This window comes from Pocillopora damicornis, chromosome 4 (genome assembly GCF_964200805.1).
Source record: "Pocillopora damicornis chromosome 4, jaPocDami1.2, whole genome shotgun sequence".
Taxonomy (NCBI): domain Eukaryota; kingdom Metazoa; phylum Cnidaria; class Anthozoa; order Scleractinia; family Pocilloporidae; genus Pocillopora; species Pocillopora damicornis.
The window spans coordinates 20,654,229-20,901,909 of NC_142673.1; the positions used below are offsets into that span (position 1 = coordinate 20,654,229).

Consider the following 247,681-nt stretch of genomic DNA (forward strand, 5'->3'; position numbering starts at 1 on the left):
TATCGTTCAGGTGAGTGAAGTCCTGAGAAGGACTGTTATCGGTAGTGGTGACTGACGTTTCGACAATCTGAGAAGAATTTATCATCAGAGTCAAGTGACTTGACGGTCATCACTGCCGATAACAGTCGTTCTCAGGACTACACTCACCCGGACGATCAAACTCCATTAGTGGCATGTTACCCCCGGGTTCAAACCATTAACTGGATGATGATAATGAGGCAATTATGCTAATCGTGAATATGATTGTAAGCCATTTTACGAGCGCTCGTAAGAACTACCAGGCAAGGCAAAAGTTGCATCATTGGGAAGCGTACAAATCAGTGAGAAGGCGGCTGTCTAAATCATTCGACAGCCAGTTAAGAGAACACAGACTAATTACTCCGATTTGACTTACGTAGCAGCATGTCTTGGCGCGTGGAAGGATATACCTAGGAATTTTAACATTTCAAATGAGTTTTATGATGATTTTGTCTTTTAATCAGTAATTCATTAATGTTTGAAAGCTTTGCTCGCATTAGGTCTTCAAAAACGATAGATTATTTGAACTTGCCACTAGATAGAGGGGGTTTGTCCTTGTTAATAAATCAAAGTTTCTCAATTCATGCTATTCTGATCTTTTCATTTCATCTTTGAATCTCTTTTGACAAAACAAGCTTATATATTGATATTTTATTTGATCAGATTAAAATTTACTCTATCCCAAAATTAACTAAAGAGATAGTAACGTTGCTTCTGAAGACATCTCAAAAGAAATAGTTTGCAGGAATATTGCGACAAATGATAAACAATTGAATTCATTTTCTACAAAATTTCGTCTTGGTGACTACCTGTTTACCAAGCGCACTCAGTACAAATTTCATATCATCATCAATTGACGTCTGAATAACAGAGGCCACTTCGTCACAGTCTATTTACATTGCATTTTACAATTTTATTGCTTAAAATCAGTATTAATAATCTCCATCCTTGCTCAGTCTCGTTGCGTGTTTCTCATTATTTCAAACTTTAATATTTTTCCTAAATTTTGCATATTTATAGTTTTCTCCAATCTATATATTGACCTCTTGCGTGATGTGCTGTCACCCGTGTCATCCTCTGACGCATCATGAGCGAGCGAAACTTGCTCATGACAACCATGACGTGTTCGAGCGACTGAACAGGTTAATTTAAACTTACCGCACCATGCTGTGGACGTCATTCAAGCATTCTTATGGGAGTGTTCATTTATACTGGAGCAAACAAGAAGCACAACGATAAGCGATGCGGGAATCGTTCTTCAAAAGTATTTTCATTTTGTCCATTTGGAGCGAGATTTCAATCATATGCGTGCATTGTCGAAGCTCTTCTAGAATTCCTGATGAATTTAAGATAGCTGGGCAGATAAAGCTCTGTTTGAGAACATGTAACCTCAGCTGGCAAGAAAATGAAACGGAAATATCAAGTAAAGAGGTAATCTAACAATTCCTTCACTTATAGCGGTGTTTATTTTAGTCCAATGAACAACTATTTTCAAAGAATGTTGGCAAAAGCTCCATGTACGAGATTTTAACTATAATTCGTAGACAATATAGTTCAATAACGAGTGTTAAAATTTTCAAAATTTCCAATTTCGTATTTTTCTAGAGGAAACTGTCCTTCTCTGCGAACATCTTTATATGCTCAAAGCATGTCGATGTGAGACCCTCGTCTAAGCTAGCTCGATTATCGGTACAAATTTGCCTCCCATGCATTTGAAAAAGATTCAGCCAGATTATGAGCTGTTGATATGAGAAAACACATGTACACTTCCTTTATTCAGAAATAAACAAAGAGCGACCTTTCAAGTTTAGTCCCTAACGGGATGAAATTCATTTGAAAAGAACCAGCAGCGGTGGTTTATTTACTTAGGAAAAACTGGCAAACAATGACCTGGATTGGCCCTACTTCTCATAGAAAGAAAATATCATACATTTTAAAAGAAAAAATGTTGAAAATGACGGTAATAGAGTCAAACTGATGAACGGGCAAATATCAAAAGACCCTGAGGGCTAATTACGCGTGAAAAGTTTACCTCTTTAAAAATAACGTATGAATAATTGGGTCTAGAACAATCGTAAACGCAAACTATTCGACTTAATCATTCAGTCCAATTTCTGCGTTCTATATTTCGAAAAAATGTGAATTTGTAAAACCTATTCCACCATTGGAAAGAAAAAAAATTAATAAACCGACCAAAACAAAACAAAATAGATTGGGAGATAAAAAAAGTAACACAATTGAAGAATATTTTGCTTGTACGCAGTAGGGGTACATCAAGAACTAAAATGACAATATCCGCTGTTATACTCCCTATTTTCTATATTCCGAATATTCCTCTCTCTTTATTTCCCAACCTCTACATTTTCCACTTTCTGCAAGCCTGCTTTTTGCATTTTCGACGCTTTTCATTTTTAATACTCGGCTATTTACAATATTCGCTCTTTGAACACCGTAGTTACCATCTAGCCTCCGATTCAAGATTGTTTAAGTTTGAGGTTTTTTTAACTAAAATCAGAAACCCAGAGGATTAAAAAGGCTTTTTTGATCCTCATTTTTGACTACTACTGCATAAAAATGCATCATAACAAAACATACCAACCTATGCCATCCCATACACATAAAACACCAACACCACTTACTACTTGGAGAAAACTCTATTCGAAATTCAAACATGCTCAGTCTCAAATCCATGATTTTTTTGTTTCGGTTTAGGACAATTCGCTGTATGCCTGTAAGAAATCTATAGTACAGACTATTGTCACCTTTCTATGAATTAACAATATTCTCCTGTTTTTCTTTTGTGCAGTCACACGGACGTCATCAGTGTTGTTACGACAAATGTCGAGTTTTTGTATTGAAGAGTAAGTAAATAATAAAAAGAGTAAGTAAATAATAAAAAGAGTAAGTAAATAATAAAAAGAGTAAGTAAATAATAAAAAGAGTAAGTAAATAATAAAAAGAGTAAGTAAATAATAAAAAGAGTAAGTAAATAATAAAAAGAGTAAGTAAATAATAAAAAGAGTAAGTAAATAATAAAAAGAGTAAGTAAATAATAAAAAGAGTAAGTAAATAATAAAAAGAGTAAGTAAATAATAAAAAGAGTAAGTAAATAATAAAAAGAGTAAGTAAATAATAAAAAGAGTAAGTAAATAATAAAAAGAGTAAGTAAATAATAAAAAGAGTAAGTAAATAATAAAAAGAGTAAGTAAATAATAAAAAGAGTAAGTAAATAATAAAAAGAGTAAGTAAATAATAAAAAGAGTAAGTAAATAATAAAAAGAAGTGAAATGATAGTATTCTATCCTGTATGAGATGTAGCGGATATAACAAATTTGGCGTGCTAGATTGAGAGATAATGTCGGAAGAGACACGTAAATAGCTTGATGTTTTTATGATTTAACGTAACGTCAATCAATGGTTAAAATCAGACTCAATTTATAGAGGGTAACACCTAATAGTTAAACAACTAATACAGCTGTGACTCTCTTAATGAATGATACATTGTTAGAATGGATTTCCTAACACTAGTTTACTAGCTCTGATCTAACAAGGAAAGTGTGGGTCACCGCTTATAAAGGTGACGCTTACCGAGCTGTCAATCTCTAACCTTCGTCATGATTTTATACTTAACTAGCGAATCACGCTAAGCTACGCAGAGCGGAGTTCGCATACTAAGTAGGTACTTCGCGATGTTTACGCTTTACAAAATGACTTCTTAGTCTTACGGTCAAGGTCGCGCGAAACAAAAACTAGATTGGTCAGAATTATAACAACCTTACAAACAGAATTAAAATCATAGCTGAGGAGATATCCTAAGAGAAAATAGTCCTCGAAGACTGTTACATAACAACAGAATAAACAGAAAATTCGAAGAAGAAAAGGCGTACGCAAGGTACCGCCCCCTAAAAGAGCTACGTGCTATTCGTATAAATTACCTGATTATAAATTCAGTGTGGAGGATGAAAAGTACTATATGTTTACACCTAAAAAGTCACTTCTAAGTAAAAGAGGTGTAGAGCGTGCTAATTTATACCTGTAAGATAAGACCTTCAAAAGGAATAAGAAATGATCAAATGGCTTATTATAATTTTTACTGAATGGCTTGTGTTAATATATTATTTCCATTCATTTTCCACGGTCAAATAAGTGAAAAAAACACCTATAATGAAAATTCTTGCTAGATGCCAATTTTGTCTTTTAACAATATTACAAATTAAATGATATATATAAAAAATTACAATGTCAAAACTTCTTTAAAAGTTAATGTGCATATTACCCACAATATACGATCTAATATATTCTGAAGAAAAGGTTAAAACTGTTTCCCTAATCTGACTTAATTAATATGTTATACAAAACATTCGTTGAAATATTTATAGATGAGGAGGTACGTATCTTAAGCGGAAGGTGATTCCAATATTTGGAAGTTGTCGCGGTAAAAGTAATATCTCCCTCTTTCACTCGATATATCGTAGCTTTTGGGAAAATGTTGTGATTGGCGCTCCGTTTGCTTCTACATGTACTTCACGTGTGGAATAACTAGTTAAACGAGAGCCGTTGAGAGCTCGAGGAATTCAGTCAAGTTTACATACCGAAAAAGGGAGATCTATTCACAGCCTCCCACTCTTCCTCAGCTGAAGCCCCCTCCCTTGTACTGTAATTCCAGATTTTCTTCGTCCCCGTGTGAATAACCTGAAACCATCGCGCGACCAGCAGACGAAGCCACCTTTCAAGAGGCAAAAACGAGGTAACAAAAAACGTTTTCCTCAAACGATGATAAGCTGATTTACTAAAAGCCAAGCATTACACTTACATAATAGCTGGTTACGTTGACTATAGTTGATAGAAATGACTAGATTGGGACACCAAAAGTTTTTTTAAGTTTAATTAGATAGTTCTATTTTAAATTTAGTAACAATGAGTAAAAAAAAAGCAAAAGATTGCCGATCGGATCACAGTTAAGCCGTTTTTAACACCTTTGTTTTTTTGTATTTGAATTTTTCCGGGTTTTCAATCAGTCCCCGAGTGATCGTCACAATCTCAGAGTAAAAGTGGTTTCAAAAAAGGGGGTAAAAGGGGGGAGGTAAACAAATTGAAAATGTGTATTATTCAACGCATAAATGTTAACACACTCATGGGAAGGTCATTTGTAGTGAAGATGAGTGGTTCAACTAAGTTTAACGAAAAGAGCAGAGAAGGTTTGCTTGACTGCATCAGTGTTTAACTAAATTCATCATACAGATGAGGCACGTATCGAGCTGGTTGATTGACCGTTAATACGTGCGGTCGCCTTGAGCATCTTTTTAAGTCCTATTTTTGGCAACAATGAGACAAGAGCGATAAAGGTTGATGAGTTAACCTTTGCATGTTAAGTACGGTCGGAAAGCTCGCACAAAGTGCTGAGAGGGAAAAAGAGGCTGCTAGTATCGCTGCTAGGCACAAACTATTGACTATTTGCGGTTTTCGTCACAAGCTTAGTGTTTTAGCAGGAGTGCAAAGTCGTGGCTTAGTCTAATGGTCAATCAACAATATCGATTCGCCCTGCATTTTAAACAGAAATATGGTTCATTGTGACTCCCCCTGCTTCTTTTGGTTCAAGAGCGTTATTGACATTTCATTATGGACAAGTCATTGCAACCTGGAAATTATTTTCCCGTGCTCTTCGAATAATGGCCAGATCTTTATCCTTACAATTTGTTTGCTATTTTCGTACAGAAAGCTCCCTGAGCCACCGAGAAGATAGCTCTGATAACGGTAAAATAAAAATATGCCTTTTTTGTCACGAATAGTCCAGTACTGCAGAGTGTTTTCTTTTTTCAACTTTGTTACCACCATCTTAGTGCTGAGTATTTGCCTTACTTGATCACCTTTGGATTTTAGTTAGTTTGTCTGATTTCTTTTAAAACCCTTTTTTTCTTTCTGTCTCTTTGTACTTGACTTTTCGTTTTGTATTTTGTTTGCTTGTTTGTTTTTTTCTTTTGGTTTCCTGTCTTTTTTGCGTTCTTGTTTCAGCTGCTTTAGTCCTGTTTTATTTCTTTGTTTATATTTTTCGAAGTGATTTGACTTGTAATTGAAAGAAAGCAGAAAATTAGTTGTTTCCCTTAAATCTGCTGACTCGGCCTTTGTGGTGCTGTACAAAGCTCGGTATGATAAACCGTTACCACCTTCTGTATCTGGTTTCTCAAATTTAGGTGATACTAGTTTGACAGTCATAGGTATAGCAAACCTACCCTAACCACTTTAAGAAAACTAAAAAGCGAGTTGTTAACTTACATTTTGTGCTAAAAAAAAAAAAAATGTCATTAAAAGGTATTTCAGAACTCGGCGTTTCATTCGTTTTTGGTGCAGACACATTTAGCAAGTGCTATTTGTCATTTTGAATGTACCAGTGCTAAATTTATCATCGAGAGTAGATTTATTTCATTTTCTCTAATGATTAATGCATGGTATTGTAATTTTTCAAACAAAGATTGCCTTTTGGGGAATACAACGAATTCCATTTTCATAAAGCCTAACATGAAGTTAGTGAGATTCCAGGAACTTAACAACACAGGAACATACATGTTGAACGTGACGTGGATACCTTTGCAAGGTATGTAGAGTAACAATATAATGGTGTCACATGTCAATCAAGAAAAATGATTCCTGCTCGGACAAGACAAATTATTTCCAATTCTGCTTAGCCTTTTCGGCAAACCTTTTGAAAACCAGTAATTATCCATTTGCGTTGGTAAAAGGTTGCTTTGTTTGTGCGAGAAAGATAGTTCGCATGTGATCTTTATTACAGATGACGATCTCATCTGGGATGGATACATGGTGATTTACAAAGTTGCAAAGGAAAACTTCAAATGCGTGAACTTGGATAAGGTAAGAATTGCTAACATCTGGGGATTTAAATGATATTCATAATGGCTAGGTTTAAAATTAGATCAAACTTTTGCTGAAAAAAAGTATGGAGCAACTGAAAGCTTGCATTTCTTAGAATACTTAGAACTTCTTCAAGTTAATTTATTAATTTTACCCTTTCGTAATTATGCTTTTAATCGACTTTTGTACTTGGTTTTACCTCAAACATCGGCCCTAGATGTTAGGTGCGAGGGAAAAGTGTTTTTTGTTTTTAGCAGAGACACATTGAGGTTATTCATTATTATGCAACCATGACATCTTTTTCAGAATGTCACGAATTTTGTGGTAAAGAGTAATTTGACAAGAAGTGTTAATTTCTTCTTCTCTGTAAGTGTTTCCAATTTTATGTATTTAACAAATAAAAATTGATGAGGGGAAGATAAGCTTAGGAACTTTAAAACAATATTACGGTCGATTTCGATAGCAGAAAACTTGAATTTAGAGCGACGCAGGAATCTGAGGAGCCCTTTGAAGCGGGAAAGGAAATGCGTTTTAAGCCCTATGCATCCGTTTTACTCTGGTTTTTGCACTTTTAGGCATATCAAATATAAAAGTTTGATTGGGGTTTGACAGTGGGACCTATGAAGCAGCATTTACGGTTGTTCGAAGGTTTCATGCTTTTTTTTAAGAAAACAGACTTAAGGCTTGAAGCATCGACTGTATAGGCCGAATACCTTGTGCAAATTTAAAACTATTATGAATGACATATCATAGCGGAGCTCGCAGAGCGTAGCCCCATAACTATACAAAATAGCAGTAACCCATCAAGGCGAAAAAATTTGGATGTACGACCGTACAAGGTGCCACTTTTAACATGCGTCAACTATACCGCGGGCACGCCAACGCCACGGCTTTGTCCAGTAGTCCAGTGGTCAGTGCATTGGGCTCCAAGTCGGACGAGGGGGGTTCTATTCCCGGCGGGGGAAAGGCGTTGTGCCCTTGAGACGTACGGGAAAAAAAAATGCGAGCTCCGCTTTTAGGCTTGGCTAAATCTACATATTAGTAGTATGAATCCAACTCTGTGGAGTGGTACAGCGTTCACTGCATCCACTTCAACAAAAGACCCCACTCGGTTCCTGAAACAATAATGTAATGTAATATCTGTGTTTTTTACCTTTGATTATTTTGTGCAGTACCGCACGGGGTTGATAATGCCTTTGAAGTTTAATTCTTGTATGTCTTGGCGCCAATATTAGAAAGCCCTTACGAGTAAATGAGGCAATTTTAGGAAACGTCCCGAGTAATCAAGCAATTTTTAGCAAACGTCCTGTCTAAACGACGGGCGGGTGAAAACAGCACAAAAAAATCTAGTGGTGGAAAAATCTTGGCCGAGCGAAGGTCCAGCGCCTGAGATAGGCAATTCGACTTGTTAATTTGTAAATAGATTCTGACTTGGGTAGATTCTCCATTATCAAGTTGTATTCCAAAATGTCTTAAAACATTATTTAAATTTACTCACTAATGTCATAGCTAAGCTCAACCAAAGGGTCACTGTGGCGTGTTCCTGAATCGCCGAAAATTTAGTGTGGCATTGTTGTCTTTTTTTTTTTCCTTTAAGGTTTTTGCCCGGCCATTCACTAGTGACAACCCTGCGGATTTTGACATAGGTTAGTTGCCTCTAACCGAGACCGTTTTTGTTTCTTAGCGTACAGAGACTGCCAAGGGCGTTAATAATGTTTGAATTACATATTTCTAAACGAGGAAAGGCTCAACGCGGCTGCCACATCACACATCAGTATGTCCTGTCTCTTCTGTCTAACTCTTTTCTTTCTTTTTTCCTCGTCTAATTTTGTCCTTTTTTTTTGTGCAGTTTGTCGCATCCCATGTAAAGGTGGGTATTTCGATGAAATTTATAAATAAAGATCTATATATAAGTATTTCTAAATGCGTATTGTGGTGGTCACTTGAAATATGAAACACAACTGTTAATTTAAAAGTTAATCGGTTGATACTAACAGCAGAATGAAAATGCGTCGATCAGTTCGAAGCTTCAAACCCTCCCATCTGCACCCAAACCCGGGCAACATTCTCGGGCGTTTGAACTTTTGAAGATTGGTTCCTTCAAATTCCCGCTCAACACTGAGTGTTCAGATGTCCCACCCAAGTGCCGGAACTGATCAGAGATGTTTTGTAAAGGATACGATCAGCGACCGTGACTTTCTTGTACACCTTTTCTTCTGTGCAATCTGCTAACGAGAGCGACTTCGAAATTCTTTTCCTTTAAACACCTCCATATCAAAATATATGTATTCCGCTAGAAAAATGACAGTTCCGGTTTAAATTCCCCACCCCACACAGGAAAAGTTCAAATTTTCTGCACTTCAGGCACGGACGATGGTCAAATGTCCCGTGGGTTGCCTGGGAGGGGGATGTTGTAGCTTCGAATGGATCAGTGCATAAGCTTTATCTTTAAAGATATGTGCAATAGTCTAGAAAAATAAATATATCATAATTACATCATATCCTATATATCAATATGCACGATAGAGCATGACTAAGCATAACAAGGTAAATATTGGAACACGCTAAAATAATCAGGAGATGTTTCTAGCCCGCCCACAAAGTTACACTTCTTATTCATGGCAAGCTTCTTGGAAAAACAATAAGCCAGCCTGCAACATCTGACCACCTTGATCACACGTATAATACTTTAAACGCTTGAAAAAGCTTACCAAAGTTAATTCAGCATGTAGAATCGAGACAACATTTTATATATTCGGGGTAGATGTATAGCCTATGATGTTCACCAAGAGATTATAAACTATAATTATATCTTGAGCTTATTCTGTAAATGTATTTTACCCACGTGATGGTTTTTTAAGTTGTTTAGCAGCCAATAATAATTTTATGGGCTCTTCAATTTAATGTTTTAACTCACAAGTAGGGCTTGGGTCAGATGCACTTCATAAGAGTGAAAAATTTGTGTATTCATAGAGGCGAAGCCAATCAATCACGAGGCAACTGGCCCTTCTTCGACTCCTGATCCAGGTTTGTTGCTGGTTTTGTTAGCAGAAACAGTCACTACGAAAGCTTCTCTTTGTATAAGTATACATCTGTATATTGGACTTAGCATTACCCCTTTTAAAGCAAACGCGAATCGCAACCAAGGAAGAAAGCAGAAAACTTTTTGTCAGCAACCTTCTAACGCACTTTAAAAGGACAGGCGGCGGTTGTTGTTGTTGTTATTTTTGTAATCATTGTTATTGGCTATTTTTTTTTAAATCTGTAAAATTTTGAGTGCCATTTAATTGTAACCTCTTCCAGAGGATAATCTCTTGCGAGAAAATCTCGGCTATCTAGTTTTGAACCAGGTGATGGCTCACAGTTTTTAAAGATGTTGAAATATTGTATGACTTTTTCACTTTACTTATCTCTTCCTGATACACAGCTCACGACCCGAATGCAACAACTCCTAGGATCCCAGGTCTCTCGAAAAAAGACTTTTAAGAGTATTTTATATACCCTTTTATATCTTGTTTTGTTTATCTGTCGAAGTTGATTAAGTTTCGATCTTTGCTCTCTTTATATGGACCAATGGAAAGACGGGAACTTCAGAAACAATTGCATAATATTATTGCCATTTTTTCTTTTTATAGTTCCAGTCTCATGTTTTATCTTCAAAGCACGTGTTCAGATTATTATCTTTCTTGTACTAAATGTTATCTCAAGTAAGAAGAGTATTGTTAGACTGACAAGTGTCGTCGCTCTCACTTAATTGTGATTAAACAAAGTTTATGGTCGTTTGGTTGCAACTCCTTTCGTTACGTTTCTAGAAGCAGCCATAACGTAGCAGTTTTACGTTAAGTCGGTTTTATTTTTATCTATTTACTTTTTGATTATATAGTTCCTTCTTCAAAGATCAATCGAACTTCTTCGTCACCTCCGACTTCAGGTTTGTCCGAAAATACTTAACACCATTCTTAAAAAAGTAATGACACTTTGTAAATGATGATACTTCTGTTTAAATCAAGGTAGAAGTAGAAAGCTCCAAGGCTAATCGAGGAATTTCGATCTTGTTGCGCAGTTCGGGAAATTTCAGAAATTTCATAAAGCTAATTGCATGAATAATGATATTGTTAAAGAATAGTGATAGTAATCCTTAACTTTACGCAACCCCGTGCGATCAACTTACTTATTTTCCTATGGTGCTTTTTACTTTATAAAATAATTCAAATAGTACGCGCGCTCTGATTGGCCATAAAACCATTTTACATGAGCGTATGTAAACACGGTTTTCGTTCCTCTTTCACTAGTTATTTTATGAAAGAAATGTAAAATGGTTTCCGTGTTTACATAGCCTGATGTAAACACTTAGGAGGTTGGGAGAACACTCTATAAGCTGGAAACCGCTTCGCGTCGTGGTTTCCTACGCTTATCTCGTGTTCTCCCAACCTCCCATGTGTTTACATCAGGCTATGTAAACACGGAAACCATTTTAAATTTCTTCAATATACCACACAAGTTAATAGTTCTTTTCGCGCGCGCTGATTGGCTGGTTTGGATGCTAATATAGCTAGTGCTATATTAACATTGAATCGAGCTAGAAGTAGTATAAATCTACGGCTGATCAAAGGATTTCAATCTTGCTGCGCGACTTGGCAACCACAGCAGATTCTGAAAAAACGCGTGATGTTTTTTATTACTTCCCCCGGTTCCATACAATTACTTCAATTAATAAGACCTCTTTGTCTCCTCCGACTTCAAGTTTGTCAGAAAATACTGAACACCATTCTTAATAACGCTTTGTTGCCGATGATTTTTCTTTATAAAACGAAGTGGGGCAGCTCCGGTCCACTGCTGATCGAAGGATTTCGATCTTGCTACGCGACACAGACATATTGGCAACTGCTGAAAACACGCTTGATATATAAACAATGGCCTAATTTGGCGCGAAACTAAAGTGCACAGATATTTGTCCGCGGACATTATGTGTTCCGAGATATTTACAGTTTTCCGAACATCATTCTTAATAACAGTTTTCCAGACACTATTCTTAATAACAGTTTTCCGAACACCATTCTTAATAACAGTTTTCCGAACACCATTCTTAATAACAGTTTTCCGAACACCATTCTTAATAACAGTTTTCCGAACGCGAAGCTCGAGGAAAACTGTAAGCTTCGAGGAGCATATGATTATACGAGCATATTTTCGCGCCAAATGGAGGCTATTTAATTGTCTTTGAATTGTCGTTGAAATATTTTGCAACGAGCTGGGGAAAAAAAATTACAAACACCTTACTGTTTGCTGAGTGAAATGTTTACTTCTCAGTTCTAAAGTAAGACTTAACGAATAGGCAAATATGTCCTTGTTCTGTAAAAACCAGAAAACGCTTTTCTTCCCTTGGATTTAATTCTTTACCAACGGCGTGGAAACAAAAATATTGTATGGATTATGATAATCCTTAATTATACTCGGTCTTATGCCACTATTTACACTCTTTTTTTTACTTTGTTTTGCTTTGTGCAGAGATGAAAAAGACTTCTTCGTATTCTGCGACTTCAGGTTTGTCAGGAAATACCAAGCAACATCCTTAAGACTTTAATAAAGCTTTGTTTGCACACATAAATCTCTTGTTTGTAATTGAGTTTTCTAACGAGCTTTTCTCGTATATTGAAAAAGTATTACTCTGTTTATTTCAAAAGGATTTTTTCTATGTTAAAGCTTGATTTACCCTGATTTTAAGATACCTTGACCTGTTTAAATCATACCGATCAAACTTGATATGCGTTAAAAATTTGCATCGGACATTACATGCAAAGGAACTTTTCGTGCCAGTCGATGTAGAGCTATATTTCATAGGTGCGATAATTGAGCCTTTGAAATAAAATCGACGACTGCTGTTTAATAATAAATAAATTTTGCAGAGAAAACGATTTACAAGCAATTATTAGATTCGTTTGCACTATTTGGTTCTTCCTTTCATTCTCCACTAGAATACTATGCGATTCCAAGATGGAAAAGAAACACTGCCAAGGATGCTTTCACTGATATGCTATTTCGTCATCTCTTTCAGGTCATAAAAATAATATGATTGCCTATGTACTTGCAACTGTTACCATCTCGGTATTCGTTATCATTGTGGCTGCTTTGATCATTCACTTGCGCTGCCGTCGACAAAAACCGAAACCAAGGGAACCATCTGTCTCCTTAACAGGTACATGTTCAAATCGCCAACTGTGATGATAGAGATCAAGGAGATCACTTGCGGTTGACTTCTGTTTTGCGCAGTCATGCAATATGCTCTGACTGTCCGTGTCTGTCCTCTGTCTGTTTGTCTGTCTGGGTCTCTTTTTCTGATACTTTTTTAAACGATAAACTAGTGAGCAGCAACGCACGAGCTAAAATAGTAAATACTAGATTTATTTTCCTACGCGTTACGCGCGAAAAAGCGTGGAATAAGGTATTTTTCAATGCTCGCGACCAGCTGTTGTAGTCCTATGAGAATCGTGCAGGGTCTGGTATGGTTTTTCCAACATGTGGGCCGTCATGTTTAAGTATTACGCGAAAATTTTGGGGTCCAATGTGTTAATCTTCATGTCAAGCCCCTGATGTCACGGTCGTAGTCTTGTAACCATACAGGGTCTGGCGTGGTATATCTTAATGCCCCCAACCTAGTGATGCAGCCTCTCACGAAAAGCGTGGGGTCGGATATTGTATTTTCAATGCTTGCCACCTAGTGTCATAGTCTTGAGAAAAGCAAGAAGTCTGACATGGTGTATTTAACATTCAGGAGCTGATATTGTAGTCTCACGTGAAGAATATGGGGTCTACACGGAATTCCAGTGTTGTGGACATGATTTTGCAGTTCTGGGCAAAAAGCATTACTGCTACGTTAAATTTAAAGTTTTGAATTTGATGTTGTGGTCATGTACACGCGCGTGGGGTCTGATATGGTATATCAATGTTCATGACCTGATGTTGCAGTCTCGTTGTCTCGAGCTAAAATCGTGGGGTCTTATCTTGTATGTTTCATGACTGATTTCGTAGTTTGAGCAGAAAGCTAATTGCATGTCATTCCTTATTAGCAATGTCGCTCGTCCGTTCGAACTTTGCCTCTTGAATCTCTGATATTGGTGCCTGAGACTGCTAGTCAAGGATAAAATTCTAAGATTTGGGAAACTAAGATGGGGGCCTGAGATGGGGGGTTGGCATCGGGGGTCTGAAAGGGGCGGGGGGGTCTGAGATGGGGGGTCTGAGATGGGGGGTCTGAGATGGGGGGTCTGAGATAGGGGGGTCTAAGATGGGAGTCTGAGATGGTAGGAATGTTCCAAACCCTGCTCTACCATTAATTGAGGATCAGATAGCCACTGCCCAAAATTCGTAAATCTAGATGGTGTAATTTTTCTCGGTTATTTTGGTTTAGCATCGTTAAATTTTAATTCATTTCAGCAAGCATAACTCGTTGTATATGATGCTTTTCAGTGATTTTGTTGTCATTCGGCATTGAGACAATCTTTTGGCGGAAAATCAATAAGATTTTCCAGCTAGGCTCCTAATCTCGATAATCGTGTTAGAGTGTAATAACTTCAGTCCGGTTACTTCAATTAATCGATAATATTATGAAGGTTTTCTTGCAGGCTACTGTTCAAAGTTGAACCACCAATGAGATGGCGGCGCTTTCCACACTTAGTATTTATTAATTGTTTCAGTATATCTGCGTTTTTGTTAGTTGTACCGTGCATGTTTCATATCCAATTATTTCATGTTTCAGACATGCAGTTTGAATACGATGCGTTTGTTATATACAGCTCCGAAGACGCAGATTGGGTGGTAAGAACTCTTATTCCAACTCTTGAGGAAAAGTACGGTTTAAAGTGCTGTGTTCATTACAGAGATTTTCTTCTTGGAGTTCCCTTTCGTCAAAATATGGTTGACAGCGTTTACAAGTGTAAGAAGAATATTGCTGTTGTGTCCACTCACTTTTTCAATAGTAACTATTGTGGCACAGAACTAGATTACGCTCTTCATCGACTTATGGAAAAGAAAGATGACAGCCTCGTAGTAATCAAACTTGACGATGTCCATAATAAGAAACTACCCAGGGAACTCCGAAAAAGGAGTTACATAGACTATACAAAGTCCACTGATAAAGAAACGTGGGAGAAAAAATTAGTAAAAAGCTTGACGTCCACCAGATTTTTACTAGAACAATGACCAAATGATACAAGGGATACTTAGAATGGTGAGGTATTGTGGCGAGAAAGATGATACCGTCTTGGGTAAAATCATGCTATTAACCACCTAGGAGCACCGTACGAAAGCAACTTGATGGACTTATCATTAAGCAATAGGCTTTATGCATCTTTACGTTGAAATAACCATATTTATAAAAAGCCTCATGCCTTTAGAGGCACGGACTGGTGACTTTAATTGGATGGTATTCTCTAGACACTGAAATCAACTTGATTTGAAGAAACGCGCACTTTAAAACGTTTAGAAAGCAGCAAAAATTCATGATAAGTTTTAACGCAAAGAGGCTTAGAAGGAATTTTCAGTTTAATACGTCATCGTAAGTGGGTTTTTTTCTAAATGGGGCGGGGTTTTGGGTTGCTGATGACCCCCGCCCCACCCCCTATATCATTTCATACACTTTACTTGCATAGAAATCATTTCTGTTTATTTTATAACGCTTTTCTTAACGTTTTTACATTGATAGAAATACAAATTCCCGGATTGATAAGTTAAGAGATAGAGTTGGATTGCCATTATACAAGTCAGCAAAATAACGCTGCTAAATTTAATGTCATCCTATGGGAATTTTTTCTTCTAAACATTGTTCACAGGCGCCAGGCTTACTCTTCCGGAAACTTAGAGGAGCACAGATGCAATTTCTCAGTTTGCAAATTTTTTCTCTTTCTCTATTGGCGGTAACATTTTTAATAACATTGCTCAGAAATTGACAATTTATTTGGCAGTCGTCTAGGTCAAAAGAATCGGTATGATCGTCTACATCTCGCTTTGTGAACGTGTTGGGGATGTCATCTTCCTCAGTGTCGTGCCATGCAACAGGTTCCGCATGGGCAGCTACATCTCGTTTGACTTGTGGCCTACTGTGCGTTGAAGCCGCGAGCAGAAAAACAATCATGGCTTTGAAGACAGCACCCTCAGAAAAACCGGTGAAAGATAAAAGATAAGAAAATACTCGAGAAACGTAAATAATTTAAAGAAGATAGAGATATAATTTGAAATGTTACACGTACATATGGTAATGCAAAGAAAGAATTCATTTGTATAAAGAGTGATATCGAAGGCGATGTGTTCGTCTTTATACTGCGATTATCGTCATGGTTTAGAATTAAGATTATTAGGATAGCTACGCTGATTCCGGAGATATGCGCACTCTGATTAGCCAACAATCGACTTGTTTTTCACTGGACGCTAAGGCACAATAGTCTTGGAGATGCAGTTCCTGTCGTGGAATTTTTTTTTTTTTCGATTTCAGTTTCAATTTAAAATACCTTTCTGAACCGCCTCTTGCAATACAGCTCCGGTTTCGGATACTTTTGATGACCATTTTGAGGTTTTAACTCAAATATACCTTCTGTTCTGCCGTAGTGGGTAAACAAAATCTGAAAATACCTTTTCAACGTTATCATGAAATATTTCAGTTCCTTGTCGGCACAAGCTTGTGAAAATACTACTCTGCTCTACGGCCACTTCCATGGCTGTATACATCAAATCAAAGTTACATGCCTCAGACAATACCACCTCAACAATTGTTTGACCATACTTGGAATTAAGAGAGAAAAAATACTGCACAGCTGATCTGAAGCTGTTTTGTTGCGATTTATTCAAGGGCAAATAAATTTCAACAAGAACTTTCAATCACCGGCGATATCTCCGCCACCTGGTGACATCTCGTCTGCGTCGAATGAGATATCGTTGCATAGAAGCTTAGCGAAATATCGCTCCGGTAAATATTGAAGAAATAGAAAACATCAAACTCGATCTTACTTACATCGTCTCTTTACGTCGAGGAGAGAGTCGAAATTAAGAAATGCATCGCCATATCAAATGATGAGAAGGAAACTAAACAGAAATTCTTGGAAATTTCTTCCCTTTACATCACTTTACTGTAACGTAATTACATCGAAGTAAATTAACCAATTAGATATGCGTATTGCCCAAGTACACATTGCTGTTAGCTCCTGTGTTGGGGGACAATTTTAGCAGTGTATGTAATGGCAATATAAATAGCCATGTTAATATTGTATATAGCGTCAATACTATGAGGGCGGAGACACGGAAAAGTGGTTGTGTTTTTAAAAAAATTGTCGGCATTGTAAGCAGGGTAAACACCGTCGGTGTAAGTAAAATGAGATAAGTTATGATTTGAGTAACGTTTAGTGTGTTAAACAAAGTTTGAAAAAATAATAATATAAAAAAGATACATCTTTCCCCGACGACGAGATATCGTTTCCGCCAGGCAATAAATCGACCAGGCAACATTACATCGTTAAGTCAATTTTGCTTCAGACCTCTGACTTACATGTCTGTTTCTTACGGGTAAGACTAGTCAAAACAGGAATGGAGCCTGAAACCGCTTCACTCCATGCTAGAAAGTGGACTTTCGCTGTATCATTAAAGAAAAATTTTTTTTAGGACAATCGAGTCACTCTTGTTAAATATTGTGGCTTGCCTCGCTTCTTTTAGCTTTGGTTCGAAACCCCCGGAAGTAGCTGTGCAGCCTTTAGTGTAATTATCTTTTGATTGTGGTGTCGTTTCATTTTGGGAGGGATCGGAGACGAGAGAAGCGATTTGTTTATAATCCTTTAACAAAGAGGGGGATTACTTTGAAATATGGTATTCAACATTATATCTAATAATGCATTTCTCACTAAAAATCCTTGTGGCGATGTATACCACTGAAACGAGATATCGCGATGACGCACCTCTCCGTCTACGATAATTCGCTATAGGGATATATTGTGTGCTCAACGATGTATCGTTGTAGCGATATTTCACTGAAACTAGATATCGCAGGAAAGCCCCGATACCTCGTTGATTTATCTCCTTTAAGAAGCAACAGAATTCGCGATATATCAAGGATATATAGGTAATATCTCTGTAGAATAAAGCGCTATGGTCGACGATAAATCGTAGATTTGCATTACTTTTGCACAATACTATATATACTTTCTGGAATAGTTGATGTAAGAAAAATCTTTAACGATTTAATATTCTTTAAAGCCGACGCCATACTAATGCAGTTCTAACTAACTCTGGAGAAAGCCATGTCCACATAAATAGTGCAATGGCAATGCAGAAGCGGGATATTTACCTCAGGAAATAAATAGTAATCGAATATAACCACGTCTCAAGGTTAAGGACATGGACCGGACGATTAAAACCGACAAAATAAAAACGTCTCTTAGATATTTGTTTATTTTTAATCCCTAAAATGAAGTATAAGTCATAGCCAAGACTAAAGGCAGGACTAAACACTCGTGTTCTTTCTTCAAAACCAATGTTAAGGCATTTTGGCTGTTATCTTGGATTCCTTACCGAGCATAAGTATTTGCGAAATTGACTTTCATGGTAACCTGTATGTATGACATGTATGTTAAACTCGAGAGCATTGAAGCCTCACGGTTCTTTGTTGAGCTCAGTGCCTCACGAAATTCAGTGAAAATTAAATTCAGTTGTTTCGTTTCAGTTTGACATGTAAACGACTTGCTTCTCCTGTTAGTCGGGGCCATTTTTTCTCATTGAGAAGCAAATTTTTCCATTTGTTTCCGTTGTTGCTAAATTGCAGCGTCAGAATTCATTTGTACTATATTTCACGCAAAATTTTACCCATTTGGTCCACATATGCTAACATCAATTTCTAACGAGAAATTTTGGGGAATTTTCATTCCATTGACAATAATTGAAACGCAAAATTATTATCCAAACATAACGTTGATTTACAAGCGACTCGTTAAAAAAAAAAATTAGAATAAACCCGACTACACTTCAGACGTTTCCTTTAAATTTAAGTGCAAATACTAAGTAAAGCGAAGAAATATAGATAAGCTATGTGAACAGTTTGATCTACGTTTAAAATGTGTTTTCATCATTTAACAGTTAGAAAATTTACCTGCCACTTAAACTGAACTAAAAATTTCAATATTTAAAGGATGATAACTAGTATCTTGTACTACACTTCGGACACAAGACGAAAATCTGTTCTCTCAACCACTAGTACAAAAAAAGGCGAAGCTGAATGATAAGATGGAAAGCTTTAAGCGTGAAGGTGATCTAGCTACCTACCTTCATTGTGATTATATCTTCCCTATTAGATAGACTTTCCCTTATTAGTTGTCAATGCTTGTCAGGATGTTGTACACAGACTGATTAAAAAAAAATACCTCGACCGTAAGTACAAATACTTTAGTGAGCAAAAGGGCGTGGTCTTTTTTTCCGCAATACTTATATCTTATTTACCTCCAAAATTAGGGCTAAAGTAAAATTCATTTCATGATTGCTGCTCTTTGGGAAACTCCCGTCTAAAAGTCAAACTCAGCATCATCTGAAAGTAGCTCCCTTTCTCGATTTTCAAGATTAGTACAATTGACTCGCCGCACGTTTTGGTTACTAAATATTCTTTTCACTGGGCTAAAAATAATTTTCAAATTTCATAATAGATTCTTCAAATTCTATCTTATGTGTTGCATTATGACGATGATAAAATCTAATTCTGCTATAGTCTCTTAAAGAGGATTGTTGCAGATGCCGTGTTTAATGGAATAGCAGTTTCACGCATGTGCCTTTTACCTTTTATGGTAAAACCCTGTTTCGGCTGTGTTCGTTCGTATGTGTTTATTCTTGGCTTGAGGGAAAAATAAAGTTCGAAGCAAACTCAAGAAACAGCACTGCTTAGTCATTGAGGCTCAAACAAGTAAAAGGTGAAATAGAAAATTAAAGTTTAATTAAAAGAACTTAACTGAATTATGACACGAACTCACTTCAGGTAAAAGGAGAGGCTTTTTAGCAGCAGGACAACTGTTTCATTTTCAGCTCATTTAAGTTCCATAAAGTCTTTTTTAAAGATTTTTCAATCGGTAAGTGAAAATTGGAGTCGAGGAAAACAATTCATTAAGCTGGATGTTTACCCGGTTTAAGTGTTATAAGAACGCGGAATCCTACTTTGACTGTAATTTACAAAGGGAAGCTAAATGAAGAAATGAGTAGATTCTACTCTCATTTATGTAGAATATGTACTATGTTGCAATGAAAGCATATTTTTCTCAGTATCATTACAGCTCATCAAGAAATCAGATATTGCTATTGAAACTTAACCTCGATCGTTTCTGAAGCGGAACGATATTTTCGCAAGTTATATTCTCTAATTCATACGAGCCACAGCTACCAGTTCAAACATGATATAACGTTCACAAAAAAATCAAATCTTTTTTCCTTCAAAGAAGTTTCTTCTTTTAAATTTTATGGTATGTGCGTCTATTCTTCATAGGTAGTCGTGCTAACTTGATGTTTAGTTGTCATCTGTGGGGAATCGCCTGCCGTGTCAAAATTCCGCATTTTTGCTTGTTTCTCAGTTTTGTCCGTTGTAATCACCTCTTCCGCAGACTTTGCTCTTTCCAATGGCGTACATGGAAATAAATATGGCTTTTGGTTAAAATCGACATTTCTGAAGACAGGTGTCTTACAAAGAATACGATGCTCTTGCTTTTTGTTGCTTTTCGTGTTGGCACCCTTCTACTATAGAAACTTCAAGATCGAATGACGTAATATCCTGTTGTTTTTATTCCTTTTCTTTCTCAAGTTTTCTTTTTAAACGGTTTTGATTACGTAAGTCAATTAAACATTAACACGTAGGCGTTTAGGTAAGGTCAAAAAGTGACCTTTTCTTACAATATCAACACTTTGCCCAACGTATGGGTGATAAAATTAGACTGCCGGAAGCTTTAATATTGAGATAATATCAAAGCATCTTCGCATTAAACATCAGGGAAGTGAATCAACAGATCTCAGTTGCGAATGAAAGATAATGAAAATCATTCTCCACGCCCAATATTGGAGACATGTGAGCTGTAAAACCAGTGAACGGAATCTCATTGTTTGACAAATTTGTTGTATTTGTTGGACGAGAGTCTGACCAACCCGGTCCTTAAAACCGTCAAACAGTCAAAAATCAAATAACAGTCATCCGTCAGGGTGGATAATTCTCGCTTTAAAATGCAAAGATGTTCACTTACGTTCACTGATTGCACTAAGGTATTTAAAATGCTATAATATCTCAAAGAAATTGAAAAATCAGATGAAGATCTGAAAATCATAACAAAATTATATTGGGAACAATAAGAATTATGGCATAGCGTGGGCAAGTCTTACCTATTTCCTAAGGAGCTGCCATGGTAAAAATCCTCACGTACTACATGACTTATGCAAGTTCACTTCGGCTGAAAGTTCCAGTTGAGTTTAGCCCCGAGGTTTCAAAACTTTCAATATTTTTTCCCGCTTCATCCCGATTGAGGTAGGCCTTTTGGAGCTCAAAAAAAAATATAACATGTCAAGTAATACTCGTTTCGACAAACAATGAGCATGTAGGTCTTTCAAGCGATAAACTTAGTTTTGGAGTTGACGATACTTTTTTTTCTGGTGTCTCTGGGATATATATACAAAACAATTTAACACCTCAGTATCGGTGAATAATTGTTAAATACAGAGATCAAAAAGATATCTTCGTCTCCTCCGACTTCATGCAGGTTTGTCCGAAAACACTTGATACCTTCCTTAAAAACTTAATAACGCCTTGCTAAGGAACTGTTATCTCTAAATCGACTTGAAATAGGGAGCCTCCACGGCTAATCGAGGGATTTTGATCTTGGTGGTGGCTCGAGCACCCTCGACAACTTCTGAAAACACGCCTAATATCTCTATACAATGTCCGAGATCAATGAAACTTCTTTGTCTCCTTTGATTTCAGGTTTGTCGGGAAGACTTAACACAGTTCTTGAAATCTTAATAACACTTTGTTAACGATGATTATCCTCTTTGAATTGAGCTAGAAGTAATAAAAATCTACGCCTGATCAAACAATTTCGATCTTGCTGCGCGACTTGGCAACCTCAGCAGATTCTGAAAAAACGCGTTACATTTATTCTTATTCCTCCCGGCCCCATGCGATTACCTATACTTATTTTCCATTATTGCTTACACAGACATCAATAAGACTTCTTTGTATCCTCCGAATTTAGGTTTGTCATAAAATACTTAACACCATTCTTAATAAAGCTTTGTTGCCGGTGATTTTTCTTTTTGAAACGAAATGGGGCAGCTCCACTGCTGATCGAAGGATTTCGAACTTGCTACGCGACAGAGACAAATTGGCAACTGCTGAAGACACGCTTGATATATAAAAGATGGCCTCATCTGGCGCGAAACTAAAGTGCACAGATCTTTGTCCACCGACTCTATGTGTTCCGAGAAATTTACAGTTTTCCGAACGTGAAGCTCGAGGAAAACTGTGAGCCTCGAGGAGCATATGATGATGGGAGCATATTTTCGCGCCAAATGAAGCCTATTGAATTGTCGTTGAACTATTTTGCAACGAGCAGGGGAAAAAATTACAAACACGTTACTATTTCCTGAGTTTTTCAGTGTTCTAAAGTACGACTTAATGAATACGCATATGTCCATCTTCTGTAACAACCAAAAAACGCTCGGTGTTGTGGATATGATTTTGAAGTTTTGGGCAAAATGCATGAAGTCTGCTTCGTTAAATTGAAAGTTTTGAATTTGATGTTGTGGTCATGCACCTGCGCAGGGGTCTGATATGCTATATTTATGTTCATAACCTGATGTTGCAGTCTCGTTGTCTCGTGATATAATCGTGGGGTCTTATATTGTATGTTTCATGATCGATTTCTTATAACTTCAGTCCGGTTACTTCAATTAATCGATAATCTTAAGAAGGTTTTTTGGAAGTTATTTTTTAAAGTTGAACCATCTTTGAGATGGCGGTGCTTTCCACACTTTGCATTTATTAATTGTTTCAATATATCTGTCTTTCTGTTAGTTCTGGCGTGCATGTTTCATATCCAATTATTTCATGTTTCAGGCATGCAGTTTGACTACGATGCGTTTGTTATGCACAGCTCCGAAGACAGAGGTTGGGTGGTAAGAACTCTTACTCCAACTCTTAAGGAAAAGTGCGTTTACATGTGTAGGAAGACAATTGCTGTTGTGTCCATTCACTTTTTTAATAGAACTATTGTGGCACAGAACTAGATTACGCTCTTCATCAACTTATGGAAAAGAAAGGTGACAGCCCCGTTGTAATCAAACTTGACGATGTCGATATTATGAAACTCCCCAGGGAACTACAAAAAGGGAGTTACATAGACTATCTAAAGTCCACTGATAAAGAAACGTGGGAGAAAAAAATTAGTAAATTGTTTCACGTCTACCTGATTTTAATTAGAAAAAAGCCCGAATTATATGGAATACTAAGAATCGTAAGGAATTACGGCGAGAAAGATGTTACCGTCCTGAGTAAAATCATGTGATTAACCACCTAGAAGCACCGTACGAAAGCAACTTGATGGACTTATCATTAAGCGATGAGCTTCGCGCATGTTTCCGTTGAACACTCAGATTTATATAAAACCTCACTGTAAAGGTATGGACTAGTGGCTTTTAACTGGATGGTATTCTCAAGACACTGAAATCGAACACTCATTTAAAACGTCTAGAAAACAGCAAAAATTCATGAAAAATTTTGACGCAAAGAGGTTTGGGAGGAATTTTCAGTTTACTACGTCATTGTAAGTGGGATTTATACTAAATGGGGCGGGATTTTGAGTTGCTCATGACCCCCACCCCACCCTTATTTTATAACGCTTTTCTTAACGTGTTTACATTGGTAGAAATACAAATTGCCGGATTGATAAATTAAGAGATGGATTTGGATTGCCATTTATACTAGTTAGCAAAATAACGCTGTTAAATTTCTCATCCTCTGGGAAATTTTTTCTTCTAAACATTGTTCACAAGCGCTGGGCTTACTCTTCCAGACACTAACAGGAGCACAGATGCAATTTCCCAGTTTGCAAATTTTTTCTCTTTCTCTATTGGCGGTAACGTTTTTAATAACATTGCTTAGAAATTGACAATTTATTCGGCTGTCGTCTTGGTCTAAAGAATCAGTGTGATCTTCTACATCTCGCTTTGTGAACGTGTTGGGGATGTCATCTTCCTCAGTGTCGTGCTATGCGACAGTTTCCGCATAGGCAGCGGTATCTCGTTTGACTTGTGGCCTACTGTGCGTTGGAGCCGCGAGCAGAAAAACAATCATGGCTTTGAAGACAGCACCCTCAGAAAAACCGGTGAAAGAAAAAAGATAAGAAAATACTCGAGAAACATAAATAATTTAAAGTAGATAGAGATATAATTTGAAATATGCGCACATATGGTAATGCAAAGGAAGAATTCATTTGTATTAAGAGTGATATCGATGGCGATGTGTTCATCATTATACTGCGATCATCGTCATGGTTTAGAATTAAGATAATTAAGGGTGCGTTCCTTTGGGAGGATCCGGATTAGGATTTGTGATTCAAGATTACACAGATCACGGTGCATCAAAGGAACGGAGCTTAAGTTCATCAGATCAGTTACCATGACAGCAGGCGCGAAACTGTGGAGCGCGTCAGTGGAATCGCACGCTAGATTTAAAAACGAAAACAAGATGGCCGTCGCGGATAGATCAGCTGTTGTTTCGTTAATAGAGGTACTTTCCAGTGATTCATTACTACAAGATACGAGAAGTTGTGAAGATGAAGAATTTCTATAATTGTTTCTTTTGATAAGGGAGAGACAGAACCATGTCCGCATTGAGAATTATTTCGAACGTATTAAACCACTCTACAATGTTTCAGATTTTTAAGTCATTTTCGGATGTCAAGAACTACATTCAGCTGCTTGGAACGCTTGTTAGCTACTTGCCTAGGTCTGCCTCATGGACAAAGGAATGGGGGCAGACCTACCATTGACTTACAGAAGCAAGTATTGATTACGATATGGATACATGACAACCCTGAATGCCTGCGATCAGTGGCCGATCGATTTAACATTACAAAATCGAGTGTAATTCGTGTTTGTCGCAGAATTTGTGGAGCAATTGCCAACAATCTTTCCCGTCAATATAAGTTCTGGTGTAGTGGGTAAACAAAATTTGAAAATACCTTCTCAACGTTATCATGAAGCATTTCAGTTCCTTGTCGGCACAAATTTGTGAAAATACTACTCTGCTCTACGGCCCTTTCCATGGCTGTATACATCAAATCAAAATTAGATGCCTCAGACCAGCTCAACAATTGTTTTGATCATACTTGGAATTAGGAGAGAAAATTACTGCACAGCTCATCTGAAGCTGTTTTATTGCGATTAATTCAAGAGCACATGAATATCAACAGGAACTTTCAACCAGTGGCGATATCTCCGCCACCTGGTGACATCTCGTCTGCATCGAACGAGATATCGTTTTAAAAGCTCAGCGAAATATCGTTTCCGGCAACTATTTAAGAATTTAAAATATCAAACTCAATCTTACTTACACCGTCTCTTTACGTCGAGGAGAGAGTCGAAATTAAGAAATGCATTGCTATATCAAATGATGAGAAGGTCACTAAACAGAACTTCTTGGAAATTTCTTACCTTCACAGTACTTTACTGTAACGTAATTACATCAAAGTAAACTAACCAATTAGATATGCATATTGCCTAAGTACACATTGCTGTTAGCTCCTGTGTAGTGGGACAATATGACTCTCTTGTTAGTGTTATTAGGATAGCAAACAATCTTAGCAGTGTATGTGATAGAAATATAAATAGCCATGATAATATTGTAAATAGCGTCAATACTATGAGAGCGGAAACACGGAGTAGTCGTTGTGTTTTTAAAATTGTCGGCATTGTAAGCAGAGTAAATACCGTAGGTGTAAGTAAAATGAGATAAGTTGTGTTTTTAGTAGCATTTAGTGTATTAAACAAAGTTTGAAAAAATAATAATATGAAAAAAGATACATTTTTCCTCGACGACGAGATATCGTTTCCGCCAGGCAATAAATCGACCAGGCAACATTACACCGTTTAGTCAATTTTGCTTCAGACTTCTGACTTACATGTCTGTTTCTTGCGGGCAAGACTAGGCAAACAGGAATAGAGCCTGAAACCGCTTCACTCCGTGCCAGAAAGTGGACTTTCGCTGTATCATTAAAGAAAACATTTTTTAAGAACAATCGAGTCACTCTTGTTAAATATTGTGGCTTGCCTCGTTTCTTTTTAGCTTTGATCCGAAACCCTTGAAGCCTTTAGTGTGATTATCTTTTGACTGTGGTATCGTTTCATTTTGGGAGGGATCGGAGACGAGAGAAGTGATTTGTTTATAATCCTTTAACAAAGAGGGGGATTACTTTGAAATATGGTATTCAACATTATATCTAATAATGCATTTCTCACCAAAAATCGTTGTGGCGATGAATATCACTCAAACGAGATATCGCGATGACGCACCCCTCGGTCTGTGATAATTTGCTATGAGGATATATTGTGCTGCTCTATTTCACTGAAACAAGATATCGCAGGAAAGCCCCGATACCTCGTTGATCAACAGAATTCGCTAAGCATACGTATTAGCGAAATTGACTTTCATGGCAACCTGTATGCATGGCATGTATATTAAACTCGCGAGCATTGAAGCCTCATAGTTCTCTGTTGAGCTCAGTGCCTCACGAAATTCAGTGAAAATTAAATTCAGTAGTTTCGTTTCAGTTTGACTCGTAAACGACTGGCTTCTCCTGTTAGTCGGGGCCATTTTTCTCATTGCGCCTCTGTGATGGAAGCAAATTTCCCATTTGTTTCCGTTGTTGCTAAATTGCAGCATCAGAATTCATTTGTATTATATTTTCAAGTAAAATTTTACCCATTTGGTCCATGTATGCTACCATCAATTTCCAAAGAGAAATTTTGGGGTATTTTTCATTCCATTGACAATATTTAAAACGCAAAATTATCACCCAAACATAATGTTGATTTACAAGCAACTCATTCAAAAAAATCAGAATAAACCCGACTTTAGCTCTTTTCATTGAGCTAAAATTATTTTCAAATTTCATAATAAATTCTTCAAATTCAATCTTATGTTTTGCATTATGACGATGATAAAATCTAATTCTGCTATAGTCTCTTCAAGCAAGATTGTAGCAGATGCCGTGTTTAATGGAATAGCAGTTTCACGCATGTGCCTTTTACCCTTTATGGTAAAACCCTGTTTCGGCTGTATTCGTTCGTATGTGTTTATTCTTAGCTAGAGGGAAAAATAAAGTTCGAAGCAAACTCAAGAAACAGCACTGCTTAGTCATTGAGGCTCAAACAAGTAAAAGGTGGAATAGAAAATTAAAGTTTAATTAAAGAACTTAACTGAATTATGACACGAACCCACTTCAGGTAAAAGGAGAGGCTTTTTAGCAGCAGGACATAACTGTTCAATTTCTGAGAGTGTCTCTGTAAAAGCGGTCCGGTCGATTTTGCTTGAGACACGGATTTCGCTCGTTTCTCGTGTGTTGTAAGACATTCATGTACCTATACTAAAACCACAATCAGTTTGATTTTGGTTTAAGTGTTACAAGAACACGGAATCCTACTTTGATTGTAATTTACAAAGGGAAGCTAAATGAAGAAATGAGTAGATTCTATTCTCTTACATGTAGCATACGTACTATGTTGCAATGAAAGCATATTTTCTCAGTATCATCACAGCTCATCAAGAAATCAGATATTGCTATTGAAACTTAACCTCGATCGTTTTTGAGGCGGTACAATATTATCACAAGTTATATTCTCTAATTCATGCAAGCCACAGCTACCGGTTCATACATGATATTACGTTCAGAAAAAAATTAAATATTTTTTCCTTTAGAAAAGGTTGTTCTTTTAAAATTTAAGGTATGTGCGTCTATTAAATTCTTGTGCTAACTTGATGTTTATTTGTCTTCTGCGGGGAATCACCCGCCATGTCAAAATCTGCGTTTTTGGCATTTTTCTCCGTTTCCTTTCACCTCTTTGGTAGACTTTGCTCTTTCCGATGACGTATATGGCGCAAGCTTCGCAAAAAAAAATTCAAGATACGTGAATTCTTTTTTCCATGGCTTTTAGTTGAAATTGACATTTTTTGAAGACTGACGTCTAACATAGAATACGATGCTCTTGTTTTGTGTTATTTTTCGTGTTGACACCCTTCCGCCGGAATGCCGTAATATCCTGGTGTTTTTATTCCCTTTCTTTCTCAGGTTTTCTTTTTAAACGGTTTTGATTACGTAATTCGATTAAACATCACCACTTTGGCGTCTAGGTAAGGTCAAAAAATGACCTTTTCTTACGATATCAACACTTTGCTAAGCGCATGGGTGATAAAATTAGACTGCCGGAGGCTTTAATATTGAGATAATATCAAAGTATCTTCGTATTAGACATCAGGGAAGAGAATCAACCGATCTCAGTTGCGAATGAAAAAAAATACAAAATAATTCTCCACGCGCAATGGAGACGTGAGCTGTAAAACCAGTGAACAGAATCTCATTGATTGACAAATTTGTTGTACGAGAGTCTGACAGGGTTAAACCGGTCCTCAAAACCGTCGAACGGTCAAAAATCAAAGAACTTTCATCCGTCTGGATGGAAAATTCTCGCTTCAAAATGCAAAGATGTGCACTTACGTTCACTGATTGCACTAAGGCAGTTAAAATGCTAGAGTATCTCAAAGAAATTGGAAAATCAAATGAAGATCTGAAATTCATAATGATATTAAATTGGGAACAATAAGAATTATGGCATAGCGCGCGCAAGTCCTACTTATTTCCTAAGGAGCTGCCATAGTAAAAATCATCATGTACTACATGGCCGTGCATCCATTACATGACATGTGAAATTTCACCTCGGCTGAAAGTTCCAGTTGAGTTTAGCCCCAAGGTTTCAAAATTTCAATATTTTTCCCGCTTTATACTGATTGATGTAGACCTTTTGGAGCTCAAATGAAAAAATTAAAAGGTTAAGTAGAACTCGTTTCGAAAAACAATGTGCATTCCCAAACGCGATGCGAATTATGAATGAAAACAAAACTAAGTTTTGTGACTTCAACTAAGGCTTTGCGACGTTGAGTAATATTCATTAAACGGTAGATATTATTTTGTGTTGATATGTCCTAAAAGTGTCTTGAAATCGTGCAATTTTCCGAATTTTTCAACACAAAGCTACGCAATTTTCTGGTCGTAAATTCTAGTAAACAACAATTTAAGCAGGGTAAATCTACTACACGAGTTTTATAAATGCAAGAAATTTGTAAGTTTTTCGGTTCGTTTTTCGAACGGTTGACATAATTTTAAGTGTTGATATTTCCTTAAAGTATATTGTATAATAGAAGATTTTAATTTGAAACCATACAATCTCAGATTTTAGAAAGCAACGCAATTTTCTGGCAGTTAATTCTAGTAAACAACGATTCAAGCTTGTTGAATTTAATACATGGTTTCGTACATGCAAGAAATTCGTTCGTTTTTCGGCTTCTGAGGAGAAAATTTAAAATTCTTTAATTGTAGCAAAGATTTAATCACGAAATATTTCATGGTCGTTTTTGCCTTGTCATTTATTAGTAGTTTTCGGGCATAACACGATTACATGGTAGACCCGACACAGCACAACTTGAGTTTGCATGGTATGTCATAAAAGAATTGGTTCATGCTTTAGCTGCGTGTATAACGAGAAGATGCAGAATTGCTCGGGGCTGCGCCTCGAGCAACTCTTACACTTCTCCTGTGCTCACAAACTCCACGCGTGCATCGATTACTCGATATACGCATGGATTAATTCTTTTGTACTCAGGAGTGAGTTTGGCCCAAGACAAGAACTCCAATCCAAAAGGAACGTTACTATCGGCAATTAAGACAAGAAAATGCTAATATTTTGGGCATCTAATCGAGAAGAGCTAAATCCAAAGAGCTTTACTAGAGTCCTTAATGGGGTGCTTTTAAGGCTACCATTTAAAATTTTGGCAATTTTACGGCTAATAGATAATATCTTTCCATTGAGGTAACCAGAAAAATTTTGCGGTTCAATTTTTTTTCTTTTATCCTAACAGCTAATTGTTTTTGGCCGTTTAACTGAAGACGGTTAATAGTGAGTCCATGGGACATTTGGAAGACAAGTAAGATCGGAGGCAATCATCTACTTTTATCGGTTTGCTCACAAAAAGCGTTACTCACCCCCGCACTCTTCGTGCGATCCACGCGACTCACCAAAAGCATATCGGATTAGGGCTATTAAAATGCCTTGTTAAGATACAGCTGAAACCTGAAAAAGGACTAAAATTGATCAAGAACAGCTGAAAAGAAAAAAAAAACTTGCTCACTTCATCCTTTGTTATGACCGCCTCATTTCCACTCTAATCGATTCGAAGTTCATCCTTGCCATAATTTGCTGTCTAATTCTAACAAATCTTTTTAAAAACGTACGCGAGAAACAATAAACTTTGCCGTTGTGATCGGCAAGTTGAGTAAGAGACGGTGCCCGTTTAGAGCGAATTAAAAAATGGATGATGTTACTCACTTCCCTTTTTCGCCTCTCTAAGATGTGTGTGCATGAATCGATTTGCACGAAACGGTGTTACTATTTGTGTGGGTTTTATCTGAACATCAGTGTTTATTTGGTATCCTAAATTAGCAGTAGCGTTTCCTGTCGTTACCTGTCATCGCCTTTCCTTTAAAAGTAACCCATGCCCGGTTCGACAGCTTGTCTTTCGCTATATCGTTATCACTTTTCCATATACCTTACAACCTAAACAATATTGTCTCGGTGACAATGGTTATTTCCGTCGTCTTTGTCTGAGCCATAAAGAGGGTTCATGAGGGCAAAATTCTTTAATTCATGAGATGGTCGAAAAGCAAGTCTAAAATTAAGCACCATTGCACAACTTCCTACTTATTAGCACTCTGATATAAGCTCATCGTTTCAACCAATCATGTCATATCAAGACAAATTTCTCTTCTAATTATTCATAAAAAAAAATTAACTCAGTTCCATTTCAGAGAGATATGTTATCTCGCTTGATAATTGTCGTCTCGTTGACGAACAAGTAACAAAACTTCTTTGTTCAGGTTGTGCTCGTCAATTTGTTCTTCATAAAAAAGGTGATTGGTGAAACTGGCGTACCTACTTGCAGTTGGGTGATTAATTTATATGGAAATATAATATGACCGATATGGCAGATATTTTATCATCAAAAATATTAAAGTGCCAATCTTCGTTCCATTTAAACTATTCAGTAAAGCTCGAAAACGATCTCAAGTTCACCACGGATCTTCATATCGTTTTCACATTGCATCTTTTCCCGATAGCGGTGAAGGTATCTTTCGAGAAGAACTACACAGCCTAAAGGAACAAACTGTAATAAAATCCAGTTACGCATAATCTCGTTGTAAAATGTGTTCTGCGAGAATTTCTAACGAGAGAAGTGTAAACTTCTTCAAAATAAATCTTTTATTAAATTATGATCTGCCACATGTTCAAAAGATTTAATCGCAATAACCCTAACATATCATCAAACTAAACGAATATATATACATCAGGTTACCTTAGATTCGATACCATTTAAAGATACGGTCGCGATTTGCGAGTTATACTCACTAATCCCTGCTAGTCTGACTTAACCCGAATATTTCTGATATTTGTATATTTAAACAGTCGGTTATTTCAAGATCTCTTTCATCTGAAGGAAAAGAATTTGGATAAATGCTTGGTAATTTAGGCGGTCCTAAAGACAAGTCAAGATATGATAGCTCTGCCACCAAATAAACTATCATCATTTAGGCCTTTATTTTCTGCAATCATCTCTTTAAAATGCGTCAAGCAAAGAACTTCCCGTCTGCCAAAGGAACTCTTCACATTTTGTTTTGATTTTTCGTCGAAAGATGTTTTATTAATGACGCCCACACGGTCGTCGTTTGTAAACCATGTCAAGGTTTTATTCGTCTTCTTCATACTTCTTCGCTTTCTATTTTTAGTTATGTATTTATTTTTAACTTATCAGCAAAATTCTATCTTGCCACGTTTGCAATAGGCCTAAGGCATATTTACGTCGGAATACAAGTTTCACCTCATTGCTCAACTTTGTGGAATGGTGAGTTTCAACTGGAAAGTGTTCCCTGGACAGAGGAAACAACAGAATACTCACACGAAAACAACAAGAAAACATCCTTTTTATATTAGATACTTAAGAAAGGCCTTGTTTGCGATAAAATACCAGTTTCACCCCGGTGCTTTACTTTGTGGACTGGTGAGTTTCAATTAGAAAGTGTTCCCAGGACAACGGAAGCAAAAAAATACTCACAAGAACGTCAAATATTATGAAAATTTTAATGAAAGCGAAGCTTGTGGGTAGATTTTCACACCATGACGTCATGATATATGAAGTATTATTCACTCGATGTCTCCATGGGTGAGTGGGTGCATGACGTGACCTTAAATACCCTGTCCTGCTTCATTTGGTACATAACAAGCAGGCCATCACGTGGGCAAGACGGCATTAGAATTTGGAAACCTTTTCAGCGAATTTACGGAGTCGTAGGTACCGTAATCTTGAATTCAAAGGAAGCGCCGAGGTAAAAAATGAGCAAGTCCTTCCTTAACAGTATTCCTTTCATCGTCTTCTTCTGGGGCTATATTTTTTTCGTGCACATACAATGTCGAGTCACTCTTGGAATTCCTACTGAGTCGAAGTTACCGGAACACAAGGAGCTCTGCTTCAGGAGATGTGACATTGGCCTTCATGCGGATGACAAGGGAATATTGAGTAAAGAGGTACAAAGCATTGTTTGGTACACCTGCAGCGATGTGCATGTAGAACATTCGCAGTTTAACAATTCAGCTCGACTGCATGTGTAAATAATTTTTTGCTTAAATTTTAAAAAGCGGCACCTCTCTGAAGTTGTTGTGTTATTGTCCTAAGAAATTCTAGTAGCAGTCCTAATTTGTTTGCGCAGCCTCTTTTCACCATCCACGTTGGAGTAATTAACGCGTAGAATTTTGTCGAGATTCTGGTCATAAATTTATGCGTATCGAAAATTACATCTCAACTGTCAAGATGAATATTGTATGATATTTGGCATTTCCAACCGCTCGTAAGAGCGACAACAAGGTCGTTATGTTTCAAGGTCGTTATGTTCTGCACAGGCTTGCTCGCATTTTCATTTGAAAACATTGATAGAATTACTTACTGAAAATTTCTTTAGTTGTGAGGCGATCGATATATCGTATTCTAGCTTTTCTTAGCTTTTCTCAAATAATCTTAGCCCTTAGAGCTTTTTACCGAGTACTTTTCTCCAGTCACCGATATCAATTGATAACAAATGTTCACATGTTCGAAATTGTCTGTAAACAGAAGAGTCCATGACCGTATACAATGGACTCTTTCATACAGCCGTGGGATCTTGAAGGAACAAAACAAGCCCTGGCGACTCAATAGCGCAGCCAAACATGTTTACTCTATTGTGCTTGAATGTCAAGAACTGACGAACAAGAATTAATCTTAAGCTGCTTAGGGCTATTTAAAGCCATGAACTTTGGTAAATTTCTATCGTCAATGCGCTATCTTATCCGATATGGCGAGCTTGATGACTGGATTAGTAGCAGCTCCCCAATCAGTTCGATCAATTCGCGAAGCAACAAGCCCGCAACACGTGTATGTCGCCATGGCTGTCATCCTTGATTAAAGAAAGCTTATCTCGGCTGTTTAAGTAATGGTTGCTAATAACACCGAAGAACAAAGAAAACGTCAGAAAATACATGAATTAATAATTGTTCGATAGCGCTGTAGTCATCAAAGTAATTATCTTCTTCCCTTTTTTTTTCTGTTATTATTATCATTGTTTTTGTGGTTTTGTTTTGTTTATTTCTTTTTCTGTCCCTACCTTCCTCATCACTTTTTCTTGGATATTACGCCTTGAGGATATTTCGGTTTTGGTGGAATCACGTTGCTTTTCATGTTCAGGCTCCCTTCTTTATTAGAAGAAGTAACAGTCATAAATAAACGATCCACAAATGTCGCCAGAAGTCTGTACAGAGTAAACCGATATGTCTGATCTTCTTTGGTCCGTTAAATGAGAAAAATTAACATGCATTAGCACACAAATACAACACAAGAAAACGAAATGCAACCAGAAAAAAAATGTTAAAAACTAACAAGTAAAAAACACAAGTTCCCCCCCCCCCCCTCCAAAAAAAGGAACGTTCCGTCTGCGAACGTGCGCTTGATTTTCAAACCTTGACGCAAATTGCACATTTTCTAGATCCTTAACTAAAATTTTAATTTTATAATTTCCACTTAGACTGTCCGGATACGTCAGTCGCAATTACAGACATAAGCCGATCTCAGTACTCACTCACCCGCACGATCAGACTATACAATCTACGGGTTCAAATCATTGATCGTGTATGTAGACAGATATGTTTCAAAACGGTCGATTTATTTTTTTCTTGCAGATGTCTAGTTTTGAAGCTTGTTTCGAAAGGTGTCTTTCTGAGAAAGGTAAGCTTTTAAAATCAGAACCCTGTTTTTGACCAGACAGGTCAAAGCGGAAAGGATTATCCCTCAGTAAATTTCTCGACAGAAATTTCTATAGTAACAACATTAATTTTTGGGTTTATCTTAAAAAGACAGAGATACTGAAATTTTACAGCCACTTGAAAACTTAGTGAAAAATATAAACATGACTAGAAGGCGTTGTGGCGTGTTCCTTCCATACCATTGGCTAATTTCCTACGTGAAACTAAATTGGCAGGATGTGATGTGACCATTAAATATTATACGCTGAATATTTTTGAGCCACAATTTTCACTTTATAGAATTGCTGTTTAAAACCAACTGCTTGAGAGAAAAATATATTTCCAACGAAATCAGTGCTGCAAAAAGTTCATTTTGCTAGACTTCATATTTCATTTGCTAGACCCTGAAGGCCTCCAACTTTTGGAATCGCGTAATTCTATGGCAAACCTGAATTAGGGGTTCCTTTAGCTACCCATTTAGTACGCAGGATATTGTGAAAATTCACCCCTTTTATGAGTTTTTTTCTTCTCCTTTGTTCATAGGGGAACTAAGCGCTATTTCGAAAGATCAGAAAGCTTTGACTAATAAAGAGAAGACGGCACCCTTCAAGAGAACCAGACGCGGTTAGTCATTACTCATGATCACATCACTAGATCGCGTGCGGGAGAAACAACATCATTGGTAGTTTGAAATAAATATAAGCAACTTAATGGTGCGTTGGTGCTAACTAATTACCATACCCTTCTCATTTCCTGATTAGTATTTGGAAAGAAAACTACGGTTGTTAACTGATAAATTTTCATAATAAAAATCTTCTTCTATGCCTTTGAAGTAAGGTAGTTATCGCTTAAAAATATGTTAAGAATAAAAGCTCTAGGGAAGTGGAATAAAGATTGCCTGATGACCTAACTCATGCGTTCCTCATCGTTCCAGTCCTATCTTCCCCCACTTTGGCAGGGGACTGAATAATGCTTAACTCTTCTTTCGGTGATTAATTCCATATACAGATGCCTCAAGCCACACAGCCAGTCAGAATTCTGTAATAAAACATGGTAGGGTGAAATTCTACTTTTGTAATTAATTAAGATTATAGTCCAATTCCATTTTAGAGGGGAAATATCTGTATTGCCTCTACACTGCATGGAGGCTCCGTTACATATCATGCTTTCAGTCTTCTTCAAAACTCAGTGATCTCATTTGACTCATGTAACAAAATGATGATAACAGACAAGGCTTCCCCACAATTATGACTATCAGTGAGCAAAGAATTGAAGAGAATTCAGCCTGTAATTAAATTCCGCGAATAACCACTCCTAAAAACGACCTGGTTTCTGCAAATCGACGGAGACTGAGTGACTTGCTCCCTTTTGCTTATTATGATGGTGCTAATTCTAGAACTATGAGCTGCCTTTTTCTGCCGTTCCTTCGTAGATCTTTTGTCAAAGTTTTCCAAATCAGTCTTTTACTGCTTCTCTGGCGCAATTTATTCCGCAAACGAGAGTTCTCAACACGTGAGCGTCAATTTCTTTGACGTTAATCTCAGCATAGTCAAGCATCGCGAGACAATGAGTTCCTATTTCATTCCTTGGTTCTTCAATCACCCAGTCTGACTCAAGATTCTTTTTCTTGTGCACAGTCTCTTTAATCGGGTAATCCTCTTTTGTTATCTTCATCCTATTAGTCCTTTGGGTAATTTAGGAATTTAACAAATAATTCAGTTATCTATTTCATTTGTTTTAGTTTCTTTTTTTTGGTTTTTGTTTTTTTGTACCATTCGTTACGTTTTCTGAAGGCTATGACTGTTACAATGGCAGTGCGAATAGTAGTTCTCCTGCTATGTTTGCTTCCGGTATAAAGATAATGTTCCAACAACTAAATGGCACGAAAAGATTCCAAGGAAAAATATCATGGAAACCTCTGCAAAGTATGTAAACCTTGAAAATTTCATAGCTCATTAGCTCTTATGTATTTTTAGTGGGTGAAAAACAATTGAAGTAATTATAAATTTTACCTATTGGATCTAACCCATTGCTCTACCCCCTTCCTTTAAACTGAAGGGAACTGGGGTGCTCTATTTGAAGCCCACTTTCTTGTTTCGTTTACATGATGAATCCCTGGGGGAGGGGGGGGGGGATTTTTTTAAAGCATTTTGTTTCGCTGTGATTTGTGTCATCGGCGAGACCAGAAGATTGAAAATCGGAACATCATGCTCCATTAAGTGGTATGAGACAATTTCGAATGTCCTATTTACCAAGAGATTTCAGAATTTCCGAAAAGTTTTTGGTAAATCATAAACGCCTCGTATCCCCTGAAAGAACGAGGAGTAGCCGATCGGAATCAGCCGTTAGTACATTGAATATATAATTTTAAGGAACTTTATCATCACCATTCTTCGTCATGGTGAATGACCACTAGTTATTCTTATGATTTAATGGTTTTTTTTTTTTTTTTGATAGATGACAGGGTTAGTTGGACCAAGTACAAAATAATATACGCATACGATGATTATCCACACTGGGTTGTCGAATGTACGGAACTTGACAAGGTGAGGTGTAGCCTATAACAGTCATATAGATTATTCCCACAAACATGTCTGAAAAAAAAATGCTTTTTAGCAATTGTGCCTAAGTCGTCAGTGTAATCTTCACCTCCCCAACCCTATCCCTCTCCTTATTTTTGACCGACGACCGCCCCTTTGGTACATATTTCTTTCTCTTCCCAGCCTTCCGCTGCCACTTAAATCAAAGATGGCCGTAATAATTTTTGTTAGGAAAATGCTGAGCACTCGCTCGGCAAAATTACGCCTGCTCTGCAGGCTAATTGTTTATACTCATACTGATCATACAATTTGTATCAAAAATTATCTAAACTAACGTAAGCTTTACCACTGAGCCACAGAGACTCCACGGTGAGCGAGGTCTATTAACGAAGTTCATAGGACACGTGTCCTGCATACTGCTAGGATCAGCAATGTTGATAGCGTGATGTTTGTAGATGGAAATATAAGAGAGATGGTAAGTTTTGAGCTCGGTAAAGATATAAAGAAAGATGTTTTTCGTCTTGTCACGAGTGTGGGACAAAGGAAAAAATTCTGGCTCAGAGTTAGAGGTCTGAGGTTCGATTCCTCATGGGGAATTTTTTCTTTGTCCCACGCTCGTGACAAGACGAAAAACATCTATCTTTATTTCTGTGGAGTCTCTGTGGCTCAGTGGTAAAGCTTCGGAGCGCGGAGTTCGAAGGTCTGAGGTTCGATTCCTCATGGAGATTTTTTTCTATGTCAAAAGACGAAAAACATCTTTCTTTAAAACGTGAACTTGTTTTCCTAGCAGAGTTTTGAACATTTTTTACGTTGGTAATTTCCATTATTGACAATAATTATTGTGGAAAATGCGAAAAAAATCAAAGTTGAGAACGAGGAAAGTTTTTAAGGTCAGCCACACGCTACTCAATTGCGTTTTCCATTCTTTCAACCAAATTTGTTGTCGGTGACTCAGACTGATGTTTTGCGGAAAAGTTTGACTCGAGCGGAAATGATTCTCAGGGTCAAACAAAAAGTTGTTTGTCATAAGCAGTTACTAAGTATCTTAATTTGTCGCTTTTAAATACAAAAGAAAGATTTTGTTTTCGATAGAATTGTAGAGAAAAACTTTCATGAGATAATAGTGTCCACAAATATCTTAATTAATTCTTCATCACTCATTTTTCCAGTTTTGCTAAACTCGATTACTACTCTAAAGGCTGGTATTCGGGTCTGAAAAGATTACAAGATCCATGGAATCTGTCGACCAATTTTAGTCACTGTCACCGAGCAAGCTCCTCTCCAGAGCTACCCTCGTCCGAACGCCTCCCATCTTTCTCCTCAACTCATAACGAATTTATTTTACTTGTTCATAACTCAAACGCGTGTACACGTTTTTTCAGAAAGTCACAACATATACAATTACCAACTCTTCACATGGCATAAAGAATAATGTGATGGTTTACGTATTGGTAAGTGTCACCTGGTAAGCGTTACCTTTATCGCAGGGAAGAGTCGGCTCTTGAACCTTCACCTCCTAAAGGCGATTTTAAAACGGAAAAACTCAGCTTGAAAATAAACTAATGCGTTACGTGTTGTCTTCAAAGAAGTCAGATTCTCCTCAATACTTCTCAGGGAAATGAGTGTCAAGATAACTTTAAACTGAACTAGCTGAATGAAAACCACCAATTCGTTGTCTAAAAAGGGTGTTAGCTATTTCCTGTTCGAAAATTGTAGGGGAGGGGATATTCAGTTTACAAAAACACTTATAGCACGATCCGGCAGCAAAAAATGTCAATCATTGCGTACTACAAGTTAATAAGTTGAGCGAGTATTAAAGATACAAAAAAAATTATGCTGTGGGAAACGACAGTGGGTACGAAACGACCAGTAATCAAGTCAGGAAGATGACGAAAAAGCCCTCAAAACTGAAATAAGTTGTCCTGTCTATCGGTCAACACAAATTCAGATCCTAATTAACTTGAGGAGTGTCAATGTGTGGTATATATTACCTGATCCGCTGAGTAGGACGGAACCATGAACATATCTTGCGTTGATCGCTTATCATATCTTCATTCATCTTTAGGTCGCCTCCTACCCACATTCGAACGACCTGGCTTCACATATTAGTAGCCGTTTTTGTAAGTTATTTTTTCAAATTGATATCTTCATTCACGCTAAGTAGTCCCAAATTTTTGTACATTTCTAGTTTGCTTGCAATTTATTTCATGAATTAAGAAGTTTTGTCCTAACAGCAGAAGATCGCTTGTCACCCTCATATGAGTTTCCTTTTTTGTAGGGTGCATAGTTCCAAATGACTGCCCAGGTTGGTAATGAGGAAGTAAATCTCAAAATAGCTTAATATAATGACCGCACTGTACATTTGGCAGTGTTTTTAAATCTACATCTTTTGGTAAAAAGCGGATACGAAACATTTGCTAAAATGTTCGCGTGGAAAAGCTATGGTGAATTCGGTAATTGAATATAAATTCTTCAAAATGCATTTTTCATACAGAATATTGACTTATTAATAATGCACCCACACCCAAACGTTAGACTTTGGATAGTGTTGTTGATTTAATCAATTATCGCCTTACTGTAACTGTTTGTCATGTTTTCTTTCGGCCATTTTGAAACCTTCTCCAGAAATGTTTTTGTTTCTCTTTCACGAGTAGAGAATTCGAGACCTTTCAATATATATCTCCGCAATTTGAAAGTATGTCTGAAGATATAATAACATGAAGTAGCCTAACCTTCCGAAGGTTTTCCTCATTATCGCCATAAATTAGATTTCGACAACCACCATTCTGAGAACATCATGCGCTCTTTTTGTTCTCCCTCTTTCTAAAAAACTCCTGCCGCTTAAAAATAAAGGACAGGGTCACAGCAGTTCTTCATTTTCTGAAAAAAGAGCCACATTCTGATGTTAGGAAACCAAACACTATTAATTTTCTCCTATTTATGTTTTTTACCAGATCCGACTACAACACCTCCACCAAAAGGTGAACTGATCACAACTCACACTATTTTACAGAAGCCTATACCGTAGTTATATAGTTTTGAGATGAACACAAGAGAAACTGTTACATTTTTTTGACTTTTCAAACAAGAAACAATTCACTTAATCATTTAAAAAATTTAATGCTTTCCCCCAAGATATATATACATATATATATATATATATATATATATATATATATATAAATATTATGAGAGGAAAAAAGGACGTAACTACATTTCCCGACAAGCCTGTTTCGTGAATCGCTTCACTCTTCAGGGGTTTAATGAAAGAATATTCATGTGACTATCGTTTATATACTAGGAAAATTTGCATAATACGCGGTAAACTTAAAAACTCTCAAGTTCAGCTGTTGCGTAGCAACGCTTTGTTTCTGTGTCGGCATGAAGATACGAGTTCGTTACGCTTATTAAGTGATGAGAGGTCGGGTCGGTAAATTATCAGGAATTTTTCTTTTAGGCAGAGGTTGCATCTTTTACTGGAGCTGTTGTAGGGAGAGTTAGATGATAAGACGCGCCATGAGATAGAATAGTCAATGTTGTCGTTCTTGAGTGTCCAGATGTGTTTGCTAAGTTCGGTAGAGTTTTTGTGCTTGGCGTGGCGGAATGATGCGGTGTGATTTCTGTGTCTTGTTTTGAAGTCGGTTTCTGTGAGTCCGATGTATGTTTCAGAGGTGTTGTTGTCGTTCCGTGTGACGGTGGCTTGGTAAACGACTGAGGATTGAAGGCAGTTACCATTGAGCGGGCAATTGTTCTTTTGTCGGCAGTTGCATGTTTTGTTGGTTTCCGTGCCGTCTTTGTTGTCTTTCGTGTAAGGTGAGTGGGACGAGTGTAAGATGCGCTTGTTGTGGTTGTCGATGACCTGTTTGGTGTTGTTCATACAGCTGTAACTGATTTTGATAGTGTTGCGGTTGAATATTTTGCGGAGGCTGTGATCCTTAGGGAAATGTTTGTCGATTAGGCTGAGGAATTTGTGTCCGATATTGGTGAAGTCGGTTTCACCATCGTCACACGGAACACCGTCACACCGTCACACGGAACGACAACAACACCTCTGAAACATACATCGGACTCACAGAAACCGACTTCAAAACAAGACACAGAAATCACACCGCATCATTCCGCCACGCCAAGCACAAAAACTCTACTGAACTTAGCAAACACATCTGGACACTCAAATTCCTCAGCCTAATCGACAAAGACACCATCATTAGCTTCTGCTTAATCGGTAACCAAATTTCGTAAACGAAGCCCTTGTCGTCTCGCTTTGTTTATTTTCAATTTACATGTAGGTTACTTTTCATACGCAGCTTGTATTATACAGAGTATGTTATCAAACATTCTTGCAGCACGTAACATGCTATTGTCTCTCTCCTCTAACGTAAGACTTTCATCGAATTGTTGTCATGAAGTAAAGATGATGATCATAATTATCTTTGCCACTGACTTACCACTATCAGCGATGTTATCATCATCGTCGTCATTATTATCATCATCAGTGTTGATGTCATTGTCATCGTCATGTCATAGTCATTGTTTTTGTGACCCCAAAGTAAACAACGGGGATGTGCAAAAAAACTCCTGCCGCTTAAAAATATAGGGTGAGGTCACAGCAGTTCTCCATTTTATGAAATAAAGTCGTATTCTGATGTTCAGAAGCCAGACGGTATTAATTTTCTCCTATTTTTGTTTTTTACCAGATCCGACTACAACACCTCCACCCAAAGGCGAGCTGATCACAACTCACAATATTAACAGAAGCCTTTATTGTAGTGAAATAGTTTTGAGATGAACACACGAGACATTATCACATTTTTCGACATTTCAAACAAGGAACAATGCACTCAGTCACTTGGAAAATTTAATGTTTTCCCTCGATATATATATATATATGTATATATGTATGTATGTCCAGAAATGTTTTCGTTTGTCTTTCACCAGTACAAAAGTTTCTGCCAAATAGGTTATACCTGTCCTTGGATGGTGATGGGAAAAAATTGCTGCTGTACAGAGTACTCCAGAATTCGAGACCTTTTAATTTTATACCTCCGGAATTTAAAGTATGCGTGAAGATATGACAAACTCTTTTTATTCTAAGGAATGCATTTTCAGATTATAAGATAAAACGAACAAAGCAGGCGATAGCAAGCCGACGAGTCTTCTTGAAACACCAATATCTCTGGGTGTATACATATCGAATCATTTGGTGCCCTGCTCCCATATACGGGAGATACCTTTTTGAGAACCACTACTATATTTCTGCTTTCTTTTTCCAATTTGTGACTTATTCTAGTTTTGGGTCCATTGCTTTACGAAATGACGAGCTATTTTAATTTGTTTTTATTTTTCCGCTTGGTCAGACTACAGCAAAGCGTTATCTCCGACTTCTGGTGGGTTGATATTTATTGTTCATAGCATTTTGATTAGGATAGGACATTTATCTAGTATGCTTAACAACTTGGAAACGAATAAATATCTAGGTCAGGACGGAACAAGCATCAAAAATTTCAAATTTACCAAAAGAGCAATCGTTAGACAGCGAAAATTATACAAACTTGTCAGTACATTCAAAAAAAATATCTTAGTCAATTTGAAAAGGCCAAGCGAGACTATTATCTTGCCACTGACCTTGTCACTATCATCATTATTATCATCATCATCATCATTATTATCATCATCGTCGTCATTATTATCATCATCACTGATCATTTCATCGTCACGTCATAGTCATTGTTATTGTGATCCAAAAGAAACAACGGGGATGTGCAAGAAAATTCCTGCCACTTAAAAATAAAGGAATAGGTCACAGCAGTTCTTCATTTTATGAAAAGAAAGCCGCGTTCTGATGTTAGGAAATCAAACGGTATTAATTTTCCTCTATTTTTGTTGTTGTTTTTTAGATCTTATTACATCAACCCCGCCCAAAGGTGAGCCGATCACAATTCACAATATTTACAGAAGCCTATATTTTATGAAATAAAGTCGTACTCTGATGTTCAGAAGCCAGACAGTATTAATTATCTCCTATTTTTGTTTTTTACCAGATCCGACTACAACACCTCCGCCCAAAGGCGAGCTGATCACAACTCACAATATTTACAGAAGCCTATTTTTTAGTGAAATAATTTTGAAATGAACATACGAGACATTTTTACATTTTTTGACTTTTCAAACAAGCAATAATACACTTATTTACTTAGAAAATTTAATGTTTTCCCTCTTTATAATCCCTCTTCTTTAATATTCAATACTTGCATTACTACCTTTATAGATGTAAAAAAAAAATAAAACATTCTTCGACGCTGCTTTTTAGTGCAGTTCCGATTATTGAAATTCCATTACCGCTAGTCACTAGGATCCTACACCAGAACTGAAAGGTTCCCGAGAATATCAAGGCGTCCTTTTACAAACTATGATAAAAGCAAAGTCTTGAATATATCTTTTTTTTTTTTTTTTTGCTTTTTATTTTCATCATGCATATGGCCTCATTTCAACGTTTACTCTTCATTTACATGTAGCGTAAACGTTTGGAAAAAAATCAGATGACTGAGGACTGTGTGCATAATGTTTTGGCCTGTTGAGTGTTGAGCTCAATATTGCTAGCATATCATAACATAACGATTTTGTTTTGTCTCTCTAGACTACCAGACAAGCGTAATCTTTGTACTTGTCATTGTTACCTCGAGTGTATTGGCTGTAGTTGCGTTACTAGCCTTTCTGTACTACCGCCGACGTAAAAACTACGAATCCCCAAATCCTCTGACAGGTTTGTGTGTTAGATATGTGTTGAAGTGCATGTATTCAGATTTTAATGAAAGGTTGACTCGGATTTAACCAACAGTGGAACACACCACCATTGTTAGACCTCATTACTACATGGTGTGATGTAAAAGTCCATAAACCACCAGCGTGCATGCTTTAATTTAATCTAAACAAAAATGGACCTATCAATTTCTGGTTTATACGTTTGATAAGCGTAGAATAGAAGTAATTTTAGAAGTAAAACTCGATTTCAAATTTGCTAGGTAAGGATCATAAGGTACGGGTGTGGGCATTATTAAGATTTTCGACTACTGAGCGTACACCTCTTGAGTAAACTGACCGTGTGCTGATAGTAATATTAACAAAAGTAAAAATAGCATTAATGAGAATAATGATAATAACAATAGCGTCAATAATTATCACACACCCTTACGGTATCTATCTGAAGTTTAATCAACAAAAAACACGCCGATAATTTTTGCTGGCTCAGTTTCTGTTTCGTCATACCCACTGACAGTAGCTTTTAGATATTTAGAATTGACGCCATACCTTCACACATAACTTTAGACGACGTCCAGTTAGTTTAGCTGATTAGTCCGATCCATCAGTTGCGATTAAGATAGGCCTTTTGGAGCTCAAAATGAAGTTTAAAGTTACTATGCTAAGAAATGCTCGATTCAGGAAACAATGGACATTTTAAAACTCTTAAAGCTTTGGAGTTGACGGTATTCTCAAATGCGATACAAATTGTGGCTAGAAAATGAAGACTGAGCTTGCTAAATCTAAGTGAGGGTTTGCAATGTTTCGACTACTCTTGGACCAGTAGGTTTTATTTTTAAGTGTTGATATATCCTTACAGTATTGTTCAATAGAAAATTCTGTTTTAAAATCCCAGAACGTTCGCAATTTTTAATCACAATGTTACGCAATTTTCTGACCGTGAAGTCAAGTGAACAACAATCCAGGCATGGTGGAAATATACACTTTTTCATCTTATGTTTTCACGTAGTTTGAAATGGATAAGCAATAGTTCCAAATAGTGGACATCCGAACAAGTGTTGCATACTGAAGCATCTTGTGTACCAGATCCCTCTCTTCCTTACCGAAATTTCATATTCTCCGATCAAAAGACCGCAGTCATGAAGAAATTGACGGCAACTTACCTGTATATTTTAAATAACATCTGCAATTTGTTTGTTTCCCGCACATCGAACTTGGTAAGTATGGTGAAAACAGTCAGAGGAACGTCGTCCCTTTATTAAAACTTCGTTAGCATCAATGGCGAGGCGAATGTCTCAGATGCAAGTTGTTCCTGTAAAGCGGTGTTAGTATCAATAAAAGATCGACAGTTATGTTACTATTTTCTTTTAAAGTAAGGGAAAAATGTCAAGCATACATAAGAAGAAGAAGGTCTTGTCATTAATTTCCTACCAATCTTCGCAGGGTGCGTCTACTGATGGAAAAGTATTCGACCAGACAGAGAGTAATTCGTTTGGTTTATAGGAGACTTAAGCTCCTTAAATATGGAGGAACAGTACTTTTCAAGGGGCTTGGCAAGATGATGATTCCTTTTATCAAATAGTGGATTTCAAACCTTACTTAGAGACAAAAGGAAATAACTGGACTTGTTAAAGATCAGTCTCAAATAATGTTTACGTGTGATTATATATATAGTGCTTCTAAAAGGGTCCAGAAACGTTCCAGTCAGTTAAATTTTATTCAGTTAAATGCCACATACTGAATTTTCAATTACCTAAAAAGTAAAATATATTTACAAGACATTATTTCGACATTTCTTTTTCGTAACAAAAAGTGTAGATCCTGCTAACTACTTACTGTTGCCATGTATGTACCGCTTAATCACATTGGACTCTTTAAATTGTGCATCTGAGCTCTGAATGTAGCGAATGTTCAACCTCAATTTTAGCTTTTAAGATCTGATTCTCTTCCATACTCCTTGTCTGCCATGATAGCATCTTGGGAACTGAATCTCCTCAAAAATATATTTTGCTGCAATAAATTTCTAAAGCCAATCCAATTCAATGAACGATTTGTCTGTCTAATGTGGAACAAGTGTTGAACTGGGAGACTACAAGAAAACCCCGTTTAGCATCTACACCATCCAAGCCCTTATGGGTGTGTAATCTCTCATGGTTAATCAGTGCAATCGATCCTTGAAGTATTATTAAGCCACTTTTCCTGAGGATCTTTGAGCATATTAGAACACTTCAATTTGGCCAAATCTTAAGATTTTTAAGTTGTATCAATGAAACATTTACGTTTGTGTGATTATTGTCACAGTTATAATTATATATGCAGCAATAATAGACCATTCTTGACACTTTCTAGTCAATTTAGTTCGTCAACGACGAATTTTTATCCATTTCCGACCACGTGATGTATGAAGCGAAAAAGTCTAATGCGCGAAAATCGTTTCGTTTCCTTGAATAAACTTTGGTTCAATGTATGGTTAACACGCGGTTCTGATATATCCGACCCAACTGCATATGGACTTTGAAATCCAAATTTTAAATGGAATTGATTTGCCATACAGTGGGCACTTTCTCGAACGCGCTTTTGGCATAACAAGTGCTCAGCAATAAGTATGCTAAAACAATTATTGTATTCGTTTTTCACACGATAGATCTAAGTCCCGGTTTGTGTTAACTGCCTCAGCATTTGGCTTCGGCCTTGATTATATTAGCTTTCATACTCATTGTTAATTATTATCATTATTAGCAGTTGTCATCATTTTCACTACCATTATTAAATATTGATAATTTTAGATTTTAACCAACATAACTTCTAATTTTATATATTTTTGGTGGATATCCCTGACCCAACGGGAAACGTGTTATATTTATCATTTAACTCGTATGTTTTTCTTTTCTTTGTTTTGTTTCTTTTTATTTGGATTTTTACAAGTTTGCTTTTGTGTATTTTTTTGTTGTTTGTTTTGTTTTGCTATTAATTTACAAATTTAAATCCGCGACTTGTCAATATTCTCAACCATTCATATTTTCCTGTCGCAACCTATATTCTCAATTAAATATAACTTTTGTCTTAATTTTCAGATCTGAAATTTGAATACGATGCATTCATTATATACAGTTCCTATGACTCGGAATGGGTGGTGAAAACCCTTCTTCCCACCTTAGAAGAAAAGCACGGATTAAAGTGCTGTGTACACTACAGGGATTTCACGCTTGGAATTCCCATTCGGCAGAACATGGTGGACAGCGTATACAGATGCAAAAAGACAGTGGCTGTTGTCTCCACCAACTTCTTCAACAGCAGTTATTGTGGATCCGAACTGGACTACGCCCTCCACCGACTTATGGAAAAAAAGGATAATAGTTTGGTTGTCATCAAACTTGATAATGTCGACAGAAACAAACTTCCTAAGGAATTACAAAGTAGGAGTTACATAGATTATCCTAAGTCCACTGAAAAGGAAACTTGGGAGAAAAAGCTCGTGAAATGCTTAAAGGTCATAAACTAAATTAAGATCGAATCATCTTTTTCATGCTCTTAACCCCTCACGACAAGCTTGTGCGTCGATCATGGGAAGTGGTTGTTTGAAACTAGGTCAAGCGTAGAGGTTTCGCTGTAAATGCAAGCCATGATGCAATGTTAGCTAGTTGGCTGTCAGTTACCATAGAGCTATTATTTCGATTGGAGAAAGCGAAAGAAACATTTCTCTTGTTTACAGAAAGGTGGTTGGAAAGGGTTCGTTTTTTTAAGGTTTAAATTCCAAAGCTTAAAAATATTTATCAACGTAACCTATCATGTAATGCGATCGTGACAATAAAAGAGATTATTTGGTTAGGCGGGTTACCCAACTAGGCGGGTTACCTCTCCTATCTGGGGTGTCATGCGTCCATGTTAACAAGCCCTTAGTCTCCACATTATTCACGACACCTCCTGACATTGGCAGATTTTTTAAGCAATTCGCATGGGATTGGCTCGAGTCAAATTTTGCAGAGCTGTCTGTCTTACCCTTTATAACCTTGGTCGTAACAAGAACTGTGTTTCTCTCTTTAATTGTATTCGTGTAGCTGATGAGTAAAATGAAGTGACCAATATTTTTTTGTCATTTTTTTATAAAAACACGAGCTTACTTCCCCCACATCAACTACACTGCGATAGAAATCTCGAGCTCAAATCAGATTGTTAGAGACCTTAATTTACAGTTTTACATCGACATCGCACAACATTGCCGAACATAATTTTGGGTAGGAGGAAAAAATTTCATCGATAAAGAGTGGAAAAATAGCCCACGAATATTCTTACTTGCGCAACTTTTTCATCGCGGCTCCGAAATTGTAATTCAAAATACAAAATAAACCATCAAGACTTTCAGTATCCTATTTTATTTCTCTAATGGAAGGTACTTTCAAGGCCCTTAATTGACAGCTGTTAAAGTTTTTGTCTCTTTTCAAGAATGAAAACAATGACAGTCATTCGGTTTTCGGCCGTTGATGATTTTACAGAAACATCCTCCTGCACGACATGCAAGTCTCATGTTCTCGATCGGTATTTGCAACAAGGTTTTATTTAACAGCTGACAAGAGTATGCTTTCGAACATGATCCCCCTCTTTTTTGGACTACATTTAAAAAGTCATCGTCACTCTTATCGTAGTTTTCTCCTCGGAAGATTTCAGGGTTGTAGTCTTCCACATCTTTCCATGTATGCGTCTTGAGGTCAGATTCTGCTTCTACGGCATTGGCTCTTCCATCTAATTTACTTCCTTGCGAGGTTACGATCACAAGAAGCAGGACAGCAGTAACTTTCAAACAACCAAACTGAGAATAGAAAATGCAAGACATAAAAAAATTAGCTGTTTAAGGTTTTAGGAGTTAACAAAAATTATAAATTTGAAACCTTGCCAACGTTTCGCAGCATCTCTAAATTCGGCTTCGAGTTGATTCTGTCCGTTCAAAGATGATTCAGTCGGTTCATGCGAGTCCCAGCTTAAGAGAGTCGTCAGGTTGTTTGTTTGGAGGGTCAGATTGGTTCAATTTATATCATGTAAGCACGATTAATATACAATGATTACGGGACGTGCGCTTACCTTAAGTTAAATTTAGATTTTCTCGAAACTGTCAACTGTCGAATGAATAACATAAATACACCCAGCCAAACACAAAGCGAGTTAAGAAAGCAGCTGGAGAAGATGTTAAAAAAATTCCTCATTACTATTGATCTGTCTTATCTTGTGGGTGTAAATGTTGTATTTGGAGTATTTTCCCTAGAAGAGAAAAAAGCGAACGTTTGAAATTGATGTCATTCAGCGTTGTTAACCTGTCTGTGGCCTCATAATAAATTTCAATTTTCCTTGGTGTCTGAAAGATCCCTTGCTCACACGACAACAAAAAAAAAATTGTGTTTCTCTGTTTCGTTTATGATCTAGTGGTCAAACCGGATGCCTTAACAATAATCGAACGTTAAGAGAAGTCGAGAATCTAGCAACTCTATTTTATTTCGAAAAACACGAGTACTGCTAAACCAGGAGTAAGTTTGTCTACAGGCTTAGGTAAACACTAATATGCAGACATCACGTTGTCAGCTTTGCCTAAACTCCGGTAACAGCTCAGTCATGGGGGGAAAAAAGGGAAATACGACGGGCGATCTGGAAAAAGGCGTAAGCTGTAGATAAATGGGAGATCTTTAATGTCTAAGCAAGGCCGAGTGTTATTAAAATATCAATGACACGATGATGTGACAGTCAGAATAATTTGATCGAAAGGACTGGAAAATTTTACATTGCAAAACGTGCAATTCTTTATCCAAAACCCAACAGCCTGGTGGGAAGTAAAGTACCTAGTTACATAATAGAGAAAATTAAGCCACAGGGTATTAAACATGAGTTGGAATACATTATCATTAAAATTTTGGTCTAAGGCTAACGAGAAATTAAACAACATTTAAAATAATTATCTCGTATATAAAGCATCATGCATGATATGGATCTACTCTCGGAACGAGACATTCAGCAAGCGGACAAGTGCAGCATGTGATGGGTACGTTTCTTCCTGTCTTAGGAAACTGTCGCGCTTTTCACTTTCGTACATGTATATGTCTACAATATAACGTGCAACTGTGTTTGTGCATAGCAGTATCAGTTCATTCCTGGACTCCTGGTCTCTCCCTCTCTCTCTCTCTTGGCCGTCACAGGAAGGGAAGAAGTCTTAAAAAATGTGTAGATCGATAAAAGGGGTCTTCCTTATAATAAAACTGCTTGTTCAACAGTTGACGACCCAAGAATCGAATTAGCTTTTGCGATTTCCTCCAAAGAATTTTCAGTTAAAACAGTTAGCATTTACAACTTTTTGAGCACTATGAAAACGAAAATATTTGAACCACCGCTTACCTCTCAAATCTGTGGTCTTTTCGGTTTGTCTACTGTGCGAAATGAGAAGTCTATAGCAGTCATCATTTCTTAGCAGCCTCTAAATTTTATTGTTTATTTTCATATTTTTTGTTTGTTTGTTTGTTTTTTTTTTTCATTTTTCTGCCTGTCGTCTTCTGCTTCTTGGAAAACTGATTCTGAAAAATAATGACTTACATTTCTGCCCACAGTGTTGTTCATCATGAGCTGTGGAAACCGAACTCCCTCGAATTTACGAATAATCGATTATTAATCGTTAGTTAGCTTCTGTGGCTCGCTTGATAATTGTCAATTCTTATAATTAATCATTGCTGTAATTTGTCGATTTGGGCAAAGTCAGTGAGGTAACATGCCTTCGTGATTCTTGATGTTACGTCAAGTTAATGAGACCGGAAATATATAAAAACAGTCATACAGCGCTGAATTTCACAGTTAGGAAGGATGGAGGACGACATTTGAAGCAATGAGATATGAAGAAACAGTACCTTTAAAAAAAACCACACATCTAGAGCGCTTAAGCGCCTCGCAAGTAGGGATCAGCTGTTTGCATGCCTTTTAATAGTAATTTTTTTAAAAAGATATCTCAGTAAACAATGGGACATACATATGTCAAGCTAGTGCGATCATGCTATAGAATGAGTCTATTTTTAACTCTAGAAATTTTACCTTTTTACCAAGGAGGAACATTAAAAAGGGAATTTAAACGCAAATAGGCATCAAAATCTACGCGTCAACTAAGGCAGCTGCTTAACATCTTACCATGCAATTCAAATTTAAAAAATTTCTATTTCGAGTTGTTGTTCCACTATCAACTTACTAATAGCATCCTGTCACCTGCCTTCTCATCTACTTCCCTTTTTTCGTAGGATGGGTATCACATAATAATAATCAATAACAAAACATTTATGCCTGAAACAAATGATATAAGCTACAATAAGTTTCGCATTAGTGCAGCGCTTTCATTCTTGGCGGCAGAACAACTGAACCTCCAATAGCAATACCCGACGAAAGAAAAACTGACTTAAGTGTAGGTTTAAAGACTAATGGTGAAACTAACGGCGCTCCTAATATTGCCTAATTGACACGCCCACCTAGGAAACGCGTAACTTAATTCACAGATGAATGATAAAAGAAAACACGAGATAGAAGTTACTACCGACAAAGTAAAATTACGCGTGCCAATTCATAAAAAAATAGAAATTTAATCAGTTTAAGCTTATAAATTACACTTCACGACATCAAAAGTCGAAAAAGAACTTTGAAACACCGGCAGCAAACAGCTCATTAAATTTATGCTAATACCTTTGTTTAGTATTGACACAGAAATTGCGCAAACGAGCGAAAGATAGCAGCGAAACCCGTCTTCGGCGAGAGGTTCGCGTCCCGATTCTATCTGGATACAATAATGATAGATGAGTTTGAGAATAATCTCAAAAAATTTTTTTTTTTAAATTTTAAAGCTCATGCCTAAGTGCAAGTTCATAAGAAAAGTGTGTTTATACAATGGTTACGATTACGATGACACGGGCAATTATTATACAAATGGTCGACTGAGTAATATACGTTTATGAAAAGTGATAATAATAAAGACTGGTCGTTTTCTACCTTTTGCGATTCAATGGCGTGAAATAGGGAATTACAAACTAAGAACTCCATGTAACCTGAGCACCTTTGGGTGAACCGGTTTTTCAATTACGTGGAACATTTACCTTTCATCTAAGTTTCTAGTTATCACCTTTTCTTGTCTCTTTTTCGAGCTGTTGAAACCGAATATTAATTTCACATCAAAAGTTCATTTATTTCCATTGAAGATAGCATGCTAATTGTGCGTGTGTTTTTTCTTCCCAGTAGATTAAAAGGAAACGGGATTCGAATTCATCCCATCTCTTTTGTTTTTCGTTCCTTCATTTCCTTTTCGAATCAAAGCGTTATCAAGAAATTTTCAATGGTGACTCATCGATGGGCTCCCCATCGGCAAGGAAATATATAGATTAGATATTGAAAACCACATAGGATGAAGGAGTCATTTCGACGGTTGATTCCCGACTAAACAAAGCTTGTCAATTTCCAATGTTATTCGTCGATTAAGGATGTTTTCCTTTAATTTTGAAAAGTTATGTCCGAGTAGTATGTGTACCTACATTTTCAAACTGCTTCGTCCGATTTTAGACGATTTCACTTGATTTAGGACCTTTCTGTCTGTTTTCTAACGATTCCGAGCGATTTCCGACGGTTGTTAGATTTTGAACGATTCCGTCTGATTTTGGACAGCTCGGTTTCCCTACGATTCCGTGTGCTTGCTTTGAGCTACAGGCTCTTATCATGTACATAGTAGATTCTTCATAGAGCCTGCTATCAATTTTTTCAACAATGGTTTGACTCTTTCCTATTCCTTACCCTCCCCCAGGGTTGGTGACAATTTGCTTCCCAAAATTCCATGCAGTACTTTTCAGGAAAATGGCGGAGTGACCGATTTCGAGTTCTGCAAGCTTGCTTTCCTTCTTTAGTAACTGGTAATTTTTTCTCTTATCTTTGATCGTAAATTCGAACAGACTTGATTTTTCTAAGGGTAATTTTTTGAAGATTGTAATCCTGGAGACCTTTCATACTGTAGATTACTGTGATTCTGGCTAGCGGATCCGTTGGTCAGTCACCATCAGCAATACAGACCTCTGGAGGGAGACCAACCAAGTACCACCAGAAGATGGAATCAGAAGGTGAGGATGGAGATTGATAGGGCACACCCTTTGCAAACCAACATCAAGGGTCACAAGACAGGCCCTCTGCTGGAATCCCCATGGTAAGAGAAAGAGAGGGCGGCCAAGTAACACCTGGCGTCGTGAAGGTTGACATCAGAAAGACCGGCCACTCATGGAGCCAATTAGAAAGGATGGCCCAGAACAGAGATCTGTGGCAGACTGTTGTGGACGGTCAATGCCCCAGGAGGAGCGATGGGCTTAGATAGATAGATATACTAATTATCTAGCCAACTGACAAGAATAATTAAAGAAGTTTAAGTATCTAACCATAAAAATCGTTTACAGCCCCTTGGATTGTAATAAACTACATGAGACACATTAAAATAACAGGCCTTCCTTGATCTATCGCCTCTAGCAAATAGTACTTGCTTCCTGTACTTGCAACCATGACTGCCTCCATCAGCCTACCCCCTCCCCCTCCTCTCTCATCTCTCTCTATCTCCCCACCACTTCTCTTTCAACCGCAATCTCCATTTAGTTCAATAATAGTGTAACAACTTCATTATCAAGAGTCAATTTTTATACGGTATAAACAATAATTTAAGACCTTTCTCCAGATTTCAAAAAGGTTTGTAGGTTTTCAATTACCATTTATACTGTTGTTACTCTTAAGATAAAGGTGAGGAAAACAATTGAGAACCAGAAAATGTTACCATGCATATTGTTGGTGCGAGAGTAAGACATCAGGTTTTATCAAATTAAGCTTTGACTCTCCCTAAGGAAGTCAAAATTTTAAAACTTTGATCGGTGGGAGGTAAGCTAATCTAAGTTTTTAGAGAAGAACCTCTTTTTCTGCAATGGTAGCTAATTGAAACAGTTGATTATGAAACTGTCTTCTACCTTCTGAGTTTCAAGGAGAAAAATCAGAAAAAAACTTGATGTTTGAATTTCCTTTATAATCAAGCATGAAGTCATGTCGTGAAAACCAGATGTCAAGCGACCTGATTAAGTGACTTAAAGGGTATTTGTTTAGACAAGCATTCCTGTATTTTTTGTTGTTTACGAGAGTCAACTGAATCAAAAAGTGACAATGTTGATACCTCTGATATGCTTAAAGAGGGTACTGTGGAAACTGCAGTTGCCGCGTTGGAGGAGTGAACTCATTACGACTTCAACACGGACAAAGTGTGTAATTTATTAAGAATTCCAGTTTTAATCGACGCATGCGCTATGAGGTGCTAGAATTACCCAGGGACACTGAACACCATGAAGTATCCTGCGACCGCTTGCAGATTCGTCAAAACAAGTTGACTGGCTTTATCGATCGCAAACCTGTTTTGATCGCATGAGCTAAACGCACCGTTCAAAAGAGATTCTAAAGCTCACGTTTCAAGAGTTTCCCGTTCCTCAGAAGGAATCGACAACACTCATGTAATTAATTTTGCCTCGGAAGGAGTATCATCAAAGTAAAATTTACCTGATCTTCTTATCATTATACCTGCAAACTACTATCCGCGAGAGTCTTTAGCCGTCCATTAGTTTCCGATGGCTCAGCAGTGGGACTTCAGTTTGGAATGCTTCTCCTTCGACCATATTGTTTTTGTTTCTTCACTTGTTTCTTCATTTCTCTCATCGTTATATTTTCATCTACTGCTTTCCCAGAAATATCATCTCTTAAACTAATTCTGATCTCTTCAGAGCATTACAGCATATTCAAGGGGTTAAAATCTTAATTCTAGGGAGAAGATGAGATATTTAGTACTATTTGTGCAGCTTGTGTCTATTTGATTTGCCCGTCAATTTAATTATGAGTGGTTCTCAGTACCTCTCGTGGAACTCATTTGAGTTTGTAGCAGAGTGGACTCAAATGACCATATCAATGACCAAATGGTCATTGACCATACCTTTGAGGTAAACGGATCTTGTGGTACTTTCGCTGGTAGGGCGCTTTCCACATATGTTTGGTTTCGTTTTCTCATCAATTTATTGTCTTTTACAGAGCATAACCTCGCATATTTCCAGGAAAGCCTCGCATATTTCCAGGAAAGGAAAAAAAAGGCTCAAACTCTTGAAACTCGCGAAGATTAATTGCAACTGCTAAGGACGCCGCCCTTAGACGCTTTTTAGTTTCAAAAGCGCAATTAGACAATACTTGTTATTTTCATTTAAGAGAAGAGCTAAGGAAAATGGAAGTTTGCTTTCCCTCTAATTCATACAGACATTCATAGTAGGCAGAATTCGCGACAACATATGTCACGTAATTAATTATTCAGTGTATTATTGCATTGTTTAACTTGACATATGCTGTAAATTTCAGCGCGCATGGTTGCTTTAGAGAGTATTTTCAGGGCGAATTTCTCATATTTGAAGTACGGGGGCAGCAATCTTAAGAAACCATAGAGGTTTTTGCGGAATACGACTAACTTCACGTGAGGTGAACTGGTGGAATTTATTCTATATTTTTCAATAAGGTAACTTAACAGTGGGTCCTCCACCGTCCATTCACAAAAATTTCCAACTTTTTTTGCTTTAATTGTGGCTTTTTATTGAGATAGCTCCCCTGTCTTAGCATCTACAGTGTAAGCGGTTTTTCAAAATCTGGTTGCCAAGGTTGTTGGGATGCACTTTTTTTATTTGATTCATTTCTTCCTAAACTCGAGTTTCGCCTTTTCTTTGCAGGCCAGCAATACTTTTTCCTTGTCCTCTGGGCGTGTCAACATTACTGGCGGCTGGGAGACGTTCTAATTGAGCTGCAGTGCCTGCTTTTATTTGACCAATTTTACAAGAGATCTTAACTTTATTTTGTAGTTTTAATATCACATGTAGCCTTTTACAACGATTCATTTCATGCAACCATGTGTGATAAAATTTTCCGTATCTTCATTGTATTCAATTCGTATTTCATATTTCAGGGGCTCATGTTTGGAATGTTGGAAAGTACAGGATAAAACAAGACAACCCAGTTAAACGAAATGACTTGTCAGCAATGGTCACCTAACATCATATTGTCTTATTAGCTAACAATTCATAATCTGACAAGCAGTAGCACAAAACATATATTCATAAAACAGCTGTGCTCCAGACACGTTTGTTGGTACATTAGCTAACCGCCTCCCATACTCTCGTTGTTTAATTGTCGGCTGCAAGTTGGCTCAGACACATTGGCAACAAAGAGTATTGGAAGGAGGAGAGGGGCGAAAGAACATCAAAGGGGTTTTTTTTTGGATATTTTCTTTTTAATTTCCTCCATTTTAACAACTAAAACATTTTGAATAATTACAAACAAAAAACAATGGGGAGGGGCATAATATAGCGAGCTAATTGGATGCCCATTACGTTAAATCACATTATATCATATAGTGAAACAAAAGCAATACAAATATAATAGAGGGTATAAGAAACAATAAATACATAAATTGACATTGTCAAAGGAAGACATTGATTAATACTGAGAAAAGTATCACATAAAAACATCGCTCTTTTAAAAAGTTTTCTAGTGGGCTTCCTCCGCATTGATATAGGAATATCAATCCAATAGTAGCATCCAATAACTATTGGACAGAATCTCCTTTTATTTATCTTGAAGGGTCTGGGGTTCTAGCGCTACTAAGACGTACTTTTAGTAGCATAATCATGGTTCTCTGATACAAAAGACAGTGCTAAATTAGATGATTTTTTATCTATAATATGATCGTAAAATAGTTGACACGTACTTAACTTATTAATATCAAGAAGCTTAATTTGGCCGGTTTTTTTACATAACGGGGAGGCATTGTTGATGATTCTTACAGCTCTGGTTTGTAGCTTTACCGACTGAGACAATGGAGTTTCGCAACTACTACCCCACAATATGTAGCTGTGTGTTAGGTAAGGATATACAAATGCGTAGTAAACACTTATCAAAGGCGTTGATGTTGATCTGAAATAATGTCCCAACTTTTTAAAACGGGAGTGCAACTTTTTTTTTCTATATAAACAGACAAAAAATTCCATTGGATAATTGAACAATCACCAACATGAGTTACGTTTGGCCTCTTCTTTCTGATCTTGAATAACGCTTTTGTCTGTTGCTCTATACAACTCGTTTAAAAAATTGGTAAGAGAATTTAATAAGTTGTTAAGACTTTATTAACAGATCACACATACATCAAAATAACTTTATAAATAAATAGTTTCCAACATAGCTGGCTTACATCGTTTTGTTCAAGGTTGAACTACTAATAAAATTTATTAAATAAACGAATTTCCACTCTGGCAATGATTTCATCATTTCTAATTACAGCTACTGGCTAAAAACCTTATTTACAGTATCTTTTTCCTTCTTTTTGCAATCTACTGTAAGTATCTGGGGCTCGTCTCTGTGCTGAGGATAGTAAATCCCTCTGATCTCATCGCAGCCGTCCACGCAAACCACCGTTTTTACAGCTTCATTGTCGATTATCTTGTATATGATTTCTTGTACACAGCTGTTTTTCGCTGTATCTCGTCTGGTTCTTTTTCCCACGCCTACAAGTGCGCCATCCTCCGCTTTATCTTCTGGAAGAGAAGATATCAAGGTCATGATGTCGTCATCAGCAGGAATAGTCGGTTTGCTCCTCTCAGTGTCTAGTCCGACTCGCTTCTTCTCGTAAAGCGGTACATTTTCGTCCCCACTGTATTCTGCAGAATCACTTGCCATTGCCGTTGCCATGTCCCCGGCTAAGAGATCTAAATCCTCAATTTCCTTGGCTGGAAATGTTGGCTTGCTTTCAGCAAATTCATAAACAGCGAAAAGCACTAACAGAACAGCCGTGGTTGTATAGACGACGTCCTGGAAGGCGAATAAAAAGCCTAGACTTGATTACTTGTTCTGATGTTTAGGTATGTTTACATTACAGGAATCAGCCGGGAAAGTTGGCCCTGAGGCATACAATTTGAATTTAATTGCCTCCTCGTATGTACAAGAAACTCAAGTAAGTGTTGGTTTCCTTTTTCGGTCGAGAGATCTAAATTGAGGGAACTAATCGCCCTCAATTTTCCTCTTCCTAGGACTTGGTGGTGCAAGTTGTTTAGACCAATTGAGTATCTTTCAACGCTCAATTGAAAACTACGGTGTTCACTTCGGGAACTAAGGGTCAAGTACTAAATGCAGAGCAGTTTAAGAGACTAGAACCGACTGTTAGAGTAGTGACACTGAACAATTTTCAATAGATCAACGAATGATGAGCGAAAGAGTAAAAATGAGAGGGGGAGAAATGAAGGGGAGATTTCTTTTTGCCTTTTTTTGTCTTTTTTGAGTTGGAGATGAAGAAAAAAATTCAGAAATGAATCGTCGATGAGTCACGATGCCCCCAACCAGAAAATGGCTACTTACCTTTGACTTCAAGCAAATCATCATAGCGATTAATGAATATGAAATCGTTCTAAGCGTTCTCCAAGGCACTCACTGTTATGTGCTCACTTTAAAGTTCTGAAGTTTTGGAATCGTCCGCACCAACTTTTATAGCTGACACAAAAGTGGACATGGCTCCCGTGACTAAAAATATATTTTAGGGAATTACACCGCTCGTCCATTTTAGGAGTTTCGTTTAACGAAAAAGAATTGTTTAAAGCCGGTAGGAGAATCCTTCTTCCTCCATTCTGGGAGAATGCGGATTGAATAATTGGCGCTAGAGTCTCGAGGCAATTTAGTGTATCGAATTGAATGGAAACCATGTTGCTTCCTTGTCTATTTTAAAATCTCTTTATTGCAGCCTCATAAAGAATTTATGCGCATCACGTTTCTAAAGGAAAATTTTTTTATATTTTCCCGTTTGCACCTGTTGGCGCAAGTTTTGCCTAGTTAATGAAAGTTATGGAATCTGCGTAAGACCTTCAAGTGTTTCAACTCCTTCACTGACGTCATCTCGTGAAACAAAGCAGTTATATACGGAAATCAAACCAAACAGCAAAAATAAGTTTTGATCAGGTGATATCAGTCTGAAAGAGATACTTTCGATCTTAACAAAATAGCTAAAAGCTGGATCAGTGCATTCTACATTTAGCGATTTTCAAGGCTCATCTGACTGCTTCTATCTGTTATTTACTTTTGATGAACTTTTGATACTTTCCCTTTCCTTTCTACCTGTCTCCCAATTGACATATTCATTAGAGGAGAGTTGGGTGTTGTTGGCTTCCGCTCCATATAACACTTCCTCTAAACGAGTTTCTCACGTGGTCATTATCAATGTTGCACTGAGCATCCTCAGCGGACCGTGTAGAGGGTAGGCGTGGGCGAAAGTCTTATAAACAAAAACCACAAACCGTTACGCGGAATATTCAACCGTTTTCAGTTACGTTACGTAAGTTTGTTCACTCATGATTCTATCCTATTTTCCTTTTAAAGATGATAACAAAAAGTATTTTAATTTTATATATTCATATCGTCTTGCGAATAAGTTTACTGTTGAGCGGCTTTTTAATCGAGTTAATTTTCGATAATTCGTTAGGTTTCTGCGGTAACTCGTTATGAATAATATACAATATAAAATACCATGGCAATATACGATAAAAATGGCATTAAGCAGTAGATTTCTATGTGGCAGGGCTGGCAAACCGAAACTAGAAGCTTCCTCTTTTTCGTTGGTCAACCATTTGTTCAAAACCAAACTTTCATTTCTTTCTACAGCATGTTTTGGACTATGTAATATGATAAGTATGTTGCGGAACAAATATGAAAATCGGGTGGAGGTCTTGAACCGTATTAATCTCTCATTTATATTGATTCCGTTATCAAATATTCAAAGCGAAAAATATATACTTTACAAAATGATCCTTAAGCTTCGTAGAAAAAATTCCCTTCCTGCAATTTAAAGCTTTAAAAATGGAAATTACGAAGACTTCCGCTTCTGCCTTTATTTAGTACCGAGGTGTTGAGCAACAGCAAGACTACTCGTGCGTAACTGCCAAGAGCCTTAGTAGAATCAATAACTTCCTTAATTTGAAGTTTAGACTAGCCTAAGGAAATATGAAATGTCACCATAATAATCATGGAAAATTTCCAACTCAATTCTTTCTCTTTTTCCTTTTTATTTTTAACGGAAGAACAATGACGTTAGATCGTGAAAAATGTTGCGGAACTGAAATAACGAATTGATTTGTCATGATGGAAGCATATCGAAAATGATTTTTAATGAGAATATCATGAAAATCAAGTTCCTTTTTTCAGTGGGATTTCAGCCCTTTCTGCTGAAAATGATAATACATGCAATATGGTATTGAACTGGTGGCATCCCTACTGAACTTGGAATAGTTTCGACACGTAAGGGTTTAACACGTATGGAGTATACTTCGGTGGTCATTCCTTCGGAAAACTACGACTAATTCTGATAGCTATTGGAAATAGTGTAGCAGTATTTAGGATGGGAAACCTAAGACCTAAGATTGTACATCCATAGCAAAGAGCAGTTCTGCTCTAACGATCGAGGGTTCGCATTCATCCGTGTTAATCCTTGAAAAGAAGGCTCCACAGCGTTTTTGCTCAATGTTGGCGCACGCGCCAAAGTTGTGTTTTTCTTGAAAATTTTTATGTTTTGGCTTTCCAAGGTCTCTAAAAGCCATCAAAAGGCGATGAGCAAGGTTCGGACAGTCGTTTCCTGTAGTAAATATTAACCAAATGATTTCCGTTGTTAAGTTGTTAAGCTAAGGTGCCACGAAAGGAGGCGCTCGCCAGTGGTAATTTGGCTTTGCTTTTAATTTTCTTCAATTTGCTTTCGTGAAATCTCTCAAAGTTTTCACAATTTGTGAAATTTGTCCCGCCGATCATTTACAAGCCAAATAAATAGGGTTACAAAGGTAGTTTCCTCGCTATATGCAATTTTGTGTTTTCTTCCTGTCTTAAATTTGGTTAGATCTCACGAAGTTTTCATTTGACAAATGTGACAATCCAGCAAATCTTAGGAAATTCCACCGAAGGAAATGCAATAAATCTTACTCCAAAGATCCCAATTTTCTTTGTCGCAAAACTTTACGTCATAGAATGGAACTTTGCCAAGATTGGTATCTGAACACGCGTACACTTTCGAATCTGTCGCCTTTTGGAAACCTTTCCCACGGTGTTTTCTCTTCGGTTGACCTCTTTCTCAGGCGTAGAAGTCCTATGAATACTACGGGCTCAGTTGCTGGAAACCCTAAATTCCATCATATATAATCTGCGACGTTAACATTTGCGGAAAGCTTCACTTTGAAAATGTTCTCTCTCCACTCTTGAAATTCATTAACTTGAAAGAGCGTTCTCCATGTGGAAGAGAGGACGAGCCGTAAAAAGAAGTTTACGCGTTTAATGCGTCTACCCATACGCGTCATCGTCTACGTCTGAGACTTTGACGGGGTATCAGATGACACCTTCTGTGAAGTCTACGAGTACGCTCCCAGAGGTAATGGGGCAGGAAGGCAGTGGGGTCGGCCGGTATGATTGGTCGATTGACTTCAAATTTACGCGCGTAAGAGTCAAGCCATGTTCTCTCTTGTTCTGAGGAAGATTACCCTTAACAGTTAATTTAAAATTTTAGCTGGGAAAACAAAGACTTATCATCCGATTGACGGATCAGCGTGGAAAATTCATAGAAGCAAAAGTGAAATTGATATTTATTAAAAAGAATTTAAACCTGCAAGAAGTGATCCTAAATATTTAATTCGTATAATAATCCTCCTAAACATCACACATCGGTAATTTCCACATTAGAAAAATTACGACAAGAATTTCGACAAACAACCGTCAAAATGAATAATATTAAAAAGGCAAGATCGATTTGGACGACTATTGCCTTGTTACTCTTACTATTTCCATGTTACTGGTTGGTTCAATTCTCTTATTGCAACTGCTCATTTTTTGTGTCCCACTCAGTTCACTATAAACTCAAACTATTAAGTATTTTACCATTTTACTACATTATTGTATCACTCCCTTATGTATTTTTAGATGGCAATCAACACACATCTGTGTCATCTTCAGCTCATAATTTGTTTTTGCATTAAAACGGACAAGAAGGAGGAGTGGGGGGGGGGGGGGGGCAACAAAAGAAAAAAGAATGGGGAATGGGGGGATGGGGGAGGGGAAAACTCAGCGTTCTAGGCAATAGATACCAACAACAACACATAAGATGATAAAATATGTTTTTAAGCTGATCTCTTGGTTAATGTTTTTGCAATCATAAGTCTCGGAAATGCCAGAATACCGCCCAGAAAATTTGTTAATGTTAATTTTCTATAGTAAAGAAAATGTCAATAGTTTCAAAGTGCAACGCATGGTAAAAAAGGAGGTAGATACAACCCAGAAATCTCATGCTCACACATTTTGGAAAATTACAATTTTGAGTAAAACCCGAAATAATAAAAACGCTAGCATCTCTGCCCATTTAAAGTAAGTCATTCTTTTAGTATAACTCCCAAAAAAAGAGAGCATAACTCCCAAAAAAGAGAGCACATAACCCTAGCCTCCCCTCCCACCCTCCCTCGTACCATAATAAGAGTTCAAGTAATAATACTACATAACATGAGACTTTGAGCCGCTTGCGTTTTGAACCTTGGACATGATATCCTTTTCTGACAAGTCTTCTAATGTTGTTGCGTAAATGGTCACGTGTGCAGGCTGAAACGAATATAGTCAAGGAAATTTAAATGATATGCAAGCACTGTGGCTGATATCACGCCAAAAAAAAAATTATTCGTTACGCACAATTACCTTTCGTATAAAGGGATCAGGAACGAAATAGAGGTTTTTTTTTTCAACAATGGTTTCAGATCATTTGTTTACATTCTCTCTGCCACCAAAATTCAGATGACATGATGATTATTTCAGAAGGTTACAGTTGTTCTTTATGTACATATTTTTGGCAATGATATCATTACATTTACAACAAATCATCCTGTGATCGGATTTGAGAGATGTCAAGGATGTAAACACGTTTAGGTTTCTTTTTTGTTTTGTTTTGTTTTGTTTTTCTTCTTGTTTACTTTCATTTAATTTGTTTAAGAAGGAAGATTACGATTTGAATGTGCGGTAGCGAAGGCAAACGCTCCATTAGTGACAAAGGATACATGGAATGCCTTCTCCACAGTAGATTTGTGTGTACTGATTTTTCCTTTAGTCATTGGCTTGACGCCTTCACCAACCCACGTAATAAACACAAATTTGACGGTGCTTATTTCGTCAACAACATCCATCTGCAGGACAAATGAAATCTCAGTAAAACATCAGCAAAAGGGTCAAGATCATCAAGCGATGAGCCAAATCGTCCAGAGACGGTGAAAAAAGGTTGGTGATGATCAAATTCTTCTAAAAATTGTCATATCCTACTGGTGACAGAAAAGTAGGCCTCGAGACATATGAGATGAGTACATCAAGTGACAATTTAATACATAAACTACGTCTTGTGGCGGTCAAGGACTTCCAGCAATGGTAAACGGTTTAAACTTTTACTCACCACTCTAAGCAGAGCATAGGCCACAACATCGCTTTCCAACAACGGAAGGATGCCTCCCAACCCGTCCGTGCCTTTACCACTCAAAACTATGGGTTTCTTGGGATTTTTTTCTTCATAGGAACCAACACACCTGTTCAGAAAAAGGGACATATAAAATAGCGAAGAGAGATCAAACGAAAAAGCCATTTACTGTCCAGTTAATCAAAGCACGATTAAGCTGACCGAAGGTGAGCCAACAATTTTTTGTTTAGTTTTTGTAGCTTTGCAGACAGTTTTAATTGGATACGTTTTTCCTTCAGTTTTGTGTCACGCTAAGGTAAAACCCCTTAAAACGTACGCCCTAATAAAAACAATTGATCCACATGTAAAGTTGTACAACATAGAAAAATATACCGCAGCCATTATCGCAAATGTTGCTCGCTTACACACGACTTCAAAAGCAGACAAAATTTTAGACCCAAGTTTAACCTCTAATCACCAATTGAAGCACCAGTCCAAATGTTTGACTTGGGGTAGGCAATGAAGCAATGAGTTACCTTGTAAAAAGCTAGCGGAAATTCGCCTTAAGTTAAAAAAAAAGAGACCTCCGACGTGCTGTGAAGGCATGATAACAATGCACTCCCTTCAATGTACTTGCCAAAACAAGTAGAAGGGATATAGATTTTGAAACCTTGGTAGGTAAAATTAAGTTATAGAATGCTTATACTGCTAAGCGGAAGTGCCTTTGGTCTTAACTAAAACTTGATTTGTCAGTGTCAACCACGGCTACTCTTCCACATGCTCTACTTCGGGAAAAACTGAGCTCCCGGAAAAACCGGTCAAAGGTACAGTTAGTTTAGAAATTAGTAATGTAATTCCTAGACTGTATCAACTATTTTGTAGCTACCATTATACTTGTAATTGAGAGTTTTACAAACAGAGTGGAACTCTCGACAAAAGTTTCATCAGTTATGAAATAGAACGTTTTATTCGGCCATTTCTGACTAATGACGTAAAAAGAAAGAATTTATGATATTCAACACTTTACCAGTTAACTGCTATATCATCGCTTCGTACATCAACTATCGCTTCAGTCAAAAATCCATCAATGTTCACAGCCACTTAAAGAAAACACAAGTGTTGAGCACAGAAAAAAGACAATGGAAAGGAAAAGTGGAGAAACAAGGAGAAAATAAGAGGAGGAAAGATAAATGAAAAAACGAGATGGTACAGAGTTTTCACAGGCAAATGAGAAATATAAAAATATAAAAGGACATTTTCACTTCTTCCACTGTTGTATGTTAGAAAAGTGAAAGTACATGTTATTTAAGTGACACAATAGCATAGCCTCAACTTAAAAACAATTACCTGCACCAGGTGTCTGAAAGCTATTTTGAGCCTTTCCTGTTTTGATTACATTACTACTACTGGTAAAACCTCGATCCTGTTTAAAAAGAAAAGCAAGGTCTGCGTTAAACTACATAAGTGACTCTAACCTACAACTTCGTTTAAAAGTGATAAGTGGAAGTGTTAGTGTCTCGTTGAATCTGAGGTGGACGATGTTGGTGTTACATGTACTTGCCATTAAATTACCAATATTATGAATTTAACAGCTACACTGTAACCTCTTTAACAAACTGGCATTCCTATGCCATCTTTAAATTAGATCTGTATATATCAGTAACAGAAAAGCAAGTACCAGTATCTAAGTTCCACTTCCCCCAATTATCTGCCAACTATTTGCAGCAATATTCATGAACAGATATTTTTTCAATATGCAAATTTCTCAAAAATGTCTGCTGACTTACAGATGAAGTGGGTTACAGAATATCAAAAAAATGTAGAACATTTGTTTAAGATTACAAGAATATAATTATATCTGCATTTACTTTTCCAATAGAAACAGAAAAACTGAAATATTGGTAGCTCACATCCACACTTTTTTACAGCAAGCAGTTTTGTTCAGCAGTATTCCATTTCCATTTGTTAGATGGAACTCTATAATAAACCCATCTTACTTACTTGTCTTTGTGCAGCAGCTGAGGCTTCAAGTACTTTGTTTGTTCGTCCACTATTAACGAAATATGGATTATTAACAAGTTTTAATTGTCACGGTCTGATGAGTTGTTTTCCCTTGTGACTGCTGTATTTAAAATTTGGAAATAAGTTAATAGAATCTGGTGTCATCTAACTGTGTAGCTTTAATATCATAGCAACCATCAGTTAAAGAATATTATTTGAAAATTTTATAAATAAATAGTATTGCAAGAGGAAGTTATATGTGTTCATGCTGGTAATAATAGTTAGCTAAAGTTCAAGATAATATACATGTATGTGGGTGAGGTGTTGCATGTTTCATATACCAAGGTTGTGTTTTTATGCATGTCTTGGTTCAAAAGGTCTAACCCTGCATAACTACTGTTTCTGAAGCATGTCTACTCCCCTTTGGTGGTCTTAGGGTGGGATACTGGTCTATCTCAATTAATAATAATCTCCAGCATTTTGCCATGTTTTTCAAGCCCTTTTCCAGTATGCATTTAATTACTCCTGCTGGGTGAGGATAGCCACTGTTTGAAATGTTTGCCCCACAACACAAAAAATGGGCCAGTTAATTACACTCATTTTGGATAGGATGTTCATTTATCACTGAAAATATCTTTTCCTATCTCATCATACTAAATAACTTCCAAACATTATGCCTTATCCATTTGGTGTCCAAAAAATAAAATTAATCTCATAGGGCCAAATGATAGAAATTGGGCACTGCATTGTTATCACAATATGATATTTTGCATCTCATTAGCACATGTAGTGAATAAAAAGACCGAGTGTAAAGGCACAATATGGTTATTCTTAAGTATTGACAATTTATAATAATCATACACACTGTGAAATAGATGCAGCACCTGGTCTCTGAAATAACGTTCATCATCTCTTCCTCACTCAAGTCTGCTCTCTGTCCAGTTTCTATGACACAATGACTGGGCTGTTGAAAAAGAGAGGAAAGAAAAAATGGACACAGATCAACATTTGGCATTTCTATATACAGTCATATGTAAACTTGCAAAAAGATGAGGTCACATGGAAGAGGGTGCAGTGATATACAGTGTACTAGCTTTGAGTATTGACTTGTCAACATAGCACAGCCACATGTAATGTATGTGTGCCACTTGCAAACTTGAGAAAGGGATCCTAAGTACTAGTAAGATTAGTGTTAGAGATTTGTTGTGAATTTTAGATTTTTTTTTTGCAAATGTAATCATTTCTGTCATATGATTACTACATACAGTATCGATAAACCCAAAATGTTTCACCAGTTTTACAAACATGACTCAGCCTACACAATGAAAAGACATGTACTGTTACTGATAATTGCATTGCATTTGTAAGAACTTTTTAAAGTCAGAAAGCTAAAATCCTGGCTAGATGTTTAAGGCACACATACTAATTTGTATTATTCATAGCTAGAAAGATAAAATCCTGGCAAGATGTTGAAGGCACTGTCCACATACAAAATGATACATCAACAAGGCTGCAGAATTCACAAGCCCAATGCTTTTAGGCAAAGTGTTCATACTACAGAGTTTCATGTAAACAACTAATTACTTTACTCTAAATAAAGCTGCCATACAAAAATAGTCTGTCAAAAGCTAGAACCAATCTGAATGATCATTCAATCTTCTTCAGACTATAATAAATAGAACAATACTTGTACTCCATGTAAATGTTCCTGTGTGGATACCAATTTACCTTCTCATACTAATAAATAACTCTTAAAGAAAAATAAGATACGGCAACAGAGCTAATCATACACAGAGCTGCAATTATATCATCTTTATATCCCCTAAAACTGTTCATTTACCTGAAAGTGAACCTCAACACTACCATGCACTACACCAAACTTGCCCTTTTTGGTGAATGGAACACTTTCTCCAATCCAGTGAATGTATACAAATTTAACAGTTTTCTCCACATAGCTGTCAACCAACTCTTCTAACCGCACTGTAGGGAAGTAAAAATGTAAATGTAGTAGCATTAAATAGCTTCTGAAATAGATTATCCCAGAATTTTTTAAACTAAATTTTGAAAGTAATCAGCATTTAACTGCTTCAGGATAGATCTAAAAAACTCCTAGAATTCTCAGAACCAATCAGACAGAAATTCAGCTTAATCTAAATACCAATTGATTATTTGCATTTTCCACATTCGAGTTATCATTGGCTATTCCTGATATTTTTCTTCACTCTAAATAACCAATATGATTACTTTGTTTTAAGTTTTTGATAGTCAATTGAAAATTTCTCTGACTCATTATAAAGAAGCTTTGGATACAATTTGAAGTATAAAAGTTCAATTAAGACAACCATTGTACCATTAGTAAGTAACAGGCTGCACATGTATGTACACAAATATGTCATGAGGCAAAAACACAGTCTGAAGGGCTTAAAATGAGTAAAGTGTTGTTCATTCATTGGAAGTTTTTAAGTTTCTAATGAACTGATACAAGTAACTGAAGCGTTCAACAAAAACAATTCACTACTTACCGAGGCCATACATGACTTCACCATCTTCTAGTTTCCCAATCATTTCACTTGCACCTCCACTGCCACTTGCTTTGAAGTGGATAATATTAGGATTGCCTTCCCAATGGCCAGCCAACATCCTTCAAGAAAAGAGGTTACAGCTAGTGGTCAATTATTTGGGGAGCAAAGGCAATAATAATTGGAAACCAAGAGATTGAAGAACAACAGAAAAAAGCGCAAGACCATGGTTTGTAAATTACAATTAATTGGATAAGTAGAAAGTCTTAGGTAATGTCCTCTAAAAAAGGGCTAAGCTGATGTTTTAAATTATCACCAATTCAGCCGACAGTTATATCTAAATAATCATTATTCGTACGGTATCAAGGATGTAATTAATATTGAAGTGATCAGTATAGAAATCTCAACATCATTCATTGTTTAAAATCAGTCTAAACAGGACTTCTTCCAGATAAATAAAGTCATGAACTACACTGTACCTGTAGCAATTTGTTTAGAATAGAATCAAAACATGCAAATTCCAATTGTGCAGTTTGATTATCCACGAGGACTTCTCATCCATTCGAAATTGCATTTGTAGCCTCTTTAATCTTAAAATGTATGTTACTAGTGCCCATAATTCATGAATTATATTTCATTTTCAGTGTGATGGTTAAATGTTTTTTCCCTCTACCACAAACCGTATGCAAGTCGTTTTCAAAGTAATAACAGTGAAGAAAAGCAACGCTTAAAGTACATGTGCATTGGGATCAAGATTTGAGGCAGAGACTACTATGTCACGCACATATTGTAACTAACGCAACTCTTCTTACAACGAAATCTATTTCACGTCATTTAAATTTGAAGGAAAGAGCAGGCGGAAATTTCACAAATGTTTCGCTTTAGTCGCACCCAGAAATGATACACAATCAAGCTAAAAAAATTCAAGAATCGAGCCACGATCTCTACACGCTAAAAATTAAAATTATTGTTTATATTTGGGCAAGAAAGTGCACGATTGGCGTACTGTAAATTATAGGTCTAACAAATATCTTCCTACCAGTTTGTTGAAGAAAGGTCGCTCCTGACATCCAGCAGCGCCCCTTTTAGGGAGCTTTCGTCTTTTATCTCTACGTTTGTTGACATTTCTTAATACTGAAAAGGTGCAAAATCAAAAAGTCACCGTCAACAAACTAATTTAGGCAAGAGAACTGGTGAATTCTCTGCATCGATAGCATTCTATTTACCAGGTATTTTGAATATAGTTGATCACTGATATATCATCACAACTGCTTTTTTAATTAAAATCATTGCCTCTTGAGAGTAACTTATACGACCAATAAATGATTGGGTCGCTGAAACGGCTAGAAAATCAAAACTCACCAGGTTTCCGTGACGAAGAATTAAAAAAGTCACCAACAGCTACCGACACTCATGTATAACTTTACGCGACCACTACACAATAACTAAGATCTCGGCAGGAGACTGGGACCAGAGTCAACTCCCTTCCAATCTCGCGTGTCACCTCGCACATTCGCGCGAGTGGTGAATTAATTATTTTGAAGGTTCTCTTTTAGGAAAGACTTTCCAATTCCACTTGAAGAATCCTGCACTTGGGGATAATGCAATTTGGAGTCTTAGGACTGCCAGGTCGTTCATCTAACAGTTATTTCATGACTGCGCGTTGGACAGGAGATGGTAACGAGGCGCGTAGTACCCAATTAGCTATATCAACCAACCTCATATCCAACAAGCGCGAATTGAATAATTGTTTTATCAGGTTTAAATGTTTTCTCCAATGCCGTGGGAGCTTACGTAACTTGTTTTCACTCCATCTTTTTTCAAATCAAACCGACCGGAAGTCAATTTTACTTCAGACCGCCGAAACGGCTAAACTTCGGTCACATGCCTCGCTTTACGAATGGCGCTGAATGAAATTTTACACGGCGTTACCCAGCTAATGCTGTACCTGAATTTTTACACGAAATACAGAAATTTCTGACCCAAGAAACGTTCCAGGTTACGAGATACAAGCATTTCATCAGAAAGCGAAAAAGTTGTGCACAGTTTTCTCAAATGGTTTGTTTAACTAAAACCTCGCAATGTAAGTAATAGAGTGCTCCGTGCGGGCGAGTTACGACCGCAAGTTACAACCTTACTGACACAAGTGTTTCGTTAAACTTATTAAACATGAAGCATATCTTGAAGTGTTGTGCACATTTGAAAATGTTTTGAAGTATGGTAGCGAACAGACTTCAAAGGTGAGCTTTTGTAACTTAAGGTCTGGTAGAAATTTCAACAAATGACATCCTGAAATATGAAGGTAACCGGCTGGTCCTACATTTGTTGCAGCATTATACTTTTTCTAGACCATAAAGCGTTAATAAAAAGTTCAAACTGAACTTTCTAGATGAAACTTCAATGTATACCACTGAATAGGGTTATGTCGTTCTTTGTGGTTTTTACCCTTGAGATGACTATGACTGGTATTTGTTTAGTTCTGTTTCCAATGCACAGAAGAGGTGTTTGCTTCCAGCCAAATGTAAATTCAGCTTAGTAACACCTGGTTGAGTCATTTCCCATATAAGGCGATGCGGAGTATTCAGTAACAACTCCTCCCGCTTCGAGGGGGCGACTAGTGGTGTATATTTACAGAGCTGCGCGCGAAGCGGTGAAGAAATTTCCGCCACTAGCCAATAACACTGAGTTGGATGGTTGTTTGAGTATACAGCATACTAAAACAATTAGATAATATAGCATAAAGAGGTAATTCCAACTCATTTATTCCTACGACGATTACTGTATTCTCGGGCGCAAATCCCGTGCGAGTCTTCGGAGATGAGTAGCAAAGGATATTCTGCGTTTAAGTGGCCAATCCGAGCGCGCCTTTAAACGCTAGCCACTGTTTTAGTGAAACAATCAGCCTCACCAAAGAGGCAATATCAGGAGTTTAAAAGTTAGTGATTATATATTTTTCTTTTCCGTTAACGAAAGGTAATAAGCTTGATGAGATATAGGCGTTTAAAAATGTCCCTTTCCAATATTGCCACTGTCAGTTTCACATAAGCCCAGGGTCTGTTTTCTTGTATCATAAGAATTACTACACCCTAACCATCAGCTCAAGATCGTGTTTTGCTCTAACAAAGGGCTAACGCTCGAAATGCCAGCTTTGAAACTCTTAACGATGGCCAAATTGCGATATCAACCCAAAATACCAAATTCATTTGTTTTTTTTTGGCTGATGTTGCAACAGCTACGTCTGTCTCTCGGCTTATGTGCTCTTATACCCTCTTTGGGGCAAGGGGAAGGAGAGAGACCCGAAAGAGCCTGTGTGAATAGCTACTCATTCAAGCTACCCTTACAACTTAGTAACAATCACACTCTCTTCTAAGTTAAGATCTTAAATGACGCTGACACACATGGTCACCTGTTAAATAGTCGGCGTTTAAGAAAGTAGCTAAAGTCTTGACGTTTTTAAACAATTTACTTAACGCATTCACAAAGAGAATCTGGTCGACTAACAACATATTATGATGCTGAGCGAAACCGGAGAACTCGGGGGAAAACCCTCGAATTAATTTAGTTGGCTAAAGAAGTAATTTGTTAAACCTAAATAAATAATGTTTGAAGACAATAATTCGAATTAAATATAAAATTTCCTAGGCTCCGTTAAATACATGCAAAGTTAATTTCAGGTGGTGAATATTGCCAGGCAGGTCCAAAAAAAAAAACCCCAAACAAAACTTATCGTAGTTAACCACCACTACCATTTACATGTAAATATAAATGTCACAGTAAGTTGCAAAAGATTACAAATAGTTTATAGTATCTTGTAAGTTATTATTCCTAAACGTCCCATCGATATCCGCCTTCTAGATATCGACCTTCCACTGTCACAAAAATATAAAGGCTAAAGTAAATTGTTACTGCAAAACTTCCCATCGATGTCCGCCTTCTAAATATAGATCATTCGTTTAAAATTCATATTCATTCTAAGGGCTAAAGTCGTCATTAAAAGGGGTCGATTAGTTTGCTCATGAATATTGAGCTAGCTTTTTAGCTTCCAGAAGTCAACGACACCAGACTTACCACTTTGAAAAGTTTTTTGGTCGGTTTACAAATCTGTGGTGTCCGCTATAATTTTTATGAACATGGTGTCATCCCGGACGTAAGCGTGGTTGTTTAACTCCGACAGAGGGCAGAAGGTAGGACATCCACTTGCTATGTTCGTTTCCCTTCTTGGCCTCTGAAAAGAGGAGCTGTTAGGATCTGGACGGAATGCGTCAACCACGTGTTCCACATTATCTTGATCCAATAACATGAAGGTAACCTTCTGTCTGAATGGCCAGCGGAGCATCGCGTCATACTGACCGCGCATCACCACAAAGAAGATTGAGATGTGGGTTCCTTTGCCGATGCCGTCACCATTTAAATAGATACGCCCACACATCTTATATCCATAACGACTTGTGAAGAAACACGGGCTGTAAAATGACACTTGACCTCCTGACTGTGCATCACGTCGTCTCCTGGCGAAGTCGGAGATTTTCCACAGTAAGACTCCGTCGTGGCTGGATACTTCTTGTTGTGTCACGTATTCCTCTAAATCGCTCAGAGTGACATTGCGCAAAGCTAGGGAGTGACTCATAGACTCAAACTGCCTCTGTAACCTGTTAATCGTCTCTTTGGCAGCCTCTAGAGCTCTCGCTAGAGTGGCAACCTGCCGTTGAAGATCTTCATTCTGTCTGTTCCCTTCGATGATGAGAACTTCAAGGTCAGCTGTTTTAGCTTCTTCATTATGAATTCTCCGCGAGAGCTCCATCGTTGATTCTTGATCTGTTGCAGATGAATTCGGAATAGGTTCGTTTCGCCCAGCACCACCACTTTCTAACTGGTGTATGCGTTGTTCTTGCCGCAACAACTTGGATTTTAATTCTTCATTCTCTTTTAACGCATGCTCTATCTGTTCAGCAAATCTCTCCAATTCTTTCTGGGATGGCATGTTTACATCTTTAGTATTGACGCAATTTGGTTCAAGAAAGTTACTCCCTACCAAAGAGAGAAGTTGCATGACTGTTCGAAAGAGGAGTGTCATATGCCCAGCAACATTTTTCTCGTCATGAGCCTTTCTATCTTGCAGCTTCATGGTCTGAAAGGCAAGAGGGTGCAAATCTTTCGTTAAATCAGCAGAGAAAGATGTTTCAACGACACAATTATCAATCAATCAATTCAACCTCTTAGGGTTGCTCTGTACAATAATCAAATAATTTCAAGCTAAGAAAAATCTGATATAGTGCAGAGAATACACATTTCATACAGAAGACCACTGTTCAATATTAATCATTATTGAAGTTCGAAATCTCAACACATTTTTCAAAATGGATGATAATTTAAACCGTTCACACTTTTTGTTTATTCCCAACACGAACCTTAGATTCAGGACATCCGATTTGCGACCAAGGACAAGGAGCTCTTATCTCTTCACAGTCTCCGTTCATTAGGTCAATATGAGAAGCCATCTAGAAATGGATTCAAAATGTCGAGACAAGCCAAAGTTAATTCATTACTAGCGTAAAAGCTATTGTCATGTGTTAAACATCATGATCCTGTTCAACAGACGCCAATATAACCCAGCAGTGATTTGACCCGTCCGTATGAATACTTCTAGAGTAAATAATCTGCACACTTTGCACGATTGCAGTAGTCTCATTTGAAATCGCCACAACTCGTTCAGTCAGTTCGGTAGGAAAAATTGAGATTAGTACATATCACAAAGGAGAATAGGTTTTTTTCGCGCGCGCTGATTGGCTAGATCAGAAGTGAAACGCAGGTTTAGCAAGAACCATTCAACTCCACGCGCGTCAAAAGTTTAATTACCGACCATTATTCGGTATATTGATAGAAATAAACAAGCTAATTGCTTCTTTGTGGTTTATACTAAATAATTATTCATCACAATTTACTTTTGGGTTACGCGTATTGAAATGGCAGACAAGCGTATTGATCTAGAAGAATATACAAATATTTCGATATTAAGCAGTAATTGCACCATATCTGATCAAAGCACTGTGCTTGTCGATTTTCCTCATCTAAAATCACAGATCGTAGTTCATGAGACTTACCTTTCTTATAAACCAATGAAGAAAGTATATCTGAGCTCACCTGCCCACGAGGAATGTCCTTCCTGTTACACTTTGCGCATTCGATTAGCACCGCAGGGCACTGGGTTTCATGATGTTCCTGTCGTGAGAATATCAGAAAACATCCATTAGACAAAATTACGAAAGCAGCACACGTATTACGTACCACCTTATGCTTCTGTCATGATGCTCAGCCACATCGAAGCTTGTGAGAGCTTGGAAAGAAGATCATCGTTCAATTTGAGCACCTCGAGCCTTTAAACTTTTGACACAAATCTTGTCCGAGATGGTAAGGAGAGCTTCCAGCTTACGAAATAGTTCGCTTAGAGAGTTTCGACTGCCGCAGGTCTCAGCCACTATTCAAGTATTTTGAGTTTCTAGATGTCTAATTATTCAAAAGCAAACTAAAAGAATTCATGCGAGACACAGACCAAGACACAGACCAAGGTGTAACACTAATGTTTAAAAAGATGACTATCGTCGTTGTTGTTGTCAGGTGATCTTTAGCTAGGTCCTTTTCGTTCAAAGGAAATACTTTCAAATGACAGTGCATTTTCAGAGACGTTACAGTGACTGCTTAAATATCAGAGCGATTCGTCGCATCGACGTAGTAGCTGAGGATATCTTTATCGAGAAATGTCCGTTGGAGTTGTGCACGTTGGTAGGTTGTTAAATTATTTAGTTATCACTGTACATACCTCTATAACTGCAAAAATGACTTGAGTGTGGCAGTACTCACATGTGTCCAACCTATACTGGCACCTCTGTTCCAGATGGTCTGCTAACTGGGCTCTAGTCACCAGTTCGCCGCAGTCGGAGTGAACACAAGGTACTTTCAGATACTCACAAACAGCTTCACGGGCCTGTAGAAAGGGAGCCAAATTAACAATTACGTTAAAATGATAAGCAGTAGATTTCATTGTCATCGACGTCGAAGCTCACGAGGTTTTGTCAGCATTGATACCTGACAATAAGGGTTGCAGAGGAAAAATGTTTATTAGAATTCGAAGTAATTGCATCTTAGTCAGTAATAGAGCTCATTTCGACTGAGTTTCGCCATATCAAAGTAATCACATTGGCTAATCAGGACAAAGGAGAATACCACAAAGAGCCAATAAGAACACCAACTGAAAACAAGCGAACCACCTGCAGTGCGGGAAAACGCAGACGACAAAGTCAAGAGGGTGATCAAGTATTCCTTGAGAGACTCAAATGAAAATAACCAATAAAGTAATAAGGTTTACCTCTCGTTTTCTCAGTTCATCCTTCCATTTACAACCGTGCTCATAGTTGACGCAGTGAAGCGTCAATGACTGGATTTCTCGCTCAACAAATCGGTCTTGGAAAACCTAGGATGCAGAAACAGACAAGAAAAAGATATTGAAGACACAGTATCAATCACAAAATTTAAAAAATATGAAATAAGCGAGCAGCATCGATCCGATCTGCCTCAAGGCCTCGTTCACGCAGGTAATTTGAGCGCTCTTTCTCTGGTGCCTTAGTTCATAATGTTTCAGTACTTATTATTTTCTTAAAAATGGACATGTGATTTTCCAAATCGTTCTTGTAAAGCTACTGGCAGTTTGTGATTCGGTCTCGTTAAATGGAGAAGCAGGCGATCGTCTCGTTTCATGAAATCGTTTTCCGCCGTTTGCTCTTAGAGCCTGGCACAGGTCAGCTAATTAATGGCTAATAATTTGATACCCTATTACTGATTTGGTAGGACAAGTTAAAATTCTAAAGATTTTCGGGATTTATAAGGGCAACTGACCTGTTCTCGCTCAATGAGTGTCCCATCTATGACACATTTTCCTGGTACCTGACTGAAGATTCAAGAGAATACAAAACAGGGCTTACACAAATTCATAGAAATGTAGCTTGAACCACTTTCCTTAAAAAAAATATTGGATAATATAACTCTGTCCTAGTGGGAAACAGATGCAGGCAAGAGTTTCAGCATGCATCTAGACTTGAAAGTATTAAGATACATACTGAGCTGAGATAATACTGCTAAAACAAACAAACCGGCAAACAAACAAACAAACAAAACTGAAAGCTTCTAACTGCATGATTGACTCTCGTACATGCTTGTCATAAACCACAGACTTAAAACAAATTATTTATTAGTTAATGACTTCTGGTGACCTTGTACTCAATACACTGACTGCCATAAAACTCTTTCAGTCTGTTTTACTTACATGTGGATGGCATGACTATCAACGTAATCTAGAAGTAGTATCCAGTTATCGCAATTATTTCTTGTAAAATAAAAACTTAGTTCGGCCAAATTCACTTAACCTACCTTAGTATGTCTTCCACACATGCTTTACAATATCTGTGGCCGCAGGCTATGGTCTGTACTGCCTCTTTGAGGAGCTCGTCACATTTAGGACATATGTTCTTTTTGTCGATCCCAGATCGGTCAATTGTCGTTAAGTAGTATCCAGGCATAGCAAATGATTCTTGAATCGTAAACAATCAATATCTATAGGAAAATTATCAGTCAGAATCATAGACAAGTTTCAATTCAGTTACCTTAGAATACCATGCAACATAACTTGTGTTATAAGCAGAAGATTTTACCGCAAGTATTATTACTCAGTAAAGCAGGTTTTGGTGACTCTTTCCGTGTTGGTTGAACTGAGGTATGTGCAGAGCAATGAAAATTCTAAGCATGACATACTTACCGAAAAACACGCAAGTCTTACAAAAAAAAAAGTTTTCCGTGAGGCGAGGCCGCAACCACACATAACTTGCATATTTTTAGTAAGAAGATAACCGTTATCTCGTATGAAATGTCGAGAGAAAAATATTTTTACCTTCCGACACAATGTACATCATTGGGCAGAAAGTGCACGTTGGAAAAAAATTTAAAGAATTTCATTCAAATGGCTAATTCAAAAGATTTTTTGTGAATGGTTCCACTTTTAACCTCATACAGCGGGGTGAATTAATTTGAGTAACAACAAATGTGAAAAATTATAATTACAAGCTTCGCTTAAGTTATATGCGATTTACACAATCAAAGCAAAAACTTGAGAAAAAAACCCTGATGTTCTTTGCCTATTCGTTTGACCAAAATTCTCTCTACTTGTTATTTACGGGGTCAAGAAAAGTTTTTCGATGGCCTCGTTTTTTCATAGTATTCTTGCGATAGACGTTCGTTTAACTTAGTAAGAGTGCAAATCTGTCCCGAACACTTCATCGGTTCCGATTTATCTTCGAGACCATTTTGAATGCGGACGCAGCGGTAGTTCGAAGTTCAAGGAATCCCCCAAACCTTGTTGAAAGCTATCATTATGTAACTCGCAGTTAAGTTCTCAGAGTCAACTAGATAGATCTCAAACTTTTCAAACTTCTTCTCTTGACCGTTCTGCAACTTATCAACTTATCGTGACGGCAGATTACAAACAAAAACATACACGTGTATGCAACAACTGATTTTCACTTTCGAACACACAAATTGAGACATATAAGCATTAGCCATCGATATACCGTAACTTCAGCTGTATGGTTGTTACGAATAAAGTTTCACTCGAAATACGTTGAGTTATAAATTTCGACGGTGAAGTAATCGCAGATTACTGCGAGAGTCTAGAAAATATGGCTTCCACTGTATTTCACTTACATGTAGTTGCACTTGATTTCTGTCCTTATACTTGTGCGTAAAGGGGCCGACACTGCGCAAATGATGAATCTCAGGGATGACTCACAGAAAAATATGAATCCCCCACAATCATTTCATCATTTAACCAATAGAACAAACTAGTGTCAAAACTAACAACCGTGGGCGATTAATTGTTCTGCTTCCAGATCTGCTGCACCTTTCCAAGTTATCATATTGCTTGTTGTCTAAGTTTTTCCTTACCCTGCACCAAGTAGTCGGGGAACATAGTGGTGACTCTCTCCGATTTTTACAGATGCCTATGATCTTTACTACAACGGCCATCTTAGAAGTTGGCGAGTGAACTGCTAGTGCGTGACGCATAACGACATGACGTGACAAATTTTTATAGAATGATGAAAGGCGGTATTTTTAGTCAGCACCTAGGGGACTGAGGGGGTGGGGGTTTTTTGACTCAATTGGTGACATGACATTACTAATTAGCCCACCAAATTTTTTTAATATGGCAGAAAACAATAAAACTAACATTTTTAGAAAGAGGAGATTTTGCACTTTCATTTGGTGCAATGAACTAATACACGTGTCTTACAGAAAAAATATGAAAAATCCAGAAAGGTAATAAAACAGATTTTTTCCCCAACCGTCTTCAAATTAGAGAACAGAACTGAAGTGAAAACTTTGTCAACACAATAACTGTACACAATATCAAGTTCTATATACACAGAACACTTTTCCTAGCACAAAATAAAACACTACTGTTCTTCTTTTAACCATATTTAGTTGCAAACTTGATGTCAGTCAGTAGTCTCAAAATCATTTTAGTGTTCACTTGAATCAACCTTAAACCTCGATAAGTAAATTAATGTTTTGATCAAAGGAAACATAAAATCATCTTGATCTCCTTTGAAGTGGTCTGCCTGGACCATTTCTTGGTCTGCCATGACTGTCTTTGAGTCTCTTGGGACCATTTCTACTGGGGTCATCAAAAAGATAACTCTGCAGTGTGTGGTAGCGCTCAAAGCAAGGTGCTGGACACATACGCACTTGGCAAACCGAGCACTCATAGACTGTTTCCACTCGTTGAATATGTATTTTACAGTTTCTGTGAGTATCAGTTGCCACAGGATGGTAAAACTGCTGGCGGTCAAAGCGGACATCCTGTACTGCTACATTGCCTGCAGAAAAGTTGTTCCGTCGAAAAGAATTTCCTCCTATCAGTTCCCGCACAAGATTCTCTTTGAATTTGACAAGGGTGACTCTAGGATGGCCAGCTCTTCTATACATGATGTGGGCATTCAACACAGCAACTTCAAGCATATGAAAGAAAATTTTGTAATACCAAATATTTCCTTTCATAAGCCTGCAGCAAGTTGCTATGCGTTGATCACCCAAATCAACTCCTCCCATATGGGAGTTGTACAGGTTAATCAACTGTGGCTGTGCAATGTTCTGCCTTTGCCATTGTCCTCGTGTTTTCACCCTTCTCTCTATCTGTCCAATTCCCAAACCCTCAGGGAGAGTTGAGAGTAAATGTACCAGCTTTCGGTCCTTCCATGTCACACAGATGAGGTTGCCACTTTGACGGAAAAGGGATTCTCCCCTGACAAGGCTTTTGACCTGCTCGCATTGCTGGTCAACAATGTCCTGAGGTAGGTACTTTCTATTTCCCCTCACTGTTCCACAGGCTCTAATTCCCTTTTTTCCAGTTCTAAAAAGAGAGGTACACTGGTATACCAGTTGTCAACAAACAATTTGTAACCTTTGTTGAAATAAGGCTCTCTTAGCTTTAGAACAACTCGCTTAGCCACATCCTTGCTTGCTGCTGGACCCTCTTTTCCAGTGTAAATAGAAGTACCAAGTACATAGCCAGATGCTGAATCTGCTATCACAAAACCTTTGATCCCAAATCTGCTTCTCTTCAAAGGCAAAAATTGTCTGAAGTGAACACGGCCCTTGAATTTGATCAGTGTCTCATCAAGAGATAAATTCTGAGAAGGTGCATATACAGCTGTAAATCTGGGCACAAGAGCATCTAAAAATGGTCTTATTTTCCACAATTTATCCCTGTTGGGATCTGTCTGGTCTGGGGCATTGCAATTATTTACAAAGTGGAGATATCTCAGAATGTGAAGGTAGCGGTCTCTTGACATGGTGCTAGAAAACAGTGGAGTTTTGGTGACCGAATCAGTTGACCAGTAAGCTTTCAAATTGCTTTTTTTGACAAGACCCATTGCCAATGTGAGCCCAAGCCAAGCCTTTAGCTCTGGAAGGGTAAAATCGTGGAGATCACCCAGGGAATTGTCCTCAAGCTGCCGTTTTTGATGCTCAAACCGTTTGGTCTCGCGAATAATCAGCTGATAAACATCGTCAGTAAACAGAAGTTGGAAGTAATCTAAACAATTACTGTTATTGTCCATTTCTACCCTCAAACCAACCTCTTCGCGAAAATTTATGCCTTCTGGGGGTTGTATAGTAGATGTCCATCTCATATTGGAGTAGTTTTGCTCCTCGTCATCGCTGTTTTCAATTTCTCCATCACTTTCCCCTTCCTCTTCATCGCTATTTTCCTCTTCATCGCTGCTATCGACATCGGAAGGCGCTTCATGGTCAGAATCCACGTGGGCGATTCGCAGAAATGCTACAGGCAAGTCATCTTCGTCCACAAAAGTTAATCCCATCGATTCTGCAGCCGCCATTTCGATCTTTTTCGCAAACAGATGTCTTACTAATGTTTTGGCGACGCCATATTTAAATGGCAGACGCGATATCGGCAACAACTGGAGTAAAAAATTCCGGAAAATTCGTATTTCGATGTTTCGAAGAGCTCTTTTCGCTGAAAATGAGCCTCATTTTGTTATCCAGCGGTTTAATGCATAAATAGCCTCAGTTCCCCACGGGCTTGCTTTAAATAGCAACAAAAATAGGGTGATGTAATTTTCTACGGCTGTGGCCGTAGTTCGTCCCCCAGGGAATCATAGTGCATGTGGCTGAGTCGAAGAACTCCTCGATTTCCTAGTTTTGTCTCACCTTTGCTTGATTTAAACCAACCAAAATGACAATAAAATTTTCCAGTGAGATTTTTTTTAGCCCAATTATCCTTCAATGGCGTCCCTTTGAATATCTAAGTTATCGAGTTCCAACATCGATGGGAAAAACCCCACCGGGTTTAAAATACGAATCAGTGATTCGTGAATGATTCGGTCTGATGATTCTCCTGCTTCCCCTAACTTTAACTGTAACGCGACCGCTTATGCCCACGCCGTTTGCAGTTGTAAGTGCTAATCGCACATTGAAAAGTTGATTCCATTCTTCAGCTTCGCTCTACTGATGTTGTCTACTGTCGACTTCTTTTACAATCGTAAAAATACCGTTTAAGGGAAGGTGAGGGTTCGCAAAAGAATCGATTTAATCCTATCGTATTTATGGTTTACGGAGTAACTGGAGTTCACTCGTGAAGGAGTGAAAAAATGGGTCGATATTATTCGAAGAGATCCTCTCTCGGTTTGATCAAAGAGGTCGAGGCCGGACAAGGTTTTCGTATACGTAATGGATCTTATTTGAGCTACATTCACATAAAAGAGAGGCTACATAATACTGTGATGTTCCTAATGTCACGACACCAACATGGATCATTAACTCGATACGCGACAGGTTTGATAATTACAACTATGGCAAAATATATGTATAATTGTATACTCACCGTGCAACGGATAAGTCGAATGCTATTCTGTACTAGTGATGGTTTCAAATACCCTCCCACGCATGCAGAATCGAGCTAGAATCGAGCTTAAATGACTCATTAGTCTATACCATTAAAGGCAAAGGCGAGGCCTATGGGCGGCCGTCACCACCAAAAATACAAGGATGTCGTATAGATCAGCAAATACAAATATGGTGTAAGGATCAGCTGCAGGATAGCATAGCTAATAAAGGAATGGCATGGCCAAATTATAGACAGTCTAGTTTTCCTTCGTGAAACAGAACACCCTAAACATGAATAGTTTAGCCAAATGAGAAACGGTCTAGTAGCCCATGTTGAGTTGGAACATGAGATTGTGAAATGGACTAGCTCAATTACAAATAGCTTAGCACTCATTTGCAATACAGTACTCAAACGGTGTAGCGTTGCGTTAAACGGCTCAGAGTAACGTCGAGTAGCACAGCGCACGCACAAACGGTCTTCACATTCGATGACGTCATGCCCCTAGCAGATCGCTGTTCCATTTCCGGTTTGTATTTTTGGTGGTTTCGGCGAGATGCCTTGGCGGCCGTCACCACCAAAAATAACAAGGATGTCGTATAGATCAGCAAATACAAAGATGGCTTAAGGATCAGCTGCAGGATAGCATAGCTAATAAAGGAATGGCATAGCCTTCACGTCACGCCACGACGACTCGCCACAACATCGAAATATTTCAAGTAATACTAAGCAATTTAATGTTCAGATAGAGCGTCTGATGTTTTGCAAAGCTATTCGACCCAACGCTACACTATTTGTGTCTACGCTGTACCATTCTACATTACACTGAGCCATTTCACGCAACGCTACACCATTTAATTTATGTGTACGCTGTGCCATTCGACATTATGCTAGCCCACTTCACGCAACGCTACACTGTTTGTATGTACGCTGTACCATTCGACATTACGCTGAGCCATTTCATACAACGCTACACTGTTTTTATGTACGCTGTACCATTCGACAATACGCTGAGCCATTTCCCGCAGCGCTACACCATATGTGTGTACGCTGTACCATTCTAAATTACGCTGAGCCATTTGACGCAACGCTACACCGTTTGTGCGTACGCTGTGCTACTCGACGTTACCCTGAGCCGTTTAACGCAACGCTACACCGTTTGAGTACTGTATTGCAAATGAGTGCTAAGCTATTCGTAATTAAGCTAGTCCATTTCACAATCTCATGTTCCAACTCAACATGGGCTACTAGACCGTTTCTCATTTGGCTAAACTATTCATGTTTAGGGTGTTCTGTTTCACGAAGGAAAACTAGACTGTCTATAATTTGGCCATGCCGTTCCTTTATTAGCTATGCTATCCTGCAGCTAATCCTTACACCATCTTTGTATTTGCTGATCTATTTGATATCCTTGTATTTTTGGTGGTGACGGCCGCCCATAGAGGCCCCCTTGTGAGTATCACAGATTAGTCATAGCCTTTAAAGTGACTATGACAAGAAAATTTTTTTTTCGCAAATATTTAGCTTCTCATATTGACAAACCGATTCCGATGAAATAAAAGATTTCAAAAACTTCAAAAAAACTGTGTCCGTGAGTAAGTTTTATTGATTTTACTGCAAGTTGCTCCTTTCCTCAAAGATTGCAAAGACCGAGACTGTCGCCGTCGAGCCGGTCAAACGGAAAACGAGTGAGTTTATCTGCATGATTCAAGTTAACCTCACATAGAGATTTTAACACATTGACATTGCTTCTGTTGCTACTTTTAGGGGAGAACTGATGGCTTGTGGGATGTATTTTCGAAAACTTAAGTTAGAAGAATACATAGCGGCCTCTTCGAGCTTGTGTTTATGTCAGCATCAGCTAGAGGTTTCGCATTGTTCACGCAACAGGATATCGGTCAGTTCAGGAAAGGGCCTGAACTTTATCACAAATTATGTACTTCTAGTAAAAAAATACAATGGAAACTACAACAAGTAGGATTTTCATACAATAAGAAAAGCGCAAATGTAGTCACGAGGAAAGACAAGGATTATGAGTATATCTCAAGCGCGAGAAATAAACCTGAACAATAAGGAGCTCACCATTCTTCGCTTGCGACATGTCAGCCGAAAATAAAGTTGAACAATCTTCTACGGTGAAGGAACAGGCTCCTTAATCAGCATTCTTTTAAGCTCAATTCTTTGGTTATCTTCCCCTGATTTCTTTAGTGGTATGTGTTCGTAAGAGCCGCATTGAGAGCCGGCTGACGACATTTAAGAGTAAACTGTCCTTTACGTCGAGGATCGAAACGCGTCCATTTGGCCATACAGCTACATCCTTTCAAGTTTTTTGTATAGAAATACGCTGTATATGTTTGTTATTCTTGTAGCTGACATCGTTTGGCTCTTCGGCCATGCAAAACGTTCGTCCTCCCTTCTAGATTTCTCCTTTCTCCACTATTGTAGCCACGTGTCTTCACAGTTTTCTATGCCACAACGATGTGACATGATCGTTTTGGCCGCGCGCTTAATGGGGACACTTTTTGGCCGCCAAATTGTACTTTTAATGCACAAAAAAAATGGTCAGGGAGAACTCGCTAGGCGCTGAAATCGGTTATTTCCAATTTTTAATACAGCTATCAGCCAAAAAATGAAAAATTTCGTGTCATAGGCACTTTAAAACCGGGTATTTAATATAATAATGAACTAGTGAAAAACCCTGTTGAACCAGTTTTGTACCTGCCAGTTTTGTACGCTTTCTTTTAATAGAAATGTTTCTCTAGTGCAGCTGAAACATCATGTACGAAAACATTGCCTCAGTTCATGTTGCAGCTCTCTGAATAAGGGAAATCCCCTCAATTCAATAACGAGTCGTCACGCCATTAAAGTTTATTGTTTGAAGCAATCGGTGACTTGCACGATATAATTTATTTGGTATATCAAAGTATTAACCAGAAACGATTAAACTGGAAGAGCCAGAGCAGTTCCCACACCAAGACCTTTTGCATCTTAAAACTTGTCTTAAGTTTACAGCACAATCAGTCTTCCAGCAGTGAGAATCATGTGTTTAAGTGACCTTCCGTCTTTACAAGGCTGCGCGACATGGGAAAACGTGACATAGTTGTCTTTTAGGAAGGACTTTCCAATTCCACTTGAAGAATCCTACATTTGGGGATAATGCAACCAAGAGTCTTAGGACTGCCAGGTCGTTTATCCAACAGTTATTTCATGACTGCGCGTTAGACAGGAGATGGTAACGAGGCGTGTAGCACCCGAATTAGCTATATCAACCAACCTCATATCCAACAAGTGCGAATTGAATAATTGTTTTATTAAGTTTAAATGTTTTTCAATGCCGTGAGAGCTTACTTAACTTGTTTTCACTCCCCATTTTTTCAAATTAAACCGACTGGAAGTCAATTTTACTTCCGACCGCCGAAACGGCTAAACTTCAGTCAAATGACAATGTGCCTCGCTTTACGAATGACGCTGAATGAAATTTTATACGGCGTTACCCAGCTAACGCTGGACCTGAATGTTTACACGAAATACAGAAATTTCTGAACCAGGAAACGTTCCAGGTTACGAGATACAAGCATTTCATCGGAAAACGAAAAAGTTGTGCACACTTTGTTCAAGTGGTTTGTTTAACTAAAACCTCGCAATGTAAGTAATAGAGTGCTCCGTGTGGGCGAGTTACGACCGCAAGTTATACAAACTTGCTGACACAAGTATTTCGATAAACTTATAAAACATTAAGCATATCTTGAAGCGTTGTGCACATTTAAAAATGTTTTTAGTACGGTAGCGAACAGACTTCAAAGGTGAGCTTTTGTAACTTAAGGTCTGGTAAAAATTTCAACAAATGATATCCTGAAATATGGAGGTAACCGGCTGGTCCTACATTTGTTGCAGCATTATACTTTTTCTAGACCATAGAGCGTGAATAAAAAGTTCAAACTGAACTTTCTAGATGAAAATTCAAAGATGTATACCACTCAATAGGGTTATGTCGTTCTTTGTGGCTTTTACCCTTGAGATGACTATGACTGGTATTAGTTTAATTCTGTTTCCAATGCACGGAAGAGGTGTTTGCTTTCAGCCAAATGTAAATTCAGCTTAGTAACACTTGGTTGAGTCATTTCCCATATAAGGCGATGCGGAGTATTCAGGAACAACTCCTCCCGCTACGAGGGGGCGACTAGTGGTGTATATTTACAGAGCTGCGCGCGAAGCGGTGAAGAAATTTCCGCCACTAGCCAACAACACTGAGTTCGATGGTTGTTTGAGTATACAGCATACTAAAACAATTAGATAATATAGCATAAAGAGGTAATTCCAACTCATTTATTCCTACGACGATTACTGTATTCTCGGGCGCAAATCCCGTGCGAGTCTTCGGAGGTGAGTAGCAAAGGATATTCTGCGTTTAAGCGGCCAATCCGAGCGCGCCTTTAAACGCTAGCCACTGTTTTAGTGTACACAACAAGCTAATAACCGAAGTACAGTAAAACAATCAGCCTCACTAGAGAGGCAATATCAGGAGTTTAAAAGTTAGTGATTGTGTATTTTTCTTTTTCCTTAACGAAAGGTAATAAGCTTGATGAGATATAGGCGTTTAAAAATGTCCCTTTCCAATATTGCCACTGTCAGTTTCTTACAAGCCCAGGGTCCGTTTTCTTGTATCATAAGAATTACTACACCCTAACCATCAGCTCAAGATCGTGTTTTGCTCTGGCAAAGGGCTAACGCTCGAAAGGTCAGCTTTGAAACTCTTAACGATGGCCAAATTACGATATCAACCCAATTGAAAATACCAAATTCATTTGTTTTTTTTTTGGCTGATGTTGCAACAGCTACGTCTGTCTCTCGGCTTATGTGCTCTTATACCCTCTTTGGGGCAGAGGGAAGGAGAGAGACCCGAAAGAACCTGTGTGAATAGCTACTCATTCAAGCTACCCTTACAATTAAGTAACAGTCACACTCTCTTCTAAGTTAAGATCTTAAATGAAGCTGACACACACGGTCATCTGTTAAATAGTCGGTGTTTATGGAAGTAGCTAAAGTCTTGACGCTTTTAAGTAATTTATTTAACGCATTCACTAAGAGAATCTAGTCGACCAACAACATATTGTGATGCTGAGGGAAACCGGAGAACCCGGGGGAAAACCCTCGAATTAATTTAGTTGGCTAAAGAAGTAATTTGTTAAACCTGAATAAATAATGTTTGAGGCCAATAATTCGAATTAAATATCAAATTTCCTAAGTTCCGTTAAATACATGCAAAGTTTACTTAAGGAGGTGAATACTGCCAGGCAGGTCCAAAAAAAAAAAGCACCAATCAAAATTTATCCTAGTTAACCACCACTACCACTTACATGTAAATATAAATGTTACAGTAAGTTGCAAAAGGTTATAAATAGTTTATAATATCTTGTAAGTCATTATTGCTAAACTTCCCATCGATGTCCGCCTTCTAAATATAGATCATTCATTTAAAATTCATATTCATTCTAAGGGCTAAAGTCGTCATTAAAAGGGGTCGTTTAGTTTGCTCAAGAATATTGAGCTAGCTTTTTAGCTTCCAGAAGTCAACGACACCAGACTTTGGGGCAGAAAACGTTCAGACACTACGAGAAGTTTTCACCAAATTACCACTTTGGAAAGTTTTCTGGCCGGTTTACAAATCTGTGGTGTCCACTATAATTTTTATGAACATGGTGTCATCCCGGACGTAAGAGTGGTTGTTTAACTCCGACAGGGGCCAGAAGGTAGGACATCCACTTGCTATGTTCGTTTCCCTTCTTGGCCTCTGAAAAGAGGAGCTGTTAGGATCTGGTCGGAATGCGTCAACCACGTGTTCCACATTATCTTGATCCAATAACATGAAGGTAAACTTCTGTCTGAATGGCCAGCGGAGCATCGCGTCATACTGACCGTGCATCACCACAAAGAAGATTGAGATGTGGGTTCCTTTGCCGATGCCGTCACCATTTAAATAGATACGCCCACACATCTTATATCCATAACGACTTGTGAAGAAACACGGGCTGTAAAATGACACTTGACCTCCTGACTGTGCATCTCGTCGTCTCCTGGCGAAGTCGGAAATTTTCCACAGTAAGACTCCGTCGTGGCTGGATACTTCTTGTTGTGTTACGTATTCCTCTAAATCGCTCAGAGTGACATTGCGCAAAGCTAGGGAGTGACTCATAGACTCAAACTGCCTCTGTAACCTGTTAATCGTCTCTTTGGCAGCTTCCAGTGCTCTGGCTAAAGTGGCAACCTGCCGTTGAAGATCTTCATTCTGTCTGTTCCCTTCGATGATGAGAACTTCTAGGTCAGCTGTTTTAGCTTCTTCATTATGAATTCTCCGTGAGAGCTCCATCGTTGATTCTTGATCTGTTGCAGATGAATTCGGAATAGGTTCGTTCCGCCCAGCACCACCACCTTCTAACTGGTGTATGCGTTGTTCTTGTTGAAACAACTTGGATTTTAATTCTTCATTCTCTTTTAATGCGTGCTCTATCTGTTCAGCAAATCTCTCTAGTTCTTTCCGAGATGGCATGTTTACATCTTTAGTATTGACGCAATTTGGTTCACGAAAGTTACTCCCTACCGAAGAGAGAAGTTGCATGACTGTTTGAAAGAGGAGTGTCATATGCTCAGCAACATCTTTCTCGTCATGAGCCTTTCTATCTTGCAGCTTCATGGCCTGAAAGGCAAGAGGGTGCAAATCTTTCGTGAAAATCAGCAGAGAAAGATGTTTCAACGACACAATTGTCAATCAATCAATTCAACCTCTTAGGGTTGCTCTGTACAACAATCAAATAATTTCAAGCTAAGAAAAATCTGATATAATGCGGAGAATACACATTTCATACAGAAGACCACCGTTCAATATTAATCATTAACGGAGTTCGAAATCTCAAAAGCTTCTTTAAATGGATGAAAATTTAAACGTTAATTCCCAACACGAACCTTAGATTCAGGAAATCCGATTTGCGACCAAGGACAAGGAGCTCTTATCTCTTCATTCTCTCCGTTCATTAGGTCAATATGAGAAGCCATCTGGAAATGGATTCAAAGTGTCGAGACAAGCCAAAGTTAATTCATTACTAGCGTAAAAGCTACTGTTATGTGCTAAACATCATGATCCTGTTCAACAGACGCCAATATAACCCAGCAGTGTTTTGGCCCGTCCGTATAAACACTTTCAGAATAAATAATCTGCACACTTTAACTTGCCAAAATGAGCGCGCAAGTATGCGTATCACGGGTAACCATGACGTCGTATCATCTGGAACTTCCGGCTTAAATACAGATGATTATTAATGACTACACAACAGGGCTAACAATGGCACGCAGTTAACAGTATCTGGTGAGTTACCAACTCATGCATACTTTGTTGCCCAGTAGGACAGTACGATTGGTTACGATTGCAGTAGTCTCATTTGAAATCGCCACAACTTGTTCTGTCAATTCGATAGGAAAAATCAAGATTAGTACGTACCACAAAGAAGAATAGTTTTTTCGCGCGCGCTGATTGGCTAGATCGGAAGTGACAAGCAGGTTTAGCAAGAACCATTCAACTCCACGCGCGTCAAAAGTTTAATTACCGACAATTATTCGGTATATTGATAGAAATAAACAAGCTACTTGTTTCTGTGTGGTGTATACTAAATAATCATTCAACACAATTTACTTTTGGGTTGGTTACGCGTATTGAAATGGCAGACAAGCGCATTGATCTAGAACGAATATACAAATTTTTCAATATTAAGTAGTAATCGCACCATATCTGATCAAAGCACTGTGCTTGTTGATTTTCCTCATCTAAAATCACAGATCGTAGTTCATGAGACTTACCTTTCTTATAAACCAATGAAGAAAGTATATCTGAGCTTACCTGCCCACGAGGAATGTTCTTCCTGTTGCACTTTGCGCACTTGATTAGCACCGCAGGGCACTGGGTTTCATGATGTTCCTATCGTGAAAATAGTAGAAAGAATCCATTACCCAAAATTACGAAAGCGGCACACGTACCACCTCATGCTTCTGTCATGATGTTCAGCCGCATCGAAACTTGTGAGAGCTTGGAAAGAAGATCATTGTTTAATTTGAGCACCTCGAACCTTTAAACGTTTGACGCAAATCTTGTCGGAGATGGTAAGGAGGGCTTCGAGCTTACAAAATTGTTTGCTTAGAGAGTTTCGACTGGCACAGGCCTCAGCCACTATTCAAGTATTTTGAACATCAAGATGTCTAGTTATTCAGAGGGAAACGAAAATAATTCGTGCGAGACACAGACCAAGGTGTAACACTAATGTTTAAAAAAATAATTATCGTCGTTTTTGTTGTCAGGTGAACTTTAGCTTGGTTCTTTTCAGTCAGGGGAAATACTTTCAAATGACAGTGCATTTTCAGAGACGTTACAATGACAGCTTAAATATCAGGGCGATTTGTCGTATCGACGCACTAGCTGAGGATATCTTTATCGAGAAGTATCCGTTGAAGTTGTGCACGTTGGTAGGTTGTTTAATTATTTAGTTAAATATTTAGTTATCACTGTACATACCTTTATAACTGCAAAAATGACTTGAGTGTGGCAGTACTCACATGTGTCCAACCTATACTGGCACCTCTGTTCCAGATGGTCTGCTAATTGGGCTCTAGTCACCAGTTCGCCGCAATCCGAGTGAACACAAGGTACTTTCACATACTCACAAACAGCTTCATGGGCCTGTAGAAAGGGAGCCAAATTAACAATTACGTTAAAACGATAAGCAGTAGATTTCTTAGTCATCGACGTCGAAGCTCACGAGGTTTTGTCAGCATTGATACCTGACAATAGGGGTTGCAGAGGAAAAATGTATATTAGAATTCGAAGTAATCGCATCTTAGTCAGTAATAGAGTTCATTTCGACTGAGTTTTGCAATATCAAAGTAATCACATTGGCCAATCAGGACAAAGGAGGATACCAAAAAGAGCTAATAAGAACACCAACTAAAAACAAGCGAACCGCCTGCAGTGCGGGAAAACGCAGACGAAAAAGTCAAGAGGGTGATCAAGTATTCCTTGAGAGACTCAGATGAAAATAACCAACAGTGTAATAAGGTCTACCTCTCGTTTTCTCAGTTCATCCTTCCATTTACAACCGTGCTCGTTGTTGACGCAGTGTAGCGTCAATGACTGAATTTCTCGCTCAACAAATCGGTCTTGGAAAACCTAGAATGCAGAAACAGACAAGAAAAAGATATTAAAGACACAGTATCAATCACAAAAAAGTCAAAAATATTAAATAAGCGAGCAGCATCGATCCGATCTGCCTCAAGGCCTCGTTCACGCGAGTAATTTGAGCGCTCTTTCTCTGGTGCCTCAGTTCACAATGTTTCAGTACTTATTATTTTCTTAAAAATGGATACGTGATTTTCCAAATCGCTCTTGTAAGGCTACTGGCAGTTTGTGCTTCGGTCTCGTTCAATGGAGAAGCAGGCGATCGTCTCGTTTCATGAAGTCGCTTTCCGCCGTTTGTTCTGAGAGCGTAGCACAGGTCAGCTAAGTAATGGCTAATAATTTGATACCTTATGACTGATTTGGTAGGACAAGTTAAATTCTAAAGATTTTCGTGACTTATAAGGGCAACTGACCTGTTCTCGCTCAATGAGTGTTCCATCTATGACACATTTTCCTGGTACCTGACTGAAGATTCAAGAGAATACAAAACAGGGCTTACACAAATTCATAGAAATGTAACTTGAACCACTTTCCTTAAGAAAAATATTGGATAATATAACTCTGTCCTGGTAGGAAACAGATGCAGGCAAGAGTTTCAGCATGCATCTAGACTTGAAAGTATTAAGATACATACTGAGCTGAGGTAATACTGCTAAAACAAACAAACAAACAAACAAAACTGAAAGCTTCTAACTGCATGATTGATTCTCGTACATGCTTGTCATAAACCACAGACTTAAAACAAATTATTTATTAGTTAATGACTTCTGGTGACCTTGTACTCAATACACTGACTGCCATAAATCTATTTCAGTCTGTTTTACTTACATATGATTGGCATGACTATCAACGTCATCTAGAAGTAGTATCCAGTTATCGCAATTATTTCTTGTAAAATAAAAACTGAGTTCGGCCAAATTCACTTAACCTACCTTAGTATGTCTTCCACACATGCTTTACAATATCTGTGGCCGCAGGCTATGGTCTGTACTGCTTCTTTGAGGAGCTCGTCACATTTAGGACATATGTTCTTTTTGTCGATCCCAGATCGGTCAATTGTCGTTAAGTAGCATCCAGGCATAGCAAATGATTCTTGAATCGTAAAAATCAATATCTATAGGAAAATTATCAGTCAGAATCATAGACTAGTTTCAATTCAGTTACCTTAGAATACCATGCAACATAACTTGTGTTATAAGCAGAAGATTTTACCGCAAGTAGTATTACACAGTAAAGCAGGTTTTGGTGACTCGTTCCGTGTTGGTTGAACTGAGGTATGTGCAGAGCAATGAAAATTCTAAGCATGACATACTTATCGAAAAACACGCAACTCTTACAAAAAAAAAAAGGTTTTTCGTGAGGCGAGGCCGCAACCACACATAACTTGCATATTTTTAGTAAGAAGATAACCGTTATCTCGTATGATATGTCGAGAAAATTATTTTTACCTTCCGACACAATGCACATCATTGGGCAGAAAGTGCACGTTGGGAAAAATTTAAAGAATTTCATTCAAATGGCAAATTCAAAAGATTTTTTGTGAATGGTTCCACTTTTAACCTCATACAGCGGGGTGAATTAATTTGAGTAACAACAAATGTGAACAATTATAATTACAAGCTTCGCTTAAGTTATATGCGATTTACACAATCAAAGCAAAAACTTGAAAAAAAAACCCTGATGTTCTTTGCCTATTCGTTTGACCGAAATTCTCTCCACTTGTTATTTACGGGGTGAAGAAAAGTTTTTCGATGGCCTCGTTTTTTCATAGTATTCTTGCGATAGACGTTCGTTTAACTTAGTAAGAGTGCAAATCTGTCCCGAACACTTCATCGGTTCCGCTTTATCTTCGAGACCATTTTGAATGCGGACGCAGCGGTTGTTCGAAGTTCAAGGAATCCCCAAACCTTGTTGAACGCTATCATCATGTAACTCGCAGTTAAGTTCTCAGAGTCAACTAGATAGATCTCACACTTTTCAAACTTCTTCTCTTGACCATTCTGCAACTTATCAACTTATCGTGACGGCAGATTACAAACAAAAACATACACGTGTATGCAACAACTGATTTTCACTTTCGAACACACAAATTGAGACATATAAGCATTAGCCATCGATACACCGTAACTTCAGCTGTATGGTTGTTACGAATAAAGTTTCACTCGAAATACGTTGAGTTATAAATTTCGACGCTGAAGTATAAATCGCAGATTACTGCGAGAGTCTAGAAAATATGGCTTCCACTGTATTTCACTTACATGCAGTTGCACTTGATTTCTGTCCTTATACTTGTGCGTAAAGGGGCTGACACTGCGCAAATGATGAATCTCAGGGATGACTCACAGAAAAATATGAATCGCCCACAATATTTTTCATCATTTAGCCAATAGAACAAACTAGTGTCAAAACTAACAACCGTAGGCGATTAATTGTTCTGCTTCCAGATCTGCTGCACCTTTCCAAGTTATCATATTGCTTGGTATCTAAGTTTTTCCTTACCCTGCACCAAGTAGTCAGGGAACATAGTGGTGACTCTCTCCGATTTTTACATATGCCTATAACCTTTACTACAACGGCCATCTTAGAAGTTGGCGAGTGAACTGCTAGTGCGTGACGCGTGACGACATGACGTGTCTATGCAATGATGAGAGGCGGTATTTTCAGCAATTTTAATTGATGAATCATAGTGCATGTGACTGAGTCGAAGAACTCCTCGATTTCCAAGTTTTGTCTCACCTTTGCTTGATTTAAACCAACCAAAATGACAATAAAATTTTCTAGTGAGATTTTTTTTTAGCTCAATTATCCTTCAATGGTGTCCCTTTGAATATCTAAGTTCTCGAGTTCGAACATCGATGGGAAAAACCCCACCGGGTTTCAAATAAGAATCAGTGATTCGTGAATGATTCGGTCTGATGATTCTCCTGATTCCCCTAACTTTAACTGTAACGCGATCGCTTATGCCCACGCCGTTTGTAGTTGTAAGTGCTAATCGCACATTGAAAAGTTGATTCCATTCTTCAGCTTCGCTCTACTGATGTTGTCTACTGTCGACTTCTTTTACAATCGTAAAAATACCGTTTAAGGGAAGGTGAGGGTTCGCAAAAGAATCGATTTAATCCTATCGTATTTATGGTTTGCGGAGTAACTGGAGTTCACTCGTGAAGGAGTGAAAAAATGGGTCGATATTATTCGAAGAGATCCTCTCTCGGTTTGATTAAAGAGGCCGAGGCCGGACAAGGTTTTCGTCTACGTAATGGATCTTATTTGAGCTACATTCACATAAAAGAGAGACTAGATAATACTGTGATGTTCCTAATGTCACGACACCAACATGGATCATTAACTCGATACGCGACAGGTTTGATAATTACAACTAAGGCAAAATATATGTATAATTGTATACTCACCGTGCAACGGATAAGTAGAATGCTATTCTGTACTAGTGATGGTTTGAAATACCCTCCCACGCATGCAGAATCGAGCTTAAATGAGCTCTTAGTCTATACCATTAAAGACAAAGGCGAGGTCCCCTTGTAAGTATCACAGATTAGTCATAGCTTTAAAGTGACTATGACAAGAAATATTTTTTTTCGCAAATATTTAGCTAATCATATCGACAAACCGATTCCGATAAAATAAAAGATTTCAAAAACCTCAAAAAAAACTCCCAGTTTTCTGGGAATTCCTAGGAATTCTCAAAAATTCCCAATTATGCAAATGACCCTTGCAAACTGAATTCTCAGTTTTCTAACTTTAAAGGACTCTTGGATTCCATGATCAAAAAATATTTTTATTGTGATGCAAATTAATGTCTCATGTTCACTAATGTGCCAAAATCATCAAACATTCATTGGCTGTTCCTTGGTACACAACTTCCACAATAATTAACAATAATTACATTAGTTTGTGTAGTGTGATCGTCCGGGTGAGTGTAGTTCTGAAAAGAACTGTTGTTGGTGACTGACTGTTCTTGACGAATCATCCTACAACCCGACTTCCCACAAAGCTACGACTATCAAGACATTGACAAGACGAGCGCAACTTGTTTGCAACACACCGGACAGTTTATCTGACGAAAACAAGTACCTTGACCGTGTTTTTGACAAAAACAACTACAACACTGACTTCATTAGACGAAACACTCACAGGGTGACCGACACTACAGAAACTAACAGGGACTCCACATCTATCACGACTACAGCTACTATACCCTACATCAAAGGCACTTCTGAGGCTATCGCGCGGATCCTACAACCTTACAACATTCGCGTAGCTCACAGGCCTATAACTACTTTACGACATTTGCTGACCAACGTTAAAGACAAAGACGAACCCAACAACAGACAGGGAGCGATTTATAAGATCGAATGCTCCGACTGCCAGGCCTCCTACATTGGTGAGACTGGTAGAAACCTTAACACGCGACTAACTGAACACAAACGATCTACTAGAAATGGCGATGTAAACAATCACATTTCTGAACATCACCGACAAACTAATCACAGAATCGACTGGGACTCTGCTAAATGCTTAACCTAAAGTACAAACTACTTTCAACGACTGACTCTGGAAAGCTGGTTCACTAACTTAGAACAGACGCCTCTCAACAGGTGTCAACAATTACCAGCACCTTACAAACGACTCATTAACGACGTGAACAAACCGACAAACAGACCGACAAACAACAGACGGATCGAAACCGACCAATGACTGTCAACAAACTCTACATGAGTCTTCCAGCCAATCACATCACGGCTAAACAGACCAATCACGTTCAACAGACCAGACTTTATAACATCATCGACTGACAACTATTCCTTACTTGACTCTGAAGATGACTATCGCACAGATAGTCGAAACGTCAGTCACCAACAACAGTTCTTTTCAGAACTACACTCACCCGGACGATCACACTACACAAACTACTGATACTCCTGGGTTCAAACCATTTACTTTAATAATTACATTGTTATCTACATTTAAAGAACTTTGTTAGTTATCAACATAAGTTACTTCCCTAACCTACATTACTGGTTGCCTTTGTTAGAAAACCTTGGAACAGTCAAGCTCAGTTGCCTCAAACACTGTCTGAGACTTTTTGTTGACATTATTTTTAGTAGAAATTTCATGCCTTAGACAAACAAATTCAACACCTAATTAGTCTTTCTTTTTTCATGATTGTTGTTGCTGTTTTTTTTTCAGTGTTTTGCTCTGTTTTCGTGACTAATTGCTGTAATTTGTTTTGATGTTTTTATTCTTACAAAACATTTTTGTAGGAGTTCCAATACTTGTGGATCATCCACACGCTTTGCAAACATTTAGCATGCAGACAAGACAGAGGTAGTCAATGTGCCCTTTGAGGAAAAACACCTTTTAAATGACATCTTCAATTTACTTTATTTGAAACTCTGATCTGAAAATATTTGTCAACAAGACTTGTTAGTAGTGAGAAGTACCAACCAAGTTTCCTTTCATAACTTTATTTCTTAAATGTCCCAATCTGGATCTCCCGAAAATATTACATCTTTTTATTTTTGGTGCAAAATACAAGTCCTTCTTTATATAAAAATGAAAATTGCAAGTCACACTTCAATAATAACAGCTCTAAAGTTTACTTGTTGTTCTTCTCTGTCTGTCAGCTATCGACAAAATTGTTTTATACTTCGGACAGTGCCGGCATAACTATTTGTGGACCAGAGTTCCAACGCACCTCTGTAATCACATATAGTTACTTCTGTCTCTTGTACAAATGTTTCTCCTTTGTAAGACGCACTCTACTCTGTTGTCACTACTGCTTTAAGTTCAGTGGAAACGACTGACTGAGGAATCGAGATGGCGATGTTGGAACATGTTGCTAAACGCTTGCTACGGTCAAACTTCGTAAATTTAGGTACTGGTACACTGGGATCATCTATGTATCTCTTATACTTCCTAATGTGGTATCCTTCTTTTATAAATATGAGGATAAAAGACGATTTGTAGTCGCATTCAAAACTGTGATTGGCTTGTATTTCACCTTTGCCATGAACACAACTCAAGTGAGTTTCGAGTCTTTGTTTCCTCGACAACTTTCGGCCACAAATCGTGCATTTGTAATACGATCGATTCTTGTCGATTATTTCTGCATAGAGTGAGCTCACATCATTATTTATATCACCAAGGTATCCATCGTCTAGAAGCAGAGAACCGGTCTGAGAAGTCAAAATAAAGTTGTGCGCTTCTCCTAACACTACAATCGGTAAGCCAGCGGATTCACTTTGTTAGCCAATTACAAGTCCTAAAAGATCCACGTGATCATCCCAGTGATCGGAAACAAAGAAGACTCCATTTGGCGCTCATCTTTGAATGTACTTTTCATCGGTTGATCGTTTTTCTCAACTGTTTTGCTTAATATAACATTTCTAAAGATGGCTTTTAATGTGATTCAATGGGGAAACGAGAACAGCGTGAGTGTTGTAAAAGAAATGAAAGTCGTTGGCGCCGTGGAGTTAAAAGAAGGGAAAACAGTTGACATTTTGACCGGTACAAACAAGGGTCGAGTGGCCATCTGTAAAGCTACGATTTTGAAAGTTTGTAGTGAGTAAAAATTGCGATATTCGTTACGTGATCAAAATCTTATAAAAGAACAGATGTAGCGGGTTGAATTAAGCTTACATAACGCTCAGCGCAACTGAAACTAGAATAATTCTGAGAATCGAATCGGTCACTTGCATGCCGCAGTTTCTTAAGCTTATGCTTTACAATGAAATAAACCTATCAGTAAGGTTTCAAGATTCCTTTAGTCAAGTTTGGGAACATTCAAGATTCATAATAGGAACTGTTATTAAACAAACCTTATTACATAAAGAAGCCCTCCTTGGTAAAAACAAAATAATGCATTCAGCCCTTTTTAGTAAAATCTATGAGAGAGATGTACTAACTCCAATATAAAAGTCACTCAATATAACAGAGATTTCTCAATTTAAGAATCCAATGAATGCCCTTTTCCTCATAGCCATCTTAAAGGCCTGGTCTGAGCTTTAAATATATATATTTAAATATATATTTTTTTTCAAATTCAGATGCCATGGAACCCAGATACAAAATGGTCAAGCTTCTTGTAGACAACCTCATTCAAGGCCAACTCATTGTGAGCCCAGGAAAAAAATACAAACAACAGCTAAGTTTGCAGTTTAGGATAACTTCATTCTAATTTATTGTTACAGTTACGACAAGATTTTAATCAAAAAAATCAATTTTATTTGTCTGTAATTAACCCCTTCACTCCTAAGAGTGCTTGGTTTTCAAATATAATTTAAGATATTGTATTTTATGGAAAAGAATCAACAGATTTTATTCACAATTTGTGTCAGACCAAATTTAATGATTGATTAGGAATATTTTATATGAATAGCTGCAATTGAGGTTCAAGTTTTCAAGAAAAGAAAAATCAAGCCTTAATTAAGCTTCTTAATAAATTTCATTGAATACTTGAATTTTAGCTGGGTTTTTTAATTTAAAGTATTTATTTTATATCATTAGCCTCAAATTTTTGCTTAAAATTCCCAGTAATTCTTAAATATTCCTAAAAATTCCCAAAAATTCCCAGAAATTCCTAGGAATTTTTTAGATTTACAGCTTTTCAGGGAAAGTCATTGATTCTCTGAGTTGGAATTCCCAGGAATTCCTAGGAATTCCTAGGAATTCCAAGTCCTGTTGGTTATAAACTTGGAATTTCTGGGAATTTCTAGGAATTTCTAGGTTTTTAGAACCAGAGTTGTTATGGTTGGGAATTCCTAGGAATTCCCAGTCCGAGTTTACCGTGAAAATTCACACCTTTATTTCTAGGAATTCCTAGGAAAAGATTCCTAGGAAAACAAAAGCCATTTCGCAAGGGATGTCAGCCGAAAATAAAGTTGAACAATCTTCTACGGTGAAGGAACAGGCCCCTTAATCAGCATTCTTTTAAGCTCAATTCTTTGGTTATCTTCCCCTGATTTCTTTAGTGGTATGTGTTCGTAAGAGCCGCATTTAGTGCCGGCTGACGACATTTAAGAGTAAACTGTCCTTTACGTCGAGGATCGAAACGCGTCCATTTGGCCATACAGCTACATCCTTTCAAGTTTTTTGTATAGAAATACGCTGTATATGTTTGTTATTCTTGTAGCTGACATCATTTGGCTCTTCGGCCATGCAAAACGTTCGTCCTCCCTTCTAGATTTCTCCTTTCTCCACTATTGTAGCCACGTGTCTTCACAGTTTTCTATGTCACAACGATGTGACATGATCGTTTTGGCCGCGCGCTTAATTAACTTCTGCTATCAATTAATCTTAAGTAACCTATACCTGTGAGGAAAAGTGACTTTGACCTCAAGTTTTACACTATGTCTTACTTATTTTGTGTTTTAAATTTTACTTTTTAGGAAAGTCCTGGGTTTCAATGATGAATTCTTTTTTTTCCTGAGAAGCCCATTTTATACACTTTAAAATGACATATTGTAGGTGTTATTCCTGTAAATGTTTGTTGAGATATGAATTAAAACTGAATGTGGACAAATTTTTGCTAATTTTTTTGGAATGACATGGGTGCACATAAAAATTCATAAAAAATTCATTATTTATTCTTTTTCTTTCAGATTTTCAGGAAATGTTGCTGACATGTTAATAATTAACTTCTGCTATCAATTAATCTTAAGTAACCTATACCTATGAGGAAAAGTGACTTTTACCTCAAGTTTTACACTATGTCTTACTTGTTTTGTGTTTTAAATTTTACTTTTTAGGAAAGTCCAGGGTATCAATGATGAATTTTTTTTTTCCCTGAAAAGCCCATTCTATACACTTTAAAATGACATATTGTAGGTGTTATTCCTGTACATATTTGTTGAGATATGAATTAAAAACTGAATGTGGACAAATTTGTGCGTTTTTTAACCAGCAGAAGTAGGGTTAATGGGGACACTTTTTGGCCGCCAAATTGTACTTTTAATGCACGAGAAAATGGTCAAGGAGAACTCGCTAGGCGCTGAAATCGGTTATTTCTAATTTTTAATACAGCTATCAGCCAAAAAATGCAAAATTTCGTGTCATAGGCACTTTAAAACCGGGTATTTAATATAATAATGAACTAGTGAAAAACCCTGTTGAACCAGTTTTGTACCTACCAGTTTTGTACGCTTTCTTTTAATAGAAATGTTTCTTAAGTGCAGCTGAAACATCATGTACGAAAACGTTGCCTAAGTTCATGTTGCAGCTCTCTGAATAAGAGAAATCTCCTCAATTCAATAACGAGTCGTCCGGCGCCATTAAAGTTTATTGTTTGAAGTAATCGGTGACTTGCACGATATAATTTATTTGGTATATCAAAGTATTAACCGGAAACGATTACACTAGAAACTTGTCTTAAGTTTACAGCACAATCAGTCTTCCAGCAGTGAGAATCATGTGTTTAAGCGACCTTTCGTCTTTATAAGGCTGCGCGACATGGGAAAACGTGACACAGTTGTCTTTTAGGAAGGACTTTCCTATTCCACTTGAGGAATCCTGCATTTGGGGATAATGCAACCTAGAGTCTTAGGACTGCCAGGTCGTTTATCTAACAGTTACTAAGTCATGACTGCGCGTTAGACAGGAGATGGTAACGAGGCGTGTAGCACCCGAATTAGCTATATCAACCAACCTCATATCCAACAAGTACGAATTGAATAACTGTTGTATAAAGTTTAAATGTTTTCTTCAATGCCGTGGGAGCTTACGTAACTTGTTTTCACTCCCCATTTTTTTCAAATCAAACCGACCATGATAATGTGCCTTGCTTTACGAATGACGCTGAATGAAATTTTACACGGTGATACCCAGCTAACGCTGGACCTGAATATTTACACGAAATACAGATCTTTCTGATCCAAGAAAGGTTCCAGGTTACAAGATACAAGCATTTCATCGGAAAGCGAAAAAGTTGTGCATACTTTGCTCAAGTGGTTTGTTTAACTAAAACCTCGCAATGTAAGTAATAAAGTGCTCCGTGTGAGCGAGTTATGACCGCAAGTTACAACCTTACTGACACAAGTGTTTCGTTAAACTTATTAAACATGAAGCATATCTTGAAGTGTTGTGCACATTTAAAAATGTTTTGAAGTATGGTAGCGAACAGACTTCAAAGGTGAGATTTTGTAACTTAAGGTCTGGTAGAGATTTCAACAAATGACACCCTGAAGTATGAAGCTAACGGGCTGGTCCAACATTTGTTGCAGCATTATACTTTTTCTAGACCATAAAGCGTTAATGACAAGTGCAAACTGAACTTCCTAGATAAAACTTCAAAGATGTATACCACTCAATAGGGTTATATCGTTCTTTATGGCTTTTACCCTTGAGATGCCTTTGACTGGTATTTGTTAATTCTGTTTCCAATGCACAGGAGAAGTGTTTGCTTTCAGCCAAATGCAAATTCAGCTTGGCAACACTTGGTTGAGTCATTTCCCATATAAGGCGATGCGGAGTATTCAGTAACAACTCCTCCCGCTAAGTGGAGGCGACTAGTAGAGTATATTTGTAGAGCTGCGCGCGAAGCGGTGAGGACAATCCGCCACTAGCCAACAACACCGAGTTGGATGGTTGTTTTAGTATACGGTATACTAAATCAATTAGATAATGAGGCATAAAGAGGTAATTCTAACTCATTTATTCCTACAACGATTACTGTATTCTCGGGCGCAAATCCCGTACGAGTCTTCGAAGGTGAGTAGCAGAGGATATTCGGAGTTTAAGAGGCCAATCCGAGCGCCTTTTAAAGCTAGCCACTGTTTTAGTGTACACAACAAGCTAATAACCGAAGTACAGTGAAACAATCAGCCTCACTAAAGAGGCAATATCAGGAGTTTAAAAGTTAGTGATCATATATTTTTCTTTTCCGTTAACGAAAGGTAATAAGCTTGATGAGATATAGGCGTTTAAAAATGTCCCTTTCCAATACTGGCACTGTCAGTTTCTCACAAGCCCAGGGTCCGTTTTCTTGTAACATAAGAATTACTACACCCTAACCATCAGCTCAAGATCATGTTTTGCTCTAACAAAGGGCTAACGCTCGAAAGGTCAGCTTTGAAACTCTTAACGATGGCCAAATTGCGGTATTAACCAATTGAAAATACCAAATTCATTTGTCTTTTTGTGGCTGATGTTGCAACAGCTACGTCTGCCTCTCGGCTTATGTGCTCCTATACCCTCTTTAGGGCAAAGGGAAGGAGAGAGACCCGAAAGAGCCTGTGTTAATAGCTACTCATTCAAGCTACCCTAACAACTAAGTAACAATCACACTCTCTTATAAGTTAAGATCTTAAATGAAGCTGACACACACGGTCACCTGTTAAATAGTCGACGTTTAAGGAAGTAGCTAAAGTCTTGACGTTTTTAAACAATTTACTTAACGCATTCACTAAATAATCTAGTCGACCAACAACATATTGTGATGTTGAGCGAAATCGGAGAACCCGGGGGAAAACCCTCGAATTAATTTAGTTGGCTAAAGACGTAATTTGTTAAACCTAAATAAATAATGTTTGAAGACAATAATTCGAATTAAATATCAAATTTCCAAAGTTCCGTTAAATACATGCAAAATTAATTTCAGGTGATGAATATTGCCAGGCAGGTCCAAAGAAAACCCCAAACAAAACCTATCTTAGTTAACCACCACTACCACTTACATGTAAATATAAATGTCAGACTAAGTTGCAAAAGATTACAAACAGTTTATAATCTTGCAAGTTATTATTCCTAAACGTCCCATCGATATCCGCCTTCTAGATATCGACCTTCCACTGCCGCAAAACTACATTGGCTAAAGTAAATTGTTATTGCAAAACTTCCCATCGATGTCCGCCTTCTAAATATAGATCATTCATTTAAAATTCATATTCATTCTAAGGGCTAAAATCGTCATTAAAAGGGGTCGTTTAGTTTGCTCAAGAATACTGAGCTAGCTTTTTAGCTTCCAGAAGTCAACGACACCAGACTTTGGGGCAGAAAACGTTAAGACACTACGAGAAGTTTTCACCAAATTACCATTTTGAAAAGTTTTTTGGTCGGTTTACAAATCTGTGGTGTCCACTATAATTTTTATGAACATGGTGTCATCCCGGACGTAAGCGTGGTTGTTTAACTCCGACAGGGGGCAGAAGGTAGGACATCCACTTGCTATATTCGTTTCCCTTCTTGGCCTCTGGAAAGAGGAGCTGTTAGGATCTGGACGGAATGCGTCAACCACGTGTTCCACATTATCTTGATCCAATAACATGAAGGTAACCTTCTGTCTGAATGGCCAGCGGAGCATCGCGTCATACTGACCACGCATCACCACAAAGAAGATTGAGATATGGGTTCCTTTGCCGATGCCGTCACCATTTAAATAGATACGCCCACACATCTTATATCCATAACGACTTGTGAAGAAACACGGGCTGTAAAATGACACTTGACCTCCTGACTGTGCATCTCGTCGTCTCCTGACGAAGTCGGAAATTTTCCACAGTAAGACTCCGTCTTGACTGGATACTTCTTGTTGTGTCACGTATTCCTCTAAATCGCTCAGAGTGATATTGCGCAAAGCTAGGGAGTGACTCATAGACTCAAACTGCCTTTGTAACCTGTTAATCGTCTCTTTGGCAGCTTCCAGTGCTCTCGCTAAAGTGGCAACCTGCCGTTGAAGATCTTCATTCTGTCTGTTCCCTTCGATGATGAGAACTTCAAGGTCAGCGGTTTTAGCTTCTTCATTATGAATTCTCCGTGAGAGCTCCATCGTTGATTTTTGATCTGTTGCAGATGAATTCGGAATAGGTTCGTTTCGCCCAGCACCACCACTTTCTAACTGGTTTATGCGTTGTTCTTGTTGAAACAACTTGGATTTTAATTCTTCATTCTCTTTTAACGCGTGTTCTATCTGTTCAGCAAATCTCTCCAATTCTTTCTGGGATGGCATGTTTACACCTTTAGTATTGACGCAATTTGGTTCACGAAAGTTACTCCCTACCAAAGAGAGAAGTTGCATGACTGTTTGAAAGAGGAGCGTCATATGCCCAGCAACATTTTTCTCGTTATGAGCCTTCCTATCTTGCAGCTTCATGGTCTGAAAGGTAAGAGGGTGCAAATCTTTCGTGAAAATCAGCAGAGAAAGATGTTTCAACGACACAATTATCAATCAATCAATTCAACCTCTTAGGGTTGCTCTGTACAATAATCAAATAGTGTCAAGCTAAGAAGAATCTGATGTAATGCAGAGAATACACATTTCATACAGAAGACCACCGTTCAATATTAATCGAAATATTGAGTTCGGAATCCCAAAAACTTCTTAAAAATGGATGATAATTCAAACGTTCACACTTTTTGTTTATTCCCAACACGAACCTTAGATTCAGGACATCCGATTTGCGACCAAGGACAAGGAGCTGTTATCTCTTCACAGTCTCCGTTCATTGGGTCAATATGAGAAGCCATCTAGAAATGGATTCAAAATGTCGAGACAAGCCAAAGTTAATTCATTACTAGCGTAAAAGCTACTGTAATGTGCTAAACATCATGATCCTGTTCAACGGACGCCAATCTAACCCAGCAGTGTTTTGGCCCGTCCGTATAAATACTTCCAAGGTAAATAATCTGCATACTTTAACTTGCCAAAATGAGCGCGCAAGTATGCGTATCACGGGTAATCATGACGTCGTATCATCTAGAACTCCCGGCTTAAATACAAATGACTATTAATGATGACACAACAGGGCTAACAATGGCACGCAGTTAACAGTATCTGGTGAGTTACCAACTCATGCATATTTTGTTGCCTAGTACGACAGTGCGATTGGTTTCGATTACAGTAGTCTTATCTAAGATCTCCACAACTCTTACAGTCAGTTCGATAGGAAAATCGAGATTAGTACATACCACAAAGAAGAATAGTCCTTTTCGCGCGCGCATATTGGCTAGATTGAAAGTGATAAGCAAGTCTAGCAAGTACCATTCAGCTCCACGCACGTCAAAAGTTTAATTACCGACCATTTTTCGATATCTTGATAGAAATAAACAAGCTACTTGCTTCTGTGTGGTGTATACTAAATAATCATTCACCACAATTACTTTTGGGTTGGTTACGTGTATTGAAATGGCAGACAAGCGTATTGATCTAGAAAGAATTTACAAATTTTTCGATACTAAGTAGTAATTGCACCATATCTGATCAGAGCACTGTAATTGTTGATTTTCCTAATCTAAAATCACGGATGGTAGTTCATGAGACTTGCCTCTCTTATAAACCAGTGGAGAAAGTATATCTGAGCTTACCTGCCCACGAGGAATGTCCTTCCTGTTACACTTTGCGCATTCGATTAGCACCGCAGGGCACTGGGTTTCATGATGTTCCTGTCGTGTGAATAGCAGAAAACATCCATTAGACAAAATTAAGAAGGCAGAACACGTATTACGTACCACCTTATGCTTCTGTCATGATTCAGCCACATCGAAGCTTGTGAGAGCTTGGAGAGAAGATCATTATTTAATTTGAGCACCTTGAACCTATAAACTTTTGAAGCAAATCTTGTCGAGGAGATGGTAAGGAGGGCTTCCAGCTTACGAAATTGTTCGCCTAGAGAGTTTCGACTGGCGTAGGTCTCAGCCACCATTCAAGTATTTTGAATTTCAAGATGTCTAATTATTCAAAAGCAAACTAAAAGAATTCATGCGAGACACAGACCAAGACACAGATCAAGGTGTAACACCAATGTTTAAAAAGATGATTATCGTCGTCGTCGTTGTCACGTGAACTTTAGCTTGGTCCTTTTCATTCAAAGGAAAAACTTTCAAATGAAAGTGCATTTTCAGAGACGTTGCGGTGACAGCTTAAATATCGATTCGTATCGACGCACTAGCTGAGGATATCTTTATCGAGAAATGTCCGTTGGAGTTGAGCACGTTGGTAGGTTGTTAAATTATTTAGTTATCACTGTACATACCTTTATAACTGCAAAAATGACTTGAGTATGGCAGTACTCACATGTGTCCAACCTATACTGGCACCTCTGTTTCAGATGGTCTGCTAACTGGGCCCTAGTTACCAGTTCGCCGCAATCGGAGTGAACACAAGGTACTTTCACATACTCACAAACAGCTTCATGGGCCTGTATAAAGGCAGCCAAATTAAAAATTACTTTAAATAAGCAATGGATATCATAGTCATCACCGTCGAACCTCACGAGGTTTTGTCAGCATTGATAGCTGACAATAAGGGTTACGAGGAAACATGTATATTTGAAGTAATCGCACCTTGAATCAGTAATTGGGCGCACTTCGTCTCAGTTTCGGAATATCACAATGGCCAATCAAGACAAAGGAGGATACCACAAAGAACACGAACTGAAAACAAGCGAACTGCACGCAGTGCGAGAAAACGCGGACGAGAAAGTCAGAACGGTAATCAAGTATCCCTTTTGACACTCAAATGCAAATGGCCAATAGCATAATAAGATTTACCTCTCGTTTTCTCAGTTCATCCTTCCATTTACAACCGAGCTCATAGTTGACGCAGTGTAGCGTCAATGACTGGATTTCTCGCTCAACAAATCGGTCCTGGAAAACCTAGGATGCAGACAAAGACAAGAAAAAGATATTGAAGATACAGTGTCAATCAGAAAAGTCCAAAATATGAAGTAAGTCAGCAGTATCGATTCGATCTGCCTCCAGGCCTTGTTTACGCACGCAATTTTGAGCGCTTTTTCTCTGATACTTTAGTTCATAATGTTTCAATTCTTATTATTTTCTTTAAAGTGCGAATGTGATTCTTCAAATCGTCCTTGTAAGGCTGCTGGTGTCTCGTGCTTCTGTCTCGTTCAATGGAGAAAAAGGCGATCGTCTCACTTGATAAAGTCGTTTCCGCCGTTTGCTCTGGGAGCCTCGCGCAATAATTTGATACCTTATGACTGATTTAGTAAGACAAGTTGAATTCTAAAGATTTTCGGGATTTAAAAGGGCAACTTACCTGTTTTCGCTGAATGATTGTCCCATCTATGACACATTTTCTTGGTCCCTGACTGGAGATTATAGAGAATACAAAAACTTTAATGAATTCAAAGAAATGTAGCTTAAACCACTTTCCTTACATGCAAAATATAACCCTGTCCCGGTAAGAAACAGATGCAGGCAAGAGTTTCAGTATGCAACTGAATTTGAAAGCATGAAGATACATGCTGAGCTAAGAAAGAAGCACTAAAATAAAAACAAACAAACAAAGCTAAAAGCTTCTAAATGCATGATTGACTATTGTACATACTTGTCACAAAGCACAGACTTAATCCGACAGATTTATTAGGTCATGACTTCTACTCAATACAATGACTGCCATAAATCTATTTTACTCACGTTTTAATTAAATATGGTTAGAAAAACTAAACGTAACCTATCATAGTATCGAGTCATCACAGTAATTTCTTAGGAAATAGAAACTTACATCTATAATGAGCCAAATTCACCTCAACGTACCTTAGAATATCTTCCACACATGCCTTGCAATATCTGTGGCCGCACGCTATGGTCTGCACTGCCTCTCTGAGGAGCTCGTCGCATTTAGGACATAAGTTCTTTTTGTCGATCCCAGATCGATCAATTAGTGTTAAGTGGTATCCAGGCATCGCAAATGGTTCTTGAATCGTAAACAATCAGTATATATACGAAAATTAACAGTCAGTATCACAGATGCGTTTCAATCCAGTTACCTTAGAGTACTATGCAACATAACTTGTGCTAGGCAGAAGATTTTACCCCAAGTATCATTTCACCAGTGAAGCAAGTTGTGGTGACTTGTTGCGTGTTGGTTAAACTGAGGTATGTACTGAGCTATGAAAATTATTAGCATGATACACTTATCGCAAAAATATTTTCCGTAAGTTAGGGCCGCATCCGTTCACACCCTGCGTATTTTGACTAATTTGGCCACAGAGGATTGCATTTGAAAAAGAGAGTATCAGGTTATTTAATTTTGAGGTTGTTTGTTTTACTTCCCAATGGTCTAGAAGTCAACCTCCGAAAAGCTTCTTCTGGTTGTATTCAATTTGTGGCAAACACGTATGTTCGATTACCTAGAGAGATTGCTTCCATATCCTTCTTATCACTGAATGACATAAAGCTACAAAAATCCCTTACGGGGCATTCCCACGGATGTTGTATCATAATAGGTTAACATACCAACACGAACCAGCGATTAACCTAAATATGCAAGACAGTTGAGCATGCGTATTAAGTACGCCTGTTTGAAATACATTGTATTTCCTTCGATAAATCTAGAAACTTGCTTTTGCTCCGCCTCTGACACACCTGATTCTTAGATGCTTTCGACTGTTCGGAAAACGAAGTAAAGGTATTTGTATTATCTTTGAAAAAAATATTCGTCTTTCGCCGCTTGAAGCGTCGACAGACTAGCCTTCGTAAAACTTAACAATGTTTTGACAGTTTCGCAAGACGGAAGTCGGTTTCGAAGGAGATCAGAGTAAAAAAAAAACACTTAAGTGCCTGAAAGGAACTGAAATGAAAAAAATGCAGCGTTATGCTAAACATAAAGATAAATATTGATGCAAAACATTCAACTTATAACACTGATTTTCTTCTAAGACGTAATTCCACTGCATACATACAGCGTTTCGTAAGCTTAGTCTTTCGGGACATGTCACATCAGGGAATCTCAAAAATTTGGCTACCGTATACAATTCAAATTTTAAAACATCGAGCGAAAAAACTTGAAGGCATGAAATGTTTTCAATCATTCTTTGGAGTTCATTGACACATCAAAACAAAAAGGATACACTTGCAGACGCCAAAAGATCTCACCTTTTCCAGAACGAATGAATCCGAACTTAGTCATTACGCTTTCGGCAGTTCTACGTGGCCCCTGAAGTGAATACCCAAAGGAATAAATCGAGCCTTGTATGCACAAAATACAGTGGTAACACCCATTTCTGAATGACACACTTGAATCAACGAGAAGTTGTGATGGCACTTTCTTTTGCATGTATCTTCCTTTGACAACTAATTTACATGAACCCTACATTAATTTACACGATATAAAACAATACATATATATTTCATGAATAATGGAGAAAGTCCAGCCTTACTTAGGTTATTAATTAATTATTACATTTAAGGGTCAGGTACCACACACATGCATACCCAATTCAAAACACAAAAAGAAAAAAGAAAAAAAGAAGTAGAAAAAGAAAGACTATGAAAATGAAAAATGGAGAGAGTTCAGGCTGCCTATAATAACCATTGGGGGCTAAAAAGATAGGGCAGCCTTACTTGGATAATTGATAAATTATTATATTTAGGGGTCAGATACAACACATGCACATACACTACACAAAACACAAAAAGAAAAAAGAAAAAAAAGCTAGTAGAAAAAGAAAGACAAGAAAAGAAAGCTAAGTTTGCCAGTATTTAACAACGGAAAGCTGAAAAAATATAGGTTTGGTAAATCTGCAATGAATATTTAGCAATAAGAATTGACTTAAACTTTTTCTCAAAACGTTTGAGAGAGAGAGGCTTTATGTCCAAAGAGAGAGGCTTTATTCCAAACTTTAGCTTCCTGGAAACTTATGTTGAAAATTCCATTATTTGTTCTGACTTTTGGGATAGCATAAGTCATCCTGGAGGACAACCTAGTGTTATATCCATGAATGTTCTTCACAAGATTAAAAAAGGTATCACAGACTGAAGGTAAAAGTTTGTAATGGAACTTATACATAAACACTGCAAGTTGAAGGGTAATGATATTACACAGCTTGATAACATTCAAGTCTTTAAGTAAAGGACTTGAGTGTGCAGTGAAGCTGGTTAATAAAGGTTATCATTCTTGTAGCTTTCTTTAATTATAATAAATGTAAACAAGGGTTGTAAAATTGACTGATATGTATTACCCCAAGCAAGTATACAATAATTTATGAATGGCTCTACTAAGGTATAATACAGGCTTAATAAATTTTTGTGTTTAGGAAATAACAAAGCCTAGAGAGAATACCTATACTTCTTTTGATTTTTTTCAGCAATATAGTTAACTTAGCTCTTCCAACGAATATTTGAAGCTAAATAAACTCCAAGGTATCTAATGGAAGATTCTTCAGTTAATGACTGATTATCTATACATAGCATAACCTTTTTGGGAATTTACTTGACTAACTGGTACATGTAAAAGTTTATGTAATGTTTATTACATAAACTATGTAATGTTCCTGTGTAATATTTGAAATGCTTAATAGCTATTTTTAACAAAAAGTTATGCCTGGTGATTATTACAAAAATGTGTTCAGTGTATTTACTACTACCTGGGGATTGTCAAGGAAAACATTCTTATCTTCTGACACACTGCGTATCATTATACAAGAAGTGCACGTTAAGCAAAATTTAAAGAATTTCATTCAAACGGCTACTTCAAAAGATGTTTTGTAAAGGGATGTCATTTTTTACCTAATAGAGCGGAGTCAATTAACTTGACTGACAACAAATGAGTGAGCAATTATAATTTCAAGCTTCGCTTCAGTTAAATCCGATTTACACAGTCAAAGCAAAAATATTGAGTAAGAAAACCTGACCTTTGCTTAATTGTTTGACCGAAATTCCCTCCCCTTGTTATTTACGGATTGAAGAAAATGTTTTCGATAGCTTCGTTTTTCATATGGTATTCTTGTGATAGACGTTCGTTTAACTAAGTAAGAGTATAATCTGTCCCGAACACTTCACCGGTTCTGATTTACCTTCGAGACCATTTTGAATGCAGACGCAACGGTAGTTTGAAGCTCGGGGAATCCACCAAACTTTGTTGAACGCTATCGTCATGTAACTCGCAGTAAAGTTCTCACAGTCAACTAGATAGATCTCCAAATGTTCAAACTTCTTCTCTTGACCGTTCTACAACTCGTCAACTTATCACGACGGCAGATTACAAACAAAAACATACATGCAATTATACGCAATAGCTGATTCTCACTTTCGCACGTACAAATTGAGATAGATAGCATTAGCCATCCATATACCGTTACTTCAGCTGTATGATTGTTACGAATTAAGTTTCATTCGAAATACGTCAAGTTATAAATTTTGACGGTAAAGTGATCGCAGATTACTGCGAGAGTCTAAATAAAAAAAATGGCTTCCACTGTATTTCACTTGCATGTACTGGCACTTGATTTCTGTCCTTATACTTGTGCGTCAAGGAGGCTTACACTGCGAAAATTATGAATCTCATGGATGACTCATAGACAAATATGAATCGTCCACAATGGTAGGTTCTTGCCATGTCCCGAAAAGACTAGGGTAGGCTGACCCATTGTCGGAACTGGAAACCGTAGGCGATCAATTGTTCTGCCTGCAGATCTGCTGCACCTTTCCAAGTTATCATATTGCTTGGAATTTAAGTTTTTCCTTTACCTGAATCAAGCAGTCGCGGAACACAGTCGTGACTCTTTCCTATTTTTTCTGGTAACGCCATCTTTGAATAGTTTTGCGAGAGAACTGATACAAAGTGACATAAGACACAATGACGTAACAAAATACTTATGCAATGACGCAATGCGGTACTTTTAGTTAACAAAATTAATTGATGAGTCATAATGCATGCACAAAGATTTCAAATGCACGAGTTGCACGATCATCATCATGTGACTGAGTCAAAGAACTCGATTTCAAGTTTTTTTTTTCACTTTCGCTTAATTTAAACCGACCAAAATGATAACATTTTTCAGAGAGATTAATTTTTTCAGTTCAATTATCTTTCAAAGGCATCCCTATGAATATCCGAGTTATCGAATATCGATGGGAAAAACCCATGATTCGGTCTGATGATTCCCCTGATTCCCCTTTAATGTAATAACTTTAACAGTCACGCCACCGCTTATGCCCACGCCGTTTGCAGTTGGTAATATTCATTGAACATTGAAAAGTGGATTCCGTTCTTCAGCTTCGTTCTACTAATGTACATGTTGAATCATAGTGCATGCACGAAATTTTTAACCACATGCGCTGCACAATCAAGAACATATGACTGAGTCAAAGAACTCCGCGATTTTCCGGTTTCTTTTCACCTTTGCTTAATTTAAACCAAACAAAATAATAACAAAATTTCCCAGAGTGATTACTTTTTTCATTCCAATTATCCCTTAAAGGCATTCTTATGAATATTCAAGTTACCAAGTTCGAATATTAATGGAGAAAACCTCAACGGGATAGCATCGAGTTTTGAAACACGAATGACTCGTGAAAGATGCGGTCTGATGATCCCTCGGATTTCCCCTATGTTATTATTATAACTTTAAAGGTCACGCGACTGTTTGCAGTCGGTAACGCTACTTAAACATTGGAAATTTGATTCAGCTTTGTTCTACTGATATTGTCTACTGTCGATCAACTTCTTATTCATTCGTGAAAATACTGCCAAAGGGAATCGAAGATGAAGGTTCCGTAAAATTCGATTTAAACTTATCGTATTTATAGTTTGCGGTGTAACTGGAGATAACTCGTAAAGAAGTAAAAAAATGGGTCAATATTATTTGAAGAGAGCCTCTCTCGGTTTAATCGAAGAGATCAGACATGGTTTTTGTCTAAGAAAGGTATCTTATTCGAGTTTCATTCACATAAAAGAGAAGCCTGATAATACCGTGAGGTTCCTGACTTCACGATACTAGAAAGTACATGGATCATTAACTCAATACGCGACAGGTTTGATAATTACAACTCAGGCAAAAAAAAAAAAAATATATATATATATATATGTATTTGTATACTCACCGTGCAAAGGAGAAGTAGAATGCTATCCTCTGCTTGTAATAGTTTCAAATACCCTCCCGCACATGCAGAATCGAGCCTAAAGGAGTTCATAGTTACGCTATTACAGGCATAGGCGAGGCCTCACGTGAGTATCAAGGATCAGTCACATTTATAACCACATATTTATTTAAACATTGAACTTGTAAATAACCCTGTTCAACTAGCTTTGTACCTATATATAGTACGGTTTCTCTTTATAGAAATGTTTGAGTGTGGCTCAAAGGTGACTAATTTGAGTCAGAGGCTGGCTGAATTTTGTTCTGACTGTCCTGCACGATAAAAGTCAAAATCTCACTGCCAGTATCTGCCTTCGAAACCTTTTTCCATCTTCCTTTCCTTAAATGCAGTATGGTGGTGATTAACATAAAGTTCAAGTCAACCTACTCTAATAAGGGGTGACAACTGGTTTCTGTGATAGATATCTTCCCGGTCAATGTCATTGTTTTCTTGTTGCTTTCTTTCTGCACGCTTCCTGTCATTACCTATTCGCCGCTTATCTTTTCTCATTTCAATGTCTGTTAGATGTTCAGTACAATATGCAACAAGCTCTTCAGAAACAATGTATTTTTCAGAAAACTCTTTGACTGCTTTTTTATCCCTTGCTTTAAGCTTACCTTCTTGAAACATCTGTTTTATTTAAGCTCGAAGCTGATAGTCATCAAGTTTGCAGCGGAAAGTTTTTTTTTAATCGGGATAGGGTCGTGGAGTTGGTGTAGCTGGAGAAGGACTTACAAAGTCTCAAAGTTTATACTTCTTTACTCAAACTTCAGCTATAAAACACAAATATCCCACACTAATTTTTCGCATTTTCTTGTTTCAGCTCGCACACCTTCAATATCGAGATGTATTTGTATTCAAACTTTTTGCGTTCACAAGCGAAACGTTCTGAGGTTTCTACGGCATGGAACCTACCTTGTAGTAGTGAGGGGAGGGTCGCACTTTTGTCAGTCACTTAAAGGTAAGGCCTCAGGTGGCTTTTGAATTAAACGTAAGGGAGGGCCGCCACTTTTTCCAAAAAAAATACCAAAATTCTCCACCCTCCCTTCTTCCCCCCCCCCTCCCAAGAAAAAACGCACCTTCCCTTATACACTAAAATTTATTTGGTGTGTCATAATATTAACTAAAAATGATTAATCTAGAAGAGCTTGAGCAGTTTTTGAACCAACAACGTTTGCAACTTACAACTTGTCTAAAGTTAACCGCACAATGAGTCTTCCAGCCGACAGTGAGAATTATGTGTTTAAGTGACCTGCTGGGATGTGTGACAAGAGGAAAACGTGGTATTTGTGACCGCTGTTAACTAAGAGTAAGCAATGTGTTCACCCACTTAAATATATTGCTTCCTTCTAATTTTTTCTTTTTTCTATTATTATTTATTATTTTTGTCACACTGTTTAATCGATTCTAGATTTGTCCACTGCGAATCGACGTTTGGAAAATAGTCTTCTACTTTTTAGAATATCCGAAGTTCTGTCTTGTAAATTTAATTAAGAAAAGCTAAGGTTTAAAGGCTCTGCAGATGCCATTAATCATAATTCAAATGTCTGTAGTGTCAATCATGACCTTAAGGAACATGGTATCATCTCGCACGTAAGCGTGGTTGTTTAACTCCGATAGATGGCAAAAAGTTGGACAACCACTGGCGATGTTCATTTCTCTCCTTGGTCGTTGGAAGGAATCGCTGCTTGGGTCTGGTCTGAAGGCGTCGACAACATGTTCAACGTTATCCTGATCCAACAACATGAAAGTGACCTTCTGTCTGAAAGGCCAGCGGAGAAGTGCATCATACGGACCGCGCATAACCACAAAGAACAACGAGATGTATGTTCCTTTGCCCATACCATCCCCGTTTAGATAAAGGCGCACACACATCTTGTATCCATAGCTACTAGCGTAAAAAGGTGGACTGTAGAGAGACACTTGTCTGCCGCTGAGTGCATCTTGCCTTTTTCTGGCGAAGTCGGAGATTTTCCAAAGCAGGATGCCATTGTGACTAGAGACCTCCTTCTGTTTGACTTGTTCCTCCAAATCAGCCAGAAGCACATTATGCAGGCCCAGGGTGTGCTCTATGGACTCGAGACGTCGCTGTATCTTTGAAACCACTTCTTTAAAATTCTTATTTTCTCTCTTCAACCCGTTGATCTGTCGCCCAAGATCTTCGTCATTTTTGTTTCCTTCAATCATAAACACCTCCAGGTCAGCAATTTTGGCTGCTTGGTCGCTAACTTTTGTGGAAAGTTCGAGCTGCTCATTATAATCGCTTGAGTCACCAAGCAGTCTGAATTGATCCACAGCTTTCTCCAGGTTTTTGATGCGAGATTCTTGTTGGTCACCTCTTGATTTAAGTGCATCAGTCTCTACTAATGCTGCCCCTATCTGCTTAATCGAGTGGTCCAGTTGTTTTTCAATGGGAACAATTAAGTCATTGATGTTGCTTGAAGATGCAGAATTCAAAGTTCTGCTAACAAGAGATGACAGTTTTGTAAAGTGCTGCAGCAAATAAGTCATGTGTTCTGGTGTGTATTCTTTGAGGTGATCCTTTCTTTCATTAAAACGCATAGGCTGAATGAAAAACAAACAAACAAAAAGGGTGTATATATAAGCCTGACTTAATTCGTTGTGGCATGTTTTTCCTCCAAGATTTCTACGAAATGCAGTCAGAATATTTTCACCATAAAAAGCAAAGAGTGTCGTTCAGTATTACGTATTCATGTACAAGTCATAATTCTCACTGACAGAACCCGTGGATACATTGTTAACCCATCCAAAGGGAAAATAAATACTCCTTATCGCTCATGTCACTGAAACCGAGATAACTACGACTGTACTGCCATGTAGAATGTACCACTGGCCTCATTTGTGAGATTGCTGCTCCACCTTACAAGAGGCATTAGATTTTATTAATATAGAGGCAATGAGCAGGCTCTTTGTTACCTTTGTTTCCTTGCAGCCCATCGCTGCAAATGGACACACTGTTTTAATTTCTTGACAGTCCCCAACTACTGAGTCCAAGTGGACAGAGACCTGCACAACATGCGAAGCGACATAGCTAATTAAAATCACAAAGTGATTGAAAAAGACAGATCAAAACTTGCCCGTGAGGACAAGATTTCTTGTTTAAGAGAGAAACAAGAACAAAATTAACCGCAGCGAATAATACATGTAAGAACGAAGGAAAATATGACGAGTAGATGAGAAATTAAAAGGAAACAAGCAAACAGCTTGACACATGGCACAAATGTTTGCAATCCTTAATTGCTCTCTATAACTATTTGGCTCAATATTGACTTGGAAAACCCTTTTACCCGTATATACCTGACAGCGAGGAATATCTTCCTTTCCACATTCAGGGCAACTCTGAGGATAACTTGGACAGTCTGTTTGATGATGGTCCTGAGAATAAAGATAAGAAAGCAATAATAAAGTTAAATCTTCTTTTCTTTAGATATGCGTGTGATTGTATTTAGGGAAACATCGCATTTGATTTGATCATTAACGAGGCGTGAATCCAGAGACAGACTGTAGGAGCTGTAGGCTACCTTTACGGGTTGACGTAATTATCATTACTCCACCTTGTTTTCATCATGTTATTCACAATAGAAATTAAACAATGTGCATTAGATTCAAATGTAACCAAATATAATCTGGCAAATGAATGTAGGGGGTAGGATTCTAAAGAAACTGTGGTGCTTCGTTGGAGGGGGAGTATAACAAGATAATTAAGTATTATCAACTGAGTTGATAACATAAATTGGGTGTCAGCTTTGAAACTCTATACGGGGGGCCAATTTATGTTATCACCTCAGTTGATGTCATTAAATAATTCCCAAATATTACCTGGGTTTCTCTTATGAAACTTCTTAAAAAGTTGCGTTATTTTTCTAGGTCAAATTAGTATCCAAACCTCAACTCCCAACATTATTGGAATAATATAATTTGCATGATATTTACCGTCATATCAATGACCAAGATGCGTTTTCCACAATAGGTGCACAGCTCCTCCCTGTAGCTGCAATCGTTTTTAAGATGACTAGCGAGGTCTGATCTTTGAACCATAGTTCCACAGTTGGAGTGTAAGCATGGAATTTCAACAAACTCACAAGTGTAGTCATGATCCTAGGAAAAAATAACGAATTGGTTTGTATCTAAATGTAAACGCAAGCCAGTCAATGCAAACATGTAGACTGTGCAATAAAAGTCTGTGGTCCTTTTATGCCTTTGGCTGAACGTTGCGTAGACTAGACCTCTTTGTTAGCGGCTGATGTAAGGACAAGAGAGTGGCTCGTTCAAGGCTCTCATTCAAGAGAGATGAGCAAGAAAGCAGGCGAGCAAAACTTATCATGGGTAGCGGGAATAAGTGAGAAATCTCTTCAAACTACCATTCCTCCCACCCCTCCCCTTTCGCGCGTCCAGACTTTTCACTTTTACTCATAGATAGAATGCTTGAGTAAGCTAAAACGAAGAGATAGGCTTAAGCTGTTTGATTGATCACCGTCATAAAATATTTCATTTTTTCATTTCTTTCCATCAACTGGTTTAATTCTTGGTTGAAAGTGTTTTGAGCAGAACCGGAACCGGAACCGGAACCGGAACTGTAAAATCAAAGCATCACTAAGTTTTATAATACCTGACGGTGCTTTAGCTGGCCGATCCACTGGCAACCTTTCTCGAATCGGGGACAATGAAGCTCTAGTTGGAGGATCTCGCGCTCCACAAATTTATCAGGGAAGACCTGTATTACATTGACATAGATAATTGAATGGCTGTAGCATTCATACATCGGCAAGCACCTTTCAGTAAACCTATTAATAAATCTGTTAATCATGTTAAATCTATCTGTCTTCCCACTTCTACCTCTTCCCACCCGCGAATCAGAGAGTTTTCAAAGGTCTGGTAAACAACGATGATAGAGTAAATCCTAATGACATAAAGTAAATTGGCAAAGTGCAACTCCTGGTCGAGTTGCCAATTGAAAATTGGCACCCAGACCTCAATTTTCTGGCGGAAACCCTGCAATTAACTCGAATCACTATCCAAATGTAAGAGGTAAACACCAACACCCAACACACAACATTGCAACTCCCACTTTAATGGAACTTTTCGCAACATTTTGGGATATTTGGTATGTCATCGTTACCCAATATTGTGTACCAGTCTATGATAAACTAAAATTCCGGATTCATGCACGAACCCCTCTGATTAGGAACTTCCAATTCAAAGGTTAAATGAATAGAGTCTCCTTTGTAAAACCACTCCGTACATAAACTATCGGGAGAGACATGCAAAAATAAAGAATATCGTGTTGGAAGTTAAGGACACATTCTCAGACTTGACTGCATGTATCAGGTACCAATGTTTCTTTGTGTTCCGCGCATGCTTGAGCTTGAAGCTAAAGTCACAGTGTTATTTTTTATTAATCAAATAATTGCCAGACAAACCCTCTCTCTACCAGTAAATGCCTTCAAAATACAAGCCTCGTTTCGAACACCTTTAGTGAGTATAAGTCCTGGGGCCGAGTTTCATGATTCTCGGAAATTTACGGTTGGTAGTCTTTACCCTTACAGACCGGTTTCTGATCTTTATCGTGACTTTAAACTGATAATTAACTCTTACCTCTTCTTCCCTTAGCAAGGTACCATCCTCAACACACTTCCTCTCCGAATTTTCCTTACTGCAATCAAGAAACGGTAACACAGTGTTTAACATAAGAAATGACCTTAAACCTCCCTTTATTCGGTGGTAAACGAGGGTATGGAGTCATTGCTTATTGTCATATTAAAAGTATGTAGTTGAGTTATGAGTCACACTTTAATGCACTCAATTTATATTTCTCAGTGAGATATAGTCAATTCAGGTGCTTGGAGACTCCATTTTTCTAAGGTTACCCTGAACTCACTTACATGAAGCAAATGTCGACAGGCAATGAATATTAATTCAGATGAAGGTAGAAGTTTTAGTTTCAAACCACAGTTTTGGTTTCGAGCCAGCCCTTTCTTAAAGGGATAAGAAAATAATTCAGGCTTCAGAATATAGGTCTATGTCAGTGCTTCAGTAAATTAGGCACTTTCCAAATTTTAGCAACAGACACTAATCAAAGCGTGTTTCTCAAACAGCCGTGTTTCACTAAGCGTTGTTGTCATTAAGTTTATTATTTAGGTCTTTTTACTGAGGCGTTTAAGCTTGAACATACATTATGTACACCAGACTATCTCTGAACGTTCTCCATCCCTTCTTTAAAGGAAGCTTTTTTTTATAATCATCTTTATAATATATTAATAACCCGTGTATACATTATTATCAATATCCTAACCGCTCTGCATAACTCTTAATACCATAAGGCGAAATTACAAAGCAATATTTCTAACAGCATTTCCTTCGGATCGCATTTACATCAGCCAGTCTCAATATATCATGTTTACCGGTGACCGTTTGGTTCGAATAAGAAGTGAAAAGAAAGAAGCATATCTATGTAACTTAGACAATTAAAGCAAAATTATATGCAAGTATATGCATGTAAAATACCTCAGGACTGAGTCTATGCATCGTCTACAGTAGCGATGTCCGCAAGACGTCTGCTTCGGTTCTTGTAACAGATCATTGCACTTGGTACACAAATGTTTTGGATCAGTCTTGTCTCGGTCAGTTTCGGCGAGTCTATAACCCATTACTGTTCCTCGTTAACTGAAACAGAATCCACAAATCTTCAAATAATTGTTATATAACTCGTTAAAATTACCTTGCATTCGCAGCTTATACGAATTTATTTTCACTATCGATATTATAATCAGTACCAGTCTTTCGAATCTTTCAAATAGTTTGCTCCGTCGCAATCCTGAAAGTTGTTGTTTACATAATCGTTTAACATTGGTTGTAAGAGAAAAGAAAACTAATCAAAGAGAGGAGGAGGGGACGGCATTTTAAGCCAAGTCGCTGCGAAAAACCTTTTCATGCGTTTTGCAATAGAAAACAGGTCGCTGCGACTTACATCAAAATTAATTAGTTTTGATAACAATGTACTACGTTGCTCGAGAAGAACTGTCACTTACACTGCTGCTTATAAAGACAATGTTTAGAACGTCCGCAGTTGTAAAGACAAACTATATTGCGACCTACTTGATGCAGCCCCATAGAATTGAAAAATATCGACAGCTAAATCTGGATGCCCATGAAACCTAACACAGGAAGTAAATAATGTAACTGAAATAGAAAAATAATGAATTGCATATGTTTAGGGAATTTTCCCTGAAACAACACTTTAATTTAAGAAGAGATTTTTGTTCTTTTTCGCTTTCGGTCTGTACCGTCGTCCATAATTCTGAATAGATTTTTATAAAATCTATCACAAAACTGAGTAAGCGAAACACGACTTGTACCCGAAATAATTACAACTTGTTTTGGTCCATTTTGAGTACCAGCAGTTGGTTAAAAAGGCTTTAGTCAAGCGCATGAAACTTGTCATTATTAGCGTAACTAAACACTATGGTTGAGATCACTTTGCTTCCGAATGTCTTTCGGGGCTTACAATTAGTTCTACAGCTCCCTGCTAAGGAAGTTATGTGTGGCATTCGCACTTAAGTTAAAGTTTGCTTTTTCGGAAGAGTCAATATAGCCAGAGTTCAAACTACCATTAAAAAATAACTCAGTGCAAAACGAAGTATGCACCGCTTATGGGACATGAACTAAAAACCTAGAAGGCTCAATCAAACATGCTTGTTTCACGCCTGACATTTTGGCTGAGTCTATAAGGTTGTTCAATGAGACAAGGGATTAATTCCCTTACCATCGAATTAAAGAGAACTTCATTGATATACTTTCAAAAGGCTGCTTAAGGTAAAATATATAGAGGACACCAGAAATGTACTCCTTACAAATTCGTCGCGATCCATCATGCATGGGAACGAATGTGACAATTTTTTGAATCATTCAAAAAAAATTGTCACATTCGGTAAAATGATTTAAATGATTTAACTTGAAAATAGAATACTTGCATAAAAACGTACCTAATTGTTGCAACTTTTTCTTCCAATCAGGATCGAATTCGTTTGGTCTTCAGATCTGTTTGTAGCATACACTAACGGGTGAATGCTTCTGACTCATAGTGAGACACATTCTACCTATATTATTTAATGGAACAAGGGAGATTCCCTAGTTAATAGGCGATTTTTCAGATGGCTAATCATCTTTCTTATTTAGATCTAGCACTTCCTGTTTGCAGCTCAACCTTTGCTCCTAGTGCGAAAAAAACAATTCCCGTTTATTAGACCCTGTTCTAGGTACTACACAAAACTTGCTTTTGAACTCTTCTTTTTGATCTGCACTTGTTGCTCTGAAATCTCTTGTGGCACAAAGGGCATGGATGCCTTTTCCCTGATGACTATTTTAGATTCGCAGATCAGGTCTCTTCAGAGAGTCTGGTGTACGGTTTCAAGTTATCAGCCTTTATACCTCATCAAAGCCGTCAAAATGATATCTTCTTCGTGCTAAAATGACCATTCTGTCTATTGCCCTGACCTTTTGCTTGGTTTATACAAGGTTGCGTCAGGTAGCTTTTGCTGTGAATTAATAATACAGTCGACTATGCAATAAATAAAGTGGGTAAGTTTCTAAAGAAACTATGGTACTGCGTTCAGAATGCAATTATGACAGAGTATAGCTATGGTTTTAACGATTTTATTTGTCACCACTATAGTGTTTAAATTTGCCCATAAAGAACAAGCCAAGTTGTCACTCATTTCTACAGCTTTTGTAAAAAAAATTGTCGATCTACAAAGGTAAATTAAAACTTTATGTTCCACTTAGATTGATTTCCAAAGCTTTCCTCTTAGCCTGATTTGAAATTACAACTATGACTACGTGTGGATTTGATGCGTCAATTCTAAATCGTATGACATTTAATGGTTGCAGCTTTATATACAAACTATTCCCTTAAGAAATCAAAGAGCCAATTTGTTATCGCTCGATAGGTTAACGAAGGCCGTACTCAATAACTTACTACATTCCGACATGGCATCACGCGAGATATCGAAACATTTGTCATCAATCTTTTTGAGTGTGGTGCTTTTTTCCCGGTACCTGGAGCTATTCCGCCCCCTTTATTCTGTTCAGTCGCCACCTGTAGTAAACCAAATTTGCCCCCACCCTTACGAATTCACACTAAAATCTTTCAACAGTTCTTTGTTGATCGACTCGAAAGTTAAAAAAAAAGTTGATTTCGACAGAAAAGGAATATCCTCTTAACGGTAACGAAACGAATTAAAATATTTGGGGGCAAACTGGTGAAGGTAGCGGCGAACGTTTTTTTACTTCAGGGGGGAGGGGGGCAAACTTGCAATGCCGCAAAACCTCCATAAACCTTCTTTTTTAAGTATCTCAATAACACCCTAAACCTTTTACCAGGCAAAGGCCTGCTTCACGATACCGAGCGGGAAGTGAGCCGCGCTGTCCTGCTGGTACTGAATCCGGTTCTATCAAGGTTTCCTCCACGTGCTTCAAACGAGATCTTAAATCATGAAGCTCATCTTGAATGGCCCGTTCTCTGCTGTTACCTGGGACACAAGCTGAGAGACTGTGGACTTCAGTCGGCCCATTACAGCCACTCCCTCCCTCAGGGGTTTTATCTCACTAACAAAGAATCAAAGCTGGTCTCTTAAGCTGAGTACAAAAAGAGGAGGAGGAGGTCGAGATGAAAGACCACCAAAGGTTTTATAATTACAACTCTGGCCAAAAAAAAAAAAATATATATATATATATATATATATTGCATACTCACCGTACAATGGATAAGTAGAATGCTATTCTATACTTGTGTTAATTTCAAGTACCCACCCACTCATGAAGAATCGAGCTTAAATGAGCTCATAGACTATGCCATTAAAGGTATATATTTATATACTCACCGCCCAACGGATAGGTAGAATGCTATCCTGTACTTGTGATAGTTTCAAATACCCTCTCACGAATCGAGCTTATATGAGCTCATATTTCATTAAAAAAAGGCGAGGCCCCACGTGACCCCACGCCGTCAAAAATTATTGTTTAAAGCAATCGGCGTGGCCCCACGTGAGTATCAAAGATTAGTCAGCTTTCATACCGCGTATTTTTAAATAATATACGTGTTTAAAGCAATCGGCGAGGCCCCACTTGAGTATAAAGGATCAGTCAGCTTTAACACCTCGTATTTTTAAAATAATATACGTATTTATAACTTATTAAAAAATTAGAGAAATTTATTTACGGGAATCCCCTCTATTCAATAACGAGTTGTCAATCGGTGACTTATACACTGTAATTCATTTGGTATATCATAATATTATCTAGAAATGACTAATCTAGAGGAGCTCGAGCAGTTTTCCGACCAAGAACGTTTCTAACTTACAACTTTAAGTAAACAGCACGATGAGTCTTCTGGCAAGGAGGATCTTTTTCTCTCTCGTTATTTTTTTTTTTTTTGTCACACTGATTAATCGATTATGGATTTATTCGTTGCGAATCGACGTTTAGGAAATAGTCTCCCACTTTTCGGGATTTTCGAAGTTCTGTCTTGTAAATTTAATAAACAATAGCCTAGGTTTACAGGCTCTGGAAATGCAATTAAAACCAGTAACTTATTATGGCTTAAACCCTTAAAAGTTACAGTCATAACTCAAATGTCTGTAGTGTCAATTATGACCTTAACGAACATGGTATCATCGCGCACGTAAGCGTGGTTGTTTAACCCCGATAGATGGCAAAACGTTGGACAACCACTGGCGATGTTCATATCTCTCTTTGGTCGTTGGAAGGATTTGTTACTTGGATCTGGTCTGAAGGCATCGATAACATGTTCAACGTCATCCTGATCCAACAACATGAAGGTGACCTTCTGTCTGAAAGGCCAGCGAAGAAGTGCATCATACGGACCGCGCATAACCACAAAGAACAACGAGATGTGTGTTCCTTTGCCCATTCCATCTCCGTTTAGATAAAGGCGCACACACATCTTGTATCCATAGCTACTAGCGTAGAAAGGTGGACTGTAGAGAGACACTTGTCTGCCGCTGAGTGCATCTTGCCTTTTTCTGGCGAAGTCGGAGATTTTCCAAAGCAGGATGCCATTGTGACTAGAAACCTCATTCTGTCTGACCTGTTCCTCCAAATCAGCCAGAAGCACATTACGCAGGCCCAGCGTGTGCTCTATGGACTCGAGACGTCGCTGTATCTTTGAAAACACTTCTTTGAAATTCTCGTGTTCTCTCTTCAACCCTTTGATCTGTCGCCCGAGATCTTCGTCATTTTTGTTTCCTTCAATCATAAACACCTCCAGGTCAGCAATTTTAGCTGCTTGGTCGCTAACTTTTGTGGAGAGTTCGAGCTGCTCACTATTATCGCTTGAGTCACCAAGCAGTCTGAAATGATCTACAGCTTTCTCCAGGTTTTCGATGCGAGCTTCTTGTTGGTCACCTCTTGATTTAAGTGCACCAGTCTCCACTAATGCTGCTCCTATCTGCTTGATCGAATAGTCCAGTTGTTTTTCAATGGGAACAATTAAGCCACTGATCTTGCTTGATAATGCATAACTCGAAGTGCTGCTAACGAGCGAGGACAGTTCTGTAAAGTGCTGCAGCAAATAAGTCATGTGTTCTGGTGTGTATTCTTTGAGGTGATCCTTTCTTTCATTAAAACGCATAGGCTGAATTAAAAACGAACAAACAATTAAAGAGGTCGTATAAAAGCTTAACTTGATTCGTTGTGGCATGCTTTCTCTCCAAATCGGATTTATACAAATTGCAGTCAGAATATTTTCGTCATAAAAAGCAGGATGTCTTTCAGTGTTACGTATTTATATACAAGTCACAATTCTTATTGACGGAACCTGGGGATGCATTGTTAACCCAGCCAAAGGGAAAAGAAATACTCCTTGTCGCTCATATCACTGAAACCGAGATAACTACAATTGTACTGTCAGGCAGAATGTACCATTTGCTTCGTTTGTAAGATTGCTGCTTCACCTTACGAGAGGCATTAGTTTTGCTTAATATAAAGGCAATGAGCAGGAAAACGCTATTTGTTACCTTAGTTTTTTTGCAGCCCATCGCTGCAAATGGACACACTGTTTTCATTTCTTGACAGTCCCCAACTACTGGATCCAAGTGAACAGAAACCTGAGAAACATGCGAAGCCTTATAGCAATTAAAATCCTAAAGCTATTGAACAGTACAGATCAACATTGTACATGTAGACCTGATCTATTGTGTACAAAAAATAAGCAACGAGAAAAAACAAGAACAAACATAAGCACGATGAACGATACATGTAAGCAAAAAGAAAATATAACGAGTCGATGAGAAATTAAAAGGAAACAAGCAAACAGCTTGACGTAAGCCATCGAAAGATGAAGTAACCGAGTCCCGATTGGTTTTCATCTTTGCATTTGATTGATTAATAAGAGAAAGATTCAAACTCTAAGAATAACCACAAATTGAAGCAAGGCAAAATGTTTTCAATCCTAGATTATTCTCTATAACTATTTTGCTCAATATTGACTCAGAAAACCCTTTTGCCCGTACCTGACAGCGTGGAATATCTTCATTTCCACATTCAGGGCAACACTGAGGATAACTTGGACAGTCTGTTTGATGATGGTCCTAGAAAAAGACGAGAAAGCAATAATAGGGTTGAATCTTCTTTCCTTTAGATATGCGTGTGATTGTATTTAGGGAAACATCGCATTTGATTTTGATCATTTAAGTGGTGTGGATCCAGTGACAGACTATAGGAGCTGTAGGCTACCTTTACTAGTTGACGTAATTATCATTCCTCCACCTTGCAATAGAGTCAAATTCAACCAAATATTACCTGGCAAATAATTGAAGGGGGTACGTTTCTAAAGATACTGTGGATCTGCGTCGGTGGGAGAGTATAACAAGATAATAGAGTATTATCAACTGAGTTGATAACATAAATTGGCTCCTTCGTGACAAAGGGCTAAAGCTCAAAACGTTAGTTTTGAAACTGTTTACGGACGCCAATTTACGTTGTCACCACAGTTGATATTACTAAATTACCCATTATTATCTGGGTTTCTCCAATGAAACTTCTAAAAAAGTTGCGTTATTTTTTCAGGTCAAATCACACAGGACGAAATCACATGTTTCCGTATTTCTGAAACGTGGCGGAAACATGCAACTCCATGTTTCCGTTATGTTTACGTAAAAGTGGTCCGGTTCCGTTGTATACGCAGCAACGGAAACGCGAGAAAACGTCACGAAACCGGTAACGGAAACACAGGTTATCCGTCGTGTTTCCGGAACGGTTTAACATGTTTCTGCTACGTTTCGTTTACGGATTCTTGCAATTTCGTCCTGTGTCAGTATTCAAACGTCAACTTCCAGCACTTTTAGAGTAATATAATTTGCATGATATTTACCTCCATATCAACGACCAAGATGCGTTTTCCACAATAGGTGCACAGCTCCTCCCTGCAGCTGCAATCGTTTTCAAGATGACTGGCGAGGTCTGATCTTTGTACCATAGTTCCACATCTGGAGTGAACACATGGAATTTCAACAAACTCACAAGTGTGGTCATGTTCCTAGGACAAAAAGAGCCTATTGGTTTGTATCTAAATTAAAACGTAATTCAGTTAATTTAAACATGTAGACTTTGTAATGAAAGTCTGTGGTCCTTTTATGCCTTTGACTGTGCGTTGCGTAGACTAGACCTCTTTGTTAACGTCTGATATGAGAACAAGAGAATGGCTCGTGCAAGGCTCTCACTCAAAAGAGACGAGCAAGAAAGTAGGCGAGCAAAATTTATCAGGGGTAACGGAAATAAGTGAAAAAAGCTCCTTAAACCACCATTCCTCCACCCCCTCCCTTTTCGCTCGCCCAGACTTTTCACTTTTACTCATGGACCTAAGTTGTTTGATTGGTCACCATCATAAAATGTTTCGTCTTTTCATTTTTTCCATCAACTGGCTTAATTCTTGGTTGAAAATGTATTGAGCAGAACCGGAACCGGAACTGTAAAATCAAAGCATCACTGTAAGTTTAATAATACCTGACGGTGCTTTAGCTGGCCGATCCACTGGCACCCTTTCTCGAATCGGGAACAATGAAGCTCTAGGTGGAGGATTTCGCGCTCCACAAATTTATCAGGGAAGACCTGTATTAGATTGACATAGATAATTGAAATTTAAATGGCTGTAGCATTCATACATCGAAAAGCGCCTTTTAGGAAACCTGTTTATCATGTTAATTCAGTTTATCTTCCTACTTATAGCGGAGCTCGCAGAGCGTAGCCCCATAATCATACAAAATAGTAGTAGCCCATCAAGCCGAAAAAATTTGGATGTACGACCGTACGACCGTACAAGGTGCTACTTTTAACATGCGTGGTCAACTGTACTGCGGGCACGCCAACGCCACAGCTTTGTTCAGTAGTCCAATGGTCAGTGCACTGGGCTCCGAGTCGGACGACCCGGGTTCTAGTCCTGGCCGGGGCAAGGCGTTGTGCCCTTGAGACGTGCGGGAAAGAAAATGCGAGCTTCACTTTTAAGCTTGGCTAAATCTATATATTAGAAAGGATTTTTAATGAAAAGAGTGCCAGAAAGTTTTCAAAGGCCTAGTAAACAACGATGCAGCTCCTATTTAAAATGGCAAATTGAATTGCCCATCGCAAATTGGCACCCAGACATTTCCAACATTTCGCGGTAATATTTGGTAGCATAAAGTTAACCAATACCGTCTACCATTTTATGATAAGGTAAAATTCCAAACTCATGCACGAACCCCTCTGATTAAGAACTTCCAATTCAAAGGTTAAATATATAAAGTCTCCTATATAAAACCACTCCGTACATATAAACTATCCGTGGCTGTTTTAAGGACATGCAAGAATTCAAAGAATATCATATTGGAAGTTAAGGACACATTCTCAGACTCCATTGCATTTATCTGGTACCGGTGTTTCTTTGTGTTGCACACTCTCCTCTTACCTCTTCTTCACTTAGCAAGGTACCATCCTCAACACACTTCCTCTCTGAATTTTCTTTACTGCAATCAAGAAAAGGTGACACTGTTTAATAAAACAAATGATCTTAAGCCTCCTCTTATTCGTTGGTAAACCTTTGAAATACGCGAAGATATAGAGTCATCATTTGTTCTTACATTAAAAGTAATTAGTTGAGCTATGAGTCACACTTTGACGCGCTCAATTTATATTCTTGAGATATAGTCAGCTTAGGTCAATTAGGGGACTTCAAACGTCGCCTGAAGAGAAGCCTTACCTCAAACTTTCTAAAGACTTTATTTAATTTATTTGTTTTATTAATTAATTTGATTATGTTATATATTATGTTATATATTTACTAGTTAATTAGCTCATTAATTAATTATTGTGCTTTTATTAGTAATTAGGCACTTTCCAAGTTTTTGCTACAGGCACTAACCAAAGAGTGTTCCTCAATAGCCGTGTTTCATTACTGTTGTAGTCATTTTAAGCTTGAATACACATTATGTACACCAGCCTCTCTCTGAACGTTCCCCATCCCTTCTCTGAATGGGGTTTTTAGTATTATTATTATTATTGTTATCATTATTACTATCATTATTATTGTTATTATTATTATTATTATTATTATACATTGATGACCCGTGTACAAATTATTATCAATATCCTAAACGTTCTGCACAACTCTTAATACCACTTGGACTTGGCAGAAATAAACAGCAATATCGCGAACATTTCCTGCTGGTCACATTTACTAGTCGACCAGTCTTAATATCACTTTTACCGAAGACCGTTTTGTTCGAATGAGAAATGAAATAAAATAGGCATAGCCCTTACAACATGTAACGAGGAAACTAAATTAAAGTTCTATATAAATATGTACATGAAAATACCTCAGAACTGAGTCTATGCATCCTCTACAGTAACGATGTCCACAAGATGTCTGCTTCGGTTCTTGTAATATATCATTGCACTTTGTGCACAAATGTTTTGGATCAGTCTTGTCTCGGTCAGTTTCGGCGAGTCGATATCCCATTGCTGTTCCTCGTTAAATGAAACAGAATCTTCAAATAATTTTTATACAACTCGGCAAAATTACCTTACAACACCAATCTTTCGATTTACATAATTAGTTCCGTCTAAAAATACCCCTAAATTATGCATTGGAAAATTTCCCGGAAACGACAATTTTAGATTGTGACTGTCGATCGATTTGGAGCGGTCGAACTCTTCGCTTCCAAAGTATACTTAAGATTATTGTGTTCCAAATTGTCTGCAGATACAACAGAAGTGAAACAAGCCAATAATTCAAAATTATGATGAATGATTCACGTTCTATAAAATACATGTCACGTAGCTCCTTTCAGGCGATTTACAAAATGTTAGACGAAAAATATCGAAAGTGACAGGTTTTCCTTTCGTTTAGAGGTGGTACGTTTTCTACAGCATTTGACCTGCATAAATATTTTTTTCAAACACATTATCTGATACACTTTGAACGTTAAACCATTGAACAACGGAGATAAATGATTTTTCTATAAAAGCTGCTCCTCTTATACTTCCTGTCTATATCGTCGCCCATTATTCTGAATAAATTTTGATAGTATTCATCACAAACCTATGTTTAAGAAACACGACTGGTACCTGAAGTAAGTGCAAGTTCTATTGATGCTTTGTAAATACCACCAGTCAGTAGAAAAGGCTTTCTTCAATCACATGAATTTTGTCATTATTTACGCAACCAAACATCATGGTTATGCCGATCACTTCACTTCCGGATGTCTTTCGGGGCTTATAACTTGGCGTCACAACTCCATACCAAATTAGTTATGACTGGCATTTACACCAAAATTAGGGTTTGCCTTTTCGGTCAGTATAGCCAGAGCTGTAGGTACCATTAACAAATTACATAGTACGAAACGAAATACACACCGCTTATGGGACATGCACCAAACACCTAGAAGGATCGATCAAATATGCTTGTTTCACGCCTGACTGTGTCGGCTGAATCTATAGTGCTGTTAAAGGAGCCAAGGAACTTTTCTCTTGCCAACGATTCAAAGAGAACTTCATTGATTTGCTTAAGTTGACCCCTATAGAAGACACCACGAATTTACGCATTACAATCTCGTCACGATCTATCGAGCGTTGGAAAGGAGTTGGACAACTGTGGAAATAAACTTGAGTAAAGAAAACTTGCTTAAAAACTTACTTGAGTATGGCGACTTTCTCTTCCAGTCAGGACCGAATCTCTTGGGTCTTCAGATCTGTTTGTTGCAAATACTAACGACCGAGTGCTCCTGACTGTTAATTAGATAACTTATTTATATTATTTTGTGTAACAGGGGAGATTCCCTGACTAATATGCGATTTTTTAGTTGGCTGATCATCGTTTTTAATTAGATCTAGAACTTCTTGTGTATAGACGATCTTCACTCCTAATACAAAAAATCCCATTTTATTGGCCCTTGTTCCGGGCACTGCACAAAACCTGCTTTCGAAGACTTCTTCGAAGAGTGATGATGATTCTCATGTCAGGTACGCTCAGATTTTTGTTGGTCAGTTTCAAGTTATTGGTGTTTTATTCCTCTTCGGAGCTGTCTAGATAATTCGTTTCAAAGTAACACTACTGGCTATTTTTCCGATCTTTTACGCATTCACTATACACGGTTGCGTCAGGTAGCTTTGGTCATGAATTAATAGTACAGTTGACTGTCCCTTGAGAAAAAATAGATGCGCAGTGCGTACATGTGTGGCTAACGAGTAACACGTAATGGAAGTTAAACCGAAGGGAAAAAATATGAGCTGGAAGTAGATGAGAGTAAGTCTATTTGGATTAAATTTACCGTACCTTACATTGGAAACTTAATTCTGGACATTGGAAGAAGTGAATGTCTGGATATCGCTCAGAGGGGTAGTAGGAGTTACAATATCTCTCCAGAGATGAACACTTTTCGATATGATGGTCAATAAAAAAAACCATGAGAATTGAAATTATTTTATACTGTTTTTAGTTACAATTTTACAAATGATTAGCAGCAATACTCTTTGCCTGAGAAGTGACAGGATTCGTACACTTTTTCAGGCCAAAAATTCGAGGACTTTCCTATTTCAAATTTTCAAGAACTTTTCTTTTTCGTTGAAAGCTACGTTTTGGGCATAAACACGTGCACATGCAGAAACGCCAGACGAGAGCTTGAAAACACGTTCAAACCAGACATTCGCTGTGCATTTGAGGTTCAATGGACATGCGTGAGAATAAGGAGAGAGCACTTGGAACACAAAACGAGTGTAAGCATTGTAAGCATTTCGAGAAGTGTACACTATTTGTTTTCACTGGCTTTCATTTACTTTAAAACTTGTAAGCGTTTATATGGTTCTATCCCGTTCAATAAAAAATCAAGTACTTTCAAGAATCAAGAACCAATTTCAAGTACTTTCAAGGCCCTTGAAACCGGACAGCTGAATTTAAAGGGTTTTCAAGACGCGTATGAACCCAGAAGTGAAAATATTAGAGTAAACTACGTTATTACTTAATTTGTTGAAATCTGCTAGTTGCCAGACAGTTAGACTATGTGCCTTGTAGCACTCAAATTGTTTTTAAATTCAATCCAGTTTCTACGTGCATTTAATAATATGTACCTTTGGCACTTCCAGAAAACAGTAAGTAGTTTGTCAGATTCTTTATAAGAGCAGGAGCAGCTCAAGTCATCCTTTACGACGATTTTAAACCAGAAATCTTTTGTCGAATTAGTTATAAATTTCTAATGTGTGTTTAGGTGCGAAAGGAAGGTAGTACTGCCGAAACACCAAGTATCACTGGGTTAGTACCCTGAAAGAGGACATTTGGGAGTGTTCCCACAGAACTGATAGAACTTAACCCCTGTGGAAGTTGAACTGGCGACCTCTGGATTTAATCTACTGACGCTCTACCGACTGTGCTACTGGGCAGGTCGTGGTAATTTAGATAGGGATGGATATGTTAGGAACCGTATAGCACCGGTGGTATTAATTAATTATACATCTTTTAAGTATCAATAATTTACATCACGGTTCCTATCAATCTTTTGTTCATTTTTTTCGGTGTAAAAATTCTAGTTGAAACTCCCCAAGTTTTTACACCCCATAGATGCTTCAAAAAGTAAAGTCCGGCGTACAAACCTAATGACACATTAGCTTGTCTTAGTTTCTGTAGCATGAAGGTGGCTCACAACAGTTGCAACACATTGCAGTTCTTATACTTTGATGGCCAGTACTGCCACTATTTATTGTGTGATGTTACAATAATTACATCAAACGTATACCTTCTCATAGCTGATATACTTGGAAGAGTAAACATTTCTTTTTAGCAGATTTGGGCTCAGCAGGACAAATAATGTAGTAGATAAATATCTTAATATAAAATAAACTGTTGTTTGCTAAGCCTTCAAGGGTACTATTTTTTATTTGCCCCTTACGCGAAGGTTGAATTTTTTTTACTTTTTTCCACATGCAGACTTGCTCAGCAGTTTTGAGTCCTGCTGAATGCAGTACACTTGGTGTGTGTCTGCCTAAAACTACTGCACTGTTCAGAAAGTGAACAAAAAATGCAATTTCCTGATTCACTGAATCATTTACAACAGATCATAATTGCATACTGCAAGACTGGAGTTTCATGCACATGTAAGAAGTTTATAACTTTCTTTCACTTGTTAAAAATAAATAAAAAGTGTCAGTTGTCTCGTGGAAGTTACATGTAGATCAGGCGTTCATTACACATTAAAATATTTGCTGGAAAAAAGGAGCAGATTCTACTGCTATTTGTTCAGTTGTCCCGACTGTGACTTTCAAGATTCTTTTCACTTGTATCTTCACAATGGCTTGTTTGCATTTTTCCTGTTATTTGTTCCAACTGTTTTACACAGAATTTAACTTGCAGTGTAGCATGTATAGTACAGGAACCACTGATCGGTTGGATTGCTATGTTTTGAACAGGAGGATGTCAAGCTACTGGTACTTCTTGCTGTTTGGAACTGTAGGGAAAACTTCCTTTTGAGATAAGTGAAGCATAATTGTCTAATTAGGAGACAAAAGAAAATATACATATTCATTAGTAAATAATATGCTATAATTATGCACAATAAGATGGCACTTTATTTATGAACAAGGTTTTTTTTCATGGGAAGAGGGACATAGGGTGCAGAAATAGGATACTTACCAGTTGATGATGTTGGTAGCGCAAACCAGAATTCTTAGTGTGGTAGAAAACCAGAACTCCAGCGGCAGTGTAGGTTAAAGATATAGATCTTCTGAAACTAATAAAAACACACTTTGTTGAAGAAGTTAGTCTGCTTTTTAGGGTCCATCTGTTATATGTATAAACTATGTATATGTATATTTTCTTATTATTTCCGTAGCCACCCCTCATGTGATAGATATTCAGCATTGGCATGATCAATGTGTATGTTATGGTTCTTAAAAAAATTATCTTGTCTTATTGTGTCATATTCATTACCATGATCTATCAAAAAAAAAAAGGAAAATGAAACTGGTTTATAAAATTTAAAACCAAAACAATTGGAAGGATAACATATACAATAAATGTGAATACTATTTTCATAAGCACTGATAAGTATTTGCAATATTATATAGCTGACTGCCACAGAAGTAGTATTTAATATTCCTTCCCATAATTGTGGGCATCTGTGTCCTTAATGTATATAGTGTTACAGTGTATCTTCATAACATGTACAGGAGGTTTTTCAAGATATCCAGAATTATCAAGGGCAAGGTAAGCATTATCAGCTGAAGCCAAAGGCTGAGACCCACAATACTTACTGAGATGTACCTAGTTGTGGATATCATGCAGAACCAAGTTCAATAATTTTTTTTATACACTGATATGTTAAAGAAAATATTCAACAGAACTAAAGGACTTAATACTTTAGTGCAGAGATAACTTGCTCCTTTCCATGGGTTGTGTCATTTTTGTTTCCTTGAGTACTCTTGAAAACTTGCCTGGCTACTTTTGCTAACCTTTTCCTGTTCTTAGCAGGAGCATTATCTTCTTCAGTTTTCCCCTCTAACTTGACACATATCGAGCCATCATTTTCATGTCAGTTGCCCTGAGTTCAAGCTATGTGACTGCACTCTCCATGTGACAAATAACCCCTGTAGCTTTGTGATGGTGTTCTACGCATGAAAAAATATCAAGAATTGTCAGCAGCTCACAGAATAGGAATTGAGACTTAGTATTATAATAATTTTACAGTTTTGCAGATAATATTGTATCATATTTTTCATGTTTTTGTAAGTGGGTAAATGAATAGTGAAACTGTAATTTAATTAATTGTGTCATGAAATGAAGCTCAAACTACTCTGTTTTCTGTAAAACATTTTTCAATACACCTGCTTGGAAATCCAATTGGGATATGTTTGTATATATGTGATCAATTGCAGTTTTGTTGTCAGTTGTATAAGTTGATATCAACTGCTTGTAACCTTTATCTCTTAATTGTAAATTAAACAATGGTCTCCTCTCTGTCTCAATAAGCCAATTTCTATTAAATTCTCCAACAATAATACTGTTGTCTAGTAAAATAGCATTTAAAAGACTAGAGAAATTGCTTCACAAAGCTGTCTTACAGACACCTTTAGAGAGTGATATACATGTATGCCTAAGATTGTCCAGTTCTCACAAGTCATAACCTTTATTACAGTAATTTCATTAATGGAGTTAAAATAATCATTTTGGAAGAGATTGTAACCACTGATGTCATACATGTCATTAGGATCTTGAGAATTAAATCTTGTTTCTGCAAGAATGTTTATATCAGAACTGGAACAATTTAGATCTTTACGTAAGTCTTGGATGTGTTTATGAACAGACTTTGCATTCAGATAACACAGTTTGAGACGGGAATCTGTTATGTGATTAAGTGGTATGTGATATACAAAGCTGAAGTTTTGCAATTGTTCTTAATTGCTTTATTTCTATCTTAACATTGAGATGGAAAGCAATTTTGTCTTCACAGAGGTCAGTTATAAATAAACCTTCAAAAGTAGTAATATTAGTTCTTCTAGTGTTTAAGTTGACAACTATTTTAGTTTCAGTACCACCCTGAGATCTGAGAATTGTTTTTGCTGCTGCAGTATGTGATGGAAACTGTTGCCTAACAACTTGTGCTGCTTTGTTTCTACCCACTGCAAATTGCACAGTGACAGGTTCTATTGGGGTCCATGCATTGTCGATTCCTTGAATATAGAAATGTCTGTTTTCAATTGTAATTTTATAACCAATACCCAAGTGGTCAAATTGTACCCACACTATACCTAAAGGTTTGTTTTGTTGATGTCACTGAATAAATTTAATAACATTTCCAACACCATTAGTCATGCCATCTTCACCCTTGCGAAATGGCTTTTGGAATTCCTAGGAATATAGGTGTGAATTTTCACGGTAATTCGGACTGAGAATTCCTAGGAATTCCTAGGAAATCCCAACCATAACAACTCTGGTTCTAAAAACCTAGAAATTCCTAGAAATTCCCAGAAATTCCCAGAAATTCCAAGTTTATAGCCAACAGGACTTGGAATTCCTAGGAATTCCAACTCAGAGAACCAATGACTTTCCCTGAAAAGCTGTTAAATCTAATAAATTCCCAGGAATTTCTGGGAATTTTTGGGAATTTTTAGGAATTTTTAGGAATGCTTAAGAATTACTAGGAATTTTAAGCAAAAATTTGAGGCTAATGGTATAAAATAAATACTTTAAATTAAAAACACCCAGCTAAAATTCAAGTATTCAATAAAATTTATTTAGAAGCTTAATTAAGGCTTACATGTAAAATATTTTTGATTCATTATTAACATCAATGTGTGGTAATATTAGGATGGAATTTGATTTTTTTTTTCTTGAAAACTTCATTTGGATTAATCCTCAATTGCAGCTATTCATATAAAATAGTCCTAATCAATCATTAAATTTGGTTTGACACAAATTGTGAATAAAATCTGTTGATTCTTTTCCATAAAATACAATATCTTAAATTATATTTGAAAACCAAGCACTCTTAGGAGTGAAGGGGTTAATTTCAGACAAATAAAATTGATTTTTTGATTAAAATCTTGTTGTAACTGTAACAATAAATTAGAATGAGGTTATCCTAAACTGCAAACTTAGCTGCTGTTTGTATTTTTTTCCTGGGCTCACAATGAGTAGGCCTTGAATGAGGTTGTCTACAAGAAGCTTGACCATTTTGTATCTGGTTTCCATGACATCTGAATTTGAAAAAAATAACATATTTAAATATATATATTTCAAGCTCAGACCAGGCCTTTAAGATAGCTATGAGGAAAAGGGCATTCATTGGATTCTCAAATTGAGAAATCTCTGTTATATTGAGTGACTTTTATATTGGAGTTAGTACACCTCTCTCATAGATTTTACTAAAAAAGGGCTGAATATATTATTTTGTTTTTACCAAGGAGGGCTTCTTTATGTAATAAGGTTTTTTTAATAACAGTTCCTATTATGAATCTTGAATGTTCCAAAACATGACTAGAGGAATCTTGAAACCTTACTGATAGGTTTATTTCATTGTAAAGCATAAGCTTAAGAAACTGCGGCATGCAAGTGACCGATTCGATTCTCAGAATTATTCTAGTTTCAGTTGCGCCGAGCGTTATGTAAGCTTAATTCAACCCGCTACATCTGTTCTTTTATAAGATTTTGATCACGTAACGAATATCGCAATTTTTACTCACCACAAACTTTCAAAATCGTAGCTTTACAGATGGCTACTCGACCCTTGTTTGTACCAGTCAATATGTCAACTGTTGTCCCTTCTTTTAACTCCACGGCGCCAACGACTTTCTTTTCTTTTACAACACTCACGCTGTTCTCGTTCCTCCATTGAACCACAATAAAAGCCATCTTTAGAAATGTTATATTAAGCAAAACAGTTGAGAAAAACGATCAACAGATGAAAAGTACATTCAAAGATGAGCGCCAAATAGAGTCTTCTTTGTTTCCGATCACGGGCATGATCACGTGGATCTTTTAGGACTTGTAATTGGCTAGTAAAGTGAATCCGCTGGCTTGCCGATTGTAGTGTTAAGAAAAGCGCACAACTTTATTTTGACTTCTCCGACCGGTTTCCTGCTTCTTGCCGATGGATACCTTGGTGATATAAATAATGATGTGAGCTCACTCTATGTAGAAATAATCGACAAGAATCGATCGTATTACAAATGCACGATTTGTGGCCAAAAGTTGTCGAGGAAACAAAGACTCGAAACTCACTTGAGTTAAGAGATCCTCGCAGCTAAGAACACTACTGAAACGAGTAGTTGTAAATAGGACCTGAGAAAAATTCGGGCCCGTATGGGATTTGAACCCATGACCTCTACGATACCGGTGCAGCGCTCTACCAATTGAGCTAACAAGCCAACTGGGAGCTGGTCAATGAATTGGGTCCAAATAAACATCCAAGTGAATGAAGATTTTAGATATATGAAAATTCACGGGCCTGAATTTTTTTCAGGTCCTATTTACAACTATTCGTTTCAGTAGTGTTCTTAGCTGCGAGGATCTCTTAATTTCATCTTTCCACCGCAGTGCAAATATGTGAATTTTCATATATCTAAAATCTTAGGAAGTATAAGAGATACATAGATGATCCCAGTGTACCAGTACCTAAATCTACAAAGCTTGACCGTAGCAAGCGTTCAGCAACATGTTCCAACACCGCCATCTCGATTCCTCAGTCAGTCGTTTCCACTGAACTTAAAGCAGTAGTGACAACAGAGTAGAGTGCGTCTTACAAAGGAGAAACATTTGTAAAAGAGACAGAAGTAACTATATGCGATTACAGAGGTGCGTTGGAACTCTGGTCCACAAATAGTAATGCACTGTCCGAAGTATAAAACAATTTTGTTGATAGCTGACAGACAGAGAAGAACAACAAGTAAACTTTAGAGCTGTTATTATTGAAGTGTGACTTGCAATTTTCATTTTTAAATAAAGAAGGGCTTGTATTTTGCACCAAAAATAAAAAGATGTAATATTTTTTGGGAGATCCAGTGATTGGGACATTTAAGAAATTAAGTTATGAAAGGAAACTTGGTTGGTACTTCTCACTACTAACAAGTCTTGTTGACAAATATTTTCAGATCAGAGTTTCAAATAAAGTCTGAATTAAAGACGCCATTTAAAAGGTGTTTTTTCTCAAAGGGAACATTGACTGCCTCTGTCTTGTCTGCATGCCAAATGTTTGCAAAGTGTGTGGATGATCCACAAGTATTGGAACTCTTACAAAAATGTTTTGTAAGAATAAAAACAGCTAAACAAATTACAGCAATTAGTCACGAAAACAGAGCAAAAAACTGGAAAAAAAAAAACAGCAACAACAATCATGAAAAAAGAAAGATTAATTAGGAGTTGAATTTGTTTGTCTAAGGCCTGAAATTTCTACTAAAAATAGTGTCAACAAAAAGTCTCTGACGGTGTTTGAGGCAACTGAGCTTGACTGTTCTAAGGTTTTCTAACAAAGGCAACCAGTAATGTAGGTTAGGAAAGTAACTTATGTTCATAACTAACAAAGTTCTTCAAGTGTAGATAACAATGTAATTATTGTTAATTATTGTGGAAGTTGTGTACCAAAGAACAGCTGATAATTGTTTGATGATTTTGGCACATCAGTGAACATGAGACATTAATTTGCATCACAATAAAAATATTTTTTGATCATGGAATCCAAGAGTCCTTTGAGGTTAAAAAGCAAATCTGTGATATGAGCACATTGGATTAATTGGCAATTTCCATTTAACATAACTGACAGCTGGTTTATCTGGTTATATCTCTTGGTAAGTTTTGTATAGCATACCTTTTATCGAGCAAACTTTTAAGCCTCTGAAATTACTCCTTTTCTTAAAACCTTCACATTCAAGGTATTGAGAATTTCTTAGAATTTATGTGGACCTCAGGGTGTTAAAGTTGCCTCAAATTCAATTCTCAGAAATTCCCAAGAGTTCCACACTTCTTAAATTATAGGTAGTTTGTAAAGCTGAGAATTCCTAGGAATTCCTAGGGATTTCAAGTCCTCACAAAACTGGAGTCCTCCTCTCCCAGAAATTCCCAGTAATTCCAAGCTTTTTAAATCACAGTTAATTTGCATAGTTAGGAATTTTTGAGAATTCCTAGGAATTCCTAGGAATTCCCAGAAAACTGGGAATTCAGTTTGCAAGGGTCATTTGCATAATTGGGAATTTTTGAGAATTCCTAGAAATTCCCAGAAAACTGGGAATTCAGTTCGCAAGGGCAAGTTCATATATTCATGGCAAGTTCAGTTCTTTCACCTTCAGCAAGACATAGGTTCCAGGCCAACTGTTTAGTTTTTCTTAGATCATTAGGTATTTGTCACAATATTTTTGCTCTTAGCTCAGCAGAGTGATAGAACCAATAAAACTGTCTTAAGCTTTAATTCTGTATTATTTTGTTTCCTATGGCTGCACTGTGAACTCTTTCATTAAATTCATCTACTTTTGCATTTTGTGCAAATAAATGAGGTGCATCAATTGGGTTGTTTAAGTCGTCTTGTATAAGTCTCTCTTTAAATTTGCAATGTCACTAGGTGTGTGTTTACCTTCTTGGGTAAAGGTATGGCAAACAAACTGTTTCCTACCATTGAGATTTAATCTACAAAAATTAATTTTACTCCTCCAAATTGAGTTCCTAAAAGGTGTTTAGTCTACTTGAATCAAGCTGTTTGTAATTTTTCAATGACTGATTGGCAGGAACAGCAATTGCACTGTGAATAATAAGACCTTTAACAGTATAGATAGCTTTCCCAGTTGGCCATGACAATAAAACTTTGATTTGATGAAAATCATCACCAGCTTTATAGTATTATAATACTCAAGGGCTGCCTGATAAGATGCCTTTGTTAGGTGTGATTTGCCAACAGCAGCTCCACCATTAAGAGAGCAATAAAAGAGGCTTTCTGACATTTTAATCTGGTGCAAAATTTGATATGAGATATTATTCTTTTTGCATGGTCTTTATTTAGAGTCTGGACCAGTTAGCGATAATCATCACCTGGTAATTCATTCAATACATGTATCAGTGGTTCATTATTAAATGATGTTGATGGAATACCTAGATCACCAGACATGACATAGTTTCATTAAAATCAAGGTCTAAATCTTCATTGCTGATAGCTTCATCCTGCAGTTCAACATTTTGTGTGTTTGGTGCTATGGAATCAAATTGGTCATCAGTGTGATCTGTGTTGTGTAATTGTTCCTCAATCTCATTGAGATCTTCCCTACAGATGGCATACTGCCCTGTTTGTTTGTCTATTTTGTCTTTTAAAAGAAGGAAAAACTCTTGATATGAAGAGCTGTTGCCTATTATATCAGTTTCTTCATTTCACCAAGAAGTAAAAAACATTATAAGTTCATGGTGGTGGTGAGATTTCACATTGAACCAAAAAATTCTGGGCTTTAGACATTGCTTTGGTTTTGACTGTTTTGTATTTTGCACGGCCTCATTGGCACAATCAGGGAGTTCATCATTTTCCTCATCATCTGCTGTTTCCACTGTGGGAGGTTATCTGTGCCAATATCTTTTGACTTTTTTACAAAAGGTTAATTTAGGGTGAATCATACAATGCAGCCCAATCAGCTAAGGTAACATTTTCAAGGCTGCTAGGTCTTTTCATTGATTGTTTAACAGACCACTAGAGTGAACTTTCTCTGATTCATCATCTATTTTTTCTATTTCATTCATTGGTTTTAATAGCTTAACTCTTTCCTCAGGAGGTGCAGTGTTAATAAAGATCACTTTTCAAGAACTTTTCCAAATTGGTAGCTGGAGAACCATGTAAACTGCTTCCAGAGCACTTATTTCAATACCGTTTAAAAATTTATTACCAATGTCTCTTACTTCTTATTTTGTGCTAGAATTGCCCTCCTTGCCTCAGCACATGCCCTTTGTAAAAGCTGGCTCATTCCCTTTCGTGCTTTAGAAATATATGCAATGATGTACATTGCACAAGCATAAGCATCTAGGACAAATTGTCTGTCCATTTTAGCTCTCCATGTACCTAGACAGGCACTGTAACAATTATAGTTGTTTACTCTTAGTTCATTTGGATTCCTCTTCAAAAATATGGTTGGAGAATGAAGACTTGATTGTATAGCAAGATCATAGTAGTTTTGTTCAGTAATGCTGAGATTAGTCAGTAATTAATCAAATGAGAAGTCTTCACCTTCCTTCATGTCATTTTAATGTTTACTGATATTTTTCCAATTATCTTTATGTTTTCTAATCTCAGTTTCAGAAACACTATTCTCAAGGGGATACAAAATGTTTGTTGACTTCAGAGGTGGTTGTGGAAAATTGAACCTACATTCACTGGGTAAAATGCCAAATTTTAGTGTCATTTAAGTAAAATTAAACAACTATTAAACCCAAAGACAAATTTAAGCCATGTTTACTAAACTTAAACATGACTTAAAAATGTACCCTTGTTTAGGCGAGGTTTAAGCATTCTTAAATGCAAATTAAATCGACATTGAGATTTAAGCTATGTTTAAGTCATTTTAACCGTACTTAAATCCTTTGAAGGATTTAGGGTTACTTTAAACCACCTTAAATCTAACGTTAAACCTATTGGGGAGATTTAAGGTCTAGTTAAAGGAGCCTTAAATACAACATTAAATTTATCATAATATTTATGCCGTGTTTAAGGACCTTAAAAACACATCAAATCTTTTGGTGTACACCAAGTCTACTTTATTGACATAATCTCTCACCAGAACCAGAAACCATACGAGAGCAGCCTCCAGCAACCTTCAATGAATTAATCATAGATTAATATTAATATTATGTATTTAGTAAAGCCACAATATTTCACGCTACTGATTTTATTGCATTTTCAATTCTTTGGGTAATGAAACTGTGTTTGTTGATTGTGAACAAAAGACTTGATTTCTTGTGTTGGAAACTGTTTCACTAAAGGAAGGTGGTTGCACAGGGAATTTGACTAACCTGAGCAAATAAGGTACATTTCTTCAAAACCATATAATTTTAGTATATACCAAACCAGTGGACAGTGTTTTTTGCATGCTCTGATTGGCTACTCAAACTCAGGATAGTACATGCATGTGCTATCCACTTCCCAGCTTAAGCTGAAGTGTGAAAAACTTTTTTTTGCAGTGTTCTGAGATATAAATTTATAATTCTTTTATCTCACTGGTTTGGTATATACTTCACAGCTCATTAAATATCCACCACCACTAAGGGGAATAATATTTATTGTTAAATATATTAAAAACAACAACGACATGTGAATGTAGATTGATGTTAATAACTGGCTGGTAAAATAATGGCACGGCGTGGAATAGGGCAAACTGCCATGAGTTTTACATTGTCAAGAGTTAAATAAGCTCCAGCAAAAAGACTGTGTATCCTATAAACAGGCAAAAAGTAGCTTGATGCTCTAGGTTCAAAGTTATTTGCGTCCCACACACAAAGGGTATTAAAACTTCCCAAGCATTGGTTTTGCTGAACAAGGAAACCGGGGTTTCTGAGCATGAAGTAAACAGCTCTGAACTGCAAACGTCACCAGACATCTCTAACTGAACGTTGAAAAGCGCGCGTTTGTAACGAGGACGCGGTATGTCTCGTCCCCAGAGTGAGGCCGAGATCCTTATGCGCATGACAAATACCGTATGAACGCCAATCAAATGTCCAAAACTATAATCGCGGGATATCTGATCTTTCACTGTCGTTCGTTCACTCGGTCGAGTTTCGTTTCGTTGCGGGCACGTGTTTGGATTCTTCCTCGATAGGATGATGGCTGCAAACGATCCAGTTCAAGAGAGACAGCTTGTTCTTATGGAAAGAATGAGTAGAAGGATTGATTCGATTCTCGAAGGGCAAAAGAAACTAGAAGATACGAATGCAGTCCTTCGGCAAGAAAATGCAAAGCTGAAGAACCAACTTGCGAGTCTGGAAGGGCAGGCAAAGAAGAAAGGCAACAAACGTTCTAAAAGCTCTCGCAGAGAATCAAATGTTGTGATTCCAAATGACTTAAGGGTAAATATTCTTTAATTACTTTAAGGATATACATTTTTTCAACTTTAGTACCGTTAAGTTGTGTTTGAGAGTTTCAGTTGCGGTGTATCAGAAGCATAAAACGTGTCTTCAAAGACACCGCCATTCCGCCATCACGCGTGTTCTGTGTTAACTTAAAGCACAATATGTGTAGATTTTGGTTCTAGTGCTTATCACAAAGTTGGAACATCCTTGTGCTGAATTCTTGTGCCTATTTTGCAAGCATTTCGCAAAAATACTGTTTACCCAGTTTAAAATTCCACTGTGTACTGTTTACCCAAAAACCCTGCTGACCCTGATTAAAGAAATAAACAAGTTTGTGGTTTGAATTGACTTTTGACATATGATGTTCTTCCATATTATCTTCCAGAAACGGTTTCGGTTCATCTACAAAAAGATGGTAGAAAAAAAAAAAAGTGACACAAGGTTTCATCATTGATGAGGAGTATGTTATTTTTTTACCATACATAAGATGATGTATTTAAATAGCAAGGCACTAAGAGAGATGGCATGCAAGATATTAGAATTAAAACTTTACCACCAAGAACTAAATATCTCTCTGACCAGTTTCTTCTAAGGGACTGTTAGTTATCTGTTTTGAGGCCAGTGTTTAGAGTCTGGGGCCAGTGTAAAATATTCAAATTGGGAGTAGGAGGTGGTAAACTTTTAGAATCTGTTATTTCAACTATTATGTTGCTGATAGATTAATACATGCAAATTTTTGTTTTGAGAAATCTTTTCCCTCCAGGAACCAGAAATCCTAATGTCAGTTTGAAGGTGTAAAAAGCATGTAGCTTCTGCACTGTACCAGCAGTGATTAGAAAATTGTCCCTCTTGTATAACTGCTTTACTTGAATTATTATTTCCTTTTTTGGCTGAATAATAATAATAATATTATTATAACTGCCTCTGGCTATTGTTTAAAACAAAAATAACATTCTCATTTTTATTACAGTCCACAGTCAGAGAGAAACTAGAGTATTTTTACAAAAGTGAAAGAAGTACTGAAAAAAGAGCATGGAGGAGAAAGCTGCCTATGGACTGACTTACAAATGGAAGGTATTACATTACAGGAATCAAGTTTTAATGTTGTGTGCAAGTTAGAACAAGAAACATTTACCTTGTGCAAAATCAAACAAATTTTCTGAAATATGTTGGACAGAAAACTTAAAAACTAAGAGGGAAAACACAATATTACCATCATTAATTCTTTTAATTAATATATATCCATAAGCTGATGTTACATATACACATAGACTTGTCATTGTATTGTAATTTTAGGATATCATGCAGCGATAATAATTATTGTTTTTAACTCAACAGCTCAGTTTTATCGGTACTTCAAAACAACTAAAGAAAGAGAGCAGAGGATAAGAAAAGGGAAAAATGAAGAGCATAAAGAAAAGTGCAAAAGGAGCAGGCGTTTGCTAAATGTAAGGACTAGCTAAGTTGTCTTGCTTTTGCCATGCTAAACCTATATTCAAGAATAAATTTTCAAGATAGTGTGGCTGAAGCATGGCTTCTGAATCAAACGTTTCAATTCAGTTTGACAACAAGTGTTGTTTAATACTGTGGCAAATTTGTGCATGGCATTGTACCACAATACAATGTGGGATAATATACAGCAACAAAAAATGAAACAATGCCATGCACAAATTTGTCATACACTGTAAGTAGGACTGGTATGTTTACAACTGGTGTACAAATACACATTAATTAGGAAAGTCAACCTTGCTGGTAGTTAACCAAATAACATGGGTTTGCTTTAATTTAGTACTGTTTTGTAGCATGAATTTTTTTCTGGGAGTTCTATTTATTGCTGATTGTTATTTTCATATTTTATATCTTTTGTGGGATATCATTTTGAGTTAGAAAAGTATTTCTATTTGACAATAAATTATATGTTTCATAGATATAATTTGGTCTGGTTATTAACTAAATAATGACTAAATTGTTGCTTTTTGTTCCATTAGAAACTGGAAAGGCGTCAGTCATCCTATGAGATGCTACAAGCTTCTCTGACACCAAAAGAAAAACAGTATTATAGTGAAATCCTTTACATTGATTATATGAGTAGCAAAGAATCAGATTATGAGGAGCAAGAAGATTTCATTACTGGTGAAAAAGAAAAGAAACTGGCAAGATATGTAACCAAGAAGCTATCATGGGAAAGAACAAGCTTGACAAATGCAAAAGCCAGGCTAGACAGAACCTACAAAAATAATTTGACCCCCCATGCCAGGGCAATGGCTAAGCCAAGGAGTGTTGGTGGCATGTCGGAGAGGCCTGCGCCTGCTGGCCCACTTTGGGCTGTCAGGCAGATAAACAAAGAGTCATGATTGAAAAAATACTTAACACTTTTTTTACTTTTTATTCATTTATTTATCATGTATTTAATGGCAAACTGTAGTAATTGTTTTGTTAGAACAAATTATTGTCATCTAGATCACAGGGATAGTTTCTTCCAAGTATTGTTAAATTTATTGACTTATGATGGGGAAAATTTGTTCCTGTCAAGCATAAATAAGCTAGGTATGTGTGACATTTTAACCCTTTAACTCCCAAGATCTGATTGGTAACTATCCTCTCTAGCTGCTACATATTTCCCTGTAACTTAGTTATGAGAATCTGGTGTGATATCAAGACAAAGACCTATACCTGATAAGTTTGAGAATTCTCATTATCTCTTTGCTGGATAAGTTCAAGATATTTTAGGGAGAAGTTACTTGTTAATCACTCCTGGGAGTTAAAGGGTTAATTACAAATAGGCAGTAGCTTTAAGAATGTGTACCAGTGAATTTAAAATAAAAGAAACTTGAAACATATATTGTTTAGTGTGATATGTGACCTGGTGGGTGGCAGTTTAGTAATGAAACAACAAAACAATAATATTTCACTGATTTCACAAATTTGATTCAAAACTAAAATAAGCAACAAATTTTGAGCAGATTAATTTGCATTAAATGGTACTTTGACAACATTAAATGTTTGAGCTCTGTTTACTTCAATTAAACAGTACTTAAACATACAGGAATGTTTTGGACACATTTAATGTGCACTTAAACCTGCATTAAGTTTTAGCCTTAAGATAGTATAAGCCAGGTTTAAGTCCAACTTAAATCTAGGTATAAGTGACTTAAACATCAACTTAAACTTATTAAACCTGAGTTTAAGACAGGATTAATCCATGTTTAAGGACACCTAAATATATCTTTTCTCCATGTGATTCTGCCTTTGACTTTTTATGACAAGTTTGGGAGTGCCTGTGAATCTGTCTATTGACACAGAGCCCTAGTTCTGGATTGCTATTTGGCATTTCATCAATAAATGATGTGACATCATTATCACCATCACATCCATACACTGGTGCATCTTCAAGCCAAATTAGCATATGAATGTGGGGTGAGCCACTCTGCTGATACTCTACTCTGTAAAAACCAGTCTGAAATTTTTCCTACAGGAGCAGCATTGCTCATTAAAGAGTGCCCTAAAAACTGATGGCATTGATAATCAAAATGCAGTGCACAAGTTACTGGGTCACTCTGGATCAGCATATTAACTTTTCCTCCCAGTTCAAATTCTAATTCAGAATCTGAATATTCTTTATCATGATCAACAAGCTTGCCTAGTATACTTAGGAGATGTATCCACTTTGTTTCAGCTGATGAAAAACTACAAAATAAAGTAGAAGGTCCAAGTTGTCTAATCATTGCAAAGATATCTTTTTTGGCCTGCTCAAAATAAGGAAGTGAACCACAAAGAGCTCTTAAGAAGTTGTAGCCTTGAACTAGTCTTTCTAGCACACCTTCTTGCCTTAGGCAACCAGCTGTCAAATTCCTGTTGTTCCCTTGCATTTTCTCAAAGCTACTTATCATTTCCCCAAAATAATCTTCATTTGCAATTTTTAGTCTTAAAAAAAATTTCTCAATATGCATAGCTACTCTTCAATCTGATTGTCTTAATTCTCATTTGCAAATATCACTGTAATGAATATCAACTAGTCCATCATCACTCTCTGGCCTTTTTTGACCGTCAAATATCACTGAATAGGCTAACTCTACAGAATATTTATACTTATATATTTATAAATACACTCAAAGATACACTTCCTTCCCCAGGTGCTATAATATGTTGTAAATTCGTGCTCACTCATTGTCTTCAAGAAAGTCAGTAGCAGTTAACATAGCATCAGTTACTCCTGCAGGTATTTTTGCATCATCTTCAATTCAATCATCAAGTTGATTTATGTCTTCACCACCACTTATTTGCTCATTAGGTTGTTAAAAATCACCAGTTTCACTTTCATTTTGTGACAAGTTTGTACTATAGCTTGTTGCCCTGTCTACATTAAAGGAAATTCCTTGTTCTCTATAAAGGGCTTGCCAGTCTGCTGCCTGCAAAATTTTATATTAGGTCTAACATTCAAAGACAAGGCAGAACTCTCATATTCTAATTAAACTTTGATTGTTCCACTTTCTTGTGGCAACCGTGGTAACATGTTGACATTATTGTTTACATCTGCTGGAACATTTACCACATTTCCTTTTATTTTGAACTGATTTCCTCTGAGAGCTTGCAGAGGCTTTTGAAGGGCCAACCTAGGTGCCAACATTCTGCACTCTACCTCATTCAAATCAAAAAAGTCTGGTTTTGCTGGAGAGGACATTCCATTCTTAGTTGCCCAGGGTGGTATTTTGTCTTTCTTGAAATGTTTATAACAAGACTGATAGATCCTGTCAATACCATTAACCCTTGTTTTAGTTAGTAAATATTTTCCTAAAGTAAGGTTGGAAAGTCTACATTTTCAGCAGTTACAACACTGTGTCTATACAACAACTCAGGTTACAACAAGAGCAAATATATTCTAGACCTCTTGAGACATATTATAGCGTGAAATTTTCTGATTTCATCTGTAATGGTTGAGTTATATACATTCTTTAATTCTGATATTAACACTGGTTTGCTAGTCTTTCTTGTCTATGGTCTGCAGATTCATTTGCAATTTTCTCTTTCTGATATTGATGTTGGTTTAACAGTCTCTCTTCTCTACATTCTGCTGATTCATTTGCAATTTTTTCATTCTGATATTGACGTTGGTTTAATATTCTCTCTTCTCTAAACTCTGCTGATTCGTTTGCAATTTTTTTTGTCTTTGATACTGAGATTGGGTTGACAGCCTCTTTTTCCTTGATTCAGAAGATTTATTTGCACATTTCTTTTTCCTCTTCAGATGCTGCTGGGCCAGCCTCTTTTCGTTAGATTCCTCACTTTCATTTACCTTTCTTATTTTCTCATATTCACATCTAGCAATCAATCATTTCTCTTTTTCTTCTGGTGTTTCAGGCACAGATTTTCACTTCCTATTTATAGGTTGTGTTTGGTTGCTTTTATTACTGAAAGGCTAAAGTTCAATTTTTGGACTATCATGAACATTTTGCAAATCACGTTCACTATCTCTGACAAGTACAACTTGAAGTTCAAAAGGAATAACCCCTATCTGTAAGCAGGAAATTGGTGAATGCAATACAAGGCTTTTAATTCCTTCAATGGTAAGCAAAGTACTTTTCCCAAATGAGTGGGGAATGAGCATCAAAACTTGTAAAGCTTTGTTCTGAACTCTTAATCACTGCAACTGTATTAATTCCAATCGTTAACAATCAACAATTGTAGTTAAGTCGACAATTTGAAAATACTTCTGTCAGAGAGTTTTGAAGAGCCTTGTATGGCCCATTAAATGATGTCATGAACAAACTTCCTGTTAATGACATACTATATTATATTGTGTATACTTTATTGCAAATTGAAACAATAGAATGCATGAAACATCAGACTGAGTTTAAAGGGAATGATCATTTGCCTCGACAGAACATCTTCTAAAAATATACAAATTATTTCCAATGATAGGAATAATGAGGCCACATATTGATAATTATCTCCTATGTGATGATAAATAGTAGCGGTGAGTGACATTGCTACACATTGCTTACCAGCATTTTCACCAAAGAGTGTTTCATTTCCTTGAATTGTAGTCAGCACATATTGTTCTTGTTGGATCGATGACATCAAATATTGCAGGGCCTGGATTTTCCCCTACATCACTTGCCTGCCTTACAAGTACTGCAATACAGGCATTGTAGAAAATCATTTGTGAAAACCAAAACATCACATCATTCCACATTTTGTGTTGTCCAACAACTTGTTTCAATACTGGCAAGTAAAATACATTTAAATAGAACATTATAAGCATTAAATCCAAAAACGATCCTTAAAACGAGATAAGATATCCTTTGTTTTCACGAAATTGTCATCAGAGAGCCAATCCTTGACCAGTAATTTTCAATCGAGATTCCCATACTTACATTTGTCGTTTTGAAATATGCCTCCATGAATTCTCAACAGTGCAAGGAGAATGCGACTACAATACAACTATTTTCACTTTATGGCTCTTTCAGGTAGCTTCAAACACTTTCAAGCACTTTCAAACACTCAGTGGTGTAACCCGCACCGATAGATCAAGCCGATAGTTGATGGCTTGCGAAAGTGCGATGAGTCCTTTCAGTGTAGTACAACCCGTACCGAAGATTCAAGAAGTTAAATGTTGTCTTTTAAGAGCGTAAAAGCTCTTGCACAAGCTGCACTTATAACACAAGCCGGGTCTGGGTGTGTTGGCTTGTGTGAGGAGAACTACCACGTGATAGGATCACCTGAGAAAAAATTACTTGAGACCGAGCTTACAACGGATGGCTGACTCCGACCAATGCACCGTACGACACTAGACCACGTGACAGGCGCTTGACTCTCGTGGACAAATAAATAAATAAATCCGATAGTGCCATAATGTGCCTACACCTCTTGTGTAAGCCACACAAGAAACAAGCTGATGCCAGAATTTTTTCTATATTTCTTCGCTATTTGTGACATGAAAATTTTCCTCAAATTACTGTCCAACTGTACCCTAGTATATTTACAGAGAAAAATAACCAGACCCACTGTCAGGCTTAGCCTACCAATGGAGTGTGTTTGACAACCATAATGCATGCAATCCCGACAGGAACAGCAGAATGTGAATAAAGATGAAAACGCTTGTGCTTTACATCAGCTTCTTGAAGATTTAATTCGCCACTACATCGTTTACATTAATCAATACGCTACATTCTATGTAGATTAATTACCGCGGCACACCAGGTCATAGCTCTCTCTAATTTTTGCTAAGCTTAGAGGTAAACTACGCAAAAAATAGGCGTTCTAAGCCTGTTGTAGAATAACAAATATGAATACATCAATTTGATGTATCCACCTTCCATCGTGTAAAGATTTAGACGGCTTTGACATCTATCGACAGAACATTTGTTTTCCTCACCAGATCATCCAAGATTATTTAAAAAAACTGAAAAAAGTGTAATACTCCAGTGTCCAAGAAGAGTTTTGTTTACATTAATTCGTCTACTTTTTTGAAATCTTTTATTTCTTTTTTTTTTTTATCTAATTTTTAATTTAAGCAAGATATTATTTTCATCGAAAAATCACAAGTATCAAGGACATATCACACAACATTTTGAACTAAAAAATGAGGATACCTTTTACAAGTCAGAGCAGTCAACTATAACTTTCACGAACATTACGTCATCCTTGATATAAGCATGCTTGTTCAATTCTGTCAGCGGAAAGAACAAGGGACAGCCGCTGGCGATGTTTGTTTCTCTTCGTGGCCTGTGGAATGACGAACTGTTCGGATCAGGTCTGAACGCGTCAATCACGTGTTCCACATTATTCTGATCCAACATCATGAAGGTGACCTTCTGTCGAAATGGCCAGCGGAGGAGCGCATCGTATTCGCCACGCATCAGCACGAAAAACAGCGAAATGTGCGTCCCCTTGCCTGTCCCGTCTCCATTCAAATAGATGCGCGCGCACATCTTGTAGCCTTGACGACTTGTGTAGAACGGAGGGCTGAAGTAGGACTTCTCTGGTTCGTTAAAGGAGTCATATATCTTGGCAGAGACATTTGAAATCCTCCAAAGAAGTACGCCATCGAAACTGTAAGGTTCTTGGTCTCTGTTGATTTGCAAACCAGTCGCAGGCGGCAAGTTCCTCGTTCTCATAGCTTCTTCCATAGAATCTACTTTTGCCTGAAGTCGCCTCAAAAGTTCTCTGTTTTTCTCGTCTTGTCTTTTGAGCCAGACAAGTTCGTTGTTTTGGTCGTGTATGGTTTGATTTGCTTCTACGAGTAGAAGTTCGTGATTTGCAAACTGTCCTTGCATGTTGCTGATCGCCCTCTTAACGTCATCTAACACATTAGTTATCTGTTGATACTGAGCGGCAAGGGAACCATGCTGTCCTGTAGGTACTGAATCGGGTTCCACCAAAGTATCCTCCACTTGCATCAAACGAGATTTTAAATCATGAAGTTCATCTTGAATGACTCCATTTTCTCTTACAACTGCTGTTACCTGGGACACAAGCTGGGAGACGGTGGACTTCAGTCGGCCCATTACAGCTACACCCTCTCTCAGCGGGTTTATTTCGTTGACGAAGAATCCTATCTGATCCTTTAGACCAAATACAAATCGGGCAAGAAGATTAAGGTGCAATGACACCATGGAATCATCATGATTACGTTTCTCGCGACGACTCATCACCTGAAATAATAAAACACGACTCTATTCAGTGACATAGGAGTGTACTCGACAACGGCAGAAAAGCCATGCCCCAAAACAAAATCGTATATGACAGCAACATCTCACAAAACGTGAGGGGCATCTTCTTTGTTATTACTTTTACAGTAAGCATTTATGACAAACTTAATTATCCATAAAGGGGTTAAGTTTGTAAAGAAACTGTGGTGCTGCGTCGGTGGGAGAGTATAACAAGGTAATTTAGTATGATCTACTGAGTTGTTAACGTAAATTTGCCACCGTAAAAAGTTTAAAAGAAGAAGTTTTGAGCGTCAGCCCTTCGTCAGAGCGAATGACGAAAGGCTCTGACGAAGGACTAACGCTCGAAACGTCAGCTTAAAAACTTTTTACGGTGGCAAATTTACGTTATCAACTCAGTAGATAATACTAAATAACCCGGCCTTAATTATCCATAGGTTGGCAAATCCGATGACCTCCTCTAGTTTTCTCACCCTAGAAGCTTTATAAATCATAATCTACATAAGTACATAATTATGTAGATGTAAATATGTAAGTGAAGTAGGAAACTTGATTTATCAGTCAAAGGACTTCAGATAAATCACAAACTAGTTATTTCTTCAGACAACAAGCAGATAACTCGTTCCAAGTATTATCGTTCCAAACTACTCGTTTCAATAGTGTTCTTAGCTGCGAGGATCCCTTAATTTCATCTCCCCACCGCAGTGCAAATATATGAATTTTCATATATCTAAAATCATCGTTCCAAGTATGTTGTGAAAAATACCTTTATGCTTTTGCATCCTAATGAGCGAAATGGACATACTGCTTCGGATTTTTCACAGTCTCCATTCTCTGTATCATGATGTGCTTTCATTTTTCCCCGAGGTATGTCTTCCTTGTTACACAAAATGCACTTTATTGGAAATGACTGGCAATCCTTTTTGTGATGATCCTGCAATTGGAAACAGACGATAAGTGATTAACTGAGAGTCTCAAAAGAGGTTGTGCAAAAAGGAGCACAAAGAAAATGTTGAAGTTTTGGAGTTGGCTGTTCGGCAAGAATCTCCGAGAGAAAAGCCATATTAATGCTAAACTATCAAATCATCAAGATTTTTTAATTGAATCTAGTTCTTTAAGACTTAAAGAGCAGTCGAAGCATTCTAAAAAGAGAAGTGGCATCAAAACCATTAGCGACACCGCTTGCACAAAAAAACCATGAAGCAAAAACAGCAATCGCCCTATCGAAAGTAACGAAAAGGCCACACCGTACCTCCAAATCAGAGAAAGGTAGTTCGTCGTTACAGTATTTACACCGTGCCTTTCTTTGACTGCACTCCTTTTCCAGATGTTCTGCCAGATTTTTTTTCAACAGCTTCGTTTTACACTTGTCCTCGAAGACACAGTTTATCTCTTCGTAGTCGCAAGAGGCGGCATGTTCCTGCAATATCATGCACCATCTTCAATTATTATCATTACCATTAGGATGCCTACCATTTGTATTATGTTTGTCGGTAGGCTGTGCTAGTTCAGGGTTTGGGCGCCATCCTAAACTACCGGTAGCTAACCAGCCGCCCAGATTTCATATACAAGAGCTTTGACTCTCGCAGGCTAAGTTTACCCTCGCGAGTCACATGGCCCTGTTCTAAATACCATGGGAATGCATGGAGAAAAGTTACAGCCAATTAATCGAACGAAATGAGTTACTACAGACCAGAACTATCACCCATGCCACTGGTCCACCTTGGTAGGATTATATCAATTAAAAACTGGATTTTGTAACGCCGAGACTAAATTATTCCTTAGCTAGATCAAATGCACTTTACTAATCCATGATTATATTTAGTTATTACAATCATTATTTCATACTATCACTTTTATGCAATTTAGGTTAATTTCTCACATTAGTTTTAAGGTATTTCTTGAATCACTAAGATAACTTTTAGTAATAGCATAGATAGCATGGTGGTTATTTAACCTTGGAAATGAAAAAGCAGTTTAACTCGCTAAATTGTGCCGGTCGCATCACTTTGGTCTATAAGTCACCCATAATAAGGAGTCAGATTATGCCTCGCTTTCAACAGCGACGATAGAGAAGGAATCTCCATCCCTCGGGTGTCTATTGGGCCATTGTTTCCTTAACCTTCTTCCTTTAACAGCTCCATAGCTTCATCTTCCACAAGAGTCTTCTTCCGTAGATATGAACTGTGATATACTAATACCGAATGCGAGTGAAAGTGAAAATAATTGAACCCGAACAATCTAAAAAGTTACCTTGCAGGAGTCATTTAGGACCAGGTCTATCCCAAACATAAATAGATTTAAATTAGGCGGTAGTACGTTAGGAGTTGCAAAGACGTACTATAGGCACAATTTAGGTTTCTGTCAAGAAACAAACTTACCTGTTTCGGTTGACAGCTGATTAAGGCGAGCTGGAGAGGTATTAATATAAAGAAACGCACCACCCTCATTTCCGTAATGAATTTATTGTTAGTCTTAACAGTCCACCCAGTCCTTGTTACGGACGATTGACTCACCTCTAGGTCGGTTATTTTACCTTCCCACTCACATCCGAGGGCGATGTGTAAGCAATGGACCGTAAGACTATGGATCTCCTTTTTGACGCATCCATCAGGAAATATCTGCAAAAATTATCGTGTCATTATGTAATGTAACATTGCAGATGGAGTCAACTTTCATGGATACAAAATTGTAGTTAACCGGTAAAAATTACGAGAGAAAATATTTTGCGCCTCGGAAACCTATTCTCAGTTATTACATAATTTTCGCGATTCCGGAAACAGGATGAATTAATTGGATTGAAGCCGCCCCTAAACAAGATGAGAACTAAAGCAGCACTGACACTGTCTAGACTAAGAAGTTTTCTTGGAAGGCTACTTGTTTTGAAAAACGTGTTTGCTATTTATTCTAGCCAGTACCAGGTCTTGATATTCTAAAACAAAAAAGGCTTTTCTGTTTTGAATTGTCATTGAAAACTTGCTCAAGAAAATACAGCCAATTGCAATTCCAAGCAAACTTCTAACTCGCCTGTTTCCTTACAGTGAATAATTATAAATCCACCAGCGATTAGAATCAATCCATTTGCTGTGCCGTGAACTCATACATTGTACATCCCGTTTGATCGATAAAAAACGCTGATCTCCCACTTGAACCTAACAGGTAAAAGATTACTGTAACCATCTAAATGTTGATAGTATGGTTACAAACAGATATTTTGGTGTGATTTTCACATTATCTCTAAATCTCCTTGCTCTTAATGACTTGAGAATACTGAATTTATGTTTGAACAGTCTAGCTATGTTGATACTCGATCCTGACGCTCTACACTAACCTCAGCAACGTTGCACTCTATATCATCAACCTTACACTTGAAAACCGCGTCCCTGCGAGAGTCAAAGATGTATTGAAGTCTTAAAAGAACAAATCTGATGGAAATGATTTGTCGTAACGCTCAAAACGAACCGAAGGACGCGAAGCTATCACGACCTTATTACTATCTCTTTTGTCACTGACAAAAATGTTTTGCTACGCAGTGGTATCGTTCTTGTTTCGTGAAAAGTGCATAAACATCGAACAAAAGACATGCAGTTATTCTATGTGACACAAGTGAGTACATCTGCAGGGCCCAGTTGTTTGAAGGCCGATTAACCCTAACCCATGGTTTCATCTTAATCCAGGTTTCTCTATTCCTTTGTTCAAAAGTCTTTCATCACATAATTTTCGCTGTTATTTATAAAGCGTCCACGCATCAAATTGTAAACAAAAGAATTCTACTGAATTTTCTTTAAAAGCTTTCAGATTTGATATCAGATCTCACACTAACCCTAGATTTCCTAACCCATCTTTCAACAACCGGGCCCTAGTGTATATATTAAGGTTTACCTTTTCAAATGTTCAAAACAGCCTCGACAATAGAAGTGTGCGCATGGCGTTTGCACTGGGTCACGCAAAATCAAGTGGCAGTGTTTGCATTTGTACTTCGGTAAGATATGTTCTACATCGTCTTCACATAGATGATATCCTGTCATCTTCTCTGAATCCAAATCAATGGTAACGGTGCGGGAAATCGAATAGATAATACAAAAAGTAAGTAGAGCCACCAATAATTCTCCCTTATTTTCAAACGAGTAACAGTGTTGTGTACGGAAGCTAATTGGCGCCAGCTTGACAAAATCTTGGAGGACCTACGAAAGACGAAAATTCAATTTTAAATTTAAACTTCCCTAATAAATATGCACAGCGATCCAATTTGAAACTGAAAACTATTCTAAGGGTTGAAGTGCAAATGCAAACGAGTGAGACCTTCGCTTTAAGCCCGCTTGTTAAGACCGCGTGATACTACCGATAAGAACCTGCGAACAACATCAAGGGTAGAATAGGGAAAGAAAACCGCCTAGAACGCATTTGAACTTGTTGACGGACTCTTCCATCTAAGGTTCGCTTTGAGTTTCATAACCAACTCTACCCCACATATTTAACTTAGCACGACCGTCATACTCCTTGAAGAGGAAATTACATCGTCGCAAAAAACCTGAACGTGAAACGACTTTCACGAAATAATAAACCCCCGACCCACGATGTTTGCGCAACCGCAACAAGATCGGCATGGTTACATGAATTGAAAGAATTCTTAAAATGTAAAGAAAAAATAAATGCTTGGTTAGCGTATATGACTTACAGCGTAATATAACCGACGAGATGCAACTTGTTCCGGTAAAGGAGCCGTCGCTGATACTTGTCGACCTCACTGTGAAAGTCAAAATGAAACATATCTATTAGTTCAGTTCTTCTTAGGCGGAAAGACGGTCTTGGGTTTTTGGTGCACAAGGGAAAACATCAAACTTCTTTAGGCCCTGAACGGGAAGAATCAACAAAGGTAAAACGAAGACGGAAGTTGATTAATGATGCAGTTGAAACTCGTCGATCGGCCTACATACAGATGAATTATCTGGTTGAATGACAATTCCCAATCCTTAATCTCAATCGAGTAATTGGGCAGTATCTGCGTTCTAAAACCTCTTTTTTCTTCTGTTTTAATACATACCTAGGACGGCACGTAACAACTTCGCTTGGTCAATCCAGCAGTGTTACGGAGCGATGTGCATGCTGGGATAGGGAAAAACCCCCTCGCTTTAGAAAACAAAAGTGAGATAAACGCTCTTGTTCTAGTTTTCAATCATAGAAACCGAAGTATCCCCTGATGAAAAATCAATTATCAATACTGTCAAGGAATGTTAGAATGAAGTACTAAGTACTAATTTACAAAATAACACGAAAACGGAAAAAGTTTTAAAGGTAATCATCTTAACTTGTAGAATTTTAATGTTTAACTTGTCACGCAATGTGTAGACACTGATAATTTAAAGAATGTGGTTAACGTAACAGTACTCACAATATAATCAAGGCACACAACCAAAATCGCAAAACAAAACATTTAAGAGATAGATTTTAAGGAAATGGTCGTCGTTATCGCCAGAATATCCTGAAATTAGCCTTGATTTAAAAAAAAAATTACCATTTCGTTTCGCTCCGGCGGTATATGTTAATTTTCAACGCACCAGATATCACATACGTTGAATTTTGTGCATGATAAACAGAAAAAAGGGGCTAATTTTCGCATTCTTAGGGCCCGGTCGTATTACAGACGATTTTGCAGAAAATTGTTGACTCTAAGGACCAAAATCTGTCGACACACCTGTTTTCCGATGCGACCCCTCATTTGTGATTATTCCAAAATCTCAAAATCGGGAAAAAAACATCAGACACGCCGCCAAAGCTGTCAACATTTGAAGAGAATGACTCCTAATGTAGACGGCAAGGTCACGAAATTGAAAAAGAGCGCGAAATTTCATCATTAACACTGACGTTTTCATTGCGTGCAGTTCGAAGCTACAGCATGGACAGGCGAGATTTTCCCTTTCCTTACTACGGCCACTAGATGCCAAGAAGTGACCAGTATTTCTTACCTCAGGACTTGGAAAACACACCCCAATTTGGCCTGTTGTGAGTGCCGAACAAAGAAAACCTGAGAGTCACTGTTACCCTGTTCGACGGCCGCATGGCAAGTGTCGTAACTGAACACAATTTCACCGCTCAAATTTCTCTTGTGTGATTAACGCTTGCATTTTCACTTGTTAAAATGCGACCGTGCAAGCTCAATTTCATTTTAATTTCCGGTCTGATGCAACTTGATTTTCCAGCCGATTTTTCCAAGCCAAAATAAAAATTGGTCCGTAATGCGACCCGGCCCCTACTGTAAGTCACTGACTAATGTCAAAGTTGGGAACCAGGCTTCTAGTTTATAGCGAGTTTCAAGTTTATAGCGAATTTCAATTTTGCAAAGAGGTTTCTGTTATGCTCATGGACAAAGCCAGACGAAAAGAAAGAACTGCAGTAACAGCCCTTAACAAAGCCAGTGCAATCAATATTTCGAGATACATCATAATAACCGTTTATATGTAAATCAGGGCTACTGTAATATTAAATTTGATTTCAAGATCCGCACCGTATCCTCTGAATTAAGGAGTACTTCGACCGTAAAACGACTTGACGAGGTGAACTCGGTGAATTGTGGCTAGAAATTAAATCCGAAATGAGATATTGATTACTTTCTTTGCTGCTAGTATGTGAGTTTTTGGTCTTATTTACTAGCCATAAAAGCTGGGTTATTCTTTCACAAAAGCGGACTTAAGAAATCATTTCATAGAGAACTTCCTGTAAAATATGTTTTCATTCGCATGCCATTATTTATAGGCATCGGGATTTCAACTTTTATTTTGAGATAAGTCAGTTCTAAAGTGGGTTATTCGAAGTTTTCGAGTTTCCAAATGTAAAAGGTAGAAGTGATCACGACATTATCAAATGACCTCAAAATGGCGGTCGTCACCTCGAAGAAAACTGAAATTTGCATACATATTTAAGTGAACAAAGCCACTGTATTCTCACCTTTTTACTTTATCTTCTATTCTCTTCTCTCTCCCTTGGTTTCGCTTTCAGTTTAGATATATTTAAGCGACGTTTGGTGATCAAAAGCAGTTTTGCACTTATCATGGGAAATATGTTATTTAGCGATGACGTTTTCGTTTTACGTCACTGCGTCCGGGGAATCCCCGAACAAAGTGGAAAAAACAAAACCAGCTGGATACGAGTTCTTTCATACCCAAACGGATCAATGACTGCAAAGTATTCGTAATTTACAGACGTTTTCCGACCGTTAACGGCGCGAAAGAGACACCGAGACAAGAGGGAATTGGAGGAATTAGGTGAGCATTGTACTGCACGAATTCCTCTGGTTTTCTTCGACTTCTAAAGTTATATCGTGTTTACTTCACCGAAGTTTCGACAAGTAGGAATTCCAAACATAGCAAAATTTTTCCATAATTGAAGTTATTGCAACTTTTCTATTTTCAAGCGTGACTTCATAAGCTGTGCCGGGAATGCTGGGATAGGGAAAAATCCCATGAAACAACATTATCTCGTGATTAGCGATAGACAAATCATATGACTAGCTCTTACTCAATGGCTCTCACCATGAAGGATTAAGCGAGTCGAAACGAGATTTCATCCGTGGATTCAAAACACAGGTGATTCCTTTTACTTTGCAAGAATCGCGTGTCCAAGTTTGTCTAGCATCGATTTAAACTGTGACACTGCCATGGTTTTTTTCGCCCTACATAGGAACACATTGTCGGTTTAGTAACTGTAGCCGGTTCCCGCCATTTCTGAACTTGAATTTTGATGACCATTCTCTGAATTTTGACTGATTTTAAACAAGATCCCACCGTTCTGATTGATTCTACACAGATAGGTGCTACTTTTGTCTCTCTTTGACTGAATTCGGGCGATGAAACAGTTTTCGTAAGATATCCTGTGATTTCCGGAAAATATACCATCACTACTATTTTGGTGACTCAAAAGATATGAGTGAGATTAGTGGAACGCCACCATGCAAAATCCGCCGCGCAAATTTCCGAATATAACTATTAATATAACCATTCTCTCCCTGTGCTCTTTACGTAACCGAATATTGGGTGGAAATATGTCCTTTTCAGCTTCTTTGCGACTGTTCTGTGCATGGCAGTCGTTCGAGCAGCGTCCTTCCTTCCACAATACCATGTGTTTTTTTATGTGCGTGTTAGAGTCATCCGCATCTAACATCTCTGCGGAATATTGTCTCTTGTCGTTTCACAGCGCCTCTTCTGTCCCACAACAATGAAAATCAGATTCTTGTGTTTGCAAAAAGATTTCTGATATCGTCACGGGGCAAACCGATTACAGGTTGCTAAAAGGAAATGTATGGCGAAAGATTTTTTCACTTCCGAAAAAACGATGCGGAAAGAGATCAACGCTTTTTAGCCGCTGTTTTATCAGATATGGATTAAGATAATGCTGATACGGGGGAATTGAAAGCTTTTGTTTGAGCAACTACATAATATGTTATAAAACACACCGATAAACTTCATTCCTTGCGTAAGGGCTACAGTAAAACCGTCACTGCGTGATAGTCTCGAAATATTATGAGATCAGCCATAAATCGTTGGGAAATAACTGAGTTAAGTGTTTTGAGTTGTATTTATGGATGTAAGTCCTGTTTTCATATTTGTTAAAATCTCAATAAACAATTTGCAGCGTCTGAAAATATACCTTCTCAAAGTAGAGAAGTCGTTTTAAGCAGAAATGGAAACTGTTTCTACCGAGCTCTTGTTCTTCGAAGGGATGAAATAAACGACGAGAAACATGAGTAAATCCTTAGGTTTTATTAGTTTTTTTGATAGTTATTCGAACAAAAACTTGCGCATCCTTCGTATCAATATAACCTTTATCCATTTAAAATAAAACAGCGGCAAAAAAACGATGATCTATCCTCAAAATCTCTTTATTTGGACGTTGAAAAAAACCTTTCGCCATATAATTCCTTTTAGCGGCAACTTGCAATGTTTACCCCGTGGCGATTCCAGACACAAGGATCCGTTTATTGACAACGCATTCATTTAAATTGCACAATGAAGCAAGTGCTCTCGCCAATAATGTGGAAGAAAAAAACCTCTGCCGTTAACAACCGTACAGCTTTCCTCAATCACGTGATTGCCGTGAGCTCCTTTTTGCGACTTTTAATTTTTACGAAGTCTCCGTTTATAATGCCCTACTGTGTTTAGGATCTCCAGTTCAAAATGAGGTTTTAGCTCAGTGTTAGCCTTAACGTGCGTTATTAATAAAGCTTCCATTCGAGACTATTTATCAGCCGTAACTTTTTCAAGAGAGCGCCGTCATGCCACTAAGACAGCAGTCCGCTCTGAAGTCTGTTTCAGACCTGAACTTTTAATCTCATTCTCTCCTAGTTTTGACGTAATCGACTAATTCCATTTCCGACAAATTCTCATTCTTGAAAATAACCAGCCCCATATTTCAACAAACAAATTTGCGTTGACTCAGTAAGGTGGGCGTCCTCATTTTAAATACATTAGGACAGAGTCCCTATTTCTGAAAAGCAAAACTTGTAATAATTAAAAAGAAGAACACCTTTTCTAATATAAAGGCAAGTGAAGCGACGCACTTGTTGAGTTCTGAGTCGTTCTTTGACGAGCTTCGAAGGCGATTTTTAAACAAGGAACCAATCAAACCTTGACAAGAGACCGACCAAAAAAGGGGTGATATGACTTACCCGTGCCGGACTATCTTACCCTTTCGTGTTGAACTTAAGGAAACTTTAATAAACCTTTCCGACTGGAACGACTGAGGCGCAATCATTCATCAAGATCTTTAATTTATTCTACAATGGATTAATTCGAGGATAAGTGCATCAGAACCTAACAATGACACGAGATAACTATATTTTAGCTTACGGTGTCATCCTCTTAATAAACCAGGGTCGTAGCTAGCATGAAGCAAGACGAGGTAATCGTGTCGTCTTAATTTTGGCCCAAGATTGACTTTTCTGAAGAAAAATTACACGGAATTCGTGCCTTCGGCGCTCAAATCTTGCCTCGTCTTGTTCTGAAGTCTGGCTACAGCCCTGTAAATGCGAATTAAAAGCGCAAACATGATATGCAAATGCTAGTCGATAAGTTTTTTTCATATGGAATGGTAAAATTTTTAATAAAGTTCGGACTTTGTCCGACCTTTTCCGGGACTTTTCTCTAACCTTTTTTCGTTAATTGAAAGTGAAATTTCGAAACAAGCGAGCCGGCAAGTAGCAACAGAACAACCAAACATAGGTTTTTAAACATTCTAGGCGCCGTAATTGACGAAAATCCTTAAAGAGAAAACGAAATGGACAGTTCAAGTTTTGAAAGTTTTCACACTCAGTTAGATTAGACTAAAAAAACTTCAGGCAGAAGTGTTAGATTCGACCTAATTTTGTAAACAATTGCAGAATGTGAACTTTGATGGTTTGACATTTTTGACAGCTTTAGCCTCGTACAGCCAATCAGATTATTTGAACTATTATAACAACGATCCTGATTGGCTTATTGTAGCGTGCTTTATGAGAGTATAGAGCATGCTGACGACACTGTTGTTCGTTTTGGAATTAAAAAGCTCGAGTTTTATTTTACTGCAGTTTAAATACAAAATTCTTTATTTTCAAAAGAGAAATCACGCTCAAGAATGGCACTTTAACGGCGCTAACAATGGCCGCTCGCGCGAAAAGAAAAAATTTCTGGCGAAGCGATTTGCCCACGCTATCAGCGTGCACTATCGGGATTTTGAGCACACTTACGTATACTGAATTTGATTGCGCGGCTCTGCTAGCTATGTTATAATATAGGTTAGACAGGATTTTCTTTACTTTGAGGGGACCAAAAAACTCAATATATCTGATCTCGATTTACAAACACCGTACTTTGTAAGCATCAGTTATTATTAGAAACGCTTTCTTTTGTTAAAGCGACGGATACCTGTCATCGCGTTGCTAAAAGAAAAACAAGTTTGCACACAGTCTCCTATACCAAGTATGTTAAAGATACGAGAGCTAAAACTTCAGGTAAAGGAAAACCTTTACCCGACAAAGTTATTTATGAGGCTTGATGTATATTTTGTACCCTACGTTAGAGAAATGCCGACTCAGGTTTTCACCTTTATTCATATTGTACTATTTCTGTCGGGATTGCATTATGGTTGTAAAGCACGCTCCAGGCAAGCTAGGCCTGACAGTGAATCTGATTATTTTTCTCTGTGAATCCACTAAGGTATAATTGGAGGTACATTTTTCCTGACGCAACCGTCTATAGTGAATGTGCATAAGATCGGAAAAAATAGCCAGTAGTGTTACTTTAAGACGAAGGAGACATCATTTGGACAACTCTGAAGAGGAATTAAACACCAATAACTTGAAACTGAGCAACAAAAATCTGAGCATACTTGGTATGAGAATCAACAACAGTCTTCGAAGAAGTCTTCGAAAGCAGTTTTGCGCAGTTCCCGAAACAAGGGCTAATAAACTGGGATTTTTTTTTCTTGTATTAGGAATAAAGGTCGTCGGTAAACGGGAAGTGTTAGATCTAAATAAAAAAGGTATTGAGCTTACTAAAGAAATCGCATATTAATCAGGGAATCTCCCCTGATTCATTTGTACAGTGCCCGAAACAAGGGCCAATAAACTGGGATTTTGTTTTTCTTGTATTAGGAATAAACGTCGTCGGTAAACGGGAAGTGCTAGATCTAAATAAAAAAGGATATTGAGCTTACTAAAGAAATCGCGTATTAATCAGGGAATCTCCCCTGTTTCATTAAACGATATAAATAAGTTGTCTGATTAACTGTCAGAATCACTAATCCATTAATATATTCGACAAAAAGATCTGAAGACCCTAAAGATTCAATCCTAATTATGAGAAAAGGTGCAATACTCTAGTAAGTTTTAATGCAAGTATTCTGAGCTCAAGTTTATTTCAACAGTCATCCAACTCCTTTCCAACGCTAGATGGATCTTGACGAGTTTGTAATGAGAAAATATCTGGTGTCTTCTATATGTTCTAACTTGAGCAGTTCCATTAAGTTCTCTTTGATTTTATGACAAGAGAAAAGTTCCTTAGTTCTTTTAACAGCCCTATGGACTCAGCTGACACAGTCAGGCGTGAAACAAGCAGGTTTGATCGATCCTGTTAGGTGTTTAATGCATGTCCCATAAGCGGTGCCTATTTGGTTTCGCACTGAGTTATTTTTAATGGTAGTTACAGCTCTAGCTATACTGACTCTTCCGAAAAAGCAAACCCTTGTTTTAGTAGAAATGCCATCCATAACTCATTTAGTATAAGGAGCTCTGGCGCCAAGTTACAAGCCCAGAACGACACCCGGAAGTGAAGTGATCATAACCATAATGTTTAGTTGCGCAAATAATTATTTCATGTGATTGAAGAAAGCCTTTGCCACCGACTGTATAAATTCTGGTGTTTTTTATTATTGCAGGTTTGCGATTTATCTACTCTATATTTTTAGTAAAAGTGAATTGCAAGAAAATGAGCTGTTATTTTCTGGACCAAACAAGAATTCTTTCGGACCAGGTAAGACCTTCTTGCTGAGCCATTTCAAAAGTATTTTGTCTAAAATGATATTATTCAGGCCAAACATAAACTACTGGCTGCATTTTGCTTTAGACCATCTGTGTGTGTCCTTTAGACGTTTTAGCTCAATGCTAAAAGTGGAATTCTTATTTTCCTTCTTTAATTCTCCCACAATAGTTGTTTGCACATTTAACAATACTCCCTATAGATATCTTCAACATTTTTTCAGGAATGTAATATGTAGTTCGTGATTTCTAACGAGAGGATTGTTACGTTTTACTCCAGGTTAGCCTCAGGCAGAAATACCCAGGGTTTTCAACTTATTATAATTATTTTGATTATTTTACTGGCTTTCCAATATTTTCAATTTAGTTATTTATCTGCTGCCTTTGTTTCTTGAGATTTCTCCAGAAAACTTAATGAGACATAAAGTGCGTAAATTTGAAGCCTTTGAAGTTTGCCGGGGTAGACAGTGTGGTTTAATTGTGGAGGATATATGTGAGAGACCATCAGAGGTAAATGAATAGTTATGAATAAATTGGAGTTATCGTTGAAATTTTTTGATACGTGGCTGACTCTGTAAGCACATGGTGAGTTGATACATGGTTTATTTACTGTCCAAGACGCGGTGCGCGCCCCCATATTTTGCAGGTTCTGGTAAGATTATGCACCTGCCTTTCCTCATCCCGAGGTACCCCTTGATAATTATATTATTATAGTCATGGCTATCTGTTTACCGTCTCTTCACGTGAAAGCCTCTCCATAGAAAAATTATTCAATAGCAAGCTTAGCAATATATGACGAGAAGCAGTCCTTCGATGAAGTAGGTTATGTACTAGCTTTCTCCCAAATAACTGACCTGCCAAAGAAAGGGGAAATCATATCCCTATTTTCTCTTGGTCATGACTAATCATGCAAACAAGCTCGACGTATTTTAAATTAGCAAAAACCCGAAAAGGTATTTGTCATAGTGTCATAATTCAATGTCATCGTGTTATTTAGAACTACACGAGTAACTGGGAATTCCGTGAAACACTTTGTGCATATCGACCTGAATGTGACGTGCAAGTTATGGTAGTTAATCGAAATGAACACTTGAAAGAAGATTGCAAATGCACATCAGAAGTCTTTGAATTCCGAAGAGGAAAAACCAATTTGAACAAGGTGAAGGTACGATGTGGTGAGGTAAAATAGCTCCCTAAAGGTTTAGTTTTAGAAAAAAATACGTCAACTCTTCTGATCTTGTGGGCTTGAGTTTGTGTAAGGTGCAGAAACTTTGGCTCACAGAATAAAAGCTCTCTTGACAGTGTCTATGAATCGCTAAAATTCACAATTCGGTCAAAATGCCTATTTTCACTGACAATAATTAAACCATTCTACTGAGAAAATATTCTGCCCATAAATTACGGTGACGCTTTCTAATTTGCATGTAGCGTTTTCAAGGTCACTTTCGCCGGAATCAAGTCAATATAAAGAATAGTCACCAGTATTTCATTTTTCCGTATAATTCAATAGCCAAAAAAGACTTTGGTTACGTTGTCATTTTACCAGTGCAAAAATGTTCTTGTAGTCGGATTAGATACTTTTAAGTGGCTTAACCGTGCATCTTCTGAAATAATTTATAATTTTACTAATGTAGGTATTTAAATATCTTAAAACTTTGATATTCAAAAATTTAAATTTATAGTACTCAATACACAATGCGTCGAAGTTCCCTCCTCTATTTATACGCAGCCTATGGCCTTTCAGGATCACAAAGAGGCAGATTGTCCCGCAAATTCAGTCGTTTGTGAGAAATGCAACGAGGACGGCATTCCTAAAAGAAAGGTAACATAAACTAATTTCAATAATTAGATGAATGTAGGTTTTGTTGTCTTCATGATAAAATGAGTTGATTATGATATAACAAATGACATTTACACTCAAAAACATCTCATTTCATAGACCACAAGGTGATAAGCAAATTTTGCTTGTGTATCCCCCATATTCAATAAAGTAGACACCGAGGGTTTTGCGGCGAAACTTGTTGAATAAGTACGTTCAGTCTTATTATTTGGAAAACCTGAAATTAGGGAGCAACTTAAGCTGTATTAAATAAATCACTTTTTTAGCAGGTGGGCCTAGCGATTCTTTTTTCAAGTTTGAAAAAGCGCTTTTTGAGGTTCATTTATTGAGATGATGGTGGGACATCTCGCATACTTCTTATGGTCTGTCATTTTCAGACTCTTTAGAACTGACAATCGCTGCTGGTGTGGCGAACATGACCTAGAAAGGATACTGTGGACGATCAATTTGGAATGTGCCACACCTTTGTCTTGCCAAACAAACTAGTAGGGCCAGTTATTTAATCAAGGTCTAACCTAAACCACGGTTTTTTGCAATCAGTGGACCTCAGTCTTTCTTTATAATTTCAAGAGGGTTGATTTGGTTAAATAAATGTCCTTCCCCTATTAGATTTCTGCCCTCTTGACACTGTTCTAAAAGTATATGTTCAGACGAAAGGTTTAGCTAAATCGAGGATTGTCTTGAACGTGGTTTTGTTAAACAACGTCTAAACTTTGTTTAAACAATCAGATGTAAGGGTTTATACCATTGCATCATGAAAGAAAAGCTGCACTAAGGGCAGTTCTGGTTAGATCTCAGACACGCAATGAACTAGAGCGCTAGACAAGGACTTTGCAAGTCGCTTTTAAAATTTGCTATGATTTAGAAACCAGAGTCTTTCCTGACTACTTGCTGCTTGTTATTGCTTTATTAAATCTAAAATGATTCAAAGTAACAGGTCGATGGTCGATGGTAATGACCAATCGGACTGCGAGGCTGTTATACTTACAAGGCTTTGTTGTTTATTCTACCGAAAGTTTTCACAGTTATTTCCAAATCAATGTACAACCATGATGGAATTGAATGGAAATCAAGGACAGCGTCCGTTGTCTCAGTCTAAACGCTGTCCAACTAAGGTATTATAAGTAACGTAGCTGGGTATGTTAACTCACTCTTCAGTAATAGCTTACTTTCGGGGAGGATAGTGAGTCTTTCTTTCCCGAAATCCACAACGTTTTCCATACATTCGTCTAGAAATATTCATGCTGATAAACAAACATAACTTTTAGTTAGGGGAATATTTTCTTAGCGCTTTTGTATATATGCATCTGAAATATAAATATAATCAAACAAACACGTGTTTACGAAAACCCTTTTTGTTCTTCGGGGAAAAGGGTGCTTTTTGCTACTACACATTTTATGCTTCTTTTTATGGTAAGTCTAGTTTTTTTTTTATTATAATGTCTGCAAAACGTGGGCAAGCGAATTAAAACAAGGCTCAGAATACACACTGTCGAACCACTTTAAAACACATCTATTTCCGAGAAAAATGAAAAAGGTGATCAGAATAGTAAATGTAAATCGATATTTAAGGTAAGCAACCCTGTTTAGGCTGCTACTTTAATCCTTCAGAATCCTTTCCCTCCACTAAAAAGGTAAATGTTTTTTACATGGTGTTAGGCACACCTAGACGGCAGCGATAGTGATGACGACGATGATAACCCTAACGAGGATAATGACGATGACAACCATAGTGACAATGATGAAGACCCTGATGATGAGGATGATGACCATGGTGATGACTATGAAGATGATGATGATGATGACGACGACGTAGATGACTATAAAGATGATAATGATGATGATGACAATGAAGATGATAATGATGATAATGACGATGATGACCATGAAGGTGATAATGATGATAATAATGGTGATGACAATGAAGGTGATAACGATGACGATGATGACGACCTGGATCAAGTGATTAAAGGTGAGAATAGAGAAGAGGAGGGTCCATCATTTCATTTCGAGCGAAAGAGCTTCTGTTTGTTTTTGTTTTCCTATGCTCTGTTTTGTTTCCTTTTTACTTTCATGGTGTAATCTCATCATTAATATACACTTATTTGACATTTATTAATTTATCTAATCATTTTTTTTTATCTGACAGATTTCCTCTCTAACACTGTTTACGTGCAATGCGAACTGTAGGAGGCAAGAGAGGGAAATCATTGCGAAAACCTCCGCTAAGCCAAAGGATTTTTGATGATCCTTCGATAAACATAAACAAGAGAAAGTCCTGATCGTCCTCTTGACTTTTTTAGTTATACTGAAATGTCACAAACAGTAAAATCGATGGTTGCACTAGTTCACAATACAACTACAGCTCTCTAATGCTCGAGGGTTTCTTTGCCATTATTTAGATGGCGAGAGACGGGCTTAAAGGGAATGAGTGAACGATCGATTCAGTTTGAAAGTTTTTATTTAAGTCGTACTTAATGCTTGCTTCGAATAGCAACGAACTACTTCGGCAAATCAAAAACCACGCCTGACAAACTTGAAAATACAAGTGACAAACTCGATCGATTGAGTTTTATTGGAGGGCGAAAAATAAAACCGAATTGAGAAAGCATGGAGGAATGCGTGGCTATCTAAAAAACGATTCTTTTAAATTTGTTCATAGGGGAAACAAAGAAACAAAACAGAATAACAATAAGCGATATTTACGTCTTTAATTTTTATTACAATCTCATCATGGGGCAGAGACAAAGTAAAGCTGTGTCACACATCAAACAGAAAGCAGTGCAAGGCATCTATATCTACATTATTGTCCTAGTGGATTAAGGATCGCTGCAAATGTGTCACACTAAAGGAAGAATTATATGTATAAAAAACAGCCTTAAGTAGAAGCGAGATGCTTCTCCGCGAACTAAATTTGTCTGTTTCGGGTAGCAATCCGGAAGCGTCGAGGAAGAGGGAAATTTCATTGATAACATCATGTGCAGATTTCGGCTTTAAATGAATGCCGTTGAGCTCACTGTTCAAATATTCTGAGCAGTGCGAGGGACAAAATATTAAAAAACAGCCTATTATTTAAAATGATTCTGGTGCGATAAATTTTTCATTATAATTATATGCAGGTTTGTCTTTTCAAATATAATCAGAGAAAATACTATTCTTTATTTAAATAAATTGAAAAAGGATTTTTAAGTAACAAAGTGGGTTGGAAAAGAAGGGGTTATCACTCAAAGCAAGAGATTGTAAACAGATTAGAATATCTTGCTCATACATTAAACACTTTTAACTTATATTCATTTCAATGACCCGTTGGGACCAATAGCACTCGAATATTATCATATAATGCATTATAAATTCAGATCAACAAAATTATGCAGGAAAAAACATTGCAGCTTTGTTTAAAGGTTATAAGTCCCCGGTATCAACAATAACTTTGATAAACATAGTATCGTCCTTTACATAAGCGTGGTTGTTTAACTGTGTCATAGCACAGAAGGTCGGGCACCCACTGGCTATGTTCATATCCCTTTTTGGTCTCTGGAATGAGGAGCTACTCGGATCAGGTCTGAAGGCGTCAACTACGTGTTCTACGTTATCCTGATCTAACAACATAAAGGTGACCTTTTGTCTAAATGGCCAGCGGAGTATTGCATCATACTCACCGCGCATAACAACAAAGAATATTGAAAAATGTGTTCCCTTTCCGATACCATCGCCGTTTAGATAGATGCGCGCGCACATCTTATAACCGTGACGACTAGTATAGAAACAGGGACTATAAGTAGATACGTGTTGGCCGGATCTCGCCTCATTTCGTTTTCGGGTGAAATCAGTAATTTTCCATAAAAGTACTCCATTGTAGCTTGAGAACTGCTCTTGCCTAACGTAATCTTCTAGCTCAGCTATAGCAATGTTCCTAGCACCTAGAGTATGTTCTAGATACTCCGTACGTCGTTGAAGTTTTCTTATTTCATCGTTAGCAGTTTTAAGCTGAGCCTCCAGTCTTTTTATTTCTCTATTCCTATTTTGCATTTCCGAGTTAAATTCAACCAAAAGAACTTCATGATTGGCTGTCTTAGCATCCTGATTATCCAGCTTTTGTAGAATATTCACAATTTCAGCTTGCGAAGAGCGATACGCCAATGAAGCTAAGGGAGCACTGTCGGTTACTACGTCATCCATTAAATAACGCTTGATACTTTGTTCAAGATTACTTATACGAGTGCTGTGTCCTTGAACCATTGATGTTAGGTTAGAATTTTCACAGATTATGGCATCTACTTTGCTTTGCAAATTTCTGAGGATTGCATTCAATTTAGAAAGGGCCCCAGCGTCAACATCGCCAAGTTTGGAATGGAACAAGTTGGATAATTGGTCAACGAATAGAAAGAGGTAAGTCAAATGAGCAGTTACTTCTTTCTCCTGGTGTCTTTTGCGTTCTTTCTGTTTCATTGTCTGAAAATAGACAAATTAAATCGCCACTAGGTCTAAGTGAATGGTCAATATTTGTAAAATGTACACACACTTTCTAAAATAAATTTTTTTTGAACACAGTCTGCATTCAGAATTATCATCGATCTTGTTATCAACTTCTACAATCTTTACGTTTGTAAACGATCAGTTGTCGAAAATTATAGCAATTTTCAATAATAGTTCTTTTTTTCTCTCTCTATCTCTCTATATTCACCTTTTTCTGTTTGCATCCCACTTTATGAAAAGGACACGGCGCTTCAACACCTTCGCAGTCTCCATCAACAGGATCGAGGTGACTCGAAAGCTGTGTCAAAACGAACAAACGATTCTGTTTAGGGTAATTAATTAAAGTTTTGTTCTCTTCGACTTCTTATTCATACGACTGTGGTTATCAGTTTTTGAAACTGCTTCATGGATATTCAGAGACAGTGACATATAGCGTTTCGGTAAAGAAAACCTAATTGGAATTATAATTGGGAATTGGCGTAAGGCAGATGCAGTAAACGATAACAAGCAGAAATCGTGGCACAACTCGAGAATCGACGAAAATCATTACGTGTGTTTTCCTCCAAAAGCACTTAGGAAAAAAGGCAAGCTTAAGAACAGAAATGAAAGTCCAAACTAACCTGCTTTCGAGGGAGTATCACAGTTTTACAATGCAGACACTCCACTGCGTATTCTTGGCACTCCTTTTCATGGTGTTCCTATATAAATGAGACAAAAGAAAATGGGAGGGTAAATTTGAATCTAAATTCGACCGTTTCTTTCCTGAAATTATGAATTAATGGAATTTATGTCTGCATGCTAGATTTAATGCATTATTTCAGACTCGTATAATAATTATATTTGAAAATTCCCTGCAATTCTAGCTTGAACGTTATTACACAAAGTTTCAATATTACATGAAATGGTGATCTTTCGTAAGAGCCGGAGTGAAATAAATTTACCTCAAGCCTATTAGCTGTAATCTTCACCTCACAATACTGGCACTGTTGTTCTCTGCAGCTACACTCCTCCACAAGATGCTGAGGTAAGTCATTTCTCCGTACCATGGCGCCGCAATCGGGATGCACACATTGGATCTTAGCATAGAGGCACTGAGACTCGTGTTTCTTAAGTGAAGAGTCAAATGAGTTATGAGTTAGAAGTTAGTGTATATTATGCGCTTCTTGAAGTTTTAGCCAAAAACTGACTGGCGATGCAAAATTACGAAGACCTAATAATCGTGTTGAATCAGAGTTAAGCTTTCTTCACTTTTTAGCCGTGAGCATTCCTCCTCCAGTTTTCTTGATGAAACTCTTAAGTGTTATAGTAGATTTGAGTGGCTACTTTTTCTTTGCGGATGATTTTACAAATCTTGCTAACTGGTGGTCAGTCAGTGTCTTTATTTGAATTTCCCCTCACTATTTCAATAGTAAATAATTAATGCAAAAACATACCTCCAATTGCCCTAGTTCCCCACTCCAGTCACAGCCGTCGCAGTGGTTTGCACACTGGACTGGTAGCGACAGGATTTCACGCTGTGCAAACTTGTCCTCAAATATCTAGAGACGGGAAAAAAAATGTATTTTTCGTAATGAGACTAGTTTTTTCTTAAGTAACCGTTGTCAGTAAGATCGCTATTCTGGCCCCCGAAAAGCAAGCACCAATGGCTTCAAAAGGTAAGTTCAACTTACGAGCCAGGTGGCTTGATATTCATACTGGTTTCTGTAATGTAGAGCGACTAGGAGCAATGCTACTCCTCGTCTCGTTCGATCTACTAATCCACTGTAAGTAGTTCCCGTTCACCCTCCCTTTCCCTTCCCCTCCACCCCTCACAACGACCCTGTATGTGATCCACTCTATCTGATAGTGAACTAGAATCACCCATAACCCGCGATGCTCAAGCTCATGCACTACTTTCTGCTTGGCCTTTACTTGCATGGTTGGAACGGCTAAAATACAAGTGTCCTGATCCTACTCTCGCTAATGCTATCTAATTTTAGGAAAGAGAGTATTTGTCCTACCTCTCCGATATCTTCATCATCAACCAAACACTTTGAAGAGGATGATCTAAAGAGATTTCTCACTATCAATATTATAACTTGACTCTTAAGAATCAGTTTGTTTGATGCTTGAGCCATCAAATATTTCTTGAAATTAATATGAATGGATCACCGTAGTGTTTTGGTTGTTTTATTTCTTCCGGCCTGCGAGAGTAAGTTGGTCACTTTGTTGACTTAAATCCGGTCTAAAGGTTGATAACATCTTAGCGAATGAAAAATCTCCAAGTCAAGATTACTTCATAACTGATTAACCTGGAGCACATCATTTACTCTCAAAGGAAGCCGGATACCGTGGCTCAAATTTTTACCAGGCATAATATGAGGTCATTATAAAATTATAATTTCGTGCGTCGGGGCACGAAAGGGAAAATTTTTTAGTCGATTTGAACAATAATTTCTTTATGCAGTACCTGGAAAGTGGCTCTACACATGTCTTGCAGTAGCGATGACCGCAGCTTGTCTGAACAGGATCCCTCAATACCTTCTCACAGGAAGGGCAGAGGTGTTTGGGATCTATAGACTTGCCGTTGGCACCATTGTAGACACATGTGAAACCAGGCATGTTCGGTGGATATCTAAAGAACAAACGAAAAATTAAACTTCTCAATTATGTATCCAACAAATTGTATTCTATAGGAGACAGTGACAGAATCATCTGCTGAAAATGGCCATCAAAAGTAGCAATCGAGGCCGTTTCCTTGGGTCATGGTTCTCACGTGCAGGTTTCGGCACTTCCAAGGTCACGCAGTTTTTGGGTCACGCCGCTTTGTGTGACAATTGTTTTTTTTTCCCTTGGTTGTTCAATTTGGCCAGTGTTCTCGCTTTAAGAAAATAGAATATTTAATGAGCTTTGTCTGATATAAACGCTTCAGCGAAGATCGTTTGTATTCAAGGAACTAAGTCGTTAAATTTTAGTTTCATCTTCTTTTCTTTCTCCTTTTTTTTTATTTTTATTTTTTTATTGCTCTTAAAATACACACTCTTAAATTAATTTTAAAACAACGAAATAAACTGTTGCGTGAGAACAGTAAGAATTTGTGAAACCTTGGTTTACTTCCCGCGCCCGTCTTCGCCCAATTTTCGTTTTTCATGTCGAAAACAATTCAAAAGCGTCATCAAAACTTAACGACCCACTTAGGAAACAAATTAATAAAGAAAATGTCAAAATGTACTCGCGCTTATTTTAAGGTAGCTTGGAAAAATGATACTCAGAAAGTCCAACAGCAGGAACAGTATACAGCATGCCGGCGCTTATTAAAATTAAGACATTTCTATCTTATCTAACAAACTTGATTTGTAGTCTCACAGGAATATCTCAATAGACCAGTGTTATAACTTACCGAATTTGCAGCAGCGTCAAACCTTGTCTTACCGAGTTCGTGTACAAAAGACTGACGACGAAATGTGTAAGAGCGCTGCCACTTAAATACACACACACTCGGTAGCCAGGCGTAAAGTTTACGTAAGGTTTTTTTCCCCCAAACAATTAAGAAGGGGTTTCCCGGGGCCCAACATACCTGTATGTGTAAATCAGCGAGTAAGCCTACAGACTTTCCTCGAACACTGCTATTTTAATCACTTAACCAGTTTAAGTATTTTATTTTATTCAAAAGGTGTGTGGTGGAGCTGATGTCATTTTTTTAGAACAGTTTCATGATCGCTTTAACAATTAAAATTGAAAATTAAAAAAAATAAAAAGTATTTTAATCTGACACGGGGAAAACCCCACCGGAATAACCCCAACAACCCCTGCGACACATGTGATGAATGGTCTTTGTCTTTTTTTTTAATCTGTTTATCAATAACAACACCTCCATATCTGTCTGATGAAGGGTAGTTGAGACTCTCTTAAAGCCTCTCTCCAACCTCTTTTGGCACTGACATTCAGCGAGACCAGATACTGACACTTTTTAGAAGGTACTGCAATCAGAAGTTGAAATCTAGTCACCCTCGCGCTTGTTTAAAAATTTTTTTTCTTCTGCTTAAACATAGTCTATCCAGGTGATTTAATATCAGTCTAAGTGCGCCGTCACAACCCAATCTCGAGTTTGATACCGTGCGATAAATAAATTGTTGCAACTCTTAAGTATAATATTAGAACCTTCGAAATCGAAACTGAAATTGGAAAAATTTGTACCATAATTACCATTTAAATTGGTCAAGTGTTTAAGTCGGAGTTGTAATCAGTTTAAACAAATTGGATCGGACGTGTAGACTTCGCTGGGGAAAACCCCGTCCAAGTTTCCTTGGTTAAATATTTATCAATTTTCAAATCGAATGACTTTCACTTTCATTATTCAGAAATCACATGAAAATATTAGGAGTTTAATAACCAGTCCTGTTGGAAGAATGATCTGGGGTAAGAATGAAATTGGAAGGGGGTTTCCAAATTGGAGCTGCACTAAAAGGAAAAACCAACCATAACTTTCAGTTTCGAAATATGATAAGTTGATAACTAAGCGGTTCCGCCAAACCTGACTTTCGTCGTTTTTATTTTCTTCTCTTTCTTTTTCTTCTTTTTTGCCTTTCAGCACACGGCATTATCGATACGGTAAATGAACTTTAGTTATAAGTTAGTTCAGTAATTTGCTCGCTACTACAGAATCGATTTAAATTGCTGTATTATCTGCACCCAGGCAGAGGGAATCAGTATTTGAAGAGCAAAACAGCGCAGTGTTCTTTGTAATACATGCATATTTCTTATAAAGATCTGCATAGCTTTAGCATTGGGGGCAATTTGTCAAGACTGAAGTCCAAAAAATTAGCATAAGGCTAATGGGACAAATCCCTAAAAACAAGGAAGTTAATGGAAACCTCAGAGCTCCGATGCTCTACCACTAAGTCACAGTAGGTAAGTAAGTTTTGAACTCGATAAAGAAATAGAGAAAGATATTTTTCGTCCCGTCTCGAGCCCGGAATCCGAAGGTCTTAGAATTTCTTCTTTGTCCCACGCTCGTGACAGGACAAAAACCATCTTTCTCTATTTCTTTACCGAGCTCAAAACTTGCCATCTCTCTTAATCTATTCACAAACAGGACGTCAATATTTGTCAAATTCCGCATTCCGTTTGTATATCTGAAGGCTTTCATTTTCCAGAAGTATTTTTAGAGAATCTTATATACAAGAAAAGCTACTGACCATCTTTGGTCAGAAGAAAAATTTGGGTAATGATGAACGGCAATAACTATACTTATACGAGTGAGAGTACACAAAGCGCAGTCGAAGTACACAAGGAAATTATTACAATTCACCGAAACCTAGAGGGTTATGCCGTGATGGATGAATTAAGTCTGATTATTTTGTTCTTTTTTTTTCCTTTAGTTTTTTGGAAAGGAGACCTTACGGGCAGGCAAAATAAAGGCGACGGAGGTGACCAAATGACTGATCATGAATACTGATTCAGCATCCATTTTATACAATTTGCTAACGATTTTCTTGTTTCACTTCAAAGTAGAACTCTTGTTCAGTTCGGCAGTTTGGTTTTAACGCTTAGTGATAAGAAGACGACTATCTATTCTGTTCCTTCGATACCGTGCGATACAGATTCATTGATAGCCAACTCGCATGAACGATTACATGGTGCGGCGAGCAATGTCTTAAGGGGATAATCACATAATCTATTACCAAGACACGTGAAATTTTAAGAACTTTTCCGTCACTATCAATAATAACAACTAGTACAAATGCACGAACAATTCATGTTAAAGATTTCGTAAGCTAGGTCAATTCATTTGGTCGAATGAGACCGACGACTGTTGGAAACCGGCAGAGTTTATTTTTTAAATTCACAATCATTTTTCTATGAAAGGGCAAAATCAAAATGCCAAATAAAAGGGAATAAGAGATTATGGAAGGGAGTAAGCCAACATCTCACATACAATCATGACTGACAGAGTCTGGTCTCGGATTTTAGACCTTGGACTTACGGTCAGGATGTCTTAGCCTATGTAAGCAAAAGATGACGACAGAGATTGTCAATCAGGCGGGGAAATGAACCTTGGACTAATGCGAAATAGTTTTAGCGCTTACGTGTTAGCGCAAGCCAAAGAAAATAGAGCCACTTATCATATATGTATTTTAATTATAATATTATTATTTTCCAAATTTATGTGCCATGCGCATTACTGGAAAAGGGAATCATTGTTAGAGGAGAACATTGGCGTCGCGTGATCTGTACAGTCAATATAAGTTCCATATTAGAATAAATGCTGACCATACAATTAATGGTCCTATATCAGGTCACTTGGTTTTTGGACGTGTGTTTCAGTTATCAACACTGACGCTCAGAAAATGCATAGAATTGATCACTTGTCTTCAAATAAACCATTGTTTTTCATTATACGAAGTACATACCTGGTGCTGTTCCCTAGAGTGATTGTATAATGACCTCTCAGGCAAATTCGAAAGCGAGTTCGTTCTCTTTGACGTCAATATGATATTCGTTCCTATGGTGATTCAAGCTATATGATATAACCTCATGGAAGGGTACTTAACTACAAAAACAAAGCTTAATTAAGAAAACTTGGGTATCGACCCATCACGTAAGCTACCGAGCAATAACCAGACAGATCAACCAGACATCAACACTATAAGACAATAGACATACAGCTTCCGGCACTCAAGTCCGCTCGAAAGAATTTGTGAACAAGGAAAGGAATTGTAAATTGCTTCTACAAGAGCAGGTCGATGGAGTTCATCAGCGCAAATATTATCCAGGCTATCTTTCTTTCATTGCTAACAGCGGTTGTTGTCTTGCTTATTGTAATTTTGCGCAATTTTCGCGGTGCAACGAAGACCGTTGCACCGATGCAACAGAAAGAGAAAGAACCAGAAGAAAACGATGAGCGGTTTGCAACAGGTGAGAGCACTTTATTTGCAGTGAGTCAGAAGTGCCCTATGAAAGTTCAGTATAACTGTGGTTACAGATCTTTGTTTTCGGCCTAAACGTTAACTTATTGCCCCGGGCAATTGCATGTGTGCATTATTTAAACTTTGCTGCAAGCTTCATCGCCACTGGCAAGAAGCTAAAGAAATTTGTATTCTTCTGTGCAAATTTGACGATGAACAATAATTCCAAGTATTCTTAGACAAAGATATTAGTGGGATGATCTTCATCACCCTTTGAGGTTATTATCATACCGAAGTTATTGGCTGAAATACATCCCTATTTCGCAAAATACGTGTCTCAATTTATATCGGGGCTCTATCTTGTAACACAATACATTTAATTTAAATAATCAACAGTTGAAGACAGTACTTCACATAATCACACGGTCTTTTAATTGATGCGAACGACTAAAGGCCCGTTTAAACGTTTTCAACATTTGATCAACATTCGTTCAACAAAAGTTGACTCGGCGGAGTTGGGCAAAAGTTGGAACCGTTTAAACGGCCATTCAATATTTTCGAGAAGAAAGGAAAAGTTTAATCGATGTTGAATGAAAGTTTAAACCGATGTAAACTTGATTCAACGTGCTTTCAACAAGCTTTCAACATTTTTTACGTTTTCAACAATGTTGGACGACCTGTTCAAACGCACCGACCATTTGGTTGAATAATGCGGTGAATGCATGTCGAAGCAAATGTTGAAACCGTTTAAACGAGCCTTACGGAGATTAATGACACCAGCAGATCACAGGAAATATTTTTGCGTTTAGGAATCTGTGTTTTTCAATTTTCGTGATATATCTGGAGTACCTCGTAAATTTGAAGTACTATTAACGAACCCTCGAAAACCTTTTAAGTGTCGCATTCAGATCAAGCTCTTTTGCGATGCGCGGACTTGTTTCATCAATGAGTCACTGTTTGAAAAAATATGTTGACACTTTTGTTGACACCGGAGTTTGTTCGGCTAACCACACAAACATGACGAAGAGATGTTACTTGCAAAAATAATGGTACTTATATTTTGGATGCAGTTGGACAGAGATTCGAGCCACTGAGTTTGAAATGATTTCTTCTGACAGAATTGTTGCAGTAAGTTGACATAATTTCTCTGATAGTGAAAATTAGCGTTGTCCATTATTTATACCAAATATCATGGTATTACTTTTCAAAAGACAGAAACAACTCGTAAACACAACAAAAACATTTCTGCTTCGGTCGGGGCGCATGTACATTAGTTTGTTTGATTTCCTGAATTATTTGGTCACTGAAAGCTCATCTATTAATATACTTACTGTGTAAGTGAAGTAATATCTATTGGTTAGAGTTGTGATACAACATTGCCATACTTCGTTGGTTAACTTTTTTAAAGGGAAATAAAAAAAAAACGCGAATGAAAGTTTAAAAAAATCATAATAAAAAAAGCTGAAGGAGAAGCATCATTTTGTTTGTACCATCAAAGAAGCAAAGGAGAAAATATTGGTTACAAAGCAAATATCAGTGGCCTATTATGAAAAGGTGCCGGCGTATACAAAGAGTCTGTAATCATCGTGATCTGCACCGACTGTCTCAGAGCTGGCAATACATTTTAAAAAGTACATTTCTTAAAATTCTGTATTCTTTCAAGGAGAAATTACAACTTATAAACTATTGTGTGCAACTCAGGCAACCGTGAACACTTTGATTTGACTCTGAAAGGTCAATTATACATTGGTCAGTCAAATTGACGTTTAGCACAATTAATTATCGCTGCTGTTCGCGCTTTAGTTTTCTGAAATCTAATTGACATTGCTTTTCAAACAAAAAAAAAACCTCAAAAACCTTCTATAAATATTTCTGGTGTATTTAACTTTCTGAGTTTCACAGTAACTGATATCTGAAAATTGATTTATTATACCATTTTTCCTGAACATCAGGTAGATGTAAAACGTCAATGCCATTCTTCTCCGAATTAGCCTTCAGATCTTTTCATGCCATAACGTAGAAAAATCTGGATAATACACCTCGCTTTTCGATCGGTAACTAATCAAAGATGCAACATGGACAACATATTCTCTCTCTAGTCAAAGCCTAGGTCCGAAAAAAATTGATAGATCTCTGAGAGCACAAGCCCCTGCTTTTCAAGATACTTTTATCGAAAAGAAATTCGAATTCCTTGAATTCTTTTAACGTCCAAGCCAAAACCACTATTAATAGCGCAGTCACTCCTCGTGCTAGTTTTCGTCGGATGAAAGTAGTGACTCCAACCTTGCGCAACTTTTAACCACCGAGGAATAAAATACATTTGCATAAGTAAGGACTTGAGAGGCAGACAACACTCCAACCATAGAACTGTGAGCACGAGGAGGGTTTTGAAAACGCGAAAGAATGTGTCTTCTTTACAAATCGCATTTCAGGTGACAGAAACCGTGCAGCCAACCATAATTCTGTAATGTAAAATTGGACTTCATCTCACGTTCTTCCTGCTAATGGGAAAATGGAAAGAGTTTACCACAATTTCTTCTCTTTTTTCTGCAACCCCTTGAAGTTCAGTATTCACAGATCATTGCACCTGCAAAACAGGAAGACCATTCTTTTAATTCCGCTCCTAATCAGACGACTGGTGGAGTCCTCAAGCAACTGAGGTCTTCCTCGTATTAAGTTGATTTCCACATATAATGAATCAAGTTATCTAAGACATTCTTTTAGAAAACTTAGCTTTAACCGACTTTTGTTCAACTAATCAAAAATCAACCATTATATCTTTTTTTTTCCGCAACCCTTTGACGTTCAGGATTTGCAGATCATTGCACTTGCAAAACAGGAAGACCATTCTTTTAATTCCGCTCCTAACAAGATGAGTCATGGAGTCCCCAAGTAACTGAAGTCTTGCTCGTAATAAGATGATTTTAGTATAATGAGTAAAGTTATCAAGGGTATACTTATAGAAAACTCAGCTGGAGCCGATTTTTTTTTCACCTCCTTTCGAGGGTGTTCCTTTGCCTTTGGAGAACAACAAAAGAATCTGAAAATTGTGACATAGGATTATTTAGTCAAAGGAAAATTACTTATATCCCTGAAAGAAACCGTTCATTTGAGTGACATGTTTATTGAATCACATAACGGCTAAGATACATTGACTTTTACATAAGCAAACATATGGTTAAATTGATTATTTTCTCAGTCTAAGGTCTGGCTAAGGAGTCAAGAAAGAGAAAATCACTAACAGTTTAAATGATTACATATTTTCTTTTTTTTTTAACACTCAGGAAACAAATAACCATATAATGATAAATGATAATTCTTAAGCCCCACAAATATATCATTAAAACAAACCGACTTAAAAGCCCACGACTTGATTTACAGAATAATCTATAACAACTGTGACTAGTGAAGTCGGAATATATATTGCACATCAACAACCAAATTGGACCTTTTAAGCGAGCCTTAACTATTGCGACTAATCAATAAGTGAACGAAAAAATGCCAAGATCATGAACGCTTCGAGAACAGTGAGTTTCATGAAGACAGATTTTCCACCACTTGTCGTCACGGTCCTTCCACATACACCAACTTACATAATAGTTTATAAGTAACCAGGATTTTGATATAATTGGCACTGCGGCACTTGTCGGAGGTGTTTTCAACCAAGGTACATTCCGATTGAGCCAACACAGAATTATCTTTCAGAATGAAACAGGCTACTGCTGTCAATATCACAACAGCAAGTTCGTAAACCATATTTACACAGTCAGTCGGGAAATTTCAGTGGTGAAGTCGGATCAACACAAGAGGCGAGTTTTCGTCTGCTATCAGGGCTATGAATTGTGGTAACAAGTTCATGTGATAACGTTGATGGCCAACTCGGATGATCGCGTGAATGACTCGTGTACCAATGTTCACATGGTCACGCGTGAAGTCTAACAGAGTTTATACCCTTCACCCTCCCACGACTCGTGCAATTTAATTTGAGAACGTTCACATAAATACTCAAACAATAAATCGCAAAATAGCAACCAGTGCAAATGCACGAGTGGTACATGTGATTCATTAGGTGTACTTAGACATTAAACATGCTTTACCGAGCTTTCGATAAAGACAGTGGTTGGAGAACGGCCTGTTTATCAATTTCTTCTCTTTTATTTAACTTCTGATCTTACCTTCGGGAAGAGGGAGATGAGAAAATATTGAGGCTGAAGGCCAATGTCCAGTCATGACTGACCTGGTGAACAACGGATGTCTTAACTATATAAGCAAACGATGACAACGGAGATTTTGCTCCGAGCGGGCAAAATAACCTCATCTAATTCCAGCCAATCAAAACACAACATTTGTTCCATCTAAGCAAAACTATCAAAATTATGAATGAACCTTGAACTCGTAATGCGGAAATAGTTTTTGAGCTCATGCTCACATGTTCAGCTTACCTTAATTTGGCGCTACCGTTAAGCACCAACTACAATAGAGCCATTTATCATATCTTATTTTTGATTTGTATCATTAGAACCCAAATTTCTGCGTTATGTGCATCATAAGCTAGGGGAATAATTGTTAAAAGAGAAAATTGGTGTCGCATGATCTGTGCAATATAGGTCCATTTTAAATGCTAGGCAGTTTTATCAAAGAACCATACAATTTATGGTCTCGTTTCAGATCATTTGCTTTAGGGACATCATTTCCTTTAGGGACACGAGTTTCAGTTTCCGACACCGTGACTGACGTTCAGAAAATGCTTAGACCTACACAAGTTTCAACAAATCATTCATTATTTTCATTATTCGACTGATATTTACCCAACGCTGTTAAAAAAAAACATGACCCCTCAGTAAAATACTCAAGAGAATTCTTTCTCTTTGACGTCAATGAAGTATTCGTTCCTACAGTGATTCAAGCTATATGATAGAACATAATGGTAGGTGCTTGCTCAAAAAAACAAAGCATAATAAAGAAAAATTAGGTGTCATCCAACAAATCATTCATTATTTTCATTATTCGACTGATATTTACCCGATGCTTTTAAAAAAAAAAAAAAAACATGACCCCGCAGTAAAACACTCAAGAGAATTCTTTCTCTTGACGTCAATGAGGTTTTCGTTCCTATAGTGATTCAAGCTATATAATATATAACATAATGGTAGGTGCTTGCTCAAAAAAACAAAGCATAATAAAGAAAACTTAGGTGTCATCCTATCAGAGATAAACGCGTGAAATACTGGCTGACCGCTCGTGCATCGACCCAGAGACTCAAGGTACTGAGCAATTATAAGATCAACCAGACATCAACACTCTCGTACAATAGATATCAGCTTCCGGCACTCGAGCCGCTCGACGTGAACAAGGAAAGGAATTGTAGATTGCATGTACAAGAGCAAGTCGATGGAATTCATCAGCGTAAACATTATTCTGGCAATCATTCTGTCATTGCTAACAGCGGTTGTTGTCTTGCTTATTATAATTTTGCGCAATTCTCGCGGTGCAGCGAAGACCGTTGCACCGATGCAAAGGAAAGAGAAAGAACCAGAAGAAAACGATGAGCGGTTTGCAACAGGTGAGAGCACTTCATTTGCAGTGAGTTAGAAGCAGCATGTATGAATTATTTCTATAGGAGGCGCTAGCAGTAAACAAACCTGCACCTCTTTTTTCCACAGCCCAACGAAAGTTCAGTATAACTGTACTTTACAGATCTTTGTTTTCGGCTTAGACGTCAAGTTATTGCCCTGAGCCGTTTCGTTGCAAGCGCGCATCAGTGAAACTTTGCTGCAGGCGTGTCATCGCCATTAGCAAGAAGCTCAAGCAATGCGTGTTCTTCTATGCAAATTTGACAATGGACAAGTGATTGCATGAACATGATAAGTCAGCAAAATATTTGAGGTAGTCCGTAAGTCACTATGAAGGACTTCCAGGTCCTCAACCAAAGTCAGAGAATTCTGAGTATTTTAAGACAAAGACATTAGTGGGATGATCATCATCAACCTTTAAGATAATTATCATACCGAAGTTATTGGCTGAAATACATCGCGCAAAATGAATATCTCAATTTATTATCAAGGCTCTATCTTGTAACACAATTGAATACATTTAATTTAAATAATCAACGGTTTTAAGACAGTACTTCACATGATCACACGGTCTTTTAATTGTTGCGGATGACTAAGGCGACAAATGACACCAGCAGATCACAGGAAACATTTTTGCGTTTAGGAATCTGTGTTTTTCAATTTTCGTGATATATCCGAAGTACCTCATAAATTTGAAGTAGGTCGAGGAACTATTCAGTGAACCCCTTGAAAACCTTGTAAGAGTCGCATTCGGGTCAAGTTCTTTTGCGATGACGTGTTTCATCAATGAGTCACTGTTTGAAAAAAATATGTTGATACTTTTGAGAAAAAAAAAACAATTTTTTTTTACGGGATTGAAGATTGTCAATTTACAAAGAAATCCCAAGTTATTAGACTTCCATAGTAAACAAGATAAATATGAAGAGGGCAACTCTTTCGTGGCAGTTTACATAAGGATATTGATATGATAGCAATTTCAAAACACGCTTCACATACCTTGAAGTGGCAATTATAATTTTATGTAATTATATTTGCTTTTGAATTGGTTTGGTAATTGTTTGAACATCTCTTTCTCAATTAGAAGGCTCATGAACAATCAGCATATTTACTTTCAAGTTTGATGAAAAGCACTGCACGTAATACAACAAAAATACCACTTCAATGAAAAACTTATTATTAACTACGCTTCGGCATTAATAACTCTTTATAGTCGACTGAAAAAAATGACAAATGATGGTAACCTCTTTTCTTTTATTTTTTTTTGTCAACAGTATTTACACTAGTGATTAGTGCTATATCTCATTTGAAAGAGGACAAAATAAGCTTTTCAGAAAAAATATACTTAGCCTCCAAAAATCCATGGATTTTAAATCATGCTCAGAAAATGGCATACAATTTGCATAAATTATTGTACAACTTTTGACTTTGAAACAGCCTGAGCCTGAATGGATTAGAGTTAAAAGGAAACATTTCTTAGATAAAATATTCCTTATCTTATGGGCAAGACATTCAGACACCCCGGCTGAAAAAGAACAGATATGGAATTAATTAGAATTTTTTTCCAAACTGTACCCCAAAACATGACTTGACTTCTGAAATTTTGCCTTGAAACAGGGACAAATGAGATAATCAACCTCAAAATACATAAAGTGCAACATATATCAAAAGCCTTTCACTTGCAATGCACCACCAGTATTTTCAAGAGTAAACAATTCAGAAGTGAAATGCCCAAATTTACTAATCCCTCTTGAAGTCTACAGTGCAACCATTGGAACTATAGTTCTTTGTTTGAAGATTGACATACTGACTAATTAGTCTGACCTAATCTTATCATCACCCCAAGCCCAAATTTACTAATCCCTCTTGAAGTCTACAGTGCAATCATTGGAACTATATTTCTTTGTTTGACTTCTGAAATTTTGCCTTGAAACAGGGACAAATGAGATAATTAACCTCAAAATACATAAAGCGTAACATATTTCAAAAGCCTTTCACTTGCAATGCACCACCAGTATTTTCAAGAGTAAACAATTCAGAGGTGAAACCGGAACCTGTCATTTTATATCATTCCACTCATTCTCGAGCATAATTTGTTTGTTTTGTGAATTTTCAGCAAGTAACAAGTAGAACCACATCTAAAAAACATACAAAACATATAAGATAATGTACAGGTCGATATATATTAAACTATCGTTTTAAAAATAAAATATTTTATTTGATTTAGTTCGGACGCACACTGCGTCATATCTGTCATCGGCTGATAATTTAGGTCGTTGCGTTCTAACATTCCACTGAAGATTATTTTCTCTGTCGCTCAAAAATCATGTTTAATCATAATATATGTTGCTTTTCATTCACAAATATACATTTACAGGTTTGTCTCAAGGCAAAAAACAAGGATTCGTGCGCGAAAATTAAAAGTAAATGTTTCAACACCACATGCGTCACGCATTTAAATATCGCAAGAATGTTTACAGATTACTTACCTCGATTCTTCGCTAGGATTTTCCAGTTTTCTATCTACTTCGGATTCCTCACCACTACAGATACCACCATGCTCACTTCCATCGTCAAAAATCACCTCTAAAGCCTTCGCTACGCTGTATCTCTAGCGTTTCTCATCGGACGCCATTATCGCAGACTGAAATCGTACGCAAATAATTTTCGGATCGGGCTCCCGAGGTCACGTTTGATAGTTCGCCATGTGATTGGCTTAGAATGTTTACATGCTACAGCCGAAATTTCAGAGCGATCGGATGTAATCCGAGCATTTCCGAAAAGGTCAAAGTCATAGTGCAATTTTGCACGATCGGCCAAGGGCCTATTAATATGGTGAACGCGTTTTGCTATCTTGTTCAGCCATTACACATGATAGAATTTTAGTCAAGAATAGCCATTAACTCCTTTTTAAGGGAAAATATACTGCGCCGGCCACTTATTGTTTGACTGTTAGTCGGCCCTTGTATGGCTGAAACCAAGTTGATTTTCGATTTTCTGCTTTGCTGTTTGATTATTTAATTTGATGTTTTTGTTTGTTTATTTGTTTTTTTGCATAAAAATCAGGAATTCGCCGCCGCTGTTCGCATTAAGATAATGAAGAGAACAACCCACATTTGAGCTTCTTTTCGTTAAAGGTTTTTAACAGTACAGAGGCTAACAAGTCGCTTTAAGACACGGAATCCGTGTTAAATAAGATTATGGTAATGTTTAGTCTGTGCCGCATTGCTTCAAAGAGAATTGACGCCATACTAACGCCGAATTGACGTCATAGTCGAGAGATTTGTTAAGGAATGCACGACAGGAGTTGTTTACCAGAAAACTTGTCCCAGAAATGATAAAGGACTTCCCTTCATATCTTTTTCTTTTCGTTCTTTGTGAAGTGTTAATTAGGATATGCTTTATATGTTATACATTTCTTTACTTGTTTATGGTAGGGAGGGGGTTTCGGAAGATTTTGGTTAAGCTTTTGATACAAGATTTACTTGATCTCCATATGGCTCTAAAATGCTCCATGAATGATTCCTCTCCTCTCCCCCCCCCCCCTTCCTTCTTTTGTACTCAATTTCTCTTTAGACTCCTCTTTTGTCAGCGACGACTGTTCCCCCCTAAGTCTTTCGGCTGATTCCTTACAGCAGTATTGAGCTTTCTTACCCTTTCTCATTCCCCTGAATATGGGTCGCTTTTTAACTACTTTTCTAAGACGTGTTAAGTGTCTTCCTTCTTCTCGGAAGCGGAAAGAGAGAGAAAGACTGGGAACAAACTTGAAAACCAGCCTTAAAAAAACAATCTGTAATATAAACTGAAAAGTACCTGCTAACGCAGTCTTTACCATTTATATATTTAAACGTTTGTGTTTTGTTTTCATCCAGCTGTACGGAGACGGAGAGGAAGCAGACTTAGCCTTCCCTGCATACTGACGACTGGCTGAGCCAACAACCCGAGACAAGAAAGGGAAAAGGTCCTTTTTGAGACGACACCGGAGTTTGTTCGGCTAAACACACAAACATGACGAAGAGATGTTACTTGCAAAAATAATGGTACTTCTATTTTGGATGCAGTTGGACAGAGACTCGAGCCACTGAGTTTGAAATGATTTCTTCTGACAGAATTGTTGCAGGAAGTTGACATAATTTCTCTGATAGTGAAAATTAGCGTTGTCCATTATTTATACCAAATATCATGGTATTACTTTTCAAAAGACAGAAACAACTCTTAAACACAACAAAAACATTTCTGCTTCGGTCGGGGTGCATGTACATTAGTTTGTTTGATTTCCTGAATTATTTGGTCGCTGAAAGCTCATCTATTAATATACTTACTGTGTAAGTGAAGTAATATCTATTGGTAAGAGTTGTGATACAACATTGCCATACTTAGTTGGTTAACTTTTCAAGGGAAACAAAAAAAAAACGCGAATGAAAGTTTAAAAAAATCATAATGAAAAAAAAGAAGCAAAGGAGATTGGTTACAAAGCAAATATCAGTGGCCTATTATGAAAAGGTGCCGGCGTATATAAGATCAAAGAGTCTGTAATTATTGTGATCTGCACCAACTGTCTCAGAGCTGGCAATACATTTTAAAAAGTACATTTCTTAAAATTCTGTATTCTTTCAAGGAGAAATTACAACTTATAAACTATTGTGTGCAACTCAGGCAACCGTGAACACTTTGATTTGACTCTGAAAGGTCAATTATACATTGGTCAGTCAAATTGACGTTTAGCACAATTAATTATCGCTGCTGTTCGCGCTTTAGTTTTCTGAAATCTAATTGACATTGCTTTTCAAACAAAAAAAAACCGCAAAAACCTTCTATGAATATTTCTGGTGTATTTAACTTTCTGAGTTTCACAGTAGCTGATATCTGAAAATTGATTTATTATACCATTTTTCCTGAACATCAGGTAGATGTAAAACGTCAATGCCATTCTTCTCCGAATTAGCCTTCAGATCTTTTCATGCCATAACGTAGAAAAATCTGGATAATACACCTCGCTTTTCGATCGGTAACTAATCAAAGATGCAACATGGACAACATATTCTCTCTCTAGTCAAAGCCTAGGTCCAAAAAAAATTGATAAATCTCTGAGAGCACAAGCCCCTGCTTTTCAAGATACTTTTATCGAAAAGAAATTCGAATTCCTTGAATTCTTTTAACGTCCAAGCCAAAACCACTATTAATAGCGGAGTCACTCCTTGTGCTAGTTTTCGTTGGATGAAAGTAGTGACTCCAACCTTGCGCAACTTTTACCACCGAGGAATAAAATACATTTGCATAAGTAAGGACTTGAGAGGCAGACAACACTCCAACCATAGAACTGTGAGCACGAGGAGGGTTTTGAAAACGCGAAAGAATGTGTCTTCTTTACAAATCGCATTTCAGGTGACAGAAACCGTGCTGCCAACCATAATTCTGTAATGTAAAATTGGACTTCATCTCACGTTCTTCCTGCTAATGGGAAAATGGAAAGAGTTTACCACAATTTCTTCTCTTTTTTCTGCAACCCCTTGAAGTTCAGTATTCACAGATCATTGCACCTGCAAAACAGGAAGACCATTCTTTTAATTCCGCTCCTGATTAGATGACTGGTGGAGTCCTCAAGCAACTGAGGTCTTCCTCATATTAAGTTGATTTCCACATATAATGAATCAAGTTATCTAAGACATTCTTTTAGAAAACTTAGCTTTAACCGACTTTTGTTCAACTAATCAAAGATCAACCATTATATCTTTTTTTTTTTCCGCAACCCTTTGACGTCCAGGATTGCAGATCATTGCACTTGCAAAACATGAAGACCATTCTTTTAATTCCGCTCCTAATCAGATGACTGGTGTAGTCCTCAAGCAACTGAGGTCTTCTTCGCATTAAGTTGATTTCCACATATAATGAATCAAGTTATCTAAGACATTCTTTTAGAAAACTTAGCTTTAACCGACTTCTGTTCAACTAATCAAAAATCAACCATTATATCTTTTTTTTTCCGCAACCCTTTGACGTTCAGGATTGCAGATCATTGCACTTACAAAACAGGAAGACCATTCTTTTAATTCCGCTCCTAACAAGATGAGTCATGGAGTCCCCAAGTAACTGAAGTCTTGCTCGTAATAAGATGATTTTAGTATAATGAGTAAAGTTATCAAGGGTATACTTATAGAAAACTCAGCTGGAGCCGATTTTTTTTACCTCCTTTCGAGGGTTTTCCTTTGCCTTCGGAGAACAACAAAAGAATCTGAAAATTGTGACATAAGATTATTTAGTCAAAGGAAAATTACTTATATCCCTGAAAGAAACCGTTCATTTGAGTGACATGTTTATTGAATCACATAACGGCTAAGATACATTGACTTTTATATAAGCAAACATATGGTTAAATTGATTATTTTCTCAGTCTAAGGTCTGGCTAAGGAGTCAAGAAAGAGAAAATCACTAACAGTTTAAATGATTACATATTTTCTTTTTTTTTAACACTCAGGAAACAAATAACCATATAATGATAAATGATAATTCTTAAGCCCCACAAATATATCATGAAAACAAACCGACGACTTAAAAGCCCACGACTTGATTTACAGAATAATCTATAACTACTGTGACTAGTGAAGTCGGAATATATATTGCACATCAACAACCAAATTGGACCTTTTAAGCGAGCCTTAACTATTGCGACTAATCAATAAGTGAACGGAAAAATACCAAGATCATGAACGCTTCGAGAACAGTGAGTTTCATGAAGACAGATTTTCCACCACTTGTCGTCACGGTCCTTCCACATACACCAACTTTGCAGATTTCCAAGCTCGTACAGCGTCCGTTGCTAAACCTCTCCGCTGCTTGAATGTACTCAGGGAACGAGCATCGCCAACGAAAACCGGTGGGAGCATTGACATCATCCACACTAGTGTTGTTGGTGAAGGCGCAAAAGGAAAATCCCGGGGGTATGACGAGAAACTGTCGGGACTCGTAGGTGACGATTTTTGCTTTGGTGATGGAATGCGAGACTGCGCCTTGTACTTCAGCAGAACCTTTTGCTGTCAGCGAGCCGGCCTTCTTTTCTACCTCCGCTCTCAGAGTCCCAGTGATTGATACTGTCGTAGTCTTCTGATCCACATGAGAAGTCGACTTCTTCAACTCGAAGACACAAGCACTGGAGTTTGCTCCATTAAATTTAGGACAAAACTCGGTGGTTTCTGGAACCGCGCATCGTAATCCCGCTTTCGTTGGTCCTGAGAGGTCGGGGCAGTCGTAAACGCTCCATCGGACTGTTCCGTCGCTCTGGTAGGTGATTCGAAGCTGATTGGCAGGGGTGTCCCATGCAGTTCGTTCTTCTGATGACCCGCATAACCATCTGATTTCTCTTTGCCAGCCTGGAAGTTTAATTCTCTTTTCCGTACCTTTGTGTACCTCTTGCTCCAGGATTTTGATATAATTGGCACTGCGGCACTTGTCGGAGGTGTTTTCAACCAAGGTACATTCCGATTGAGCCAACACAGAATTATCTTTCAGACTGAAACAGGCTACTGCTGTCAATATTACAACAGCAAGTTCGTAAGCCATATTTACACAGTCAGTCGGGAAATTTCAGTGGTGAAGTCGGATCAACACAAGAGGCGAGTTTCCGTCTGCTATCAGGGCTATGAATTGTGGTAACAAGTTCATGTGATAACGTTATTTTGTCGAGCAGACCTCGAGCTGAGCCAATATTTAATTTCCGTTTTTTTTTTGTTTTTGGCTTCATTATTGAAAGCTGTTGATGCATGTTAAAAAATTCGGACAATGAAGTAAATCAAGGGTTATGACATACCGTAACAAGTGGCCATGAGAATTTTGTGTGTGTCTCCGTCATTGTTTGTGAAAATGTTTTCCGACGTTTTGCATGTTATTCGAATTCTTTTCTTTTTTTTTTTTTTTTCTTTTTTGGCTGCGTATTTTGGTAAGGTTTTCTTCAAGTTCCTTGTTATTGATTATATATTTTCCTTCATCGTTATATTCTCATTTGAAAAGCGTTAATAATTGTCAAAGGAGTCTCATTAACAATAACATATACACCACGCCAAGGAAAACAGGAACATTTGGCAACATCTCGATTAGATAGAGTTCGAAAGATCCCTTACTCTCGTTATTTTATCGAAAATGGATAAACCTACTTTCAACACGAGTTTGTTTGCTCCGTCAGCAGAAAGGTGATATATTTTGTTGGAAAATTTTGGCCTCAGGAGGGAGAGCATTATTCTTACACAGGTCTAGATTTGGCAGTGTATAGAGTAACAACAACAAATTAATTTCATTGCTGTGGGCGTCGTCAGGTGTCAGTTTTTTATCAATCCATTTTGTGTACAAGCATATGAAGAAGTCTTTTCTAATTGACACAGCTGTTTAGCCAATTATGTTGAATATTAGCAGTATATCGAAGAAAGGGACACGCTCAATTAAGCCTGAATTGCTTCTTCCCTTCAACTATAAGAAAACAGGAACATTATGCTAAAATTTTTCATCAAATAAACGTCAAGTTTTTTCGCAAACCGTGCAGGTTTTCATGCATGTAGAAGTACGGCCGATGAAAGAGATAATCAGGATCATTGTTAGAGAGGTGAGGTGATACCTTTCCCTTCCTTCTATTCTATTGTTAACATTTCGACGGGAATAAACTTTCAGGCTAACAGAGCCGTCGTGTTTCATTTGAAATGATTGGCACCTTCTAATCACTTTTATCTACAATACATTCGCTTCTACTTTGTGAGTTCCTTTCTCTCAGTGATATTGGCACCGCTTGATGACCATGATCATATATCTTAATGATATCTAGCATATCTCAATTTTACAGCTAACCGAAAGAGCCTTTGTCAAATGGTGTTCGGTGATCTCCTAGAAGCAATGGCTCAGTACAACGGGTAACAGAAACAAGCTAAGCCGGGAGAGTCCCACCCAATGACTCTCACTGAGAGTCTTATAGAAGGCCTTAGCAGTGTCATCCATCAGCCGTCAAACTTCCCAAGTAAATTTAATCATTTAACCGTCAACTGTTAAAAAAGATGAATTGCGAACCTGCTTTTAAAAGTCCTCCTTATCATTAACCGTTTCCCGTAATATGCTCTGAGGCGAAAGAATCAGGATTGCCAAGATCTGGCAACGGCGTTTGCTCTTATGATATCGGAAAACGGAGTACTATTTGAAACTAAAAATGACTTATTGTTTCCTGTTAGAATTGGCTTTAATACCTCAAAAAGAGTGACCCTCACCAGTTGTTCATGTTTTTCAATGTTAATAATTTTATTTCGATAAGCGTTAATGGACCAACAGAAACCATGGTTAGACCCTGAAGTTGATCCCAACTTCAGACCGGTGTCCAACTTCATGTTAACTTTGTCTCTGAAGCAACGGAGAGGGTAATAGCTACGCAGCTGTTGGAGTACTTGGTATTTGACGGTCTTCACGAAATTTATCAGTCCGCATATATCACAGCACTGATACCGCCCATCTGCAGGTCCTTCGCGCGATTGATAACAAGACCTGTCAACAGCCTTCGACACGGTCGACCATGAGATATTACTGTCACGCCGCCATGGAGTTCACGTAATGCGGCTCAATGTGAGGTCTATAAGATCTTCTACCTGGCGGTTGAAGTCTGGGGTACCTCAGGAATCTGTTCTCGAAGCTATCTTTCCTCTGATGTAACAGCACCTTGGGGGACATTCTGCACGAGCAAGGTATATCGTACCATACATACGCAGATGAAAAACAGCTTTTTGCCTCCTTTCGTCCTGGTTAAGATTGCCAGCTCGAATCTGCCGTCCACAAATTAAAAACCTGTGTCACTGCAATAAAACAGTGGATGGGTGCCAACAAGCTCAAGTCAAATAAGGATAAGTCTGAGATCCTTGTCTTGGGCTCTAAATTTAGATTTCAGCCCAGCATATATTCTTTAGATGTTGGAGACGTAATACATGCACCCCAGCAGATATAGGAGTTGTATTCAACAAATATCTTAGCATGACACATCATGTCGATGCCATCTGTAAGTCCTCTTTTTATCAACCTAAGTGCATAGCTAAAATCGGAAAGTTCATAACTCCGGAGTTTGACAAAATCCTCATTCCTGCATTAGCTATCTCCAAGCTTGATCACTGTAACGCTCTGTTGTATGGTGTCAACAAAAAGATTACTACAGAAGTATACAGTATGTTCAGAATTCTGCGGCGCGGTTAATAGCATATACCAGGAAATGTAACCAAGGCATATTATACCAGCTCTCAAATAACTTCACTTGCAGTGTGCTATGCATAAAATTGCATCTTATTTTTTATAGTGTTAAATAATCATGCAGGCACTTAGCTACATTTCAAGTATGATTAACTACATTTCAAGTATGATTAATTACTACAGGCCTACTATAGACGAGTTAGCATCTTCTGCCAACCGTCTCCAAGTAGCAAAATCCTAGACTGAAACTTATGGGGACAGAGCTTTTAGTGTAGCTGCTCTGTTTATATGAACCTTTTTTTTTCTTATTTTAAAACCTTTTTTTAGGTGATTTAGTGTTATCAACTGAGTTCAAAACGTAAATTAGAAAGTTCCCGGAGCTTTTGTTTTTTAATTTTAACTGTTGAGATCTTCAAAGTTTGTAATATTGCAGTAAGTAGGTTAGATAGCTTTCTCTTGCACGTCGTAAGGCGCTTAAAGGCTTTACATAAACGTTATATGAATTTTATATATTATTATCATTCAAAGCTGATTCTTTTTTTTTTAATGTTTGACAAGCTTGAACTAACAAGAGTAATTTTATAATATTATTTCATTGTTCTTTCCTCTACCTGTTTTTTTGTTTTTTTTTTTTATTCACTCTAAATAATACTCGTTGACTGTTGGTTTTCAAACAGCCCCAGATTGCGCCATTAAATACTAAAAATCCAAGCTTTCCTGAGTTACTCCAGTTGTCCATCGACCCACTTATATCTTTAATAATGTACGCGAAAAAATTACGCGCTCCTGCTTGGCTGAAAACGAGTGCGTTCTCATGTAACGCGAGTTCAAAGTTGTGACACGAGTACAAATTACGCTAAGCACTCTCTAGTAAGGGTCCCGTGGCAAATAAAATCATCTCAGAATTAAGAAACAAATCAAGACAAGTGTAAGCATATTAAAAAACATTTATAATAAAAATGGAATTGATAAATAAATATATAATCTATTATAATATAGAATGCTTACAAAATATTTCCGATAATATGGCAAAATTCTTTGTTGTTCTAATGATCTTGACTTGGTTGTTAGTAATTTCTTAAAAATAAATATATGCCAATGAATTACAAGGCATTTTTAATAAATATCCAGTAGAAAAATACACTTTTTATTGCTTTCTTATTGCTTTTTTTTGATATATTGCCTGCTTTTGCCACAACGAATGTGAATTCTAACAAATATAATCAGCTTTTACAAAAAGCGGTATTTGAAAATACTCTAAGAAGAGCTCTGACTTAAAAATTAATCTTATGAGTTAACTTATCCAATGCTGAGCTGTTACAAACTCTACTTTATAAATCACTGATACAGTGTACATGAACAAACTCTTTTCAGTCAGTTCACTTTGCATGTTTTACACGCGCGCTTTCTTATGGCGGGCCGCAGGTAAATGAGACTAAGTTTGAACTCTCCCAATACTCCTAATATCCAGGCTTTCTGTCGATGAATAGAATCGCTCCAGATTTTTTTGTTTGGCTGTGGAACTTGAGGCAGAGAAGAATTTCCAGGGGACTGGGAACTCAAACGGACCTGTAAACAAAAAGGAAAGGGACGTTAGAGGAAGAACTAGTGCTAGTGGAGACTCAGAGGAAAAAGAAAACACCAGACTTTTTTTTAGGTGTATCGCTGTCACATTAACATATATAAAATATGCTTGCGTATAGAATATAGAGAATTTTCTGGATGACTAAATTGATAAAATAAAACAAAATAAAAACTGCTCTCTTACCACTTTCTTCATGAGTTTTTTCAGGTGTTGAAGGCGTCCTTGAATGCCTCTAAGGTTATCTTTAATTTCTTTGTTTTCTCGTTGACTCTGGGACCAATTTTGTGTAATATCTTGAAAGACTGAGTGAAATATAGCCACTTGTTTGTATGCCTTCGATGCAAAAACGTGCAACTGAAAGTAAGAATATGAAAACTCAAATTAGTTGTCAGCTGCCACAATGAATAAAAACATCATGACACCAAGATCAGAGTGATTTCTCCTGCTCTGTTTACCCTTAAATTCCCAATAGTTCGCAGCATCTAATTTCTTCATCAATATCATCCCTGAAACAGCTCAGATCAACTTACCGGGAGCCTTTTGCGGTTATCCAGCAGCTCTACTCCTTTAATGGTTACTGGTCTTGCTTCCAGAGGATCGCCGAAGTATTTTTTAGCCTAAATAAAAAAGATACAGAGGTTTAAAATTCAGAATGCTTTGCCTAACTGTAGAATCTAGCTTCTTTAGTGCTCTCCAAACTTCCCAAGTGCATCCTAACTCGATATACGCACAACCAAAACAAGAACCAATTCTTTTACAAGCACGCAGACGCAAGTTGTCCTCGAAAAAAAAGAGTTTATTACATCTGTGCCGGGTTTACCAGGTAAACGTATTCTACCCGAAAACTATGAATAAACAACAAGACAAAAACGGTCGTGAAACATTTCGAGACCAAATCTTAATACAAAAAATTGTAAATTTTCTGTCCAGATGTGAAAAACGAACGAGTTTCTTGCATGCACGCGATCACGTAGTAGATGCTTGAATCGTTGTTTATTAGAATTCACGGCTAGAAATTTGCGTAGGTTTGTGTCGAAATTTTTAAAAAATTCTGAAATTGTACGGTTTAAAATTAAAATCTTCTACTGAACAATACTTTTAGGAAATATCAACACTTAAAAATAATACCAACCGTTCGAAAAACGAAGCGAAAAACTTAAAAATCTCATCCATTTACGAGACTTGTCTGGTAGATTAACCCTACTTGAATTGTTGTTTACTAGAATTCACGACCAAAAATTGCGTAGCTTTGTTTTTTGTTTTAAAAATTCTGAAAATTTTTCGATTTCAGAACAAATTCTTTTATTGAACAACATTTTTGGGACATATAAACACTTCAAAGTAATATTTACCGTTTCAATGAAGGGTCCCCAAAGTCGTAAAGCCTCAGTTGAAGTCAGTAAATTAATTTTTGTTTTCAGCCATAATTCGCATCGCGTTTTGGAATGAAGTATCGTCAACTCCAAAACTAACTTCGTCGCTTGAAAGAGCTCCGTACTCATTGTTTTTCGAAAAGAGTATTATTTAGCAATTTTTTTTTCATTTTGAGCTCCAAAAGGGCTATCTCCATCGGGATAGATCGGAAAAACTATCTCAAAATTTTTGGAACTTTCGGCCGAAGTGAAACTGTATATGTTATGATGGATGAATAGCCATGCAGTACCTAAGAATTTTTACTATGGTAGCTTCATAGAAAATTATGTTATAATTAACAAATCGACAGTGGTTTAGCGTGGTCTGTACTCCTTACCAACAACTATATTCGTCATCAGTGCGGTCAAACTGTTGTGGACTCACGAGGCGCAGCCGACTGATTGCCGTGTCTTTTTGGTGTGTTTGGAAAGTGAAAGCTGAATTTAATTTCTGACTGGCTAATTGACAATTGCTTCTGCTATTAAGAATATTCAAACTAGCTTTTGAATAGGAAGTGAACACCACTACTTGGTAATACCCTTCCAGGGAATTCTGTAGTCATGGTAAATTTACCTTAGAGGTTTTTTTCTTCGCAAATCCTACCCCGCTCCTTATTACATTGTACTATACGTAACTCGTCCTAAAAAATAAAAAAAACTAAAACATTTATTTCTCTTTACTTACAAAAGCTCTTTTTGTTTCGTATGCCAAGTCATTCAGCTTTGGTTGTTGATATTCACAGAGATAGGCCATCCGCCTGAAGAACTCTTTGATTCGGTCACGTAGTACTTCTTTCCCAAGTGGAGCACCAACAGAATAACGAGTAACTCCAACCAACAAAATTAAAAGGAATGAAACGCCTGAAAATTAAAGAAGAATATGAGAAATTCTGTAAACAATAACCAAGAAAAAAACACAGATATGTCTTTCTTATAAGTACTTCAAAGAATAAGGAAATGTGGATGAAATAACAAGATCAGTTTGGGCCGGTAAATCTACGTAAATCACGTAAACGCGGGAGCGAAATGTCCTGTAAAAAGATACGTGTTAGGAACTGATTCTCCTCAAATTGAAACTTGATATGCTCGATCGTCTTTCAGTATCAGTAAGTTAAACTAATTCACTTAACCTTTTCCATGAAACTTACCTCTCAGTCTCAGTAAAGCGCTACCCATAAAAGGAAATGTAGTCATAGCGGCTTAAATTACTTCAGTTATTTCACATACGATACTCTTAAATTCACAACTTCAAACAGTTAGGGATAGTTTGACTGTAAAATATAAATTAAGATAGGGTAAACTGCAGGGAAACTTACTTGTTGCACCCATGTCAACGACGAAGCAGTTTTCTTCAGCGAAATTCGATGTACCAGTCAATAATCGCAAGGATCAAATTACAGTGAAAACGCAGATTGGTAGTTTTACTCTGAAGTGAGAAAACCCCATGTTGTGCGGCTGTTTTTATGGAACAACATATAACAAGAGGAAATCCTTTTTCAATGTCATGTTTCTAAATTTCAAAATGGGTATTTTCCTCCTAAGCAAATCGGTACCTTCCGGAGCTCTTGATTACTGGGACTTTTCAACTCGAGTTCATCCAGTATGATGTGGTCCCATCGTCTTCCTTCCTAAAACTGCCTCTTGATCATTCTAGAGTTACGCATATAAGTAACTGCAGGCTTTACACACAGTTAAAAAATTTATTTCGGAATAAAACTTATTGAATTAAGAAGTTTAAAATTTACGATATGTTTAGGTTGTGAACTTCAAAAGGGGTTTTTTAGTTAACCGGAAATGAATGCTAATCTATCTTAACATACTTAAATTTCCCATAAACCGCAAAGGCTGAATGAAAATTGCCACTAATTTTACGGGTATCATTTGTAAAAAATAATACTTCACAAAGACTTCCGGACAAGAGGTTAAGACCAATGAAAACTGGTACACACTGGCCATGGTAGCGTAGGCCTGATATGTTAATCGGTAGTAGACATAAACACAAGTATCTAGCAGGTCTCTAATAAGAGAGCTATTATTAGGCTGTTCAAAAAATTTGCATTCTGGTTAGACACTGTAAACATTGTAACAGCAGTGTTCTAAAATTAGCAAATGCGTCTGACAAATAGAGCATGACTGTAGTAGATTCGGCGAAAGGTAACGCTGATTCCCTGCATATTCACGTCCTTCCTGATTCGAAAAATTCTGATTAATTTCGCATTGCGCCATGTCCTGAACGTCACACAGAGATGAGCTTAAGGTCCTGTCTGGAAGTTTACCAAAGTATCTAAAACAAGCAACGATTCAGATGACACATGTTTTTGATTAGTGCCCCCAATGAATGCATCGACAATCTGATTATTTTGTAAAACGAGTGAAATAAGCCAAGTTGAATGAGAGTGTTTAAAAGATCGCCCTTCTTTTTGCCCTATCTTTATAACAATTGAGCTGTGAAAATCGTTTACAATTATCTGAGAAAGCAATCTTCAAGAACAAGGTGACGTGACGAAAAGTAACAATGAACAAAGCTTGACTGCAAATGCAAATTTGTTAAAGAGAAAGTGAAGTCAACTGTGGCACTCGCCTCATTGTGTAGAATAACTAGTGGCCGGTTATTTACACAAGGTTTATCCGGTTAGCCAATTGTTTTCTCAGAAAACAATTGGTCATCATAGTGATATTGATTTTTGTGACTAATGACAGAGGGCCTATTACTAATTCTGGTGAAATTAGCTATTTACTTGCTTCAAACAACCCACTTGTAAATACATTTTTAGATACATTGATGGACATATCTACCGGCTAAATGGGTTGGTTCTTGGTTTCTGGTTCTGCAAGAATCTATTACGGCTGGTGAGTAACAAATAACATTAAAAAAAGCTGATCGCAATGGTGTTTTGTATTTTATTCATGAGACGTGAAAATGAGATTATAGCCATAGTTAGAAACGCACATTTGTAAACACTTCACTTAATTTCTTCATTAAAAGTCATTTGTCGTCTGCAAAGACTTATTTATTTATATCCATCGGTTTTCTACCAGGTACGCAGTAAACTAACACAAATATACAATGAGTTTGCAATAGAAAGACTTAAATTAAACCAAAACATGGCGTTATAATGATGAAAGTATATTGCAATAGCTGTGGACGTCCATTTCAGAGCAAAGCATTGTGCAACAGAGCCTTATCGATTGATTCGATAAGTAAGGTACTCAAATGCAAATAACTGGCACAGTCACAACTCTTATTCATGACATGTTAGAGATCCTCATTTTATCTCATAAACGGACATAGATTTTTAACTCAGGAAAATTGCGCGTTTCCCATTGTTTCAGCATTGACAAAAATAGATTGATGATTTCATGGCCTTCATTGAAGATGGCAGAGAATAATCGATCAATCATTCAATGATACCCTTCAGTATTGGTCCTAAGAGTTTCAACACTGACCACTATGCAAAATAAACGAACTTAATCACGTCGCAACATGACCAACATCGTGGTTTAAACTTTAAAAAAACGTGAACAAACCAAATTAAAAAAAAATGGAAAAGCAAAATAAACAGCAAAAAAACAGCAGAAGACTTCAAAGGATTACATTTTCTTTTTATCTTTATCTTATTACTTCAAGAGTCTCATAAGATGCTTTTAATCAAATTATTCACTCACTGTGGGGCTTCTCTTGTGGGTTGAAATCCTTGTTGATTCTCTGTGATGCTTCAGCGGGTCATCATCGCGAGGTTCTCCTGTTGTCCGCCTTTCACAAAAACGTACAGTTCGAATTCCAATTTAGTAGAGAAAAACAGTAAACGAAGGGCAATCTCGTGGATGTCACAGTGATATCGCCCGATTCGTTTCCACCAATTTAATTGGTTTTCTTTTAAATTGTTGTTTGGATTTGGAGCTCAAAATAAGTGTAAGATTCTGCGCAAGGTAAACAATTTGGAGTCAAAGTTAAAGCTATAAGGAAACTACCTTAATGTACAAGGCGGCCTTGTTGGATTGAAATTATCGTCCGCTAAAATAGACAGACAGCGAGAAGGCGACATTAGACAGAAAGGAACGAGTATGTGTGAGAAGAGAAAAGATCAACACACTAAAACTGAACTGAAAGAAATTAAGCTAGGTTTCGACAGCGTGACGGAACAAGTACAACGATAAGTTTTGCCTTAAATCGTGTGAGGCGGTGTCTCAACTAATACGGAACAGTTTAATGACGCAAGCAGCTGGTGACAGATGACAGACCGGGAAACAGACAGGACTCCCGAATTAAAGGATGTAAAGAGGTCAGTTCAATTTGCTCTTTTACCTGTCGTCTCATCTTGGGAAGGTGTAGATCTAACTTTAGTATCAATTTAATTAAATACTCAGTTTTCGACCAATCAACCACGATACAGTCATAAGTGTTACAAAAATTCAAATTTATTCAAATTATCAAAACTAGAAATACGAAGTACAATCGTTAGAGCTCAAAAAATGTAGAATTGAATGAAATTTAATAAAATTTGCTCTCTAATGACTCTTAAGTCAAGTTGAAAAAGTACTCTCTAAATTTATTTTAGTCCACACAAGAGTGATGGTTTTTTACTGTACTAATATTTAATAATAAATGGAAGATAAAAAGGCTTCCTAGCAAGGTGCAACTAGATATAGTCCAATGATGACAAGGTAATCCTATTTAATACAAACACGAGATGGATCTAAAGCAACGAGCACTGAGCTCTACATTATATGGTTCATTGATACAATGTACGAACAAGCTAACTCTTGGATCAGATGAATCAAGCGAAGGTGTTTGCCTGATGAAATTCACCCAAAATTGGGATGAGCCATAAGCTGAATTCTTTGATTATTGCGAGTTTCCATTTGTCCTGTTCCTTCTGTGTTGAGGGTGGCGCGCAGGTGGGCTGGGGAGAGCTTCCTGGGCCAGTCACTTTACTCCCAAGTTGCCGTTGCTAAATAAAGAAAAGGAAAAAAACCCTTCGTTTAACACATTTTGTTGTGGAGTCGTAGTTTCCTAAGTTCTAACTGAATTAAAAAATTTGTTTTTGCATTACAAAATGCTCTTTTGTTTGCTGGTTTAAATATATCTCAATTCTCAGGACTTATTACAAACACTTTTAAAATAGTCTGTTCCTTTGGGGAAAGTTAGTTTATCTTTGTCTGTTTGGCTAGACTCTCTCTCAAGAAGCATTGTGTTGAAAGACGCTCCTTTGTTTTTTGTCTTTAGAATCTCCCCGTTCTCGAAATGTAAATCAAAACAATTAAAGATTGTGTTCCTTTAGGGTAAAGTTAGTTTTTCTTTTGTCTTGAGGCTAAATGTTTCCCTCGAATATTAATAGGAAATATTGAGACTCTTGAGGAAGCGAAACTATCCACTTTCGTCCAAAGCATACATATATTGTATACTATTCCTTTAATAAAATATTCAAGGGAGTGTTTTTTATCTCGGGGCCCCGATACCTCGCTACTTGCCGTCATTTTGAGGCTGACGCCCTCCCTACACCTACGTCAATTTTCTGTCATTGAATTTTATCCCAAATTTTACCGTAATTTCGTTATTTCGAGCTATGGCCGTTTTCCGTGTAGTTCGAGCTCGTGTATCAATGTAATATTCATCGGCTATCTCTTGATCTCAACTGCACTGATCGTGTGTCACTGTCAAATCAAATGCCAATGTCACTGTCTATCGCAGACTCTCGTTAATTCAAACGCGCAATCAGTGTGACGTAACGTTGAACGAAAAAAATGGAAGTTCAGATTTTTTTCTTTACGCAACTATAAGAAACATGTTCTTTCATATCGTTTTTAATTATTTTTCCCCACTCACCAGTTGATTCATTTGTAAGATGAGGAAGTTGACTCCGTTCTCTACATCTTGCAGTCTTCCCTTAAAAGGACTGTTTTGGATCTGGGCTTCTTGATTTTTCATAATGGAAAGAAAAGTTTTGAAGATATACAACTGTTTTACATCTGTTTCCAAGAGAGCTGTTTCCTGTAATTGAAAGATGATGAAGATATTGAGCGTTTTGAATCACTCACTTGACTAACTCTAAGACGCGTTTTCCTTCAGAGTTCCGGCGATTCCGAGAAATCTTTTGTGTCTGGCCCTCTGTTTGTTTCAATTTCAAACTTGAGTAAAGAAATTTGCATTTTTTACGTACGCAGAGGCTTTGGTAGATTGAAATGCAAAAGTTGCTGGTGACGAGTAGGACAGGTGGAATTTTTAGCATGTAAGAGACCCAGGACTGCTAAGATGTGTGAAAGACCAAAACATTTTAGGCTAAATGAATGGGAAAACGCAAAGCTCACCGTTTAAAATCTAACTTATTTTGAATTCGTACTCTCTTAGCATTCCTAGAACCGTGACATCTCAAGGTAAACAAACATGATATTTGGTAACTTGGCCAATATCTTAACACTAGCAACTTCTTAAACTTTCAAGGTAAGTGAGGTTTCACTTTGTGATCTGTTACTTTTACCATGATACCGCAAACGGATATGATTTATATTTAAGGATCAATTAATGATTTAATCGATGACTCACGGAAACACCATCCTGATCAAATGAAGGTCGTGGTAAGCATGGAATTCTGAGGTAATACTCATCGTTGTCTTTGCTACCCGTACGGACCGACGCCTGTGCAAGGTAAATTAGATACGAGGAATGAGTACTACGATTTACTATCAAGTAGATGACATGAAATGAGAGGGTTTAAAAGTGAAATCCACGACAAGCGCAAGTCACTGAACTTTCCTCTATCTGCTGTCAGCCGTTTGTTCGTCAAAAGTGAAGCTATGAACTTATTCTGGGATTCGCATATTTTCCATTTTTGTTATTCCTGTTTCTCTCTTCCTTTTTTCACTTCAGGTTTATAGTGTGTGTGAGCAAAATCGAAGTTTAAAATCGTCGTTTGCTTGTTGCTCCTTGTGTCATGCGCAATCTAGCCACTATACCCTGCATTTGACACACGAGAAATTCTTGGAGAGAAGTTTTGGGCGAAATCAGTCAAAAGATATTTTTATCCTGTAACAGAATATCCACCTCTGAAATTGATGGTCAAAGAGTTGAAAAAGGCTCATTCAATTATAACTTAGCCCGTCTGGTTGTTAAGCGCTGCGCTCTTCGGTGTCGAAGGAGCTTTTACACCGCAGTTACTTCCTTTTATGAAATATTACTTCAGCTCCATCAAGGGCAGAATTACTTCATTAGCAAATATACACGGTCTCATCAATTAGCCACGTTTGCAGTTATGATATGATCCGAAGTTGCTTCTTGACTTGATCCGGTCTGCCTCAACTGATAGCTAAGTCCGCGCAAAAAGTTATACTTTGGGTACATTTTGGCTAGCTTTTTCCTAGTTCCTTTTTCTCTTTTTTTTAGATGATAACCGACCTTTATCGAATTTATGTCTCCCGGATCTTCCTTTTTCTCTTTTTTTTAGATGATAACTGACCTTTATCGAATTTATGTCTCCCGGATCATCATATGTTGCTATATATTCCGAATCAAGATCGATAAAAGTAATTAAAATTCAAACAACAAAAAATTAACCTCTCACACGGTCACTTACAAATTCTTCCTGCAATGTCACCGTCATATTCTGGAGACTTCGGGACTGGCCAAATATCCAACCTTTCATCCAATCAATACGCGCTTGTCTCCCGCTTGCTGGGGCCGCCATTGAATTACCAATGAACATGGCGCCCAAAAGACCCAAGAAAAGTCCAGAGAAACCTTCCGGAATAAAGAAAGATCGAAAGTCATGACAAAGGAATACGAACAAAAAAATATATATATTTTCAAAGATAACGACGTTTCAGCTGCCTTTTGAGGTGTAAGCTAAAATTTGTGAACTAAAAAAGTAATTGCTCAAATATTGCTGTGAAACTTTTTAGTTTCAGAAACTTATGTTTTCATTTCATTTTTTTGTTCTCACCCAAACACAAAATGAATTTAAATGAAATTTTAATAGCCTTTAATTTTTGTGTTTGTAAAAAGTGCCTTAGTAGTAGTAATAGCGGTGAAAAAGCTCTTTTAAAGTGTTTAAAAACCAGATCATTCTAAACCTAAAACTCACTCATTTATCTACTTACCTAACTTTGACGACTTCATGTTAAAACTAGAAATTCTTGTTCTTCCAACTGATGCTGTAATGAATGTGTTCAACTGAACGACTGTGAAAAACTCCCTGACCACGCTAGTTAAATAGTGGCGTGATTATGCCAAGGGGAAACGAATAACAATGATTTTACCATAATCCCTGTAACAGGCAAAAAATAAATCTGCGAATATGCGGGACTCGTCTAAATATATATATCATTTGAATTTTCACTTCACTTCCTTTTTTTATTACGAATTAACTGATCCTTTCTTCCTTATTTTCTAGGTTTTCAACGATCAAAATAACAATCATGAAACATAATTTAATTTCATATTGCCCCTTATTTTGCCATTCTTATTAATAAGATGTTTTCGAAACCAACATCTATTGGAATTACGCTTCAAGATTGTTGATGTCGACTCGACAACGATAATTTATGCATTTTCCCTATTCAAATTAAACGCTTCCTACCATTATTTTTTCTGATTGATGATAATCTAAATTTTTCTCAAATATTCCATCAAGGTTCCGTGTGATAATGATTTCGTTTTATGAGTGAACGTTAAAAAACCCGGTAACTTCCCATCCAATAAGTAAAATCAGCAAGAAATATGATACGAACATCGCTATGTAATTTGACACTCCCTACTAATAAGAAAACGAAAGTGGAATTTGATATTAGACCATAGGTTTTATGAACTTTAGTTTAAGCAATGTTTTGGATTTGAAACAAGCCATGGCCTAGCCTTTCATGAATCATTTCGCGCTTGTAGAAGGCTCTAATTAATTTTTTGCAGTTCACTATAGTTGTCATATACTTAATTTAGATTCTAAGAAATGTAGTGGCAAAGTGACAACAAAGATTACTTCCGTTTCATCCGCAATGTAACAGAGGCAAAAGAGTTATCGAGATAGCTTATACGCCAATTTCAAGAAATTCTGACACACTTTTTTAAACGCTTGTTGTTCGTTATATTGCGGTTAATGAGGATTTCACTTCGCATCCGCGTTTTCACGATATGGTCAGTTTTCAGCGAAAAGTTCTTGCATTGCCAGAAGAACATTAACTATGAAACCGCCGTGACACTACAGATTTACAAGGAAATTCCGTCTTAGCTATGGACGTCATTCCATAGAAATAATTCCACCCCTAGTTTTAAAGAAATCTTATTTCATTCACATTACATTTCGAGCGATATTCAAAATTCCTGATTCCACTTGCTGGCCAGAGTGCGTTTAAAACATGATCACGCGTGCGATTTTCATTTCGTCAGTGACTTCCTTACTTCTTTTCCAACATCTCGTGAACTAGTTTTGAACGTGACGTGGCCAAAATTGCTCACTTTGTTCCTATCTACTCTACCCAGTTATTTCAAATTCTCATTTTTCTAACAGTCCGTGTGTGCTTTTTTCCGATGATACCTACATATCATGTTACCATCAGATAACTTAACTAGTGTCGACGACACTACGTCCGCTTTTTAAATGAGTTCGAGCGTTTCCCGGCTTTGTTGAAATTTGTTAAGGATAAGTGCTCTGTGTTATCTCGCTCGTTGTGAGAATCTGATAAAACAAACGGAAAACGGAAGGCATTTAACGATTTTCGCTGTTGATTTTGTTAGCCCAGCCGATACGAACAAGACAAAACCTACTAATTCAGAACGAAACATTTTCTCTCCAAGTATTGTGGCTTTCCTAGATCAGTAGAGTTTTTTTTAAGGACAAATAAGTTCTAAGAAATAATCTATAGTCACTTTTTATCAATAGAGGCATTTCAAACGCTATGGTGTCCTTCCGCGAATTTGTCAAACATTGTTAAGCTCCACACTTTTCACAAAAAGTTAGAAATCCAAGGAGTAACGAAAGCAATTGTTTTGACGTATCAACAATTGCATGAATTTCAAAGGATTAAAATTTTCCCAATGATTTGTCCGTGGAAAAACATCTAAGATCGATTTAATTTCCAGGGGATTATTTTTACTCACAACTTAGTCATGGAAAACATTGCGATATATTTCCTCTCCGTGACGTAAGAGATTGCTCAACTTCAAGTGTAAAATGTAATTTTCTTTCTTTAATTCTACATGCTCAATATATGGATTGATTTGCATCAGTACAGACTTAGTTGGAGCAAAACTGGATTGATTTCCACGAAACGAAATCCTCCAGCGGCGGGATGAATTGTTCCGCTAGTCCCAAAATGAATGTTTCAGAAGTGTTCTTTTCCTTTATTTTTTCTCGATGAAAATGGCCATTACTCTGCGTCATTATATATTCGCTTACGTGAGCTGATTATCAGCTCACTACTATTGTAATCAAAGATATGACCCAGCAATGTTTCTATCTTTAGTATTAAGACATTCCCTTCTCGACTCAAGACAGCAGCTGTTAACGTTTGTCCCATCGATGACCACTACATTTGACAAAGTTTTTCTTTTTCCTCTTAAGTTTTTAATTTAGCTAAAGATTTCGAGATAAATTTGAGAAAAACCTTTTCATTTCATTCTAAAAAAAGGCGTAGAGGCTAATTTCACTCTCTAATAATCCTCAATAGAGACACAGAATTGTAGAACATCATCACTATAAGTTTGCTTCATTGTTAAGTCAAAAATCGTCTTTCATTAGGGAGAAATTGTCAAACAATTTCTTCATAATATAGAACATAAAGCTAATAGTTTATAAACAAACAAGAAGACAACAAGATTAATTACGATGTATTTGTAGAGGATTCAAAGACGATTTCATAAAAGCAACTAAGCAGAATTTCTAGAGCGTTAAAACAGTGACGTAATTTCCTTTCAGAGATGGGACGGGAAGAATGAGGAGACAGACGAAAATTGTTTCGCTGATTCCGTGCACGGTCGATGATGTCGCCATCAAGTGCGGATGTTTTCACGTAGCTTGCTCTCTCGGAAAAGGAAGTTTACCGCAAAAAATAGGATTTACTTCGTTTCCGTTTGGGTCTTTCTACCCTCCGAGTGTGAGAGTCATTTTTACATACAGATGTGTACGATCAAGTAAATACGTGATGGAGGAGAGCTTGTTTGCTTTAATTTAAATAAAGTAGTGGTCAAAACATAGAATAAATAAACCCTGAGGATACGCTTTTCAACCTTTTTGAAACTGAGAAATATAAAATTTCCAGAACTAATTGAACTGAACTAAATGAACTGATGTCTCAATTCCCATTTAGTGAAGGCTAGGTTTACTATTAATAAACAAGGAACAGAAATCTTTCCGGTTTTTTCCTTAGCAAATATTAAAACCAAACTCCCCCTGAGAAAGAGTTGACAACAAAAGAATTGTGTGATATTAATGAATATTGCTTCTTGTTTGAACGCTTCGCTCTTTCTAATTCATCGCCTAAATCTGAGGAGATGATTTAACCTTTGATTAAACAAAAAGTCATATAAAAGAGGCCCATCGGATTAAAAGCGTAACCTCACTACTGCGATCGATATCTCTGAAATTTTCTACCATATTTGAATACTTGACGAACGGAGAAATCCAGACTTACTTTATTGAAGTATGCCAGGTATGCAACATAAAACTATTACAGCTACCCAAGTAGTGAGAAATTTTAAGGGTTCTCATAGTGACTTGCCTTTGATCTTTATTTTACGCGTTATCCTGTGAAAATAACCTTAATTACCATCACACTTTTATTATAAGAGACGGACCACTCACTACGTGTTTCTACAGTTATGCGTTGGGTATTTGTCCTTTCGTTTAACTATGAGGCAGATGATGGGACAATTTAAGTACGAAATTGGTTTTGCTTGTGACGACCTTTATTTGTCAACTCTTTATGGCTTGACATTTACCGTACTTTGGAAAGGGTTTTTGCTGACTGATGGACTTACTGATTGATTAAATAAATAAGTTGAGTAATCGATTGAATGACTGACTGTCTGATGGACTCACTTACTGACTGGCTGACTGACTGACTGACCGACTGAAAGACAGATAAACTGACTGGCTGACTGTTTTATTAACTGACCGACTAATTGGTTCATCGCCTGATTAACTTATTGACTGACTGACTGACTGACTGACTGACTGACTGATTGAACGATTCACTGACTGTTTGACTGATTGATTCGCTGATGAACTTAATAACTGACTGACTGAATAACTTGCCGACTAACTGGCTTACTTACTGTCTGACTTACTGTCTGACTTACTTTCTGACTGACTAACTGGCTGACTAAGTGACTGAAAGACAAACCGAATGACTGATTGACTGACTAAATGGCTGACTTAATGACCGACTGAATGACTGACAGATTGACCGGCTAATTGAGTAACCAAAAACCTGGCTGATCGACTGATTCGATGACAAGTCGAGGGTTCAACTAATAAATTGACTGATTAATTAATTGCAGGTCAACTTGGTTACAAACTATCAGTTCTCTTGGTTTTAACCACGATATTTATGTTATCGTGCGTTAAATCTTCCACTCCACGAGCCAGCAGGTCCCTGTCCGGCCCTGCAGTGGTAGGGGCAGTGCAAATTGGAATCCGTGCGTCCCATAAAGTCTTAGACGACTGGTGCACGAACGTCACAAAACACCTCAACACAACTCAGGAAAAGTTTGTAAGTTATGAAGACAGTGTGAGATTTAATGCAAATCTCAAAAATTTTATAACATGCAATTGTCGCAATTTGTGGCAGCTTATCACAAAGGACGTAAAAGTGATTAACAGCCAAGCATCAAACTCTGTTTTAATTTTAAATATATGATTAAATCTATTTTGTTTCGTTTTCAAATTTTATTGCAGAGGAAGGAATATTTTCTTATGACTATTTCTTTTTTTTTCTTTTGTTTAAACACACAGATTGACACAAATTCATCTTTAATTCTAGATGGCCTTTTCTTCGTAAATTAATTTCCTTTTTTTCTCTCTCATTTTCCTCAGGGCAGTATCAATTTCAACAGCTCAATGGCACACTCCATCATCTCTTCTATGGGAGTTACGGTAGTTACAGAATCATTTTCCTTGCATCTCTTCTCTTTCAGCGAAGCTTGAGGGATTCTCTATTTAGCTAACAACTGTGCTTCCAAATTTCTCAAATATCCCCTCCAAATAGTACCTCAGCCCTATATTGTGCCTCTCATAAGAGTCTCGATCATCCTAGAGCGCGGCTTTTTACCATTTCTTGGTGCAGTCAAGTTGGGTGAAATGCCAAGATTAAGTAGGTGAAACGCCTCGTAAGAAAAATCATAAACGTGTGCTGTTTATGTAATGGGAAAGTTGGCTCTCAAATCTTCTTTTATTCTCCTTATTCGCCCAAGAGACTATTAAAATAGGCACTGTTTTTTATCGGTTCTTTACAATTCCTTCAACATGAACAAGGGAAACAGCTTGACTACTAGTGATGCAGTTCTCCCAATGATGTTTTGTCAATGTCACAAAGTTACTTGGGAAATGTTTAGGCAAGTTCTAATCGCTCACCCACAACATAATGTTCTCTTCCTTCTTAACAGGTACTTCAGAGACTTTCATTCGACTTGGAACACTTAGAAATATACTATCTTCTTTTTGGTCAAATTCCAAGCTCAAATTCAGACCAGAAATTTAATTTGTGTGTAAACGACGGTATCAACCTCATGGGGGGGCTTGTCATCAGCATGCAATTGACGGTAAGTAGAGCTGTTTTGTTTCGTTTTTTTCAATTGATAATTCCATCAAAAGAGGATTCTAATGTACAAAATGCAGCTCGTTCCAAATATTTCTTCGTAATTGTCGAAGATCTTGAACCAATTAGGAGAGCGCTAGCCCGACACTTTGTCGATCACCTTTGTTATGAATTCTCCAATTGTCAGCCGTTTTAATAAGTGCCGCTTATAACTGCAGCTAAACGTTTTCTGTTACTCTGATAGGAGCTCTACCTCAATGGTACGTCACCATTCCCCCCTCAGTTCGCTAGTAAGGGAACGATTGGTAGCCAGACTCGTTACCAGGACCTCAGTCACGAAATAGCCCAGCTCAAAAGTTACATGAGAGGGCTGGCTATGATACTGGCAGACAAAGACTTTATCTCAGCACAAGTTTGAAGCCAATAGGAAGTTGTCTTAAATGACACCATGGACTGATAGCGGTCAAGTTCAATCCTAGTGATCTATTTAAAACAAATCATTTATTCTTGTTGAAATATAATTATTACTTTCTCAAAGTCTACTTTGAAAACTGTACTTATTTAATGCAAAGGTTTATTTTTTTTGACGCATGCAACTCACTGCGGTGTAAGTTATTAATTTTAACAAATTATTTATTGGGCCGAGTTTTCAACCTCGACTTATGAATGCATAATAAAGGAAATAAAAAATCACTACAGTTTACTGACCACCTTGCTCATCGGTCCATTTTCTGATGTTAAGATGTGTTTCGATTCCTTGAAGTTCCAGGTTGTTTAGAGTTTAGCCTTGACATGGAGTTTCCTTACTTTGATTGTTCTGTTCGCGTATCGAGGTTTTTAATTATCAATAATGTTTCTTTACGTTCATTTGATTTGAAATCCCTATGCAGTCCTTGCGACTCAAGGCCCTGCAAGTCCGCGGACAAAGTTTTGAGTTGTCCTTAGCCACAATAAGGCTTAATTCTTAAACACACACTTCTCATAGTGGCCATGTTTAGATTTGCCTACTGTCCATGCTTTGGACCTTCAATAAAGTTCCTGTACCTTTTGACCCTCTATCATTTGAAGATTGGAAGTTTACTCAGAAGCATTAAGTATCTTGCTATTCATTTGTTTGATTGTCATGGACGTATTTTAGGACAGTTTTCTAATGAGAGGTTCTGTTCCCAGGCCAGTCGGCTCGTATGCGCACTCATACCTCCCTAACAAGTATTCAAATGCGTGTACTCAGTGTAGTCAGCCAGGAGGTATCACTAGAAGTTAGCCGTAGTAGAACTTGATTGATTAGAAGACACAGGGGAGAAACCTAGAGTTGAGAAGACAGTAGAGACAACTGGAGCCTTTCTTCTTTGGTGCTTTTCAACCCTTTTTTCACATACTTTTTTGGAAAACATAGTCAATGGATGGGCAAGTGTCCCCCGCCTTCTTTTAACTCAACCACACTCCACCCAAGGGACTTGACTCACTGCCTGAGCTGTTGCAGGGCGTAAGCCTATCAACCTCCACAAGAAAACACCTGTCTGGTTGCTGAGATTGGGACCCCTGTTATCATGCGAAACCTGACATCAAGAATATTTTCACTAACTTTGGATCTAACTGGGTAGAGTCCGTAGTTGATACAGACAGAGATTAACCAAAACATTTCTCTAGAAGGTCAAAAACAAGTAAAAACAATAATTGACACTCCTTTCCTACAAATTTACATATTCTCAACTAGATAACAATTTGAAATTCTAGAGCCGTGATTGTTAATCAACTGCAAGTAAAAAGTATTTTCGTTAAGATTACACCCTTTCTTAATTCATGAAAAAATTAACTGATATCTGCTAGCTATGAATTGACTGACGAGGACTTAATGGCAATTTTTTGGTCATTTTGCATATCGCAAGAACTCAGAATAGCATTAACGTTACGTAGCTCTTTAAAAGAGAATTTGGAAGTTTCAGGGAGTCTCTAAAACAAAGACAAAATGATGAAGTGAACCCCCCCCCCACCCCACCTTTGTTGTGACGGCAGTTATGCACGTGCGTAATGTTTGGAGGTATTGTACTAGAGAGAAATACGAGTATGGATCAGAATACGCCTGACTGCTTATAGAAGATCGTACTAAAGTTTAAAGAGGTCAGACATTCAATACTCCATTCTAGGCCCACATCTTGTGCTAGGTGGTTGCTTGGTTGGTCAAGAATTTGACGTAGTTAGGTGTTAGTATGTCTGAGGCTTTCAAACATTGGCTCACGCTGTAGCGACACTCCAACTTTTGTGATGAATCTACAATGTAACAAAATAAAAAGACTTCTTTGCAAAATAATCAATCTTTACATGTAGATGGCAAGTATGCAACTGTCGAAAAAAGTAAAGTACTCTTTACGTTAGTAGTTTTGAGTAGTGCGTGCATCGGTATCTTTCGCTTTCGTAGACCTCCATTAATTCCCATCTTTCATTCTCGTAGGATCCGTTTTCTGACCAGAAAAATATGAATAAAGAGGTAAGTTTTTGGAGAAACTGTGGTGCTACGTAGGTGGGGGAGTATAACAAGATAATTTGGTTTATGATCTGATTAGATGATGTGAATTGGCCCCCGTAAATACAAATAGTTTCTAAGTTGACATTTCCAACGTCAGCCCTTCGTCATGAAGGGTTAATGAACAGCGAATGATGGCTAACGCTCGAAACGCCAGCTTAGAAACTCTCTACGATGACCAATTTGCATTATTAACTCAGTTGATAAAACCAAATTATCTAGAAAAATATGAGTCTTCAACGATCAAATAAAAAAAAAAAAGAAATTCGAGAGCAGCTTGGTCTTGCAGTATGCTTCTGGTAGACTGCAAAGAGCGAAAAGGTACACCAACAAGGAAAGATAGCGCTTTGACTTATTCCCAAATGACGTGTAGTAAACGATTCAAAAGGCAACAAACGATACCCACATTAAAAATTATCTAAAAAACTATTTGAAAAACAAAAAGTTAGGAACCTTCGGAAAAATGATTTAACACGGCACATAAAATGACTAAGGGAGAGGGGCATTACCGTTACAATTTACGCAACGTAGAAAATGAAAATATTCCACAGCTTACCATTAACGATCCACTCATCTTGAGCAATATACGAAACCGCTGGTATACAGTACTGAGCTACACCGTGTTCAGAAGGACTGGCACAGTTCAGCATCCAAACCGGTACAACCACTCGAGTGTAATGCTACAAATAATGATGATGATGATGATGATAACAACAACAACAATAATAATAATAATAATAATAATAGTGATAATAATAATAATAATAATAATAGTGATAATAATAATAATAATAATAATAATAAATGAATAAAGGAAACTGAAAGGGTAACTACGAACTAGAGCACCAAGGCTATGTACCGTTGGATTAAAAAAAAGCCCTTGTATTGGTTTATGTGGGTGAAAAACTATATATTTCACGTTCATGTACAATAAATTGACATAAAAATTGTAAAAGCGGGAGTCTTACGATTCATGAGAGTCACACTTGATCAGTAAAAATAAAATACTTAACAGGAATTTCTCTGGCTCTTTGACTGACCTTAGGATAACCCATGCAGTTATCCAGCATCTTCAGCTCTGTGTCTGTTATCGCGTACACACATCCTTCAACCGAGTGTCCTGGAGAGAATTCCATATTAGGGAATCCGCCAGCCTCGTCAGATGTACCTACAAATAACAATTGAAATGATGGGTTTGAGTCTTCCTCGGCGATTTAATCCTTTGTTTTTACGGTCTCAAAACTTACCCCTCTTGTTAAATCGAATCTGGAATCCAAACAAAATACCCCACAATCGCGTCTTAGGCTCTCGACGTAAGTAAATGGCCATCCTATGAAAGAAAAAAAAACTAAGCAAGTACACTACTTTTCTGTAGAAAACGGTCTTTCGTTCTTAAGGAAGTGGTATTTACTTTGCCAAAAAGCACTATAATACTCATTAAATATTTCTATGACTCCATGCAGCTCTCGTTGAGAGTTTCTTACGGGTAAATTCAGCAAAAGGGAGCATTAAACAAAAGATGCGATAAGGAAAGTGGGTGGGGAGGGTTGGGGGGGGGGGGTGAGGTGAAGCAATGCCAGCCGTAACTGTACCCAAAGTCTTGAACTAAAAAATCAATAAGAAAAGCACCACGTTCATGAAGGAGTCTTTAAAACAAGAACATCGGCTCATCACTATTCGATTCTATTTTTTATTTTTATTACAGTCACTTGGGCAGGAACGAACAAATCCCAATTGCATTTGAAAGCAGTGTAACGTATGAGTTTTCAATAAGTACTCAGGATCTACTACCAATAAGCTATCATAAATTTATGGTAGCTAAGCCATTCAGGAAAAAATTAGGATTCCACTGATATGGTTGTTTTTTAGTCTCAGTGAACTGCACAAACTTCTCTGCTCACCTGTTGGGATTCATTTCTGGTCCATAGGCGAAGTAATACAACTGCCCCTCTGGGGCTTTAGCGTTAATACTGAAGCAAAGGGGTGGAATCGGTGCAATGGGCTTCTTCTTCGCATCATATCTGACACAAAATGTTTGAAAAAGAAAAGGTTCGGTCACTATTTTAAAAGCAAAGCAATATGAAGAAAGTGGTACATGGAGTATGCGATATACTTGATGACTAACATAAGATACAGTGTAGTGTAGTTCTCACTCCTAAGAGTGTCCAGCATCTAAATTCTCCCCATAAAAAAGTACTACGTAGACATGTGAGGAGAATTGTGAAAAGTATCCTTAGAATGAGACGCTTGATTTGCAGGAGTAGTTGTAATTTGCTTTTGTTTCACGACACTTTTATTCGAACAGCCTTCTTTTACGAGAGCTTCTATTTTGTATTTCAGTGGGCACAAAATGCTTTGCCAAATATACGAACCTTGACTCGGACAAAGTCATCGTTTTAGCAACCACTTCCAATTCAGTGGAATCATTGCCAAAGTCTTCAACAAAACCAGCATCAACGCCATCATCATCGTCATCAATGATACTATCAGTACACTCATCAACTTCGTCATACGGTTGTCCATCAGTCACAGGATATAAGTTCTCATTACTTGAACTCCATCCCAATTCAGTGCTATAATTACTTTTATCGATAGTATCACCATAAACAGATGAACCTGTCACACACGACATCGTTTCCACGCCAGAACTGCTATCTTCCAAAGTGTTAACACCTCTATATTCACTTTTATCGTCCATAGTCACAAACACACTTGTTTGGGAACTTCGAGGAGACTTTTCACCGTTCGAGCCTTTATCCGGCTTCTCGCAAAAAGATAGAGTCTTTTCTATGGAAGACTTGCCACTTGACATTTCTACATGTTCTTTTCCCAGTTTAATAGCTGATGCAATATCGCTTACATTATCACTATCGCTTCCTTTACTCGTCATTTCTTTCGCTGCCACAGCCACGATGCTGGACGATGAACATTCCTTCTTCAAGGCACAAACACTAGTCCTATCTCCATTCTGCTCGTCCAATATTTTTCTGTACTGCTCAGTGAAATAACCCGGTAACTTCTCCCTTGCATGCTTTGTCAAGTCATTAGCTCTTCCAGTTGTCATGGAAGTAACAGTGTTCGAATTTTCTACCTCACATAAAATTTTATCTTTCTTTTTTCTATTTCCCATTCGTTTACCTGAGGGTGGTCTTGGCTCTTTGCTGCCTTTTACCAAAGGCGTTTTATCACTGAGAGCAGCAGCCGTCTGTCTCGTATAACCAGCAGACCGCACCCTTTTTGCCTTTGGTCTCTCTTCTCTAGGAGTCCGAGGCTTCATTGCAGAAGTGCTTAGATTCAGAGAGTCAAGTACTTTAAAAATATCCGCCGAAGGTATCCTGTTCGAATCTAAGGCATCGCTATCGCTATTCAGGTATTCATCACCAGTAATATCGTTGTTAGACCGGTCAAGCGTTCCCACGCGTGTACGTCCATTTCTGGAGACTACCCTTATATGAACATCAATGATTTTATTAGAATTTAGACTCCTAGAAGACTCCTCAGCTCCTGGTTGAAATTCTGGAGGTTGAAATTCTGGAGGAAACCTATCTGTGTTCTTCTGGCGCGACTTGATCATTGAAGAGTCAGCAGAGAATTCATTCTGAAGCTCACAATATGAAGTTCCCTTGGTTTCCCTGTCACCATAGGTTTTTAACTGTCCTTGCTTCCCTTGAGAAGTAATAGTTTTCTCATCGCTTGCCTTTCGGAAACAGTCAGAGTTATTACTTCGCTCTCGATCAACTTCATAGGTGGAATCAGCAGGAAGAAGATTCTGTCGTGCCCATCGACCTTCGCCTTCATCGCTGTCGTCGTCTGAGTGTTCTTTTTTTGTGTCATCAAAATAAGGTTTACAACCACTAGCAAGAGTTTCGATCTTATTTATAGGGGAAAGCAGCTTTTCCTCAGTTTCATTCTCATCCTGGTTAAATCCCGTCACTTGTTCAGCTTGATTTTCCACATCAATGCTGTCATCACTAAGTCCATCTTCAGAAAAACTACTATCACTGTGGCGGTTACTCTCGTTGACAGACGATGCACAGGAAGTGTTATGAATGGAACTTTCTGGGCGCCATAACTGACTAGGACTTCTAAGCCGTGCAGCGGCAGGTAAGGCTGTGTCCGAAGTTGAGAACACTCTAGAGGACTTGACACGCTCTAGTGAAGGGCTGGTCTGCCTTCTTGCAAAACTATGATACCGTCGTGCACCTGAAGACGAAATAAGATAAAACAGATAATATTTCGCCCGCATAGGAGGCCCACGATTAAACCTAGCGCGAGAGACTTAGAGCGAAACGAGCTAGCGAGGGTTCACACAAATTTGCTCTTTTACGCTCGTCTTGCTCATGTTCTCACCACTCGGACTAAAACAAAAATTGTACACTCAATTTTTTCTATTTGCAGTCTCCGTTTGAGTGCACATATGCTCATGCACTTGTGATGGCACTGAAGAGCGGGTACTAGCGATTGCATTTGGGCAGAATCGTAATTGCACAGTATATAGAGACAAACCCTGACATTTATGCAGTATGTAAGATCTACTTAATTCCATCTACACTGTATTAGTAAGCTAAGAGGGTCACTTGAACAAAGCACAGACTTACCAGCCACAATTCCTTGACAATTTTTCACGAGAGGACCAGAGGCTGTCATAGGCCGCCCAAGCGCCTTAAGGTGACCTCTTTGTAACTGTGCAGGAGAAAGAATCATATTTCTAGTGCGTTTTGTCCTTTCCAGCTGCTTCCTAATCTTTTCAACTCCAGCAGTGGTCCGCTGCTTCAATTCAAGACTAGGATCAATGACCTGCACACAATAGAAGAACATGAGTTTTGATGTGCCCCAATACCACATAAACAACCCACAAGGTGCTTATTAACTCCATTCCAGGGATATCACACTAAGAGCTTCTTAGGGAGAGGGAAGTGGGTGAGTATTAAGTTTTTTATTCTGAAATGTCAACTAGATTTAACGAACACTATGTAAAGCATGCATCTCTTAGGTTGCAAAACCAACAATAGTTAAAATGGAAGCTGTTAGAGGCTTTCAAACATAGTGATCAGTAGCACAGTTCACGTGCACAAACACAGAGAAGCAAACATAAACAAAAATATCTCTCGTACTTTTCCAGCTACAATGCCGAGACTTGGCACAAATAAAAAAGACATAATACTCTACAACTTTGCGTAATATCATGGATTTTTATTGAATTCTCATTTTTTTACAAATTTAATTTTTCCAAAAATATGCATAATTTAGGGCGTCACGCGTAACATTCCCATACACAAAATTATCATTATCTTAAAATTTCTTGTGTTTCTCGCAGAAGATATCAACGGAAAAAATCACCTAAAATATCACAATAAATCAGAGATTTCAGATGTATATGTACCAATTTGAAAGACAGACTAACCTTAGAGAAAAATAGCACTTTTTGTTCAAGTGTACAAGCATCACGCTCCATGTTTCAGTCCATGAAATCAGGAGAAAGGTATTCCCCTCGGCGGCATAGAATGCCGTGATAGTAAAAAGCTTGTTACAATGGAATTCTCATCTCCTAAAGAGCCAGTCCTGAAAGTTTTGGCGACTTTGCGTATTTCAATCTTGAGAATGAAGCAAATGTTTGATTCCCAAACACTATGAAACATACCGCGTCTTTCCGTAAATAAAGGATGCAATGCCAAATGTAAGCCATCCGCAGTACCGCCGGCGTTGGACCAAACATGTTAATTTCCTGCGGTGTCATTCTCATCTCATAACGAAGCTAACTGCTCATTTTCACGAGAAAATATAACAAATTGAGGGAGCAAGAAGCGTTTTTCTAAATCTTAAACGTTTTGAAACATTTCGTGTTTCGTGAAAACAGCCGCGCGTCACTTCGAAAACTCTCGACCACTTCGACCGCCATTTCACTCGGCTACGTGCAATAGAAGGAAAAACAACAGCTTTGTAACCACCCTAGAAGCTTCTAGAAGCTTTTTGTTGTGTAACAAGCCGGGTACACTTGAAAGAGATCATGCAAATAAAAATGGGTGGGTCGCAATGCATTATGGGTAATAGAGAAATTGCTGGAAATTAACCGAAATGTCCCAAAATAAAGCAATAAGTGAAAGAACTGTAATATATTCTCTAAATAAAGAGTTTCAAGAGGTTTTTGATTCCTTTATAAATATTTTGTATTTTTCTTGCATGTTACGCTATTGTTCATATGTACTGTGCTACTGATCAGTGGTATTTTGAATTTAAAGTTACTGAGCCCTAATGTATGTTAATGCTGATAATGAGATAAGAACATAGCCATTTAGATCTAGCTTTACTAGAGACTTACGTCACCAGTTACATGTAAAATCAACCTCTGACCAAAACCTTACCAAAACTGGTCCTTTCACATCTTTCTCTGGCCCTTGTTTAAAAGGAGAAGTGATGTAAAAATTTCCTTTTGGGATCTGCACTCTGCTGTGTCTGATTCTGTTTCGAGAGGTTGATAAACTTTTTGGTAACCTGGATTGATCTCTTTCACTTTCAGCAACTAATGAGGAATTTTCTGTCAAATTATACAGAGTGGTATTAACTTTCAGAACCACCAAATATAACTTAAACAACTGCCATAACATGTGAGAAGCATGTTCATTTATGCAAGGAATTTTCTTTTTTGAGGAGGTGACATTTCTTGCATGAGGCAATTGAAGAATGGAAATACATGTACAGGTAGTTTACAAAAATGTTCTGTAACAAAGTGCTGCCGGAACAACCAGTTCGAAGTGTCAGTCTATATAATCCCTGACAAGAATTGTAGAACTTTGTACATGAAGACGTTAAGAGTTCAATTCAAGAATTAAGGGTAAATTAACAGTTAACTAAATCACAATAACCCAAATTAAGACTGACAGATGAAAGTGAATTTAAAAATGCTCATGAATTTACATGGGTTCATTATTAACGAGCCCTAAATAAACAACTTTCAACAAAACATTGTAAAAGATGTACTCTTACCGAGGCTAAGTTCTGAAAATCTCGTGTCTATGCTCAAGTGCTTTCCTGGTTGCTGAAAAGTTTAAAACATTTAGAAACAACAATAGTTACACTTTCAAATAAAGAAAATCCAAAGAGATTTCTTACCATCATGATGAACAGGTCATATACCACAGAAGGTTAGTTATTAGGAATAATGGCACCTACTGCATAATGTCCCCACACAGTAGACTGCATGTACATGTACTAAATATGCATTTTTCCAATTTTCAAAATCATCTATCCTTTTTGTAATCTTCAAGTAAGGTGAAATATAAAATAAGGTTTACATCAAAATATGTACAGGAGTAGGGCCTTGGGATTTCTGTTTTGCAGTTGTGGCAATTTTTTTAGACCTGTTTTTTCATTTTTGTGCCAAAAAACTTAGGTTTTGCAGTTTTGGTGCTCATTGCAGTTCACAGATTTTCTGTTTCAAATAAGCGTTTGGTTTTCAGTTTTCCTCAAAAATACCAATGGGTTTTCAGATTTGGTTTCCAATGTGGTTTCCAGTTTTTCTTGTTTGGGTTCCAGTTCCTTTTCAATCTGAGCGGCAATTTTTCACATCTACAGACTTTGCATAGCCTCAAAATCTCTTTTTGCTCCACTTGTTCACCTCTGTAATCGATCAATTAGGGTTTTCACACTGTGATGTGAAAATTTATCGCTTTTGACAATATTGCATGCAGTTTTTGGTTTTGATTGAATTTTTTCTTGTGGTTTTGTTGGTGGATTTTTCTACAGTTTAGTGGTATCTAATAGAAACCAATTCCCCCCTTGTTCAGTTGACAGAATCAATGTATAGCTGTAAATGGAACTTATCCAAAGCTTTAAGCTTGAGGACTTAATGTGAACTTAGAGAAAGATGTTTATTCTTCTTGTCTCTACCCTGGGACAAAGATAAAATTCTGAGTCCCCATAAGGAATTGAGCCTCAAACCTTTGAATCAGCACTCTGGTGCTCTACCACTTAGAGGCATTCAGACTTTTTTTTGGAATGGGAAAGATGATATGTTCTGAGCTTGTTAAAAAGGGGTAAAAAAAGATGTTTTCTTGTCTTGTCATGAGCATGGGACAAAGAAAAAATTCTGAGTCCCCATGAGGAATCTTACCAATTCCTTATTCTATTTAGAATCAGTAATTTAAGTTTTGAATTTCAGTATTATGAGACCTTTCCCAACTTATAAAATAATGTTATATTCTCTCAATAGTTTGGCCTTTGATAGTAATAAACATTACAATTAAAATGTTTACAGAGGTATTTGAGAGTGAAAATTAGTGTATCAATATTAAAACTTTTCTTTTTTTTTTTGAGTAACCTACACAAGGTTCAACTGATCAATTAGATGAAAAAAACGTGTTGTTAAAGATTGTTAAATTCCTAGGTATGGTGGGGTACAGTACCAAGGCTAGTGATGGCAGAGTCATTTTCTGAAATACTAGGTCAAGAAACTAATGGTAACTATACCATAAAAGCAAGTTTAACAAATGAAGTTTCGATTTACTGGGCGATTTATTGTACTTTGCCATTAGTCTAACCATCGAAACGTCAGGTTTTCAAAACATCTCTATTAGTGCTTCACTCAATTGAGCTTAAATCCTCCAATAAACTACTAGGAAATAAGTAACTTACTGTTTACTTTGCCTACCGATGCAACATAACCGTTTCCTTTTAAGTCGTTTAAACACTTATTTTCGGGAATCACAATTTGAGATTTACAGTTTGTAGGTAAAGTTAAATCATGATTTTTAGTGTCAACAAATTAGACCTATCTAAAAAATTATTTCTACTTCTTTACTTTAAAAACTTTCGTTTGCATCTTGCAAGCGAACTGGTGCGTAGAGCAGCTTACTCGATTAAGTAGCAACGGCTGTATTTCATTTCCAATCATAAAAATAAGTTACCTGATGGTTTGTACCACTCGGAGGCCTGACATCAAACTCGATATCATAATCTTCCAGTTCTTGTCTGCATCTCTCGCTTACAGGGCAGCTTCTTGTACTTGACGCACTCGACTTTCTCGGACTCTTAGTTAAGCAAACTTCGTCATTAAGACTGATTGCATCCATGAACTAAAACTTTTCAAGACCCGTTGTTCATCAAAATATCAAGTTTACGAAGAGGGATTAGACAGTTTTCAAACCTTGGCATTACCATATCTCCATGGATTCAGACGCCATCTTGATAATTCCCGCCTTCCAAAGCATCATGGAAGTAAATGCTGCTAAGCACCATGGGAAATTCAATATGGCGGAAGACACGTTAAGACAGTCTTGCCAAAGTGGTAAAGATTCCTACCTTTTTGATTTGGCCGGAGACAATGTTAAATGGAAAACAATATCTCTCACTCACGTGGAATATCCAGAAGGTAATAACATAATTTTTTGGACCTCTGTCGTCTTTTTTTAGCACCATCAACCCGCTATTGGATTTGCTGCAAGCATGTTAAGTTTTTACCTCAGATGTGGTACGGTTATATAAGCCCACAAGGTAAAACCAGCTCATGTCATTTTTCCTTATACGTTACAGGAGATATTACGGGGAAGATCTTGGCATGGTGTAGTCTGCTTCCTATATTTATCGTGGTTGGTTTTATTACTTTAATAATTTTCCGACGTGAAGTTCACACGGTAGGTTGGTTTATTTTCAATGTATGGACTGTGATTGAAATCCGGAAGAGAGGTCGTCTTTGATAGGAGATGTAATTTTACGTCACCATTTACAGTGTTTTACTCCTAGAATTACAGCTCATGAGTATTAACCGGTTCAATACCGATTTTTTAGTCTAGAAGGTACATGTATCTTACTGGTGTGCCTTGCAGTAATAATTTATATCCCCTATCAACAAATTCTTGTCTGTCATAGGGTAACATTTCTTGACAATGTCACTCATCTGTGTGACACACATCAGTACTATATATGATTTCCTGTTAATCTTATGTGAAGACATAAAGGGAGAGGAGAGACATTTACTATTTTTTAAGTCAAGTTTTGAAAGGGCTACTTTGCATTGATATCCTTGTTGAAGATGTAAATCCTTGCAAATCATGATGTTTCAACTTTGAAGGTTTTGTTAGATAAGCTACACTGATCCATCTCACAGGTTAGCCAAGTAATATAAATAACTAAAATTTGAAATGAGCCAAGCATCCTGTACAAAGCTTGCATCGGTAATATCAAAGGCAGATGGTTGAGAGCTATATGTACCACTGTAATGATATGATAAGAAAACTAATATCAGGTGAGACCCAGTGGTTGATTATTGAAAGATGTGAGTTACTTTGGACTTTAAAATATCTTGGTTTTCAACAAGGATTAAAATTCTATGCACACCAGATATTGTAAGAAGCTTCAAAGAATGTCTGGTTTTAATTTTTTTTGCATGCACCAAATGTGTGTGTTTGCAAATAGTTATGACTCATTTTAAGTAAATTATATCAGTCTATTTTCCCTGTATTATTATGTGTATGTATTTACTTACAGTCTTTCTTTACATTGACAGAGAGGGTTCTTCTGTTGCAGATGACATTCTTTGGAGGAATTTTAATGAATGAACTTGTTAACATGGTGGTGAAACACTCTTTGGCATATCCTAGACTATGTGGGGGTCATGTGTTTGCACATTCTGGAAGTGCAATGCCATCAGATCATGCTCAGTTTATGGCTTTCTTTGCTGTGTATTCTGTCCTGTTTATATATGTAAGGTAAGCAAATACTCAGGGTCTAATGAAAATAGATAAAGGGGTAAGTTTCTAAAGAAACTGTGGTGCTGCGTCAGTGGGAGAGTATAGCAGGTAATTTAGTGTTAACAACTGAGTTGAAAACGTAAATTAGCCACCATAAAGGGTAAAAAAGCTGACATAAAGGGTAAAAAAGCTGACATTTCGAGCGTTAGCCCTCCGAAGCATTAGCCCTTCACAATAAACAGATAATATGCTCCAAAATGAAATGTGCAGTGGGAAACTAGACACTGCTATCCAAATGCACATAAATGGTGCTAGTCCTACAAGGAAACAGCAGCTACATGTAACTGCAAGAAAACTAGTGCAGGTCTGACCTTAAGAAAACTATCCATAAGAGAGAGAGAGTTGCAAAAAATAGAGAAAACACAAGTTTCTATCAGGTAAATATTAATCCCTATCTCAAGGAATATCTTTATCAAAGCCTTGCCAGTAATACCTCATTTTATTGACAAACAAGTAAAAATTCATTTGTCTATTTTCAGGCTTCTACATTTTTCTCAAGCAACCACAGTATGGGATGATTTAATAGACAACTTATGGCGGCATGTACTAGCAGTTGGTGTTGTATTGGCTGCTGTTGCTGTTGGATTTAGTAGGTTGGTGACAGTATGTTGGTCACTTCAAAGAGGTTGCTATTACTGTCAGAAATCTCTGACGGTAATTTTTTCTTAACAATGATGAAGAGTATTAATTTTTGATAAAACATTAAAACTACTCATACAGTGTACCCCACTTATCTCAGTGTCTTCAGCTTTAACTCTTTACACCCTAACATCAGAGTGCATATTCTCCATACTGTCCTCTATAAATTTCCAACATGTAAGGTTCTGACCAGGAGAATTTGTTTCAAAATCAAGAGCTTCTTCAGTTGGTGATCATTTCCTTCATTCTTGTGACCTTAATGTAGAATTTTGGGGAGATATTGTAGGGAGAAATTAAATGCTGGATCTTTATTAGGGGTCAAAGGGTTAAGTAATTGGGGGTCTTGCTACTCTCCTTAGATGAGATGCTTGTCACTGCAGGTTACCCCTTCTTCCCTCCGGAGGGCTCTTGTGAAAAGCCATATTCTTGGCTGTTCAAAAGAACATTATCTGCTATTTCATAGAAATACTTACCAAAACAATAATTATCAAATGAATGTATTTTTGTTCAAATATGACAATTCATTGCATTCAATTTAAAATCTTGCTTGTCTGCTGCCAACCTCATACCCTGGAAACCTGAGGACATGACACCTAAGGACACAACACAATGTCTCAGCAAGGACTCAGTGGTAGAACTTTTGCTCCCTACACTGCTCCCTACACTGCTCCCTACACTGCCAGACTGTCTCTAGGATAAATGTAACACTCAAGTGATAAAATGTTAATGGATACTTAAGTTTGCAGTTTTTTTTTTTATTTTACAGAATATACCTCAGATATCACACCCCACAGCAAGTGGGTTATGGCTTTCTGCTGGGATGTGGACTTGGCATTGCTTGGTTTCTTTTCACACAGACAGTTCTCACACCAATCTTTCCAACTGTAACAACCTGGTAAGTGACAATTATATACTATTAAGTACATGACTTGTACATGTAGCCTTTTACATGTAATTGCAAAAGTTGATTCACAATCTCTTTGAACTTCTGATCTATAGAACAAATTCTTGTACACATTTTGTTTCCTGGTATTAAGATGGAGCTACAACACATGCAATGTTGAATACAGTTGAACTCGGTAACTTGAACTGCCAACTTTGTGTTATCACAGGTTTTGAGTTATAGGGGTTTTGAACAAAAAGACCAGAAACACTTGATTAAAGAGGTTTTATCCTTATACATGTTTTATTTTAAGATTTCTAGCAATGTAAGAGCATAACACAACAAAACAAAATGTAAGAAATCAATACAAAACCATGAAAACCACAAATACTCTAAAGTAGCTGCTCTTCAGAATGTTTGGCACTCAATCTCATTTTAACATTTGTTGAAAAATCTATTCAGACACATGCTTGATATGAAAAATAGTCTTCCAGTGCAAAATATTATGGCTCGTTAGTCTGTAAAAGTGAAAACCAACTTCAAGTTATCAAGGGTAAAATAACAAAGAAAAGTTCATGAAGGAAAGTGAAAATCACTTCGAGTTACCAGGGTTTTGAGTTATTGAGGTTTTGAGTTATAGGGGTTAAAATTACAGTAAATATACTATATGAGGCAAATCTAAGGGAAATCAGTCTTGCTTCAAGTTAGCAGGGAATTCAAGTTACTGAGGGTTCAAGTTATCGGCATTCAACTGTACTAAGATTCTGGCCATGGAAAGGATGTAATGATCTTTACAGATTTGTCTACTTACATGTAAAGTAGATTTCAAATGATAAGGGGAAATTGTAGTCCAATAGTTCTATAATTGATTTGATTACCTGCATAGTACATGTATATAAGTACAATTATACATTTAGCTTAGTTTTAGTGGGCCACAATATAACCAAGAGAGACATGGTCTCAGAGTGTTTGCTGTTTGTTATACAATTCATTTTTAACAGGCCTATCAGTGAATACTTAATGATCCGTGATTCAACGCTAATCCCATCAGTCATGTGGTTTGAATATACACAGTCAAGAACAGAAATGAAGTAAGTGTAATTTATGCACATTACAACCATGGTTCAAAATCCATAAAATTTACTAGGTGTTTGTGACTTTTGATGCAACACTAGTCAGAGGTCTCTATCTTTTGATCAGAGTATAAATAATTGTTAAATGATGAGTAGTAGCTTTATTCTATTTTGATGAGTAAAGTGTATTTTTCTTTGTCTAAACAATAAGATTCTGATTGAGCTGATTGTTCCTGAGTTAAAGCAGTCACTTAGAGGGTACAGTGTACATGTGCCTCTCTGCCCTAAAGCAAAATATGCATTTCTTATGCACCAATCAATTTGAAGCTTCAACATTCTTCCTTTCCCCTTGGACAACCCACAGGAATTTTACTGTTTTCCATGCCCTAGGAGTGGGGAACTTGAACCTTGCATGGGTGGGATGGGGGGGGGGGGAATTTGAACCAGTGGAATACGTGACTTTTGATTTTACAACATTTGTTGATCACAAAAAAGAATTGTTTATAAAAAATTGTGCTTGACTGGGGCATTTGAATGCAATTTTGGCCCATGGTGGGCAGGAATTTCAACAAACCTATCTTCAAAAGTTTAAATGCCCTGGGGGTTGCTTGTGGGAGGGATGTTACAGCTTCAAATTGATTGATGCATTACAAAACCTGTACTATTGCAGTCTATCCTTTGTTGCTACAGTAGCCTTTGTTAAAGTGAATTTGCTGCACAACAGTAAATATGAACACTTAACACATATTTTTTCTGTTTCTTTTCTTTATTAGAAAACGACAAAGGAGAGGCTCACACAACAATTATTTTAAGTCTCATACTTCTTGAAGAGAAAGATGAGGTCTGTGCAAGGTTGTGCTTGGCAAAACATAAATTGATCTTTTGATCGATTATCAGAACTTATCAATCTTCAGTAAATCCTAATTAAGATTAATTAAGATTAATTAGGATATTTACAAGTAACCAGCCTTAAATTAAAAGCAAAACTGTCGAAGTTTGCATCCTCTTTCCTTGACAGATTTTGTTCCTGATGCTAAATGCTTTCAGTAATCTTTCCAAGGAAACTGGGGGTATAAAGTAGAAGAACTATTGACAGACTTCTAGAGCAAACATGCAGTGGAGATATTGATTGCAAAAAAGATGCTTATCCGACAGAATTTTAACCCATTTGTATCAGCCTCTTCATCGCAATTTTGTCAAGCCTTCTTTGTAACATGCTCTCTTTTGGAAGGCTGTGTTAGTGTGCTTATCTTTCCAATTGTCTGGTACCCTGCCTTTTTAAGGCACGTACTAAATGGAGAGAAAAGAAAAGACAGGTGAAGTGAGAAAAAGAGGTGGGAGATTGAGGAGCATTTTCCTTTACCAAATCCCCTTCAACTTTCACTCTTTTTCATTTTCTGCTTTCATGCCTGTCTTCATCTGACCAATAGTCAACTACAGGCTTTTTAATCGCTGGCAGTTTTTCAAAGAATTTTTCTGTTCTTGTGTAATTCAACGAGACAAATTATAAACAACTAATGTTGTTTTTTTTCTTTATTTCTGTCGCGTAGAATAGTAATACACTGAGGTGTGGATGATTTATTCAGTAGTTAATACCGTCATTTGAATAGAGACAAAGAGAATAGTAAAATTATATGGGTGGCCAAGGGAGGTATTGGTCCCTTAATTTTAAATAATAGAAAGTAGAAAGAATATTTCCGAGGGACAAAATTTGACAATTTATTTGGAGGGGGAAGTGTTTGGCTAAGTATTTTGGGGATAGCTAGGGTAGATTAATGATTTTCATAAGGAATTTAAAGAAGAAGGAGTTGGTGTAACCCACATGGTATTGACAATTTCGTTTTCTTAATGCAATTGGCCGGGATTTTATGTGACTTATATTTTACTGTAGAGGGATTTTGGGTCCACTTTACAAAAAATTGGTTTTCTTTTGAAGCGATCGATGTCTTTACATGGACCTCCTTGTTGCCTTAAATTGGAAGTATCAACTTTCTCTGGAGGGGATAATTGGTCTCTTTGAGAAAAATATATATATTTACTTTTATTTGCGTTGCAAATAAGGAATAGTTCTATTTTTGAAGAAAATAAGACGTACCAAACGCTTCAGTGAAAATTGTAAGTAAGTTAAGAGCTTTGGGTATTATCAAGTTTTATTTGATTGGTTTTGTGATGTTGGTATGTCCTGCTGTTTTAAGGATTTATTGAAATGTCTCGAATTAACCTAAGTGGATCAATATCAGTATCTGGGTAACTACCCACCTACCCCTCCCCTAACCCAACATTAACCCTAACTTGTTATCAATTGACTGTTGTTGAGTTGGGGGGGGGGGGGGGTAAGTGGGCAGTTGCCCAGATACTGATATTGATCCACGTAAGTTATATTTTCTTGACTTCGATTGTGCCTATCTTCAGTGTTGATGCATTGTGTTAGTGAGCGTTTATTTTTGGGTCAGTTATTTTTGTCAAATGAAAATCACTAACAAGTACCAAACAAAAATTCTAATAATAAATATTTTATCTTGAGAAATTTCACAATTTGTGACCTCACTACTTTATCCAAGTTGAAGAATAAGAAATTTTTTACTTGGTTCCTCGGTTTCGTGATTTCTTGCCAGGAAGAGGGGAGGGGAATGAGTTATCGAGGGTTTGAAAACCACGTTGCAAAACCACGGTTAACGTTTGGAACTAGTGTTGCTGTTTGAAATAGCTCTTTTTAAATTCAGACTACTTTTCAATTTCCCTCTATCGCCAGATTAGTAAGAGTTTTTCTCATTCGGAGTCTGCCAATGATCAACCATAAGTCACACACTGAATTGGAAGATTCTTTTGGTTTTTCTTGCAATCTCTTTCCCCGCTTTCGTTGCAACTCTTACCGAGGCTAACAGAGACAAAACAACTCCCGAAATTTTTCTTTGCTTTTCCAACTCGAAATTTAGATCTCACTAGTGAAATTAATGCGGTTTTAGGTACGTGTCGATAACTTTTGTGGTAAAGTGGATACAAATTTGCTCAAAGACGATTAATACCGCGCTCGCAATGCTAGAACCATCTATTTAACAGAAACGTGGTATTAATTTTAAAAGATTTGTTCTGCAGCGTTATTAATTTCGAGTGGTCATATTTTGAAGAACATTTGCTTTTAGTAAGACCTTACCATTGGTTAGATCTGAGTTTACGTGCAGAGGTAACCTGAAACTTAGACAAGTTTAACGTTTAACAAATAAATGCACGATTGAGTATGTCCAAAATTTCAAGAGAAGCTCTACGACGAGTGGATTTTTCTTATGGCCAACATTCAAATAAATACTACCAATTTTGCCTAACTACCATCGAGAGATCATGAATGCTTTGTGCGTCTTTATTATAATAACTCTCCTAGATCCGGTTTCAGCGTGTACTGATGGTAAGTTTTCTCTTTAATGTATCTTTAAGGTTGCTTAACTTTGTTTTATATGCTACAGAAATTGGTTTCGTCCTTTCCAGGATGTTCAGCCAGCACTCGACTAACGATTTTCTCATCCTTAGGTCACAATTATGATATTTATAAGGCTCATAATAATTATAATGTCGATAACCTTGTTTGCAATTTAGGTCTGTTTTGTGTGAAGTTTCACATGACCTGCCCAACCCTTTTAAGCAAGTCTTTCATGTCAAACCCGTCTCTAGTATTCGTTACAACACGTTTCTAAATAATGCTTTTTTTTTCCTTTTTAAATCAATCGTTTAAGATTCAGTAAGCTCCGACGACAATTGCGTGACAATGAAAAACTTTTCAATTGATCTAAGCCAGCTTTGGCGTGCCTTTTAGCTTTAATTAAATTCAAATGCAATTAAACTATAGCTCACTTCAAAAATTATCATGGCCTTGTCCGCGCAATAAAAAAGCGGAGTTTTACCAATGAAATGTGAGTGAAGGAGTTTGTGAGTGATAAGTGAAAAACCTTACTCACTCAAATATTATGATAAATCATATGATAAATGATAAACTGTACTGATGAGGATGGACATCTGCACATGTATGGCAGGTGGTCTAACGTAATTATAGCGGGTGGTCTAGGTCTAAGTACCTTTAAAAAATCTGTGGACGCAAACTTTGCTATGCAAATGAAAACGTGTTAAAGTAAGCTGAGAATAACGGGGTAATTTCGTATTATCAACTGAGTTAAAACGTAAATTGGCTTCCGTAAAGAGTTTAAAAGCTAACGTTTTCAGCATTAGTCCTTCGTCAATCGCTCTGACGAAGGGCTAACGCTCAAAATGTCAGCTTTTAAACCCTTTACTGTGGCAAATTTATGTTATCAACTCAGTTGATAGTACTTAATTATCCTGTCTCCCACCGACGCAGCACCACAGTTTATTTAGAAACTTACCCCTTTTATTCATTAAGCTGAGAATAATTTCCACTCAGTTTTCGTTCGATCTATTCTGATAAACGTAACTGAAGACTTCAACTAACTGTTTTACAGGCAACTGCCGCATAATAGAATTCCCAAGCTACCTTTCCATCGTTGGAAAACGCTTGATTAATCACCTAATCCAAACTATACCGGGAATGGACCAGGACTCATGTGAGTGGCAGTGTTACCTGGACAACAACTGCGTCAGCATAAACTTACAGTTTGAAGGAACAGAACGAAACTGCGAGTTGAATAATTCAACTCATAATGAACACCACGAGGACTTTATCGGAGCAGAGGGCTACTTTTATCGTGGAACAGAAGTGAGTTAATGTTATTATATAGTTTTTACTTTACTTATCCATTTCGAGTTGATGTAACACCAAACAAGTTTTAAGGTTTCGGTTCCGCACAAGCGTCTCGTTGGATTGTAATAGTATGCTTCCAGAAGTTTCACAATAAAGGGGAGGAAGCCACGCGCGTGCCCAAACCCCCCCCCCCCCTCCCCTCTCCTAGGCTACTTTCCTATCAAATGCGTTACAAGGGAGAGTGCAATCAGAGCGGCCTCAAATGCAGCTTTCCTCGAGTCTTTCAATCGACGTTTTCATATGAATTCACGAAAAATTGTTTAATTCAGTTCGTCAATGTTTGTTCAATTTCTGCGACCACCCAATTTATACTTGGATGAGCGACTTCCTTTCAAAACTTGCCACCATGAAGGGTTGTCTTGCACTGATTTGTTGATTTGATTTGATCTTATTTGATTTTGTTTGATTTTATGAACAAATTAGTGTGTAGCAAGCAAGAAAAACTTACACTCTCTACAACTTTTTCTGTTCGGAGTTTGTTTCCGGCATTTATCAGATCAGGTCTTTTTTTCAGCCTAACGCCTATCCTTACTTCAGCTTAACAGATTTATAATGAAGTCAAGGAAGCTGTCTGCTGATAGAATTTTTAAATAACTAATAAATCTGATACATGACAAATCCCGTGCTTTACCTCATATTTCCCAGAATGCTTGCGGTGGTTCACCCTGTAAGAACAACGCAATTTGCCAATCTGGTTTCACAAGCAAAAGGTATCGCTGCTTATGTATTTCTGGATATACAGGCCATGACTGTGGAGAAGGTAAATGGAAAAGAGCTGGTTACTAATGCACTAATGCACTCACTATTGCTTTACCATTGCAATAAACCACGCAGTATAGTTGGCAAACACTACAAAATCTAAAGTTGTTATATTAGTATTTTGAGTATTATTCTGTCGTCCAAAGTGTGTTATGCTGGTAAACCGACAGAGAGTGTTGTAATAGTTAAAAAAAAGGAAAAAGCAATAGCTATTATGCAAAAGTTGTGTTTCACTTTTTTTTTGGTTGAGCAATTAGAAAGAGCTTAGTGTCTCCTGCAGCTACCCTAAGAGTTGTTGCCACACGGTGGCTTCAATTAGTAAACCACAAACCGCAAACAGACGTGCCCCCCCCCCCCCAGCCATTAAATTTTGTGTTCCGCATTGTTTTCAATATCTCTGGGACCCGAAATCGTCCAACCATAAAAAAATGCTTACAAAAATCTTAAAACGAAAATTAAGGTGTATCATGGGAGATTTGAGAAAGCATAATGCATGATTCCGCAATTTTCAGAAGGTTCTACACAGGCTTGGTTTGTGTGACAATTTTCTTAAACAATAATCTGAACCTTGAAGCTCTTTATCCTTCAATAAATGAAAAAGAAAGAAAAAAAACCTGAATCTCCCCATTAGAATAGAGTGATGAAAGGTGTGGAAAAAAGAGAATCTAGACTTAACAATTATGACCAATTTTTGATAATGGTCAATTGGCGTCCATACAAAATCATATAAACTGGTTGACCATTGGGTGAACATGAACTGAACATGTTAATCAACTTGCAATTGTCTCTCACAGATATCGATGAGTGCTCTCAAGTAAACGACTGCAGTGAACATGCTAATTGCCACAATACCGCTGGATCTTACGACTGCACATGCCGAAAGGGATATTGTGGAGACGGATACACCTGCGAGAAGGCTGGTAAAGACTGTTCCTTTAAGAAGATGGTCTACAACCATATGATATTGGCCTGTTGGATAAATTAGTAAAAGACAAAATGTTGTACTAAATGCAACACAGACAGCGTCATTGTTGATCAATTGTCGGAATCCAGTATTGCACCGATTTTAGTTCGCTTTACGCCGCTATAATTGGTCAAAAAACTCGCTTCACCTTCTCGATCCAACAAAAGTAAAATGAAAACAAAAGTCAAGACTCAATCAGTTGGGCACAATACGATATATACATATATACAAGTTTTAAGCACTTATGATCAGTCAGCAGCGATGCAACTGTACAAAAAGAGAACGCCCGCTACGAAACAAGCTAAAGGACCCTTTTACTTAATAATCGGCTTTTAAATCCACTAACGATTTTTTTTTTCAGAGTTCGTCATCGAGTCAACGATATTATCAGACAATGAATATTACCGCAGTCATCTGTGTGGATTCCTGGTTCCAGCTGTTGGGAACGTTTCTCAATGGTCGTTTTGCTTTCGCGCTTCCCTTGGAGATATCGCAGACTCTACATTTCACACGAACTGCGATGGAAAACTTGACACTATCACTATCATTAAAGTGAATGGCTACGTATTTGGTGGATATATCGACATTCCTTGGTGTAAGCCATTGAACCAATAGACCGCACATTCTATCGGTTCACCGGCCGGCGTACTAACCCACGCGGGGTGTTGGGAGAGCAAAAGAAAAGTTTTTAAACCACGGGCTGTGTTCTCCCAACATCCCACGTGGGTTATTAATCCGGTAAACCGAGAGAAAGAGCAGTGTATTGTTTTTACAGAATAAATTTTAATTTTCTATGAGTGTAATAGTGCAATTAAGGATAGGTTTTTGACCAATCAAGACCCTCGTAGTAATATCTCAGTTATTTTATAACAACAGACAACCTTTTCGCTAAAAATTCCAGACTCAATGATGGAATTAAACTCTTCTGGGTCCATAATGATTACATGAGAACGCGAAGTGGGCCCATCTTACCGCCTCGAGATTTCACGCTTTCATCCCGTGAAAAACTACTTGTAATCTGCCCACATCCCTAGTGAATTCTGGGAACTTCTTTAAAGTTACAAGAACAAACATCTGCGGTGTAATTGCAAAAGATGAGAACGTCGGCTTTATTGCTTTTTAACATAGTGCAGTATCCAATCCTCCAATTAAAGTCACTGAACTCTCCGTGCACACCACTTGCTTGGGTCGTTGAGGATAACGAAACTGAGATTATTTCACAAATAAATGAAGGGGTAACTGTGGTGCTGCGTCGGTGGGAGAGTATAGCAGGTAATTTAGTGTTAACAACTAAGTTGAAAACGTGAATTAGCCACCGTAAAGGGTAAAAAAGTTGACGTTTCGAGTGTTAGCCCTTCGTCAGAGCGATCTGACGAAAGGGCTAAAGCTAACGCTCACGCTCGAAACGTCAGCTTTTTTACCCTTTACGGTGGCTAATTTACGTTTTCAACTCAGTTGTTAACACTAAATTACCTGAGATTATTTCACACTTTAACAAGGTCATACCTAACCAAAGGTTGAGAGTCCTCTTTTTGATGTGTTCCGGTGACCGGTTTAATTCACGCGTTTGACAATGACGCATATATTTATACGTTTCAAATTCGTGAACTGCCTGTGGTAATAAGGCGCGACGAAAACAGTGTGTAACACATCCCAGACGGTAGGTACTTTAGCGAGAGATAAGCCCATGCTTAAAGTCTTGAATCTTATGTCTTAGTTTCTTTGCTTGCCTCATTTTGTTTGCTTCTTTCTTTTTTCTTGTACAACTCGGCGTGATTCGTTAAAAAGTGAACGCACTGAATTCACATGGACCCATTTTTGCAGTTTCAGGTGACAGAGAGGAAAAGTATGGCAAGACACCCAACGCTTTCATTTTCTCTTTAAATAACAGCGAACAAACTAGAGCTTTTAAAAGCATGGTACGAAACTCAGAAAAGGCCACTTCTAATCATATTTACCTTGGACCAACGTTTGGGAATAAAGACATCCGAATAGATAGATATCCCGGCAAACCCACCGATGACACTGGTTCAGTCACAAATTTTGGTAATGACTACTTCCTTCCAAGTAATGTCATTATTCAAAACCCTCAAACCATCCTGGCAGGTGTCAAAAATTTCAGACCAGACGAACTGGAGGTTTTCTACTTATCTAAGGAAGCCCAGCCGTGAAATAAAGGCAAGCCCCCCCTAAAACTAAGTTTATCTCGTTTCACCTTGTGGTAAAGAGGCGAACACCTCTCTACAAGATTTAAAACCTTTCGCTATTCAGAGAAAATTATCAAGTAAAGCCACTACATCAACTAGTAAATAGGTGATGGAAATGACTTGCACGTAAACAAGCGAGTGACTCAACGCAATATTTACTGATGGCGGTTGTTGTAGTATTTTTGATATTATTTTTCTCATATCGCTTTGCAACTAGCTTTTAGTGCTAAAGATTGTAGTTTCTGCGCTGTAAAAAGTTCGTTGTGCAACATCCAGAAGCTTCCAAGCTTTTTCCACAGAAAATAACATTTTAATTGAATCATGTTTTCACAAGGCTTTTCGGATCGTTTTGTGGTCTGATGTGCCATACCTTGCAACAAATCACCGTGAACATGTTTTTCATTTATTTACAGAACCTTACAGAAGGTTTAATTTTAATTGCGAATAGGCTTTTTTACCTAACACATACCTTGTTCTGTAATGCATAGTTATCGATAAGAACTGGGTTATAACTTAGCGTTAGTTTATCATTAAAATCTGCATAGATAACTAAATGGAAGGAGAAAAATTTTGTTCGCGAAGTAACGGTATTCTTTTGCTGTTCTCAGTCTGTTTCATTTCCTATTTACTATGTTAATATGGTAAACATTTGTAAACAGTAAGGAATTTATTTAAGAAAGGCTACTTCATTTTGTACCTTCTCCGCTCTTTTGCATAAAGACAGTTATCGTCAATCTGTTAGAAATGGATTACAGATGACGTCAAAATGTGGCAGGAACAAAGAAGAGGTACATGAGCCGCACCATGGATGTAGGCGAGTTGACAGTAGACAACCTCATCATTGTGTAAGCAAGTAATAAGGGATTAAACTGCTGCGAACGGCAAATTCCAAGATAGCACAATCACTTCCAACTCTTTACTAGCATAAATTATTCAAATTTTACTTAAATTATCCATTTTTATTAATAAGTCCACCAGAATCATTTACTATATACCTGTACAAACAAACCCCCTCAGTTATGATTCTTCGCAGGGCAACAGACCAGTTAATATCAGCTCGAGTTGACTTAGAAAATATTTTCTCCAGCTCCTTATTGAATTCAACTTCACGATTTCCTTAGATTTTCTTAAGCTTGATCTTTTGGAGTTCAGTTTTGTAAGTGTGTCTTTTTCGAATTCGGAGGCTGTCTAAAAACAGCTCAGGAAAAAGTGAATTCACAGGCCAAACTGGAAGATTCCTTCAGTTTCCAATTCTTTCTTTCTTTACCATTGTGTTAACTCTTTTCTGAAAAACAAAGAACCTTTAACGAAGTCTTCTTACCTTTTCCAATCCCGATATTAGACTGTGATGATAAAACTACTAAGTTTCAGATACAACTCTGACTAAGAGCGACCATGATTGCCACGTCAGAAACTGAGTAATTTTTCTAAAATTATAAATCAAGGGGTTAGGGAAATAAACTCATTTTGTGCCGACTTCCGCAGAAAGAAGCAAGAAAATGTGAGAGAAAAACAGCTTCCAATGTAATAAGTGATTAAGCAAACTTTCTTTTTAGCAACTTAATTATTTCAAAATGATATTTATTACTACTTCCAACGGATCACTTGATCGTGTTTCTTTATTTATAAATAAAATATGTTAGATTCACTAAATGTTTCGAGGGTATGCACGTAATTTTGGCAAGTTTTCAGCTGACATGGAAAGACTCTTTCTATTTCGTCTATGAGATTCTTTTTTGCTTTCCAGCTTTAAATTCAAATAAAATGTGTTAGAACTATTCTTCACCTCATAAATTATCATGGTTTCATCCGCAAGCATAAACAAAAACCGAGAAAATGAGTTTAAGTCTTATTAGTGAGTGAAAAAAACTTTTTCTCTAAATTGCAGTCATATAGCGCAACAAATATTCCTTAAGGAGGCATCTGTATAACAGGCTATAAATTATCTCGTGTTCCTCTTTTTTCTTTCTGCGTGCACGGTTAGATCTCAGATCGCATAACAGTTTCTCGTGTGAAGAAATGATGCTCGCAAGTGAGCTGCTGTTTAAGAAAAGTACCTAGTTAGTCGCCACTATCAACAGGGCTAAGAAACCACATGTCGGGCGCGAGGCAAACTTCGGTGGGTTCTTTAGGCCCGTAAGGGGAACGCGATGTGTATAAAAAAAATATATTTTGGCATGCGGATGTTATTCAAGTGAAGAAATATTCCATGCAGGGGAGCTTCAATAAGAGAAATTAAAGAAAAGAACCCTATCAAAACTCAAGCTCCGACGGGACTCCAAACCATGCCTCTCTTTAATTGCAACTCACCATCACCACTTCACTTGATTATCACCCGAATATCAAAGTATAGTTTATTCTCTTAGGATGAAATTAAATGGAACTGAAAAAGTAAAGTCCCACCTAGAGCTAACTTACTGACTGGATCTATACTGAGATGTAACCAAACACTATGTGTTTCCAGAAAAATTTCGTGTCTAGGAATTTCCAAGTTACTTTTCCTTCATTGGGAAACGCTTGATTAATCATATGATGAGAGCAATGTCGGACATAGGCCAGGACTCATGTGAGTGGCAGTGTTACCTGAATAACAACTGCGTCAGCATAAACTTACAATTTCAAGAAACAAACCGGGAATATGAGTTAAATAATTCAACTCATAATGAGCGCGACGATGATTTAATATCAGCAGACGGCTACTTTTATCGTGGAACAGAAGTGAGTTCATGGACTTACAGCTTGTCTTTTTTCTATCATTTCCCAAAACCAAAACTTGCAATAGGCTATGAAGTCCTTCAATTATTAGGCGCTACAAAGCACACCAGGCTTCTTACAACAACTGAAGGGGACAGGTTAGAATTTCCCCCAGACTTTCTGTCTTCAACATTCCTTCCTTGTAACCAATAAGGTAAGATTGGAAAAGTGAAATAAGGTTACCACAAGCACAGCTCACTTCCGGCTCCCGTAGTCGCGATAAAATTTGTGGAAAATCTTTCATTTTCAGTGCCACCGAATTTAACTTTAATTAAAATATAACAAACGAGAAAACTGCGAGAAAACTCCCAAGATTCTAGACAGAGACTTGAAAACACTCAGTGTCATATTTGAGTCCAAAACTATGGACCAGACTTCCTAATCAAGTTAAATCATTCCGTTTTAAGAATTTTTAAAATTACAACAGGAAAAAGGATTTGAACTTTTTAATTGATACGAGCAGTGGTTGCAAACGTCATACATGTTTAACGTGACTACTTTCTTCATTCTCAGTTACTTTACTCATAACTTTATTCTCTTTTGTATTTTTATTTTGTTAGATAGGCTTTTATCCTGTAAATAATTACAATGTTTAAAAATTTCATTTGTACGAAGTCTTTACAATTGTAACTTGTTTTAGGTGTCCCCAATTAGCAGCAATGCTCACTCACGTTGGCATGTAAATAAAGTTATCATTATTCACTCAAATCATTTAACGTTATGATTTGATATGTCCACCTTTTTTCTCTTTTGGATTTTTTTCCTTTCTTCCCAAAGCTCAACACATTACACTGCTAACAGGTAATGCAGATACACGAATTTTACTGCTAGAGGGCGAATAAATGCAATATATGTTTACTACTTATGCAATGTCACGGACAAAAGCGAAGAACATTGAATTACATTTTTTTCGAATTTTTATAGTGCAACTGGCATCGCATGCCAGAAATTGTAGTAGCTGCGCTGAAAAATAACTTACGTCTAACAACATGACGATTTTTTCGTGCTAATCATGTAAACTCTGATTGAGCTATGTTAAACACATTGATCGATTTGTTTCAAGCTATCTTCGTAGTAATAGACTATCCTAGAGAAAATAATGGTCGCATTATTATCTCTTGACCATCTAATATCTGATTTAGCTTGCAAGGCCGGATTTAAAAATTCAATTATCTACAGAAACAAATGGTAGGCAAAGTTTGTCAGTGGTCTTTTTGAACCAAGTCATACCTTCTTCTCTAACGCATGATTATTGATGATAATCAAATCATCTACAAAGGAGTTAGTTTATAAATATACTTTTTAACAGGAAAGTTGTTTTGGCGAGAAAGTGCCAAATATTCGATCTAGTGATTACGCTGCCATATTGGGTCGATGAGATCGACGAAAGCGGTAAGTAATTGTACCAAGAAGGTAGGTATGAGCATGAAAAACTAGTTTGCCCCAAGCTCTCCACGATTTTGCCAATCCATGAAAGCATTTCTACACTCGATTTAAAATATGGCTCACTTGCCAGAAAATAAGTCTGCGGTACGGACTGGTTTATCAAAGAAACCGGAGGGAAATATTTTGTACGGAATGACGGTATTCTTTTGTCGCTTGAAGTTTGCTTTATAATCCTTTCTTTGTTTGAATAAAGTAAACATTAAAAAAAACAGTTATGACATTATAACCTAATTATGTGGCATTTAATATACATGTAAATGACTCTCTGAGACGTATGGGAATGCGTATTACAAATTGAAACATTTTGTGATATTTCGTCACAAATTAAAACATTTTGTGGTATTTTCATAACTTGCGATTCATTTTCTGCCTTCTCAGCCGATTACAACATGAAAAAATGGCCACCTCCAGCCGTTTTCGCACATCTTTGACGCTCACTCAATTATGCATGCCAAAGGCATAAAACGACACTGCTTTATAAGTTAATGGCGCTTATCGTCTTAGTTGTCAGATTCTAAACAATGGCACGCGATAGTCTCAGCTGACAAATTCTCATCCGCAAAGGCACGCGCCACCAATTCACTTTATTCAGACTGCATTGTGTCTTCAAGAATGCTTGATTAAACAGCGCCGCTTGCCATGTGCCATTCTTGCAGAACTGTCAATTTGGTTATAGCCCACATCGGCTTAGCGACTGTATTGTCTTCAAGAATGTTAATTCAAGCAGGTTGATAGCCCGCATAGTTTCAGCTGTCAGATTCTCGTCAATGGCACGCGTCACTAATTACGCTAATATTAACCATTATTGTTCCCTCAAGATGCTTAGTGAGCATCTTTGTCGCCACGTACCATTTGATTCTTAGCTCGCGAAGTCAATGTTCGTGCCTCTGGCCGAATGTCTTGTGATCAAATTGGGAAAGAGATGGATATTGAAGTACTTATGTTCTTGTTTTTGGTAGTTCTTTTGCTTCTCTTGCTGCTGTGTTGGTGTATGCACAGTTACCATTTTCTTTGGTGGTCGCGAAGTCATTTCGAGGCTAATCTCATCTTGCCTTATCCAATTCAGGAGCAACTTCAAGAAGATTGGGTGTTTAATGGTAAGCAGAAGTGTATATTAGACAATCCGTATCAACCCTTACCATCTATGGAATCGCAAGCCGTTAATACCGGATTAATGCTCACTTAATCAACTAAAAGCTTTTCAACAAGTTTGTTTAAAATATGCACTAGTAAAATTTAGACAGTTACGCACTTATCACCTTTTCATAAGTTTATATCTGCCATATATGTATTTATACTTTACGTGGTCACCGAGTTTTACTAACAATTTAAAGTAAGTTTCACTTTAGGACCATTTAGTTCAACGGATATCACTTTCAGATACATAACTAATTCGTTCAGCCTCTTCAAGCAGCTAACCAAACACCTCTCGCTCCACCACCGGCTGGGAATTTTCAATTAAAATTATTTAAAACAAAAACTTCCACTTCCTTTCAGGAACCTACAGAGGAATACCGGAGGAAATTTGACGATCTTAGAGAGGAGTCAGGAACACTTAGTCTCCCTCAACAAACATTATACGGTCTCGTTACTTGCACCTTTTCGAAAGCAATACTAACTCAGGAAAGAAGAGCTAACGAATTGACTATATGGACAGCTGACATCTCATCGAAATAACTCAGTGGGGCACCAATTAAGTTTGAATTAGTTGGAGCGTAACTAGGTGCACACTTCCCACGCAGCAAACACGCAATGTTTCGGTCTAAGCCGAAAAAATGTCTAAATGTCGTGCAATATCTGTAGTTTATGGCATAAAATTTGCTATTTTCAATTTTCCTTCTCCTTGTCAATAACGGTTGCTTTGTAAATAAAATAAAGATTCTCGCAACCTGATTTCATTAAATAACCTCGTTTACAACTGAACCGTTCCAAAACAAATATTTGACCTCTCAAACAATGGCTTAATTGGGGCGACAAGAGTTCGTTTACTCGGAGAGCGAAGAGATTTGCATATGAGGTATGGGTTAAAATTCATTGCAGACTCCTAAAACTATAAACTATAAAACTAAAACGAAAGCTAAAACTGTGTGTTATAACTAGTCTTATTTAAAAAAAATCGTTAAAACATCTTTGTTCTTGAAATTTTCATTAAGTTTGCAGAACATTTACACAGTGTAAATCTTTGTCTAATGAATTCCAAAAGCTTACTGTCCTATAATGAAATGATCTCCGACCAGCAGCGGTTTTAGATAAAGGAATGTTTAGTTGTTGTGAGTTTCTTGCTGTTCGGTCAGTTATCTGTTCTCTTGAGACTAGCTGTGTTGCAGGACAGGTTATGAACTGTACCACTTTAAATTACTGAAGAAATCTCACTCTCTCTAAACATATTAGTATGCATACAGTCCTTTGCATTTAATAGTGGAGCACCTAAACTATGTCTCAAACCGTTTCAACCCCAAATTTCTCGCTTCAAAGGACAACAAGAGTTATAAACAGATACAAACGGGAAGTTTGTAGAACACCAAACACCAGTAACGCATAATCTCTACAAGCTTCTCTAATGCAACCCGTAGCATTGCAGCCACAACTTAGAAAACTCCATTGGAAAACGTTCGAATAAATTGTTACACTTGCCTGTCAACAGTGTGACGGTGTCTTGTTCGTTTTGATGTCACTGAGAGTTATATGTTACTTCCATAAAATATTCATTTTAAACAAGCCAATCAGTAGCACAAAGTTTGGAATAAGCCTTTTCGACATTTGACACTGATGATCATCATCAGTATCAAACCAGTATTTTTTGCCTAGAATCAATAAGATCTATCATTTTTGAATGTTTACCCAAAATTCAGTCTTATTATGCAATTCAAGTTGTGGGTAGGTGTTAAAATAAATTTGAATAAATAGGCGTATAGATATAAAAGTTAAAGGTTTGAGATGTTACAAAAAAAAATAGTCAATAGATGAAAAATTACAGATTAAAAAGGACTTCCCGCTAAAAAGTTTTTGGCCATTGCTTGAAGAACTCCCTACTCAAAAATCGTGCATTTTCAGGAGCCCTTTATTTTACACTGTTTATTTGACACCAGTTTTAATATGTATGATTTAAGAAATGTTCAGATTATAATGTGTAGCTGCTTTAAATAAAACTCACTCTCATTCGTTAAATCTGGCGCATGATATGAAAAGCGATAACTTGATAAGAACTGAACTGATTTATTTCTAGGTCCTCTAAGAATAGTTCATCAATACAATCTGCATAGATACCTATTTGGAAGCAGAAAAATGTTCTTTGCGAAATAAAGCAATGTCATATCCTCTCCCTCTTTCTGACAAGAACGGTTCACAAAATACACCCGGATATAGACAAAAATAGATTGTGATAACCACCAGTGCTACCCATTGAGACCGTGGACGTAAGCCATGTGGCTAAAAAGACATTCAAGGGAGTGCCCCAAGAGATGCGCCTTAATCTATCAATCATCCCATGGTTTCTCTATTTCCCAAGCATTTGACTCAACTTATAATTCAATTGACGCTTATTTTCGAGAATTCGAATAAGTTTCATTTACTCTTAACAAAAGCTTAAAGCGTACTCGAGAAACGCTACCTTGATCAATCCGACAAAACCGTGACTTTTCACTTTCTGCATACTACAGAGCCTTTTTGTGAACACCGAATCTGGACCCTGTCGAGTTAAAGAAGGTAAATCGGTTATATTAGGCGTTGACTATAACATTTCCAAACCCTTTTACTACTTAAGAATTGGTTCATGTACAGCGTACATTTACTGTCAAGTCATTGATGCACGCGGGAAGCATAGAGAGCTCAAAATGCACGACACATACGCTGTTTGGAGAACAATTTTGGCTTTTGAACGCCCCTCTGGGCTTCTTGAGCGGCAGTGAAACCATGACTCTCTCGGCACGGAGCAAGGAAACTGTAGAAATAATTCTGAGATTTTCGGTAAACTTGGGAAACGTGTTTAAATTGTTCTGTTTTCGTTGCTATTGCTTTCTGACGACTAATTGATGTGCAGCTAAAAGTTCCATGTATAGGAAGCCACTTGGAATTTGACAACTAGTTTCTTCCATCGTTGATGTGTTGTAAGGAGGACAAACGAAAACTACACAGCAACAGACGCTCGTTGCTGAACTCACTGAACTTGAATCTCGCAGATAATTATAGCTCCAGACCACCTAACTGCGTGTTTATATCAACCCTTTTTTTTTCTTATTTTGTTTCATTTTGTGATTTCCATTTTCTGTTTTAATAACTTTTAATGCATGCAGGTGTTGGGAAAACATATCAAGAGGTTTTGTACTACTACAAAAATGAATTGACGAACTTCGAAGACCTGAAAATAAAATAAAAACAATGATAATGATTAACTTCTAGTTGGTCTTTGCTCGAAACAACGTCCTATATAATTTGAAACATTTATCGAATGGAATCTGTACCTGTACTTAATCAGAAAATAGCTTTAATAAGTTATTATAAGCGGTCATATGTTAGAGGGCAGCTGCTTCTGATAAAATCTTCCTATTGGTTAGTCTAAGTTTACCTGAGGAGGTAACCTCAAAGTTAGACTTAACTGTCGATTCACACTTGGGAATTTTATGTTTAAGGTTGAGGCTATGCGGTAATAATCTGTTCTTGAGGCCAAGTTCAATCCTTCTGAAACTACTTTTTCTGAAGTAGAGATCACGCTAAAAATTTGCCCCAGCAAATGTTACTTTCACTGACACAATTTCTTTCATTATTATTTCAGTGTCCACTCATACATTTGGATAATGACAAGACACCAAATGCATTCATCTTTTCTTAACACAATAGCGAGAAACGTGGAGGTTTCAAAAGCATGGTAAAAAACCCCGAGAGCGCCATCTATAATCGGAAATAATTGTATAACACCGCAGTTTATGTGATAAAATGCAATTTTTACTAACAATGCGACGTCACGGACGAAAGCAGAAAGACTGAATTACATATTTTTCGAATTTGTTATGTAACTGGCATTGCATGCCAGAAATTGTGGTACCTGCTCTGAAAAATAACTTATGTGTAACAACATGAAGATTTTTCGCACTCATCATGTAAACTTTGATCGATTTATGTGATCATGTTGATCGATTTGTTGCAAGCTATCTTCGCAGTAATAGATTATCCCAGAGAAAATCATGGTCCCATTGTTTTCTCTTGACTACAATAATTATTAAGAGGTCTAATATCTGATTTATCTTGCTAGGCCGGATTTGAAAAATCAGTTATTTATAGAAACAAATGATAAGCAAAGTTTGTTAGTGGTCTTTTTGAACCAAGTCATACCATTTCCTCTAACCCATGATTATCGACGATAATTAAATTATTTATATAGGTATTAGTTTATGAATAACTTTTTCGCAGGCAAGGTTATTTTTGCAAGAAAGTGCCAAATATTCGATCCAGTTGTTAGGCTGCTTTCGCGACTTCAACTTTTTTCACGACTTCAACTTTCCCGCACGACTTTAACTTTCCGAAACGACTTTAATTTCCCGGACCGACTTTCTCTGGTCTGTTATTCAACATTACCTACAAATGTTTACCTTAAGATTGAATGTAATCTTGTCCAAATTTTATGGACAATAGGCTTTGGTGGAACGTAAACAGTCAAATTGTTTTTGTGTTTACACACAAGACCATAAGTAAAGCAGTTTTGTGACGGTTAAAAAAGAAAGGAAGCCAAAGCGATTATTCTGGTCAGTAGGAATAGTTTTAAACAAGAAAATGAGCCAATCATGCAGATGTGGACGAGCAAGTTGGCCATGTCTGAATTTACTTCTTATCAGTACATTGGCGATACGGGGAACCAGTCTAACCCAAGTGAACGCAAATATTTTATCCTCAATTCAAAATTAATTTATTTTTTAGCAATTGTGTGCAAGACAAGCACACTAGGAATAATTTGATGGAGAAAGCTTATAAAATTTAACTTTGCTCAGTTGGTAATTTACTCATAGTTTTTACCAAACAGTGTTACAGTAACTTCGGCTGTGAATATATGAAAGTACATTGCAATCGAACGGCGATGACCTTCCGCTTTGATTCTTGTTTTGAGTCTTCCAGTGGAAAAAGTTAAAGATCGAGCCATGAAAAAGTCGCGCCGAGAAATTAATGTCGTGCCGGAAAATGAAAATCGAGCCAGAAAATTAAAGTCATGCCGGAATGTTGAAGTCGTGCCGGAGAGTTGAAGTCGTGAAAAAAAGGCCAGGTCGTGCAAAAAAAAAGATGTTGAGAAATAGGAGATGGCACTACGGTGGCCCACAACTGTCACGGCAAAAGAAAAAACCTCGCGGCAAAAGAAAAAGACTCACGGCAAAAGGAAGAACCTTACGGCAAAAAGGAAAAGACTCACGGCAAAAGAAAAAACATCACAGCAAAAGAAAAAACCTCACGGCAAAAAGAAAAGACTCACGGCAAAAGAAAAAAAACTTCCTAGCCCTTACGCTCTGTTTTATGCCGTGAGGACATTGTTATTTCTTTCGCCGTGGGTCTTCTACTTGGATAAGCCGGATAATGACATGCACACTAATTACTTAACAAGTGTTATCATTGCACAGTGTTTACAGAAGTTATACTTGCCGATTACTGTACAAAGTTAATAGCCTTGTCTTGATCCTAGATAATGGCATCTGTTGCAAATTACTATATTTAGGCTGTATATGCCTTCAAGAAGGCATAATTGAGCAGCGCATGTCACATTATACTTTAGGCTGAGTTGCTGGTTGTGCCTGTGTCTTATGATCATATTGGGAGAGACATAATCATTGTAGCAGTTATGTTTCTTTTAGTTTTTGCGGTTTTACTTCTGTGCTGGTTTTTGCGCTTTTCTTGGCAAAGTCTTACTCGTTGGTGGTTGCGGCGACGTCGCTTCGGAACTGACGTCCATAATTTACCATTTCCAATTCAAGAACAACCACAAGAAGTATGGATGTCGAATGGTAAGCCAAGAGTCCAACGTTTACTTGGTAAAGACAACCTATATCATAAACCCAGTGATAAAATCATGTGACGGTAATAACGGATTTATACTGATTTTAAATATAGTGCAAAATAATCGGTTAGATTGTTTAAAAAAACAAATGAGCACTTGTCACCTCTTCTTCATTACATATCAGCTATTTATTTGTACCTTATTTGATTACCTAATTTCCCCAGCAGTCTATAAGTAAGACTCACTGTAGACTTACATGTGCATATTACTATTGGAAAAATTTATCAGTTGCTTGAAGCAGCTGGCCGAACACCCTATAAGCCAATTAACTGCACCACAGTAGCATTATTACTCGGGCTTTCCAAAGGAAACGCCCGAGTTGAAATTCTGGCTTCGTTTTTTTTCCCGTTCAGTCGCAAATCGCAGTCAAGTCCTTATCACGCTTGCGCAACATTTTGACTCTGACGTATACACGACCTTTTGACTAATGAGTACATAGAGTAATGGCGGACGAAGAGGAGCTTTAGAGGTTCAAAATCAGCACAGACACTGTTTATAATACGCTCAAAATGCATACAAAATATGCACACATCGTTCGCGGTAGACCCACACTAAAAGATGTCGAGCGTTTTCGGAACAGGTCGGTCCGCGAACCTTATGAGAGCTAGATCTCTTTATTAGCGAACATTTATGAGTGAACCTCTCATGGAGAAACATGAAATATCAGCTGAACTATCTGATGTTGCTCGAGAGAAGCATAGAAGCAAATCTCATCGTGTATGTAGACGTGATCGTGAACCAAGCAGAATACCAATACGAAGTTTGAAAAGGTTAGGGAACAAGAGCAGAAAGGTTAGAAAATTTGTCTACGCACGTATTCTGTCGTGTATCCCCATGTCATCTATATTGTACTGTTATGTTAATACTAAAAACTATTGAATAAAAGGACGTTTAAGTTTAAATGTCGTGAAAGAATTCGTCAAAGAATAAGAAAGGTAAAATGTCGTGCCAGTCGATGTTTGACATTGTTTTCTTGTAACAAACTGATGTGTTCTTGCAAGAGTGAGGCTCATATAGCAAATTATTGCAACTCCAAATTAAGCAGAGACGTAGAAAAAAATCCTGGTCCTCCAATATATTTTGACCCTAACAAAACAATAGCAGTTCCATAAAGTCAAGGTAACGAGTTAGTTTTTGGGCAGATTGCAGGACAAAAAACATAGGGTTCAAAATATTTTATTCTCTAGAGATTTGTATGGTTGAGGGCAGCCTCAAGGCACATGTGTTCTTCTCGAAGTATTGTCCCTTGATAGATAAGTGCATTATTTTCAGAGTATACACAACAATGATATATTTGAGGTGAGAGGAGTACAAATTGAGAATATTGAAAACAGGATGGTTTCTCAAAACAGTCTGAATGAAACCACAAACTTAAGTCTAAGTTGTGTTGTAGCTTTATACTCTCTTTGCTAACTCCAAATGGAAACAAATCAATTGGAAGGTAATAGAGGTAATAGTACAAAATATGCCGGAGTATATTTCACAGGTTCATGAGAACCACTCTAACAACCCCATGAAATTAATAGTTCATCTGCTAATAAGCTGTGGCAGTGACTTTTCGTTTTATTTTGGTATTTAGAAAAATAAGCAATTGATTTTCTTTCGTGGGTTAAGAGCCACCACAAACACTTGGGGCTGTTTATAATTAAAAGCTTTCTCAGCCTTTTTCAAAGCCATGTAAGTTTTATTGAATAACTCTTTTCTATAATCAGTTTATAAACAGTTTCACATAAATACTATACCACTTACCTGTGGCTAAATGGGATGACAAGACTTAGTTTATTTTATTTTCCTGTTTCAAACTCATTATCATACATTACAATACCCAAAAACAAAAGAAAAGAAAACTCGAACCAAGGATAAAATTGAACCACAACATTTACATAAACTAATTAAAATTTGCACATCGTAAACTGCACCACTCTAAATTATTAAATGAATTTTTGTCTTCCCTCATAAATCATTCAGCCAGCGGAAACCTTCTCAGGTGCGTGATCATCGACAACTTGCCCATCGCATCAAATCGCGCAAAGTCCTGTTCGCGAAGTCAATATGTTAGCAGTCTGGCCTTCTATCGCAGAAGGACTGACTCGCAACTGAACATTCTCGAGATATAATGTATTGCAAAAAAAATTTTCAAGTACTTTTAGAAAGATTTCGTGGCTGTTATGACGTGGCGTTTCGTTTCGACAATAAGAGAGTAATATAATCGACAATTTTTCATTGTATAATATGTAACTCGTAAACGAGTGGTTAGGAATCCTTCCGCGATAGAGGTCCAGATTGCTAACATCTTGACTTCGCAAAAGGGACTTTGAGCGCGATGCTCGACGAGTTCGCTTGAAATTTCCGAAAAGTATCTCACTAGTCTCTTAGCCGAGACGAAACGCTAGGTCATGTCAACCACGAAATTTGATAGTTTTTTTAATTTCAATCTAGTTATGCATTTGGTGTTGGGGGCAGGTGTTAAATATAATCAATCGACGTATAGTTAGAAAATTAAAGTTTTGAGGTGTTACAAAAGAAATAATGAGTCGATGATAAAAAATAAAAAAAAACT

At 37.4% G+C, this 247,681-nt stretch overlaps 20 protein-coding genes, 7 long non-coding RNA genes and 2 pseudogenes across 63 annotated transcripts; 10 read left to right on the forward strand and 19 right to left on the reverse strand.

Moving 5' to 3' along the window:
- Positions 1–1,081: 1,081 nt before the first annotated feature.
- LOC113685904 (uncharacterized) lies at positions 1,082–16,176 on the forward strand. Of its 2 annotated transcripts, XM_027203482.2 has the most exons (15): positions 1,082–1,449; positions 2,825–2,879; positions 4,685–4,765; positions 5,734–5,772; positions 6,488–6,610; positions 6,806–6,885; positions 7,192–7,251; positions 8,483–8,531; positions 8,735–8,755; positions 9,859–9,912; positions 10,313–10,348; positions 10,769–10,816; positions 12,394–12,429; positions 12,941–13,081; positions 14,639–16,176. In XM_027203482.2, the coding sequence occupies exons 1-15, from the start codon at positions 1,261–1,263 to the stop codon at positions 15,079–15,081; spliced, it is 1,455 nt and encodes a 484-aa protein (XP_027059283.2). In that variant the 5' UTR covers positions 1,082–1,260; the 3' UTR covers positions 15,082–16,176. The 2 variants fall into 2 exon arrangements, with proteins under 2 accessions (XP_027059283.2, XP_089061014.1); XM_089204888.1 differs by lacking the exon at positions 4,685–4,765.
- Positions 16,177–23,117: 6,941 nt separating this feature from the next.
- On the reverse strand, positions 23,118–30,851 carry LOC149047216 (uncharacterized). 8 transcript variants are annotated; one of them, XR_016186107.1, is made up of 4 exons: positions 30,668–30,851; positions 30,189–30,276; positions 26,055–26,137; positions 23,665–24,244 (listed from the first exon to the last, which is right to left on the reverse strand). It is a non-coding gene; the product is annotated as an uncharacterized LOC149047216 (long non-coding RNA). The 8 variants fall into 8 exon arrangements; XR_016186108.1 differs by lacking the exon at positions 30,668–30,851 and adding an exon at positions 30,532–30,592; XR_016186104.1 differs by lacking the exons at positions 30,189–30,276; positions 30,668–30,851 and adding an exon at positions 26,392–26,492 and having other exon boundaries at positions 23,118–24,244.
- A 1,605-nt stretch (positions 30,852–32,456) lies between these two features.
- Positions 32,457–47,904, forward strand: LOC113682481 (uncharacterized). Its single transcript, XM_089204895.1, has 15 exons — positions 32,457–32,781; positions 34,462–34,507; positions 35,068–35,148; positions 35,533–35,577; positions 36,318–36,449; positions 36,982–37,070; positions 38,447–38,515; positions 39,130–39,178; positions 39,343–39,369; positions 40,019–40,045; positions 42,422–42,451; positions 42,962–42,988; positions 43,106–43,165; positions 43,702–43,827; positions 46,898–47,904. Exons 1-15 carry the CDS (start codon positions 32,590–32,592, stop codon positions 47,323–47,325), a joined length of 1,428 nt encoding a protein of 475 aa, XP_089061021.1. The 5' UTR covers positions 32,457–32,589; the 3' UTR covers positions 47,326–47,904.
- A 276-nt stretch (positions 47,905–48,180) lies between these two features.
- Positions 48,181–48,848, reverse strand: LOC149047217 (uncharacterized). Its single transcript, XM_089204894.1, has 2 exons — positions 48,710–48,848; positions 48,181–48,630 (listed from the first exon to the last, which is right to left on the reverse strand). The coding sequence occupies exons 1-2, from the start codon at positions 48,728–48,730 to the stop codon at positions 48,262–48,264; spliced, it is 390 nt and encodes a 129-aa protein (XP_089061020.1). The 5' UTR covers positions 48,731–48,848; the 3' UTR covers positions 48,181–48,261.
- Positions 48,849–57,025: 8,177 nt separating this feature from the next.
- Positions 57,026–58,381, reverse strand: LOC113682483 (uncharacterized). Its single transcript, XM_027199650.2, has 2 exons — positions 58,269–58,381; positions 57,026–57,725 (listed from the first exon to the last, which is right to left on the reverse strand). The coding sequence occupies exons 1-2, from the start codon at positions 58,290–58,292 to the stop codon at positions 57,198–57,200; spliced, it is 552 nt and encodes a 183-aa protein (XP_027055451.2). The 5' UTR covers positions 58,293–58,381; the 3' UTR covers positions 57,026–57,197.
- A 3,116-nt stretch (positions 58,382–61,497) lies between these two features.
- On the reverse strand, positions 61,498–69,367 carry LOC113682482 (uncharacterized). The gene is made up of 11 exons (XM_027199649.2): positions 69,240–69,367; positions 68,917–69,011; positions 67,881–67,999; positions 67,199–67,338; positions 66,243–66,322; positions 65,359–65,407; positions 64,705–64,780; positions 64,385–64,457; positions 63,358–63,487; positions 62,972–63,097; positions 61,498–62,522 (listed from the first exon to the last, which is right to left on the reverse strand). The coding sequence occupies exons 2-11, from the start codon at positions 69,000–69,002 to the stop codon at positions 62,418–62,420; spliced, it is 984 nt and encodes a 327-aa protein (XP_027055450.2). The 5' UTR covers positions 69,003–69,011; positions 69,240–69,367; the 3' UTR covers positions 61,498–62,417.
- A 1,954-nt stretch (positions 69,368–71,321) lies between these two features.
- On the reverse strand, positions 71,322–92,815 carry LOC113686744 (TNF receptor-associated factor 2). 5 transcript variants are annotated; one of them, XM_089204902.1, is made up of 8 exons: positions 92,797–92,815; positions 76,299–76,481; positions 75,768–75,819; positions 75,241–75,345; positions 74,695–74,859; positions 74,019–74,096; positions 73,286–73,375; positions 71,322–73,005 (listed from the first exon to the last, which is right to left on the reverse strand). In XM_089204902.1, the coding sequence occupies exons 2-8, from the start codon at positions 76,445–76,447 to the stop codon at positions 71,971–71,973; spliced, it is 1,674 nt and encodes a 557-aa protein (XP_089061028.1). In that variant the 5' UTR covers positions 76,448–76,481; positions 92,797–92,815; the 3' UTR covers positions 71,322–71,970. The 5 variants fall into 5 exon arrangements, with proteins under 5 accessions (XP_089061028.1, XP_089061027.1, XP_089061024.1 ...); XM_089204901.1 differs by lacking the exon at positions 92,797–92,815 and adding an exon at positions 81,322–81,753; XM_089204898.1 differs by lacking the exon at positions 92,797–92,815 and adding an exon at positions 77,625–77,982.
- Positions 86,626–93,135, reverse strand: LOC149047218 (TNF receptor-associated factor 2-like). 2 transcript variants are annotated; one of them, XM_089204896.1, is made up of 8 exons: positions 93,038–93,135; positions 91,471–91,652; positions 90,952–91,003; positions 90,425–90,529; positions 89,879–90,043; positions 89,210–89,287; positions 88,282–88,371; positions 86,626–88,015 (listed from the first exon to the last, which is right to left on the reverse strand). In XM_089204896.1, exons 1-8 carry the CDS (start codon positions 93,116–93,118, stop codon positions 86,981–86,983), a joined length of 1,788 nt encoding a protein of 595 aa, XP_089061022.1. In that variant the 5' UTR covers positions 93,119–93,135; the 3' UTR covers positions 86,626–86,980. The 2 variants fall into 2 exon arrangements, with proteins under 2 accessions (XP_089061022.1, XP_089061023.1); XM_089204897.1 differs by lacking the exon at positions 93,038–93,135 and adding an exon at positions 92,797–92,935.
- A 3,475-nt stretch (positions 93,136–96,610) lies between these two features.
- Positions 96,611–98,823, forward strand: LOC149047219 (uncharacterized). The gene is made up of 2 exons (XR_016185573.1): positions 96,611–97,117; positions 97,603–98,823. It is a non-coding gene; the product is annotated as an uncharacterized LOC149047219 (long non-coding RNA).
- Positions 98,824–101,395: 2,572 nt separating this feature from the next.
- LOC113686674 (TNF receptor-associated factor 2) lies at positions 101,396–112,379 on the reverse strand. Of its 6 annotated transcripts, none has more exons than XM_089204908.1 (8): positions 112,331–112,379; positions 107,042–107,201; positions 106,542–106,593; positions 106,037–106,141; positions 105,520–105,684; positions 104,852–104,929; positions 103,925–104,014; positions 101,396–103,643 (listed from the first exon to the last, which is right to left on the reverse strand). In XM_089204908.1, the coding sequence occupies exons 2-8, from the start codon at positions 107,188–107,190 to the stop codon at positions 102,609–102,611; spliced, it is 1,674 nt and encodes a 557-aa protein (XP_089061034.1). In that variant the 5' UTR covers positions 107,191–107,201; positions 112,331–112,379; the 3' UTR covers positions 101,396–102,608. The 6 variants fall into 6 exon arrangements, with proteins under 6 accessions (XP_089061034.1, XP_089061032.1, XP_089061030.1 ...); XM_089204906.1 differs by lacking the exon at positions 112,331–112,379 and adding an exon at positions 110,718–111,060; XM_089204904.1 differs by lacking the exon at positions 112,331–112,379 and adding an exon at positions 108,383–111,033.
- A 1,067-nt stretch (positions 112,380–113,446) lies between these two features.
- On the reverse strand, positions 113,447–119,541 carry LOC113686654 (TNF receptor-associated factor 2). 2 transcript variants are annotated; one of them, XM_089204910.1, is made up of 8 exons: positions 119,483–119,541; positions 118,892–119,050; positions 117,983–118,040; positions 116,997–117,101; positions 116,321–116,485; positions 115,685–115,762; positions 115,304–115,393; positions 113,447–114,931 (listed from the first exon to the last, which is right to left on the reverse strand). In XM_089204910.1, the coding sequence occupies exons 2-8, from the start codon at positions 119,032–119,034 to the stop codon at positions 113,906–113,908; spliced, it is 1,665 nt and encodes a 554-aa protein (XP_089061036.1). In that variant the 5' UTR covers positions 119,035–119,050; positions 119,483–119,541; the 3' UTR covers positions 113,447–113,905. The 2 variants fall into 2 exon arrangements, with proteins under 2 accessions (XP_089061036.1, XP_027060102.2); XM_027204301.2 differs by lacking the exon at positions 119,483–119,541 and having other exon boundaries at positions 118,892–119,162.
- Positions 119,542–122,581: 3,040 nt separating this feature from the next.
- On the reverse strand, positions 122,582–129,655 carry LOC149047220 (TNF receptor-associated factor 2-like). 4 transcript variants are annotated; one of them, XM_089204911.1, is made up of 9 exons: positions 129,570–129,655; positions 129,290–129,450; positions 128,251–128,395; positions 127,344–127,401; positions 126,407–126,511; positions 125,775–125,939; positions 124,915–124,992; positions 124,420–124,509; positions 122,582–124,037 (listed from the first exon to the last, which is right to left on the reverse strand). In XM_089204911.1, exons 3-9 carry the CDS (start codon positions 128,391–128,393, stop codon positions 123,012–123,014), a joined length of 1,665 nt encoding a protein of 554 aa, XP_089061037.1. In that variant the 5' UTR covers positions 128,394–128,395; positions 129,290–129,450; positions 129,570–129,655; the 3' UTR covers positions 122,582–123,011. The 4 variants fall into 4 exon arrangements, with proteins under 4 accessions (XP_089061037.1, XP_089061040.1, XP_089061041.1 ...); XM_089204914.1 differs by lacking the exon at positions 129,290–129,450 and having other exon boundaries at positions 128,251–128,401; positions 129,570–129,651; XM_089204915.1 differs by lacking the exon at positions 129,290–129,450 and having other exon boundaries at positions 129,570–129,640.
- A 1,928-nt stretch (positions 129,656–131,583) lies between these two features.
- Positions 131,584–134,770, reverse strand: LOC149047221 (uncharacterized). Its single transcript, XR_016186133.1, has 3 exons — positions 133,280–134,770; positions 132,555–132,651; positions 131,584–132,412 (listed from the first exon to the last, which is right to left on the reverse strand). It is a non-coding gene; the product is annotated as an uncharacterized LOC149047221 (long non-coding RNA).
- Positions 134,771–135,128: 358 nt separating this feature from the next.
- LOC149047222 (uncharacterized) lies at positions 135,129–136,675 on the reverse strand. The gene is made up of 2 exons (XR_016186131.1): positions 136,103–136,675; positions 135,129–135,616 (listed from the first exon to the last, which is right to left on the reverse strand). It is a non-coding gene; the product is annotated as an uncharacterized LOC149047222 (long non-coding RNA).
- A 5,449-nt stretch (positions 136,676–142,124) lies between these two features.
- On the forward strand, positions 142,125–145,282 carry LOC149047223 (uncharacterized). Of its 3 annotated transcripts, XM_089205004.1 has the most exons (5): positions 142,125–142,439; positions 142,828–142,902; positions 143,413–143,516; positions 143,781–143,890; positions 144,431–145,282. In XM_089205004.1, the coding sequence occupies exons 3-5, from the start codon at positions 143,510–143,512 to the stop codon at positions 144,794–144,796; spliced, it is 483 nt and encodes a 160-aa protein (XP_089061130.1). In that variant the 5' UTR covers positions 142,125–142,439; positions 142,828–142,902; positions 143,413–143,509; the 3' UTR covers positions 144,797–145,282. The 3 variants fall into 3 exon arrangements, with proteins under 3 accessions (XP_089061130.1, XP_089061132.1, XP_089061131.1); XM_089205006.1 differs by lacking the exon at positions 142,828–142,902 and having other exon boundaries at positions 142,143–142,439; XM_089205005.1 differs by lacking the exon at positions 142,125–142,439 and having other exon boundaries at positions 142,820–142,902.
- A 413-nt stretch (positions 145,283–145,695) lies between these two features.
- LOC149047224 (uncharacterized) lies at positions 145,696–146,730 on the reverse strand (annotated as a pseudogene).
- On the reverse strand, positions 146,592–148,225 carry LOC149047225 (uncharacterized; annotated as a pseudogene).
- Positions 148,226–149,543: 1,318 nt separating this feature from the next.
- LOC113686741 (TNF receptor-associated factor 1) lies at positions 149,544–155,840 on the reverse strand. The gene is made up of 7 exons (XM_089204993.1): positions 155,790–155,840; positions 154,994–155,295; positions 154,443–154,494; positions 153,628–153,732; positions 152,364–152,531; positions 151,878–152,045; positions 149,544–151,096 (listed from the first exon to the last, which is right to left on the reverse strand). Exons 2-7 carry the CDS (start codon positions 155,137–155,139, stop codon positions 150,038–150,040), a joined length of 1,698 nt encoding a protein of 565 aa, XP_089061119.1. The 5' UTR covers positions 155,140–155,295; positions 155,790–155,840; the 3' UTR covers positions 149,544–150,037.
- Positions 155,841–158,266: 2,426 nt separating this feature from the next.
- LOC149047226 (uncharacterized) lies at positions 158,267–168,653 on the forward strand. 6 transcript variants are annotated; one of them, XM_089205002.1, is made up of 8 exons: positions 158,267–158,373; positions 163,517–163,611; positions 164,013–164,126; positions 164,614–164,781; positions 165,361–165,438; positions 166,473–166,571; positions 167,116–167,428; positions 167,606–168,653. In XM_089205002.1, exons 2-8 carry the CDS (start codon positions 163,567–163,569, stop codon positions 167,644–167,646), a joined length of 858 nt encoding a protein of 285 aa, XP_089061128.1. In that variant the 5' UTR covers positions 158,267–158,373; positions 163,517–163,566; the 3' UTR covers positions 167,647–168,653. The 6 variants fall into 6 exon arrangements, with proteins under 6 accessions (XP_089061128.1, XP_089061124.1, XP_089061125.1 ...); XM_089204998.1 differs by having other exon boundaries at positions 158,276–158,373; positions 165,346–165,438; XM_089204999.1 differs by lacking the exon at positions 158,267–158,373 and adding an exon at positions 158,585–158,694 and having other exon boundaries at positions 165,346–165,438.
- LOC113686733 (TNF receptor-associated factor 2) lies at positions 168,158–185,050 on the reverse strand. 3 transcript variants are annotated; one of them, XM_089204995.1, is made up of 8 exons: positions 184,879–185,050; positions 172,382–172,546; positions 171,933–171,978; positions 171,366–171,470; positions 170,874–171,038; positions 170,553–170,630; positions 170,141–170,230; positions 168,158–169,908 (listed from the first exon to the last, which is right to left on the reverse strand). In XM_089204995.1, exons 2-8 carry the CDS (start codon positions 172,531–172,533, stop codon positions 168,859–168,861), a joined length of 1,686 nt encoding a protein of 561 aa, XP_089061121.1. In that variant the 5' UTR covers positions 172,534–172,546; positions 184,879–185,050; the 3' UTR covers positions 168,158–168,858. The 3 variants fall into 3 exon arrangements, with proteins under 3 accessions (XP_089061121.1, XP_089061120.1, XP_089061122.1); XM_089204994.1 differs by lacking the exon at positions 184,879–185,050 and adding an exon at positions 173,312–173,429; XM_089204996.1 differs by lacking the exons at positions 171,933–171,978; positions 184,879–185,050 and adding an exon at positions 173,312–173,383.
- Positions 176,516–186,843, forward strand: LOC149047227 (uncharacterized). 2 transcript variants are annotated; one of them, XR_016186135.1, is made up of 2 exons: positions 176,516–176,829; positions 186,262–186,843. It is a non-coding gene; the product is annotated as an uncharacterized LOC149047227 (long non-coding RNA). The 2 variants fall into 2 exon arrangements; XR_016186134.1 differs by lacking the exon at positions 176,516–176,829 and adding an exon at positions 182,051–182,382.
- On the reverse strand, positions 178,081–181,276 carry LOC149047228 (uncharacterized). 3 transcript variants are annotated; one of them, XR_016186137.1, is made up of 4 exons: positions 180,995–181,061; positions 180,413–180,652; positions 179,814–179,859; positions 178,081–179,406 (listed from the first exon to the last, which is right to left on the reverse strand). It is a non-coding gene; the product is annotated as an uncharacterized LOC149047228 (long non-coding RNA). The 3 variants fall into 3 exon arrangements; XR_016186136.1 differs by lacking the exon at positions 180,995–181,061 and having other exon boundaries at positions 180,413–180,723; XR_016186138.1 differs by lacking the exon at positions 180,413–180,652 and having other exon boundaries at positions 178,448–179,406; positions 180,995–181,276.
- Positions 186,844–193,743: 6,900 nt separating the features above from the next.
- Positions 193,744–197,149, reverse strand: LOC113686883 (uncharacterized). Its single transcript, XM_027204563.2, has 5 exons — positions 196,903–197,149; positions 196,272–196,447; positions 194,705–194,791; positions 194,358–194,528; positions 193,744–194,158 (listed from the first exon to the last, which is right to left on the reverse strand). The coding sequence occupies exons 1-5, from the start codon at positions 196,913–196,915 to the stop codon at positions 193,964–193,966; spliced, it is 642 nt and encodes a 213-aa protein (XP_027060364.2). The 5' UTR covers positions 196,916–197,149; the 3' UTR covers positions 193,744–193,963.
- A 2,838-nt stretch (positions 197,150–199,987) lies between these two features.
- On the reverse strand, positions 199,988–203,813 carry LOC113686881 (uncharacterized). Its single transcript, XM_027204561.2, has 5 exons — positions 203,681–203,813; positions 203,158–203,321; positions 202,131–202,223; positions 201,414–201,578; positions 199,988–200,538 (listed from the first exon to the last, which is right to left on the reverse strand). The coding sequence occupies exons 1-5, from the start codon at positions 203,697–203,699 to the stop codon at positions 200,365–200,367; spliced, it is 615 nt and encodes a 204-aa protein (XP_027060362.2). The 5' UTR covers positions 203,700–203,813; the 3' UTR covers positions 199,988–200,364.
- LOC113686873 (uncharacterized) lies at positions 201,698–209,759 on the forward strand. Of its 3 annotated transcripts, XM_089204917.1 has the most exons (6): positions 201,698–201,816; positions 201,936–202,028; positions 208,074–208,285; positions 208,609–208,668; positions 209,178–209,333; positions 209,574–209,759. In XM_089204917.1, the coding sequence occupies exons 3-6, from the start codon at positions 208,124–208,126 to the stop codon at positions 209,745–209,747; spliced, it is 552 nt and encodes a 183-aa protein (XP_089061043.1). In that variant the 5' UTR covers positions 201,698–201,816; positions 201,936–202,028; positions 208,074–208,123; the 3' UTR covers positions 209,748–209,759. The 3 variants fall into 3 exon arrangements, with proteins under 3 accessions (XP_089061043.1, XP_089061044.1, XP_027060352.2); XM_089204918.1 differs by lacking the exons at positions 201,698–201,816; positions 201,936–202,028 and adding an exon at positions 202,111–202,232; XM_027204551.2 differs by lacking the exons at positions 201,698–201,816; positions 201,936–202,028 and adding an exon at positions 207,111–207,223.
- A 1,235-nt stretch (positions 209,760–210,994) lies between these two features.
- LOC113686871 (uncharacterized) lies at positions 210,995–221,045 on the reverse strand. Its single transcript, XM_027204548.2, has 10 exons — positions 220,757–221,045; positions 218,838–218,889; positions 218,216–218,388; positions 216,452–216,650; positions 214,226–216,056; positions 213,755–213,874; positions 213,101–213,183; positions 212,894–213,021; positions 212,410–212,533; positions 210,995–211,600 (listed from the first exon to the last, which is right to left on the reverse strand). The coding sequence occupies exons 1-10, from the start codon at positions 220,919–220,921 to the stop codon at positions 211,491–211,493; spliced, it is 2,985 nt and encodes a 994-aa protein (XP_027060349.2). The 5' UTR covers positions 220,922–221,045; the 3' UTR covers positions 210,995–211,490.
- On the forward strand, positions 221,016–227,720 carry LOC113686872 (dolichyldiphosphatase 1). Its single transcript, XM_027204550.2, has 7 exons — positions 221,016–221,220; positions 221,382–221,482; positions 222,375–222,556; positions 223,078–223,191; positions 224,004–224,132; positions 225,122–225,211; positions 225,967–227,720. Exons 1-7 carry the CDS (start codon positions 221,016–221,018, stop codon positions 226,019–226,021), a joined length of 876 nt encoding a protein of 291 aa, XP_027060351.1. The 3' UTR covers positions 226,022–227,720.
- Positions 227,721–228,385: 665 nt separating this feature from the next.
- On the forward strand, positions 228,386–234,774 carry LOC113686875 (uncharacterized). Its single transcript, XM_089204916.1, has 6 exons — positions 228,386–228,596; positions 229,660–229,913; positions 230,604–230,718; positions 231,512–231,637; positions 232,043–232,276; positions 233,506–234,774. Exons 1-6 carry the CDS (start codon positions 228,533–228,535, stop codon positions 233,850–233,852), a joined length of 1,140 nt encoding a protein of 379 aa, XP_089061042.1. The 5' UTR covers positions 228,386–228,532; the 3' UTR covers positions 233,853–234,774.
- A 4,154-nt stretch (positions 234,775–238,928) lies between these two features.
- On the forward strand, positions 238,929–239,972 carry LOC149047229 (uncharacterized). Its single transcript, XR_016186112.1, has 2 exons — positions 238,929–239,185; positions 239,586–239,972. It is a non-coding gene; the product is annotated as an uncharacterized LOC149047229 (long non-coding RNA).
- The last annotated feature ends 7,709 nt before the right edge of the window (positions 239,973–247,681 follow it).

What these genes read in the sequence shown, in the direction of transcription:
- LOC113686875 (XM_089204916.1), top strand. Translation starts at nt 228,533, where the DNA reads ATGAATGCTTTGTGCGTCTTTATTATAATAACTCTCCTAGATCCGGTT. An exon ending in ACTTTTATCGTGGAACAGAA is followed by an intron (nt 229,914 to 230,603) that starts GTGAGTTAATGT and finishes CATATTTCCCAG; the next exon opens with AATGCTTGCGGTGGTTCACC. An exon ending in AGGCCATGACTGTGGAGAAG is followed by an intron (nt 230,719 to 231,511) that starts GTAAATGGAAAA and finishes TGTCTCTCACAG; the next exon opens with ATATCGATGAGTGCTCTCAA.
- LOC149047226 (XM_089204998.1), top strand. Translation starts at nt 163,567, where the DNA reads ATGAGCTGTTATTTTCTGGACCAAACAAGAATTCTTTCGGACCAG. An exon ending in CAAGAATTCTTTCGGACCAG is followed by an intron (nt 163,612 to 164,012) that starts GTAAGACCTTCT and finishes TTGTTTCTTGAG; the next exon opens with ATTTCTCCAGAAAACTTAAT. An exon ending in CCTGGATCAAGTGATTAAAG is followed by an intron (nt 167,429 to 167,605) that starts GTGAGAATAGAG and finishes TTTATCTGACAG; the next exon opens with ATTTCCTCTCTAACACTGTT.
- LOC149047223 (XM_089205004.1), top strand. An exon ending in GGAGCAGGCGTTTGCTAAAT is followed by an intron (nt 143,891 to 144,430) that starts GTAAGGACTAGC and finishes TTGTTCCATTAG; the next exon opens with AAACTGGAAAGGCGTCAGTC.
- LOC113686654 (XM_089204910.1), bottom strand. Translation starts at nt 119,034, where the DNA reads ATGGGTTATAGACTCGCCGAAACTGACCGAGACAAGACTGATCCAAAA. An exon ending in CCTTGCTAAGGGAAGAAGAG is followed by an intron (nt 117,102 to 117,982) that starts GTAAGAGTTAAT and finishes AATGTAATACAG; the next exon opens with GTCTTCCCTGATAAATTTGT. An exon ending in AAGATATTCCTCGCTGTCAG is followed by an intron (nt 115,394 to 115,684) that starts GTATATACGGGT and finishes CATGTTGTGCAG; the next exon opens with GTCTCTGTCCACTTGGACTC.
- LOC113686744 (XM_089204902.1), bottom strand. Translation starts at nt 76,447, where the DNA reads ATGCCTGGATACTACTTAACGACAATTGACCGATCTGGGATCGACAAA. An exon ending in TGTGTGGAAGACATACTAAG is followed by an intron (nt 75,820 to 76,298) that starts GTAGGTTAAGTG and finishes TTGAATCTTCAG; the next exon opens with TCAGGTACCAGGAAAATGTG. An exon ending in AGGACATTCCTCGTGGGCAG is followed by an intron (nt 73,376 to 74,018) that starts GTGAGCTCAGAT and finishes ATCCATTTCTAG; the next exon opens with ATGGCTTCTCATATTGACCT.
- LOC149047220 (XM_089204911.1), bottom strand. Translation starts at nt 128,393, where the DNA reads ATGGGATATCGACTCGCCGAAACTGACCGAGACAAGACTGATCCAAAA. An exon ending in TCTTGGTCGTTGATATGGAG is followed by an intron (nt 124,993 to 125,774) that starts GTAAATATCATG and finishes GTCTTTTTCTAG; the next exon opens with GACCATCATCAAACAGACTG. An exon ending in TGGGCTGCAAAAAAACTAAG is followed by an intron (nt 124,038 to 124,419) that starts GTAACAAATAGC and finishes TTTTTAATTCAG; the next exon opens with CCTATGCGTTTTAATGAAAG.
- LOC113686733 (XM_089204995.1), bottom strand. Translation starts at nt 172,533, where the DNA reads ATGCCTGGTTTCACATGTGTCTACAATGGTGCCAACGGCAAGTCTATA. An exon ending in GGGAACTAGGGCAATTGGAG is followed by an intron (nt 171,039 to 171,365) that starts GTATGTTTTTGC and finishes TCTTCACTTAAG; the next exon opens with AAACACGAGTCTCAGTGCCT. An exon ending in TGATACTCCCTCGAAAGCAG is followed by an intron (nt 170,231 to 170,552) that starts GTTAGTTTGGAC and finishes GTTTTGACACAG; the next exon opens with CTTTCGAGTCACCTCGATCC.
- LOC113682481 (XM_089204895.1), top strand. Translation starts at nt 32,590, where the DNA reads ATGAGCAAGTCCTTCCTTAACAGTATTCCTTTCATCGTCTTCTTCTGG. An exon ending in AATGTACGGAACTTGACAAG is followed by an intron (nt 37,071 to 38,446) that starts GTGAGGTGTAGC and finishes ACGTTTTTTCAG; the next exon opens with AAAGTCACAACATATACAAT. An exon ending in ATCCCCAAATCCTCTGACAG is followed by an intron (nt 43,828 to 46,897) that starts GTTTGTGTGTTA and finishes CTTAATTTTCAG; the next exon opens with ATCTGAAATTTGAATACGAT.
- LOC149047218 (XM_089204896.1), bottom strand. Translation starts at nt 93,118, where the DNA reads ATGGCCGTTGTAGTAAAGGTTATAGGCATATGTAAAAATCGGAGAGAG. An exon ending in AGAACATTCCTCGTGGGCAG is followed by an intron (nt 88,372 to 89,209) that starts GTAAGCTCAGAT and finishes ATCCATTTCCAG; the next exon opens with ATGGCTTCTCATATTGACCT. An exon ending in TCGGATTTCCTGAATCTAAG is followed by an intron (nt 88,016 to 88,281) that starts GTTCGTGTTGGG and finishes CTTGCCTTTCAG; the next exon opens with GCCATGAAGCTGCAAGATAG.
- LOC113686881 (XM_027204561.2), bottom strand. An exon ending in TGACATTGCAGGAAGAATTT is followed by an intron (nt 202,224 to 203,157) that starts GTAAGTGACCGT and finishes TACCTTGCACAG; the next exon opens with GCGTCGGTCCGTACGGGTAG. An exon ending in TTGATCAGGATGGTGTTTCC is followed by an intron (nt 201,579 to 202,130) that starts GTGAGTCATCGA and finishes TTTCAATTACAG; the next exon opens with GAAACAGCTCTCTTGGAAAC.
- LOC113686741 (XM_089204993.1), bottom strand. Translation starts at nt 155,139, where the DNA reads ATGACAGGATATCATCTATGTGAAGACGATGTAGAACATATCTTACCG. An exon ending in TGTTTTGAACATTTGAAAAG is followed by an intron (nt 154,495 to 154,993) that starts GTAAACCTTAAT and finishes TGACTCTCGCAG; the next exon opens with GGACGCGGTTTTCAAGTGTA. An exon ending in TACCTTTCTCTGATTTGGAG is followed by an intron (nt 152,046 to 152,363) that starts GTACGGTGTGGC and finishes TTCCAATTGCAG; the next exon opens with GATCATCACAAAAAGGATTG.
- LOC113686883 (XM_027204563.2), bottom strand. An exon ending in ACGAAACAAAAAGAGCTTTT is followed by an intron (nt 194,792 to 196,271) that starts GTAAGTAAAGAG and finishes TTTTTTATTTAG; the next exon opens with GCTAAAAAATACTTCGGCGA. An exon ending in AAAAACTCATGAAGAAAGTG is followed by an intron (nt 194,159 to 194,357) that starts GTAAGAGAGCAG and finishes TTTTGTTTACAG; the next exon opens with GTCCGTTTGAGTTCCCAGTC.
- LOC113686871 (XM_027204548.2), bottom strand. Translation starts at nt 220,921, where the DNA reads ATGGATGCAATCAGTCTTAATGACGAAGTTTGCTTAACTAAGAGTCCG. An exon ending in ATGACTTTGTCCGAGTCAAG is followed by an intron (nt 213,875 to 214,225) that starts GTTCGTATATTT and finishes ATTTTGTGTCAG; the next exon opens with ATATGATGCGAAGAAGAAGC. An exon ending in ACTGCATGGGTTATCCTAAG is followed by an intron (nt 212,534 to 212,893) that starts GTCAGTCAAAGA and finishes CATTATTTGTAG; the next exon opens with CATTACACTCGAGTGGTTGT.
- LOC113682482 (XM_027199649.2), bottom strand. Translation starts at nt 69,002, where the DNA reads ATGTCAACAAACGTAGAGATAAAAGACGAAAGCTCCCTAAAAGGGGCG. An exon ending in GACCTTTCTTCAACAAACTG is followed by an intron (nt 68,000 to 68,916) that starts GTAGGAAGATAT and finishes CTTTTCTTGAAG; the next exon opens with GATGTTGGCTGGCCATTGGG. An exon ending in GTGTTGAGGTTCACTTTCAG is followed by an intron (nt 66,323 to 67,198) that starts GTAAATGAACAG and finishes CTTTTTCAACAG; the next exon opens with CCCAGTCATTGTGTCATAGA.
- LOC113686872 (XM_027204550.2), top strand. Translation starts at nt 221,016, where the DNA reads ATGGATTCAGACGCCATCTTGATAATTCCCGCCTTCCAAAGCATCATG. An exon ending in TCACGTGGAATATCCAGAAG is followed by an intron (nt 221,221 to 221,381) that starts GTAATAACATAA and finishes TATACGTTACAG; the next exon opens with GAGATATTACGGGGAAGATC. An exon ending in CAGTCAAGAACAGAAATGAA is followed by an intron (nt 225,212 to 225,966) that starts GTAAGTGTAATT and finishes TTTCTTTATTAG; the next exon opens with AAAACGACAAAGGAGAGGCT.
- LOC113686674 (XM_089204904.1), bottom strand. Translation starts at nt 108,563, where the DNA reads ATGCAAAAGAAAGTGCCATCACAACTTCTCGTTGATTCAAGTGTGTCA. An exon ending in TGTGTGGAAGATATTCTAAG is followed by an intron (nt 106,594 to 107,041) that starts GTACGTTGAGGT and finishes TATAATCTCCAG; the next exon opens with TCAGGGACCAAGAAAATGTG. An exon ending in CAATCATTCAGCGAAAACAG is followed by an intron (nt 106,142 to 106,541) that starts GTAAGTTGCCCT and finishes TCTGCATCCTAG; the next exon opens with GTTTTCCAGGACCGATTTGT.
- LOC113682483 (XM_027199650.2), bottom strand. Translation starts at nt 58,292, where the DNA reads ATGATGATTTGCTTGAAGTCAAAG. An exon ending in TGATTTGCTTGAAGTCAAAG is followed by an intron (nt 57,726 to 58,268) that starts GTAAGTAGCCAT and finishes TTCGCCTTCCAG; the next exon opens with GACGTCGTCTATACAACCAC.
- LOC113686873 (XM_027204551.2), top strand. An exon ending in ACACAACTCAGGAAAAGTTT is followed by an intron (nt 208,286 to 208,608) that starts GTAAGTTATGAA and finishes CATTTTCCTCAG; the next exon opens with GGCAGTATCAATTTCAACAG. An exon ending in TCTCTTCTATGGGAGTTACG is followed by an intron (nt 208,669 to 209,177) that starts GTAGTTACAGAA and finishes CCTTCTTAACAG; the next exon opens with GTACTTCAGAGACTTTCATT.
- LOC113685904 (XM_027203482.2), top strand. Translation starts at nt 1,261, where the DNA reads ATGCGGGAATCGTTCTTCAAAAGTATTTTCATTTTGTCCATTTGGAGC. An exon ending in GACGTGGATACCTTTGCAAG is followed by an intron (nt 6,611 to 6,805) that starts GTATGTAGAGTA and finishes TCTTTATTACAG; the next exon opens with ATGACGATCTCATCTGGGAT. An exon ending in ACCATCTGTCTCCTTAACAG is followed by an intron (nt 13,082 to 14,638) that starts GTACATGTTCAA and finishes TTCATGTTTCAG; the next exon opens with ACATGCAGTTTGAATACGAT.
- LOC149047217 (XM_089204894.1), bottom strand. Translation starts at nt 48,730, where the DNA reads ATGCTGCGAAACGTTGGCAAG. An exon ending in TGCTGCGAAACGTTGGCAAG is followed by an intron (nt 48,631 to 48,709) that starts GTTTCAAATTTA and finishes TTCTATTCTCAG; the next exon opens with TTTGGTTGTTTGAAAGTTAC.